The sequence below is a fragment of the Rhea pennata genome, chromosome 31 (assembly GCF_028389875.1).
Source record: "Rhea pennata isolate bPtePen1 chromosome 31, bPtePen1.pri, whole genome shotgun sequence".
Classification (NCBI taxonomy): domain Eukaryota; kingdom Metazoa; phylum Chordata; class Aves; order Rheiformes; family Rheidae; genus Rhea; species Rhea pennata.
This window is the reverse complement of record NC_084693.1, coordinates 1,257,603-1,518,969: the sequence shown is the minus strand read 5'-3', so window position 1 is coordinate 1,518,969 and position 261,367 is coordinate 1,257,603. Positions and strand designations below refer to the sequence as shown.

At 63.3% G+C, this 261,367-nt stretch overlaps 24 protein-coding genes and 1 long non-coding RNA gene across 44 annotated transcripts in view; 10 read left to right on the top strand and 15 right to left on the bottom strand.

Annotated features, from left to right (window-relative positions):
• Positions 1–23,578: 23,578 nt before the first annotated feature.
• RHBG (Rh family B glycoprotein) lies at positions 23,579–29,902 on the bottom strand. Of its 3 annotated transcripts, none has more exons than XM_062597810.1 (10): positions 29,455–29,902; positions 27,737–27,923; positions 27,396–27,546; positions 27,113–27,260; positions 26,758–26,924; positions 26,328–26,465; positions 25,935–26,068; positions 25,571–25,692; positions 24,892–24,965; positions 23,579–24,715 (listed from the first exon to the last, which is right to left on the bottom strand). In XM_062597810.1, exons 1-10 carry the CDS (start codon positions 29,642–29,644, stop codon positions 24,434–24,436), a joined length of 1,593 nt encoding a protein of 530 aa, XP_062453794.1. In that variant the 5' UTR covers positions 29,645–29,902; the 3' UTR covers positions 23,579–24,433. The 3 variants fall into 3 exon arrangements, with proteins under 3 accessions (XP_062453794.1, XP_062453795.1, XP_062453796.1); XM_062597811.1 differs by having other exon boundaries at positions 24,543–24,690; XM_062597812.1 differs by lacking the exons at positions 23,579–24,715; positions 24,892–24,965 and having other exon boundaries at positions 25,607–25,692; positions 25,935–26,165.
• Positions 29,903–31,949: 2,047 nt separating this feature from the next.
• HAPLN2 (hyaluronan and proteoglycan link protein 2) lies at positions 31,950–34,500 on the top strand. The gene is made up of 5 exons (XM_062597920.1): positions 31,950–32,472; positions 32,669–33,019; positions 33,253–33,369; positions 33,528–33,713; positions 33,839–34,500. Exons 1-5 carry the CDS (start codon positions 32,385–32,387, stop codon positions 34,120–34,122), a joined length of 1,026 nt encoding a protein of 341 aa, XP_062453904.1. The 5' UTR covers positions 31,950–32,384; the 3' UTR covers positions 34,123–34,500.
• A 448-nt stretch (positions 34,501–34,948) lies between these two features.
• On the bottom strand, positions 34,949–50,900 carry BCAN (brevican). Of its 2 annotated transcripts, XM_062598075.1 has the most exons (15): positions 50,645–50,900; positions 45,538–45,630; positions 45,041–45,433; positions 44,467–44,641; positions 44,226–44,353; positions 43,641–43,934; positions 41,561–41,995; positions 40,677–40,886; positions 40,131–40,577; positions 38,289–38,396; positions 37,934–38,092; positions 36,641–36,723; positions 36,043–36,187; positions 35,679–35,861; positions 34,949–35,403 (listed from the first exon to the last, which is right to left on the bottom strand). In XM_062598075.1, exons 2-15 carry the CDS (start codon positions 45,620–45,622, stop codon positions 35,378–35,380), a joined length of 2,871 nt encoding a protein of 956 aa, XP_062454059.1. In that variant the 5' UTR covers positions 45,623–45,630; positions 50,645–50,900; the 3' UTR covers positions 34,949–35,377. The 2 variants fall into 2 exon arrangements, with proteins under 2 accessions (XP_062454059.1, XP_062454060.1); XM_062598076.1 differs by lacking the exon at positions 41,561–41,995 and having other exon boundaries at positions 50,645–50,706.
• A 5,086-nt stretch (positions 50,901–55,986) lies between these two features.
• NES (nestin) lies at positions 55,987–64,677 on the top strand. Its single transcript, XM_062598106.1, has 4 exons — positions 55,987–56,878; positions 58,099–58,223; positions 58,706–58,779; positions 59,830–64,677. The coding sequence occupies exons 1-4, from the start codon at positions 56,066–56,068 to the stop codon at positions 63,924–63,926; spliced, it is 5,109 nt and encodes a 1,702-aa protein (XP_062454090.1). The 5' UTR covers positions 55,987–56,065; the 3' UTR covers positions 63,927–64,677.
• A 4,716-nt stretch (positions 64,678–69,393) lies between these two features.
• Positions 69,394–75,275, top strand: LOC134152590 (dnaJ homolog subfamily A member 1-like). Of its 4 annotated transcripts, XM_062598108.1 has the most exons (8): positions 69,819–70,201; positions 70,551–70,701; positions 70,774–70,972; positions 72,028–72,132; positions 72,275–72,502; positions 72,632–72,862; positions 73,299–73,399; positions 73,505–75,275. In XM_062598108.1, the coding sequence occupies exons 1-8, from the start codon at positions 70,032–70,034 to the stop codon at positions 73,730–73,732; spliced, it is 1,413 nt and encodes a 470-aa protein (XP_062454092.1). In that variant the 5' UTR covers positions 69,819–70,031; the 3' UTR covers positions 73,733–75,275. The 4 variants fall into 4 exon arrangements, with proteins under 4 accessions (XP_062454095.1, XP_062454091.1, XP_062454092.1 ...); XM_062598111.1 differs by lacking the exon at positions 69,819–70,201 and adding an exon at positions 69,394–69,439 and having other exon boundaries at positions 70,551–70,972; XM_062598107.1 differs by having other exon boundaries at positions 69,815–70,201; positions 70,551–70,972.
• A 3,720-nt stretch (positions 75,276–78,995) lies between these two features.
• On the bottom strand, positions 78,996–82,117 carry CRABP2 (cellular retinoic acid binding protein 2). Its single transcript, XM_062597981.1, has 4 exons — positions 81,989–82,117; positions 79,936–80,114; positions 79,543–79,659; positions 78,996–79,316 (listed from the first exon to the last, which is right to left on the bottom strand). The coding sequence occupies exons 1-4, from the start codon at positions 82,056–82,058 to the stop codon at positions 79,266–79,268; spliced, it is 417 nt and encodes a 138-aa protein (XP_062453965.1). The 5' UTR covers positions 82,059–82,117; the 3' UTR covers positions 78,996–79,265.
• A 5,951-nt stretch (positions 82,118–88,068) lies between these two features.
• Positions 88,069–92,268, bottom strand: ISG20L2 (interferon stimulated exonuclease gene 20 like 2). Of its 3 annotated transcripts, XM_062597887.1 has the most exons (4): positions 92,173–92,268; positions 90,626–91,368; positions 89,977–90,177; positions 88,069–89,409 (listed from the first exon to the last, which is right to left on the bottom strand). In XM_062597887.1, exons 2-4 carry the CDS (start codon positions 91,235–91,237, stop codon positions 89,296–89,298), a joined length of 927 nt encoding a protein of 308 aa, XP_062453871.1. In that variant the 5' UTR covers positions 91,238–91,368; positions 92,173–92,268; the 3' UTR covers positions 88,069–89,295. The 3 variants fall into 3 exon arrangements, with proteins under 3 accessions (XP_062453871.1, XP_062453869.1, XP_062453870.1); XM_062597885.1 differs by having other exon boundaries at positions 89,322–90,177; XM_062597886.1 differs by lacking the exon at positions 92,173–92,268 and adding an exon at positions 92,090–92,119 and having other exon boundaries at positions 89,322–90,177.
• Positions 92,269–92,445: 177 nt separating this feature from the next.
• Positions 92,446–95,364, top strand: METTL25B (methyltransferase like 25B). Its single transcript, XM_062598103.1, has 7 exons — positions 92,446–93,047; positions 93,128–93,472; positions 93,546–93,608; positions 93,707–93,850; positions 93,940–94,457; positions 94,537–94,724; positions 94,792–95,364. The coding sequence occupies exons 1-7, from the start codon at positions 92,883–92,885 to the stop codon at positions 95,025–95,027; spliced, it is 1,659 nt and encodes a 552-aa protein (XP_062454087.1). The 5' UTR covers positions 92,446–92,882; the 3' UTR covers positions 95,028–95,364.
• Positions 95,312–97,818, bottom strand: MRPL24 (mitochondrial ribosomal protein L24). The gene is made up of 6 exons (XM_062598104.1): positions 97,739–97,818; positions 96,565–96,762; positions 96,359–96,454; positions 96,097–96,200; positions 95,862–95,992; positions 95,312–95,743 (listed from the first exon to the last, which is right to left on the bottom strand). Exons 2-6 carry the CDS (start codon positions 96,745–96,747, stop codon positions 95,607–95,609), a joined length of 651 nt encoding a protein of 216 aa, XP_062454088.1. The 5' UTR covers positions 96,748–96,762; positions 97,739–97,818; the 3' UTR covers positions 95,312–95,606.
• Positions 97,819–98,249: 431 nt separating this feature from the next.
• Positions 98,250–105,849, bottom strand: HDGF (heparin binding growth factor). 2 transcript variants are annotated; one of them, XM_062597752.1, is made up of 6 exons: positions 105,567–105,849; positions 99,600–99,676; positions 99,373–99,511; positions 99,080–99,262; positions 98,789–98,980; positions 98,250–98,605 (listed from the first exon to the last, which is right to left on the bottom strand). In XM_062597752.1, the coding sequence occupies exons 1-6, from the start codon at positions 105,651–105,653 to the stop codon at positions 98,579–98,581; spliced, it is 705 nt and encodes a 234-aa protein (XP_062453736.1). In that variant the 5' UTR covers positions 105,654–105,849; the 3' UTR covers positions 98,250–98,578. The 2 variants fall into 2 exon arrangements, with proteins under 2 accessions (XP_062453736.1, XP_062453735.1); XM_062597751.1 differs by having other exon boundaries at positions 98,769–98,980; positions 105,567–105,845.
• On the bottom strand, positions 99,670–103,388 carry LOC134152413 (uncharacterized). The gene is made up of 2 exons (XM_062597750.1): positions 99,854–103,388; positions 99,670–99,749 (listed from the first exon to the last, which is right to left on the bottom strand). Exon 1 carries the CDS (start codon positions 102,390–102,392, stop codon positions 101,391–101,393), a length of 1,002 nt encoding a protein of 333 aa, XP_062453734.1. The 5' UTR covers positions 102,393–103,388; the 3' UTR covers positions 99,670–99,749; positions 99,854–101,390.
• A 4,538-nt stretch (positions 105,850–110,387) lies between the features above and the next one.
• On the top strand, positions 110,388–120,417 carry PRCC (proline rich mitotic checkpoint control factor). The gene is made up of 7 exons (XM_062597742.1): positions 110,388–111,220; positions 114,359–114,406; positions 114,854–115,438; positions 116,037–116,132; positions 117,037–117,180; positions 117,561–117,626; positions 118,318–120,417. Exons 1-7 carry the CDS (start codon positions 110,687–110,689, stop codon positions 118,402–118,404), a joined length of 1,560 nt encoding a protein of 519 aa, XP_062453726.1. The 5' UTR covers positions 110,388–110,686; the 3' UTR covers positions 118,405–120,417.
• On the bottom strand, positions 119,911–125,838 carry SH2D2A (SH2 domain containing 2A). The gene is made up of 8 exons (XM_062597608.1): positions 125,805–125,838; positions 124,591–124,724; positions 124,297–124,439; positions 124,121–124,210; positions 123,879–124,044; positions 122,952–123,470; positions 122,311–122,462; positions 119,911–120,572 (listed from the first exon to the last, which is right to left on the bottom strand). Exons 1-7 carry the CDS (start codon positions 125,836–125,838, stop codon positions 122,325–122,327), a joined length of 1,224 nt encoding a protein of 407 aa, XP_062453592.1. The 3' UTR covers positions 119,911–120,572; positions 122,311–122,324.
• Positions 125,839–126,841: 1,003 nt separating this feature from the next.
• On the top strand, positions 126,842–131,804 carry LOC134152412 (death-associated protein kinase 2-like). Of its 5 annotated transcripts, none has more exons than XM_062597747.1 (13): positions 126,842–127,252; positions 128,443–128,489; positions 129,153–129,244; positions 129,437–129,658; positions 129,751–129,889; positions 130,060–130,189; positions 130,267–130,315; positions 130,484–130,510; positions 130,612–130,764; positions 130,848–130,893; positions 130,978–131,067; positions 131,272–131,355; positions 131,474–131,804. In XM_062597747.1, exons 2-13 carry the CDS (start codon positions 128,445–128,447, stop codon positions 131,552–131,554), a joined length of 1,158 nt encoding a protein of 385 aa, XP_062453731.1. In that variant the 5' UTR covers positions 126,842–127,252; positions 128,443–128,444; the 3' UTR covers positions 131,555–131,804. The 5 variants fall into 5 exon arrangements, with proteins under 5 accessions (XP_062453731.1, XP_062453729.1, XP_062453730.1 ...); XM_062597745.1 differs by adding an exon at positions 128,251–128,312 and having other exon boundaries at positions 130,848–131,067; XM_062597746.1 differs by adding an exon at positions 128,116–128,312 and having other exon boundaries at positions 130,848–131,067.
• Positions 131,805–134,491: 2,687 nt separating this feature from the next.
• On the top strand, positions 134,492–142,770 carry INSRR (insulin receptor related receptor). Its single transcript, XM_062597741.1, has 21 exons — positions 134,492–135,032; positions 136,190–136,502; positions 136,585–136,727; positions 137,001–137,145; positions 137,234–137,448; positions 137,552–137,678; positions 137,888–138,126; positions 138,201–138,368; positions 138,550–138,745; positions 138,884–138,925; positions 139,066–139,355; positions 139,520–139,656; positions 139,819–139,981; positions 140,277–140,388; positions 140,564–140,613; positions 140,905–141,134; positions 141,215–141,325; positions 141,457–141,616; positions 141,691–141,820; positions 141,897–142,031; positions 142,172–142,770. The coding sequence occupies exons 1-21, from the start codon at positions 134,492–134,494 to the stop codon at positions 142,434–142,436; spliced, it is 3,912 nt and encodes a 1,303-aa protein (XP_062453725.1). The 3' UTR covers positions 142,437–142,770.
• Positions 142,771–145,913: 3,143 nt separating this feature from the next.
• NTRK1 (neurotrophic receptor tyrosine kinase 1) lies at positions 145,914–153,554 on the top strand. Its single transcript, XM_062597769.1, has 17 exons — positions 145,914–146,086; positions 147,844–147,918; positions 148,113–148,184; positions 148,770–148,838; positions 148,969–149,123; positions 149,223–149,371; positions 149,498–149,624; positions 149,717–150,046; positions 150,166–150,183; positions 150,288–150,352; positions 150,491–150,593; positions 150,856–151,002; positions 151,082–151,212; positions 151,295–151,467; positions 152,177–152,417; positions 152,761–152,919; positions 153,244–153,554. Exons 1-17 carry the CDS (start codon positions 145,914–145,916, stop codon positions 153,427–153,429), a joined length of 2,373 nt encoding a protein of 790 aa, XP_062453753.1. The 3' UTR covers positions 153,430–153,554.
• Positions 153,555–157,538: 3,984 nt separating this feature from the next.
• PEAR1 (platelet endothelial aggregation receptor 1) lies at positions 157,539–167,458 on the top strand. Its single transcript, XM_062597944.1, has 22 exons — positions 157,539–157,702; positions 159,094–159,186; positions 159,265–159,369; positions 159,482–159,582; positions 159,669–159,761; positions 159,891–160,137; positions 160,620–160,743; positions 160,821–160,957; positions 161,125–161,337; positions 161,468–161,642; positions 162,338–162,458; positions 162,572–162,735; positions 162,838–162,940; positions 163,024–163,170; positions 163,250–163,378; positions 163,893–164,021; positions 164,116–164,331; positions 164,409–164,506; positions 164,579–164,690; positions 164,917–164,985; positions 166,362–166,559; positions 167,123–167,458. The coding sequence occupies exons 2-22, from the start codon at positions 159,095–159,097 to the stop codon at positions 167,272–167,274; spliced, it is 2,925 nt and encodes a 974-aa protein (XP_062453928.1). The 5' UTR covers positions 157,539–157,702; position 159,094; the 3' UTR covers positions 167,275–167,458.
• A 54-nt stretch (positions 167,459–167,512) lies between these two features.
• On the top strand, positions 167,513–173,110 carry LRRC71 (leucine rich repeat containing 71). Its single transcript, XM_062597607.1, has 15 exons — positions 167,513–167,524; positions 168,602–168,782; positions 168,951–169,067; positions 169,320–169,454; positions 169,912–169,987; positions 170,204–170,278; positions 170,583–170,651; positions 170,832–170,991; positions 171,125–171,208; positions 171,295–171,381; positions 171,597–171,717; positions 172,184–172,258; positions 172,304–172,441; positions 172,651–172,769; positions 172,855–173,110. Exons 1-15 carry the CDS (start codon positions 167,513–167,515, stop codon positions 172,969–172,971), a joined length of 1,566 nt encoding a protein of 521 aa, XP_062453591.1. The 3' UTR covers positions 172,972–173,110.
• Positions 173,035–208,280, bottom strand: ARHGEF11 (Rho guanine nucleotide exchange factor 11). 3 transcript variants are annotated; one of them, XM_062597753.1, is made up of 41 exons: positions 208,156–208,280; positions 192,887–192,978; positions 191,375–191,473; positions 190,033–190,082; positions 189,862–189,919; positions 189,238–189,413; positions 189,014–189,085; positions 188,521–188,640; positions 188,016–188,070; positions 187,844–187,920; positions 187,145–187,282; positions 186,901–186,975; positions 186,477–186,578; positions 185,869–185,967; positions 185,141–185,183; positions 184,477–184,573; positions 184,211–184,333; positions 183,855–183,878; positions 183,232–183,376; positions 182,757–182,850; positions 182,172–182,201; positions 181,555–181,684; positions 181,205–181,384; positions 180,931–180,978; positions 180,157–180,344; positions 179,889–180,035; positions 179,290–179,369; positions 179,032–179,157; positions 178,805–178,922; positions 178,229–178,407; positions 178,063–178,138; positions 177,601–177,768; positions 177,228–177,315; positions 176,989–177,090; positions 176,813–176,898; positions 176,465–176,707; positions 176,049–176,366; positions 175,212–175,304; positions 174,500–174,759; positions 174,207–174,393; positions 173,035–174,094 (listed from the first exon to the last, which is right to left on the bottom strand). In XM_062597753.1, exons 1-41 carry the CDS (start codon positions 208,188–208,190, stop codon positions 174,045–174,047), a joined length of 4,671 nt encoding a protein of 1,556 aa, XP_062453737.1. In that variant the 5' UTR covers positions 208,191–208,280; the 3' UTR covers positions 173,035–174,044. The 3 variants fall into 3 exon arrangements, with proteins under 3 accessions (XP_062453737.1, XP_062453739.1, XP_062453738.1); XM_062597755.1 differs by having other exon boundaries at positions 176,813–176,895; XM_062597754.1 differs by having other exon boundaries at positions 181,555–181,681.
• A 13,284-nt stretch (positions 208,281–221,564) lies between these two features.
• Positions 221,565–231,388, bottom strand: ETV3 (ETS variant transcription factor 3). 2 transcript variants are annotated; one of them, XM_062597941.1, is made up of 5 exons: positions 231,334–231,388; positions 229,229–229,291; positions 227,984–228,221; positions 225,416–225,531; positions 221,565–222,828 (listed from the first exon to the last, which is right to left on the bottom strand). In XM_062597941.1, exons 2-5 carry the CDS (start codon positions 229,272–229,274, stop codon positions 221,633–221,635), a joined length of 1,596 nt encoding a protein of 531 aa, XP_062453925.1. In that variant the 5' UTR covers positions 229,275–229,291; positions 231,334–231,388; the 3' UTR covers positions 221,565–221,632. The 2 variants fall into 2 exon arrangements, with proteins under 2 accessions (XP_062453925.1, XP_062453924.1); XM_062597940.1 differs by lacking the exon at positions 231,334–231,388 and adding an exon at positions 230,632–230,759.
• A 3,416-nt stretch (positions 231,389–234,804) lies between these two features.
• LOC134152557 (SLAM family member 8-like) lies at positions 234,805–241,410 on the bottom strand. 2 transcript variants are annotated; one of them, XM_062598029.1, is made up of 7 exons: positions 240,895–241,410; positions 237,880–238,221; positions 237,270–237,563; positions 236,935–237,054; positions 236,730–236,824; positions 236,387–236,508; positions 234,805–235,883 (listed from the first exon to the last, which is right to left on the bottom strand). In XM_062598029.1, the coding sequence occupies exons 1-6, from the start codon at positions 240,965–240,967 to the stop codon at positions 236,395–236,397; spliced, it is 1,038 nt and encodes a 345-aa protein (XP_062454013.1). In that variant the 5' UTR covers positions 240,968–241,410; the 3' UTR covers positions 234,805–235,883; positions 236,387–236,394. The 2 variants fall into 2 exon arrangements, with proteins under 2 accessions (XP_062454013.1, XP_062454014.1); XM_062598030.1 differs by lacking the exon at positions 234,805–235,883 and having other exon boundaries at positions 236,393–236,508; positions 236,741–236,824.
• LOC134152558 (uncharacterized) lies at positions 238,419–240,963 on the bottom strand. Its single transcript, XM_062598031.1, has 2 exons — positions 239,531–240,963; positions 238,419–239,386 (listed from the first exon to the last, which is right to left on the bottom strand). Exons 1-2 carry the CDS (start codon positions 239,793–239,795, stop codon positions 238,638–238,640), a joined length of 1,014 nt encoding a protein of 337 aa, XP_062454015.1. The 5' UTR covers positions 239,796–240,963; the 3' UTR covers positions 238,419–238,637.
• Positions 241,411–242,726: 1,316 nt separating the features above from the next.
• LOC134152560 (SLAM family member 8-like) lies at positions 242,727–245,283 on the bottom strand. 3 transcript variants are annotated; one of them, XR_009961035.1, is made up of 5 exons: positions 245,201–245,283; positions 244,509–244,838; positions 243,275–243,559; positions 242,933–243,086; positions 242,727–242,783 (listed from the first exon to the last, which is right to left on the bottom strand). XR_009961035.1 is itself a non-coding variant. In XM_062598033.1 (5 exons), the coding sequence occupies exons 1-4, from the start codon at positions 245,262–245,264 to the stop codon at positions 243,004–243,006; spliced, it is 762 nt and encodes a 253-aa protein (XP_062454017.1). In that variant the 5' UTR covers positions 245,265–245,283; the 3' UTR covers positions 242,727–242,915; positions 242,995–243,003. The 3 variants fall into 3 exon arrangements, 2 of the variants coding, with proteins under 2 accessions (XP_062454017.1, XP_062454016.1); XM_062598033.1 differs by having other exon boundaries at positions 242,727–242,915; positions 242,995–243,086; XM_062598032.1 differs by having other exon boundaries at positions 242,727–243,086.
• A 1,775-nt stretch (positions 245,284–247,058) lies between these two features.
• Positions 247,059–248,913, bottom strand: LOC134152509 (uncharacterized). The gene is made up of 3 exons (XR_009961028.1): positions 248,617–248,913; positions 248,055–248,202; positions 247,059–247,520 (listed from the first exon to the last, which is right to left on the bottom strand). It is a non-coding gene; the product is annotated as an uncharacterized LOC134152509 (long non-coding RNA).
• A 4,544-nt stretch (positions 248,914–253,457) lies between these two features.
• The window catches only part of KIRREL1 (kirre like nephrin family adhesion molecule 1), a 19,351-nt gene continuing 11,441 nt past the window's right edge, over positions 253,458–261,367 (bottom strand). Inside the window, exons 3-15 of the mRNA XM_062597929.1 lie at positions 260,162–260,311; positions 259,280–259,437; positions 259,051–259,201; positions 258,680–258,785; positions 258,411–258,559; positions 258,194–258,321; positions 257,994–258,120; positions 257,780–257,880; positions 257,457–257,655; positions 257,251–257,358; positions 257,011–257,150; positions 256,806–256,883; positions 253,458–256,083 (exon numbers count right to left, since the gene is read on the bottom strand). Coding sequence (XP_062453913.1) covers positions 255,598–256,083; positions 256,806–256,883; positions 257,011–257,150; positions 257,251–257,358; positions 257,457–257,655; positions 257,780–257,880; positions 257,994–258,120; positions 258,194–258,321; positions 258,411–258,559; positions 258,680–258,785; positions 259,051–259,201; positions 259,280–259,437; positions 260,162–260,311 — 2,081 coding nt within the window. The 3' untranslated portion in view covers positions 253,458–255,597. The remainder of the gene's footprint in view (positions 256,084–256,805; positions 256,884–257,010; positions 257,151–257,250; positions 257,359–257,456; positions 257,656–257,779; positions 257,881–257,993; positions 258,121–258,193; positions 258,322–258,410; positions 258,560–258,679; positions 258,786–259,050; positions 259,202–259,279; positions 259,438–260,161; positions 260,312–261,367) is intronic.

The window sequence follows — 261,367 nt, the reverse complement described above, 5'->3', positions numbered from 1 at the left end:
GGCGAGCCCTGAAAAGCTGTTTGTGCAGCGCTTTGCCAATGGCATTTGCGGCGAGGGGCACCGGTGCCAGACGGGTAACGCCGCTGGCAGCGGCGGGCCCCCGCAGCCCCCCGGGTTTCAATGCCCGCGGACAAAGGCGGCAGCGGCGTCGGCCCGCGAAGCGGCTGGCATCGGCCGCGCCGGCGTCGCGGGAAGGGGGGAGAACCCCCTGGGAAAGGCGCCGTCTCCCGGGGTGCCAGCTTGCGCAGGATTAATCGCGTGAAGCACGGTCCGTCCCGAGGACCGGTGGATCCGGCTCAGCCTCCCTCTTTCCCGCTGCTTCCTCCAGGAAGGTGCCCTAGCACGGGATCGCACGGGTGGCCGCTGCTGGGGGCTCGCGGGAGCTGCGAGCCGGATGCCGGGCTGCTTTTGCAGCACTTTTCCATCATTTTGGGACACCCGTCTTCCCACTCTGCCGGTAACGCAGACTGGGAATGACCCGTGCTTGGACACCGCCTCTCCGCCAGCGACTGCATCTGTGGCCTCTCCTGCACAAGCCCTTCACCGTTGCATTTCCCCTAGGTGATTTTTTTTTTTTTAATATAAAGGCTTTGAACGTGTTTTCCCTGGAGCAGAGCTTGCTGTTGCAGCAGCGCCGGCAGCAGCTCGCTAGGTCTAAGGTCTGGAGGCACCGCGCTCCTGTGTAGCCGGAGCAGAAGCGCTGGGGTGAAGCCTGCTCTCGCTGCCACGGGGTAAATCGGGGCTTTTCCACCCAAACGGCCGCAGGGAGGCCGCTCAGCGCGACCGCGGCGAGCCGCATCTGGCGCTGCTCCGCGCGACGCTGCGTTGGCCCCAACAAGTAGTTCCAGATGGTCCCTTGCTCCATCCCATCCGGGATCGTCTCCCGCTGGCGCTTTCCGCAAGCGCCTTCTCTCCCACCAAAAGGGTCTTCTCCAAATTGCTCCTTTCCCATGGGCATTCCCATTCCTACTTTTTTTTTTTTTATTATTATTATTGCTGAGAAAACGTTTTGGGTGAGATTGTTCCTGAGCAGGGTTTCTATAGATCCAAGGCTGATCTCAAGACTGCCAGAAGGGGAACCGAATGTTTTAAATTCATTGGCAGTACTTGAGGTTTTTCTCCTGTTCTCTTTCCCTCTTTCTTGCACTTCTGAGAGAGAACAAGAGCAGAAACTTCAATGTTTTTCTTGGAGTGAAATTGCAAAATAAATAACTTTAGATGATATAATGCGAAATATTGAAATGAAAAGTGATTTCTTTTTTCAGAAGAGCTCCGTGCTCCTCTTCGAAAAGCCCAAAGCAAAATGTGTAGATTGTTTCAGCGCTTCTCCCCTGCTCCCAGCCTTTCCTTCCAAACACCCTCTTTTGTGGCGACGGGCGGTGTTTGCGTGACATCCTGCTTTTGATGAATTGTCATTTTTCCATCAGAAAAATGCGGAGCCAGCTCCACCCCCTGAGCCATGTGTTGGTGATATCCCCAACAGCTTTTTTTTGCCCGAATAGGGATGAGAAGAGCTCTTTAACCCTGGCAGTGAACTCTTGCTTCCCGAGTGCTCCCTCCCGGGGCTGATCCGGGAGTCAGATCCCCTTGGGCCAAACTCCAAAAATGCCGGGATAACCCCTCTAAATGCTGTCGAGGTTGCTCTCGGGTGGTTTTGGGGTGTTTCTGTGCAAACCTGGCTGTTCTTATAGCTCGTGCCTGGACTGTCTCTTGCAAGCCGGCTCGGATCTGTCGGGGCCGGGCCTGGTGTGTGCCAGGGAAATGGGGCAGGAGGTGGGAAAAGCTGTGAGGACATCGCAGCAGCACCGCAGGAAAGCAAGTACAGCCCTCAAAGGGAAAGCCCCCCCCTTTTTTTTTTAATAATTGTTTTCCTGGGAAAATCAGGTGGGGAGCAGATGGGGCTGTGTAAGAGCCTGTCCTCCACCACCCTGATATTTGAGCCCTTTGAGTTTAGCCACCTGGACACAAACTTCATCCCAGTTCAAGCAGTGCGGGGAGAAGAGCAGTGGTGGTGGCTTTGCCCTGCTGAGGAAGAGGATGGTGGGTGCCAGCGAATCCCCCTGCCCCCTGCTTCGGTATTTTGACCCATCTGTATTTACCAAATTGCCATTCCTTGTGCTCTAAAGGTCAGCTTGAGGAAAAAGCACTGTACTTTAGCTAACACGTGAGCTGAAATACTAATAAATTGTTGAGCTAAGCGTCGCAGCGTTCAGTCGGTCTTGAGGCTTAAAACTGGCGCAGAGCAGCGATGCCGCGTCGTGATAATCCTGATCCCTGTATCTGTATCGGGCTGTTCCTGCCTGCGCCACGGCTGTAACGGCAAACAACCCTTTACAAACATACCCTTGCAGTGCGAGTGAGGAAAACCATTTAGGAAGACAAAAAAATTATCCACTGCCACTAAATGAAAGCAAATCCCTTTCCAACTGCACTGGCTTTTTTTATTTTTTATTTTTTTAAGGGAATGTTTGTCAGAGCAGCCCAGCACGGTATTAACTGGGGAGGGGGAAAGGTGGTGGTTCAGCTGCGAGGAGCCTGTTTATTTTCCATTTGTTTTCTGGCTGTTAGTGGCGATAAAGCGAAGGGGCTGGCAGACGAAGCGCCCCTTGACGAGCCCCGTCTGGGGCAGATACCGGCGCTGGTGGCCCCGCCATGAGCTTAAGGCGTTTGCCTGGCGTCTCCCGGGGATTCGGGGTCGCGGCTGCTCCGAGTGTCCCCCTCTCCGCAGTCCTGGGCGGCCGGCGGCTCTTGCCCCACGCGTTAGCAGAAGTTTAATAGGATTAGTGATCTTGGACGCCCTTGTGTGCCAAATCCCGTAACTACCGCTGGAATCGGAGCGCTGGAGGGGCGGCGGGGGGAGCCCGGGTAGGGTCAGCTGAACCGATCCCAATTGCAATGAAATACCGGGCTAAACACCGCGCTGCTCTGAGCTGTTCGGTGTAAATTATTGAAGGTTTGGCTCTGGTCGGTGTTGTGCGGTGCTGACCCACACCAGGAGCTCCCGCAGGCTGCTGCCGACCAGAAAGTCACGGTCGCGTTCGCTGAGACCTCTTTGCGCTGCTGGAGAGGAGAGAAGGGGCCTGGTTTGCTGTTTTAGTGCATGTGCACCCAAAAAACCCCTACTTTTTGCTGGTGCTGCTTGCAGCAATTGAAAGGAGGAGGGACCAGGCCTGTTCCTGCGATGGAAGGTGATCCCTTAGATAAAGGTTGAATAAAAGTTATCAGGATTAGAAAGAAATGAGCAGCCCAGACAATGTTATCAGAAATTGTTTATATATAATTAAAGGATTTGTATGCATGACTTTATCATCTTCCCAAGGATGATGTTTTTATTTTTTTTTCTAACGGGGATTAGGAAGGAACGGTGTACGGCATACACAAAGTGAGCGATAGCCGGGAAATAGCCCTGTCTGCCGTAGAACAGAACAATACCGTGTTGTCGGGAGGCCGCTGTTATTGCGGTTTCAACGGCAATAAGAGACGTTGTCTTGAAATCCCCTGTGCTGAATGCAGCGGTCTCGAGCCGGGTCGGTGCGGAGCCCAGCGCCGGGTCCCGCTGCAGAAACAATCGAGGGAGCAGTTACCTGCCGCCGGGTCAGAAACGCATCCTTGCACTGCAGCTTTTCCCGTAGGAAAAAAAGCGGGTTTGAATTGGGCCAGTCAGTCTGCAAACTTGAATTTGATTTTGGTGAATATCTTTTTGGGGTAAAATGTGGAAATATCCCTATTTCATTCTCGTGCCTGCGTTGAAGGAGGAGAGAGGGGAAGAGGCGTGCAGCCCGCCTTCCCCCTCCCAGCCTGGCTGCTCTCGGCTCAGAGCAGCGCTTGCCTTCAAAAGCCGCTTGGGTTTTATTAGGTTAGGGAAGTGTTTCAAGCTTTTGGAAAAATATAAAAATACATATGTATTTTTCTATAAATTCTGAAGATATGTCCTTTCTGGGGCTCCCCTGAACGACACTTGCTTTTCAGCTGTAGTGCACCCTTTTATTGATCTACAAAGGCCTGAAGTATAATTTGTCTTGGCTTGAAAACTTTCCCATTTTACGACTAGCCTACTGGAAACCCGTTCTGGCAGGGAGGGTGGTCTCCCGATTCCAGTGCTGGGAAGCCTCTGGCATTGCAGGCACCTGGAAAAATTCAGTTTTTACCTGATTTCTCCTCCCTCCCCCCGGATTCTGTGCATTGGTGGCAATGGAGGCTGGTTTAAGGCTGCAGCGGGGAAAGAGCCTTTTGGGTGCATCGAGTGTTGCATTAAACACCAGTCTCACTTACACCAGTGCTCCTTTCTGAAGAGGTGGCTGTAAGAGGCAGCTGATTTGGGGGTGTTTCATGTTGCCGGTGGGAAGGAGAGGTCTTAATGGGAGTCAGAGCCAAGGTGACCTTCAGTTTTGCAGAGCTGGTGTGGGTGCAAGGGAGGAATCTTCCATTTTTCTCCCTCTTCTCCCTGCTGCTGTTACCCCAAGTCCTGGGCAAGGGATTTGCCATGCACATGGCATTAGTGGGGCTGCATCCGAACTGCAATCTGAGGCCTGGCTGCTCCCAGGGCCAGGATCCTTCCTGGGTGTTTTTCACCCCCAAGCTTAAATGCATCAGCTCTGAGCACTGAATTTGGGGTTGGAAGGAGTCAGGAAGGAGCAAAGGGCTCCAGCAAGGAATTGTGTTGGCAGCAATGGTGTTGGACACTGCATGTGTTTAAAAGCAGGTATTTTTGCAATATCTGAGAGATGCGCTGGCAGTTTTGCCCTTGCTGATCAGGTGAGAAGCAGCACATCTGTGTCCAAACCCCAAGCTGGGGTGGGCAGCTGCCTGCTGGTGTTGATAGGCTAGTGGAGCAGCCACTGTGGGCTGTGATGTACCTTTTGGTGCTCCAGAGCTGTGCAAAGAGCTGGGCTGGGGATGTGGGAAAGGGTGTGTTGTGATGAGTGGAGTGGCACTTCCACCCCAAACAGGCAAAGAAATGATGCGTCTGCCTTGGTCCAGCCCAGCATCTTTGCCCCAGCTCCTCTTCACTGGGGCTTTCTGCCCTGGCAATGGGCTTGGCACGGGGTCTATCTCCAACCTGGCTTCTCCAGAAGGGCTGGGGAAGAGCAGCAGGATGGAAATGTCTTGCAGGGCTTGCCAGGGCTCCCCAACTTGGTGGGCTGAAGCACAGTGTTACACCAGGTGGTGCATGGGGACTTTTACACGGGAGAAATGTCCAAGGAACAAGCCATGAATGAGGGTTACCAGGTTAGCTTCGCACTGGAGACACAGGTGGGCCAATCTCAACCATCAGGCCTTTGGGGACATTAATCTAGTGCCTGCTCAAACATTTGTGAGCTAGACCAGTGGCTGACACAAAGAAGCTCATCCCCATCCAGGTGACAAAGCTTCTTGGAGTGAAAAGACCTGCAAGGACAGGATGCTGCACTGACTTTTTCATTTATCTATTCAAGCAGCCTCCTGCACCTGCAGCACCTGCCTGTGCTGTAAATGTGCTCGCCTGGACGATTTGTGGCCATTCAGTCCACCTGCAGATGTAAAAATGACATCAATATTCCTGTGTTTTTCTGCACTTACAGGACACTGCTGGGAGGCTGAGGTGGGAACCACTGCCTGCAGCACGGTCCATCTCTGCACGGCCACCTCTTATCACCCGTCTTGGCCCCTAGGTTCCTCGGGACAAACCTCTTCATTTCACTCTGCACCAGAAAGTTGCAAAACAGAGGCTCATGCTTGTCAGTGGCTTCCTGGGAAAACAGTAGCAAAAATAATGATTAACCACGATTAATGTATTTCTGAAGATATTTTCCATACTGAAATGCTTTGATTTCTAAGGTTTTCATTAAAAATAGGTTCACGATGAGACTGTCCACTTTTGGTAAATAGCATGAATCTGAGACAGATACAAAATACTATAATACTTTTTTTGCTACATGCATATGAGTGTGCCTGCAATTGTATGTATGTATATGCAATTCCTTAGTTCCAATGATGTTTTTATATTGTGGAGGAGTAATTTTTCATTTCTTACATTGTCAAATGATATGAAATGTGCTAGTTTAAGCCCTGTCTGTAATAAACATGATTGCTGAATATGCCAGCAGGGGAAAAAAAATCTGGAAGAGGTTTCTTTTTCTTTTCTTTTTTTTTTTTTTTAAAAAAAATCCAGTTGCAGTACTTTCTAACTGCTGCAAATTTTTAAAATGCAGTGTTTAATCTCTATGTCTAGAAATATAGGAAGTGTGTTTAGGTATGCAAAACATCACTAAAAACAATTAAATTAATATTAAGAGATCAAGTGAAAAGCTTAAAACCATGTAAATCACTTATTATTTTTCGGGATTTACAGTACTTCTGTAAAAGTACAGACAAACTGCCTGTGCATTAAAAAGAAATATGTTTTTTCTTTCTTTTCTTTTCTTTTTCTTTTTTTTTTTCCCTTTTTCTTTTTCTTTTCTTTCTTTTTTTTTTTTTGAGGCTCTGTTTTTTTTTCTAAAGGTTGCTTTTGTCAAAATATCTCGGGGCTGCCGTTTGGGTGCAGCACCCGCGGGTGATGGATTGACGCGGTGCAAAAAGGGCTGAGGGCTGCGCTCGCTCCTTCAGGACTCCCCCGCGGCCGCGCTGGGTTTCCGCGCAGCGCGGAGCCGCCTCTGCGGGGCTCGCAGATTTGGGGACGTTTTCCCGAGCTGCTGTTGCTCCTACACTGCAGTGCCTTTTGCAGTTTCTTCTGCGGGGCCACGTAATTGGCTAAAATCAATGTTTTCATCTTTACCTTAAAATTGTTTGTCACCACCCAGCCTTCCAAATCTCTCTTTTGTTTTGATTTGCTTTTCCTGCCGTCCCCCCCCCCCCCCCCCCCCCCAGTTTTCTCTGCAGAGGTGATGTGGGAGCCGAGCTCTGGGTTTGGGAAGGGGAGTTGCGGGAAGGGTGAGCCCTGGCAGGGGATGCCCCGACGGCACCCGCCGCGCAGGGGTTGCTCCGCTCCCTGCAAGGAAATGCCCCAGACCAGCCCCCTCACTGGTAAAACACGATGCAATAGAAATCAAAATCCCACGCTTGTTTGGATATTTGCAATTTACTTACGATTAGCCCCAAATTTAGGAAAAAAAAAAAAAAAAAAAAAAAGACAGATGGGGGGGAAAGCAATTCAATTAATTTGTAATCTTATGTTTCATTAGAAAATGCAAGAATAATGATGGCATCCAGCAAACGGGGGCGGGAGGGAAATCATAAACGGCGATTTCCCCCTCCCAAATCAGATTATAAAATAAGCTTTTTTTTTAATTAAATTAGTTGATGCTCAGTTGATCGGACTAACCCTAGATTAGGAACGAGGTAGATAGGACTAACAAACAAATGGAAATAACAAAAGGCACGAAGTTAACTCCTTTCCCTTTTTTTCGGTGCAGCCTCCGGGGCTGCCAAGGGAGGTTCCCCGCGCCCGGCTCGCAACAGGCGAGCCCGGGGCAAGTATTCGTTTGCAAACAGGGCTCTGCCGGCAGCGACGAGGTCCGTGTTGAAGTTGCAGGCACGAAGGTGCTTTGACTCGAGTTAAAACCTGCAGAAAAGGGACATTTGAGGGGAGAGACTCCCCCCGAAATGGTCCCGTCTCCCCCATCGGAGCGGCTCGGGCGAAAATTGCGGAGCTCAGATCACACGGGCATGTCCCTGCGGTTGCTGCTTGCTCCGTCCTGATCTGGTATTTTCGCTGTTCCTCTTTTTTCTTCCCTCATATTTTTAAAATTTGAGATTCTCTCTCTCTCCTTTTCTCGGAGAAACTCTCCCCTTTTCCCTTTCTGACCGTTTTCCTTCCTCCCGCGACGGCTGAGCCGAAGCGAGCGATCCCGCCCGCGGGTGAAGGCGTGGGAAAAATCCCAAATACCCTCTAATTTCTCCCCTTTTCTTCCTTGCCAAACTTCGGCTTCGTTTTCTACCACTTCTTCCGTCATTTCTCCTGCCCAATAAATCGGCAAAAAGTCTTTAAATTAACTGAATTCATCTTTTTTCTTCTAAAAATCGTTGAAGTTAAATTACCTCATTAAAACCCACGGGGGAAAGTTTGGTGTAATATCGTGTATTTCTGGGTCTGGTATCAGCTCTGTGTGGAAGGAAGTGTGAAATCTCGGCTGCCACGCTTCCAGACAAAGCCTCCTTGTTACCCGGGATTTGTCGGGTCAAGCAGGATCCCGTTTAAGCCAGTTACTAAATGTAATTCTCCCACCTTGTCTCTCAATTTAGCAAACGAAAAAAAATACTTTTCTGCCTGGGGCGTATATCACAATGATCATTTGCCTCTAGAAGTTTTTAAAAGGGAGATTTTAGCTATATTCTTACTGCCACTAGAAGTAAAGTTCATTTATTCAATGAACAATGTTAGAGAAATGTCTGAAAACACAAAAATGTCAGCATTTTATTGGAAATTATTCTTACAAAATACTGTATTTTAAAATAAATTTTAAAATGTCCACATTAAAAAAAAAAAAGAAAATGTTAGGCTTTTGCAAGATTCTGGGCTGGTGGAAATCAATTTGTTCTCTTTGTGTTGCAATGTTCCAGCGTATCATCTACTATTCCTAGGAGTTTGAATTGATTCTTTATTGTAAGTTAAATATTTTCTTAGTGCTCCTATTATTCTTGTGCAAAATTTTTAAAAAATACATCAAAACAGGAGTTTTGATGCTGATACCTGTACAGGCATATACAAATATAAAATTTCAGGTGTGCTGCTGGTTGAGAGTTTCTAAACTTAGGTCCATCCTGTTCAAACTAGTTTTTGTTGAAAAACTATCCTTGAGCTGATCAGGTACGAGAGCTAATCAGTTATGGAAATTTGGGGAATATGATGAAAGTGAAATAATAAGCAACCATGGTCCGTTTTCACTCTTTTGAAGATGAGCAGTTTGTTTTCACCCTCCCTGATCAGAGGCATTCAAAACCAGCCCAGTCTGTGCACTAAAGCAATTGCTGCTCCGCGACTCCCCGTCATGGTGGAAATTGCAAACACTTTTGTTTCTAGTCAACGCCCGGAAAAACGGGGTTTGAACAAACTCCTTAGGAAAAATCCCTGCTTTCCTGGGGATTCAGCTGAGTCCTTATCTGTGGCTTCTGGATGCTTCGGGTGGAATTAGCTGCCTAGAACAAGAAAACGCTCGTTTATTTTGGGGTTTTTTGTTGTTGTTTTGTTTTTTCCCCCCTTTGTTGCCCACCCCCAGCATGGCGCAGAGCCTTTTGCACCCACCCGTGCTGCTGTTTCGCACTCTAGCAAGGGAAAAGGGGCTTCTTGCCGCGGGTGCGGGTGCTTTTTAACCCCCTCTGGCTTGGTGCGATGGTCCTGCAGGCATCCGTGCTCCGGGGCAGCTGCTGTTGCTTCGAGCTCCTTTTTCTTCTCCTTCCCACCCCTCTCCGCACGGCTCCAGCGTGGGTTGGGTGTTTTAACTGGTTCGGCTGCGACGTTTCTAGAAAATACCCGCTCTTCTGGGGTTGGGGAGGACGGGAGGCAGCTAATAATAATAATAATAATTTAGCTATTTGTTGGGGCAGTCGCAGAGGTTCATCCCCTGTCCCTTCCCGCCCAGACTCCTGGGTTCCTCCCCGGCTGCGCCGCAGCTCCCTGCTGGGTGCTCGCCCTGAGGGCGGTTTGGGGCAAAACCGGAGGATTCTGGGTGTGTGGGCGAGCGGCTCTCGGGATGCCGAGGTGAGGTGACGTCCCGGGCGGACGTGACCGAGGTAGGACGCGTCGCATCGCCATTGCCACAGCCCCTGGGGCCGCCATGGGCCCCGCCAGGCCCCGCCAGGCCCTGCCAGGCCCCGCCGTCTCCTAGCAACCGCCGCGGCCGGGCCTCCATGGCGCCCGCAGGCCTCTGTGGCACCCGCAGGCCTCGTGGGGCCCCCGCGGGCCGTGACGGTGCCCACGGGCCGTGATGGCGCCCGTGAGGTGCCAGGAGGAGGAGGAGGAGGATGGCGGCGGGGGCCTCAGGCTCTTGGGGGCGGAGTGGGAACCCGCTGGCAGCCTTGGCGGGCCGGGTGCCCCAGCGACAAAATGGCGGCGGGGGGCTCCCAAATGGCGGGGCAAGAAGGCGCCGGCGCGGCGCCAAGGGCAGCCACGGCTGTGCCACGGGCACGGTGATGGGCACATAACGGCTGCCTCTCCTCCTCCTCCTCCTCCCGGCGGCGGTGCCAGCTGCAGTGGCGGCCCCCCGCCTCCCTCCGCCTTGGCACGGAGAGGCAGCCCCGCCATGGCCGCTCCTCTAAGGCGGATTAAGGCCGCGGTTGTGTCTCCCTCTTTCTTTCCCCCTCAGTGGCTGAGAACAGGAAACGTGAACCTATCTGAGACTAATTGACTTGCAAATTAATCGTTTGTCCCTCTGCCTGATAATTAGTGCTAACGATTTTTACACCCCCCTCCTTTTCCTTTCTCCTCCTCCTCTTTATTTTAAAGGGGGCTGTTTTCTGTTTTCCCCCTCTTTTTGCTTTCCTCCCTCCCTTTCTTTTATTTTAATATTTTTTTCCATCGCTCCCTCCCCAGTTCTTCCCCGAAGCTGTGGGGAAGAAGGGGATGGCAGCGGGTTTGGGGATGGCCGGGGGCCATGGCGGCGGGTTTCCTTCCCACCCCTCGCTGCCAGCCTCCGCGTGCGTGCGGCGAGGGAAATAAACAGGGGTGGAAGCGGTAGGAGCTGGCTTCGTCCTCCTGCAGAGGCTCCCAGCCCATGGCAGGGGCCAGAGGTGCCGCCTGGAAGGAGACAGCTGCCAGCTGGACCCATGTTTCCTGATGAGAGTCACTTCTCTTCCCAAATATGTGGGAAAACGGCTTAAAAAACAGCAACAGCAACAACAAAAAAAACCAATCACATTGGTGCAAAACGATGCAGACTCCCTGCTCTGTTTTCCCGCAGCTTTCCCTCTTTCTCAGTCTTTACACTGTGGGGATGTCCACTTTTAAAAGTTGGAAGCGATGTCGGAGAGCAAGGATGCTTCTTGCGTTTTTCTCAGTGCTTTCGGGCTGGGGGGTAAAAATCTCAAGTGTTGGCTGTTGCGTGGTTTTACCCAAAACCCGACCGCAGTGCTGCAGGCACTGAGCAGTGGCAGTGGGACTCGTCCTTCCCCGGGGTGCTGGTGGTCCGGATAGTCGGGAGGTGGGAGGGAAAGCCGTTTGCTGGGTTTCTGTTTGAAAACGCAGTTTTGTTGGAACCAACATATTCTGTAGGAGTGTTTCCATGCTGAGGAAAAAGTAATGCATTATTCTAATACTTTTATTAAGTAGCAATGACGTCGAAATGCTTTATTCTGATACCATAAAACGCCTTTTCATTTCAGTTAGACTTTCGTGTTGTATGTGTGCAACTATTACATCAGTAAAATTCTTCACGTAATTGTGTCATTGTATTTTGACATAATTCCCACCAAAATGCTCCAGTGCTGGTACTCTGGAATTCTCAAGAAATTCTGAGGGGAAGGTTTGTTTGTTTGTTTTCCCCTCTTTATCATTTTGAAGGAAAACTTGTTGTCAAGGCTCCCTCTCCACCCTAGTGCATCCCACTTGAACGACATTTAGCTCTCTTGTTGCTTGGCTGGACGCGGCTTGTGTTTTTCCAGAGACGGGAGGCAAAACGGCCCCTGAGCAGGGCTCTCTGCCTGCTCAAGACCCTGACCAGCCCTCAGCTCCTGGTCTGGAGTAAAATGTGGGGCTCAGGCATACTGTTTTTTCCGTTTTCCCTGTTTTCAACCCCAAGGCAAGCTGCGGGTGGAAAGCCAACGTCCTGCCTTTCCACCACTCCTCTCTAGCCACTTTGACCTTCTTCTTCTGGAGTCCTGCTGTTGATAATTAAAAGGTTTCTTGTCACTACTGCTCTCCTCCCCAGATGCTCCTGGTGTCTGACACAATTTGTCAGCGTGTACCCCGGCTGTCATGCTACTTTTGCCCCCCTCTCCTCTTCCGTGATGTGTATCCCAGGCTCTCCTGTGCCTTCTTCCCCTCTTGTTTTGCAGCTCCCGCTGCTTGGGTGCTTTCTCTCCTGCTGAGTCTCCTTCCCTTGGAGCCAGGAGTCTCTAACCCCTGCGATGCTCTGAAACCCTGCACTCGCGAGCTCAGGCTGTTTGGTTTGCCCACAGTTAATTGCACACAAACTCCTGCCTGTCCCACCAGAGTCGCTTGCCCTTCAGGTTGCAGCGGCTGCGACCAGCCGTCCCCGAGGGCCGGGCAGCCGGCGTGCGCTGTCAGTTTAATCCGTGCACTGTAGCATGCATCACAGGTTGTTGCAGCAAGACAGCAGAAACGGCTGGGAGGAGGCACGGGAGCCTCATGGGTCAGACTCATTGAAGCAATGCAATGATTAGCAATGATCAGTGAGCTTTATAGCCAGGGAGAAGGAGTGAGGTTGAAAGATGTTAGGGGTGGATTAACCTCCATCAGGCCTGTACAAGAGGTTTTCCAGATTAAGCCCAGGTGCAGTGGACTGTGAATGCTCCCCTTTTGCTGGGCTGCTTGGCCAGAGCATCTCTGGAGCTGATGCTGGATCTGCAGCCTGTGCTGGGGAACCAGGCTGTCACGGCAGCTCAGTTCCCCGCTCATGCTCACTGGACCTGCATCCTCCCAAAGCAGAGTCAGACCTAACTCCCATGAATTGGCACCTGTAAAGCTTTAGAGATTTGAGCCCCCCACTGCCAGATTAAGCAGCGCACTTGGCTCCTGATGGCTTTCCAAGCCGGTCCTTAGAGTTCAGTGAACTTTTATAGGGCTTGCATGCTCCCTCCAACATATTTTGCTTGCTGGGACTGTACAGCACCGGCACAGCGGGTGCAGAGGTTGTGCTAGGGCTGCGAGGCATTGCTGCAATGTGCCCAGCAATGCATGGCAGCAAGTGCCCTGGGCTCCTGGGTGGAGTCTCGGTAAATCCCAGCTGGTGACTGAGGATGGGGAGCTCTGTAATGTTTGGAGGTTCAGGATGAACTTTTCATTTAGTGGGTGGTAAGTCACCTTGCTTTCTTGCCTTCCATTGGGCCTGCCAGTCCAGTTCAGCTTTGCAGAGAGGCAGGGGTCTCTCTGGCAGTGCAGATCGAAAGGTTCTGCTGGGAGGGACAGGATCCTCTGGGTTTGTATGGGGAAAGCACCAGGGAAGGAGCCAACCGGACTGTGAAATGCATTGGCATGGAAAAGCAAGGAGAGCTCAGTGAGTGGAAGTCCATGTGCTTTCAGCAGCGAGCTCCGGCTTTTCTATGGCCCTTCAAAGCCTTCCTGCCCTAAACCTCTCCAGGGTGGGAGAGGGTCCTGAGCGCTCAGCAGTGCTAGGAGGGGGATATTCCCATGGATGATATTGTCCGTGTGTCCGATCCATGATGTCCTGGAGGTGGCTGGCCCTGTGCGGACAAGCGGACCCCTCTCCGCGGCCGGGGCTGGCGAACGGCCGCGGAGAGGCGGTTGTACAATCCTGCACACCTGGTACTTTGTCAATGCAGCCACTTGGCTAAATGTGGGTCATTGTAGGAGGGTGCAGCCACTCGAGCAAACAAGCCTCAATTGCCCACTGATTGAGGTGGCTGAGAGCACCATCACTGAAATTTCTGAGGGGGGAGGCGTTAATAATCCCCATTCTGTCTCTGCAGCCCTTGCCCCCTTGTTATTTCCCTCTTTGTGTCTTAATTTGGCCCATTATTATTATTTTATAAAAGGGCCTTTCCTCCACCCCCTCCCTCTTGAAGACACTCCTTAGACCGATGGGAAAATGGCAAGGAATAATTATGAAAAACATCAGTGCAGAGAGGGCCATCTGAGAGGGATTAAAGGATTACAATTAAAACTCATTTTAGGGAGGTGATGTGACATTAGCGTTTTCATTCTCTCCCCTCTACCCCCCTTCCCCAAACACCCTCCAGGCTATCTGGGTCTAAGTTGATTAAATGACAAACTCCTGCTCAGAGGGAAACAACAACAAATTAAAAATAGAGTAAAATGAAAAACAACAACCCAAAAATGATTTGCAAAATTAAGTGAAAACGAGGTCATTGGGAATTACTGGAAGTCTAGCAGCAGCTGGAAACAGGGTGGACAAAGCTCGTAGCAGGTTTCTGACTGCGGGAACATCTCCCCTCTGCCTGGCCTGGCAGGCAGGTGAAGATGTTTGAGGTCTCTCCTCCAGGACCTGAGCTGTAGAAATTTCTGCTTTTGGCAGATTGCGTTGCAGCATTGGCATTTGTCCTCGCGTTTCCTAGCCCTCTGATCTGCAGAGCTGAGCTGCTCCGCGGTGTCTCATCCCCAGAGAGGTGGCTGGAGACCCTGCGTCTGATGGGACCTTGCTTTGAGAACAGTGCAGACCCAGCGCTCTTTCTAATCTGGGTGAAAGTAGCCACAAATTTGCAGCAGAAAAGCACAATTTGGGCAATCTGGGACATGCACAAGTGCAAAACAGTGCTGGAGCAGCAGAGCCCTTCCCTTTGTGGGCTCCTCGGGCAGAGGACATGGGTGCTGGGCGGTTGCGTTAGCCTTGGTTGCCGTCTCCGAGCATCCCTTCCCAGCAGGCTGGCTGCCTGGCCCGTTTCCTCCGCTCTCTTGTCGCCGCTCAGACTCGTGCTTTGCAGCTCCTGCTAGTGGCTGGAGCCTGCCAGGCCCGGCCTTGCGGCTTGGGCAGGTTTCCCTGGCGCGGTGGCACCATTCCTGTGGCTGGAGCTGTGCTTCGCCTCCCCTGGGATAAAGCAAAGCAGGGGTGATGCCTGCGGTGATGAGACCTTTCCTCTTTCTCCTCCTCATCCATCAAGGCACTCAAAGCGCAGGACAAAGGTCCCTTCCCCAACTCGGAGAAACCTGACGGTGCTCCGGGGATGAGATTTACTTACCGTGTCATTAAAACTCTGTGCTGTTGTAAATCATTGGCTGGGGGAAATGCAGCTCCCTTGGAGCTGGCACTTGCAAATGGAAATGAACACCTCAAACTTTATTTTGGTAAGGAAAACAAATTGTAGGATGATTGCTGGCCATTTCAGCTAAAGGTTATGAAGCTTGGGATGAGATTTTCCTTTATAAAACAAAAATGATCATACATCAAACGATCCTGATGATCCAGACACCTAAACCCATGCCAACCATGTAGGCTGCAGAGGAAAGGATGGAAAAATGTGGAGGTGGCAACGTGCAGGCTCAGACTGTGCAATTCACCATCCTTAGGAATTTCTGGCTGCCAGGATGTGGTCTGGAGAGGACCTGACAGCAACAGCAGGAGCCTGGTCCACAGCCTCCTGCACTGGAAGCACAGTTCTTGCTGCGCAAGCTAAAAACAGAGGCCCGTGAGCACACGGCCTGGGAATGCTTTCCCCAAACGCGTGCCTTTTGGGAATGCACGCTTTGGGAACGCTCCGGGGGTCCGGAGTGGAGAGCAGCTTCTCTCTTCTGCAACCCCAGATTCCTCCAGCTGAAGGAATCGGACCGAGAACCCAGTCCCAAATGCCTCTCCCGCTGCCTCTCCGTCCCGCAGCCTGGCATGGCTGGGCACACCGTCACGTGGCCGCACACGTGGGCGCCAGCTCTTGTCACGTGAGGTGCCACATCGAGCCTCGTATTGGGAGGCAGGGAGAGCTGCAAAAAGCTTAGCGGAAGGGAAACTCCCCCTCCACCCCCCCCAGATCCAGCCTATTTTCTTTCCTCTCCTTTTGTTTCTGATTTCCGGAACTATGCGGCAAAGCAAAGCGAGGGGAGAAGAAAGAGGCTGAAGAGAGCTGGCATCTGGCAGGGAAAAGCACAAAATAGCAGAGCAGGGGTTTGCGGGGAGGGGGCAGCGAAGGCGGCTCGTTCGCAGGGCCCCGTGGCTCGCCGAGCAGCCGTTGCCCACTCCTGGGCAAACCTCGGCGGGGGGGAAAGCAGGGTCTGAGCACGGTGCAGGCTCCTCGCCAGGTGTTAAGTGGCAGCACCCTCAAAACGAGCTTGTTGATAAACTGCAGTGGAGGAACCAGCCTGGGGGTTGAATTTTAGCCCTGCTACACAGACAGACATTATCATTTTGGATTGCTTCCTTCTCACAGCGTCCCTCCCTGAGCCTCCGTCCTGCTGCGTGCTTCATCCGCCCGTGCCGGCGGTGCGGAGACCCTTCTCCTGTGCAGCCCCCTCCTCGGCACCCCGCGGGGCGCAGGACCGCCCGGGCCCACCTCGCTCTGCCCGACGGCCCCGTCCTGCACCCCGCCGCGGAGCAGCAGCACGGGCCGGAGGCGACGGCCCCGCGGCCGCTGTCTCGGCAGCGGAAGCCGCCGGAGCCGGGTAGTTCTTTCTCCGATGTCCCTTTTACAGGCAGGGCTGAGATGCCTGAATATATTTTATTCTTGTTCTTTCTCCTCTGTCCCGGGCAGTACAGAAGAGGCTTTTGCATACAGACCGAATGAAGATAATGTTAATTAGGTAAATTAATTAGGACCAGGATGCAGTGTTTTCCCCCCTGAGGAGGAAATTCAGTAAACTCCATTTTTGTGAGCTGTTTATTCAGCCAGGGGGGTCGAAGGAGAATGGCGGTGTCAAAGAAGCTGCCACTTCTAAGGTCCTTGTGTCCCTTCTGCGTCGCGCTAGAAAGGGAACAAAACTCTGTTGACAGCAAAACCTCAGCAGGAGCCTCTGGGCGGAGGGGCACGGGGAGGCGAAGCGGAGAGGGTGCCAGCTCTCCGAGCGCCCGGAGGCAGCGGGCTTTGCTCTCCGGCGTCTCAATGGGAGAGGCACCCGGCGCTCGCTGCTTGCCTCCCGCTCCATCCCCTCCGCCCCAGGCGCTTCCGGAGGCTCCGGTGCCTCCCGAGGCCGGTGCCGATCGCCCTGGCTCCCTCGCGGCCTCTCCGAACCCGGCGCTCTGCTCTGCTCGCAGCACCAGCTCCCGGCCGCGCCGCTCCGACGCTGCATCCTGGGAATTTCTTTCCCGGGTGCCAGCATACCTTCACCCCCAGCCCCATCGCGCCGACAATCCTCCATCATCATAGCGAAACCCCCTCCCTGTCGCTGACCAAAGCCAGGATGAAAGCAGCTTTTTCCCCCCCTTTTTTCTTTCTTTCTTTCTTTCTTTCTTTTTTTTTTTTTTTTTTTAATGGCGTTTCATTAGCCTCCAAATCAGACAGGCTAAACAATGGCGTTCTGTCAGCGATGGGCTTTCGGGCTGATTTCATCTCCTCTCTCATCCGTATGCAAACCAGCCTCCAGCAGGCTTTGGGCATGCCATGGAAACCGAGGTGCAGGCCCGGAATGGGGGGTTCTCGGAGTGAGAAATCTCCTGTTCGCTTTTTCCCATTTGCATAATGCAACTTTTCTTCCTGCAGACACTGAGGCGCTTTGTTTATAGAGGGCGCGAAGAGAAAAGGGGGAATGCTGAGGACAGAGGCGGACGGCGAGGAGGGGGGAAGCGCCCGGTGGGAGCGTGGAAGAGGAGGGCAGCTCTCGCCAAAGGGGGACGCGCAGAGAAAAGGCGCCGGGCGACGGAAAGGGAATATATATGAGGACGGAGACTGGGAAACGGGGCTGGGCTGGTTCCCCGTGATCCTGGGACCCCGGCGCTCCGTTGGCCTCTCCGTGCCAGCCAAAGGGTGTCGGGGGGACTTGGCATGGCTGCAGATCCAGCTGGGAGCCTGGAGCTGCACTGAATTAAAACCAGTTATCATGATAATGCCCCCCAGAGGAAGCAGGAGCCTTTTCAAGCCTTGCATGGAATAACCTCAAAGGGTTTCATGTGCGAAACCTCTAAGAACCTCAACTGGTGGAAAGCGAAGGGGTTTGGGGGGAAACGGTGATGCCGGGGTAGCGGGAAGGGTGGCTGGGGAACGGCCAGCAGAGTGCGAGGACCTGATCATCCCGGGGGCAGCAAGAGGACCTGGGGGAGAAGGAAATAATCCCAGATTTATTCCCAAGGAGGCCTGGGACTGGGAGGGAAGGGGGCTAAGCAAAGCCATGTTCAGTCTCTTGCAGCCTGTTTGCAAACCCTTTGAAACCAAAGCTGCCCGGAGCAGCGGGAGGGCAAAAGCATCCCGCCTTGGATGAGGCGGTTCCCCCCGGTCTATCGGCATCGTTCGGGGCGGGCTGCATCCCGCCTTGTGCCGGGGTTTCTCCCTCTCCCAACCGACGATCCGATTCTCACTTGCGAATCCATGCGAGCCCTGCGAAGGCAGGGGACAAGGGGTTTCTCTTGCAAACCGCGTCCTCTCCGATGGCGGCGCTTCCGGAAAAATGAGCCCTGCTCTTACGTGCCCTGTCCTCCTCGTCAGGGTGTCTCGTTTAGGAATTGGATGGATGCATGTTTAATAGTAGTAATAATAATAATAATAGCAGCAAAATGTATTAATCGGTGACAGATGACAAACACGAAACCTGTAGTTAAGAGTATTTTAGGACATGCAAAGACCTCCATAAAGGATTTGGAAATGAAGCACAGCACATGAAGCAGGCACCAGTGGGGATGTTTTGGAATTAACCTCAAAGTGGAGCTGCTCTATTTTTGAGGTAATTTGCTGTGGGGTTGCTGTACATCCAACCTACCCCGGCTCTGCCTTTTGGCGTCGTGGTGGCGACGCGACTCAGGGCCAAACGTTGCTCCAGCCCCTTTAAAGAGCAGCTGGGATTTATCTTAAGTGATGTAGTCAATGTAAAATGTTAAATATCTACCTATGAGCAGGGAAACTCTGCAGTCTGATCTCGGTATCTGATGATTATAGCCTTCTGGGATGGCAGAAAAAGCTAAGACAGAATACTAAGGCTTTGGAGGATTACGGTGCGGCTCCACCGAGTCCCTTTAGCTGACAGTAATACCCGCCTCGACATCCGTCTCAGGTACAGTAGTGCCCTCGTGTCCTGCAACTCTGCACCGCTTATGCAGCACTTGGAGCGGCTGTGACGCTCGCAGTGCTCGGTGAAAGGGACGGGGATTCTTGAGGTGGCTGGTTCTGGGCTTTTTCTCTTTGTTTTCAGTCTGGTTCCTGTAGAAAATGAGGTTTCTATGATCACAAGAGGGCACATCTGTCTTTTCCCACTTCTTTCCCAGGAACTTTGGAAACAGGATGATTTCAGCCCTATCTGGCATGGTGTTGTGTTCCCGATCCGCCGTCTGCAGCTGTGGGAACTCCTTTGGGGCTTTAGCGCTATATTTTCCAGAAGCTCATTTCTAGCTTTGGCTCCAAAAGCAGCTTCTGCTTGAGCACAGAAGACCGGTGAAGGCCGTGGCCCTCTCCTTGCAGCACAGCGCAGTTCCCGTTTGCACCCGGGGGTGCAAATAGGAAATGTCTCTGCCTGGGGCTACCTGGCCCCAGGGCTGGGGACGCCTCAGAGCATCACGGTCGGGGGAAACCTCAGTGAGCTGAGCTTTTGGGAGACCCAGGAGGGCTGCGCAAGGCGGATGCATGGAGGGAGCTGGATGCAGATCCAGGTGTTGCGGTTCAGTCCATGTCCGGCCCCTGTTGCATCAAGGCTAGAAAAAATCATAGGCAAATCCCCGGCAGCTTTGCCACTGATTCAGGCTGCTGGGAACCAACCCTAAACTACCTTCATTTTTGGACCCCCCTCCCACACCCCAGTGCCTCTGGCCGCAGGTTTTTAACCCGCTGCTCCGTCTTTGCCACCCCATCCGCAGGCGGCTGGAGCAGGGAGTGGGCTTCCCGGCGCCCCGGCTCGGCGTCCGCCCTCTGGCCCGCTGGTCATGCCAATTTGTCACCAAGCCGGGATTTCAAAGGAAGCCCCAAAGGCAGGGTCAGGGGTTATGCAAACAGCGTGGGGAAGGCCGTGCGCCGGGCGGGCTTTGCCGGGCTCCGCGCGGCCCCGCTTGACCCGGCGCCGGCGCCGCATTGTTTCCCCCGCGCTCCCTTCGAGAGGCAGCGTGTCAATAAAATCGACCTCCGGGCTCCCGCGGGCGCTTCCTCCTCCTCTTCCTCCCGCTGCCGGCGAGGCCTCGGCGCCCCGGGGAGAGCGGCGAAGGGAGCCCGAAGGGGCAGACCTCACGGGGGCTATTTGGGGATGGAAAGAAAGGAGCGGGGTAATGGGACCGCGAGGCGGAGCGGCTCTGCCCGGGCTCGGGAGGGATGCTCGGAGCTGCAGGACCAGCCCTGCCTCCGATCGTGCCGGGCGCGTTGGGGATGCCCGCGGGGAAGGGCCACCGCGGCGCTGGGACGTGGCAGCAGGGACACCGCTCCGCTCGGGCCCCGCAGCCCCGCGCTGCCGCAGGCGTGGAGCAAAGCACAAGCTCACGGCAGAATTTATCCCCCCAGCCCCCCGTTTTTTTTTTTTTTGGTACTAGTCCCTGCTGTTCAATCTCTGGCATTAGACTGCGCTTCCATCCAGAGTACTTGCAAACGTCATTGCAAGCACCAAATTCACTCATCCCCTCCCGATCCCCTTCTCCTTTTACAGCCGTTAGCTGTCGTTCTTGCTGCTCAACCACCCTGTGATCACTAAGCGCCGGCGAGTGTGATTTATCCCAGCGCTCGGGGGCATTTTCCTCTTGCAGCAGATTTGCATCCGCTTTCCTGGGCCCTGTTTGCACCCGCAGCGCCGTTTTGGGGCGAGAACTGCCAGCGCGCGGAGCTCGCGGACCCGAGGACGAGCGACACGGCTGCTCCTGCCGCTCCGGCTCCCTCCCGCCTCGGGCTGTTCAGCGAAGGTGATGTGGGAGGCCCCGCTTTTGTCCGGGGTTTTGGGAAACCCAGACTCGCTTGTGCAGAGAGGGGGGCAAGGACTGGTGGTAAAAGGCCTGGAGCTAAAGGGCTCGTTAGCGCAGAAACGAGTCTTGATTTGTTGGAATTTAAAGCCAGCAGGTTTCCAAAGAGAAATAAAACAGGCTGCTGGGCTAAGGCGAGGGCAGTGCGGGACGAACCCCCAGCGCGTTCGCCAGCTTGTGGGGAGGTTCACACGGAGGCTGCGTATCCTGTTGTGTTCCCCGAGCTTTGCGCAGCTGTAACGCTGCCCCGCGCCGCGGCATTTTGACAGCAGAGGTATTTCCTCTCCTCCCTCCTGGTCTCCTATCTGCAAAACGCCTCTGCGAACGGCAGCATCTCCCCCGGAGGAGGAACGATCCCGGGTCCCGCGTGCCCGAGGCTCCGGCTGGCTTCCCGGGACCGCGGCGCCTGCTCCCGCCGTGCGCTGTCTGTGCCGAGCGGTGCTTGAACCCGCCGGCCGGCGGGGCTGGTTCAGCGGCAGGACAAACGGGTATCGAGGAGCAAGTGGCAATTAGTGTGGGTAAAGAGCCCCTTAGTGACTGTCCCTTACATAACACCTTTGTTCCCAGCCCTGCACTTCATATTCCGTTTGTAAATAAACTTGACTCTCCGTTTTACTGGGGCCTTTTTTCCCCTTTTTATTTTATTTTCTTCTGTTAATTGTGCGAAGAACGAGCCGATTGTTCGGTGTGAGGGAAACGCTTCCCTCTGACATGCTGCCCGGCCCCACGGCGCCCCTTCTCCCGCGAAACGGGTGCCGGCAGTAACAAAGCCACCCACCCGGCTGCAGTGCCAACAATTTTAATTACTAAAACGCTGCCCAGCGGCTCATTACGCCGCTTGCAATTACTTGGGGCGCTGAAAACAGCTTTGCAATTGCGGCAGGCCAAAGCCAATGGGTGGTTTGGCAAAAGCGCTGAGCTTTGCTCCCCGAAATTCGGGGTCAGGGAAGGAGACGGTCGTTCTCCGAGAGGCTATATGGGAGAAACGACGGGAAGGGCAGGGAGGCGTGCGGTGCGTGCCCTGTACCGCGGGCACCCCCGTGCAGCCTGGACGGCTCCCGCAAGCGGGGACGTACCTAAGGCTTGTCCTGCTGTAACCGTGCTGCTCACGGGCTCCAACCCGGCAGCGAGACACATCCAGCGCGGGCAGACCTTGGTGTGAGGGAGAATTAAGGTGTTTAACAGCAAGAGCAGCGGCTGCCCCCGGGCTCTTCGCTTTGCAGACGTCGGCGCGGGCACCTCTTTGTTCGGCGCGAGGCCGCCCGGTCCCGCGCTTCCCCTCGCCCATATGGCACCCATCGCTCGGAGCCTGCGCCCGCCTCGTCTGGCGAGGAGCTTTACAGGTGTCGCTGGGATAACGATTCGCACCCTAAGGAAAGTGGGAAAGATGATTAGCTGGCTTTCTATCGCGCGGCATCAGCTGCGCCGGGGGGCAGGGAGGCGGATGCCGCTGCGTCCTGCTCTAATTCCAGCGGACGTTTGAGCGCGTCTCGGTGTGCCTCGCTTTTCCCAGCTCTGAAAGACACGGGTTTGTATTGCTTTCCCTTGCAAAACCCTCTTTGAGCGGCTGCTTGTCCCGCTCCAGCAACAAGAGGGGGTTTAGGCAGGTCCCTCGGCGGCTGCCTGGGCTCTGGGGTTTTCCTGCTGCTGCGTTTCAGATAAACCCTCTCTCAGGAAGAGCAGGCCTCAGAGAGGATCATTTTTAGCACGTGGCATCGGCAAAATTGGGCATCCGGAAGCAGGCGGGTCCCGACGTCGCCCCCCGCCCCGAGCCGGCCGCGTGCGCGCGGTGCACCCGAAGCGCGCGGGCGGGCAGGGCGCGCGGGGGGCTCGTCCTGCGCCTCGGGACGGGAATGGGGAGAGGGCGGTAAAACGAACGTCAAGCGCCGTCCCGGGACCGGCCGCCGGAGCCTCTCCCGCGGCAGCGGGCCGGCGGGATTATCCGCTTAGCCGCGCCATCTGTTCGCCAAACTGCCGTCATTATGTTCAGCTCGGGAAGAAAACGGCCCCTACAGGGAAGCAATTTGTTCGCTGACTAAACCTTTCAGGCTCTCGCCTTCCCGACCTCCCCGCGCCGGTGCACGGGCAAGGGCCCCGCGAGCTCCCCGCCGCCGCCACCGCCGCCGCGCTTAAACAAGCTCCGGCGAGAGCGGCGGTGCGCGAGCTTGGTAAAGGAGCCGGGAGGGCGCCGGGCTCTCCGTAAGCCGATTACAAAACCTCGCGGCCTTTCAGAGGGGAGGAGGAGGAGGAGGAGGAGGGAAGGCCATTTTGCCCCGGACCTGCGTGTCCGGGATCTTGCAATGAGCTCACCGGAGCAGCTTTTCTTCCCGTTGCAGTAGGTCGCTTTTGAGATGTGCGGTGCAGAGATGGGGAAGAGCTGCCCGGGAAAGGGCTGGGAACTGAGTAGCAGGACGTGGGGCTGGAGGCCTTGCAGCATCCCCGAGCCGTGTGTGTGCAGCCCCCGGGTGCCGGTGGGACCAGCCTGGCGCTTGGCCCTGGTGCTCCCTGCTCCCGCTGCTCCCCGGTGCCCGAGAGCTGCAAACTCGCTCGCACGCTGGAGAGGGCCATGGCTCCCGGCGTCTCGCGAGGCAGGTGGGGAAACTGAGGCACAGAGCGGAGATGGGAGAAACCTGCCCCAGAGCTCAGGGCCAAGGCAGGAGCAGAGCCGCGTGTCCCCATTTCTGGCGCTTCTTGGAAACTCAGTGGCACCAAAGCGTTGAGCAAATGGCTTGGTTTCAGCGGGCTTTTCGTAATTGTTTTCGTGCAGCGAACACCTGGGAAAGCTGCAGTGGTGAGCCGGACGTAACCTGAAGTGCAAAGTCTGGAACTTCTGCTGCAAAGTGACACCTCAGGCTTAGAATTCTCTCTAATTTGATTTAAGAGCCCAATCTAAAAATGAAGAATTTTGGTCAACACAAAAGCAAATTTTTATTGCATCTTCAATGCAGTTATTAAAAAACCTTTACGTGCATTGACAACAACAAATATTGAAAGACAATCATGCTGAGTCTGGCCCCTGCGGATGGAAACGCAGCCCCTGCTCCTCTCCGGGTCTCATCCCCGGCTCCTTGTGCGCGACGCGGCGCGGCGGGATGCCAGGGGACCCCGTCTAGCGGTGCCGGGAAGGCAGGGGACACCCTGTCCGGGGGACACCCGTGTCACCCTGGCCGCTTCCCAGGCACAGGCTGCTCTGTGCTGTCGCACCCTCTGGTGGCCAAAGCGCGGGGAAAAATCCTCCCGGAGGCTTAAATCTGGGAGGGTTTAATAACGGTGACACCAAAACCCCAATAAATGGCCCAAATGGGGCCACGTGGGCTGCAGAGAGTTGTCGTTTAGGGAGGGGGGTTCCTGGGCCCTTTTCTTTCTTTTTTTCAAAAGAAATATGAAGGAAAATAAGCCAGCAAAGTCAGGGGCTTATGTATAAATTCACTGGCAAATCCTGAAATTACAAAAGAGTCCATTTCTTTATTTTTTTGCTCAAAAGCGTCCACAGAAAGTTCTCTGTTGCTTTTTTCTTTTCTTTTTCTTTTTTTTTTTTTTTTTGGAGCCTGAGATATCTCTTCCCCGATAGAGCAACCCTAAAGGAAAGAAGCCCCTTCCTAGCTCTCCTCTCGTCCGCAGGTCTTGGAGAGTGGCATTTGGGGAAACGGAGGTGTGGGGCGAGCACGGGAAGCGCCCCGGCCACCCCAAAGCTGAGCAAGGCTTGGATCCGCGTCCTGCTCCCGCAGCCCCGAGGTTCCTCTGGAGCGAGCCAGGTTGTCCCCTCTCCCCGCGGCGAGTGCCCACGTCGCTCTCGCACCTCTTCACCATGGACTGGTCCCAGAAAGGCCTGTGTGCACCCAACTTTCCCCAGATCTTCGGGACTGGATGCTGGATGCCACATGGGGACAAGCCTGGCTGTCTCCGGAGAGGGCAGCCGGGGAGTTCGGGGTGCCAAAAGCTCCCCGGCGCTGGCAGTGCTGGCGGGAAGGACGTCGCCGGAGGGTGAGAGCTGCTAGACTGAGGTGCTGGTGCCCAGCTCCTCCCTGCTCGCCCCTTGCTTGCGCTGCTCCGCAGACACCTGCACCAACGCGGAGGTGTGAACCCTGGAGCAGAGCGGCACCCCGGGGAGGGGTGCATAGGGGTCTGCCCTCGTGGGACCTGGGGGGCTTTCATGAAGCCGTTCCCCCCACTTTGGCCACCCTTGAGCCGAAATGCTGCCACGAGAGGAGGGAGGGTTGCAGCAGCATGTGGCATTTTAGGGCTAAAATCCCAGCTTTACCTCCCAGAAGGTCTTGTTTTCCAGGTGCTGCGTGTCTGGAGGAGATCCCAGCCTCTTTATTTTCAGGATGGCTCCTGGGAATGCCAAAAGCCAGGGAAGGGCATTTCACAGCCGAAACCGCGGTGCTCCCCCTGCCCCGGGACCCCCCCGGCTCAGCAGGGCCCCCGCACCCAGCCGTCGGGGCTGGGTGCCAGGTCGGGAAGGGATCCGCCAGCCCCGGGCTCCTCACGGCCGGGCTTTCCCTGACATCTAGCGGCCGCCCAGGCGCGGACGGCTCGCAGGGAGCCCAGGCCCCTTCCTGGGCTTTTCCCACGGGGATGAATCCGGGATGCGGCAGGCTCCACAGCCGTGCAGCCCCGTGCACCCCGGGGGTGCTCCCCGTGGCCGAGGCTGCCGGGCCGTACGGTACCGCGCCGGATCGCAACTCCAGGCTGTGATTGCGGAGAGGAAATCGCACTTTCGGTGTGTTCCTGGCTTTGTGTGCGAGCGTGGGAGCGTCCTAAACCCCCCCTCCCCGCCTGAGGAGCTGCTGCAACGCTCATCACTGCTGTTTGCTCACAGGTACGGCTGCGTTTGTGTTTCCCACTGCAAAGCGCGGCTGCCGTCTCCACCTTGGACCGTTTCTACTGCTCCACTCCTGCCACCACCCCGTCCCACGCCTGCTGGAGGTAAAACTCACCCACGATGCTCCCTCCGAGCAGCACGAGCAGCAGGGTGACGAACAGCGCACAAAGCTGCCAAACTGCCTGGTAGGTGGCTGTCCTGCTCCCATCAGCTACGTGGGGGAAAACCAGCTCCATCCTGCAAGCCACGGAGGGGATGTGTTTGTACAGTGCGCACGAAGGTCTCTGCTTATGTCTATGGGGTGATCTGCTATAGGTGGGGTCCCATTGCAGGAGTTGCATGGAACGTCCCCTGTTGCAGAGGTCCCCAGAGCGGGTCCTTGTGAAGCTGGTGGGGTACTGGTGGGTCCAGCTCGCACCAGGAATCCCCAGGCTGGGTGCATGGGGCCACTGGGCAACACCGACGCTGGCTCTTCTCACCTGTTTCCATAAGTATCAGCGGTTGCCAGTGCTGTGAGCAGCATCCCCAGCAAGGTGCCCAGGATCCCTGGCATGCCATGGACATTGTGAACTCCACACGTGTCCTGGATGTTCAGCTTGGAGGACAGGACAGGCTGGGGAGAGCGCAGAGAACAGCCAGGGCTCGGAGAGGCAGCTCGTGGTGCCCGGCGGCTTCGCGGGGAGGCCATGTTCTGGCCTGGGTTTGCAGGGCTGGGAGCAGAAATTGTGCTCTGGCTACGTCTGGTTGCAAGGCCCCAGTTCTCCTTGGCAGCAGAGTGAGTGGGGCAGAAACACAGCCTCTCCCCAGCTTGAAGGCTCAGAGGGTTCAACTGACCCAGGACTGGGGTCTTTGACTATCATGAGGCGACTCACCGTGAGGAATTTGAAGCCAAGTGGGGAGATCAGGCCGGCCAGAAACCCCGCGATGAGGGCCCCGAACGGAGTGAGCAGCATCTCCCCAGCCATGCCCATCACGGCCACGCCAGCCACAGCAGCATCCTGAACCTGGGTCTGAGGGAGACAGGTGGGGTCAGGGGAATTGCACCTGTGGAGAACATCAGCACGGGCTTTGAGGGGGGGGTGGGCTCATCAGGGACCAGACTGGGTCTCAAGAGACCTAAAAAACCCTATGGGCAGGATATTTCCTAATGTAATCCACCTACAAGCTGTGTCCTTCCCATCTCCTTGTCCTCCCTAATGTATATATGCTCACAGTTGCTGTAGGACAGACTTCGGGCACTGTGTAGGACTAGCGTGGTGTCCTGGGGTGGCTGTTGGCAGATCTGTGGAGGAGAGGACCTACCATCTGCAGCATGCCTTCCTCATGGAGAAGGGGGGAGATGACAAAGGTGGCCAGAGTGCTTGCTGCCAGCGCAAGATAGATGTTCAGCACTGCCCAGGGCTCAGCGTTGGTATGGACCATGGTGGCTGAGGCGAAACCAGGCCAGAAGATCCACAGGTAGACAGTTCCTGAGAGGAAGGGAACAGGCAGGTTTTGGTGCGGGGGTCATTCCCCTGAGGGAAAGAAACTCTTCCTGCTTGTGGCAGGTGATGGAGGAAGGGGCAGTGGCCATGGATTGCAAGGTGGGAGGTTCAGGTTTGGTATCTGAGAAAACTTTCTTCCACCACTGTTTCTATGATTCTGTTTTTGTCCATACCAACTGCAGCAAAGACATCCGGATAGTGCCCCATGTCCTGCTGCTGGTTCCTCTTGTCTAAATGGGGCTGGTGCAAGATCCGTGAAACCATCAAGCCAAAATAAGCACCGAAGGTGTGGATGGTCAAGGAGCCCCCACTGTCGCTTACCTGGTGAGTACAGAAAATACTGTACTGGAAAAGGGAAAGAACTGTCTCTACAGATGAGGCAGGTCTTGATATAAAAAGGCTAAATAGAGACTTGTGGTCACCTCCTTTTGAGTGGGCCAGAGATCAGTAACTTACCCCCATGAGGTTGAGTAGGATGTATTCGTTGATGGTAAAAAAGATGACTTCCAGAAGGGTCATCAGCAGCATCTGGAGGGGGTTTACCCTGCCCAGAACAGCTCCAGCTGAGATCAGGATGGCTCCCACACAGAAGTCAGCACTGACTATGCTAGGAAGGAGAGAGGCATGGGATGGGGCGCAGTGCTGCCAGAGGGCCAGCACAATAAGCCTCGTCATATTTGTCCTCAAAATCCACCTCCAAATCAGAGCTGTGAGCTTTTACAGAGAGGGAAACCAGTGTGCAAGGGCCAGACATTGGACTGGTGAGGCCAAGCAGCAATAGGTCTTCCCTCCCTTACCTCTGTGCTTCCATGTAAATCTTGCCATTTAGGAAGGAGTAGAAAAACCCCTGGATCAGTATGGCCCACTGGATGGCAAATGCCACCACGAGGAAGTTGATGGCCAGGCTCCCTGCTCCATAGCGGCTGAGGAAGGCCATCAGGAAGCCAAAGCCTATGAGAATTTGGAGGTGGACATCCCGGAAACCTGTTGGAAGAGAGACAGAAAGGTGAGGCTGGGGGTGCTGAGGGTAGGCATCCATTCCCATCCACCAGGCCTGCTCCGTGGATGGTGGCAAGCATCACCAGGCAGGAGGGCCTGCCTACCTGTTCCCCCGAACAGGCTCTGATACCTCATGCTCTAAGGGGTTCAAACTGGTTTTGAGGAGCTGGAGGCTTCAGCCAGCATGAAGCAGCCTTGCTCCACTGGCATTTTTCTACACTCATGGTGGATCTGGCTCTGCGTCATCTTCCTTGGTGATTTCCACAGGACACAAACAGTTGCAGTAGCCGCAGGTTCAGCCCATCCCCACCACCCTTGGCAATGGCTCCAGGCTACCCCACATGCATGCCTTGCCCTGGAAATATCTGTGTTGCGCAGTCTAAATGTGGAAGGATTCAGTTCCCTTTGCGGCCCCAAAACCTCTCTGATGCAGAGCGGTCTGTGTTGGTGACATCAGTGCAAAGGTGCATCTGAGATGTCAGCTGCCCCCATCCTGCTCACGCCCACGGACCTTTCTATTCCCCAGCAGGCCTGAAAACGTCAGGTCCTGTTTAGTGGGATGAAAGAGCCTGAAGTGTGAGTAACAACCTGGATCATCACTCCAGTCTGGTACTGTCTGGCAACAAATCGCGGAGGCAGGGACTCGGGTGCCGGCTGGTCTGCTGCCCCTGAGCACTGCTCCGTGCACCGGGGAAGTGCTCGGGCAGGGCAAGACCCTGGCCGGGAGGCCGGCCATCCTCCGCGATGAGCTGGTGTCCCCGTGAGTCACTGCCTGTCAGGGTGGGGTTACGTGGGCCAGTGAAACTGGGAGAACCTGCCTGCTCGCTGCCCGGAGCGACACGGCTCCCCTCCGCCGGGGACAGGCTCTCCGCAGTGGGGCAAACAGCAAATCTGGCTCATTTTGAACCACCCGCCTTGCATTGCCCTTGCTCCCTGGGCAGGGGTCTGGCTGGAGCGCGGCGTTAGGTCTCCCGGGGGGAGGAAGGGTCAGGGCCATCCCCCAGAACAGACCAGGGCATGTTCTGCAGCGATGCCCCTGTGAAAGAGGCTGGTCCCAGCAGCGTGGACCCCCAGCCCTGTGCTGGGTGCTGCCATCAGCGTGGAGCCCAGCACCTCCATGAAATGGGATCAGTGCAAACCTTTAACAGTGCAAAAACCCAGTGGGTGCACGGGAAGTTCTGCAGACTCTGAAGCACCAGGAGCAGCTGCCGGGCTTTCCAGCTGGGGGTGTGAGGAGTTCCTGGATTAATCACTGTGCTGGGTGACTCCAGCTGTTCCGAACCCTGGAGGTCCCTGCTTCAGGCATGGATTTGTCCAGGGGAACAGCCAAATTGTGTATGGCTGGCCCTGCCAGGCAACTCATGTGGCACCAGCTCCTTGGTGGGACGCCCAAGCACCGAACCCCACGGCTTCGATGAGCCCCCGGTTCCTCCTGCTTGTTATTGACCTGAAACCTGACTTGGAGCTAACAGGGATAGCGCCCGTCTCTGCGCCCGCCCGGGATGGGGGTACTCACGTGGGTGGTGAAACCTGGAGTCAGAGCTGGGGTTTCTCTCACTGCTGCAGTTGAGCTGTGGGGAGCAGAGACCAGGGCTGGTGTCTGGGCTGTACCGGACAAAGACGGCAAAGAGGATGATGGTGAGGATTTGGAGGAAGAAGCACGTCCCAGAGAGCTTGAGCCTTGCGGAGGCAGCGTGCGCCGACATGTCGCCGGACGGCCGAGAAGAGGCCGAGCCCCGCAGCGGTCCCGAAACGGCGGGGACACGGAGACGCGCCTTTCCCGGCGCCGAGAGGTGTGCCTGCGGCCAGCACAAACTCCGCCTGCCCGCAGCCCGCCCTCGCCCCGAACGCTTCCCGCACCGGCTGCTCGGACGCGTGGGCACTTCCGCATGCCGGCGCTGCCGGAAGAGCCTGCTCCGGGCCCGGCCGGCCGCTGGAGCTGGATGACGCTGCCGGGAGCCAGGCTTGGCCTCGGAAACCCGAGCCCCAGCTGCCTTGGGGAAGCATTTGCAGCTGGATTCCAGTTTTGCTAGATTCCCCGGGGCGCGGGGAAAGCAGTCTGGAGTAAATCAAAGGGCTGCTCGGCACCGTTGTGTTCGTGGCTAGTTTAGCCGGGTGCAGGAGGGAGCAGTCCCTTGGCTGGGGTGGGATTTGGGGGAGCACGGGGGGAACTGCAGCCTGGGGAGACCCCGTGATGTTTTCCATACGGCGGTAACTGCTTTCTGGAGGTTCAGCAAGGGAGAGACGCGGCGGATCGCGGTGGGTCAGCGGTTGGGCAGATGAGGCCATGGGCTGTGCTGCAAGGAAGTGTCGGACTCACTCATTACAGAGCTGCTGAGCTATCGCAGCACCGGGTTTTGTTCTGCCTTTTGAAAGCAGGGCTTAAATCCCCTGATCAGCCGGGGCGGGGGGGGGAAAGAGAGGATTCGCCTCAAACCTGTACCCTGAATCTGTCGCGTCGCGGTGGGGTTTCTCGTGCCTGTCGGCCTTGGTGCTGGGCTCTGCCCCCGAGCAGGAGCCCAGTTCCCGTGGTGCCATAGTGCAGCCCAGGGCAGGACGCGAGCCCGTCTGGGAGCTGCTGGCAGAGAGCGTACCCGGGGTCCGCAGGGGCAGGACGAAAAGCTTAGTCTTGCGAAACAAGGGCGAGGAGCGGAGCCAGAGCCTGGTTTCTGAAGCCAGGCTCTCCTCTCCACCATCCTTGCTGGAGTGCAATTATTTCTTCTGCTTTTCTTTTCTTTGGCAGCTTCTGCTTTTGCGGAGAGGTATTTGTTACGCACCAAGAGACGGTACAAAACCCAAAAGGGGAGAGGAAGAGAAACGAGCTGACGAGTAAAATAAAGCGTTTGTTTGGGCAGTGGTGGGGTAACTTCTTTCCAAAGAGCTGGGCCAAAGTATGATCTCAGATAACCAGAACTGAGCCGGGGTCATTCCACTGAGGCGAACAGGATGGGGAAGGGGGGGTCGGGCTCGCCGCGTGGGGAGTGAGTCACATTTGGACTAACCAGGGCCCTGCTTGGGGCTGTAATTTTGTGAAGACCAGTGGGGGTAGCAGCTGCCTCCATTTGGGAAAAAAATGCAAGGAACAATTCAGCTCGTTCATGGTACCAGAGCTGAAAAGTAGCATCCTCCACCCAAAATAGAGCTAAACCCCTCTAGCACGAGCGGCGCGCTGGGGCCGGCGGCGGTTCCCACCGGGGAGATTTGTTTTCTGCGCCGTGCGTGCCGCGGCGGAGCCGGGCTCGCCGTGTCCTTTGCCGCCGCGCACAGACCGCCGCTTGTGTTGGGTTTCAGCCGCGATGAGCCTTCCCCGTCCCCGGAGACGGCCCCGGGGGGAGGGAGCGGACGAGGGTGGCCCGAACACAGCCGCATTGTGTGGCCTCGGGCGGCCGGCAGCACCCGCGCCCGGAGCCCCCGCGAAGCGTTCGGCCTCGGAGGCTCGCAAGAGCGGAGGGAGCCCGTCCCCACCGCCGGGATAAGCCCAGCGGAGCCCCGAAGGGCTGGGGCAGCACCCGCCGCCGGGCAGCCTCCTCCGCGCTGCTGCAAAGGCGGCCCGGGGGGGGAATTAATTACTGCGCCGATGCTTTGATTGCAGAGGGCACCGTCGCCAGGGGTCTGGGGAGGAACCCGGAGGGCGTCTTTGCCCCGCGCCCGAGCGGCTGTGGGTCCCCGGCCCGAGGAGGTGCTGACATTTTCCCTGAATTCCCCGGCCCCGTTCCCGGCGAATAAAGGCGCGCTTGTTAGCGGGGCCCGCTGTGTTTTGCCGAGCAGAACAATACAGAGAAAGACGCTCACAAAGGGAAATTGTGCTTCCTCCTCTCCGCGCGTTCCTCGGGGACGCGCTCGGGGCGGGGGGAAAGAAAGCGGGAAGAGACGGCGACGGGGCAGGGAGCGAGCGCGCGGGGCACGGCTCGGTGCCGGCGAGGATGGGCAGAGGCGCGGAGCGGCCGCGGAGCCGGAGCGGGGCCGCGCGCCTGGCGTGACGCTGCCCGCCCCGGGAAGCGGTGACGTCCGCCGCCGGCGCCGGCCCGCGGGAAGGGCACCTCGTCCCGCTCCGCCGCGCGCCGCGGCTTTGCCCCGTCCGGAGCCCTGAGTCCCGCAATGCGGCGCCTGTGACGAGGGCTGCTCGGGCGTCGGGCGCCGGCGGCTTTGGATGGGATCGGCGGCTCGCCCGAGGACGCGGCTGGGGACGGCGAGCGGTGCAGGGGAGCGGGCGGGTGCAGCCGGGTTTGCAGCAAGGCCTGGTCCTGCTGTGCGCGTCCGCTGTCCGGATCCAGGACTGTTGCTCGCCCCGTTCCCTGCAGCGCTTTGCTCCGTCGGATGGGAGGCCGCGGTGGGATAAAGCCAAGCATCCTTCCGCCTGCTCCGAGGAGGCGTTTGCGTCCCCCTTCCCACACCAAGCTCCACTGACCCCTTCGCTCGCTCCCGGTCCTGCCTCCGGCTCTAAGGATGCACCAGCTTCTCCTGCTGGGCTCCCTCTGGCTCCTGGGGGCACCCTCAGCCTCGAGCATCTACCAGCGGCCGACGGGGAGCCCAGGTACGGTGGAAGGGGCCGGCTGCCCTGGGCGGGGGCCGGAGGAGGGAGGTGATGCCGGGGGGACCGGCCGGGGCTGCATCCCGGGGGCTGCGGGAGGAAGGGGTGCTGGAAACCACCCGGGATGCTGGGGCGGGAGCGAGGTGGGACGCGGAGCAGAGGCAGCGCCCGAGGTTGTCCCCCGCCGCGTGTCCCGCAGCCGCCCCGCGCCTGCAGTACCTGCTGGAGCCCCTGCACGCCGTGGTGCACACGCAGCGCGGCGCCACGGTCACCCTGCCCTGCGTCCTGCGCGCCCTGCCCCGCAACTACCGGGTGAAATGGAGCAAGGTGGAGCCGGCCAACTACCTGGAGAGCGTCATCATCATCACCAACGGGCTCTCGCACAAGAACTACGGGCCGCTGAGCCCCCGGGTGAGCCTGCGGCACAGCCACCGCTACGACGCCTCGCTCACCATCGCCAACGTGGCCTTGGAGGACGAGGGACGCTACCGCTGCCAGCTGGTCAACGGGCTGGAGGACGAGAGCGTCTCGCTCACTCTGCACCTCGAGGGTGAGCGTTGGCTCCCTCCCGCCGGCTCTGTGATCCCCCCCGGCAGCTGGGCCAGTGGGAGAGGCGCGATGGAGCTCAGCATGTCCCAAGGGGTCCCAGGTCCAAACAGGAGCCTGGAGCCACCTCGCCTGGACACCAACCTCCTCCTCTGCACCCCACTCCCAGGGGGTGACTAGCCAAAACCTCCTTGGGGAAGAGGGTCTCCATCACCCTCCATCCCTGTCCCCCCCCAGGTGTTGTCTTCCCCTACCAGACCAGCAACGGGCGCTACAAGTTCAACTACCACGAAGCCAAGCGAGCGTGTGAGCAGCAGGACTCGCGGCTGGCCACCTACCAGCAGCTCTACCAAGGTACGGGGCCGCTTCCTGCCGCAGCGCCTGCAAACCTCCTTCCAGCCCCAAACCTGACTCGCTGGGGACGGGGAGCAGCGGCTTGGGAGGATGCTGGAGCTCTGGCCCTGCTTCCCCGGCTGTGCTCTGAGCTGGACCCTGATGGTTTTGCCGCGCAGCCTGGACCGAGGGCCTGGACTGGTGCAACGCGGGCTGGGTCCTCGACGGCACCGTCCACTACCCCATCATCAACGCGCGCGAGCCCTGCGGCGGCCGCCTCCTGCTCCCGGGCGTCCGCACCTACAGCGCCAGGGACAAGCAGAGAGACCGATTCGACGCCTTCTGCTTCACCTCTGCTGTCAACGGTAGGGCCCGAGCGCCGCCGGCGCGGGGGTCCCCGTCCTCCGCGAGCCCCCGTGCGACCCCGGGGACGTCCCCAGGGGCCGGTCCGCGGCGGCTCCTCACCCGCGACGTCTCCGTCCGTCCCCAGGCCAGGTCTACTTCATCCGCGGCCACCTGAACTTCAAGGAAGCCGGCCAGGCGTGCCGCAACCACGGGGCCGCCCTGGCCAAAGTGGGGCAGCTCTACTCCGCCTGGAAGTTTTCCCGGCTGGACCGCTGCGACGGGGGCTGGCTGGCGGACGGCAGCGTGCGGTACCCCATCGCCACCCCCCGCGAGCGCTGCGGGGGGCTGCCGGACCCGGGTGTCCGCAGCTTCGGCTTCCCCAACAAGGAACTGAGGACGTACGGCACGTACTGCTTCGCGGGGCGATAGGAGCACCGGGCAGCGAGGTGGGCTGAGCCCGCGGCGGGAGGTGGGGGGGGGGGGCATTGTTTTGGGCCTGTTTCAGGTGGTTTGTGCATCCTCCCCCGGAGCGGCTCCCCGCGCCCCCCTGCCTGCTTCGGCCGCTCTCGGCGGGTGCTTGGGGCTCGCGGGAGAAGCGGGATGCTCTGCCGGGCCGGGAGGAGGGTCCGATGCAGCCCACCAGCGGGCAGCGCCGGGTCCCCGCTCCCTCCCAGCCCGGTGCATCCTTTGCCCCATCCTCGCTCCCCGTGGCCGCGAAGGCTCCGGCTGCCGCAAATACGCCGGAGAGCCGGGCATTAACGAGCGTGACTAATGGAGTTTCGCCTTCTCAATTAATAAAGCGATGGCAAAGCCGCCTTCTTGCCCGGCCTCTGCCCGCCGGGACCGGCTGGCCTCTCGCCGAGGGGCGTTTGCCAAGGACTTTCTGGCTCAGACAGGCAGGAGCTGGCACGGAGGTCCTGCCAGGGGTCCCGCTGCCCTCTCCAGCGGCTTATCAGCGTCCCTGGCACGGTGGCCCGGGGGTTTCTGAGCTTTGCCACTCAGCGTGGTGCCGCACGGCTATAAAAAGCACCGGAGATTGGCATGGAGGGGCATGAGCTCCCTCCGTGCCCCCAGATCCTTTGAACTCGCCGGGAGCCACGGCCCAGCCCCAGCCCTGACCGGTCCCCGAGTCCCCCTCCCCAAAAACGCTGCAATTTGGGGCTGCGGCTCCCCGTTACGTAGCTATTTCGCCCTGCCCGCTCGCCCCACTCCGTGCCGGGGCGGCCCCCAGTGACCACGCGACCGCTCCGCGCCGTCTGTTTATCTTTTTTAATACCAGCAGCAGCCTGGAGGGTGGGGTGGGGTGGGGAGAGGACAGACCCGCTCCGAGCAGCGCGGGCCGGCGGCTCTCCCCTCCTCGCCGGCCCCGCTCCGAGGGTCCCAAGGCGACGCCGGAGTCGTGCCCTGCCCCGCGGTCCCCGGCTCGGCTCTGACTCTGTTTCGCCTGCGGGAACCAAGCACCCTGCGTGCAGAGCGAGGCTTTCCAGCCCGGGTCGCTGCTGATTCTCTCGAAGGGAATCCTTAGTTATTAGAAATTCTTTATACAGGTATAAAACGGCCGAGGAGGTGGAAATGGAAAGGTGTGGGGGGTCTTTCCCCGCTGGCTTCGGCGCTGGCGCCCCGGTGCCGTCCCCCCGCCATGCCAGGGCCCGGGGACGTGGTGGCTCCTGCCTCGGGGACTTGCTCAGTCGTCGGGGGTTTGAGCCAGGCCTTGAAGGGGGGGGGGACACAAAAGAAGCAAAACACATGTCAAGGGAAACCCGTGCAGGCAGGCTGGAAAAGGGGGTCTGACCTCAGCCACCCCCCCGCTTTGCCCCACATGCTGCGTGTGCGGGCAGCTCTCCCTGGCACACCGAGGGAGGAGCTCAAAATTTGTCCCGGGCTAAGCAGGAGTTGTGGTCCCCTGGGATGCCCTGGCCCCGGGGCGGTGCAAAAGTGGGGAAAATGGTGCAAACGGGCACGAGGCCGGGCGTGCGGGTGCTCACCAGGGAGGCAGACCAGCCGGGGCTGCTCCCACGTCCCGTCCTCCTGGCAGCGGGCGACGGGCGAGCGGCGCTGGGCGAAGCCGTCGTGGCACTGGTACCGCACGATGGAGTTGATCTCGTAGCGCTGCTTTGGTTTGCCGAACATGCGGGCATTGCTCACGGCCGGCGGGGAGCCGCACAGCACTGCGGGAAGGTGGTGGGCGAGCGGGGAGGGTCACGGCACGCGGACCCCCCCCCCCCCCGGCTCGGCCATCCCCCTGCTTCTCCCTTCCCCAACCCGGCCACCGCCGAAACCCAACGCCTGGCCGCCCGCTTCCACCGCGATCCCGCAGCAAGCGGAGTCTCCCGGCTCGCCGGGGCTCACCCAGGCCCATTTTGCAGGTGTAGGAGAGGTGGTAGTTGCAGGGCACGTCGCTCCACTGGCCCCCGTCGTGCCACACGATCACCACGCAGTTCTCCCCAGAGAGGAAATAGCTGTCGGGCTGCCCGGGGTGCCAGTTCTCGTAGAGCTTTGGAAGGGGCCCAAGGGCGTTATCGCCGCGCCGGAAAGCCCCCCGGCGCAGGCAGAGCTGCAGCTTTTCGGCCCCGAAGTGCCCCGTGAGCGGGCGCCGGCGCCAGTCCTATCTCCGTGCCACCCCCCCCCCCCCGGCAGGGCCACTGCTGACTCGGAGGCACCAAATCCTCCGGGTCTGATGCACTAGAAAGCACCGCTGGGGTGCTCAGCCCCGGTCTCCCAGCCAAGAGCTGGCCCCGAAGCCCGGGCCGGCTCTGGCTGGCGCTCCAAAGCCTGGCCCCGGCGGCGCGGCGGCACCCTCTCCGCGCCGAGATAAGGGGCGCAGGGTGGGTGACTCATCCCGCGGGCGGCGAATATTTTCCAAGTGATGGAGAAGGATGAGTTGGCGGCTGGTTGCTTCTCCCGGGGGGGGCTGCCCGCAGTGGGCATCGTGGGGGTCCTGACTTACCAAGGGGCTCCCGTCGGACCACTGGAAATCCCCCTCGATCGTCCGGTCGTTGAGGCCGATCCACTGGTACTCTCGGTACTGGTCTGGGGGCCGGAGGGCTTTGGGGTTAGAGGGGGGCCGGCAGCCTGGCCGAGAGCGGGGGTCCCGGAGCGCCTGCCGGAGGCCGCCCCTCGGGAGCTGCCGGGGTCTTGGGCAAGGAGCGGAGCAGTTTGATTCTTTGCAAAGGAGGGAGCTCGGCGGGGAGCAGAAGGGGCAGCGGGGGGCTCGGCGGGGCCGGGCTCGCCAGGAGAGGGCAGCAGAGCCTGCCCGTCCCTGCTGTCCCTGCTGTCCCTGCAGGTCCCCGCATCTTCCTGGAGGTCCCTGCCCAGCCTTGCTGTCCCTGCAGGTCCCTGCAGGTCCCTGCTGTCCCTGCAGGTCCCTGCATCTTCCTGGAGGTCCCTGCCCACCCTTGCTGTCCCTGCAGGTCCCTGCATCTTCCTGGAGGTCCGTGCCCATCCCTGCTGTCCCTGCAGGTCCCTGCTGTCCCTGCAGGTCCCTGCATCTTCCTGGAGGTCCCAGCCCATCCCTGCAGGTTCTACCTCTCCTTGAAGATCTCTGCCTGTCCCCGCAACCGTCCTGTGCCTGCCTGGTTCTGCCTCTCCTTGGAGGTGCCTTCTTGTCCCTCCTATCCCTGCTTGTCCTTGGAAGTCCCTGCCTGGCCCTGCAGGTACCTCCTGGCCCTGCCTGGCCCTGTCTGTCCTTGCTCGTCCTCTCCCTGCAGGGCCGTGCCTGGTCTCTCCCTGGCTCTCCCTGCTTCTCACCGGTGTCCCTCAGGCCCCTTCACTGTCTGCCCTGTCACCACAGCTGTCTCCTCTGTCCTGCTCTTTCTCCTTTCCTCCCTGCTCTCTCCTTCCATGCATGCTTCCCCATGGTTTACTGCTTCGCCTTCAGTCTTAGCTGAACGTGTCTAACCTCCATCGGTCTGCCCACCCAGCCATGCAGCTGTCCTGCTCGTCCACCCGTCTCTGCAGTAACCTACCCATGCATCTCCCCATCCGCCCGCCCGGCTGTCCATCCAGCCCCCTGTCCGTCTAGCTCTCCCTCTGCCCCTCCTGCTTTCTGTGCCTCTAAATAGCCAAGCAGCCACCTATCAATCAGTCACATACCTATCAGCCAGCTCCTCATTTGGGGCAGTTCCTTTACTGTTGCTTTTCTCTGCCTTTCCCCAGCTTGCGTCTGCCTCCTTCCCACCCCGCGTGCGCGGGCGGAGAGGAGAAGGGCTGGAGCTCGGCGGGGCCGGGCTGCGGCACGTACCGTTAATGAAGTCCTGCTCCTCGGGGGTCAGGATGGTGGCCAGGTGGCCCCCGTAATGCCTGCACTGCGTCTCCGCGTCCTCCCAGCTCCTCCGGGTGGAGAAATGCTTGTAGCAGGCTCCCTGGAAGCTGTCCCAGCCAGGGCTGCACTTGCGCAGGGCTGAGCGGTGGCGGGGGAGAGGAAAGGGTCAGAATCAAGGAGCCCGGAAAGCAAAGCAACACCCGAATCCACCACATTTCTGTCTCACGAGTCCGTAGCGACTCGGAGTCCCGTCGCTCCCAAGGCTGCAGCGGGAGCTCAGCCCGGGGCTGCCGGCGCGGGCGAGGGACCGCGGGACGCAGCCGGGCGGACTCACGTCTTTCGCAGGTGCTCCCGCCGTAGCCGGGCAGGCACACGCAGCCGACGCGGTCGCCGTCCTCCGTGCAGGTCCCTCCGTTCAGGCAGGGGTTGGGGATGCAATCACCTGCAAGGCACACGCACCCTTCCTGAGCGCGGCCGCGGGAGCCCAGCGCCTTCCCGGCGCCGCGGCTCCTACGAGCCTGCTTTGGCCACTAGATGCTCAAAATCCCGACGCGGAGGGGGGAAAAGGCCTCGTGCACACGGCGACCTGCCCAGAGCGGCCCTCCCGGCCCTCCGTGCCCATGGTCCGTGAGAAGCGCCCGGCTCGGCTGGCTGGGCTTGGAGCTGGCCAGCTCGGAGGCTTTGGCCCCCGCAGGCCCCCGCTCCCGGCGGGGAGGGACGCGAGCCCGCTGCTTTTGCCCGCTGCATCAGCAGGCTCGTTGCCGTGCCAGGTCCTTGGCTTGGCGCAGGAACGGCACTTGCTTCCGCGCTGTCCCGGAGCACGCGGTGGAGGCTGCGTGTGCCCCGCCGGAGTGGGGGCTGCAGCGGGGCTGCCCCATGCAGGGCACAGCTGTCCCCCCCCCCCTTTGCACATCTGGAGCTTGGGTGCTGGCAAAGGATTAAAAAAAATAAATCCCTGCAGTGCGTCGTGGCCCCAAGTCTCGTGGCAAGAGGAGTCGTGAGCCCGGCCGCCAGCCCGCGCGGGGCTGCAGCCAGCGCCGCGCTCGGAGCCCGTCCGCAGCCGGGAGCAGCCCGTCCGGGTCCCGGCGGCGCCGTCCGGGCGCTGGCGCGATCGAGGGCCGCGTGGAGAGCAAAGTCCTCGACGCCGGCTCGTCTAACGGCCCCGTTCAACGGCCCTTGCGGCGCCGGCGGCTCGGCCAAGGACGCCGCTCCGCTTCGCCCGCGCGCGCTCACGCCCGTCCCCGCGGCGCGATTATCCGGCTGCAAGGAGCCGCGGCGGTGGCAGCCGAGCAGCGCGGCGGAGCAGGAGGACGAGCTATTTTTAGGGCACTCGCTGCTCGTCCCGGGCGCTCCGGGCTCTTTCGGAGGGTGCAAAGAGGAGCCTGGACGGGCTCCCTGCTCACGGTGGGGCAGCTGACGGACCCCCCCCCCTCCACCGGGCCCCGGCGGGTGCACGGGCCATGCCGTAAAGCCGCACCGGAGCAGGGACCGCCTCGGCCGGGATGGGGCAAACCGGCCGCTTCCCACCCCATCGTCCCCCCCCCCCCCAAAGCCCCCGCGCCCCTCCGCCGGGCCGCGCCACGGGTTAGTGCGTCAGTGGGAGCCGCGCGGACCGGCCGGCGCACGAGGCGGGCGCGACGGCGGAGGGAAGAGCAAGCCGAGGTGCTTCTTCTAGAAAGCTTTTAATTCCCTTTATTAGTATCACTGTTAGTCAGAGCAGGGTCTGGGGCCTTCTTTTGATATTTTTTTTCATTTTTCTTTTTTTTTTTTTCATGGAAACAGTCATTAAAACACTTCACAGAAGTAGAAGAGGTTTAAGTGCATGCATAGCTCAGACCAATTTGTTTGACAAATATGTGCTTCTCCGGACCTTTAACCTTCCCTTATCCAGCTGAAGAGAGGAGGAGAGACAGACGGACAGACCGGCGGAGGGAAGCCCGGCACGGCGGAGACCTGGGGGGCTTTCGCTAGGGCCAAATTGCCGCCAAGAGGGCCGTCCCCAGGGCCAAGGCGGCCCGGGCGCCGGGGTGGCCCGTCGGGCTGCCGCTGGCCCCGCGGCCGGGCCGCGGCGCCGCCGGGCTGGGGGCCGCCTCGGCGGGGGGGGTCCCCGGCGGCCCGGAGCCGTCTCCGGCGGCGCCGGCGCGTGGAGAGGTGAGGCCGTCCCTGCGGGTCCCACCTGGTTCTCCGGGAATGGCTGCGAGGAAACCCTCCACGGTAGCAACGGAGGGAGCGGGCTGCTCTTCCTCCTCCTCCTCCTCCTCTTCCTCCTCCGAAGATTCGCCCGTCGGGGGCCTCCTGCCGTCAGCTTTCCCGTCCTTCCCACGTACCGGTGCCTCGGTAGCCGCCGGCACCTCGGCCACGGCGAGGGTGCCGCCGTGGCCCGTGGCCGCGGGCAGCCACGGGGCCCCCGATTGCTCCTCGCCGTCCTCCGGCAGCGGTGCCGGCGCCGCGGCGGGCAGCGGCGAGGCCGCGGGGCTCTCGGCTCCTCCGGCGCCGGGGGCCACGTCTCCGGAGAGCTCGGCATCCTCCGGAGCGGGGCCGCGGGTGCTCGGCCTCCCGGGCACCCAGCCGCCCGCGGGGGTGACGGGCTCCCCCGGCGCCGGCTCGCGGGAATCCGTCGGGGCTGCAAAAGCGGCACCGGTCGGCGGCAGCGCCCGGGCGCCAGCGCAGGCCGCCGTGGCCGGCAGAGCCCGGAGCGGCCCGTCGAGCTGCGCGGCATCACCTGCGGCGGCTCGCTCGGGCGAAGGCGGTTCGGTGGGCGCCTCCGCCGCCGTTCCCGCCGGGAGGAGCACGGAGAGGGTCTGTCCGGGGCCGGTCGGCTCCGTGGGCTGGATGTCATCTCCGGCCCGGCGCGTCGTGCTCTCCTCCGCCGGCTCCCCGCGCTCGCCGCCCGGCGGGGAGCCCCCGGCTCGCTCCGGCTCCTGCTCGTCCTCTGCAACAGGCAAGTTGGAAAAGCCGTGAGACGTTCGCACGCGATGCCAGCGAGACCCCGCGCGGCGGACGGCACCAGCACCGGCAAAGCCTCGGAGCGGTTCAGGTGCTGCCCCGCCTGGAGCGGCCCCGCGCCAGGGCGGGCAGATCTGACCGGGAAATGCCCCCCCCTCCAAAAAACACCCCCCTGCCGGCATTTCGCAGCAAGGCAGACGCAGCGGCGAGCCCCGAGCCACGGCGAGCCGGCGCTCCCGGGGCACTGCTTGGCAGTGCCGTCCTGGTGCGGACCGGCGCCTCGCACCGCGCTCCCGCCTCCGGGCTCGGCCTCCTTCCTCTCCGGCTGCCGGCAGCCTCCTCCGGCTGTGCGTGCGTCCCGAGCGCCGGCCGGAGCCCCGTCCCCGTCCCCAAGCCGGCGCCTCGGGAGCTTGGGAAAGGGGCGTCGGGCAGGTCTGCGCCCAGGAGCTGGTGCCGAGGAGGGATCGAGCCCTCCCCAAAAGGCCCCGGCGCGCAGCTCCCTGCAAAACCAGCTCAGCTTTTCCCTGAAACGCCGGAGGCGCCTGGGGGGGGGGTGTTTCCTCGGACGCCTCCAAATGCTCCGTGCAAGCTCGGCGCCTCGATCCCCCCGCGGGCTTCCTCCGGTCCCCGGCCCCGCGCCGCGGCGGAGGCTCGACCTACCCGTGCGGGACGGCTCGGGACCGGCCTCCGGGCATTTTGCGCCCGTGCCCTCAGCCCCTTCCTCGTGCGCAGCGAGCGGGCTGCCTGCTCGGACGGCGCAGCTACGCGGGGTGCCCGTCCCGGGGGCGCCCGGGGCCGTGGGCGCCGGGGCGGCAGCCGCCGGCTGCAGCCCTCCGCCGGAGGCGGCTAGCGGGGGGCGCCGGGCCGCCGGCCCCGCCGCGTCTTCGGGGGCAAGGCTCGGCTTTTCCAGCTCGGCATCGGCCGCGGCCTTAAAGAAAGGGACGGCGTAAATGGCCCCGCGCGACTCAATCTCCACTTGCGCCTCGGGCAGCTGCAGCTCCTCCAGCTTTTCTGCCACTGTTACAATCCCGTGGAGGCCCTCGGGCTCACTGGCTCGGGTTTTTCCTGCAGCCTCAGGGAAAGAGTTTGTCCCTTCTGTGGGCAGAAAGAAAGTGGGATATTACTGCCTTGTCCTGGCCCCCGGCGAGAGGCGGGGGCCGCCGCGGAGCGGGATGCTCCGGCGCGGCGGGGCCGGAGCCCTGCAGCCTTCCCTAGGGACAGAGCCGGGCTCGCGCCGGGCTGGGGAGCCCGGCTGCCCTCGATCCCGTTTTCCCCCTCTGGAAAGGGTCTCCGTGGGGCAAGGTCCCTTTCCCGGGGGCAGCAGGAGGACAGCGTGGCGGCTCGGGGCCGTCGGCACCCGCGCTCCGGGCTGGATCCTCAGCTGGCATAAGGCAGCCCGGCTTCTCCGGAGCGATGCCGGCTGACACCGTCCGTGCACGCCGGCCCCGGAGCCGGTGCAGGCCAACAACGCTGCAGCCCGGCCCCCGCGCAGGAGCCCGGCCGAGGCCGTGGCCGAGGGCAGCCGGCCAGGCAGCATCGAGTTTTACGCTCGCAGAGGTTTTTCGCTCTTCCCTGCCCTCGCCGGGCGCAGCTTTCTCCTCCCGCTCCCACCACCGAGCCCTGCGCCTCGATGCACGCCGGCATCCCCCACCCCCACCCCGGGCTGCCGCTCCTGAGCCCCGTCCCAGCCCCCGGCTCTTTGCTTGCAGCACACAGGTTGGCCCTGCCTAGCTCCAGACAACGGGATGCACCGAGAGATGGGGAAACTGAGGCACGGAGCTGGGTGATCCCTCCCAGGACCCTGGGAACAGGGAGCTGCCAGCCCGAGGCAGCGAGCGGCGGTCTCGCCGCTGCCAGCCTCCTGGCCCCGTCTCCCGGCACGGCGAGCCCTCGGAGCCCCGGGACGGCACACGTCCACCGGGCGAAGGTGCCCTTGCCACCCCGGCAGCCCACTGCTGCTGCCCGCAGTGGCTTTGCCTTGTCTACTAGGAGCCCTCCTGCGCGGCGCAACGCGCCACTCGCTGCCACCTCGGTCCTTTCTGCTACTGATAGGTCTGTGCTGCTCAAAATAACTCTTGCAAGCCCTGCCTGGCAGCCAGCAGAGCCCACTGGAAATGCTCCCGGCTGGCAGCTGCGCGCTGGAGGAGAGCCGGGAGCGGCGCGGCACGGGGCCATGCCCGACCATGGCGGGGTTGAACAGAGACGAGCCCCGGCGGGTCCCACGGAGGCGAGGGGCCGGCTGCTCCCACGCCCGGGGTCTGCAGGGCACCCCGCAGGGAGCAGCAGCCCCCGGCATCGTCCGCCCCACGGGAGCGGAGCCGGCAGCCGGCACCGCACGGCACAGCCCTGCTCTGTCGCCGTGTGTTGGTGCGCGACATCGAGGCCAGGCGGGTTATCCCTCTTCCGTCGCGATATATCAGCGTGCAAGGTTGAAGTCATGCAAAGCATCCCTATCTTGACATGCAGCCTCGAGACCATGCAAAAGACCCCAGCCGTGCCACGAGAGGGTGGCATGCAGCGCTGGGCATCCCGGGGTGACCGCGGCGGGCTGGCGCGCGGGACCGAGACCGTGCAGGGCCTCGCTCCGCCACGACGCTTTGCACGCAGCGCAACAGCTCACAGGCAGCTCGCAGGCGGCTTGCAGGTGGCCCGGGCACCCCGGCGATTGCACCCTACCCCTCGTGCCAGCCCCTAGCCGGGGGCTCCGGGTGCCCCTTCCCGGCTGCGCGGGCTCCTTTACCTCGAAAGCAGTAGGCGTCGTATCTGCTGCGGGCGTCGGGGAATCCCGTCTGGTTGCGGAAGAGGAAGACGGTTTTGACTCCCGGCAGGCTGCCGCCGCAGCGCTCCCGCGGGGTGACGATGGGGTAGCGGACGCTGCCGTCGGCCAGCCAGCCGGGGTTGCAGGAGTCCAAGCCGCCGCTCCAGGCCGCGTAGAGCTGGCCCGTGCTCGCCAGCTCGGCTCCCAGCGCCTGGCAGCGCGCCTCGGCCTCCTCCAGGGTGAATTTGTCCGGCGCCGTCTCCAAAAAGATCTCCCCTGCGACGGGGCGAAGGAGCGAGGCGTCGGAGCCGGGGCGATGGGAGCGGCCGCGTCCCCCACGGGAGAAAGCCCGGAGCCCCGCCAAACTGGACCAGAAACACCCCAAAAGGGCCTGGGCAGTGGCCGATGCGTCAAGCCCCCGCGGGAAACGCGGGCTTTCCCGGAGCCGCCGTGCGTTTTGGCGCATCGGCTGAGCCACGGGTCAAAGCTGCCGCAGAAGCCCCCACCGTCCCCCCACCCCTGCCCCACGGGCTGGCACGGACCGGGGCTCTGCAGCGCTGCAGCTACCTGCGAGCTCCTGGGCGTAGCAGTACACGTCGTACATGTCCTGGGGGTCCACCACGCCGTAGTTCCTGACGCCGGGGAAGCCGTTCATGTCGCCGTAGCAAGCCTCGCGCGGCGTGTGGATGGGGTACCTGGGGCGCGAGAGCGCAGGGGCGGACTGGCGGCGCCCGCGGCGGACGAGCCGCCCCCCCCCCGCCCCCCCGAGCCCATCCCGTTGCGAGGGTCCCGCGCGGCTCCAGCCCACCTGACGGTCTGGTCGGCGATCCAGCCGGCGTCGCACTGCTCGTAGCCGCCGCGGTAGGCCGCGTAGAGCTGCTCGGGGGTGGCGATGCGGGCGCCGATCCTGGCGCAGGCCTCCTGGGCTTCGGCGAAGGTGTAGGCGTAGCGCGTGGAGCCCTCGCGGTAGTGAAACACCACCCCTGCGGGAGAGAGCCGCCAGCGCTGGGCCCGAGCTCGGCCGCATGCTCGGTGCCTGCAGCCCCTGGCGCCCGCCAAGGCTCCGGCCGCCCCTTTGCACTGACCGGGGTCCCGCCACCCCTTTGCAGCTGCCAAGGGTCCAGCCACCCTTTGCATCCACCAGCATCCAGCCCCTGTTTTGCACCTGCAAAGGGTCCGGCCACCCCTTTGCACCCACCAGCGTCCGGCCACCCCTTTGCACCCACCAGGGTCCGGCCACCCCTTTGCATCCACTGGGGTCCAGCCACCCCACCGCCCCCATGCAAGGTCCAGCCACCCCTTGGCACCCCATTGCAAGAGGGATTTGCTCCGCTCCACGCGCACCGGTGCGCTCGGCGCACCACATCCCGCAGCGCGGCTACCTTTGACTTTGAGCTCCAGCATGTCGTGGCCGTCCTCGATGCCGTGCTGCACGTCGCAGCGGTAGATGCCCGAGTCGTTGGGCCGCAGCTCGGTGAGCAGCAGGGAGGCGTTGGTGTACTGCCGGTGGAAGATGGGCAGCGAGGCGCGCCGGCGGTAGTCCTCGCTCACCTTCACCCGGTCCCCCCGGGCCACCAAGATCTCCAGCTCCCGGCCCTCGGCCAGGAAGGTCCACTTGACGCGGGGGGCCCCCAGGACGGCGCGGCGCCCGGCCGCGCCGGCGGTGGGCACTGGCCGGAGGTAGGTGATGAGGCAGGGGATGGTCACGTCGCCCGCCAGCACGGCGCTGAGGGCCGGGCGCCGCGGGATGGAGACCTGCAGGGCCTTGAGGTCGTCTGGGCAGGAGGGCGAAAGGGGCCGTGAGCGGCCGGAGCTGCCCCGCCGCCGCCGCCGTCCCCGAGCCCCGCGTGGCCGTCGGGCGGCTCGGCCGCGCCGTTACCTGTGCCGTCCTCGGGGCCGAAGGCGTCCGGCAGCGCCGCGGGGGCGAGCGCGCAGAGCAGCAGCAGCGGGAGGGCCGAGGCCATGCTGTGCCCTGCAAGGAGGGGAGAAACGCTGCGCTCGGAATCGAGAACCGCTTTAAAGATACCCGGCCCCTGCGTGCAGCCAAGGGGAAGGGCACGGGGCAAGGAGGGGCGCCGAGCAACGTGCGCGGGGACGGGCCGACGCCTGGGGCGCACGGCGAAGGACAGCTACCGGGCTGGAAGAGGCTAGTTTGGGTGCAGATTTAAGCAAAAAGGGGGCATCCGGCCAGGGCCAGAGCCACGGAGGTGCGCGTACCCCTCGAGGCGACTCGGGGGCCTGCGCTGCCGCGGGGGTCCGGCTCCCCGGGCGTGTTCCCAGCGGCTCGCGCTGCCCAGCCTGCCCGACCCGGGGGCTGCCCCACGGGGGGGGGGGGGGAAGGACTGATCCAGCTCCACAGCCTTCCCGGGAAGCCGGGTCCTCCGGCAGCAGCAGAGGCGAGCCCAGCCCCGACGGCACGGAAAGTCTGAGCGCGAGCCCTCGGCCCCGGGCGGGCGGCGAGACGCTGCCAGAGCCCGGCGGCGTTTTGGGAGGCGCCGCCGTTAAAAACCTCAGCAGGGTTTTCTTAATAGCCGGGGTTTTAGCCAGGCAGGACGCCGGCGGCACCGAGCCGGGCCGCGGCGGGGGGGAGAGCTGCGCGGGAGCAGGCGCTGGGGCGCGCTGATGCCTGTGCGTGCACGCGTGCACCGGGGCACGCGCGCGTGGGCACACGCGTGTGCACGGCCGGGAAAGGGGCAGGGGCAGGGCCCGGCGCGCCGCGGGGGCCCCGGGGCTGCGTGCCGCCGGCGCACAAAGCGCGGGGCGGAGCGGGCGGGAAGGAGCCGGACGGCTCCTCTTTGCCATTCCGCTCACGCCGGAGGCTCCCTGCTCGCGGGCTGGGAAAACCGGGGCCGAGCAAAGCAGCCATTATGTCCGGGGCCGCCTGGCACGACGCGCTCCGGGGGCCGAGGGAGCTCCCGGCGGCCCGCGCTGCCTCCGCAGGCCCTTCCCTGCCCGGCGAGCCGGGGGCACCGGGCTGGCGTGAGCGGGGCGCCAGAGACGGAGGCGGCTGCGGCCATGGATGCGGCGCGGTGCCGTCGCCTGGGGCTCGCCGCTGCTCACCCCTCCGGCGGCACTTCGCTAGCGCCTTCCTCTGCTCCCTGTACCGGGGAGGCGCTGGGTGCCGGGTGCGATCCTGAGCCTCGGGGCGGCTTTGCGAGTTACGAGCTCTGCGCGCTGCTCCGATCGCGGCAGCGCCGGGAGGGGATCCGGCATCGCCGCGGCCGCTCCAGCCTGGCTGCCTGGCGGCTGGGCCGCTCCTCGCCGTGTGCGTGTCCCCCCGCCGCGAGCGCTGCTCCCCGGGCCCGCGCTCCGGGGGGGTGGGCGTGTGGCCCCTGGGGCTCTGCACCATGCACGTGCAGCCCCGAGCACCAAGCACCGTGCACATACAGCCCCCAGCACCAAGCACCGTGCACATACAGCCCCCAGCACCAAGCACCATGCACGTGCAGCCCCCAGCACCATGCACCGTGCACGTGCAGCCCCCAGCACCATGCACCGTGCACATACAGCCCCCAGCACCAAGCACCGTGCACGTGCAGCCCCCAGCACCTAGCCGGGGCCGTTCTTGCTCTGCCCGGATCATTTGAATTCCGGCTCACGGCTCCGGAGAGAGACAAAGTGGTGCTGCGCGGCGCCGTGGCCGGGGGCCAGCGCGGGGGCTGGACGCTCGCCCCGGCCCGCTCGCCCCGCGCCCGGCCGAGCGAGGAAGGCTTTTGTCACCGGCGCCTTTTCTTCCCGTTCCCAAGGCGCCGCGGAGCCCCGGGGGGACCCGGGAGCGATGAAAGCGGGCAGGGACGGGGCGAGCCGGGCGCTGGGGCTCCCCCCGGGCCGGGGTCCTGCGATGGGGCAGGAGACTCGCAGACAGCAAGTTTCCAGTTTAAAAACTGGGGGGATTTGCCATAAATGGAGATTTTTCAGCCCTTACGCTGGCAGGCGAAAACGGGCGCTAAAAGCGGTGAACGAGCAGGGAAGGGGCCCGGGCTCCCGGAGCCCCCGCGCTCGGCACCGCTCCCCCCGTAGACTCGCCGGTGGCTCGTAGCAAGGCTGAGCCCCCGCCGTCCCCACCGAGGGCACCGATGTGGGTCCCCCCTCCGCAGCCGCCAAAATCTGGGGGCACTTTATCATCTCCGAGACCTCGTCTGGAGGCAGCCGGGGGGGGGGCGGGCGGCGCCGGGGCGCCGACCGAGACAGGCGCGCAGCGGGGCTGGCGAAACCTCATTTCCGTGGGAAACCAGGCGGAAAATGGAACGGAGCTGCTATTTTGGGGGGGACGGGGAGCGCCTTCCGCTTCACCTGGCTGCCGCACCGCGCCGCGAGGCCGGCGGCCCCCTCGGCCCCCTCGGCGGGCCGGCTGCTCAGCGCGGCCCCCAAGGTGCCCGGCCAGCCCGCAGCGAGCGGGGGGGAGGCCGGGGGGGCGGGCGAGCGGCTTTCCAGGGGCGCCGAGCTGCAGAGTGAGTCAGCAGCCGCGCCGGCAGCGCCTGGCCCCGCTCCAGGCGGGAGCCGAGCCGGCTTCCCGGGAAAACGTGTGTGTGTGTGTGTGTCCCGGCCGCCCTCCGTCCCCAGCGTCGCCCCCAACGCCGCCCCCTCCCCGTGCACACGCGTGCCTCCCCGCGTGCGGGTTCGCACCGAGCCGCGCGGTGCCGGTGCCGGTGCCGGCACCCACGGGCTCCGAGCGGGCATCTCCCGCCAGGGCTCCCGGGAAGGTCACTGCTCCCTTCCGGAGGCGTTCCCCCCGCCAGCGCCCCTGCGATGTTCCCCCCCCCCCCCCCCGGCCCGCTGCCACCCCCTCCTTGGCCCGTGCGAAATGCGCCGCGTTTCAGGGAAAATGCTATTAGCTGCCGGGTTGGAAAACTGGCCGCGGGGGTCCGGGGGGCTGGGCCGGGGGAGGGGGCTGCACGCGGGGGGCTGCGGCGGGGAAGCGGCGCTGCAGCCCCTGGAAGCCTCTTGGCACGGAGAGCTGGCACGGCTTAAAAGCCCGGAAGCAGGTGGGGAGAAGGGGGGGGTCCCTCCAGCTGCCGGGGCTTCCCGGGGCCCCGCTGCTCACGGCACGGAGAAAGGGGGTCCTTGTTGCAGCCCCTGGGTGGGGGGGGATGCTCCCCCCTTCCCCCCCCCCGGCACCCATGGAGATGAGCCGCTGGCCCGCGGCCATGGACGGGCGGCCGACAGCGCCGGCACGGGCCTGGGGCCGGCCCGTGGGGATGTGGTCCCCCCCCCCAGCATCTTCCCGGGTCGAGGGGGCTGGGAGGGCCCAGGCGTCCCGGCCCCCGCATCCTTGAGCCCGCGGCTGGGACACGGCACGCAGCGCATCCTTGCGGAGCGAAGCACTGCGCCGGCATGCCAGGGCTGCCGGCACGCAAGGAAAACCAAGGTGAAACGGTCCCAGCGGAGCAGCAGGCCCCGCTGCCGGCCGGGAATGCCGGCTCGTGTCCCCCAGCGCCAGCCCTTGGTGGGGGGCGGTGGGGTTACTGATGGGGAAACCGAGGCACGAGTCGGGCAGGAGACGGGGTGTCCAAGCTCGCAGTGACACCCTCAGCGCCGGACTCCCCGTCCCCTTGGTGCATGAGCCCCGGGCGACACTTTCCTCCCGGCACGGGAAGCCTCCAGACTGGCACCAGTACTAAATCACGATGGCCCCCCAAGAAGAACCCAGTCCCACTCCCAGTTTCCCCAGTCTAAACCCATTTCCCCAGGCCAAACTCATTCCCTGCAAAGCATCCCCAGGGAGTGTCCTTAAATCACGGAGCCAAGGCCCGGAGGAAGGACCCAGGCGTCCGGCTCCCCCCAGGCTGGGACAAGCAGCCCCCTCGACCCCGACCCCCCCCCCCCACCGCCGTAGGGAGGCACCACGCAGCCACGCTGGAAACCTGCCGGAGCAGCTGGGAAAAGGCCGGCTGCAAATATCCTGGGAGCAGAGCGGGTCTTTCCCGCCCCTCCGGCAGCCGTAAGGAAAAGCAACAGGTCCCGGGTTTTGCCCGGGCTTTCCGGCGCCGGGGAGGACGGAGACGTCCGTGGGACGGGAGCGGAGGCAGCTCCCCGGCAGCACCTTCGTCCCCGGGGCGAAACGCTCCGGTGGGCGGGGGGGGGGTCGCAGCGAGCCCTGCGGGGGGCCGGGGCTCGGGGTGGCTCTGCTCGGCAGCAAAAAGCCACAACCCCCCCCCCCCAAAAAAAAAAACGCACGTTTCTATTCCCCCTCCCCAGGATGCTGGCAGGGCTGGGGTGGGATGGAGCCAAAAGACCCGGTGGAGGACGAGGAGCCCCCGTGATGCCGAACGGCCGGCCCGGCCACTGCGCAAGCCCCTGCCCGCTCCGTGCCTCAGTTTCCCTTTCTGGTGCCACCGCCACGCAGACTGCAAGCTCTGTAGGACCAGGGGCTCCGCAGGACCCGGGGCTCCGCAGGACCGGGACAGGCACACGGGATGCCCGGGGCCCGCGAGCCCCGTGCCGACCCCAGCCCTCCGTTATCCTAATATTTGCTGCATTTCCTACATTCCCTGGCAGCCGGGCAGGGCTAAATTCTCTTTTCCATCTAACTTAGGAAGAAACACCCCCCCCCCCCCCGGCGAAACCATCCCTGCGCCGCCGGCGCTGCAGAGCCGAGCTCGCAGGAGCTGAGTCGTTAAAAAAAAAAAAAAAAAAAAAAAAAAAAAAAAACTTGCAGCGCTGCGAGGGCCTGGGCTGCCGGAGCGGGGGGGCCGCGCGCCCCGGAGCCAAGGACAAACCTCGCGGCGCCGGGGCCCGCATCCCCCGCCGCGGGGGAAAGGGCACGTCCTTGCCCCTCTCCCGGCCCCGGCTTCCCACCCTCCGGCAGCACGGGAGAAAGAGGTTAAAGGAGACATGGAGATTAACAGCACCGACCCAGCGTCCCCCCCCCGCCCCCGCCGCGCCCGGCCGCGTCCCTTCCTCGGACACCCCGGGAGCGCCGAGCCGCCGCGGGGGGTGGAAAAACCCGGGAGCCGGGGGCCGCCCCGCTCCCGCTCGCATCCCACCTTGCTCCGTGCGCGGCGGCGTTCCCGGGGCGGCGGCGGGAGCCGAGCCGAGCGGCGCGGCCGCGAGCGGCAACTTTGGTCGGCCGGGAGCCGGGGGGGCTGCGGCCGAGCGGCGCCGCAGAGCCGAGCCGCAGCTTCGCCGGGAGAGCGCAGGCACGGGATGCGCTCGGCAGCAGGTTGGCAGGACGGCTGGAAACGAGCTCCGCCAGGCATAAGTGCAGGCACCGAGAAAAGAGGAGATCGCTGTGTGTGTCCGTGTCCTCGCCTCTTTTTTTTTTTTTTTCTTCTCCTCCTTTTATATTTTCTTCCTTCCCCTAATTAAAAAAAAAAAAATTACTACCGTGCTGGCAAGCGCTTCGTCCCTCCCCTTCCCTCCCTCCTGGCAGCTGGCAAAACCCAGCACAGTATCCCGAGTGGGGAGAGGTGGATGCTCCAGCCGGGCACGTTATTTATTCCGATGCACTGGCGCTTGCAGCGTGGGAAAGCGAACGCTCCGGGGCCGGAGCATCCCTGCAGCCGGCGGAGTCCCCTGGCAAGGGGGGGCTACGGGCAGCAGCTACCGGTAGCCAGCAGCATGTTGTCAAGCACCGTGCGTGGGGCTGGAGGGTCCCGGGGGGCTTCGTGGCAGCCGAAGGGGATGCGGGAGCAGCGGGGCGAGATGTGTCCTCCCCGAGGCGCCGGCTTCACCGGTGCAGCCCGCGGAGAGCACCGCGCCGTGCCTCAGTTTCCCCCTCTGCAGACGGCCACCTCGGGGGAGAAGAGCGGCAAATATGTCCAGCCAGAATAATTAATGCATTTTTAAATCCTAACAATTAATTTGTCTTTAAATCCCTCCTCTTGGAGACAGGGTGTGCCGGAGCCGGGGCGCCGTGGCCGCACTCCCTTGGCCGGAGCGGGCGCCTGCCCACAGACCCCTCGCCGTGCCAGCTGGCGCCCGCTCCCCACCCCGGAGCTGGCTGCATTTCGGGCTGGTTAAGCCAAATTCCAGCACTGGTTAGGTTATAGGGAGGCAATGCAGCCCCGCGGCACTGGACGAGCACAGCCGGACGCCCGCAAGGAGCAGAGATGGGAAACGCTCGCCGTCCGCCGGACCCCGGCGTCCTGGGCGCGCGCCGGCCCAGCCGGGTTTCCCCGGCGTCGCCTCGGGGAGGGGGTTTAAAACCAGATCTGGCTCGAACTCCCCCTCGCGCGCGGTGTCCTTCCCCCCGCGGAGGCCGGCGCGGAGCCTGTCGGATAATTGCTCGGGTGAGTTTGCAGAAAGCCGTCGCTCCTGAGCAGAATTAATCGCTCGTCGCCCCGGGAAATAATTACGGGCAGCGGAGAAGGGCTTGTTAGCTGCCGCCGCGCTCCGGCCCGGAGGCTGCTGCGGCTCGGGCTGGAAATCTCCGCTGGGCCGGGCCGGGCCGTCGTGAGCCGGTAGCTGCAGCCCCCAAACCCGGCGGGAGTGGCCCCACGGGGCGCCCTGGGGACCCCGCGGCCGGTCCCGAGCCCCACGCGCTGCTCTGCCGCCGGCCTCTCCTGCAGAGCTCCGCTCGCCGCCCGGCCCGGGAATCGCATCCTGCGCCGCGCACGCTTGCGGCGAAGCGCTCGGGGCCGGGGGAAATCCGAGCTGCGTGCTCAGCGAGGAGAGCCACCAGCCCTAATTGGGAACAAATGTTCGCTGCCCGGCGGCGCGGCGCTGGCCGGGGCTCCCCAGCCCGCTTCCCAGAGGCGAACGCTCCGTCCCACTCCCTAGGGCTATCTCTCCGCCTGTCCCTTCCCATAATAAGCGTTGGATTTACTGGCACCTTTGCACCGTGACCGGCGGTGGGCGAGAGCTCTGGGGGGACCCACAGCCTCCCGGAGGAGGGAGAAAGGCGGCAGCGGGCGCACAACCCGTATCAGACACCAGCCAAGCTCGCTGGTACCCAGCCTGGCCCCAGTCCCCAGCCATTCCCTGTCTCCCTGTATCCCACCGGGAGCTGGGAAAAGTTAGGCCCGGGTGGCTGCACGGACATCCCCATCTCGGGGAGTTCCCGATCCTCAGCGTCCTGCAGGGACACACGGACATCCCCAGGGCCTCCTGACCCCAGCATCCCAGACATCCCCATCTCAGGAGGCTCCTGCCCCCCCGTATCCCAGACTTCTCATCCCGGTGGACTCCTGACCCCTAGTATCCCACAGGGACACACAGACATCCCCATTGCCAAGGACTCCCAACCCCCAGCATGCTGGACATCTCCATGCAGGGGGGGCTCCCAACTCCCAGCATCCCAGACATCCTATCCTGGGGGACTCCTGCCCCCCAGAATCATGGACATCCCCATCTCAGGGGACTACCACCCCTTCGCATCCCGCTGGGACAGACAGACATTCCTGGCCCCAGGGACTCTCAGTCCCCAGCATCCTGGGGCATCCCATCCCAGGAAGGGCTCTTGCCCCCGCCCCCCTGCATCCCACCAGGACACATGGACATCCCATCCCAGGGGCTCCCACCCCCCTGCATCCCACCAGAACACATGGACATCCCCATCCCAGGGGCTCCCACCCCCCCCATCCCACCAGGACACATGGACATCCCATCCCAAGGGCTCCCACACCCCCACATCCCACTGGGACACATGAACATCCCCATCCTGGGGGCTTCCACTCCCCTGCATCCCACCAGGACACATGGACATCCCTATCCCAGGGGCTGCTGCCTCCCTGCATCCCACCAGGACACACGGACATCCCCATCCCAGGGGCTCCCATCCTCTGCATCCCACCAGGACACATGAACATCCCCATCCTGGGGGCTCCCACTCCCCTGCATCCCACCAGGACACATGAACATCCCTATCCCAGGGGCTGCTGCCTCCCCACATCCCACCAGGACACACAGACATCCCCATCCCAGGGGCTCCCACTTTCCTGCATCCCACCAGGACACACAGACATCCCTACCCCAGGGGCTCCTGCCTCCCCACATCCCACTGGGACACACGGACATACCCATCCTGGGGGCTCCCACCCCCCCGCATCCCGCCCGGACACACGGACATCCCCGTCCCTGAGGACTGCCCAGATACTAGCTCTGCCCCGAGCCCATCTCGCAGCCAGACCCCCCCCCCCCGCCCAGGGTCAGCCGGCGAGGGGAGACTGGGCGCAATGGGGCAAAACCCCGGAAAAGGTGCGCGGAAGAGGCTGAGGAGGAAGGAGAGGGGGGCGAGGAGAGGGAGGAGAGCGGAGCGCGGAGGCTCCCTCCCGGCGCAGCCGCGAGCCCCGGGGGCCTCCTTGCGGCAGACGCCGACACTCGGGCTCCGGCTCCCTTCGGCCGCTCCTGGGAAGCCGGCTGCTCACGCTGCGGGATGAAGGCAGAAAACTGAGCTGTGAAAAAAAAAAAAAAAGCAGGGCAGCGGGGACAGGCAGCCTGCCCCAATTAGCATCCCTTAATTAGCAGCCACTGGTCCCGGCGCAGCCTTAGCTCTCCCTGCCAGCGGACGGTGCAGAGCGCCGGAGGAGAACACCCAGCCGGGCTTTCTGCGGGGAGGGACGGACGGGGAAAGGCAGGATGGATGCGGAAAGGCGGCCCGGGGCTCCGGACCTGACGCGCTCAGCAGCTCCCCGACCCCGTCCCCGGGGCGGAGGGACGACGCGCCGGGATCAGGCGCAGCAGAGGTGCCCCCCGCCCTGGCTCGCTGCTTTGCTGGGACCTCCGCAACGCCGACGGCGTTGCCCGGCCTGCCCTCTGCGTGGGAGCACGAGGAGGAGGAGGAGGAGGAAGGAGCGTGGCCCAGATCCACCTCCGCGCTGCCTGCAGCGCCGGAGACCTGCAGAGCACGGGGGCTGCGCGCCGGCCCTGTCGCTTAACGGCATTTCCATACCGAGCTGCGGGAACCAGACAGGATGTCTGGGCGCAGATTAGCTGGAAAGCCGATCCCTTCGGATCCGGAGCGCCGGAGCCGAGCCGGGGCGCCAGCCGCCCTGAAGGGCTGGGGATGGGCGCGCGTGGCCCCCGGAGCCTCCGGTGGCCTTTGCCAGCAGAGGGGACTGTTGCTCGGCTCTCGGGAGCCAGCGCCGGGCCCTCGCCAGGGCTCCAGGGGGGCCGTCGGCTCTTTTCCCCGTTGCACGGGACGAGGACAGAGCAGGGACCCTCCCCGGAGGGGAAGACCACCGTCGCACCGGGAGAGGAAGAGCTGGTGAAAAGTCTCAATCCAAATGCTTTTTTTCCTGGCTCTTTTGTTCGCAGAAATCCCCAAGGTTTGATTTTTACATGCCAACCCTCTCCCCTCCCCCTGCAAAGAAATCAGCTGGAAGAAAATACCCCCCTCCCAAACGTGTCCCCCCCCCGAGGCGGTTCGTGACCCCTCCATGAGAGACCTGCCCAGGGCGGGCGAAGGCTCTGAGCAAAACCGAGCGTTCGGCCGGCGGCTGCCAAGTTTCCCGGGCCGTCGGCGAGACCCGGGGCGACGTGCGGCCGTGCCGCGAGATCCCAGCGGGCTCCCGGCTCCGCTCGCGCAACATCTGGAAGGAGAGAAATTTGCAGCTGGAGGCAGCTGGCAGGAGCGCCGCGGGGAGAGGAAGGGGCTCAGCCGGGAACGCCGACCTCCGCGGCCCCCCGTCCCCTGCCCCAGGCAAGGCAGCTCTGCCACCACCACCCCCTCCCACCGGGAATGGGACTTCTGCCCTCGGAAATGTCCCGAAAGGGTCGCGCCGAGCGCCGGCGCGATTCCCACGGCCGTCCCCAGAGCGGCCTTGGGCTGCTGAGCGCGCTCCGTCTCTTTGGGGGGCTTCTCCCGTCGGGATTTGAGCCGTCGAGGGGACCCGAGCAAGGCAGCAGCGGCATTGAGCAGCTCGCCCTCCCCCAGCGCTCGCAAACCATGGCAGCTTCGCTGGGGAAACTGAGGCACAGCGAGGTGCCCCCCCCGGCCTCCCCCGGGCTCATCCCATCTCCCCCGTGCGTCCTTCCTCCTCCGTCCTGCCCCGCGCAGCCTGTTGCCGGGGAAATCTGGCACGTCCACAGCCCATCCCCGCCTGAAAATTGCCAGACCTTTCCCAGCGATTTCCCCCTCTCCCGGGCGGGGGGGGGGGGGGGGGACCCGGCGGAGGCTCGGGGGCGCCGGAGGGCTCGCGCGAGTCAGCAGTCGCTCCCGGTGCTTAAAGAGCTCAAGTGCACAGAGTAGTCGAGATGGTGCAAAACAGACCCTAGGGAGGGGGGCTGGGGGGTGTGAAGCCAGGATGCAGGGCAGGATGCGTGCGGGCTGCGAGCATCCTGGCCACGGAAGAGTTAACCCCCACTTCTCCGCCTGGGTCTCGGGGCCTCCCCCTCGCCCGGCGTGGAGTATGAATAGCTCCGCGCTGCTCCTCTCCCAGCCACTCGCTCCCGCGCCTGCCTTTCCTCTCCCTCCCCTTCCCGCGCCGGCGGCCAGCGCATTTCGGGCAGCGCTCCGGGCAGCGCCGATGCTGAGCATGGAGGGCTTCCTGGGCACCAGAGCCCTGGGCGAGGAGTCCCTCCAGATGTGGGACCTCAACAAGCGCCTCGAGGCTTACCTGGCCCGCGTGAAGTTCCTGGAAGAGGAGAACGAGGTGCTGAGAGCCGAGATCCAGAGCGCCAAGGGCAGCCCAGGCGAGGACTCGTGGAGGACCAAGTACGAGGAGGAGCTACGAGCCCTGCGGGCCACGCTGGATGATGCCTTCAGGGAGAAGTGCTCAGTGGAGATGGCCCGGGACAACCTCTACGAGGAGATCCAGTACGTGAAAAGCAGGTGCCAGAAGGAGCAAGCAGCTCGGGAGGAAGCCAAGAAGCAGCTGTCCATGAGCAAGAAGGAGCTGGAAGAGGAGAGGAGAGCTCAAATCTGGCTGAAGGAGAGAGCCCTGCAGCTGGAGAAGGAGGTGGAAGCCTTGCTGGAGGTGCACGAGGAGGAGAAAGCAGGCCTGGACCATGAGATCGCCAGCTTCTCACAGAGCTTGGAGAGCTTCCGCTGCGTGCCAGTGGCTTTCCAGCCTGTGGAGGTAGAGGACTACTCCAAGAGACTCTCAGAGATCTGGAAGGGAGCTGTGGAGACCTACAAGACGGAGGTGTCCCAGCTGGAGAGCTCCCTCTGCCAAGCCAAGGAGAACCTCTGGAAAGCGGTGGAAGACAACCAGCAGAGCCAGCTGCAGCTGCAGCACCTGGAGAAGGACCTGGCGGGGCTCAAAGCGCGGAAGGACATGCTGGAGGAAAGCCTGTCGCGGCAGTGGCAGGAGCAGCGAGGGGAGGCCGAGAAGTTCCAGGTGGGTGAGGGCAGGACGGGAGAGCCACCAGAGCAGGGTGGGCGCCCCGTCTCGGGGAAGGCTGGGTGGCAGCCGGGGGCGGGGGGAGGACGCCTGGGAGCCCAGGAGGGTGCTCAGGGCGCCCACGTCCCGGGTAGGTAGCGGCAAAGCCAACGGGAAATCAAATCCCTGGAGGAAGAGCCCCGGGGCGGCTGAGCAGCCGCTCGGGACGAGCTGCAGCTGGAGACGAGGCGGGGGCGGGAGGAAGAGCAGCTTGGCGACATCCTTGGCCCCCGTACAAGAGGGACCCGAGGGGGCACCGCCGCAGGGGATCCCCTCCGTGCCAGCACGTCCTCCCCTGCGCTCCAAACTGGGTTTTCAGCCAGCCGGGAGGCTTTTCCCCCCGGCATCGGCGGGTTTTCCCGGGGGAAACGGCAGCTCCTTGCAGCTGCTGGGAGCCGGGACCGGGGTCAAGCCAGCGGGGAAGCTTAAAGGAAGGGCGAACTCCGGCCGGCTTCGCTGCAGCTGCGGCCGGACAGCTGCAAAAATAATTCAGCGGAGGAGGCCGCGGGGGGGGGGGAGGGCGGCGAAGGGGCTGGAAATGCCGGGACCGGCCGGGCCGCTCCGCCGGGGGCAGCCGGGACCGCAAGCGGCGCGGGGAAGGGGTCCCTCTTTGTTCCAGGTCCCGGAGCCAGGCGCGGGCGACGCGGGGCCCGAAACACGCCCCTTTCCCACGCCGGCGGGGCGCTTGGGCTCCCGCAGCCCAGCCGGCCTCTCTGTTCCTCCTCTGGCTCGCGTGCTCTCTCCGCCCTCTCCCCGCGCGGTCCCCCTGCCCAGCCCACGCGCCCCCCAGCACCCTTCTCCCTGCAGCATCCCACGGGACGCTCGGGGACCCGGGGAAGCGAGATGCTCCCGGGCAAGCGCGTCCTTCCCCCGGCGCCACCGATTCGGAAGGAGGCGCGTGTGGGAGCCGAGCCACGGCCAGCTCGCCCGCACCCTCCGGCTCCCGCGGCAGGAAGGGGGACCGAGCCATCACTTCCCATGCAACCGGAGGGCGAGGACGGGGAGGAAGAGCGCCCGCGGGGAGGGAGGAATATGCCACCAGCGAGAGTGTTTCGTGCCGCCCGACCCGCCCGCCCTGCCGGGGCGGCGGGATGGGCCGTGTGCCAGCTCCGGCGAGGACGCGGGCGGGCGGCCGAGCAGCCCTGACCTCGCCGCCCCGCCGTGCTCGCTGCCCGCAGCTGGCGCTCGAGGCCCTGGAGCAGGAGAAGCAGGCCCTGCGGGTGCAGATCGCCCAGGTGCTGGAGGACCGGCAGCAGCTCATGCACCTGAAGATGTCCCTGAGCCTGGAAGTGGCGACCTACAGGTGAGGTCCCCGGACCAGACGGGGGGGCCACCGCGGGCCCCTCTCCCAGCCCGGCCCTTCCAGATGGCCCCGGACAAAGGCAGCCTGGGAGAGGACAGGGGGGACAATTAGCATGAGAATAGGGGCTGTCCCCGGCAAAGGGGCCTCCCCGGCAGAGCATGATGTCACCCGGCGCGGGCGCTAATCCCGGGGCTGGGGGGGGGATGGGATGAGAGCCCCGGCGAGGGGGAAGCTCCTTTGCAAAGGGCTGCAATTCCCTGGGGAAAGGGCTCTCCCGGCCCCGCAGCCCGTTGGGTGCCCCGCGCCGAGGCTGGGCTGCACGCGAGGCTGCCGCAGCAATGCGGAGCGAAACCGCCCGCCGCCCCCCTGTGCCTCAGTTTACCTGCAAAGCAAGGGAGATCTAGCCCGGGGGCGGCTCTTGCACGAGCGCTCACGCCACCACCATGCAACCCCTGGGCAACCCCGTGCGCCTCTCCTTCCAGGACGCTGCTGGAGGCAGAAAGCACCCGGCTGCAGATGCCCGCCGGGGAGTACAAGCTGGCCAACGGCTTGCGAGGTAAGAGAGCGGCGGCCAGCGCGGGTCGCGGCCCGGCGTACGCGGGGTTCGGGCTTCCCGGCGCGGCCGGCACCGACGCTGCAAGGGTTAAGGGGATGAGGCTGAATATAGACACGAGTGTTTTCCCGGGAGCGGTGGCTCTGCCGCGATAGGAAGGTGCTAACAGCGGCCGCGGGGCTCCCGGGTCCGCCTGGAGCTGGCCCTCCAGACACCTCCGCAGCAGAGCAGATAAGGCCGGGCAGGAGGAGGGGTGGCCCGGGCTTTATCTGCTTCTCCACCTCTTTTTTCCTTTCTTTCTTTTTTTTTTTTTAATCCCCCCATGCACAGGGAGGCCAAGAAGGGCTGGAGCAACCCCGCACACCCCGCAGGGACCTCAGGCTGCCCTAAAAATCCTCTGCGCATTTCTTCGTGCCTTCTGCTTTTCTCCCCTTGACCTTGCTCGGACGCTGGTGCTTCCCCAGGCTCGTGCCCGGCTCCCCCGTCCTGTCGGGCTCCCGGCACCATCCTCGGCGTTGTCTGGCCCGGGGAAGCCGGCTCCGCGGGCAGAGCACCATTGCTGCACGGTGCAGATCCTCCCCGAGCTTGCCAGGGGATGCTGTGGCTCAGCAGCGCTCCGGGGAGGAATTTCCCGGTTTCCATGAAAGAGCTGTTTAAAAACAGGAACAGGGGACATGGGTCAGCAGGCAGCAGAAGGCACAGAGGTGTCGCAGGGAGCCGGCAGCCCCCAACCCGAGCAACCCAGGGCCTCTCCAGCCTCCCCAGAAGTACCATGAGGTTCAGCAGCATCAGGCCCATTTGCTGAGCACCAAGTTGGCTCCTCCAAGGAGCCCCATTTCTTGGGACCTCATCCCTCACATGAGCATGCCCCAAAATACCCCCGGGTTCATGCAGTGCTCCCAGGGGTACCTTCCCCGGTGCACAGTTGTCCCAGCTGCGCCTCGTTTCTGCTTGGAGTTTGGCTGGCACGAACCTGCGGTGCTGGGCTCTTTCCCTCTGTGCCCTCGAGGGCAGAGGACAACCTAACCCCGGCTCTTCCCATTGCCGTTGCAGACGTCAAGCTGGAAATGAGCAGCAGCAAGCTCCAGCCTTCGACGCCCGAGAGCAGGCGCCTGCTCTCCTGGGACCACCGGATGAGCCCCTCCATCTTCCCCAAGGCTGAGGCGAAGATGCAGCTAGCGAAAACCCAAAGCGACTCCCTCAAGGCCCTGACCCCCAAAAGCAAGAGCCCAGTCACCAGGGAATTCCAGAAAATCAACTCAGTTCTCCAGTCCCCAGTGCTGAAGGCTGCTGGCGCCGCCAGGGACCATGGCGCTGCCGGTCGCTCCGTGCCGAGCCCGGTGCCGCCCAACACAGAGCTCCCAGCTGCCAGCATGGAGGCAGCAGCTGGTCCCAGCTCCCAGGAGCAACCCAAGTCCCTGAGCCCTACAGTCCCACTGGGGCCAGAGCCAAGCAAGGAGAACAAACAACCTCACGAAGAAACCACAGATGAGACCCAAGACCTCAGTGAGGAGCCACCTGGGAAGTCACCCACCCCACAGTTGCTGTACCCTGACCAGCTGGTCACTGAAGCATTGCAAGATGCTCTCAAGGAAGTGAGAGATGATACTCAGCCCAAAGAGGAGCCCATTCTCAGGGCTGAAAGAGCTACAGAGGGATACAGTGTAGGGAATGTGCCTGAGCTCCCCGGCTGGACAGCAGCTGATCATCCCACGGAGGAGGTTAACACTGCTGAGGCTGCCAGTTTTGAAACCCTCTTGGAAGAGAGGGCTGGAGAAGACATGCACGAGCAACCAGACATGGAGAGCACTGCTCAGTGGGATGGAGCAACGTCCCATCAGGAGCTAGGACCATCCAGCAAGCAGGAGGAAGAAAGCACACCTGATTTTCTTGTTGCTGCACAGAGTGAAATAGAAACTCAAGAGGAAATGAGATCTTTGGAGGAGGAAGGAAGCAAAGAAGAAGAGATGCCAACATTGCTGAGCCCAGGGGAAAGCAGGGAACCAGAATTTGTGCACAACACTGCAGAGAGCCTGCTGGGAAAAGACACACTTGCTTCATCCCAGACTGATGATGAGCACTGGGAAGGCAGCTCAGGTCATCCCAGCCAGGCGGCTGCCATGGGGGGAGGCCTGGAGGAGCCAGAGCAAGGAGAAGATGACGTGGAGGCTGTGAGCACAGAGGCGTTGCACCTCTCGGAGGATGAGGAGAGACGGGAACCCTGGAGCCCTTCTAGGGAAGAAGAAGGGTGCGATTTCCCGGGAGAAATGAAGGAAGTGCAAGAAGAGGAGTCCCTACAGAGGGAAATCCAAGCCACTTATGCTTGCTCCATGGAAAGTCACCCAGTTTTGCCTGGGGAAAGCCACCTAGAAGAGGATCTTGTTGAGAGAAAGCAGGAAAGTTTGGGGCAGCAGGAAATGCCTCTGTGTGAGACAGATCCTGCTACAGATGAAGAAAGGAGGGAAGAGATATGCCCAGAACATGAGCCCTCAAACATCGAAGAGAGCATCTCAGCAGAAGAAGCTTCATCAAAGGATGAAGACGACACAATGGGAGAGGAGATTGCAGATAGAGCAAGAGATAGCAAGGGAGAAATGGGAGAGCCAAGAGAGGAGGCTTTAGAAGGAGAGGACCTCAGGACTGAAGGGAAGCCACTGGGACATGATGACCTGAGGCAGGAGGAAGTTATCTTGGATGCGCCAGGGGATCTGCAGGAAAATGGCTTTGAAGATGACATTCTGGAGGAGGAGGACCTGGAGACTCTGCCAAGGGAGGAAGTCCTGGGCAGTGGAGACGATGACAACTACCAAAAGCACTGTCCAGAGGACTGGGAAATGAAGGGGGAAGAGGACATAGAAGAGTCTCCAGGGACAGAAGATGCCAACATCACATCCCAAGAGCCAGCCTGGGCAGGTGACATCCTCACAAGCACAGCGGTACCAGAAACTGAGGAAATAGAGGGCATTTCACCTGCAGAAATAGAAGAAATGGGAAAAGATGATGAAGACACCGCTGGAAGCAACTTGATGAGCCATCAGGAGCAAATGCTACATGAAATGGAGCAGGAGGCTGAGCCTGCCCTGGGGCTGGTGAGAGAAGTGCAGGAGGGCCACGAGGACCAGTCCGCCCAGGTGCCCAGGGACGAGGAGCTGGTCACGGCTCCAGAGGCATCATGGGAGGTAGAGACGAGGGCTGAAGATGAGCTCGCTTCAGAGCCCGATGAGTTGGAGAAGGCCAGCACAATCTCAGCGGCATTTCAGCAGGCTCCAGGCGACTATGCAGAAAGCGATGAGTCCCAGGAGGAGGTTGCTCAGAGAGCGGAAGAGCTGGGGCAGGAGCCGGGCACAGCCAAGACCATTCAGCTGGAGGACACCCTGCCGGACAGCACGCCTCTGCACCTCTACGAAGGGGAGATGCTGGCTGCGATGGCAGCCAGCCCAAACCCTCTGGCTACTGAAGATGCTACAGAGCCAGCTTTGGGATCTGAAATTGCTCTGGAGGAAGAAGGAGAGCTGGAGGGGAGCCACACGCCAACAACTCCCTTAGAAGAGAGCCACGAAGAGGAGGAGGCAGGGATGGAGCCAGCCCCTGCAGCAGAGCATGCTGAGGAAGAGGAAGGTTATTTCATGGTTTCTGCTCCCAACCAAGAGGCACCCAGCTCAGAGGAAGCCGAGATTTCAGAGGACTTCGAAGAAATTAAAGTCGAAGCAGCTGATGCCAGCAAAGATGATCTAAAAGCTCCCAGAGAAACATCTCCAGCACCAGGAGATGAAGAGCACTTTGAAGCATTTGTTGGTGAAGCAGATGAAGGCATACAAATGCCGACAGAAGAATGTGAGATGCCAAAAGCTGAGGATTTTACTGCCGAGGAAGATGAAGCCGTGCCCACGGCAGAGCCGAGCTCGCCCCCGGGCGAGGGGCGCTTTGCAGGAATCGCCGACGAGCCAGAGCGGGGCACAGAAAGCCCTGACACAGACTCCAGAGCAAGTGAGGGACAAGGGCCATCGGAGGGATTCGCTGCCGAGCCGGACGAGGAGGTCGGCAGCGCGATCGAACCGGAGCACGACAAGAGCGGAGGTGCAGAGTTTCCAAGCCACGATTGCCCCGGGCAGCTGGGGGAGGAGGAGACTCTCCCGGGGCAGGAGGACGAGTCCGGTGCAGCTGAGCTCACCCCTCCTGGAGGGCTCCAAGTGCAGATGGATCCAGTTTCTCCACCACCTGGGGAGGCCACCCCAGAGGAGAGCGCATTGGTCATGCAGCCATCTCTGGCTCCAGAAGATGAAACACTGGACGGCGACAGCCTTTCCCTGCCCGAGGCGGTGCAGACCTCAGATGATGACCCACCTCCTCCAGGCTCCTTGCAGGAGGCTAGTGACCAAGGGGGCAGCGACCCTGGACATGATGGTTTTGCAGGGACAACTCAAGACAACACGGATGGGCTTGATCTCCCTGCGAAAATGCCAGTGGACGTCATGAAAGACTCGGATATTTTGGAAATAGTAGAGCAAGCCCTGGAGTTCAACCAGGAGCTGATGCTGGGAGCAAGGCTGGCTGAGGCTGAGCAGCAGGCTCCTGGTGCAACTGAGCCGACACGTCCACCACATGAGCTGGGGGAAGACGATGGAGACTCCTCACCTGTGTCCTCCAGCGAGGAGGAGCCCACGGTCCATGAGACAACGGCAGCCACCGCATCGAGCACCAAGGAGCCGGCAACATCTGGGGTCATCCGGGCTGAGCACCAGGAGCTGAACGGGCTGCACAGCGAGGCCAGCCTGGAGGACCTGGTCGAATTCCCCGAGGAGCTGCCGAACGGCATCGCCGGGGCGCAGCCGGCCACGCGCCAGGACGGGCGCGTGGAGCAGGAGCAATTCGGAAAGGTGCCAATCGCGCAGGAGCTCCCGGGTGAGGAAGCGGAGCCAGCAGCCACCTCTGCAGTGGTACCACCACCTGCGGAAGAGCTGGGATACGGAGAAGCCCCCGCCGGCATAAATCCCACGCAAGGCGTGCCGCTGCTCGGGAAGCACGTCGGGGCCGAGAGCGCGTCCGCGGCGTCCGCCCTGGGGGACGAGCTGCTCCGCCTCGCTCCCAGCCAGCCGCCGCGGTGCCAGCTCAAGGACGAGCAGGAATCGTGGTCCTCGGAGGACGAGTGACGGCGCTGGGGGGACCCGAGCCCGGAGCGACGGAGGGGCGTTTCAGCGCCCTGCACGCTCGCCCGTAGCCTGTCCCCTCTCGACAGTCGGACGCCTCACCTCGCCTATTCGCCCACGTAATGCTTCTCCGTTTCTTAATGATTTCTTAACACGTTTGTGTGGATTTGTCTTTTTAAACACAGGCGGGTGGAAGCCCGGTAGAAGGTAGCGAAGCGGAGCAAGGAGCCGGATGCAGCCAAGGAGGGATGCGCCAGCCCGGCCCTGCTTCGGCGAGGCGTCCGAGCTGATCCTCGCCCCTGGGCAAGAGGGTTTCACACCGGTTTTAAGAGGAAACACGAATCAGGCTGTTTTTCCCCTACACCGCATGGTTGTTCTGGCCTCTCGACCCCACTGCTCGTTGCAATATTTAATTTAAGCCCTCTGTCTCCACTTTCCCTGCATTTTCCCCTTTTTCATTCACCCTAAAGCACTTGACGAGCACCCAGCAGTTTGCGCAAATCTGCCGCCCGGGGAGGCCCGCGACGTCCCCGAGCCCCTCGCCGACGGCACGGCCGTGCCACGTCCCCCGGCAGCGAGGACGTCCGCGGCCGCCGGTGCCCCGCTCCCGGCTCCGGGGACGCTGGCGGCCACGTCGGAGCCCGGCCCCGACCCGCCGCTTCCACCGCCGCCCCCGGCGCGCAGCCGCTCAGCCGCGCGGGATGCGTTCGCTACCTTGCCACTAATTTAATAAAGCATCGTCCTCCCACTCGAAGCCCGCTGCAGCCCAGGCTTCCTCCTTTCCCGGGACGGGGTTGGGGGGGGGGACGCGGCCAGGCCCTGCGCTTTCCCCCCCGGGGAACGCCGAGGGTTGCGTTGCAACGGGAACGGCTTTGCTATCGCCCCTGCCGACGCCGGCAGCGGGGCCGGCGGAGCGGGGGGGGGGGTCCCGGGGGCAGGGAGGGACGGACGCCAGCCCGCGCGCTGCCAGCGCCTCTCGGCAATGAGACAGCAGAAATCGGCCGCTATTTCCGCCCGGGCTGGGCAGGCTGCCCGAGGGGCAGCGCGCGGCCGCCGAGCCCCGGCGCTGCCGGCTGCCGGCTGCGGCACGGCTGGGGATCCCCGCGAAGCCGCTCGCTCCGGCTTCGCCCCCGTGCCCCTTCGCGCAGCAGGGCGGAGGGCAGCGCCCAGCCCCGCTTTATTTAACCCAGCCCCGAAATAACGTGCGCGAGCGGCACGCCGGCCGCACGCCGCCGCGCAAACGGGGCGCCGGCCGCCCCCGCGCCCGCCGGCGCCGCGGCCCGACTCAATCGCCGCTTTGTGCCGATCTGCTGAGCCGCGGCGCGGCGGCCGAGCCGCGAGAAAGGGCTCCTTCATGCCAGGCGGGGGGACGGGCTGAGTCACCGGTGGCCTCGGCCGGGGAGACGAGGGGACCCGAGTGGCCGGAGCATCCCTCCTGGCGCCGAGCATCCCCTCCGGGCGCCGGAGCATCCCTCCCGGCCGCGCGCCCGCGGGTGCCGACGGCGACGAGCCCCGGGGCGACCGCGGCACCTCTCCGGGCGCTCGGGACGGGCCGCGGCGCCCAGCCAGCGCCGGCTCCCGGGCCGCCTGCCCGGCTGGGCCCGCCGCTTGCCCACGCGCCGAATTTAGCCCGGCCGGCAGCACTCAGAGCAGGGGAGCGATAAGGCCCCGACGGTTATCTGGCCTCTCCAAGGCAAAGCCCCCGGCCCCCTCCTCTCCCCGGAGGGGATGGCTTCCTTTTAAGGGCAAACTAGAACAGATCCGAAAGCTGCGATAAAATTAAAAAAAAAAAAAGAAAACAGCCTCGCGATTAGTTTAATCGTGCAGAAAGCCGGCGCTCACCCAGCCCGCGGCCCGAAGGCGCCCGCGCGGCCGGGCACCGCGGGCAGCAGCCGCCCCGGACGCCGGGGCCCCGCGGGCTCGCCCCGCGGTGGGGGGGGAGGTTTGGCCATCCCGGGGGCGAGGACGGGGCAGAGGCACGGGGCGGGTGCGAGCGGAGGAGCCGGCGGAGCCGCCGCGGAGCCTGGCATCGCGGGAGGCGACATTCCTCCCGAAATTAATACGCATTCCAGCCTGCCCCGGCGCTGACGGAGAGGGGACAGATGGCGGCAGCCCCCTCCTCGCCGCCGAGGAGGAGGGGGGGAGGAGGAGGAGGAGGAAGGGACGAGGGTCACCGGGGGCTGGGGCACTTTGCAAAGCCCAGGGGTTTCCAGCCCGGAGGGGGGCTAAGGCGATGCCCTGCCATGCCCCGACGGCACCGACCCTGCTCCGCGAGCACCGCCGCACGCTGCTGAAACTGCCCGGAGAGCCCCAGGGCCTCCATCGCCGGGCGCCAGCGGTGCCCTCCACGCCGGGCACATCCCTCCCCGGCACATCCCTGCGCCGGCGCCTCCGGCACGCGGTGCCGGAGCCGACCCCAGCTCGGGGACGCAGCCCGGAAACCCAGCGCACACGCACAAACCGCCCGTTTCTCGCGGGCCAAGAGCGCCGGAGCCGAAGCGCAGCCCCGCGCGGGGGCCTGGCCTCGCTCCCCGCGGCCAGCCGAGCGCACCTCATCCAATTTGGGGGGCAAACGCGCTGGGGCCGGAGGGGGAAAGCGCAGCGCCCGGGACCCGCGGGGGCACCGGAGGCGCCGGCGGCCGCGCGGGCCCCCGCGTGCGCCCATGCACGCGCGTGTGCGAGGGCCGGCGGGCGCTGCCACGGCCCCGCTGGCTCTTTAAGAGCGGGCGAAGCCCCCCGCGCCGCCTGGCCCCCCGCCAGACAATTACGGGTTTTGTTTCCTTTAAGGCCAGCCGAGAGGGAGATTTCAATGGAGCCCACACAAAACCTCCCTGTGGGGCGAGCCCAGCGCCGGGATGACCTCAGCGATGACTTCACTCCGCTCACAGCTCCCAAAAAAATCACAGGGACCTTATAAGGAAAGGACTAAAAATACCCCCCCCTCCCCCGAGGGGCACAGGCAGCCCTGGCTCCCCCTCCCCAAAACGAGCCCCGCGGGATGCTAAATATACCCGTGGGCGGGAGCGACGCCGCGGCTGCCGCGGGACCCCAAACCCCCGGACGAGCCCAGGGAGCATCCCGGCCGGGCGGGCAGCGCCGGTGCCGCCAAGCCCGCCCCCAGCCGCCGCCAGGAATAGCTCCGGCCAGCTATAATAAGCTCCGGCCCAGTTTTTCGGGGCTCTCCCAGCTGCCGGGCCACGACCGCCCGGCCGCGCCGTGCCCCCGGGGCCGCGACAGCTGCTGCCGAACCGGGGCGGCGCGGATGCCGGCGGTCGAGTCCCGCCGGGAATGCGCGCCTGGAGCCGTCCGTCAGCGCGGGGCGAAGGACGGGGCGACCGGCGGCAACCCACCCCCTCGCCTCCGCCGGCCGGCTGCACCCCAAAAGGCTGCTTTGCACCAGAATGGGTTGGGGGAGGAGGAAATCCCCCCCTCCTCTGCTAATAAGTACCCAAAAAGCTGTTTCCTCCTCCCTAGGAAGCAGCCCCGGGACCCACGTGTAGCCTCAGAAACAGTAAATCCTGGTAAGCTGGGTGCAGGATTGCAGCCGGCAACCAGCAGAGCGGGATCGGCACGCGGAGGCGCGCGGTGGGAAGGGCTGGCAGGCGCAGGTGGGAGGAAGGCTGGGCCAGCGCGGGACGCGGGCGTCCCCGCTCCGTGCCTCGGTTTCCCCTCCCAGAGCCTGGTCCCGTTTGGGCCGAGGAGTCCAGGCAAACACGAGACCTCGGGCAGCTCCAGCTGTTCCCGCGGGCAAGGCGCGACCCTGGTGCAAAGACCTGCCGTGCTCCATCCCAGTGACGGGCACATCCCACGGCCCCGGGCCAGCATCCCACCCCAAAGCAGCACCCAACGGGGGGGTGGGGGGGTGCACCTTGCCGCAATCCATCTCCCAGGCAGGATTCAAGGGGGCTTGGGAGCGTCGGGAAGGGATGCGGCGGGCCGGGAGCCAGCCCACGTGCCACACGCGGAGCTGACTCACCCGCCGGCGGAAGAAATGCCGACAAAGCGGCTCCTTCCGCACCGCGCAGCCAGCACGGGACGAGCCCGGCTCGCCCCATTCCCGAGTGCTGCCTTCCGGACCCGAGCCCGGGGCCAAGCCTGCTGTAACGCCGTGATTCGGGTCCGGCGCTCGGGCCGCGGGGCGAACGCCACGTTTTTTGGGACAGGGAGCAGCACTGGGACGGGCTGTGGGGCACCCGGCCCCTCGCCCGCTATCAGCCGACGGTGGCAGCATCTCGCAGGAATTTGGTGCAAACCTCCCCCCAGCCCGAGCCCCTCGGCAGGTGGAAAGGGGGTCGCTGAAACCCCAGTTGGGTGACAACTGTGCAGCAGGGTCGGGTTTCACGGCAGAGGGGCGAGGGGAGATTTATCGCCTCTGGGGAGAGCCGAAGGCGGCGGCAGCACGTTTGACCCTCCTCGAGTTGCCCCCCGGGGCCAGGGCGTGGGGAGCTCGGGGGGGGGGGGGGGCACAGTGCTGAACCGGGGAGCATCCAGCTCCGGACCCGGCGGCTTTTCCAAACATGGCCAGTGATTTTGGAGGCCGACACCCGAGACGGCTCTCGCGGGACAGCCGGCTGCCTCACGGGTGCTGCGACGGGGTCACCGGCAGCAAGATAGGAGCACTTCCACTGCCCCCCCCCCCGCCGCCCCCAGCCTGCTGCAACCCGGGAGCGCGCCGGCAGCGCAACCCACGCCTGCCACCTTGCTGCCGGCCCTCCTTTCCGATGCTCTCCTCTTCCTCGCAAGCCCTGGGGATTTATTGTTTCCCGGCCACTGTCCGTAGCAAGGAGCAGCCCCTGCTCCCATCTTAGGGGCAGCCCCACTCCCTCAGGAGCCCCAGCAGGACGCAGAGTCCCACAGAGCAGAACGCACCAGCCGCCAGCGAGGCTGACCGTGCGCCAGCTCCGGGAGGGATCTGCTCTTCCCGAGACTCGGCTTCCCCCTACCGCCATCGCCTACTCTCCTCGCTGTCCCCTTCCCTGGCTTTCCCCCACAGCAGGGCAGAGGAAGCCCAAGGCAGCATCAACAGGACCCAGCTGCCCCTCACGGGGTCGCTTTACCCCTGCCCAGGGAGCCGCCGGGGCTCAGCGCCGCTCCCCGCGCTCTCAGCTGAGGCCGGACAACTCAGCGCATGTGCCGCGGCTCGGCGCCGCCGCCCGCGCCACGGCGCCCCCTGCAGGCAAGCCACAGCGCTGCGGATTCCCACCTTTCCACGCGATTGGCCGCCGAGCCTGGCCAATGGGAGGGGAGGCGTCGGCTGCGAGGCGGGGGAGGGGGAGGGCCTTCCCTCCGCGACCAATCGGAAGGCCGCCAGCTCCCCCGCCTCCCGGAAAGGCCGGGAGCCAATGGGAAGCGGGGAGAGGGGGCGTGGCTGGGGGGGGGGGCGTGGCGAGAACCAATGGGCGTGGCGCTGGCCGCCGAGGGGGCGGGCCCCGCGGAGTGGGCTGTAGCCAATGGGGTCGGCGGGGGGCGTGTCCCGGCTTCCAGAGAGTTCGGAGACGGGAGGCAGAGCGGCGGCGGTGAGTTCCGGGGGTCTCGGACGCCTGGGCCCCTCTGGTGCGGGGGGAGGGGGGGGCAGACTGTGCCCTCTCCTCCTCCCCCTCCCCCCGGACGCCTGGGCCCCCGGAGCCCCAAGGGGTTGCTGGGCCCTTGCTCGGACACCTGAGTCCATCGCCCCCCCCCCCCAGCTCAGCCTTGGGGGGGGGGGGGCAGGAGGCTCCTCCCGCACGGGGCTCCCCCAGGCTCCCTCCCCCCCCCCTTCGGGGTCCCCCCAAGCTCTCTCCCTCCTCCCAGGGGTCCCTGAGGCCCACGGGGGGGCGGCTCTTGGGGGCGCCCGGGGCTTTGGGGTGCCCTCTCGGCGCCCACGGGGGACAGTGACGGGCAGGTGGACACCCCTCAGGGCCTGCCCGGACGGGGCGCAGCGGGGACGTGAGCCCCAGGCCTTGGAGGCGGCACGGCCTGGGGAGCCGGGGTGGATCCGGACCCTTGGCTGGAGCGACCAGGGTTCCCTCGGCTCCTGTTATTCAATCCTGCTCAGTACCTTGGCTGTGGCCATCAGCTGGCAGTTGTCAGGCCCGAGCTGCTTATTTACTGCCTGCCAGGAGAGCCCCAATGCCGGCAGGACGCGAGCAAGGGGCAGGGCTGCGAGGGCGGAGGCGGCGGAGCGCTTCCCTGTGTCCCCTCCTGGTGCCCGCGGCACCCGCAGCCCCTAAGTCGCAAGATAAACACGTCCACACCCTGAGCAGGGCTTATCTGCTCCCAGCACGTTGCCTCCCGCAATGGTAGGGGGAGAAAGCGGCGTCGCAACAGCAGCAAGGAGCTGCAGGCAGCAGCCCCAAGTCAGGCCCAGGCCCTCTCTTGGAGCCCTTTGCCCCAGAGAATGCAGTTGCTTTATGAAATGGGGAAACAGGCAGAATTGGGCAAGCAGGGTGCAAGGTAACTCGGCAGGGTGGCTACAGATCCAGCAATGAGAGCAGAGATAAAAGCCCTTCCGCTTTGATCAGGTTTCTGATGTAGAGGCAGCTGAAGAAGGGGCAGCGGTGGGAACTGGCGTCCTGAGGCTGGTGCGGGCCGTGAGGGAGGGACTGGCAGGGTGACGGGCCGGGGACTCACGGCTTTCTCCTCTCCCAGCTCATCAACAGCGAGGAAGATGGTGAAGGAAACCGGGTACTACGACCTGCTGGGTGTCAGGCCAGGGGCCACCTTGGATGAGATCAAGCGGGCGTATCGGCGCCTGGCGCTCCGATACCACCCCGACAAGAACCCCAGCGAGGGCGAGCGGGTAGGTACCACGGCACCGGCACCGCCCCAGGTCACCTGGCCCCGCTCACCCTCCTCTTCCTCTCCTCCCCAGTTCAAGCAGATCTCCCAAGCCTACGAAGTGCTGTCAGACTCCCACAAACGGGCGCTGTATGACCGCGGAGGGGAGCGGGCCATGAAGGAAGGCGGCCTGGGCAGCCGAGGAGGGGGCGGCGGATTCGGCTCGCCCATGGACATCTTTGACCTCTTCTTTGGCGGCGGAGTGCGGATGCGCGGCCGAGGCGACAGACGAGGTACTTGCCCGGCATTGGGGCAGAGGACCCTGGGTGCTGCCTGCTGGTGCTGGGGTGACAGGGAGAGCAGAAAAGGGGTGGGATCAGCTCGCCTTGCACAGCGGTGTCAACCGCTCCTGACTCTGAGGGCAGCAGGATCCAGTTGGTGGCCCGTGGGCCACCTCCATCCCGCCGTGCACAGCCTGGTGTGGTTCTTCGTCATCCTCTTTATTACTCTATCTGCCTGCCCCTCTTCAAAGAGCCTGTCCTTGTCCCAGCCTTCCCCCTGCCATCGCCAGGGCCAGCAGTGACTCAGTGCTGCGTTGCCCTCGGCTCCCCGCGAGCCCCGGGGGAGGCTGGGGCAAGACGCAGGGTGTACAGGGCTGCACCCCTGACTGTACAGATGCTTTTGGCCTGGGTCATGGGAGAGGTTGGCCTGGTGACTCTGCCGCGGCTGTTGTTGCTGAAGTGGTTTGATTTAATAGCAGGGTAATTAGGGAGCAAACGAGAGCGTCCCAGCAACTCCAGATAAAGTCTCTTGAGCTGGGCTGAGGTGATAAGCCGCCCCAGCCCTGCTGAAACCTGGGAAGGGCTTGCGGCCCTCACAGAGGGCTGAGTGGATGGGCCCCAGGGAAAGGAGCCGTTCCCAACCCACGCTGGGCACCTGGGGCTGTCCTGAGCTCTGGGGAAGCTGGCAGGATCCAGCCTGCTGGAGGGCTCTTCCAAGCTCAGCTTAAAATCATTTCTGTTCCTCCTGTTGTCCCCGTCCCTAGGATTAAGCAGTGCTGGCTCCAGAGGGAAGCTGTCCAGTCAGCGTTCTCAAAGGAGAACTGTGGATGCAGAGCCCGGCTGAGCTGTGCTTGGAGGCCCACTGTAGCCCAGGGGCCTTCACTGGGAGGGAAGAGCGGAAGCCAAAGCTGCAGCCTTGTAATCAGGCAAATCCACTGTGCGACGGCCAAAGAGCCATCGCGTTCTTCTCGGGAGCCGGTTGCAGCCGAGGCAGCAGTGGTGCAGGGTCCTCGTGGGGGTCGCGTGCAGCAGGGTGCTGAGCTGGGCTCTCCCCTCTGTCCGATCAGGGAAGACCGTGGTGCATCAGCTCTCCGTGTCACTGGAAGACCTCTACAACGGCACCACCCGGAAGCTGTCCTTGCAGAAGAACATCATCTGCAGGAAGTGTGGAGGTGAGGCGCAGCCTCGCGCCGGAGGGACTGGACAGCAGGACGCTTGGGATCCTTTCCCAGCGCAGGGAGGGAGCTGGGATCAAAGCCTTGTTCCCCTTCTGCTGCATCTCGGGCACTCACCTCTGCCACTCTTCGCCTGCAGGCTCTGGGGTCCGGGAAGGTGCCCAGAGGAGATGTCCCAAGTGCCATGGCTCAGGCATGGAAGTCCGCATCCACCAGCTGGGGCCCAGCATGATCCAGCAGATCCAGACGGTGTGCTCCCAGTGCCAGGGCCAGGGCGAGTGGATCCGGCCCCGGGACTGCTGCCTCACCTGCAACGGCCGCAAGGTCGTCCGAGAGAAGAAGATCCTCAGCGTACACCTGGACAAAGGTGAGATGGGGCTGCCTCAGCGGGCTGGCAGCTTGTGAGGCTGCACAGGCCAGTGTTTGTCAGCCCCCACATGCTGCCCCAGAGCCAGAAGCAACCCCAGGCCCTAAGCTCTCCCTGGGCATCCTGCAGGCATGAAGGACGGGCAGAAGATCACGTTCCACGAGGAAGGGGACCAAGTACCTGGCTTGGAGCCAGGGGATATCATCATCGTCTTGGACCAGAAGGAGCACCCAATTTTCCGGCGCAGCGGTGATGACCTCATCGTCAAGAGGGAGATCAGCCTGGCAGATGCCCTGTGCGGCTGCCGACAGGTCATCCGCACCCTGGACAACAGGACTCTGCTCATCACCTCGCAGCCAGGTGGGACGGCTGTTGGGGGCCACCAGAATGGCTGGGTCCCTCATGCTGGGCAGAGAGGTCTGGGGAACTGGGTTCTGACACCGAACCTAGGAAGGAAGCAGGAGCATGGTTAGAGTTGAGGAGGTTGGGCTGAGAAATTGCAAAGCTCCTGATGCCAGGAGCGATGGAGGCGTAGTGCTTAGAGCTGTGGTGTGCAGAACTTCTGAGTCCTGCTCCCAGCTGCCTCCTTGCTCTGTGGGTGTGTGACTCTTCCTCCCTTTTTGATCCAGATCTCCACAAGTTGGGGTGGGTTATGGGAAACGTCCCAGTTCACGCTTGGATGCTTCTGGGCTTGCTGCTTTGGAGGCAGTGCCAGGAAGAAGCCAGGGTGATGCCGAGAGGTCTTGGGCCAGGGCAAAGTCCTGCAGAGTGAGATCATGCTATCCTCCCGTCTCAGGTGACGTCATCCGACCTGGGGACCTGAAGTGTGTCCCCAACGAGGGCATGCCCGTCTACAGGAGCCCCTTCCAAAAGGGCAAACTCATCCTGCAGTTCCAGGTAAGGAGTCTCTGGCTCTGGTGTCTGACCACTGGCTGATCCTTGTCCCAGCCGTGGCCCTCTGTGCCCCATCTCACATCTCTGTATCTTCTCTGTGGTTCCCAGGTGAAGTTCCCTGAGCCTGGCTGGCTCCCCACTGAGCGGCTGCGCCAGCTCCAGGCCTTCTTCCCACCCCAGGAGGAGGTGATGGCCACGGAGGACACAGAGGAGGTAGAGCTCAGTGACTACACATCCCACAGCGGGTCAGGCCAGCGACCCTACACTGGTGAAGCCTACCACGAAGACGACTTTGAGGATGGCACGCGCCAACACGTCCAGTGCCAGACCTCGTAGCCGGGGGCCTGCAGCCCCCACGAGTGGCAGCTGAGCTTCTCCCCTGGAGGGGCAAAGGAGCGGGGCAGCTCAGCAGGGAAGGGGGCTTGGAGAGCTGTGAAGTTCAGGGATGTACATAGGTCACCTTTCTGACAGCACTTAGCCTCCCTCATGCTCCCAAGGAGCCGGCGGTGGTGCTGCCTCTGGGTTTGGGGTGTCCCCTCCCCATGGAGGGGTCGCGCTCGAGGGCAAGGGGAGCACAGGCAGGGCTTGGTGGGGTCAGGATGCAGCTTGCGTAGATGGGTCCGGTCGCAGTTAGGCAAAGCGGCAGCTAATGCCAGCCCACCCGTGCTGGAAGAGGGGCTCAGCACCGTTCATCACCGGCCCCTGGGGATGTCCGCGCCTTTCCCACCTGCTCCAGCCTCCACCTTTTCCTGGGAAAGGTGCTGCGGTGCTCCCCGCAAGACTTCACTGTCCACTCCCATGAAGATGGGTGCTGTTTGCCTCAGCAGTGGGGAGGGGGCCAGGGCCAGGGCCCTTTTCACCTGCTCTTGAATGGGGGAAATCGCCACGTGGGCTCTGGTTGGTGACACGAGGCTCCGGTTGTGCATGCTGGCAGGAGGGAGCTGAACTCCAACAAGGCTCTGCCACCCTTGGCCTCTCTGGACACAGCCATCTTTCCCTGTCTGCGGCACTTACGGGAACTCTGCCGGGCGCGCGCTCCCCGAAGGGGACGCGGCATCTGCCGTGGGCGCCCCAGACGCCAGCCCTCCCCGCAGGCTGCGAGCCGCGTGAGGTGGGGGGCTAGCAGCTGGGTCCAGGTGGCGTTGGCAGCCCAAGCTGGGCGCGTGTCGTGCACCGCAACGGGCTGTCGGGCAGCTCTGCGCCGGGACTGATGACCAAGCCAAGCGCCTCGGTTTCCCCATCGGCGAGGGCCGGGCCCAGGGGAGCGAAACCCCCTCGCGCCTCTGCGAAAGCAGCTGCCTCACCGAGCAGCAGCGTCGCAAAGCGTTTCGCCACGCTGCCGCCTCCGGCGCGGGGAAGGGAGAGCCCGTGCGGCTGCTACGGCGCGGGCAGCCCTTGCGCGGCTGCAGCCGCCCCTGCCCGCCGACGGCGCTGCCCTGGTCGCAGCTTCCCACGTCTTCCTGCGAGAGCCGCTGGCAGAGCTGGCCGCTCCGGACGGCGCCCGGGAGCGGGGAGGATGGGGCTGGCGCGAAGTGGGCGTTCGCAGCGGCCGTGCCGTGGCCTCCTGCGGGCATCGCTGGCTGGAGGACGTAGCCGGTTTGGGGACAGCAGGGACTAGCCGTGCTCCTCTGCCCTGCCCTCCCCTTCGGCACCGGGGAAGGGCCCGTGCTGTGCAGTCGGCATCCCTGGGTCCGCCTGGCGCTCCTCCGTCTGCGGATACGGGGTACGGACACCTCAAGGGCCTGAGTCCTGCCGCGGGGCTTGGCATGGCCAGCACCGGGCCTGTCTGTCTAACTTGCTTTGTCCGTTTTCTTTCTTTGCTGAAGCCTAGGTTAGGTCCTGGGGAGCGGAGGGGAATTTTCTCTTTGCACAGAACAGAAGGGGGTGGGGGGGAAGACCCGTCCCTATAATTTATTTTTGGAAGAATTTTAAATCTCTTTTTTTTTTGGGGGGGGGGGGGGGGAACACTTTTTATGCGGCATTAAAAGCAGTCCCAAGTCCCGGTCGCCTCATCTGCTTTATTCCTGCTCTATCCGATTCAGGCCTCCCGGATGCCAAGCGCCGGTGCCCGTGCCCCCACCCCGCACCGGTGGCTCAGCCCTGGAGAAGAGATGCTTGACCCTGGCTCCAGGCCCTGCTCCTCCCCGGAGCCGGGCTCCCTCCCTGCCCCGTCAGCACCTTCCCGCGTCCCCTGGGCTCCCTTTGAAGTCGCCCAGCCCTTTGCCAGCAAGTTCGCGCACCCCGGCAGCCCGGATCCTTCCCACAGCCGCGGCGGCAGCGCCCTCGATTTCCCCCCTGCCGCTCTGTAATTACCGCGGCCGCCTGCCCGGCCGCTCGCTCCGGTCCCGGCGCCCCGGGGAGCGAGCGTGGAGGGGTGCCGCGGACCAGGACGCCGAGGCGCGGGGAGCCGGCGCGGCCCAGCGGTGACGGCGAGGTGGCAGCGGGGCGGGAGGCGCCTGCCCCTCCGGAGAGCTGGCGCGAGGGGCAAGCGGCCCCTCGAGGTCGCTGGCCCCCCCGGCGGCGCGGCCGGGACGGCGCTGTGCCCCCCACCCCGCCCCCGGCGCAGCCCGCCCGGACCCCGCAGCCGGCAGATGTCAGCAGCCGCCCGGGCAGGCGCGCGCGGTGCCGCGCCGTCTGGCCACCCTAACCCCGTCCGGTGCAGCCGGGTGCCGCAGCCCTGGTTTTGGGGTGGGGGGCAGAGGAGGGGGGCAGCTGCTTTGCCCCCGGAGCTCGCCCGCCCGCAGCACTCTGGGGTGCATCTGCCCCTCTGCCCCGTCTCGCTGACACCGCTCCGAGCCCCCAGACCCCTTTGCCCCATCGCGGCCTCTCCAGCCCCTGTGCAAACTGCGACCCCCTCTCCCAGGGGGATGAAAACATCCAGGCTCCAGCCTCGTTCCTCCCCCTTCGCCCCCCGCCAGCTGCATCCCCTAAAACGCGCCATCACCACCCTGTTCGTGCACGGGGGACCCGTCGCCCCGGTGCCTGCCGCCCCCCCCCCCCCAGCCTGCAGCCCGCGCCAGATGCAGCTGGAAGAGGAGAGAGAAAGGAGGAGGAGGAGGAGGAGGCGGCGGGGGGGGGGGGCGCCTCCGGGTCTCTCCGGGCAGGAGAACAAAGCTGGCCCGCTGCCAGGGCCGCCGAGGCGGAGGGTCGGCTTCCCCGGCCCACCGCCGCTCCGGCCCCCGCGCCGGCAGCCCCGGCGCACGCGCGGGGACGTCCCGCTCCGCTCCCCTCCCGGCCCGGAGGGGCCCAGGCGTCCGGGGCAGCTGGGCTCGGGTCACCCAGGGGCCCCCGCTGCGGAGAGCAGCAGCTCAGCAGGGCTGTAGCATCCCCGGGGCCGCGCGGCGGCCTGGACCGCGGGGCAGGGCCGTGCCGCAGCCGTTGCGCAGCCGGGCGCTGGAGCCCGGCCAGGGCGCTGACTCAGCCCGACGCCGCCCGCCTTGAGCAACGCCCCGGCTCCCGGGCGTCCTCGGAGCGCGGAAGGAAAGTGCCCGGAAAGCCCTTTCCATGGCCGAACGCTGCAACGGGCCGGGGAAGGGGGATGCGGTGCGGAGCCTTCGCCTCCGCCCGGCGATGCTTGCGCTGGAGCCGCTGCCGCACAAACAGCCCCAGCGCATCCCGGCCCGGCTTTTCCCGGGGCAGGGAGCGCACCACGCTCGGCAGCTTCGCATCCCGGGGCCGTTTCATCCCTCCCCTGCGAGCGCCCATGGGGGCTGAGGGCCCCCCCCCCCCCAGGCTGGCTCAGCCCCGTCTGCCCTCCCCGAGCTGGCAGCCCCCTCCTCGCCCAAGCATCCCGGGGACCGGCCCGGAGGAGGGAGGGGACGTTGAGGCTGGCCGTGTCCCCCCAAATCCTCCAGCCCCCGGGGATTTGCTGTCCCTGGGAGCAGAGCAAGTGCATCCCGTGTGTCGGGGACCTCTCTGTGCACCGGGGTTTACAGGCACTTGGGGAAAAGCTGTCTGGAGAGATGTACCCCGGGGGACCCCGATGGGGTGCAGGCGCCTCTCACCGCGATTTGAGGATGGGTGAAGCCCAGCCCCATCCCCACCGGTGTCCCCAAGGCTCCCGGGGCCATGCTGGGAGCGAGCGGCCACATCCCTATCCCGCCTCACTCCCGCCCCCCCCCAGCCTTCACTCCCAGAAAATTAATGGAAACCGCATGGAGAGGGGGGGCGAACCCGCCGAGGGGGTCGTGCATCCGTCGGCGGCGGCCCCTGCACCCGGCAGCCCCCAGCGCCGTTCCCAGCCGGCCGCGCCGAGCGGGGCTTTGTCCCCGGCACATGAAAGGCGCCGGGCCAGCGGGGCCGGCCGAGGGCCGTGGAGGTCACCGGGGAGGATTAGTGCCGGATTAGAGGCGCCTGGGGCACCCGGGGGCACCCGGAGCCACCCACGCAGCACGGCGCGTCCCCCCCCACCTCCCCGGGCTGCCCCGCCGGGACGCCACGGGCTGCCATGCAAACCCTGCACGGGGTCCCGGCCCCGAAACGGCGAGGGGGCCCCGAGGGTCCCCGGCACGTCCGCACGCGCCCAGCCCTGCTCCGCAGGTGCCCCCCACCCCCAGGCCCAGATGTGCCCCTGTGCCGGCTCCGCTTTCGCCCCCTCTCCGGCGCGGAAGAGAGACAAATTGGAGCCGTCCCCAGGGCAGCCGGGAGAAAGAGGATATTTCTCCGAATGGGAAAACCAGGAGAGGTGAAGGTTAGCGGCGAGCGCCTGCTTTTCATTAGGAGCTGCTGGAAGCGCCTCGCTGCTTTTGCAAGGTCTCGCGGGGAAGAGGCAGGCGGTTCGGCGAAAAGCGGAGGGGCCGGATCCGCCGCGGCCGCCCCGGGCGCGCCGGCCCCGCAGAGGGGCGGGAAAGGGCCCCCGGCGGCGGGCAGGGCTGGCGCGGGCGTCCGCGGAGCCTCCAGCTGCAGAGCCCAGGGCTCTCCCAGCTCGCTGCCTCCCCCAGCCCTCCGCTTTCTCCCCCCTGAAAGGAGCTGGAATTGCACCCTTCCCGGCATTTTCCGGGATGGGAAACGCCATTGACCCTGGAGCATCCCTGAGTCATGTCCCCGCACTCACCCAGCCAGCGGCGCTGGGCAGGCTGAGCCCCCCCCAGGAGCCGGAGCAAAGCTCCCCCCCCCCGGGGCAATTAATACCAGCTGCATGATTAAGTGCAATTAGCAGCTCCTGCAGTGCGGAGGGATGGATCCGCGCGCATCGCCCGGAGCGCTGCCTGCACCAGCTGCAAAGCCATTTGATCCCCCCGCTTGGAGCAGCCCGACCAGAGCCCCCGGCACCCGCCAGGGAGCCGCAGCAATGGGGCAGCTCCCGGCACGATCCCCGAACCCCCCCGGGCCTCGGCCCTCCCTGCCCCGCGGCTGGAGCCGGCGCTTCCCGCACCGGAGCCGGGCTGCGGAGCCCGGCTCGCCGCCACCGCCGCAGCGCGGGGGCTCCAGCCCCACGGAGAGGGGGGCTCCGGCCCCAGCAGCCCTGCCGCGGGGGGGTCCCGCGGTGCTGCTGAGCCCCGTGAAATGCAGCCCTTTTCCAGGCGCCGGCTTTCCCAGAGCTCTCAGGTTTCTCCTCGGTGGCGGCTCTGGGGCGCTCCCAGGGACCACGGCTCGCGGCGGGGGCTCCGGAGAATTTTATTAAAAAGGGGGCGAGAGGGGGGAGGCGGAGGAGACATTCCCAGAAGTGGGTCGGGGCTGCCGAGCCCCGGCGCTGCCATGCTGCCGCCGGGCTGGAGCTGTTTGGTGTTGCAATAAAATATTAACAAATAAATACCGGGCAGGGGGGGGAGCGAGGGGGAACTACGGACCGGGGGCGGAGGGGGGGGTGGGACGCTCCTTCCGTGGGGCTGAAAACGCAGTGGGGGGCCCTCGCCGGGGCTCGGCGCCGTCACTCCCGCACGTACACCCTCGTGCAGACGACGTCGTCGGCGGTCATGGTCTGCGAGGAGGAACGGAGCGGGGGGGTCAGGGCGCTGCGCAGCCCCGCGCGACGCCGGCCGGGAGCTTCCCGCGACGCGCCGGGCTGGGATGCTCCAGCCCCTCCGCACGCATGCAACCCTGCGGCGTCCCCGCAGCGGGGTTGGGGGGGGGGGAGAGGAAGGCGCTCCAAACTTCGCCACGCTCGCCCCGAGCCGAGCAGCGCCGCGGGGCCGCGCGCGCCTCACCAGGATGAGCTCCCCGTCGTTGGTCATCTCCCGGGACCAGCCCGTCTTGGGCCCTTCGCCCTTCAGCAGCCGCTGCTCGCAGACCATCTTGTTCTCGCTCTCCCACTTGGCCAGGCTCTGCGGCGGGGCAGAGGGGCGGCGCTGGGGCAGGGGGCCGCCGGCCACCCCCCCCCCCCGGGGCCAGCCACTGCCGCCGCACGGAGGGGGCCGTTCGTCGGCCGCTCCGGCGCGGCCCCGACGCCTGCCCGGGCTCATCTCTCGCCTGGGGACGCGGTGGTGGTGGGGCGGGAAGGCGCCCGGGGTGGGGGGTGCGGGGTGAAAGGGGCCACCCGTCTCCTTGCAGAGGAGGGCGCGGGGGTAGCGCTCGCCTCCCCCCCCCCCCCGGCCCCTCACCTTGCAGGGCCTCCCGTCCACCGTCTGCTCCTCAAACTCCTCCCCGATCTTGAAGCTGATCTCGGTGGTGCGCACGGTGGTCGAGGTCTTGATGTAGAAGGTCTCCCCGTCCTGCTTGATCTCCACGGCCGGCTTGGAGGCCGCCGCCACCGCGATCTTCCGCAGCATCATGTTGACGCCTGCGGAGGAGACGCCGGTGTGACGGCCCCGGCCTGCCCTCGCCGGACGGGGGGGGGGGGTGGGGGGCGACCCCCGGCGCGAGGCCCCGCGCCGCCCCACGCGCTCGGTCACCCCGCCGGCGCAGCCGGACCTGCCCCGGTGCCGCCGCGTGACCCGCAGCCGCGGAGGTTAAGTGACTCTCCGGGCCGCGGGGGGGGGGGGGAGCGGCCCCCTCTCCCCCGGCACCGCCGGAGCGGTTCTGCAGAGCGCTTCAAAGCCCGCGGCTGCTCCGGGCCCCGGATGCTGCCGCGGTTCTGGCTGAACCTGTTGCCGCGAGGCGCCGGCGAGGGGAATCGCTGCCCCTCGCGACAAATAAAAACCATCGATGCTCAAGGCCTGACGCTCGGGCAGAAAAGCCCCAGGGGAGCGGGGGCCCGGCGGCGTGGCAGGACGCGGCCACATCTGGGCCACATCTGGCTCTCGCTGCGTTGCAGTAGGGGCGCGTGGTGGCCGGCCGCGGAGGCGTCCGGGGGAGGGGGCGAGGGTGCAAGGCAGGGCGGCCCCGCTGCCCCCCCCGCACCGCTCCCCCCCCCCCCAGCCTCCCGGGGCCGCAGGGGGCGGCCGGCGGCTTTGTCCCTGGGGCAGCCCATCCATCACGGCCCCCAGCCCCCGGAGAGCTGCTCTTTGGGAACATTGTTCCCGCGGCCCCGGAGCTGCGTGACCCCCTCTTCCCCCCTGCCCCGGGTCAGCTCCCGGCCGGGACCCCGCTGCCCCCCCAGCCCCGTGCACCCTCCTCCCCCCCGGCATGGGGAGGGGGCGGATGCTGCAGCCCAGCGCCCTCCGTGCTTCGCGCCCCTGCCAACCCCCCTCTGCTGGTATTTTCCCCCCACTCGTCATCAAAGGATCATCCAAGGGCGTTTGCTTTCTTTGGAAAATCCCCTGCACCCGCCCTAACCCTCGGAGACGGGGCAGAAAGACGGGGCGGGCACGGCTCCGGGGCGGCCGAGGCCTGACCCGCGCCGGGCCCGCGCCCCTCCTGCGCCGCTCGGCTTCGCGCCCGCCGGCGGCCGAGCCCGGGCCGTTCGCACCTTCCTTGAGGGGGGGGGCACGAAGAGAAACTGTCCCCAAAACGCAGCAGCGGCGAGCGGCCCGGGGGGGAGGGGGGTTGCTCCGCCCTTGGGTGCCCCGAGGCAGCACCTTCCTCGAAAGCTGCTAAAACGCTCCCAAAGTGGGGGCAGATACGGGGCGGGAGCCCCCCTTTTGCTCCGTGGGAAAGGAAGAGATTTACGCTGTGGGTTGGCAGATTTATTTTCCTGCTGAGGTTTCTCCAAGCCGGTTTCGCTGTCGGTGATGTGAGGTGGGGGGAGAGAGGGAGGGGAGAGGGGGCTCAGGGAGGGCGGTGAAACCCAAGTAAGTGATAATTACACCAAAGTATTCGTTAGGGATCCCCTAACCTGGAAAATATTCTGCTCCACCGGCTCCTCGGCTCGCGAGGAGGCTCGGGCGGAGGGGAGCGGCGGGGGGAGGCGAGCGCGGCCCCCGCCGAGGCGCCAGGTCAGAGTGGGGGGGCCCCGGGCACCCCCGGGTGACGCTCCGGGCCCCCGCTGCGGGCTCGGGGTCCGCGCAGCATCCCGCCGCCGCGCTTTGGGGGCCCAGGGGTCCCCCGCGGCAGGCATTTGGGGTGCGTTTGGGGGGGGGGGGGGGGGGGGACGTGTCCCGGAAACAGCCCACGCCGCCGTGCCTCAGTTTCCCCAGCGGGGAGGCGACACCCCCTGGCTTGGTGCGAGGGGGAGCGCACACGCGTGGGTGCTCCCCGCACCCCCGGGGGCTGCAAGAGCGGCAGTGGCGCAAGGGCCGGGGGGGCGGGGGTCTCGGGGGGGGGGGTCCCACTCACCCAGGGCTTTCAGCAGCTCCTCGAAGTTTTCCGAGCTCCGCATTTTCCAGTTGCCGGAGAAGTTGGGCATCGCGGCGGCGGCGCGGGCAGCGGCCGCGCTCGGGGCCCCCGACGGCGCCGGGGGGCCGCGCTCTCGCCCGGTGCCGCTGCCGGTGCCGGTCGCCTCCGCCGCGCCGGGATCGCGCCCTGCTCGCTCGCAGCCTCGCTGCTCCGCCGGGCTCCGTGCCCTGGATGTGGCATTTTATTGCCGGGCTGGTCCCACCCCCTCCGGCCCCCCGGCCGCGGCGAGGCTCGCAGCGGGAGCCGAGGGGTGTTGCTCGCTCACCTGCGGGATTTTGCAAGAGAAAAAGAGCTGGCGGCGGCCCCGGCTGGCTGCATTCCTGCAAAACCGCCCCAGCCCCGCAGCGCCGAGCACCCAGCCGGGCCCCCGCCGCCGGGCCCCTCTCCCGGCGCCCCGGGAGCTCCGAGGCGGGTGCGGGGCTTGCGCGGGGGCTGCCCCGGGGGTCCCCGGGGGTGCCGCAGGGCAGAGACCCCCCCCCCCCCGCAGCGTCCCTGTGCCCACACGTAGTACGTGCATATTTATGCAGGAGTCGCCACATGTATGTGCGTGCACATGTGTGTGCGGACAGGCATTAACATGCACACACGCGGTTTTTGTGCATGTGCGTGCACACGTGTGCGCTCCAGGGAGCCAAGCGCCCTGCCGTGTGTCCCATGCGAGCCAAGACGGGGCCTGGGGGGCTGCAGCTGCGGCCACGGTCCAGCCGAAGCAGCAAAACTCCAGAGACCTGGAAATTGGGGCCGGGCTGCACAGGCGAGCGGGTGTCCCAGCGCCTGCGGCAGCCCGTGAGAAGAGGCAGATAAACCTCGGCGTGGGCTCCCCGCAGCCCGTTATCCCCAGCATCGTCCCTTTAAAATAGCCCCAACCCTTCGCAGCGCCGCATGGAGTTTGCTTTGGCTCCGGGCCTGGGGGAAAGCAAGATTAACCACTAATGCTAGATTAAACCCCCGATAAATTGGGCCTGGTTAAAAAGTGTGATGAATTATTTTCTGGGGTTTTTCTCTCTTTAGCAAAACGCCGCGTGCGGGGCGGGCTGTGCCGGGGCGCAGCACCGTCCCGCGGGGCAGGAAGCGCGCCGGAGATGTGCGAAGGGCTCGTGCAGGACCGGCCGGGAGGGCGACGCGGCGTCGGCCTCCGGAAAGAGCTGCGCTTTGCTCCCTTCGTGCTGCCGAAAGGAGAAGCAGAGGCACGGGGCACTGCCGCGGGTCCTGCCTGGGTGCACTGGGGGGGGGGGAGCCCCCAAACCTCCCGTGAGGCCGTCCGGATCCGGGTCCTCCCTGCCCTCCTCGAGCCCACGCAGCTCCGGGCTGCCTCGCGCCCCGCAAGCGGGAATAGGGCCTTTCCCATTGCAAAAAGTAACGGGAGTAAACCATGCAGTTCCTGAGTGCTGGAGACCTCCCGTCTGCAAAACTCATGTCTTAAAAATAACAATAATAATGAGGAGCTTGTTGTTTGCAGCTTGAAAAGCATTTTTGAAAAGCCCAGGGACGCTGCCCTCCCGCCCCTTCCCCGCACTGGCTCGTGGAAATCCCCCTTCCCGGGGGAAGTGCGGCTGCAGCGAGCTCCCTTCGCCTCCCCTCCTCCCAGCCATGTCCCCCTCGCCCCCAAATTTCTGCGCTGCAATTTTCGTGCGCCAAGTTCTGGCTTGCAATGAGTTTCTAATCCCCTGACGAACAGGATTTATTAGAAAGAGGGCGGACGCGGCCTTACCTCCAGCGATGCAGATGTGCAACGCGCTGCTGGAGAGAAGGCGCGTCAGGGCCGGGCGGCAGGGCAGGGGCCGCTTCCCGGCTCCGCGCGGCGGGGGAAACGCGCACGGGAAAACGGGAGCGTGGCCCCCCCAGGGCCCTGGGGCTCCCGCGGCTGCCCCGGGTTTGGGAGCGGGGCAGAGCAGCGCCCCGGCCCTCCCCGTCTCCCCAGCTGGAACTGTGTCCCCTGGGCGCGAGGAGGTGATAAAAAGCCACGGAAAGGGGCGAACTGGCGGCTCGTCCCAGCTGTGCCGCGGCGTCGGGGCCGGCTGTAGGTGGCAGCCCCCAGCCAGGCGCTGTTTGCCCCCGTGTTTTGGGGGAAATGGGGAAAACGCCACATTTCCCGTGGGTTACGTCCAAAGCGGGCAGCCAGGGCCAGCTGGAGTGGACCCGGAGAGCTGCCCGTGCCGAAGCCGCGGCCCGAACCCGGGAGTCCTGCGCCGCAGACGTGCCACAGCAGCTCGGCCACTTGGCCCCACGGCCACCGAGCCCGGACCCTGCGGCCACCGAGCCCAGACCCCATGGCCCGGCCAGGTCAGGACAGAGCCACCCGGCGCTGGGTGGAAATCCAGCGGGGTTATTAATAACGGCTTTCGAGGGGGAGAGAAAGAGCCCCCAGCATCCCCACATCTGGAAGGAATTCTGCTGGAAGGGCGGATAAATCCTTTTTCATTCTTCTCAGCCCTCCCCTCCTCTTCCCTGCTTCCCGTCCCTGGAAAGCCCTGGGGCAGGCGGCCCTTTTCGGAGACAAACATTCCAGCTCCCAGCTTCAAATAAACCCAAACAGCTCCGCCGATAGCCGGCAAGGCCACGGCGCTTAGGCACGGATTAATCTGGAGACGCGGAGGCAATCGGCAAGGAGCGGTGGCGTCTCCCAGCCGCGGCTCCGCGCGGAACAGCTGGATCGGCCTCCGGGAGCAGCCGGCTCACGGGGTCGCTCCGCCGGCAGCAGCCCCGCTGCCCTCCTTCCCCGGCCCGACCAGCCCCTAAAATCCTTGCAAGCCGCAGGAGCGAGGAGCAGGCAGAGGGCAGCGCCGAAGCCCCGGGGCCTGGAGCCGAGCACCCGGCTCCTTCTGGGGCTCTGTGTCCCACTGAGCCCCGGCTCCCTGGAGCCTCTTCCCTGCATCCCCGGCAAATCCATCCCAGCTGGCCCGGCGCAGCTGCCCGCCAGCTCCTCCCGGCCCCTGCTCCCTCCCCGCGGCGCCACGCGGGCTCCCCGTGCCCGGCAGCCCCCGGGGGGGGATTTTCTCTGGCTCCGAGCCCGGCGGGGGGCCGGCTGGGAAATGAAGCGCAGCTGGACGGCTTTGCCATGACCTGCGCCATCCCGGTGCAGGAGGGAGCCCGGCCCGGGGGACGCTGCCCCGGCAAAGGGCTCCCGGCTCCGGCTGCCCAGGCTTTGCTGGGAATCGGAGCAGCCCGCGGGCGGGCGGGATCGGGGGGCCGGAGCCGCCGCTGGGACAGCGCACGGTCCCGCGTGGACATCCCGGCCCTCGGCTGGGAGCGGGGACAGGAGCAAACGGCCACGGGGCCTCGTTAGAGGGGGTTTGTCCAGCATCTGCCGACAAGATGGGGCCGGGACGCATGGTTCTCATTTCCATAGACGTAAAAATTTTAACGACTGGCCGTTTATAACCCCGACTGTAAACTCCCTGCTTTAATTGCTTCCAAACCCGGCGCAGACACAAAGGCTCCCAGCTTCTCCTCTTTGCATTCCCACCTTCCTTTGTACTTTGGGCTGCGACCGCGCTCCGATCCCCGGGACATAAATAACCTCCGCGCGGGGCAGGCGCGGGCACGCACGCACGCGTGCGCACGCGGGCGTGCAGAAACGCACACGCAGCCTCGTGAACGAGCCCGCCGGCGGGCCAGCGCGCACGCCTTCCGCTGCCTGCCGGGATGCTCGGCCCCCTGCGCCGGCAGGTCCGGGCAGTGCCCGGAGCCCCGGACTCGGCCGGGCGCCCCGGTGCCGCGGGGACACCGAACCTGGAGCAGGTTTGCAGCCCGGCGCGAGCGGAGGCCGGTGCCGGAGGCCGGTGCCGGAGGCCGGATCGTTCCTGCACCGGTCGCCTTCCTGCCGCTGCGCGCCGGTCCATCGCCTCGGTGCCCCGGAGCGCCCCGGCCTTCCTATGATTTCCTGCTGCGCTAACGAGGGAGGAAGTTGTTGCCCCCAGACTACAGAAAGTTCATTGGAAAGTGGCCCGGGAGCTGGCAGCCTCGGGGCTCCCTGGGACGAGCAGCTGGAGCGTTTGGAGGGCGCAGGCAGCCCTGGAGGGGCACGGAGACCTGCGAAACTGCCCCACGAGTCCCCCCCTCCTGCAAAACTGCCCTGCAACACTGCCCCACGAGTCCCCCCCCCCGCAAATCCGCCCCACACCACCTCCCCACAAGAGACTTGGGGATGGAGGGGGCCGAGGCCCCCCCGAGGGGAGACCCCAAGCCCAGGGCAGGAGCTGGCAGCAGCTCGTCTCTCTCCACTCCCCTCTTCCCCTGCCCCGAACGGGAGGGGAGAGGCCCTGAAACGTCGGCCACGGCTGCGCCCAGCATTTGGGGTGACGTTGGGGGGTGTTTGTGCCCCCTGGAGCTCTCCCCTCAGTCTCTGCTTGCCCCGGCCCTTCCTCCCCCCCCAGCCCCCCCAGACCCTCGTGCTGAGCTATTCCAGCTATGCCGCGGCCGCCGGCTCCTTCCGACGCCTGGGATATTCCCCAGCATCGACCACGTTTTTAATGAGCGTTTCTCTGCTCCATCGCTCTCGCAATAAGGCCGAACATCTGGCGGCTTGGCCGCCCCGCGGGGCAACAGCCGCGGCGCGGCGACGGCGGCCAGCCTGCAAAATCGCCCGCCGGCAGCCGGCCTGCGCGGCACGAGGGGCTTCGCGTCGGAAAGGGGAAGGCAAAAAAAAAAAAAAAACACCCGAAGTTAGGCTGGCTGGGGTGCGCCGGGGGGGTCCCCGAAAGGCCCCCGCGCCGAGGCCGGCTGCGGCTCCACGGCTGCTCGCGGCACAGCTGGAAGGAGCGGCGCGGCGAAGCCGCCACCGCGGGCCGGGACGCCGGAGCCGGCCAGCAGCCTGGGCAGGGCTTGTTGGTTTTGGCCGCGCCGCCCCGGCTCGGGGAGGAAAGCGCCCGCCGGCGGCTCCCTCCCGCGCTCGCTCCGGCGGGAGACGGGGCCGAGGTGGGAGCCGCCCGGCAAGGGCACGGGGGAGGATGCCGGATGCCGGCGCGCGGGAGCCCGAGGATCCTCCCACCGAGCGGGGAGCGACGCCAGGGCGGCAGAGCTCGGTCCAGCCCAAAACTGCCTTTCCAGAAGCCCCTTTTTCTCCCCCAGTCTCCCATCGGGGCCGGGCGCGAGGGAAGGGGGAGGACCCGCAGCGGGCTCCCCGCACCGGGGCGGGGGGGCGGAGGGAAGGGGCTGGCTCGTACCTGGCGTGAACGGGAGGCAGAGGAAGGGGTCACCGGGAAGCAGATGTTGGCAGGCGATGGGTGACGGCTGACAACATCCCTCGGAGGCGCGAGAGGCCTGGGGCTCGGCCAGGCTGCGCCGGACGCGGGGCCTCTCCGCGCTCGCCCGGCCCCGGGAAGGGGCCACCCCAGCGGGGCAGCGCTCCCGCCACCCCACCCCACCCCAGCCCCTCCCAGGGGGCAAGGGACGGCGGGGACGGACCCCTCGCCTGGCTGTTTCGCCGCTGCATCCGAGGCACGCGGGGCCGCGAGGCTGAAGCAGATCCGGCGCCTGGAATTGCGATCAGCCGCAGCCGAGGCCGTGCAGCCTCGGGGTCAGGGGCTGCTCATCCGCGGTGAGGGGCTCTGCTCCCCCCACCCAGGGCCAGGAAAACGGGGAGACAGCTCCTGCCCGCTGCCCCCCTGCTCCTCATCCCCCACCCGGCCTGTTTTGGACACGGATGTCGCAGAGGTCTAATGCCAGGACGCGGCTTGGTGCCTGCCCTGCCGCAACCCCTTCGCCGGGCCCCCCTCCCAAACAGCTTTGATTTCAAACAACAGCAGCAAGAGCTCTCGCGCGGAGCCCGAAACGCGGAGGAGACGTGGGAATGGCCAGCGCCCAGCCAGCGAGCGAAGGGGCAGCTCGCCCCGCGCAGACCCCCGGCTCACGCAGCGGCGCTCCGAGGGGCCGGCGCCACCCCGCTCTCCAGGCAGGGAGGGAGGGAGGGAGGGGACGGGCGCCGTCGCGCTGCTCCCCGCAGACGGCCGGCTCCTGAGCCGAACACCGCCCCCAGGCCCTCCTGCCCCTGCGTCATCGCCACCACAGAAAGGAAGGGCTCATTAATCATTGTTTTTAATGGGGGTTTTGAACATAAACATTTTACTTCAAAGTAGCTCCACCACGGGCCGAGACGGACGGTTCAAGAGGAACGTTCGAGAGTTGAAAAAGCAAATTGCACGTCGGTGTTCGGAGGCATCTGTGAAGGATTCCACGTCCCTGGAGCACGCTGGGCACCTCGGCACAGGCTGCCGGGAGAAAGCACCCCTCGGCGCCACGCCTGAGCTGATCCCCCACGCCCAGGCTCGTCCCAGGGCTCCGAGGTTGCAGCGGCACTTGCGCAAAGCGGAAAGCAGAATCCAAATCCCGACAGGCAGCAGCCACCCTGCTCTGCAACCAGAGCGGGGACTTTCCAATGCCACGGCAGGATCTGCTTTGTGCTCTCTGGGCACTGCCCACTCCCACGCCAGCTTCCGTGTCCCTGCCACAGCCGCAGCTCAGAGCTGTTTGGCAGTTATTGTCCTTGACCGAGGTAGTTTTGCAACATCCCCACTCAGCACCGGCGGAGAAATGAGATTTGCCCCGGGCCACACGCTGGCACTAAATGCCCCGGTAACTGCACTGCAGTCAACAGAATCCGTGCCCAGAGCAAGTCCAGCTGGCACAGCCCCAACGTCACACCCTGGCCAACGGCCCCTCTCTGCTGCTCGTGGCAGGGGCAGAGCTCCCCATCCGGCGAGGAACCCCCCTGCGGGGAGAGGGTAGGGGGCTGCTTCCCTGCGGGGATCCACGCCGTGCCCCCGGCCCCTCTCCTGCCTGCGCCGCACTTCCCCGCTGCCACCCACGGCACTGGCAACGAGGTGGCACCGCTCAGGAAAGGCCCTTCCCAGCAGCAGCCACGGCGCTGGGTTTGGGAACCCCAACGCTATCAGGGCCCCTCGATGGCACCAAGCTGTTCTGTGGGTGCAAGAGGCCCTAGACACCCCCCATGGGGGCACAGAATGGCCCCAGTCTAGAGGTAGCAGCTCTCCCCACGTCTTGGGTGGGAATAGAGAGCAAGCAGCACAGCGTAGCTGGGGGCATGGGGCACTGGCAGGGACAAGGGACAGTCCTGCTGCCTCCCAGCTATGATCCGGCCCCCATCCTACCATCTTTCCAGCTGCGCCACCTTGCCTAGACACCGCCCCCTCCACGCTGCTTTGCTCCATTGCTATTTCGCTCCATCCAGCGAGCTCTGGGCTCTGAGAGCCCAGAGCTTTGGGGCTCCGGCACCAGGCTGCGGCTGGTCACTCCTGCTCCGGGTTCAGCATCAGGTGTTGCTCCCACTCCGCTTCCACCACCTTGTACAGCTCCATGGTGGCCCTGGCATCCTCCACCGAGGAGTGGCCGCTCTTGCCAACCTGTCGGGGACAGAGATGACGGATTGGCACAGTCCAAGGATCCGCTGGGACACAGGCTGAGCAGGGCAAAGCCCCACCAACACTCAACCTGCTTGATAAGGGGTCAGGCTGAGGGACTCAGGGTCATTGCACCTGCTCCTGCAGCTGGTTTTCAGGGAAGGGGAAACTAACACACAAGGCGGGGGCCTGTGTTGCTCCAGGACCATCAGGAGTGACTGAACATTAATCCCTGAACCTTCCCCAGGAGGCAAAGCACCTCCAAGCACAGCCCAGCCAATGCAAACAAAGAGGGCTGGACCTCTCCCTGCTCCTGTCATGCCCCTGCCTGCTGTGACACCCCCAGGCCTTGCTGTTCCCCATGGCACAGGCTCGATCTTGTCCTCCCAGGACGGCAAGGCTCCCCAGCTTTCCTGGGAGTTTCTTGCTACGGCAGATGCTTCGCAGCGGCCCCCTGTGGCGGCTACCAAAATTGGAGAGGAGCCATCCCAGCACGGGATGAGCAGGGAGCTGGTTGGCGCAGGGTGAGCGGGGACACCCCGGCGTCAGACCGGGAGCTGCTGCCAATACCTGGATGTCTTTGTTCAGCAGCTGCTTGGCGAGGCGCTTCAGGGAGATCGACACATTCTCAGGAAAGCCGCCCTTTCGGTTCAGCAAGGGGATTTTGGACGTATCCCGGGTGAGCGATCGAGGGTGGAAGTACTTGAGCGCCTTGAAGTCGTTGCAGATGGCGTGGCCAACCACAATCTTCCCTGAGAGGATTTTCAGGATCTGAGAAGGAAGGAGAACAGGGGTTTACAGCAGGCTCAGGCCACCCTATCTCAGAACTGTCAGAGCCCAAATCACACAGGCATTAGAGGGATCCGCCGGGCGCTAACACACCACGCTGTGGTCACCCAAAACATCCGTATCGCCAGATGCCTACTCCACGCTCCATGAGGAGTCAGCGCCTCAAAGCAGAGCACGACACCGGCCCAGGCAGCGGGCCCCAGTGCTTAGTTTAAGCCACAGAGAAAAGCAGGTCGGTGCTAAAATGTAGGACTGAGCAGGAGCACTGAGGCATGAGGAGACGGGCACACAGGCAGCCCTCGCCCGAAGAGCCAAGTCCCCCACAGCCCATCAAACCTCCAAACGGTCCTAAGAGCCCATGGGACGGAAAGGATCCCCGCCCCGCGCCCCCCACCCCACGCCACGCAGCTCAGCGCCGCTGCGAGCGCACCTCTCGCTGGGCTTTGCCGAACGGGACGGCATTCGCCATGTGATGCCGCCGGATGCCGCTCCAGCGGGTGCGGTAGTCCACGATGGGGTTGGCCGGGCGGATGTACTGGTCGTACATGACGTCACCGTCGTAGCCGACGATGCTGCATCGGGCCAGGTCGCTGATGCGCCCGCCGGGCCCTGTGCCCACCATCTCACAGTCAATGGCCACCAGTTTGCTAGGCACGGCAGGGAGGAGAGGGGCACTTTTCTTTCCTTTAACTGAGGCACACGTTCCTTTGGGAAAACATGTCCTTTTGGAGCTCATGGAATTGTTCTGTGTAGCTGGGCTGGGCTGGGGATTATTTCCCTTGAGGCACGTTTTGGTCTGGTCCCTCCTGGCCACATCTGCAGCCTGCTGCTTCTTGGCATTCCTGCCCCAGGAGCCCGACTTCTTCTGAGAGCCTTTTCCTGCCTGCTGCTGGGCCGGCGGCAGCTGCTTTTGCTTCAGCACACCCTTCCTCTCCAGTAATCGGCGACGTTTCAGAAAGTTCTTGTGCTTTCGGTTGCCAGCCGTCCCCTTCTTGGAGGGCTCTGAGAGGCCAAAGTGCACATTAAGGATCAGATCTGACATGGTGGGCTCCAGCAAGATGGCTTACACATGGGGAACATGGGACGCAGCAGAGAGGGGATCCCCGTGGTGGAAGGGGGATTCCTGTGGCGGCTCCGGCCTCGCGGCAGTTCCAGCCTCACAGCCAGTTCTGTCTGCAGCACAGAGAGAGAGATCTCAGCACCCCTGTCCCCAGGCTGCCTCCAAGCTCGCTGCAGGCGCCTGGGGAAACCTCCCCTGTGCCAGGGCTGGGGCCACCTTGCTGCCAGCCCTCCCCGAGGTGGGAAACGTGTGTTTCTTACTAAGCTCCACTGCAAATCTCTTCAGCAGGTCAAAAGCCCTCCTCTCCTCCCTCAGCATGGCCCCTCACCCCAACATGGGCTCCCACTCCACTTCTTCCTCCCCAAAATGGGCCCTTCTTCCAAAGGGACTCACCCCAGATATGACCCCCAAAGAGTCCCCTTCCCCCACAGCCCCCACCCCACCTTCTCCACCCCAAAATGGCCCCACTCCCGAAAAGGATTCACCCCCAGATCGACCCCACAATGGGTTCTCACCTCCCCAGAGCCCATTCTGCCCTCCTCACCCCCAAACGGCCCCACTCCAGCAAAGGATTCACCCCAAAGCCGACCCCACAATGGGTTCTCACCTCCCCAGAGCCCATTCTGCCCTCCTCACCCCTAAATGGCCCCACTCCCGCAAAGAATTCACCCCAAAGCCGACCCCAAAATGGGTTCTCACCTCCCTAGAGACCATTCTGCCCTCCTCACCCCCAAATGGCCCCATTCCCCCACAGGATTCACCCCCAAACCGCCCCCAAAGTGCCCCCCCAGCGCCCACTCTGCCTCCCCACCCCAGGACAGGCCCTCGCCCTACCTTTTCACCCCAGAACGGGCTCCCCGCCCCACAGCGGCCACCCCAGATGGACCCCCCAAGGGCCCCGACCCCCCAGCGCCCACCTCGGCGCCCGCCGGCCCACCCGGAAGCGGAAGCCCCGTGCGGCCGCTCCGGGCACAGAGGAACACGCGCGAGCCGGCGCGGAGCCGGGCATGCGTCGCCCCCGCGCATGCGCACGAGCGCGGCACCAGGCGGAAGTGACGCCCTCCGTATGCGCCCGCGGCGGGCCCCGGCTGGGCGCATGCTCGGCGCGCAGCGCCGCTCCCGCATTTGGGAGCGGGTCTGCGCAGGCGCAGCGCCGAGGCGGGAACCATAGAGGGGCCAGGTGGTGAGCGGGCGCGGCGCGTGGCGGGCCGCTCTAGCCCTCCGGCGGAGGCGTGGAACGGGGGGCGGGGGGAGGCCTAGGTGGCGAAGAGGGTTCGACACGCGGTGCTGACATCACAGATGATGTCATGGCGGTGGCAGACCCTGGGGTGGCATCACAGCTTATTGCTGAGCCAGGGTGGGGGGAGAGGTGGCTTGAGCTACGGTGTGATGTCATGGTGCTTGTGATGGCACGGCCCCTGTGATGTCACAGCCCTTGTGATGTCATGGGCCCTGTTATGTCATAGTTGCTGTGATGCCATGGTGCCTGTGATGTCACAGGCCCTGTGATACCACGGCCTTTGTGATGTCACAGCCCTTGTGATATCGCAGCCCCTGTTTTGTCACAGTTGCTGGGAAGCCATGGTGCCTGTGATGTCACAGGGCCTGTGATGTCACAGCCGCCGTGATGTCACCCCCTTGCCGGGCTGCACGCCCCTCCCCGTCCCCTCCCTTCGCAGGTGCCGCCATGGCGGCCGCCCCCGCGGGGCCCCTGCGGCGGGAGCAGCAGCGGGCGGCGAGCATCGTCCGCGTCCTGGCGCTGTACCGGCCCCTGCTCGACGCCTACGTCATCGTGAGTGTCCCCGCGCCGCCGCCGCCGCCGCCGCCGCGGCTGCCCCCGCCGCTGCCTCACCCGCCCCGTGCCGCCCGCAGGAGTTTTTCGCCGAGGACCTGTGGGCCCGGCTGCCGCCGTCCTGGCAGGCGGCGCTGGCCGCCGTGCCGCCGCCGCGCCTGGCCGCCGCGCTGCTGGAGCCGCCCGGCCCCGCCGCCGCCGCCGCCGCCGCCGTGTGGCCGCTCTCCCTGCTGGCCTTCAAGGCGACGGCCCAGGCGCTGGCCTTCCCCCGCGCCCCGCCGCCCCACCGGCACCGGTACCGGCACCGGCACGGCGGCCGCCCGCCCGAGTTTCGGCGCAACCCCTGCCAGAGCGCCAGGCTGCACCCGCTGCTCCGCAAGCACGTCAAGCCCAAAAAGCAGCACGAGATCCGCCGCCTGGGCAAGGTGGGCGGGCGGCGGTGCCCCTCGGCCGGCCCCCCGGCGGGTCCCCCGGCCCCAGCCCTCCTCTCCCCCGCAGGTGGTGAAGCGGCTCAGCGAGGCGGCGGGCTGTGACCACGTGGTGGACGTGGGCTCGGGGCAGGTAGGACGGGGCGGCAGCGTGTGGTGGCGGTGGGGAACACACACACACACGCGCGCGGCTGCCCCCAGCCCCTCGCCGGCCGGCCCGTCCCCTCGCAGGGCCACCTCTCGCGCTTCCTGGCCTTCGGCCTCGGCTTGCCGGTCACCGCCGTGGAGGGCGACAGCCGCCTGGTCGAGGCGGCGAAGCGCTTTGATCAGGAGCTGCTGCAGGCGCTGGAGAAAGCGCAGGCGCGAGGCGCCGAGGTGAGGGGCTGGGGGCAGCGGGGAGGGGGCTGCCCCATGCCGCCCGAACACCCCCAGCGTAACCCGTCCTCTCCCTCCCTGCCACGCAGGTGCCGCTCTCCCCGCGGGGGCCACGCCACGTGGCTGGTCGCCTGGACCCCGGGGCTCCGTGGAGCCAGGAGCTGCTGCCCCCGGAGCCAGGACCCCCCGGCGGCGCCGGGAACCCGCTGGGGCCGCGGGGCCGGGAGCGGGTGCTGCTCACGGGGCTGCACGCCTGCGGGGACCTCAGCGTGGCCCTGCTCCGCCACTTCGTCCGCAGCCCCCACGTGGCCGCCGTGACCTCGGTGGCTTGCTGCTACATGAAGCTCTCCGCCGAGCCCCCGGCTTGCAGCTACCCGCTGAGCGCCTGGGTGGCGGGGCTGCCGGGCCACGCGCTCTCCTACAAGGCGCGCGAGGCGGCCTGCCACGCGCTGGAGGAGTACGCGGGGCGGCTGCGGGCCGACAGCGGTGCCCTGCGGACGCACTGCTACCGGGCGGTGCTGGAGACCCTCATCCGGGCGGCCGACCCCAGCAAGAAGTGCCTCGGGGTGCAGACGGTGAACAAGGCGCACGCGCTGAGCTTCCCCGAGTGAGTGCGGGCGAGGGGACACCCCCCACCCCCAAAAACGGCCCGCTCCACCCCGGCCTGACCCGCTTTGTCCCCGCAGGTACGCGCGGCTCGGGCTGCCCCGCGTGGGGCTGGACCCGGCCGCGCTGCCGCTGGACTCGGAGGCTGTGCAGACCATGCTGCGGCAGCAGCAGAAGGTGGTGGCCTTCTTCAGCCTGGCGCTGCTGCTGGCACCGCTGGTGGAGACCCTCATCCTCCTCGACCGCCTGCTCTACTTGCGGGAGCAAGGTGGGTGCCGGGGCCACGGCACACGAGCCCAGGGCGCTGCCGGCACTGACTCTGCCTCTCCCCACAGGTTTCCAGTGCGCCCTGATCCCCCTCTTCGACCCCCAGTTCTCCCCACGCAACCTTGTGCTGGTGGCCACCCGATGCCCCTTGGGCCCAGTGCTCTCAGCCCTGGACGAGGACAGTGGTGAGGACGAGGACAGCGGCGAGGACGAGGACAGCGGCGAGGACGTGGCCCTGCCGGGGGGATCGCCACCAGGCCGTCCCCAGGCACAGCCATCCACGGAGGGGCAAAGTCGGGGCTGAACTGCATCGCAGCAGCCAGGAAAGGCCGAACATCTTGGTTTTGGGCCTGGACCCGCTCCCTAGAGCGAGGCAGGCAGGACGCTGGCACGTTCCCCCTCAGCGCACCACCGTTGCTGCCGTTGCAGGAGTGCTCGGTCCCTGCGCTGGCTCCCTCAGAGCCTCGTGAGGTTATTTTGCCATGCTGCAACACCCTGTTGTACTGAAGCAGAGCGCCGTGCCCCCAAACCCATCACTCCTCCTGCGTGTCCAGGGACAGGAGGCAAAGGCTCGTGGAGGACAAGGGCTGCGAGATGCTGCTCAGGCCTCATCTTTATTACAATAAAGCTGATTTTCTACAGCACAGAGCTCAGACTGAGTGACCAGGGAGGGAATATGGGCTGGGTGCTGCAGGCAGGAGAACCAAGCCTGGGATACCCAGGAGTCCTGCCCTCTCCTAGCTTGTCTGGAAGTTGTCTCAAAAGCACTGCACGCCGTGGATGTGTAAAAGAAAGGGATGTCTTTACTGCAGGCTGCTGCCCAGGGGCACAGACCGCAACCCAGAGCAGGTTTCAGTTTTCCTTCTGTTCTCAACCAGGGCTGTTAATACCAGTAGGATTTCTTGGCCCTGCGTGTCTCCACAATGCCCATTGCATCCATGATCTCCTCTTCGAAGGTCTTTAGGGATGGCACGTACGTCTTGTCCAGTGCATCTTCCACTGACGTGTCCTTTGGGCCGTCTACTCAGAGTGAAGGGGATGGTACTGAGTGCCCGAGTGTTTTGGAGGGGCCAAACGACACCCTCAGCGAGGGCGAGCTGGCATCACCTCGAGCCGCAAGCCCCCTCTCGCCCCTCACCTATCCACTGCTCAGGGATGATGCCATCCCGGCGGCGGCGCTCGGGCGTGGGGATGATCCGGCCGCTACGCAGGGAGACGCGGACCCGCTCGCCCTCCTCCGTGTACCGCCACTCCACCTCCGTCGGCTTCCTGGTGCGAGGGAGCACAGGGGTTGGTGCCGGGATGCAGCCACGGCTCCCTTGCCCACCCGGCCCACAGTGCAGAGGGCGACCCGGCTCTGCCGCGGCAGTTACCTGTCCTCAGGGTCCACCAGGGAGATCTGGCTGAGCAGCAGTGGTGCTTCGCTGGCAATGTATGTCCCAGGGTACTTGGCTGCTCTGTTGATGTAGCGGTAATGCTGGGGGACAGCAAGCTGGTTACGGACACCCTGCGCAGGCCTGCGCCCCTCTGGGCACCTCAAACATGCACACGACGCATTGGGGCCGCTCACGACCCCTGTCGAGACGAAGGCCTGGCCAGAGCCCCGTCATCACAGCGGGGGTGTTCAAACCTCACCGTGTTCAAGCCTTCCACAACAACCCAGTTGCGAGCTCGCACCACCTGGGTCACCTTCGCTTGCTTCCCTGCATCCTTCCCGGTCAGGACTTGGACCTGGTACCAAGACAGGCAAGTCAGAGGTGGCAGGGAGGGCTCCAGGCCAAGCGACCCGGCTCAGGCCACCTCCTCAAGGAGCCTCGGGCAGACACTGTGGGGCAACTCACCGTGTCGCCCTGAAACACCTTCCAGTCATCCTCGCTGATGGGCTCCACGAAGATCTTCTTGCGCCGACGCCCCGGAGGGTTTCTCTGCTGGGCTGCGGCCGACTCGGGGGGCCAGGTGCCGTGGCGGTAGTCGTGCGGTAGCTTCAGCCGGGCCGCCATGGGCAGCAGGGCCGAGAGGCGCATGGCGGCGGGTGCAGGCTGGGCCGGGGGTGCCCAGGCATCAGGGCGGGGACCCAGGAGTCCTGCAGAGCCCCCTGCCCCCATCCCTTGCAGTGCTCCCCCCTAAAAGGGGGCCCAGGAGTCCTGCAGAACCCCCTGCCCCCATCCCTTGCAGTGCCCCCCCTAAAAAGGGGCCCAGGCGTCCTGCAGAGCCCCCTGCCCCCATCCCTTGCAGTGCTCCCCCCTAAAAGGGGGCCCAGGAGTCCTGCAGAGCCCCCTGCCCCCATCCCTTGCAGTGCTCCCCCCTAAAAAGGGGCCCAGGCGTCCTGCAGAGCCCCCTGCCCCCATCCCTTGCAGTGCTCCCCCCTAAAAAGGGGCCCAGGCGTCCTGCAGAGCCCCCTGCCCCCATCCCTTGCAGTGCCCCCCCTAAAAAGGGGCCCAGGCGTCCTGCAGAGCCCCCTGCCCCCATCCCTTGCAGTGCTCCCCCCTAAAAAGGGGCCCAGGCGTCCTGCAGAGCCCCCTGCCCCCATCCCTTGCAGTGCCCCCCCTAAAAGGGGGCCCAGGCGTCCTGCAGAGCCCCCTGCCCCCATCCCTTGCAGTGCTCCCCCCTAAAAGGGGGCCCAGGAGTCCTGCAGAGCCCCCTGCCCCCATCCCTTGCAGTGCTCCCTCCTAAAAGGGGGCCCAGGAGTCCTGCAGAGCCCCCTGCCCCCATCCCTTGCAGTGCTCCCTCCTAAAAGGGGGCCCAGGAGTCCTGCAGAGCCCCCTGCCCCCATCCCTTGCAGTGCTCCCCCCTAAAAAGGGGCCCAGGCGTCCTGCAGAGCCCCCTGCCCCCATCCCTTGCAGTGTCCCCCCCCCCAAAGGGGCCCAGGCGTCCTGCAGAGCCCCCTGCCCCCATCCCTTGCAGTGTCCCCCCCCCCAAAGGGACCCAGGCGTCCTGCAGAGCCCCTCTCCCTCCCCAGGAAGGGGGCCCAGGCGCCCTGTCGCGCTCCCCGACCACCCCCCGGGCCCCTCTCACCTCGCCGTCCCCCGGCCTCCGCCGCGCCTCGCACGCCGCGGAGGGAGGGGGAAGCGCTGCATGCCGGGACGTGTAGTCCCGCGGTGGAGCTGCCGCAAAGCACCCTGGGAGTTGTAGTCCCTCCCCCACGAACTCGCGCCCTAACGCAATGCACCCTGGGAGCGGCCACCAGTGGGTCAACCCTCCCCGCCATAGGAACGTGCCGGGCGCGGCGGGGCTGCCGCGGGGCACGCCGGGAGTTGTAGTCCGGCGGCGGGGCTGGCGCCAGGCCCGGGCTCCATTTTCTGCTCAGTTACCCCCTGGGGAAGGGCCCGGCCGCGCGCTCTCCCTTGCCCACAAAAACATCGTTTTTCACAGCAGCTTTCCCTCTAAAAAAACGTGCCCCCCCCCATCTCCCTCCCCTCCTCGGGCTCCCCCGGGAAGGGCCCACCCGCCGAGCCCCCCCCTTGGGAAGGGCCGGAGCCCCCGGGGGGGAGGGGGGCCCGGGACCGACACGCCAGGGCGGAAGCGCTTTAAAAAGGCATGAATCGCTTTTTTTATTTCAAATCAACTGATCAGCCCCCTAGAAATCACTAATACAAAGCATGCGCCCTGCGACAGCGGGGCCGGGAGATGCGGGTCGGTTCAGGGGTTCGTGTTTTACCGGGTTTCTCTTCATTTCTCTTTTTTATTTCCTTTTTTGGTTTGTTTTGTTTTTCTTCTTTTTTTTTTCTTTTTTTTTTCTTTTTTTCCTCTCCTCGGTTTGTTTCTCGTTTGCCGGAGTCGCGGACGTCACGAGCTGACGAGGGCGAGACGGTTCAGCACCCGGGGAGCCCAGCGGGGAAGGAGCAGGCCGGGAGATCAGCTCGCCGGGGAGGCCGCTACGGGCTGCAAGAGCCGAGAAGAGACGCGGACGCTGGGTTACGGCCGTGCTGCGCGGAGGCACGGCCCCCCCGGACCCCGTTTGGTAGAGGAAGGGGGGCAGGAAGCAGCCCGGCTCTCCAGGGCTGGGGGCTGAGGCGCCCCACGCCAGCCCCGCCACCGCCCTCACCTCTCCTTGTGGTCTCTGACCTCCTCCGCGCCCGCCTTGTCTTTGCCCTCTTGCTTGGTTTCGTTGGCGTCCGGCGCGCCGGCGGCGTCGCTGTTCTTCTCCTTCTCCCCTTCGGTCGGGTTGGGCTTCTGCTCCTCCTTGGGGGCTTCTTCGTTGTCTACTTTCTTCTCGCCTTCCTGTCCCTCCGCCTCCTTGGTGCGTTTGGGGGAGTCCTAAAGGGAAAAATCTCGGCTCAGCCCATCCCTGTCCCTCCCCCCCAGCGCTCCCCGGGGTACCCTCACAGCCCCCAGCCCTGCTGCCGCCCCCTGTACCTCCAAGGCATCTTCCGCTTTCCTCTTGATCCCGGCTTTCTCGTTCTTCTCCTTGGACTGCTCGTCAATCACCAGTTTGCCCTCCTCGTCACTGCTGCCCTCTGCGTTGCCCTTCTTCTCCCCATCGCCCTCGGGCTCCCGCTCCGGCTCAGTGTCCTCCACACAGGTCTTCTTCTGGGTGGGCTGTGGAGGGGGCACAGGGACTTACGGGGCGAACGGCTGGCCCGGCAGAGGAGGACAGCGGGAAGGAGCTGGCCAGGGAGGTGCATGGCGCTGCCGAGATGGTGACCCACCTGGTAGCCGGAGGCTTTGACGGTTGGGTTGTTCTCGATCTCCCACAAACCTTCACTGAACCCTTTCCTTTTGTTGGGTTTCCCAAACTTCTCCTTGCATTCTTCGTATGGGAAGAGGTCCTTGGGGCCCAGGAATGCCCTACTCAGGGAAGGGGGAAAGCAATGAGGTTCACCCACGGGCCCAGCAGACCCCATCTCCCGCACACACGCGCTGGCGCCCAACTCACGTTTCATGGGTCCCGAAGAAGAAGACTTGGTATTTATTGGAGGAGGATTTTACTGCAGCTTCTGGCATCTCGTCAATCTGGTGGACACAGACCCGTGTCAGAGCCGGGCAGGGGGGAGCCCCAGCTCCCATCCCGCTCCAAGCTGTGACCCTGAGCCAGGAAGGAACGGATTTAGTCCTCAGGAATTTACCCACCAGCCAGCAACGTCACGGGCAAAACTAACAGCTAAGAAAATAAGAACTATTGCTACTAACCCAGCATTAGGATGAGGCCAGTGGAGGAATTCCCTTTCTCCAGTCCGGCCCCAGTCCCCCAAAGCAAAGTCACATCCCCGTTTCCAAGCCGGTGACAGCATCCCGGGCACCACGAGAGGACGGGCGAGGACTGGCGCTGCCCTCTCCACCCCTAAGCTCTTGTCTAGACTGGCTCAGACATATTTAGCTCAGCAAATTTGTGGCCTGGGCCGCGTGCTAGAGGAATGCCGGCTGCAGAGGAACGACTGCAGCCGGAGATGCTCACGGGAGCCTCGGGCACTCACTCGGTTTGCCCGGATGGGAAGGGAAACATCAGCAAAGACGGACAACGCCGTGGGGCAACGCCAGCTGGCCCCACGCACCCCGTTTTCGCGCAAATTGGGAGGGGAATTCTCACGGCACCGCCAGGCCGGAGCGCACGGGGCTGGGACCACATGCGCCTGCAGCGGCGAGCCAGCACCCATCCTCGCCCCCGGCCCAGCCGGCAGGTGCCGTTTCGCTGAGCTCGAAGTGCGGATATTCCCTCCGCCCCACGCGGGAATAGAGCAAAAGCGGCTCCGGCTGCTCTTTATAGTTTCTAAAAATAACCCCCCATTTCAGCCAGCGCTAACGCAGCCATAAATTCCCCGAGAAAGCCTCAAAGGAAGGTAGAAGGAGCCTAGAGAGAAAGCAGGCGGGGGTCTCGGCGCGCGCGCAGCTTGTTGCTGGGTAGGAAGGTGAGAGAATAAACCCGCCAGCGCCGGGAGCTCGGCGCCCGGGTCCTGTTCCCAGCCTGCTGCTGACTCACGGCACGACCTTTGCTAAGTCACCGGCTTGCGAAGCCTCAGTTTCTCCACCAGGAAGAGCCGTGCTGGGCGGAAGAACCATGGGAGCATCGTGCCAGCAGCCAGGCTCACACAGGGCCACAAAGATTTTAATTTTTACTTTTTTCCCCCTTCCTCCAGGCAAAGGGTCGACTCGGCAGAAACGCAGCCCCAGCCAGCCGGGAACAATCTGCAAAGTCAACGTCAAATCTGGCAAAGGGCTGCTGCCAAATTAATTCCCGTAGCTGGAAAAAATATAAAGCTTTTGTCCTGAGATATCCAAAAACAAGTCGGCGCTGCTGTGCTGGGTCAGGGTGGCCGCAGGGCTCCCGTGCCCGGTGGTCATGGCCCTCTGGGCAGCCAGGGAGGCCACGATGCCTGGCTGAGGGGCTCCAGGCAGGGGCTCCACGGTGGACATGGTGGCCCAGCTATGGCCACCAGCTTGGAGACACGCAGGCGAGAGCCACCTCTGCGCCAGCCCCGCGTTAACGATTAGCTCTGTGCTGCTGCAGCCTTTGCAGCCTGCTGGGGCAACGCTGCCAGGCTGGACCCTGGTCTGGCTCTGTTTTGCAAGGGGAGCAGGAGTCGGGGCAGGGACGAGGCCAGAGGGGCCGGGGGACAGTTCCTGCCGATGCAAAGGCTGGTGCCCGGCGGGGCTGGCGCCTCGCCTTGTCGGAGCCGGCAGCAGGAGCTCCTTCCCCGGACAGCCAGGCCTGAACGGAGGAGAAAATGAGTCAGAGCGGTGGCCAGCCAGCTCTGGCTCCCGGCGAGCCCGCGGGAAAGGCGGCTCTCCGGGTGGCGATTTCCTGAGCTCGCTCCCAGCAGGCGCAGCCGGATGATGCGCCCAAAACGCCGGCAGCCCGCGCAGGGCCCCGCGGTCTGCACCGCTGGGATGGCGGCAGGCGTCCAGCGCCCCGCGGACAGCCTCTTATCTGGCTGCTCTTCACCCAAACCTCCGTCTTCCTAGGAGAAGATGGATGCAGCATCTCTATCGGCCCGGGCAGACGGGGAAACAGGGGCAGGGCGAGATAATGGGACGGGACCGAGACACCCTGCGACAGGGCGCCAATAGGCACAGCAGCACGGGCAGGCGCTGTTAGGGGCTGGAAAAGCCGTCGGGGGGAAAAAAATGAAGCCCTCAGGGTTATGCCATAGCAGGGCCTGCCAGCAAGGCTGCGCTCGAGGCACAAGCCGAAAGCTGGGGTTTGTCCGTCCCTGCCATGGGCTGAAGAGGTGGCAAGGGCATGTGTGCACGTCGCCGTTCGGTGGCCACCTCCTGCGAGCGGCTCTCGGCCCGGAAAAGGGGGTGCTGCGGCTGCCAGCTGGGAAGCTGCGGGCTGAAACGGGGGTCTGGGAACAAGAGCGAGGCCGGGACAGGCTCCCTGGGAGGGCCAGCGTGGGCGCCCAGTGGGGACGCGGACTCTGCACCCAGCCTCCGCGCTTGAACTTTGCAACGGGTGCCTGGAGCAACGCGGGGCTGGGAGCAGGGCCGGGAGCGAGGCGCTGCTGGCCCCCCGGCTCGGCGGATTAATCCCCGTGGGCCGGACGCAGTGGCCACGATTACAGGGCAGAGCCCAGCGGCACCTCGCCCCGCACCGGGCAGCCCTGGCCCGCCGTGCCGTAGCCAGTAGTTGTTTTAGACGATGGCAAAGGCGGCATGCAGGATCCAGCACAGCAGCGAGGAGCCCTCCAAAGCTCATCCCATCCCTGCCAAAGCACCCCAAAGCGCCCGGCATTGGGAGCACGAGACCCCCAGGGACCAGGATCCCAATACCGGGATCCCAATACCGGGATCCCCCTGGCACTCCCGGCCCTGCAGCCGTGCAACACCCTTCCCTCCCGGCTGCAATTAAGACGGGCTGCGGATCCGGCAGCAGCGGGCAGGCGATGGCTCTCGGACCAGACCGCACTGGCGAGCCCGCAGGGCCGGAGCGGCACGGACGCCAGCCCGGGCTCTACGCTCACGTCCCCAGTAGCTCAGAAAGACAGAAAAAGAGACCAAGGGAGAGGAGGCTTCGCATGCGAGGCGCCCGGCCGAGCCTCGGGGAAGCCCAGTTCCAATTCCAGCCTCCTTTCCCCGCTTTGTGCCTCAGTTTCCCCTCCAGGTTCAGCCTCTTGGCAGAGCGGGAGCCGTTGGGGGCTGCCCTCAGCATGCTCAGTGCAACGGGCTCAGGCAACAGGTAAAATAACCCAGGGGGGTGAGCAGGAGAGCTCGCAGGCGTCCCCGGAGGCACTCACCAGGTAAATAACCCCAGTCTCCCAGCGCTCTCACCGCTCTTTCCCCTCCCTTTATCCACTTGGCTTGTCATTGCTTTCCATGGCGGCCACACCTGGTTCATATTCCGGGAGTCGGAAACAAAATCTCTCGGCAAACGCCAAGCATGGCCGGGGATAAGGTTTCATCAGAGCACCTGGTTAGTCATGGGCGAACCCAGCCCGGCTCGCGCAAGCACAGGATGGGATTAGTCACCGGAGGACGGGCAGGGGGATTCGGTCCCCGTGGATGCCCCGGATGCCAGGGTGCCCAGCCGGGCTCGGCGTTTGCCCTGCACCTTGCCCCCTCCCCCCCCCGCTTGGCTCTCTGTCCTGCCACGATACGAGGGGTTTTGGGGGGAAAGCGGGGCTCCAACAGGGCTGGGGTGGAAATGCGCCGGCCACGCTCCCAGGGATCCCTCCGGCTCCTCCACGCCAGGGGAGGGGGGGCGGGGGGGGAGGCCGCTTTCAAGCGGGAGACCAGAGCCAAATCCCGCCGCCTCCCCACCCCCTCTGCGGCCTCGCCGCCAAAAAACCTTATAAACCAAACAAAAGTCCGTGCAGCCCAGCACAGGGCAGGCGGGGGGGCAGGGGGCTGCAGGAGAGGGGGTCTCGGCCCCTGCTGCCCGCCACAACCCCCTCCCGGCCCCGTTTCGGAGGGATTTGCGGCCGGGCCGGTCTCCCGCCGCTGCAGCCGGGAGGGAGGGCGAAGGTGGGGGCAGCGGGAGGCCCGTGGGAGGGGAGGGGAGGGGGAAACACTCCAAGGAAATTTTAAACTGCATCATCAACCGCTTAAAAATAACCGGCGACGGCTGCCGGAGCGCCAGCTTCCCCACGCCCCTCCGCCGCGGCCACCACGTCTTAAAGAGGCCGCCGGGAAGCAGCTCCGCACCTCCGCTCCGGGCGGGATGAGGCCCAAAAGGGCCTCGGCGAGCCCGGGGTGGGGGGGGGAAGGGGGTCGCGGCAGCAGCGGGTGCTGGAGGGCAGCTGGGAAACGTCCCCCCCGCTCCGATGCCGCGATGCCCCCTCCGGGACCCGGCGGCGTTCCCGGCCTCGGCGGCGTTCCCGGCCTCGGCGCCAGCACCCGGATGTCGGTTGCACACCTGCTCCCGGCAGCACCCGGCGCACAGGCGCGCCGGTGCCCGCCGCCTCCCTGCAGGCCTCCGGACCTGCCCCGTCTCTCCAAAGAGCTAAACAAACTGCATCGGTTTAATAAAAATAATAATAAATAGGAAAAAAGAAAAGAGGCTCCCGGCAAGTGCCGGCTCGTCGCGCAGCTCCCTCCGAAGCACCCTTTTGGCAGCCGGTCCCAAGCGAGACGCAAGGCCGCGGGGACCCGGCCGCAGCGCGGAGGGACCCGCTTATAAACCCAGCCGTCTGGAAAGGCGCGGGATGCTCCAAGGGGGATTTTGGGCGAGTCTCCCCGAAGAAGCTGGGGGATATTTCACAGCTCCGGCAAGGGGCGAAAAGCCAGGCACCGGCGCCCCCCCCTGCACCGCACGGCTTCACAGCCCCCCCGGGGATTTCCGCTCCCCCAAAAGTGGCACGGGGGCTGCGGGTGCCCCGAAACCTGGGAGCTGAGCGGAGCATCGTGCTGGGGGTCTGGGCGAGCAAGGGCAGCGTCCCCAGGCCAGCCGGACCCTGGGGGGACGCACGGGCCAGACCCTCGTGGGGGGCACCCGCCGGAGGCATCGATGTCGGGGCGCACGGTGGGTCCGGCAGAGCCACGCGGGCTCGGCTCGCCCTCCCGCCGGAGCCCGTTTCGGCGGTGCGCAGAAATACCCAGGAGCAAAAAAATCCGCAGGGACGGGCGGCAGGACTTGCGCTTGCACTCACGTATGAAATAAATAAATAGGAATACCGCTCGGAGGTCGCCGAGCTGTGGGCACAGGCCTGGCCAACTTGCGGCCCCACAAGGGACGAGCCCACGTGCTTGCAGAACTGCATCCCTATTTCCCGGGCTGAGCCCAGCGACCTCCCCGGGAAACTTTGCATTAACCGCACGCTTATTTAGCGAGGTGCAAAAAAAATAAAAAAAAAATAATAATTAAAAAAACCGCGATAAATGGGGGGAGAAAGAAGAAAGGAGGCAGCCGGGGGTGCAGCGCACACGTGTGCCCGGGCCCGCGGTGCCTCCGGCCGGGCCGTGCGTGATAAAGCTGCGACCGGCTGCGCGCACTGACTGCTAAAGCCGGCGTCGGCGAGCGAGCCCCGAGCGCAGCCCGCGGGGGTCTGCGCGCCCCCCGCCGCAGCGGCCGTGCCCCCGGCGCCCCCCCCCCCCGCCCCCCACTGCACCACCTGCCTCCTTGCTCCGCCTCAAACAGGAGGAAGAAAAAAAAATAATAATAATAATAAATAAACCGAGGGGAAGTCCAGCGCATTGTTTCCAAGCTCTCTCTCTGTGTGTGTATATACTAAAATAATAATAATAATAAAGTGCTGCCCGCCCCCCCCCGCCGTCTTTCCCCTGCACCCACCCCCCCTCCCCGGTGCATAATCCCCCCCGAAACTTTTCCACGCGCTCTCGGAGCCGCCGCGGCGCCGATTCCCTGGCGTTATATAAGGGGCGCCCAGAAAGTTGGATGCGGCGGAGAGGGGAGCGCGGGGCCCGGCCGCCCCCGGGGCCGCCCCCCCCCCCCGCCCCCGCGGCGCCTTACCCGGGCAGGCCAGTGCGGGTAGCCCTTCATCTTGGCAAACACCAGGTCCCCGCATTTGTATTCCTTCTGCCGGTTGGACCGGGACATCTTGGCTGGCGGCTCCTCCCGGCTGCCGGGCGCGGGGGGCGGGCAGGGGAGGAGGAGGAGGGAGGGAAAAGGGGGGGGGGAGGTGGAGGATGAAGTTTGGGAGCCAAAGCCCGGCGAGGATTAGCAAAAAAAAAAAAAAAAAAAAAAAAAGCAAAGAGGAGGAGGAGGAGGGGGAGGGAGCGGCGTGCGCGGCGCGGCGCGGCGAGCCCGGCGGGGCGGCGCGGAGCGGGGCGCGGGGCGGCGCGGAGCGGCGCGGCGCGGCCGAGGCGGGCCCCTGCCCCGTGCGGTTGTTTGTGTTTGAAAAATTCAGCCGCTGCCTCCCTCGCTCCCTCCCTCCTTCCCTCCCTCCCTCCCCGGCGCGGTGGATGCGCTCTGCGCCTCGGCAGCGATGCCTTGCGCGCACACGCGCAACCCCGCGGCCGCGCAGCGCTGCGCTGCGCCCCGCTGCGCGCCGCCGTCCCCGCGCGGGGCCGGTGGGGACGCGGGCGGCTGCTCCGCCGAGGGGCCGGGGAATGTTTTACACGGAGGATGCGGGATCCTGATCGTTGCCGGGGCACGGCGGGGGAGGGGAATTACCCAGCCGGGCTTGTCTGGTTGCAAAATAATATCTGTTTTTCGCCCCTTCCTTGTTACAACCGCATTTCCCTTGGTGCAAAACCCTCTAAACGTAAAAAAAAAAAAAAAAAAAAAAAAAAAAAAAAAAAAAAAAAAAAGTGTAAAAGTGTAACAGTTACAAGTGACTTCGGGGGACTGGCAGAGGACCTGGGAAACATAATCCCACCACCCTTGTTGCATAATCCCACCACCGTGGCTATACTAACAAGAACAGCCCTAGCCACGGCAATTTTTACCAGGGGGGAGGGAAAGGGGACACGGAGAAAGGAGGGGAAACCAGCTCCGTTTCCCTGTTGCAAAACGAGGTGTGGAAGTGGAAAGGGAGCTGGTACCAAAACAGTGCAATAATGTCCCAGCTGGGCGGCGGGGCGCACTGGAAAAGAGGGAGGCCAACTGGAATTTACCAACACTGAGCCCATCAGGGAGACGCGATAAACTCCGGGGACGAGAAGAAGATAAACAGCCAGGTAAATTTCAGTGAAAACCCTCCAAAGGGTAAAATTTCTCAAATACACACATATATGTGTATATATATGTGTATATATACACATATATATATATACTTAACAGTGCAACTGCCATTTCTGATAATATAGTCTGATTCCCCTATGCTGTAAATGGGTTAAAATTCAGGCCCTAATTTTGTGACGTTTTGCATGCATGCATCATTTTGTCACGGGCCGAACGCCACCGGGCCGGCGGCGCTCGTGCTGGTGGGCATCTCCAAGCGCGGGCTTTCTGCCCGTCTGCTGCTCCGTACAAAGCTCGCGTGCAGCTCTGCAGATCACGTCTCTTTTACTATTACGAGGCTTAGGGCCTGGAAACCTCTGGATGGGGGAACCAGCTCATCCACAGTGGGAACTGCTTTGACTTGCCTGTCCCCTTCCATAACGCTCCCCCCTCCCCCAAAATACTGGGGAATATGTCTGTCATCGCAAAGTGCACTCAACAACACATGCCCATCGATGAGCTCCAATACCAGAGGGCAAAGAGAAAGAACCAAAGATGTTTTCTTCAGAAATACCACGATCTGTAGAGCAGAAACCAGGCTGCAGAACGAGGGCCTGAAATACCAGGATTACTCACGGCGTGTGAAATTAAGCATGTAGGAAAATCTTTGCATGCCTGGGGAGGAGGCTCTGAGCAGCCCGAGCAGCCTTTGGAGCCTGCTGGGGGTTATGAGGTGACTAAGTTGACAGATGAGTAAACTGTCACCTTCGTCCGCTGTCCACCCCCAACACTGCTACTAAATGCATCCAACTTAAGACCAAAACTGGTGAAGTGTTGAACATTGGGGATTTCCACGTTTGTATTCAAGTCAGTCAGAAGCAAAGGGCTCAAGCGCAGTGGGACCTTGCATCAGGCAAGGTTCAGTCCTTCCAGAAGTGCCTGCTGGGCTGCAGGCCTGCTCCACTGAAAGGCTGAAGTATCTGTGGTTAGATTAAGCGCAGGTACTGCTGTTTGCGAGGCTGGAACCTCTCGCATGATCGTTTAAAGCTGGTCTCTCCTGTGTCAGTGATGTTTATTTGCCTCCACCATGCAGACTCCCGTGGGAAGGTGCACAGGTGCTGTAGGTCTGCCTTGGATCAAGGCTTTGAAGAGTTTGATCTGCTCTCTTGGTACCTCCCAGAGGCTCACAGATTTTACCTTCTGACAGATCTGGACATTTTTGAAAAAGCAGACTTCCAGCTAATGCTGGGATGCCAAAAATCTGCTGGGGAGACCCCAACACGTCCCAAGGAATTGGCTTTGTGCTTGTACTCACATTTCCAAGGCTGCAAACAGGTTGTGGCCCTCAACAGCCCCTAGTGCAACCACCCGTACTGAGGACCATTCCCACCTTCCACGCTGCTGAAAGTTAACCTGGCTTTGAGCAACCTGAGCAGCCAGAAAAGCCCTCGGTTTCCCGCGGCCATGCTTCCACGGGAGCCGAGGCCCTTCCGGCACCGCCTGCCGCCGTGGAGCTCCGCGCATTCCAGCCACGTTTCCATGGTGGCTCCCGGACGGCCGCTTTCATCTTTTGTTCCCCCTGCCTCGCAGGGGGGTTTATGGCCGCTGGCATTCAGACAGCCCTTGCTGGGAAATAGTTGCATTTGGAGCTTTTAATGACAGTGCTGGGCTGGAAAAAATCTCCTTTTTTTTTTTTTTTTTTTTTTTTTTTTCACGAGGAGGTGTGATTCAGGAGCTGCTACGGACAAAGATACCATGGAAGAGATGGAAATGTGCAGAACCTGAAACGAGTGCGGACATGAATGGAGCTCAGGGGACATTTCTGGCCCAGCCAGTTGTTAGTCATTTGAGCCTCGCGACACATCTTGCAGTGTGGCGGGTGAAAAAAGGTGGGAAGGAAGTACTTGATTTCATCATCAACCAGACCAGCTTCCACCAACTTCAACGGGTGTTTTGCTGGGGAAGTGACGGCACCGATGGGCCTGATCCCAAAACCTCATTCTGCGTGATTCTGTGGCTTTTGTGAGGTTTGGTGGAATGTCTTCCCATTAGATTTGAAGAGCAGGCGGGAGGAGTTGCAAAGGAAGAAGATTTAAACATTTCTCGGCAAGGATGGAAATAGTTGCTTTACCACAGGCACTGCTGTGGGTTCGGGTCTCGCTGATCAGGGGTTCACTGTGCGTATGCAAACAGGGAAAATGACAGACACAGTTACCATTTCTGTTTTACAAACAGGGAACTCAGAATCAGGGGGATTTTTGTTTTCCTGCACTATTACAAAGAGAGTCTAATGCAGACAAAGTGTTTAGCTCAGATCTTCTCCATCCCAAGCCAGGACCATCCCCACGACAGCATCTTTCCCCTCAGCACCTGTGCACTGAAACCTATCATGTGGTTTCACCCTTAGAAATCTCAGCTGTGTAAAGAACAAAAAAAAAAAAAAAAAAAAAAAAAAAAATCCTGACTTTGAGTATGTGCTCATCTTTTGACTTTGCTACCTGAGGTCTTAGTGCAGTGAAAAACACCCATTTTTAATAAAACCAATTCTCCAGAACAGTAAGGGGGAAGGTATGAGGGGGTAGCACAGGCAGAAGGGATGATGGCACGTTAGCCACATTTCAAGCATTCGGACCAAGTGTTAAAGAACTTGCCTCACAAGATATACTTCCCATTTATCTTATTTTGCTTTAATTACTCACGTTAGTACTGTGCAGCAACTCAGCAAATTACTTCCCTGGGCTTTGAAACAGGGACCCAAATTCAGAGCCCGACTCTGCTCTTATTAAGGCCAGAACAAATTACAGAGAGGTCATTGGAGTCAAACTGAAAGTCAGGGGAGTAGTAAAAGAACGAATAAAATTACTGCCAGGGACACAGACCCTGCTGTGCTGCATGCTGTAAAACCTACAACAAAAGGCAATTCCTGCCTCCACCCCACTCCAGAAAAGCAAGATTGGGACTCTTTTTTTTTTTTTTACATTGCTGTACAGTGGGTAATGCTTCCTGCCTTCATAAATTAAGCCGTCAGCATGGGGATAAGCATGGAGGGGGTTAAGGGGTGAAGGAGGAGATAAAACCCAGGGGCAAAGCGGGGAGAGGGCCTGGGGAGGGGGCGGTGGGAGCCCACAGCCGGCCGTACACCATGTCTTGGGGGGCTCCGGGCACGCCGCGAGCTGTAGTCCTGCTGGAGGTCCAAGGAATAGCGAGGACGGAGCGTTTTGGGGCTTTCTGAGCCCCCTGTTTCGGCCCATTTCCCCCTTTTCTGTGACCTTCCTTGGGTGTGGGGACACGGCAGAGCAGCACCAGGCCGCACTGCGCTGCGGAAGCTGGAAGTCGCACCAAAACGTTTCCCCTTGTTTATTTTTTTTATTTATCCCCATCTCATTTTTTTCCTTTTTTTGCCTAACCGCGTTGTTGTTGTTGTTTAAGAGCCTCCGACACCAAAACCCCCCCCACACCGCCATGACGCGCCCCGTCCCCCTCTGCCCCACACGCTTGGCCCCGCCCCCCCTCCGCGGGGCACGCCGGGAGCGGTGGTCCTCCCCCGGAGCGGGCGGAGACTACGTTTCCCGTGGTGCCGCGCGGCGGGGCCCACTGGGATAGCGGCGGCGGGCGGGGCGCGGGGCCTGCTGGGAGCTGTAGTTCTGCCGCGGCCAGGCGCAAGGGAAGCGGGGAAGGCGGCGGCGCGGACCCTCTCGGCGGCCATTATCCGTGAGCGCGGCGCGGCGCGGAGCCGGGCGCTGCCCTTCGCCGCTGCCGAGCCCGCGTCCCCGCGGCGGGGCGGGGGCGGGCCCGGGCCCGCCATGGCGCCTTAGCCTCGCCCCCTTCCCTCCCCTTCTTTCCCCCGCCACGGGCGCTGAAGGCGCGGCGGAGGCGGCGGCGCGGCCTAGCCGGGAGGGCGGATCCTCGGCCTCGCGTAGCGGCTGCTGCCCGCGGAGGGCTGCCCTCCCCGGCGGGAGGGGGGGGCCATGTCCCTGGTGGCCTATGCCAGCAGTGAGGAGGACAGCGATGCCGAGGAGGCCGCGGGCGAGGAGGAGGAGGAGGAGGCCGCCGCCGTCGCCGCTCCGCCTCCCGCCGCAGCCCAGCAGCCCGCGGCGCGGGGGCTCTTCGCTGCCTTGCCCCCTCCCAAAGCCCCCATGCTGCCGCCGCCTCACCAGCCCCTGGGCGGTGGTGGCGGCGGCGGCTTCTCCCTGCCGCCTCCGCCCTTCCTCATGGGCCCCCCGCCGGGCCTGCGGGGCTTCGGCACCCCTCCGCCGGGCATGAGCCCGGCCGCGACCGGCAGCTTGCCCGAGGCGGCGGCCGACGGCAGCGCCGAGCAGCCCCGGCCGGGGGGGCTGCTGCTGCCTCCGCCGAGGAACGCGGCCACCTCCGGCCTCAGCCTGCCCCCTCCTGCCTCGGCTGCTGCCGCTCCGCCCGGCGCTGGGGCGGATTTGAGCCTCCCCAAGCCAAAGAAGAGGACGGAGCCGGTGAGGATCACGGTACCCGAGCTGCACGAGGGAGATGTGAGTATGGACCAGCACCGCCCGCTGCTCACGCCCTCCTCCCGAGCAGCAGCACTTTGCTGCCTGAAATCCCCCCTCCCTGCCTTAGCCCCTGGAAAGGATCCCTGGATTGCACGCTTCTTGTTGGAGCAATCCTCCCGTGGATTGGTTGCCTGTGAAGCACGGTTCCCCTCTCCTCCTCTCCCATCAGCGAGGAGACCCAAACCCGGCCTGATGCTATTGTTGTGGCATCCGCAGAGAGATTTGTCTTGGCTGCCAGCCCTAATCCTAAAGCGCTTTTCAGAATTAAACTGATGCAGAAACCTTATTTATAACCATAATACAGCAAAACCCAGATTATCTGCACCTTTATTTATTACTGAAGTTAATGAGTTGACGATTTGGGACTGTGTGGCCTGGTTTGGGGATATCCCAAATCGGTCTGTTTTTCTTTCCGACCTCTTTGGTTTGCTTTAAAATTGATTGTTTTTTTTCCTATCAGTTTATTGCTTATTTATCTAGAAACGTCAAGCATTTTCCAGACTTTTAGGTAACTGTTTGCCTTTTAACTTGTGTGTGGGGGGGATCTTTTAATTTATTTTTGCACTGCCTCATGCCTTATAGGGTTCCAAAGCACTATGTCTAGACAGCCTCATAGATAGTAAGGCGAGTATCTTGGCTATCAGCTGGTGATAAGAGCAAGGAAACGCAGGTTCTATCCTCCCCCCCCCTTTTTTTTCCTGGGTATCCCTACTGACAGCAGCAGGAGTGGTGAAATAGGTGGGTATTGTCAGTGACCCTCAGATCTTTCTTTCAGAGGGCTTGTATGGACTCTTTTCCCTTGTCTTGGAAGGATTATGGCTGTAGCCATCAAAGATTTAATGGGGAGACAAGGGAGATGTAAGCTCTCCCGGGGTGGTGTTGTGCTAGCCTGGAGGAAGAGTGGTCCTATGGCTACAGCTCTGTTTTGGCTTGGCTACTTGACTGTCATTATCCTAGGATATGCATAAAAGCTAAATTGCACGGGTTAGGGCCATTTCCATGGGGACAGGCAGTTTGAGGAACAGGGTTTACAGTATGAATTTATAAATACTCTCAATTAATATTGGTCTGGCAGCATCCTAGGCTTGGGAGAGCTGAAATTAAGTCAGCATATGTTGTTTTGCTAGACCAGCAGTCTGCAGGGATATTGGAAGAAAGAGTGTGAAAGGTGCACGCTTTCCGGTCCTCCGTGTAACTGTGCTCTGTTGCTTGTCAGTAACTTAGCCTGGTTTAGCAAATTCCAGAGGCGAAGTGCCATTTGCCAGGGCTCCCGAAACATGAAAGAGGTGTAGCTAAATATATCTGGCTATTAAACAGCAGAATGTGCTTATTGCTGGCTTTGTTGACAGACAACAGAACAATTTAGTCCTCATTGCAAAGTGCAGATCCCATCCATTAGGGTGAAGCCTTCCAGCAAAGCTGTTTAGTTTTTAGCAGGCTGAGGGACAAGAGGAAGTGCACAGAATGACTTCATGTTAAGGAGGCCCTAGGGCCCTCTCAACTGCCCATCTCCAATTTCCTGTGTCATTTCAAGCCTTTCTGCTGATTCTGGTGATGATCCAAATACACCAGGCAATGGGACACTGTTCTTTTTTTTTTTTTTTTTTTTTTTTTTTTTTTTTTTTTTTTTTTTTTTTTTTTTTTTTTTTTAAGGCAAACTGTTTAGGTTTATCCCATTCTCTCATACCTACATTTTGCTTATTCACTTTCTCACAGTGCTTCTAGGACAGACACTTCCTAATAAAACGAATGTCAAGGCTCTTAGCTTCCTTGTGAGTCTTAATGAAATTTATCATGGGATAAAGTCAAATGAAAGAAGATTTGTTTCTCTTTCTTTGCCCCTCGTCCTTTACGCTCTGGTGTTAGATTTGAACAGAAATGTTGCAGGTCATCAGTGTCAAGCTAGTGAATAAAGGTTAGTAAGAGAAATACCTTAAAATAGAACTAGTCCTAGTGGTTCACTGCTTAGGATTCTTGGAATTCCCTGTGCCTCTGTGACTGACATCCCTGCTTCCATCCCTCTTTCTTCTTAAAATACCTTCCTGACTACTGTCTGCTTTTAGCTCCTATCTACAAAATGTAAAATACTGGTTTTATTGCAACTATTGCTTGTCTGTATTTTTGTGTGTTGTTTTTCTTTACCATGTTTTATAAGTTAGATAGTAAACTAGCAGAAGACCTTGTTTCCTGTAAGCTCTTTAAACTGCTCTGTAAAGCTCTAAAATGATATTGAGGGCCTTCTGAGATGCCAGAGATGATCAGACTTTATAATCAAGATTTTAATGGACGTTTAACAACTCCAAAGTTATTGTGAGCAATTCCTCGTTAATCCTCGCAGTGAATTTTTACACCCTTATGCTGTATAGTTTTGTTCTTCCCCTTTATTAATGTAGTGCTGTCTATTACTTTAAGAGTGCTGACCCTATAAAGTACAACTTATGTTCTTTGCTTTATGTTTATTTTCCTGTAATTTTAAAAAATAGCCGAGCTGTTGGCACTCTAAACGCTAGTTTCTGGCAGGAGCCAGATATGCGCAAGTTGTATTTCTTTACCCACTAACTCTGCATTAGAGCAGCATTAAAATGCCAAATTTAAAATTTGGAATTCTGCATTAACTGATCCTCTCTCATTCCATAAGTTGCATAAATGAGCTCAAGTTGGAGATTATTTTTTTGGTTGTAGATGGATTTCTCTTAAGAGATCTAATAAGTTGCTAATGCTGATTGTTTGCCAAGCTTTTTTTTTTTTTTTTTTTTTTTTTAAGAAGAGATCACAGTTCTTCCGACTCTGTCCAAGCCACAGTAGACAGAGCTATCTCTAAACACAGTGGCAGATACTGTAGTCCTGCTTTCTCTATGGACAGTTTATTTCTCTTTCATACTAGTAACCAGAGTGGGGTTTTATCACTTTTTGCCCTGATACAGATGTACTGGTGAGGCTGTGAGAGAGAACTTGATCACATCCTGTTGTCATTTTGTGGCTTGGGTCTTTGCAGATTGTAAAACCAGACTTGTGTTATTGTGATTCTTTGACTGTTTCAGATTGAAAATCACTAAGTTGTTCTGTAGGTTTTTCTTGACTGTCTCAAGTTGTGCTAAGCTCTGTTTTCTTTCTCAGTCAGATTCAGAGGAAGATGAACCATCAAAGAAGAAAAGTACTCTTCAGGTAAATCCTTAGGATATTTAATTAAACAGATTTCACAGGAAGTAAGCGTTTGACTGTGATAGATACTGGTCTTCCGTTAGTATCAAGTCAGACACTCTGATTACTGTGTAGGTTTTGGGGAATAATACCCTGGAAATCCTTTGGGGCAGCAAATCCTTCTCTTGGAAAATTTCTTAAACTTGAATCTCAAAAATATGCATTAATTTGGAAAGTGTAGACAGACATTTGTAAGTGCAGTATTTCCCTTAAAAGTCCCACTGGCCTTTTTGTCAAGAAAGCCCTGCTGCATGTTCAAAACAGTAAGCACTTGTGCTGTGCGGTGGGAGCCCATCAACACTGTGAGAAGAAAAGTTGGAGCAGTTAATTGGCAGGGAGTCAGGAAAACTAAATAGTCTCACTGGTTTCTCCTATTTCTATGAACCATCCACCCTGCGTGGAACTCACCAGGGACGCGGCGAGGGCTCTGGCTTGTCTGCTTTGCTTCCTGAACCCAAAAACTTGACAGTGAAAGAGACCAATCGGTTACTTTTGCCCTACGCTTTCTCGAGGAAAGCAGCAGAAAATGCCTCTGAGTCAAAGCCAGCTAAGGCCCCAACCTCTTCCTCAAAGACAAAACCTCTGTCCAAGCCGGCAGTGGCCACAACTCCCTCTCCGTCTGCTATCAAAGCTGCTGCGAAGAGCGCTGCCCTCCAGGTCACCAAGCAGATCACGCAGGAAGAGGATGACAGCGATGAAGAGGTAGAGCCAGAGAACTACTTCTCCTTGTCTGACAAGAGTGAGCCCAGCATTGTCAGTGCTGAGACATATATGTATTCTGGCACAGTGGTGTCAGAGGACCCGCCGCCTGGGACCGAGCCTGAGCCTCAATTCCAGGATGCTGCTGCTAATGCCCCTCTGGAGTTCAAGACGGGTGCGGGTTCCAGTGGTGCTCAGCACAGCTGGGCACCCAAGTCTGGAGAAGACTATGGCAGTCAGCCCTATAACCAGTTCCCTGCTTACAGCGATGCCAACGTGACTGGTGCATATTATCAGGTGGGTGTGAGGTTAATTTACTAGGAGTTAAAGCTTTATGGGGTTATTCTGAAAAGTGGTCTTGGACCAGTCTCTTTGATTTAGTTATTGGAGCAGGCTTCAGCTTGAGGATATCTAACCAGAGCTAGCTGGGACGAGAAATATAGAGATGCAGCACTTAGTACAGCATGACTCCTCTGGGATGAGAGCCATAGATGCTTTTTGCTGAATAAATGTTTAATAGCTGCTCTCATTTTAAAATGCCCCTGCAGAACTGCCCCTGCTGTTGTCAAGGTGCAGAATCAGGGCTTGCCAGAATTGATCTCCAGGTTGTTTCTAGTAATCCGGTAAAGTATCTGTTGTTGAGTGCCTCTGAAAAAATGCACTGTACTGTTCAGTCAGTGCCAAAGTGATGAGAATTCTCTTAGCCTTGGAAGGAGGCACGTGTGTAACTCACTGCGGTCTCCAGAGGCTGAGTGAAAGCCTTCTGGGTGAAAAACCAGAAGCTCACATGTGAGGTATGAGATTCGGTGATGCATCTTAAGGTCTGTGTTCATAGCTGTTCCAGGATCAATCTCACTTTGCTGCGGTGATGAACTGTTTTTTCTTTTGCTGACAGGATTACTACAGTGGTGGATACTACCAGGAGATGGAACCAGCACAGGGACCACCACAGGACATGGGCACTGACTCTTCCTTCATAGACGATGAAGCGGTTGGCACTTTACTATCTGTTCCACTAAGGAGTTTGCATTTAAGCGTTGCTAGAACATAGGATCTGCTTGGCAGCTGCAGGTCTGACCCCCCAGCACGACCTGTGCTTCATGCCGAGTTCGACCAGATTGTTGTTCCATTGGGTCTAGCGCTGTGTTGTGGACATGTGCAGTGTCCTTCCAGCAATCTGTTGGGCTACTGCTCCAGATGGATTTACTTGTTCTTTTAAGTAGGTGATGTTTGTTATTTCCACCTACTCCAGTCTTATTCTCGTTGGGGAGATTTAGGGCGGTTAAGGTGTATGGAGTGATAAGGTCTGTGCAGTTGCTTGTTTACTGAGACTCAGGTGAGCTGCTGTTCAGGTATCTTGTGGCACAATGGTGAGCTCCCCACTTATTTGAAATGTGCAGGAGCTGTACCTCAGACCTGTTTAAAACCCTCTCCCATTGTTGATGTAGTCTAGAAACTGCCAGCTACAGCAGCAATAGCCCATCCAGTGCTCACTTTCTCTGGGTGGCCTCTGTACTTTTGAGGTGGGTTTGAGTTACGAGGTGGATATCCTTAGCAGCTAAACTTCAGATGCTTTCATGGCACTTAAAATGAAAGAATCCAAACTCTTTGAATCTTTTTCTAGAGGCAAGAGACAGTGCCAGAGTAAATGATGTTTTCCCTTTTGCACTGGAAGATGAGATTATAAGCCTAATATTAAGTATTTTGAGACACTCTGATCTATAGAAAATCAGAACTCTCCTAAAGAAAGATTTGCTGGTTGGAAGATGTATGGTGGTGTGCCCTGTCACATGTTTGGGGAACTTATGCATCAGAACCCCTTCTACCTCTACTTATTTCGGGTTAGAAGTGCTGTGATGTGTGTGTAACTCCTGTTGTTTCTGTTCTGCTTTTAGTTTAAGCGTCTGCAAGGCAAGAGAAATCGAGGGAGAGAAGAGATCAACTTTGTGGATATCAAAGGTGATGATCAACTGAGTGGAGCCCAGCAGTGGTTGACAAAATCCTTAACAGAGGAGAAAACCATGAAATCGTTCAGCAAGGTATGGGCAGGAAGGGAGAAATGCTGGCTGGAATTTAGGAGAGCCGCGTTCAGTTTCCAGTTCAACAGCAGCTGAAGCTGTGTTAGATGCTGTGCAGTCATGGGGTTAGGAGGACAATCCTTCCCATCCTACTCTGCTCATGTTGTGTATTGTATAAATAACTACACACAAACTAATAGGGATTCTGAAAAGAAAGTCCCCGTTTGCAGGTAATAAGGACTGACTAGGAACTGCTTTAGTCTAAGGAATCTGCCCAAAACTATTGATGTGAAACAAATGTATTGGGCTTCTTCACTGGCTTTGTGCAGGCTCTTGTCCTGCTTCACTGCCTGGGATAATATCTTTCCAGGATTAATGTTTACTCTGGCTTTGGTTTTTAGAGAAAAGGAGATCAACCCACAGGACAGCAAAGAAGAAAACACCAGATCACATATCTGATTCATCAGGTTAGTGGACAACAGTTCCAGACAGTTACAAGGGCTGATGCTTAACAACATGAAGCAGAGTTGGTGGAGCTGCTTTTTCTGCCGATGGGAAGCAGAGGCTCTGCGTGTCCAGCAGTAATTAGTCCTTGATTAAGAGCTCTGGAAGAGACCTGCAGCAGGTCTGATGGGAGCTGGGGGGCAGTGGCGCCTGCAGGAGCGAAGCTCTTGTTCCAGCAGATGGAGCCCTTCCTTGGGCCAGTGCTGCATCAGGGCTGCGCAGGATGGAGGGTCCTGGGCCCCGCTGACCCAGACGGCGTCGGGGCCTTGGCTCTAGGGTTTTATGGCACTGCCATAAATGGATAGAGCCCCTTGCTGTGCTTTGCTTTTTTTGCTTTTCTCGGCCTTCCCCTTCCACTCTGCTCCATTGCGTGCATAGTTTTGTTTGGTGACAAGACTCTGCTTCCTGTCTGTGCCATTGCTTTGTGGTTGGTAAGCAGCTGCTGAGACTGTCCCACAAAAGAAGCTGCATTTCAGTGTGAAAGAAATGCCTGTGCATTAATTCAGACCTCTGTCAAGATAACTGTAACTAACTCCTATAACAAGGTCCCTTGCTGAAGTGCTCTGTAATTCTTGTCAGCAGGGGTGAAGGAGGGTAAAATACTGCTGAATCAGAGAGCAGCATTTCTGATTTTAATCATCTCAATTTCTGCAGGCAAAAGAAAGAGAACTGGAACTGAAAAACACATGGTCCGAAAACAAGCTCAGCCGACGTCAGACTCAAGCCAAATATGGATTTTAACACCTCTTCTCCACATTTTGGCTGTTGTCCCAGGTGACCTTGTGTGTCAGACTTCTCCTGGCCTTCTGGAGATCAACCAGGCCCCTGCGTCGAAGGCTGTCTGCTCTGTGGGTGGGAGGATACTGCACTTCCTGGTCTATCGGGGGAAGAGTTTAACGCAAGCAAGTTTCTGAAACTCCACCTGTAATCTCCCCCCTCCCCGCCCCTCAAACAATAATGTAGATGGTTCAAATCAAGTTTGGTTTGTACAGCTGGGGACTGTCCCAAAACACAAGGCAAGGTTGGAGCTTTTTGTCCCATGGCCTGGTGCAAGATTTGGAGCTTCTGTCCTGTAGATATCCAGGCTACTAATTCTTGAAAGTAGCCATAGCTGCCAGAATCTTAGGCAGAGTCAGAATAAACTTCCAGTTCCCAGTTTGCTCCTTTCTTGGACTCACTGTGCATTGAGAGTGTAATTCTTCTTTCTAGAAGACAGTGAGTTTCAAGAGCAAGCCTGTTTTTTTGTCCTTTTTGTTGAGACATCCTAATGGCTGTTTAATTTTGTCTGAGTAAATACACTGCTCCTCTCATGCTAATTATTTTTTGCAGGGGGAAGGGAGGGGAGGGGAGGGGAGGGGGAAGGGTGGCTAATATGGTGTTTTTGTTCTCAGCTGCATCAGCCTCTGTTTCAAATCACGTTGAGGGGAAACTACTTTTTTCTTTTGAAGGGGACATAGACTAACAGGTCAGAGCTTGGGATACAAATAAAAATACCCCAGTCTGTGGACTGCAGAGAAAACAATGAGGTTCTCTCTGCCAGCACAAGAAGCTGCTGAGAGCTTTTGGATATATATGAACATTCTGTGTATGTGTGTTTTTCTTGCCCTTTTTTTTTTTTTTTTTTTTCTCCTGACCCAAGGCCTACAGTGCTGTAACAATCTGGTCTCCATACTAGTTGAACCAAGTATTTCCAGTGTCACATGGTGCATTGCAGCTGGCAGCGAGTTTAGTCAGTGAAACAGCAGTATTTCCTGTAATCAGACACAGATGAAAGCTGCCTACTGTATGTTTTTCCAGCTCTTTAGCTTGTTTGTATCAATTCTGTTTCCTATAAAAGCATCACATCTGATTAAGTGTTAACTTTGTCCGCCTGGCTGGGAAGAGAAGACCACATCTGGCCTTAACTTTTTAAAACAAAATCTTTCTTTTATTTAAGGTATTAGGCCTAGGTGGTATGACTGCAAATCATGTGCAAGCTTGCTAGTCAGATCCATGTATCTTTAGCCAAATCTCTGTGGTCTCACTTAGTTCATTGTTCACCAAAGTGTGTGATGCTGAAAGGAACAGAGCTGGTCTGGTTATTTAACTTACATTCCCAACACTAAGGGTTATATTTGTTGTAACCACAGCTAAAACTGCTAATATATTTGTTATTCTATTTAGAAGAAGAAGAAAAAAAAAAACACTGAAAAGATTGTTTTTCTCCCATGTTACCTGTTTTAAAAAACAAAACAAAACCCTGATGAATGGAGTCTTTTCTTAGGATATTTTAAAATAATCTGATTTCTAGTTTAGCTCCCTGAATGTTTTAGTACTTTGCAGAGCCCATTTTGAGTATTTGAATGACCAGAATAAAGTTACTGTTGAGTAATTTATTCATATCTTATATGTACAGTGAAATCCTCTGAAAAGAGATTTGATAAAGGAATAAACTTTTAAATGAACCAAACATCACCTGTTTTCAACAGAGGTGCTTATCTTTACTCTTGGAGGCATTGATTTTCCTTCTCCTTCGTTCTCCTTTCCAGGAGCACTGAGGCACCTTAAAGGCCGCCTGTGTTTCAAAGCTGGCTGTCTCGGTTTGTGCGTAGAACGGACAGCGTTGCACAGGTGGTGACAAACGCTTCTCCAAGGGAGTTTGCAAAGTATGATCGATCTGTGGTGTGAACCTGAGCAGCAGAAGGTTGTAGGGCTGTGGGCTGTCGTGTTCACCGCTGTGTATTTGTCCATTTTAAAAGCCAGTTCTTGCCTGTATTGTCCTGCTCCGATCTGTTCGTTGGCCTTGGTAACTCGCCGTGTTCAGCGTCAGCATTACCCGAATGGGCAGTGGCACAGCAGCTTCTGTGGCCGATTGCTGTGAGGACAACGCCAGCCAGGGTTGACCCCATTGAGTAGGTGATATCGTGGACCTGCAAAGGAAACGGATCTTAGCAACAGTAGTTGCTTAGCATCTGAAGGTCTGGATCATATGAGTGGAGATGAATGAGGGGAAAAACCATCACTGACAATGTTGATGCTATAGTGGCCATTGGGGGAGAGATGTGGCAAACTAGGCTCAACTGTGTTCTTTAAATAACTGTTGGATTTGTTGTCCTCTTGCCAGAAGGCTCTGCCTCATCTGGAACGGGGGAGAAGGGTGAACCTGGAACAGCCACTTTCAGCAGAGGTGAGAGGATGTAGCTCCCTGGAACAGCAGCATGGTGAGGGCTTTTGTCTACTGTAGCTTTCAATGTGGATCTGTTGACTTAGGAAAAGAGGTTCTACTCTCTCTGGTAGATCAGAAGCTGCAAAACTCTTGTTCAGCAAAAAACTCTTGTTTCTTAACATTGGTTTGGTTATGTGAATCCTGGAAAGGGTTGAGAGACTGATCAGAGGTTTCAAAAAAGCTCATGCACTCATGTTGTTCCCCCCCCCCCATCTTCAGTGTGTTATTGCTCATTTTTAACGCTAGAGGGGAGTTGAAAGGATGGGAACAGAGAACAATGCAGCTCTCACTCTGCTTTTAGCCATTTAAGAACAACAAAATGTGGGCCTGTGTAAAATGAAAGTGGTTTGTTCATCTGTAAAAGAACAACTAGAAACCCCAGTCCTCCTCCTTTTCTTTTCTCTTGAAGTTCTAGCACATCTGAGTTTTGGGAAATTTGCTGTTCTTGTGCTCTTTGCATTCTGTCTAAAGCTGGATGCGCTAAATCTTTCGTGAGAACTACATTAATTTAGTGTCATTGCCCAAATTGGAGAAAACAAACAGCCAGTGAGCTTGGGTATATTGTGTCCGTAAGACACGGATATAAAGTTCCCCAAACTTAATTAGTCATCACAGAAAAAAGCATGCTGTGATGCCAGCGGTCGCCTGTGGCTCTGCTGGGCTGCCGGTGACTGCAGGAGATAGCAGAGAAGGGGCAGGTTGAGTTTTTCACACACCACTTGGCCATAGCTGCTGTGTCCTGGTGCGTAGGCACCACCATGGGGCAGCTCTTAATTAGTTTAACCATAAAAATCCTTGCTTCAGCCCAACAAATTTGATTCCTAGGCTTGGTGTTTTCACGTGCTTCGTGGATGCGGAAACAGGCATGGCCTGAAGTCATCTGTCAGTGGAAACCAGGCTTGTAGTGTTTTATGCAGCCCTCCGTGGCCTTGCCTGTCAGACTGCATGCAGTCTTGCTCCAAGGCCTGCGATCAATTTAACATTCAAATCTGGGTGTACCAGCTGTGCCTGAACCTATTCTGTTTTTACCGTAAGAGCATTTTCTTCCACCTAGGTTCTATTCATAGAAATCTATTTCTGAACCTTCATAAAGATAAGTTAAATCCATTCCTCCCTTCCCCGTCTTCTAACTGTCTCACAGGGCTTGGGAACAGACCACCACATCAGGAAGGGTGTGAGAATCCAAATACAAAGCTGGCTAGTGTCACTGGTACGGTGAGGGCTGTGCGGTGTCCGTTTTCTATGGAAGGGTGAATTACAGCTGTAAAAGGCCACCATCTCTCTGAGATCTGAAGAACCTTCTTTGGCTGTAAGGGAACCTGAGCCTGGGTGGTTCCTTCTGCTGCAGGCAAAAGGACTTGCTGCTTTGCAGAGCAGATGGACCTGGCAAGCATGGGCTTGCCCTAGTGTGAGCCTGGAGCTGGGTCTTTCCTTGAACTTACCTGAGCCTAGTGGCTTAGAGCCAGTCTCCGGAAACCTGCTCATAAATGTTCTCCAGACCCTCCTGTCCTGCAGCAGCTGCTGCTCTCTTTGGAGTGATCGTCCTTCTGCCATAAACTGGATCGTCGAACTTCGGTGTAGGGTCTGTGGTGGCCTGGAATAAGCCATGGAGAAAGATGAAGGGAAACAGCTGTGAATTTGTCTCCTGTGTTTCCAAAGGCCTATGCAGGGACACGCTGTCCTAATGCCAGAGGTGGAGGTTTGGCTTGAGAACGGGGGCAAGGTTGCAGCCAGTCATTTACCCTCCCAACCCCTAACTTCCCTCCCATCAACATCTTGTTTCAGCTGTGCCTTGCAGACTGTCGTTCCCGCTCCGGAGTGGAGGGAGGCAGGGGCTGCCCCCATCCCCACGCACCCCTGGCATGCGTCGAGTCCCAGCCCGGCGCGGGGCTGGGCGAGACCTGCAGGAGCCCTGCCCACGCTGTGGTTTGGGCTCCCGCGTGCGTGCACCACGCAGAGCCGAGCTCAGGGGACGTGGCTTGTCGAGGCTCTGTGGAAGATCTTGCTGAGACCGTGTGTTGTGGATTGAGACCTAGATGGGATGGGGTGGCTCTACAAAAGGGCCCGGCAGGGGCTGACCCACCTCTGTGGCGGGGCCGGGGGGGCCTCTCTCCCTGCTCTCTGCCGTGGGAGCTGCTGGGGGCTGCCGCCTCTTGGAGGCCTGGCTGGACTTGCTGCGGAAGAGCCTGCGGTGGGCTGGCTCTGCGGGGGGACGCGCTTTGGGGGGCAGCGTAGAGACGGCACCTCGAGGCAGCGGCGGGGACGGGTCCTGCTGGGCCAGCGCCACCTCGGAGTAGACGTTCTCCTCGGGGCTGGCGCTGGGGACCGAGCCCCGTCCCATGGCGTAGAAGGGGATGCGCTCGTCCGGCTCGCAGTAGATGCGGGGCCGGGGCGGCGCGGTGCTCTCGTGGAGCTCCGTGTAGGTGTGGAAGCGCATGAGCTGCTGGTACTTGGCATCGGCTGGCCGGGGCGGCGCGGCGGGGACGGTCCCTCTGTGCACCTGAGCGTAGGCTTGCTCGGGGGCAGCAGCTCCGTTCTCCGTGGGGCTGCCCGGCCCCTGGACGGCTGCCGAGGAGCTGACCTTAGCTGGGATGCCGGGAGCCTGTGGAAGAAACAGGCCGGATCAGAGGGGAGGGCTGGAAGCAGAGCCAGTGCGGAAACTTGCTAGTGCCTTGCCGGAGAGGGAATGTGCGGGTCTGCTGCCGGCTGGGATCTGCATCCTCCTTGGTTCCTGTCCCTCTGCAGCAAAGGGAGAAAGGGGAGAGCGTGTGCTCCGGAGCGAATCCAGCTGGGAGCGGTGTGAGCTTTGATTTAGTGCCTGGGACAGGACTGCTGCGGTTGAGTCCTCGGCCCCAGCTATGGCGCAGGGAGGAGGAGGAGGTGGTCAGGAATCCCGGCTTTGACTTTGGCCAAGCTGTGATGCTTTGATTTCCCCCCAGGCAGCAGCGCGTGAGCCCTGCGGACAAGGACCCCGCAGAGAGCATCCCGGCATGCCGTCGCGTGCCCTTACCCGGCCCTGCGGCACCGTCAGGACCTCGCGGTAGGGCGCCAGGGGTGCCGCCGTGTAGTGCCGCAGCAGGTCCGCCAGCTCGGCGTGGGCGCTCGGCTCGCCCAGGATGGCGTAGCGCCCGTCCGCCAGCTGCTCCAGCACGAAGTGCCGGCAGCGGTCCCTGCCCCTGCGGGGAGAGGCGGCGCGGGGTCAGCCCCGGCCGGCGCGGCGTCGGGAAGGGGCCGCGCCGGGGCTGCCGTCACCTGTACGACAGGACGAAGGCCACGGTGCTCTCGCTGAAGCGGACGAGGAAGCAGCCCGGCGGCTGGTCCTGCAGCAGCTGCTCCGTCTCCCTGCGGGAAAAGCACCCAAAGCCTCCGTCGGGCAAGCGCCGTCCTGCCCACGGGTGCGGGCGCCCCACACCCGCCCCGGCGCTCACCTACGACTGATGAAGCCGTGGAACCAGGCCGGGAGCTCGCCCCGCTCCCGGAGCCTGCTGACCTGCGTCTGCTCGAACCAGAGCCTCGTGCGAGCCCGCAGGGCCGCCAGCTCCTGCGGCGCCGGGCGGGAGCCTGGGGACACCTGCGAGGAAGAGGAGAGTGGCTGGGGCGAGGGCACCCCGAGGATGCTGCGCTCCCGGCACTGGCCCCCCGGGGTGGCTCTTTCTCCCCCCATAATCACGGTGGGGGGGGATGGAGCGGGGGGCCGGACCCTTCCCTCGCCAGCGTCCTACCCTGCCGCAGCTGTCTTGGCATCGTGGCGGCGGCTCTGCTCCCCGGGGCTGGTCCGGGGCCCCGCGGGAAGCCTCGTCCTCGCCGACGGGTTTGAAGGTGTTGAAGAGGGGGCGGTTGCTGCCCGTGGGGTCGCCTGTCCCGGGGAGCAGAGAGACACGGGGCTCAGTGCTCCGGGCAGCCCCGGCCTCTGTGGCCCTGTTTCTCCTCAAGGGTCAGCGCAAAGGGATGCAACCCTGGGAACCACCGTGGGAGAAAAGCCCTCGGACACCGGGATGGAGCCAGTGAGCGTGGCCAGTGCCCCGGAGCGCCGGGGTCCCGTGGGGTGGGGGCGAGTCGGGGAGGAGAGGGCGAAGCGCTCCCGAATACGGTGCGGAGAAGCCCTGCCGCAGAGCGAGTGATGTGCACGGCCCTGGACCGTGCGCGCCGCCGCCGCAGGGCTCCGAAAAACAAACTTAATCGCGAGCAGATGCTCGAGGGGGAGTGGAAGCCGCCAGGCAGGGCGGAGGCCGTTGCGATCCGGGAGGTGCATCTGAGTCAGCGGAGCTGGCCGAGGCTTGCCGGAGAGCGGAGGAGCCGGCTGGAGCGGGGCTGAGCCGCTGGCGGGCATCTCCCAGAGCCTGGGGGCAGCGGGGAAAGCCCGAGGGGCAGGCGGCGCCCGGCCTCCTCTGCCTCCTCGCCGCCGTTAAAGGGCGGCAGCAGGAACGCGCGGCGAAGCTGCTCGCAGCCGGCGCGAGCCCTCGCTCGCTTGGCTCTCCGTGCGGCGCTGAGAGCGGCTCAGCAGCCTGCTTCCCAGAGCCGACCGTGCTGGTCGTGCCACATTTCTGCGCTCGAAAAGGGCTGAAACCTGGCTCTGCTCCGAGATGCCACTGCCTCTTTCCCCGGTCGGTGCTCCGGCCCTGGGCTTCGTGCCACAGCAGCCCCGCGGGTCTGGGGCTGGGCTGGGGAGGCCAAATTTTCCCCATCGAAACGGGGCGAGAGCTGGCTGGAAGGGCCAGGAGGGGCTGGGGCCGACGTCCCCCTTCCCGTGCCCGCTCATCCTGTGCCCCTCTGCCGCCCGCTCCCATCGAGAGCGCGGCTGTCTCCTCCCGGCGCTTGCCCCCTCCAGCTCCCCACGCTCAGGGCTCGATCTTCGCCCCTTCTTTGCTCCCTTCCCAGCAGAGCACATGCGCAACCCCACGAAGCCCCCAGCCCCCAGCCCTTCCCCTGCACCTACCTCTCCCCAGCTCTGCGGGGACCCTGAAGTCCATGGTGGGAGCTGCGCAGGGAGGCGGCGGGCACGCTGGCGGGCGGGCAGCGCCGCAGGCACCCTGTGCTCTCGCCTCCGCTGCTTGCAAAAGGGCAGGAAGCAGCTACCGAAGCCACAAGAGCCTCTTTGCGCAATGGGGTAAGCGAGGCGAGCGGTGCCGGGCTGTGTGCCGACGTCACGGAAAAGCCGTGCGCGGCGGCTCCGGGCTCGCCGGGTGGCAAGGCCCAGGCAGGGCAGGACCCTGCGGGCGGAGACGGCGCCTGGGAATCATCCCTCGCCCCCTCCCCTTTGCTCTCTGAGCTCTCAGGCTGCAACGATGCCCTTGTGCTCTGCAAAACCCCTGGGGATGGGCGTCAAAGGGCTTGGGGACCACATCTGTGCGGGATGCATCCGTGCAGAGCTGCTTGCCCCGTTGGTTTTGGCTGGGCGAACCTCAGCCCTTCCTTCGCTCGGCTCCCCAGAGCCAGATCGGGCAGGACGGGTGCTGCTGCGCCCGGCAGAGGGGCTCCCAGCTGCGCATCGCCCCGTGGGGCTGGGGACGGCGGGGACAGGCTCCGGCTGCTCCCTCCTCCCCGGCTGCCTCCCAGCACGTCAGCGCCTGCCAAGGGCTCTTTGTTCCTCGGATCCGAGTCTCCCACGGCGGCGGCACCCGGCTCCGGCCATCCTCTGGCCCGGAGTGTGAGAGCCGTCCCAGCCCAGCGCGGCCGCGAGGGCTCGGGCTTTGCTCCGCTGGGAGCGTTGTGCGGGCGCGGAGGTTGCACGGGTGCGAAGCCACGGTCGCGGGGCCGGCGCGGGGCGCGGGGCGTCGCGGCTCCGACGCAGGCGCCGGGTCCCCGACGCGGCCGCCCCCGCGTCTCATTCCACCTTAAGAAAGCTGCCCCTCCTCTGTACCTTCGCACCCTCCCGCTCCGCCGTTTCCCCTCTGGGCAGCTCGGTTACGGTATTTTTATCCGCCAGACAGGTTTCCTGTTTGCAATCCCCCGGCTTTCGGGCGCAGCGCGGCCGCGGAGGCGGCGGGGCAGCGCGGCCGGGTGCCCCCCGGCCGTGCCGGGGAGCGCGCCCGGGTTTTCTGCTCCTCGAGGGGCCGAGGCGCAGGAAACGCTCTTGGAAGTGACCCTAAAAGGCCTTTTCCAGCCTCTCTCGGCAGCCGGACGAGGCTCTTCCAGGCGGGGACAGCGCGGGGGGCGGGGGGAGGCGTTTCCCCAGAGACCTTGGAAGCGGCTTTTTTTTTTTCCCCCTTTTGTTTTTTCCGGAGCCCCTGCCCAGCCCGGGCTCCGACAGCCGCCGGCGCCCCCGAATCCCGGGAAGCGCGGGGATTTCTAGGAGAGCTCGCGCCCGGCGCTGCTCCGCGGCGGCTGGAGCCGGAGGCGCCGTGCCCGAAGCCTGGCTCCGTCCCGCGGGCCCCGGGGGCCGAGGTAAGGGGGGGCGCGGGGCGGGGGGCGGCCGCCGTTTCGCCCCCTCCGGGGGTGGTTTATCCCGGGAGGCAGCGCCGGGGGCTGCGGGCGCGGCGCTGCTCCGCGCCGTGCCCCGGTTCCCCTCCGCGGGGGCGCGGGGGGCCCCTGCGGCTCTGCCCCCGGGGGAGGGAGCCGTGCGGACCCGCTCGCCGCTGCGGAAGGCTCCGGCCGGGAATCGCCGGCCCGGGGGTGCGAGGCTGAGCCGTGCCGTGCCGTGCCGAGCCGGACGGGGGCTCGGGGCCGGCTCGCCACCCCTCGCGGCCGCTTCCCGGGGGGCAGACGGGCCCGGCTCCCCGCGGGACGCCGGAGCGTCCTGCGTCGCTCCGAGGTCGGGGCGTTTGGTTGCCCCGGGACGCGGAGCCTCTGGGGCGTTTTCCGTCCCAGCTCGGACCAGCTCCCTCATCGAGCTGCTTTTTCCTGCTGGGGAGAGACCTCACCTCTGGCAGATCCCATCAGCTTTTCCCTTTCCTGGTGTTCGCGAGCAGCGTCTCTTCCCGGCGCTTGGCTGGGTCCCTCAGTTCGGGGCTCCCTGCCTCAGTTTCCCCACCTGCAGCAGGCAATCGGAGCGGACCCCGTGGCCTGGGGCACCGTGCCGTGCCGCGGTGTGGGCAGTGGGGCAGGGGCGATCTGTGCTGTGCCGGGCAGGGTTTTGGACCCCCGTTTGCAGTCGGGATGCTCCAGCGGGTGCAGGGGCTCCCACCTCTCCAGTGCCACAGGTGGCAGCGTCCGCAGGAGCTGCAGGTCCGGGCAGCATCCAGCCCCGGCAGCCTGGCTCCGGTGGCCCCTTCCCTGGCTGCCAGGGGGTCATTAGCTCCATTTTACAGCTGGGGAAACTGAGGCACAGGATGACAGGGCCAGGCTCAGCCTCCCGCAATCGCCTGCTGCCTGCGTGAGCGGGAAACTCTTTGGAAGAGGCTTGTTTATTGCTTCAAGCTGCCGGGATTAAACCTCTCTTTAAGGACCCGTTCCCGAGCTCCGGGCTCATCCCAGCTTCGGGCCGTAGATCCTGCTGCTCCCTGAGGTCAGGGTGCAATGCTCGTGGGTGCAATGAGCTGGGGGGGGCTCTGCCGGGAGCAAGGCGTGGGCTGGGCTCCCTGCGGGGCCCCACTTGCCCCCAGCCCGCTGAGCTGCTGCCGTTTCTGTCTTTGCAGGGATGGCCGAGGATGGCGGTGCGGGCGGCACCCCTGACGCTGCCCAGGTGGGTTTCTCGCCCTCGCTGCGAGCTTGTGCGTGAGCTTCGTGCATGGGGCTGTTACACTCGATTACTGCCTCCTTTTAAATAGCACGAGCTTTGCTCTGCCTTTGGCACCTCCTGTTTGCCCCCTGCACACCAGGGGAAACTGAGGCACGGGCATGCGGCCTGGAGAGCTTCGCCACAGCAGCAGGGGCTTGGTGGGATGCGGTGGGGCAGGCGATCCCACGGGGCGCTCTGCAGCTGCTTCGTGCATCATTGGGAGCCTCCCACCCAGAGCCTCCGTCTGCACAACCGGGAAGAAACATATGGACATATATGGCCCCTGGGCGGGCTGGCGGCCAGCCCTCCTGGCCGGACTTGCTTCCTTCCGGGAACGCAGCTCCTGCTGTCCAGCTCCCTGCCCCCTGCTGCTTCCCAGCCCCTTGGGCAGGGGTGTGAAAGTCTGCACTATCTGGAGAGCTTAGCGGAAATCAGGTGGAGGAGAGAGGGGCCAGGATTAATCCTGAAGAGCTTGAGCACAACCATGTTACAAGACACCAGAGAATCCCCACGCCAGGCGTGCCACAGGGTGCGGGAGGCAGCACTGCTGGTGGGGATGAGGGACCCAGTGAGGGCTGGGGAACGTCCCGTGGCGGCTGAGCGGGGTGTCCTGGTGCGGCCCTGCAGGACGCGGCGAGGGAGGAGGCACCAGCTCCTGTGGCTGCCTTCAAACCAGGCAACGTGGAGGACCTCTATGAGCTGCTGGAGAAGCTGGGCAGGTGAGCGGGGTCCCCGGCCAGGGGTCCCCAAACCTTGGCGTGAGCGTGGGAAAGCAGCGGGGTCCCCGGCAGGTCCTGCAGCTGGGAGCGGGCACCCGGACGCCTGGGTCCCCCCGTGGGTGCTGCAGGGCAGGTGGGCGCCCATGGCCACGTGTCCTCCCCGGCGAACCCAGCCTGGCCATCTCACCACAGCGGGCACTTCGGCGTGGTAAAGCGGTGCCAGGAGCGGAGCACGGGCACCTTCTACGCCGCCAAGTTCTTGAAGACGCGCAAGTGCCGGGGCAGCCGGCTGGGCTTGGACCGGGCGCAGGTGGAGCGGGAGGTCTCCATCCTCCGGCAGCTCGACCACCCCAACATCATGCAGCTCCACGACCTCTTCGCCAGCAAGGCCGAGGTGGTGCTCATCCTGGAGCTGTGAGTGGGGGGGCCGGGGGATGACTCTCCCTTTGCACGCTGGTGGTGGTGGGGGGATGCTCATGGCGCCGCGTGCCCCCCACACCGTGCAGCATCCGCGGCGGGGAGCTCTTCGACTTCATCGCCGAGAAGGAGGTGCTGTCGGAGGAGGCGGCCGTCGAGTTCCTGGTGCAGATCCTGCGCGGCGTGGAGTACATGCACGCCCGCCGCATCGCCCACTTCGACCTCAAGGTGCCCGCGGTGGGGGGGAGGGGGACGCAGCCTCTCGCTGGAGCCCCCCGTGCCGGAGCCCCCGGCCACATCCTGCCCCAGTTCCTGGAGGTTTTGGGGTGCTTTTGGGGGGCTGCCGTGGCTCGGGGACCCCAGCGTCCCCCCGTCACACCCCGCCGGCCCTCGCGCAGCCCGAGAACATCATGCTGCGGGAGAAGGACGTGCCCAAGCCCCAGATCAAGATCATCGACTTTGGGCTGGCCCGGAAGCTGGAGGATGGCGCGACCTTCAAAAGCCTCTGCGGGACCCCGCAGTACATCGGTGCGGCGGCCGGGGGCCGGGGGGCCGGGGACGCCCCCGGGGGCACCCGGCTCTCACGCGGCCCCGTGTGTCCCCAGCTCCTGAAGTGATCAACTACGAGCCGCTGAGCTCCGCTGCTGACATGTGGTGAGAGGCGACGGGGAGCCGGCGCGGAGACCCCGCGGGCCGAGCCGCTGGGCACGGGCACGGGCACGTCCCGGGCAGGCGGAGCGCCGCGAGCCGGTGGCGTCCGCGCGGCTGCTCCCGGCCGCGGGGTGCAGCGCCTGATGCCCCCCATCCGTGTCCGCCTTGCAGGAGCATCGGCGTCATCACCTACGTCCTGTGAGTGCGGGCAGGACGCGGAGAGGTGGCCCGGGGCCGGCGGTGGCGGCCCCCGCGCTCGGCGGCTCCCGCGCTCAGCACCCCTGTCGTCTCGCCCGCAGGCTCAGCGGCCTCTCCCCCTTCCAGGGCGAGACGGACGCCGAGACCCTCGCCAACGTCGTCGCCGGCGCCTACGACTTCGAGGAGCGCTACTTCGGCGACGCATCCGACATGGCCAAGGATTTCATCCGGCAGCTCCTGCGGAAGGAGCCGGGGTGAGTGCCGGCGCCGCCGGGGGTGGGGGCCGGGCCGGGCAGCCCCCCACCGCCCTGATGCAACCGGCCGGGCGCTCTTGCAGGGAGCGCATGACGGCGGCCGAGTGCCTCGTCCACCCCTGGATCAAGGTGAGGGGCTGCGGCGGGGCCGGAGCGGGGCCGGCGGCGCCGGGGCGGCGGGTGACGGTGCCGGGCTCTCCGCTCCCCCGGCAGCCGCTGAGCCGGAAGCAGGCGGCGAACCGGAGCCGCTCCTCCATCAACATGAAAAACTTCCGCAAGTTCAACGCGCGGCGGAAATGGAAGGTGAAGGGCGGCCCGGGCCCGCGGGGGGGGGGGGGGGCCGGGGGCTCCCGCCGCCCCCCCCGTCTGCCTGGGAGCCGCCCTGTGGGGGGGGGTCCGTGGTGCCCCGGGGGGTCTGTGCCCAGGGCGGCGCTGCGCTCAGGGGGGTGGGGGAGGAAGGGATGCCCCCCCCCATTGCATCCTGCCTTTCCGTGCCCCCCACCCCAGCTCTCCTATAACATGGTGTCGGCGTGCAACCGGCTCTGCCGCATGCGGCTCCTGTGCCGCCGGAGGAAGGAGGACGAGGACTTGGTGAGCGGCCGGGAGCCTCGTGTTACACCCCCCCCCCCCCAAGGCCAGGGGCAGAGGGCTCGGGCGGGGGGGGGGCAAGGTCCTGGCGCTGCCCTCCAACCCCCCTGTGCCCCCCCAGCGCTGCTGCGAGAGCGACCAGGAGGCCGACGGCAGCCACCCCGCGACGCTGCTGCGCCGCCGGAGGAGCAGCTGCTCGTGAGCGGGGGGAGGCGAGTGGGGCCCCGCCGCGGGGGGAGATCCGGCCCCTGCCCCTCCTGCACGCGGGCGGCCCCAGGCTGGAGACGCTCTGCGGCCCCCTCGCTCCCAGCCCTGCAGTGCTGGGGTGGGGGGCAGGGCTGCTGGGGGGCCCCAGGGCTGCTGGGGCAGTGAGACCCCCCTTTCTGCCCCCCCCAGCCCTGCTGGCTCCCTGTTTTGGTTGCATTTGGAGAAATAAAGGTGCCCCCCCACCATCGGGTCTTGCGTCTGCACAGGGGACGGGCCAGCACTGTGCACCCTCGGCTTCCTCCTGTTCCTCTTCCTCAGACCCCCCCGGGGGACTGGGGGGACATGCTGGCACCTGGCTTCGCGCAGGGACCTGGCCCAGCCAGCGGTGACCCCGCTGCATCCCGGGTTTGGCCCGTGTGGAGGGTCCCAGCTCGCCCCCTCCCTGGGGCTGCTGCTCCTCCAGGCTCTGCAGCACCTGAGGGGTCCCGGGGGGTCTCTTCCCCTCGCTGGCTCAGGAGTGGGGGGCACGGGAGGCTGCAAGAGGTCCCAGGAGCATGCCCTTGCCCTGGCCAGGGAAACTGAGGCACGCGGCGACGGAGGCGGCGGGGGACCCAGGCGTCCTGGCTGCCGCCCGCGGGGCCGGAGGCCAGACCCCCCCCTTCCCTGCCGGGGCGCGCTCTGGGCCGCCCCGTTCGCCTCCTCTCCCTTCTCCCCTCTCTATTTCCCAAACAAGAAATAGGCGGCCCTGGCCCGGCCCCGCTCAGTTGTCAGGCTAAATATTTTGTGTGCGGCAGCCGAAAACAAAAGTGAAGGGGGCCGCGCGGGCCCGGCGAGGGCCGGGCAGGGAGCGCCGCGGGCCGGGCCCAGGCGTCCGGGGCTGCACCGGTGCCTCCGTGCGGGACCCGCCGCCCCCGCGGAGCCGCCGTCCTCGGGGCTGTGGGCCATGGGGGCGAAGGCGGCAGCGGCGGTGCTGCGGCTCGGGGTGGCCCTGCTGCTCCTCGGCCCCGTCCCGCCGCCCCTGGCACGGGCCACGTCCGAAAGTAAGTGCCCGGAGAGGGCGAGGGGGGATCCGGGATGGGACAGCCCTGGGTTGGGGGAGCGGGAGGCTCCGTGCCCGGGGGCTTCGGGGCTGGCTCGGATGCTCCCTGCATCTCTTCAGCTCCTCTTTTGCTCCCTGCCTCAGTTTCCCTTTTCCCCATCTCCGCTGCAGCCCCACACTGTATCCAGGGCCGCTCTGGGGCTGGGACCTGGCCTCCTGCCCACGCAGCCCCCGCGGGAGTGGGACCCCCCCGCCAAGCCCTGGTGCTGCGGGAAGTGACTCCTTCGCTCGGGTTTCTTGGAAAAGCTGCGTCCCGGGAGGCGCCGGGCTCGGCCACGCGGGCTGTGATGGGAAGTGGCGAGCGTGGAGCAGGGGGGATCGCGCCAGAGTCGGGGGCATCGATCGCTCGTGTTTGCAGGGGGCTGGGGACGTGCGGGTGGAAAATTGGAGCTCAACGATGGAAAGCAGCTGGGAAAGGGGGAAAATCCCTGGGGAGGACCAGGGCGGGGAGCAGGGGGCCGCGGCTGGGTGGAAAAGCCCCAGCGGGATCTCACGGCTAAGGTCAGCGCGTCTCTGCTCCCGCTCGGCTCTGCCAGAGGATGGGGGTGCCGGGACGCCTGGGTTTGCTGCCAGCTTTGGGGGTGCCCTCTCCCCTCCCGCTCCCCCGTGCCTCAGTTTCCCCATCGGTACCATCGGTTGACGGAGGAGCAGATGGTGCCACGGGAGGATGAAGTGTCTGAGCAAAGGGGCTGTGCCAAGAGCTGCTTTGGGCACCCTCCTCGCCCTCTCTGCCCCCCAGTGAGGAGCCAGAACACCCCAGGTCCCTCTCTGCCCCCCACAAGGGTCCGGAGCACCCCCACCCCCCCACGAGGGGCCGGGGCCGGTCCCATCTCTCCTGCACGGCGGAGGGCGGCAGCGGCTTTGCCAAGGTCGCGGGGGGGACGCACCGGCTCGAGCCCGGGGCCGCCCGCGGCCCGGCGGGACCAGACCCATAGCTGACCCCGTCCCTCGGGCGGCCGGAGACGGTCCCCGTGTCCCGGCCGAGCATCCCGGGGACGTGGCGAGGGGGGTCCGGGCCGGGCAGGGCCCTCCGCCGGTCCCCTGGGAGCGGGGGCGGCGGGCGGCAGCCGGCGCGTTTGCCGACGTCCCCGCCGCGCCGGGCTCGCAGCACGCGCCGGCGTGGGAATCCGGAGCGCGCGGAGCCGGGAAGAGCCCCGCGCGGCTGCCGGTGCTCAGGGTAGGGGCTGAGCTGGCCGGGTTTGTCCTCGGTGTTTACAGTAAATCCCTCTCGGGTATCGGCGCGCTTCTCCCGGCGATAACTCGGCGTCAGGTTGCAGGTGCTGGGCGCGCGGGGGCTGCGGGGAAGCCGCCGGCTCGCCAGGCTCTTCGCGTCCCCGTCGGGAGCGGGAAGCGGGAGGCTCCCGGCTCTGTGTCCCCTCCGCCGCGCCAGCTCTCTGCAACAGCCCCGGGGGGAAATCCGGGTGGAAACCCCCCCCCCAGGGTGGGAAATGGTGCCATTCCCGCATGGCAACGGGAAGGGCAAAGGCCACACGCTGGGGAGGGGGGTGAGCGTTGCCCCCCCGGCTCCCGGCAACCAGGGCTCATTAGCGTCACGGCTCGCGCCGGGCTCCCATCGCTCCCGGACAACTCCTGCCCCGGAGCGCCGAGGCACGTGTCGGCTCGCTGTCAGAGCCGCTCGCGTCTCCCCTGAACGTTCAAAGCAATTCTGGCCAAATTTGACAGCCGGGATGAAGATATTAAATCCTCCCCCCCGCCACGCTGCTGCCGCCCCGGGCTGCGCTGCAGCCGTGGTGCGGGGGTCTCTGGAGGGGGGGGCGGCTCTTCTCGCTGCCCACACCGGCCCTCTCCCCCCACCCCGCAGTCTGCGGCAGCATGGACATCCGCAACGACGTCTCCCAGCTCCAGAAGCTGGAAAACTGCTCCATCATCGAGGGCAACCTGCAGATCCTGCTCATGTTCACCACGGGCGCCGAGGACTTCCGGGGGCTCAGCTTCCCGCGCCTCCTCATGATCACCGAGTACCTGCTGCTCTTCCGCGTCTACGGGCTGGAGAGCCTCCGCGACCTCTTCCCCAACCTCTCCGTCATCCGCGGCACCAGCCTCTTCTTCAACTACGCCCTGGTCATCTTCGAGATGCCCCACCTGCGGGACATCGGGCTGCACAGCCTGACCCACGTGCTGCGCGGCTCGGTGCGCATCGAGCGCAACCAGGAGCTCTGCCACATCTCCACCATCGACTGGGGGCTGCTGCTGCCCGACGCCGTGGACAACAACTACATCGTGGGCAACAAGCTGGTGGAGGAGTGCGCCGACGTCTGCCCGGGCATCCTGGACGTGGAGAAGCCCTGCGTGCAGACCAGCGTCAACGGGCAGCTCGATTATCGCTGCTGGACCTCCAGCTACTGCCAGAAAGGTGGGTACCGGTGGTCACCCAGCGCCATTGCGTTACTGGGAACGTCAAAACAAGCCTCGAGCTTTGCAGCCCCCCGGGCTGAAGGGGCCGGGCAGTGGGATGCAGGTACCCACAGCCAGGGGGTAACTGGGAGGGTGGCTGGGCCTGGGGTGCCCCGGCGGGCGGGCGGCCCGCCGACCCTGCCCTGCCGCCGGGAGGGTGCTGCGGCAGGAGTAATCGGATCCGCGCTGTATCATCGGCCGGGGGAGAGGCCAGCTCCCAGCTGCGGTGTTTTCCCAGCGGGGAGGTAAATACAGGCCCCTCCCGGGCTCGTTTGCTGTAAACAGGAGGCCTGGTAATGAAATATATACTATAAACACAGATCCTTATCAGGGATGTAACCTCGGCCACTGCCCCAGCACCAGCTGCACGGAGCAGCTCCCGCTGCTCCTCCGGGGAGCTGGGGCACAGCAGGGGATGGGCCTCGACAGCCCTCACCCACCCATCTATCTGGCTGGCTTTCCATCCACCCATTTGTCCGCCCAGCTGATCACCTATCTAGCCCTCCACACTGCTATGCATCTACTCATCCATCCTGCCATCCAACCTGCTGTCCATCCATCCTGGTCTCCATCCATCCATCCACCTATCTGTCCTGCTATCTCTCCATCCACCCATTCATCCACCTGTTCATCCACCCATCTACCTGGCCATCTACCCACTCACCCATCTGTCCTGCTACTCATCCACCCACCCATCCATCCTGCTCTTCATCCATCATACCATCCATCCTTCCTGCTCTCCATCCACCCGTCCATCCTGCTCTTCATCCCTCTACCCCCCGCCCATCCATTCTGCTCTCTGTCCATCCACCTGTTCATCCATCCATCCATCCATCCTTCTTTCCTTGCCCCCTGCAGCAGGAGGGTGCCAGAAACTCCCCTCCTGCCCCCACTCTTCCCACCTCTTGCTTCTTGCCCTGGGCAAAGCCCAGACCCTTTGCTCCCACCCCCCTGCTGATGGGCAGCCCCTTGCCAGCTCCGGGCTGGCAGCAGCATGAGTCCCCCCGCAAACCAGGGCCAGGCGGTCACTCAAACTCCTTTTCTCCGGGAAAAGCCCCTTTTTGGCCAGCCCCCGGGCACGCAGGGCCCCACGGCGCGCCGCGTGTCTCCCCGCAGTGTGCCCCTGCGGCGCGGGCTCGGCGTGCACGGCGGCGGGCGAGTGCTGCCACGCGGAGTGCCTGGGGGGCTGCGGGCGGCCCCGCGACAGCCGGGCCTGCGTCGCCTGCCGCCACTTCCACTTCAACGGGCACTGCCTGCCCTCCTGCCCGGCCCGCACCTACGAGTACGAGGGCTGGCGCTGCGTCACGGCCGAGTACTGCGCCAGCCTCCGCAAGGTCTCCGAGAACCCCCGCGACGCCTCCAAGTTCGTCATCCACCGGCGGCAGTGCCTCTCCGAGTGCCCCTCGGGATACACCAGGAACGAGAGCAGGTGGGAGCACGGGGTGCTGCAAAACGGTGGCGGTGGGGTGCTCGGGACGCCCGCACGCCGCTCACATCCCGCCCGCCTGCAGCATCTTCTGCCACAAGTGCGAGGGGCTGTGCCCCAAGGAGTGCAAGGTGGGCACCAAGACCATTGACTCGACCCGGGCGGCGCAGGAGCTGGCGGGCTGCACCCTCGTCGAAGGCAGCCTCATCATTAACATCCGCCGGGGCTGTGAGTGCCGGTGCCGGTCACCTCCCTGCCCGCGGGTCCGTCCTCGTGCAAATCCCTCTGTGCAAGCCCCGCATGCCCCGGTGCTCCAGGGACCAGAGATGGGGCAAGAGGGGAGTGTCTTTCACTGCAGGCAGTGCTGGTGGCACTGGTGGGTGGGTTAATGGGTGGGTACTGCTGGGTGCTGGGCTCTCCACGTGCTGCCGTGTGAGTTGGGGGTGATGCAAAGGCCAGCACCACTCCCCACCCCGCACTCAACACCTTGGGTATCTCCAGATAACCTGGCCTCAGAGCTGCAGAGCAGTCTGGGCCTCATTGAGACCATCACGGGCTTCCTGAAGATCAAGCACTCTTTTGCCCTCGTCTCCTTGTCCTTCTTCAAGAACCTCAAGCTGATCCGCGGTGACTCTATGGTGGATGGGTAAGGACAGGTGGACAAGGGGGCTAGGGTGGGACATGGCTTTGGAGGCATCTCTGCCCACTGTCTCTGCGCACATCTCTTCCTCCAGGAATTACACCCTGTATGTCCTGGACAACCAGAACCTGCAGCAGCTCTGGGACTGGAGCCACCATGTTCTCTCCATCCCTGTGGGCAAGATGTATTTTGCCTTCAACCCCAAGCTGTGCCTGGCCGAGATCTACCGCATGGAGGAGGTCACGGGCACCAAGGGGCGGCAGAACAAGGCCGAGATCAACCCCCGCACCAATGGGGACCGGGCGTCCTGTGAGTGCAGAGCTGCGGACGGTGGGAGCTGTGGTGGGCACCCGGCCCTGGGGCTGCAGGGAGGCACCACGACCGCTGGCTTGAGCCTTGCACCCCTCCACAGGCAAGACCCAGACCCTCCGCTTCATCTCCAACGTCACTGAGTCCGACCGCATCTTCCTCAAGTGGGAGCGCTACCGGCCCCCCGAGTACCGGGACCTCCTCAGCTTCATCGTCTACTACAAGGAGTCGTAAGTGGTCTCCCGTCCCCTGCTTGATTGTCCCCCTTGTCGAGAGCATGGGATGGTGGGTGCAACCCCTTCCTGGCAGCCCCCAGCATCCCCACAGAGCTGACTGCAACTCTCCTGGGGCTGGTGGACCCCGGTGGCATCCCCGGGGCCGGGTTCCCACAGAGCGGGAGGGCTGGGGCCACCACACGGTCCTTGACACCCGGGGCCAGGCCCTTCCAGAATGTGTCGGAGTACGTGGGGCAGGACGCCTGCGGGGCCCACAGCTGGAACGTGGTGGACGTGGAGCTGCCCCTCAGCACCGAGCAGGAGCCCGGCGTGGCCTTGCTCAACCTCCGGCCCTGGACCCAATACGCCATCTTCGTCCGCGCCATCACCCTCACCACGGCCGAGGAGGGGCGCAACTACGGGGCAGAGAGCGAGGTGGTCTACATCCGCACCATGCCAGCCGGTAAGGGCTGTACCGGGAAGGGGGGGCTCATAGGAGGGACGGGGGTCCAGGCTAATGTCCTCACGTCTGCCCAGCCCCAACGGTGCCCCGAGATGTCATCTCCATGTCCAACTCCTCCTCGCACATTGTGGTGCGCTGGAAGCCGCCCACACAGCGCAACGGCAACATCACCTACTACCTGGTGCTGTGGCAGCAGCTGGCCGAGGACATGGAGCTCTACGTCAACGACTACTGCCACAAAGGTGATGGCTGGGGTGGGGATGGGGCAGGGACAGGGACAGAGCCGGGGGCAGGCAGGATGGGCAGGTCCCCCCGAGCCCGGGGACGAGGACACCAGGGTGCATCCCACTCTCCCGGGTCCCTCCTGCTGGGATGGGGACGCTGGGGACGGCGTTGCCAGCCCTGCCCGGCTGCGCCCTGCAGGCCTGAAGCTGCCGACGAGCAGCGCGGACACGCGCTTCAGCGCCGAGGACGGGGCCGGCCCCGAGGTGGAGCAGGACGCCGAGGAGGGCTGCTGCCCCTGCCGCCCCGCCGACGGGCGGCTCCGCATGGAGGGCGAAGCCGAGTCCTTCCAGAAGAAGTTCGAGAACTTCCTCCACAACTCCATCATCATCCCCAGGTGCTCTCCCCGGGATGCCCCCCAGGCTGGGGCCAGGGGAAGGAGCCTGGTGCTTGGCTGTGGCACGAGTCTGCCCCAGGGAAGGGGATACCCTGGCTGCTCCTGGCAGATCCTTTAACCGATTTCTCGCTGTCTCAGGCCACCGTGGAAGGTGACATCGGTGAACAAGAACCCGCAGAGGTGAGCAAGGGCCAGGCTGCAGGCTGAGCACCACAAACCACCTGCAGAAGCAATGAGGGGTCTCTCTCCCTTGCTCCATTTGGGGAGGAGCCCAGGCGTCCTGCTTCCCCATGTCCCATCCCCGTCTGCCTGCCCTGCAGGACCCCGAAGCGGCGCCGCGACGTCCCGGCAGTGACCAGCACCGGCCAGGCCCCAGCGAACGCCTCGTCCGCGGAGCCACCGGGCAACGCGCCGGCCCCGAGCCGCCCCGGCGGCGAGCCCAAGCCCGACTTCCAGATCTTCGAGGACAAGGTGGTGCGCGACCGGACGGTGCTGTCCCAGCTGCGGCACTTCACCGAGTACCGCATCGACATCCACGCCTGCAACCACGCCGCCCACACCGTGGGCTGCAGCGCCGCCACCTTCGTCTTCGCCAGGACCATGCCCGAACGTAGGTGCCCGTCGTGCGGGGGGCAAAGCCAGCCTCGCCTTTGCCCTGAGATGAGACCAGGGCCTGGCCCGTCTCTGATGCCCGGGATGCTCTTGGGTCCTGGCTCCTTTGGTAAAGGGTTTGGCATTAGATCTCGATGCTCATCCTGCTGTGCCCCTCTCTAGTGCAAGCCGATAACATTCCCGGCAATGTCACATGGGAGCCAGCCAGCAAGAACAGTGTCCTGCTGCGCTGGGAAGAGCCCAGGAACCCCAACGGGCTCATCCTCAAGTACGAGATCAAGTACAGCCGTGAGAGCGAGGTGAGGACCCCACCAACATCCCCAGGTCTGTCCATGCGACCGGCCGCCTGCGCACCCCGGTCCTGGTCCCCAGGTTTTGAGGGCAGGGACCAGAGGTTTCTACAACGGAGCCCTGGCTTGTGGGGGCAGAAGTGCCACTGCCCCTTCACCCCCCCCCAGGAGGTCACCACCGTCGTCTGCGTCTCCCGCCACCGCTACTCCAAGTACGGCGGCGTCCACCTGGCTCTGCTCCAGCCGGGCAACTACTCCGCCAAGGTCCGGGCCACCTCGCTGGCCGGCAACGGCTCATGGACGGGGCTCATCAAGTTTTACATCCTGGGACCAGGTATGGGGCAGGCGGCAGGGGAACACAGCACCAGCGGGTTCCCCAGGCTGAGGGGCAAGGAATCAGGGGTGCTGCTTGGCCAGGGAGCTGGGGGGTCAGGAGATGCTGCTGGTCGGGGCAGCAGGGGAATTGGGGGTGCTGCTGGACTGGGGCTCTGGAGGATCAGGAGATGCTCCTGCATTAGGGAACTGCAGGGGGATAGGGTGTCCGGCCATGCCGGGGTGCAGAGTCTGGCACGGCAGGGTCTGATGGGCACTAGACCCAATCCTCGCCCACGGGCACATGTCCTTGGCAGCCGAGGAGGAGTCCAGTAGCCTCTACGTCCTGCTCACCGTCACACCTGTGGTCCTCATGGTGCTCATCTCGTGCCTTGCTGTCTTCGTCTTCTTCTACAACAAGAAGAGGTAGCACCCCCCATCCGCAACCCCTGGGCTTGGTCACAGCCCCGGCTGGAGCCGAGGCTGGGGAAGGACCATGGGAGGTGGCATCGTGCCCTCGTCCCTCTCTCCCCCTTCCGGGCCAAGGCAAGAGCGGCCCCTGAGCGATGCCCACCCCTTGCAGGAGCAACGACGGTTACCCCAGTGGGACCCTCTACGCCTCCGTCAACCCCGAATACTTCAGTGCCTCGGACAGTACGTAGAGACGGGCAGGCATGCCTCCTCAGAGGGGATCCTTGTGGGGCCCTTGCAGGGGGGAAACTGAGGCACGAGACACGAAGGGTCCCCGAGGTGCCCAGTGGGAGCTGGTCCCTGAGCTGGTCCTTGCTGCATGATCTGGATCTCCTTATGTTTTTCCCTCAAAGCTCTGCACCCCTCTGCGGGCAGCATGAGGGGTTCATGCAGCTGGGACCCCAAGCCCCTGGGGTGGCCCTGTCCGCAGTGACAGGGACAGTGATTGGGTGGTCCCCCACCTTAACCCCACAGTGTACATCCCCGATGAGTGGGAAGTGTCGCGGGAGAAGATCACAGTGATCCGGGAGCTGGGGCAGGGCTCCTTCGGGATGGTGTACGAGGGGCTGGCGCAGGACATCGAGGCCGAGGGCCAGGAGACCAAGGTGGCCCTGAAGACAGTCAACGAGCTGGCCACCATGCGGGAGCGCATCGAGTTCCTCAACGAGGCCTCCGTCATGAAAGCCTTCAAGTGCCACCATGTGGTAGGTGGGCGGTCGGGATGCGTGGAGGGAGGGAGGACGGCGCAGGGTGGGTCTGCTCACCTGCCCCCATCCCTGCCCAGGTCCGGCTCCTCGGCGTTGTGTCCCAGGGCCAGCCAGCCTTGGTCATCATGGAGCTGATGACACGTGGGGACTTGAAAAGCTACCTGCGCTCACTCAGGCCTGATGCTGAGGTGAGGGGCTGACACGGGAACGGATCCCTGGGGGGCTGTGGATCGTCTGTTGCCCACCCTCAAGCCCTGCTTTTTGGGGGTCCAGGCACTGTGTGCGCCCATCCCCATCTCTCCCTCTGCGCTTGGTGCAGAACAACCCCGGGCTGCCCCCGCCCGCGCTCGGGGACATGATCCAGATGGCGGGCGAGATCGCCGACGGCATGGCCTACCTCCACGCCAACAAGTTCGTGCACCGGGACCTTGCCGCCCGCAACTGCATGGTCTCCGAGGACTTCACCGTCAAGATTGGAGGTGGGCGCCCAGCAGTGGGTGGGCATGGCCCCAGCACGGCCTGGGGCTCATGTCTCCTCCTCATCCTCCTCCAGATTTTGGTATGACCCGGGACATCTACGAGACAGATTATTACCGCAAAGGTGGCAAGGGGCTGCTCCCCGTGCGCTGGATGTCCCCCGAGGCCCTGAAAGATGGGATCTTCAACACGCACTCGGACGTCTGGTGGGTGCTGGGCGAGTGGGGGGTGCGCCGTGGGGCCGGGGATGTCCCCGTGCTGACCGGTGGCACCTGCCAGCAGGTCCTTCGGGGTGGTGCTGTGGGAGATCGCCACGCTGGCCGAGCAGCCCTACCAGGGCATGTCCAACGAGCAGGTCCTGCACTTCGTCATGGACAACGGGGTCCTGGAGAGGCCCGAGAACTGCCCTGACCAACTGTGAGTGGGGAGAGCCGCGCTGGCCGCGGTGCCCATCACCCTGGCTTCTGGTCAACAGAGTGATGCCGTGGGGAGGGAAACGGGGTGGCCTGGGGGTGCCGGGCCCCCCCAGACCCAAGCGGGCACCCTCTCTCCCGCAGCCACGAGCTGATGTGCCTGTGCTGGCAGCAGAACCCGCGCCAGCGCCCCTCCTTCGTCCAGCTGCTGGAGCGCATCAAGGACCACATGGCGCCCGCTTTCCGCACCCTCTCCTTCTTCTACAGCCCCCAGAACCGGCGGCGCGGCTCGGGCGAGCCCTCCGACGCCGAGACGGACCCGCTCCCCGAGGAGCACGAGCCGCCCGCCTCCCCGCCGCCCGCCCGCGAGGACCGCGGCCGGCTCCCGAACGGGGCGCCCGGCCTCTGACCCCCCCTCCCCGGCCCCGGCGCTCGGGGGATTTCCTCGAAGAAACGGGGAGGGATTTCCTCGAAGCTCGCTCCGGACTTCTCCTCCCATCCCACACGTGCCCCGGGGAAGGACCTGTGGGGGCCGTTCGTGTTATTTATTGTGGGGAAGGGAAGGGGGGTCGTGGCCGGCGAGCGGGGCCGTGCGCTAGGAGCTGCACGTGCTGCAGCACCCCGGGCGCAGGCAAACCCCGGCGTGGGAAAATGGGGGGGGGAGATGCCCCACGCGGCGCCGCGGGCGGTCGCGTGTGCCGTGCCCGGCCGGGCTCCCACAGGCGCCGACCTTCCCTTAGAAATAAAACCGGGTGCCCTGAGCTGGGGGAGAGACCGGGGTGCCGTCCTCCACGCGGCCGGCGGGAGGGTGCGTGGGCACCGGCTGCTTCCCGGCCGCGGTTTCTTTCCTTTTTTTTTTTTTTTTTTCGATTTGAAGGCTGGGGGCGGCTGGGGAAATGGGGGTCAGTGGAGTGGGGAGCAGGACTTGGGGGGTCAGGGTTGTCCCCTCATGCCACCCGGTGCTGTCGGCATTGCCGCCTCTGCCGCAGCACCCCCAGCCCGTCTGCGAAGCAGGTCAGTAGCGTTACCCCCGTTTTACAGATGGGGAAACTGAGGCGCGGGGGCCCCAGCAGGCAGAGCTGCCCGGGGCCACCCTGCCACCTCCCCAAGCCACCGCCGGGTCCCTGGGGCTGGGACCGGCGCCCAGGTCCGCGAACGGGGCTTCGCTGGCTTCCCCGCGGCCGTGGGACGAGCGCGAATAAAGCGGGACGAAGCTCGGCGGAGGCGGTGCTCTGGTTTCTGGGGGGCACCGTGGGGCCAGGGTGCCCAGCGGGGAGCCAGGCACAGGCCTCCCCCCACCGCTGCTGCCACTGGCCCCGGTGACTTCCTCGGGGCGTTTCTGGGGGAAAAATATCTGGGCGGCAGAAGCCGGGAAGATGAGGCGTGCGGGAGCCGCTTGGATCTCCGGCTTGGAGGGGGGGGGGGGGTCCCGGGTGCTCAGCCGAGGCCACTGCCCCTGGGTGCTGGAGACCGGCCGTGGTGGGGCAGGTGGAGGTTTCCCACGCCGTGGGGCTGGAGCCAGCACTCAGCACCCTCGTGGGAACCTGCCTCTCCGGGCGTTTTCCAGCTCTGGCCTGTCCCAGCCAGACCCAGGATGGCTTCACCCTTCCTCACCTGGCACTCTCCGATGGCTGGGGAAACTGAGGCATGGCATCGTCTGAGCACCACCTCTGCCACCCATGAGGATGGTCCAGCTCGTGGTGGCAAGAGCGAGGCTCCGTCCTGGAGCAGCAAGGTCCCATCCTGCCCTCTGGAGCCCAGGCTGAGAACGTGCCAAGCTCAGTGCCTGCATGAGCCACCCCCGAGGGCGCGGGGGCCGCATCCGGCCCTGCAGCGCCCTGAGCCCTGCGTCCTCGTCGCCCGCAGGCTCGGGGACAGGCAGCGGCGTCAGGGCTGGCCCTGGCCTGAGCGCGGTGCGTCAACCCCCCGCCTGACGCTGCAAATTCCTCGGAGGCTCAGGGGCACCTTCCCACGCTCCCCGCGGCCCCGGCCGGCTCCCTCGCTGCTCCGAGGCAGCAGGGTAGGCTTGGACGGGCAGGGGACGGCGACGGCACGTGTCCTCCCGCTCCCCATGGACCCCACAGTTGGAGGGGGGGGATTTGGCTGCGAGGGGCTGGGGCTGGCGGGGTGCAGGGCTCAGCGCCGGCGGATGCAATGCTGTCACGGTGCCGTCCATGCCCTTCCTCCCCTGGGGGAGAGGAAGAGGAGGAGGAGGGTCCCTGCCAGGGCTGCTCCGAGGGGTGAGGGCTGGGGATGTGGGGATGGGCACACCCCGATGCTACGGAGGGGCTTCAAGCTGCCTGGTCGTGCTTTGAGATTTTGGGAGATGGCCACGGGGTGGGGGTGAGACCTGCTGGGGCTGGGGGTTCCTCGTGGCCTTCGCTCGAGGGTCCCGGCGGGGCTGAGCTCCCTCACCCCCGGCACGGGGCAGGTGGTGCTGGCGGTGCGTCCCCCCCCCCACCCCGTCCCTTAAGTGCAGCCAGCTCTGGGCTGGAGCCAGGCGGGGGGGGGGGCGCGTGTCCGTGCGCTCCACGCCGAGCCCCGCGGCTGTGCGCGGCGCGGGAGACGCGTGCGGGATGCCTGGGCGCCGGGTGCGTGGGGCGCGGGGCAGGGCAGCAGCGGGGCGGGACGGGGGCCGCCTTGTGCCCCCGCGTGGCTGCAGGGCGCTGGGCTGTGGGTGCGGTGGGGCGGGGTGCGCAAGCACTGGGTGCTAAGCTGTGGTGCACACCCCGGGGGCACCAGTTGGCAGTGGGGTGGAGGTCGCAGGCTGGGGGGGGGGGCAGGTTTGCAAGGGTGGGGCAGCGGCTTTGCAGCCACGGGGTGCAGATTTGCGGCTGCGGGGTGCAAATTTGCAGGTGTGAGCTGCTGGTTTGCCGCCGTGGGTGCCCGTTTGCCGCCGTGGGTGCCGGTTTGCAGCCGCGGGCTGCCGGTCTGCCGCCGTGGGTGCCGGTTTGCAACCGCGGGGTGCCCGTTTGCCGCCGTGGGTGCCGGTTTGCCGCCATGGGTGCCGGTTTGCAGCCGCGGGGTGCCGGTTTGCCGCCGCGGGGTGCCCGTTTGCAGTTGCGGGCTGCCCATTTGCCGCCGTGGGTGCCGGTTTGCAGCCGCGGGTGCCGGTTTGCCGCCGTGGGTGCCCGTTTGCAGTTGCGGGGTGCCCGTTTGCAGCCGCGGGGTGCCGGTCTGCCGCCGTGGGTGCCGGTTTGCAGCCGTGGGTGCCCGTTTGTCGCCGCGGGGTGCCGGTCTGCCGCCGTGGGTGCCGGTCTGCCGCCGTGGGCGCCCGTTTGCAGTTGCGGGGCGCCCGTTTGCAGCCGCGGGGTGCCGGTTTGCAGCCGCGGGGTGCCGGTCTGCCGCCGTGGGTGCCGGTTTGCAGCCGTGGGTGCCGGTTTGCAGTTGCGGGGTGCCCGTTTGTCGCCGCGGGGTGCCGGCTTGCGGAGGGCCGTGCCGGCGGCGCGCTGCCCTGCGAGGGGCTGGGAGCGCTGCCCCGGACCCGAGCGGGTTAAGGGCCGGGCCAGGCCGGGCCAGGGGCTTCCCGGGAACCGAGTCACGGTGACTCACGGACTTCCAGGGAAGCGGCTGCCCGCGGCCGCACCGGACCCCAGCAGCGCCCCGCCCGCTCCCACCTGTAACTGGGGAGGGGTCCGGCTATTTCCCCCCTTCCGCATCGTTCCCGCTCGCCGCCCCCGGCAGGGCTCGGACCCGCCGCCGCCGCTGCCCCTCGCCGCGGCGGGGTGCCGGGGCCGCGGCTGGGGGCGGCGGGGTCGGAGGAGGGGAGACGCCGGCTCCTCCCCGGGAGGCTGGTCCTGCGCTGGCTTTAAGCCGCCCAGATGCCTGCACACACACATGTTCGCGGGCGGCAAGTGCGAGGGAGGCCGGTGCCCCCGGCCCCGCGATGCTCCCGCCGCCCGCCTGGCTCTGCCTGGCCGGGCTGCTGCTGGCCCCGGGCGCCGCGGAGCCCTGCCCCGGGCCCTGCCGCTGCCCCGCTGCCGGCACCCTGCTCTGCCGGGAGCCCGACACCCTGCACAGCCTGGCCGGGCTCCTCGGCGCCCGCACCTTCACCGACGTGTGAGTGGGGCGATGCTGCGGGGCTGGCGACGGGCGGGGGGACACGGTGATGGGGGCTCCCCGCTGCACCCCGCACCGTGCAGCTCTTCGCAGCCCTGCAGTGGCTGTGCCAGCGGGAGCGAAGGGCTTGGAGGGTGCAGTGGGGTGCTGTTGCCTTGGCCTGAGGCCTGTGGGGTGGGATGCCATGGGAGAGGTAGAGCGCTGGGACCCCCAGACCTGAAGGGGCATTTGCTGCAGTAACACCCGGTGTGGGGAGAGCAGGGCGGTGGCGGTACCCAGCCTGGGTGCAGGATGGATTTTGGGGTGTTCTCCAAACCAGCTAGGTTGGGGGATTCCCTCTGCCTTTGTTCATCCCCTTGCACTGGGACATGCACTGGGGAGAGGAGGGTTTGTGCAAGCAGAGGAGAGGAGGATGCTGAGTGCAATGGGCGGTTTGGGTGCTAACAGGGTGCCTGGATGCCTGGGTCCTCCCCCTGCCGCAGCCCCGGCCTTGCCGCATTGCCACGCGGTGTGCCTCCGTGCCTCAGTTTCCCCATGGGCCAGGGCGCTGCCAGCTCTTTGTTTGCTGCTCGCAGGGTGGGGCGGTTGGTCGCGGGGACGCAGCGCTCCCCGGGAGACCCCCCCATCTGCCCCAGCATCCGTCATCCCCGCAGCCTCGTGCCGAGGCACCAGCTCTGCATTGCTGGGGGCATCCCACCACGGTCAGGGGTCAGCGGGACCAGAACCCCTTGGTCACAGGTTCAAATCCCCAATTGGCCCCTTGACACTGTGGGGGTCCCCAGAGCAGCCCCTGGGGTGTGGCAAGGTGGTAAAACCCCACACTCATTCCCAAAGGGGGTTTCCATCACCACACAGCCTGGGAAAAATGGGGGAGACCGTGCCCTTGTGTCCCCCCCCATCCCACCACAGGGACGCAGGCAGCTGTGAGGCGAGGTGGGGACCCGTGGAGGGTTTGCAGGCAGGGGGCTAAGGGGGCTGAGACCTGGCAAACTTGCTCACCAGGTGAGAGCGCAGGCTGCCGGGCTGCGGACCGGCAGCGAGATCAGCGATGCCCGAGCCCCATCCCGGCACTGGTGGGGATGCGAAGTGCCGTGCTGGTGCTCGGCAGGGAGGGCTCAGCGCCGATGGGATTGGGTACCGCAGCCAGGGACAGAGCGCTACTGCCCTGCTGCCGTCCTGGCCCCCTTTCCCAGCTCCTCCCTACGTACCGAAGGGGAAACTGAGGTGCAGCGGGGCAGCCTGGGGTGTGTCCCCTGTGCCCCCGCCGGGATGGGGAGCTGGGGGCTGGCAGGGAGCTGGCGTGGCCGTGGCACAGCTGGGACGCAGGCGCTAACGGGGAGGAAAGCCGCTTTATGGCCAGGGGAAGCCATGGCCATAAATCACTGTCTGGTGCCTCTCAGCTCCTTTTCCCTGGCACAGGGGCAGCTGGCTGGGGAGCCCCCAGGGGTGTGCAGAGCACACGGGGGCTGCTGTCAGTGGGGGGGGGGGGGGAGGGGGAGACACACACATGGCGTGGGGTAGGCACCCTGGCCCCTCCGTAGTGCGTTTTGCAGGGTGGGGACGGCGGTGCGATGGCGCGGGTGCAAAGCAGGGCACGGCCGGGGCTGGCAGGGTGCTGCCCACCCTCCCCAGGGTGCATTCCCAGGTGGCCTGGCTTGACACTCCGGCTGCTGGCCCCCGTGCCCCACGGAGCGGGGCCAGACCCCAGCGTGGTGGCCGGGGTCCTGACCCCTGCGCTGGGCTCCTTGGCCGACCAGGGTCATCGAGAACCAGAGGACGCTGACGACCTTGACCCAGGCTGACACCAGGATGCTCCGGGACCTCAGGAACCTGTGAGCATCCCTGAGCCGGGATGGGGTTGGGGATGGGCATGGGGATGGGAAGCTCGTTGGTGCTTGATCCCACTGCAGGGAGGCAGAGGGTGGCTCTAGGGGGGTGGTTGAGCCCCCAGGGTGGGGGGCAGCCGACAGTGGGACAGCAGGGTTTGGGGTCTGGATGTGGATGCTCAGCGCTTCCCTGTCCCCAGCACCATCGCCAATTCAGGGCTGCAGCACATCTCCGTGGATGCTTTCCAGGACACCCCCAGGCTGAGCTACGTGTGAGTAGCCCCCCCATGCAGCCCCTTATGCCCCCCCAAGCTCCCGGGCCCCAACCCCACCCCCGTGCTGTCCCCGTGCACGCTCGCCCCAGGCGCGAGGTGGCTCGTCCCCACACCGAGGGGACAATCGATGCTGTCCAGCTGCCCCAGCGCCTGCCATCGGCACGGCAGCAAAACTCGATCCGTGGCAGCGGGGCCGGAGGGGGCTGCGGGGGGCGGGGGGGGGGGATTTGCCACTGCTGAGTGGGAAACCATCGATCGGAGCAGGAGCGTGGCAGCTCCCGGCCCCCCGGCAGCTTCGTGCTGCACCGGCCCCGATGCAGGAGGAGACCCCGGCAAGCGGGGGGACCCGGTACCGGAGCATGGCTGGCTTGTAAAGAGGTGTTAGACAGGCGACGTGAGTCGCACCCGTGTGTGTACGCTCCTCCGGGGCACAGCATGACGGGGGCAGCCCCGGTGCTGCCCCGTGCCCCGGTGCACACCACAAGGGAGGGTGACACGGGCCCAGGGCCAGCCCAGAGCGGGGCGAGCTGGGGACGGCGGCTCTCGCCAGGGAAGGGGCCGCCGACGGGGTCTGTCCTGCAGGAACCTCTCCTCCAACGCGCTGCAGAGCCTGTCCTGGAAGACCTTCCAGCATCTGCCACTGCAGGAGCTGTGAGTCACCGGGGAGGGCAGCTGGGGTGGTCCCAGCCGGGGACACAGCCATGGGGCTGGGGACGCGCTGGCACGGTGAGACGGCGGCTCCGGCGGCCCGTTCCGAGCCCTCGTCCTCTCCCCTCCGCAGCGTCCTCGTGGGAAACCCCTTCAACTGCTCCTGCGGCATCCGCTGGCTGCAGCTCTGGCAGAACGGGAGCCGTGCCGAGCTGGGCAACCAGTCGCTGGGCTGCTGGGAGGGCAGCGTCTTCGTGCCGCTGGGCAGCCGGCCCCTCCGCGGCTGCGGTACGTGCCGGGGCCGCGGCGGCGGGGTGCGGGGCACCGCCGGGGAACGGCGTGTCCCGGGGACGCCGCCGCTCACCGCCGCCGCCGCCCGCTCGGCAGAGCCGCCGTCCGTCCGCGTCGAGCCCGCCGACGTGGTGCTGCGGCAGGGGGACGGCGTCAACCTCACCTGCCACGTCTCCGCGGAGCCGCCGGCCGCGGCGCGCTGGGTGGTGCCCGACGGGGTACCGCAGCCGCCTGTCGTCACCGAGGCAAGCTCGGGCCACCACCGGTCGGGGGCTGTTTGCTCACCTTGACCTAACGCTGCCAGCCCCGTGCCCATCCCCGTGGCGTCAGGGCCGTGCCAGCCACGCGCCCTCTGCTCTGGCTCCCCGCAGCTCTCCGACCAGGAGATCGTCCTGGAGATCAGCAACGTCTCCTCCAGCCTCAACCGCAAGGAGGTCGGCTGCCGGGCGGAGAACGCAGCCGGGCGGGTGGAGGACAGCGTGGTCCTGAACGTCACCTGTGAGCCGCCTGCACGGGGCCGGCGCGGCGTGGGCGGCCGGGGCGTCCCGCCGGCCCGGCGCCGGGCACCCAGGCGGCTCCGTCTCCCGCAGTCCCGGCGGTGATCCTGCTGCTGCAGGAGGCCATCCCGCAGCACTTCTGGTGCATCCCCTTCTCGGTGGACGGCAACCCGGCGCCCAGCGTGCGGTGGCTCTTCAACGGCACGGCGCTGGCCGAGGGGCCCTACATCCACACGCGCATCGTCGAGTACGAGCACAACTCCACCGTGCTGCACGGCTGCCTGCAGCTCAACCGGCCCACGCACGTCAACAACGGCAACTACACCCTCATCGCCCGCAACGCCCTCGGCTCCGCCGCCCGCACCGTCCAGGGCCGCTTCATGGAAAACCCCTTCAGCTTCAACCCCGAGGAGCCCATTCCCGGTGCGTGCCTGCCGGTGCGCCGCGTGAGCCGCCGCGTGCCTCGGTTTCCCCGGGGCTGCGGGGGGACGGGGCTCTCCGGCCGGGCAGTAACGAGCGCTTTTCCCCTCTCTCTGCTCCAGTGTCTCTGTCCCCTCTGGGTGAGTGACCCGCGATGCCGCTCCCCATCCCCGTCCCCACGGGTGCCAGCCCCACCACCGTGGCACGGGGCCCCCCTGGCGCTCACCCTGCACCCTTCCCACAGCCCCCGGCACCAGGAACGGCTCGCTGGAGGCGCCCGTGGAGACCCCGGAGGAGCGCGCCTTCGGGGTGAGCGGGGCCGCTGCGCGTGGGCTCCTTGCCCCCCGCCTCGGTTTCCCCCCGTGGCGGCTCCCGGGCTTCGCGGGACCCGCAGCGGGGCTCCGCGGAGGCTCCCGGGCTGAGCCCCGCGCTCCCCGCCGCCGCCAGGTCTCCGTGGCCGTGGCGCTGGCCGTGTGCGCCTGCCTCTTCCTCTCCGTCACGCTCGTCGTGCTCAACAAGTGCGGCCGCCGCTCCAAGTTCGGCATCAACCGTAAGCTCCCGCCGTGGGGCTGGGGGTCCCCTTGGGCGGGGGTGCACCCTGGGGCGCTGGGCTCCCCATTGCTCCCCGGCGGTGCTGGGCAGCTGGGGTGGCAGCTGCTAATTTGCTCCTGGAACGGATTCAGCCGCTAAGTGGGTTGGACGGGGCCACGCGGCCCCCGGGGCCGGGGGAAGGGGGATGCTCGGCAGCGCCCGGCGCTGCGTGGCACAGCACCCCCCTCCCCGCACGTCCCCATCCCCGCGTGTCCCCGCAGGCTCGGCCGTGCTGGCGCAGGAGGACGACCTGGCCATGTCCCTGCACTTCATGAACCTGGGCGGCAGCCCGCCCTCCTCGGCCGAGAGCAAGCTGGAGGCGCTGAAAAGCAACTTCATCGAGAACCCGCAGTACTTCTGCGACGCCTGTAAGGGCCGGGGGGGCGGCGGGGGGCGGCGGCGCCGGGGGGCACCGCGCTCACGGGCCCCCGCGCCCCCCGGCCGCAGGCGTGCACCACGTGCAGCGCCGCGACATCGTGCTCAAGTGGGAGCTGGGCGAAGGCGCCTTCGGCAAGGTCTTCCTGGCCGAGTGCTACAACCTGCTGCCCCAGCAGCAGAAGATGCTGGTGGCCGTGAAGGTGAGCGCGGGGGGGCCGGGAGCGCGCGGGCAGCCTCGCCGGCGGCCTGACCGCCCCCGCGCCGTGCTCCCCGTGCCGGCAGGCGCTCAAGGAGGCGACGGAAAGCGCCCGCCTGGACTTCCAGCGGGAAGCCGAGCTGCTGACGGTGCTGCAGCACGAGCACATCGTCAAGTTCTACGGCGTCTGCACCGACGGCGAGCCCCTCATCATGGTCTTCGAGTACATGAAGCACGGCGACCTCAACCGCTTCCTCCGGTGGGTCCGGCCGGCGCGCCGTGCCCGCGCCGTGCCCGCGCCGTGCCCGCGCCGCGCGGCCCCGCGCCCGCCGCCCCCTCCCTGCCGCTCCATCAGTGCCGCGGCTCAGACAGCCTGCTCCGCGCTCGCTGCTAATGCAGCCCTCCTTGCAATATTGATTAGATTAGCTGTCTGAGAGGCTTAAATAGAGAGAGATTGGCCATCAGCTGGAATAAGCAGAGACTTTTCGATTGGCCCCCCAGGTATTGCTGATAGACGGGGGGGCTGCCAGAGGCATCGCTTTAGTGGCCACGCGATGAGCTCTGAGACGTGGCTTTTATGATTATTGTTATGGGACTTGGCATTAATGGTTCTGCCGAGCAGAGCCCCCCGCTCCCGGCCGCGGCCGCCTCGGCCCGGCTGTCAGCAGCGCTCGGCATCAAAGGCAGCGGCGGCTCGAGGTGCCCCGAGCCCCGCTGGCCCCGGCCGCCGTTCACACCCGGCCCGGCCCAGCCCGGCCCGGCCCTCGCGCAGCGTGCGTGCGCGTGCCCGTGCAGGCGTGTGCCCGGCCTGCCTGTGCATGGGCACACGCGTGCGTGCATGCCTTTCCCGTGCACGCGTGTGTGCACACCCTCCTCTGGCCTTCCCCCCACCCCGGAGCCCCCCCCCAGCCCCGGAGCAGGCGCCCCTGCCCCCTCCTCGGCTCCGAGCAGCCTCTCTGCCCCGGCAGGTCGCACGGTCCCGACGCCAAGATCCTGGACAACGGCAGCGGGCAGCCCTGCGGGCAGCTCACCCTGAGCCACATGCTGCAGATCGCCACGCAGATCGCCTCGGGCATGGTGTACCTGGCCTCCCTGCACTTCGTGCACCGCGACCTGGCCACCCGCAACTGCCTCGTGGGCCACAACCTGGTGGTGAAGATCGGGGACTTCGGCATGTCCCGCGACATCTACAGCACCGACTACTACCGGGTGGGTGAGCGGGCTCCCCGCGGCCGCCCGGCCGCTCTCTGCGCCCCGCAGAGCTGCTCGCGGGGCTCCCCTGCTCTCCCCCCTGCCCAGTTCTCCCAGTGCCAGAGGCTGGGCCGGACTGGTGCCAAGCACCCGGAGGCTCGGGGCCACGGGGAGCATCTCCACCCCCAGCTCCTGGGGGGAAGCGCGCTCAGTTTTTCCCTCTTAGCTGCTGCCCCCTACCCCAGCCCCATGCACTCTTGGTGGGGGGGCGGAGGGAGGCACAGAGCACCTAGCGGCAGGGGAGCCGGGGGGTGAGGCCGTGCCGGCACCCCCCTCCCGCTGACAGCCCCCCGCCGGGCAGGTGGGCGGCCGGACCATGCTGCCCATCCGCTGGATGCCCCCCGAGAGCATCCTCTACCGCAAGTTCACCACCGAGAGCGATATCTGGAGCTTCGGCGTGGTGCTCTGGGAGATCTTCACCTACGGCAAGCAGCCCTGGTACCAGCTCTCCAACACCGAGGTGACGGGGCTGGGGGCCGCCGCGGCGCGGGGGGAGGACGGGGTCACCGCCACCCTACGCGGGCAGCAGCCTGCTCCGGCGCGGGAAGCAGCATGGAGCAGAGAGCTGGACTCCTGCGTCCTCTTCCTCCCTTGGGAGAGGAGGACGAGGGACGTGTGGGGACGCCCCCGGCTCCTTGCAAGCCCTGGGAAGGGTCCTGCTACAGGAGGTGGGAGCGAAGGTGGGGGAGCAGCACGCCGGGGTCCCGTCGCCCTCCCCGGCTCCCCGATGGGCTGAGGGCCCCCCCCGGCCCGCGGCTCCACCTCCGGCGCCCTGCTCCCGCAGGCCATCGAGTGCATCACGCAGGGCCGGGAGCTGGAGCGCCCGCGGACCTGCCCCTCCGAGGTCTACGACATCATGCAGAGCTGCTGGCAGCGGGAGCCCCAGCAGCGCCGGAGCATCAAGGAGCTCCACAGCCGCCTCCAGGCGCTGGTCAAGGCCCCCCCCGTCTACCTGGACATCCTGGGCTGAGCGGGGACCCCCGCGCCGCCCCCGGCTCCCCGCTGGCCCCGCAGCCCCGAGGAGCCCCCCGCACGGACGCCGCGGCCCCCCCAGGACGGGGTGGAGGGGTTAGCCCCCGGCCCGGGGGGCCCCCGCACCGGACGGTTGCTGCAGCCGAGCTTGCCGTGCCCCCGGGGCTGAGGCCGTGCCGGGGGCTCCTGGCTCCGCAGGGTTTCTGCTGCCGGGGTGCGGAGCGGAGAGGCCCCCGGCACGAGGCCGAGGGGCGGCGCGGGGGCTCGGCCGGGGGGCCCAGGGCTTGGGCGCCCCGTGGCTTTGCTGCTCCCCGCTCCGGCACCCCGGTCCCTGGCCGGCGGGGGCACCCCGCGCGCTCTGCAGCGAAACCGGTCGCTAATAAACCACTGCCCGCCTCGCTCCGCGCTGGCTGCCTGGGCTGCGGCGGGGGACGGAGGGGCTTTTGAGGAGAAAGAGGGCGTTTTTGGAGTGGGGATGCTCCAGCCGGGGCGGCTGCAGGCGAGGCGTCTGCCGGGCTCCCGGCGGCGAGGGCCGGCCCCGTCCCGCCCCGGAGAGGGATCGGGGCCGGTCGGCGCTGCCGGGACGGCGCTGCGGCGGGGCAGGCAGCCCGGGCGTCCCGGCGACGCTCTCGCTCTTCCCCGCAGAAGCAGCAAACGGGGAAAATGGCCCCAAGCAAAGGGAGAAGCCGCCCCCTCCCCGGGCACCATCAGCGGATCCGAGGGGTTATCGGATGCCCTGTAGCAGCCACTTAATCATCCTTCCCAGGGCTCCCCGGCCGCCTTGGTAATGTTTGAGACCTGGATCTGACTGTAATGGAGCTGAACTGATTTCATCTGGCTAATTAGGCAGCGCAGGCCGGGCCCTGGCAGGTCCTCCGCTGCCCACCGCGTCCCGCATGTGGGGAGCAAAGCGGGCGCCGGGCCGCGGGGGAAACTGAGGCACGCTGCCGGCAGGGAGCCGCGGCCGGGGCAGGGTGCCGGGGGGCTGCCGGCCAGAGCGGCAGGAAACCGGAGCCGTCCCCGGCGTCCCAGCTTGCAATCCATCCCCGGGCCATTACCAGCCCTGCAGCAGGGACGGCTCTGGGTCCCCAGGCCGGGGAGGGGGGCACCGGGCGGCCCCCCAGGGAAACGGGGGGCTCCTTGCAGCCCTGCCCATCTCCAGGCTTTGCAGCACGGGGGGCTCGTCCCCGCCGCGTCCCCAGGCTCCGCCGTGGCGCCGGGGAGGGCTGGGGCTCCCCGGCCGCGGTGGCGCTCGGCACGGCCCGCGAGTGCCCTGCTTCCTTGGGCTTTCTCTAATCGCTGCCCGCGCTGATTTATGGGCTTTTCCCTCTTATCTAATTTGAGGAAGGAACAAGATTACAACTTTGAGCTTTTCCAGCGCCGCGCTGCAAATTGCCTCCTCGGTCAATACCGCTCCCTCCGGATGGGAAGCCGCGGCCGCTCGCCGGCTCCCGTGGCTCGGCCGGGGAGCCAGGTGGCCCGCGGGCCCCGGGGACCTGGACCGCGTGGCCGGGAGCTGCCGAGGGGGCCGCGAGTGGCCCCCAAGGCCCTGGTGCTGCAGGGAGCGGGTGGGTTTCGGCGTGGTGGGGCGGCTCCGTGGGGCACCGGAGCCGTCCGTGCCTCGGTTTCCCCCGCGGGGAGGCCGCGGTGAGCTCGCCGCGGGGGCGGCAGGGTTAAGCGAGCCGGCTCCCTTCCAGCCCCGCTCCCCGGAGGGTTCAGCCCTGATCGATTTTATCCCCACCCTGCAGTTTCTCCATTTCACCGGCTCCGGGGGGAGCTGTAATGGACTCTGGCAGGGAGGTAATTAACGGCTCCGCTCCCTGGAAATGCTGCCGGTGGCCTCAGCGGCACCGGGGGGCCGGGCTGGGGAGAGGCCCCGTTAATGAGGGTTAACGAGGGCTCGGGCCAGGCGATTTCCCCCGGCCTCCCTGGGGCTCGTTCCAGGCCACTTCTCTCCCACTGCTTGGAGCATCCCTGGGGCCGGAGGGATCCCCGGGATGCCCATCCCGGCTCCCCCCAGCAGCGCTGCGGGGGGGGGGGGCTGAGCCACTCTCCGTGCCGCAGGTTCGGGTCCTGCCAGGGCCAGCTCTGCTCCCGGGGGGCTGTCAGCGACCCCCTGCCACCCCCGGCAGAGATTTCGTGCTGTTTTGGGGGTTTGTTCCCCATCTCGAACAGAGCCAGGAGATGGAGAGGTGCAGGGGAGACCCAGCGCGGAGAGGGGCTGAGGCGCGTGGAGACCTCGGGGGCATCCTACAAGCCAAGTGCACGGCCGTGCTGTGGGGCGGCTGGCGAAGCCGGGAGTCTGCCACGCTGGCTGGCCGTGGCGGCTTGATTTCTCCCTTTTTTTGCTGCAAACCCCAACTCTTCTGCAGGGCAGAGCAGCACATGCCCAGCACTGGGGGCTCAGCGCTGCCCAGACCCCACACACCCCCTAATGCGGCCCTGTGGGGCTCAGTGGGGCTGCAAAGGCATCTCCGCTGAAGCATCCCTGAGCAATATTTCCCAGCGGCTCTGACGGATGCCTTAGTGGTGGGGGAGGTCTGCTGGGTGCCTGGCCCCATCTCGTCCCCCCCCCCCGGGCCGGGGAGGCCTCGGGGCCCAGCGCCGTGCCACGGGGCTCCGGGAAAAGCCGTTTTGAGGCACTCGGGGCAGCCGCAGCAGATCCCGGGCTGCAAGCGGGCTCACTCCTAATGGAGCATGGGGCGGGGGGGGGGGGTGCTGCACAGCCACCCTGGGACGTGAAAATCGTTATGAGTGATTAGAGCTATTAGTGTAACGAGGAGAGGCAATTAACGGCGCCTTGACATCACTTGAGGCCGGCTAATGTACGTGCTCGCTGGGAACGTGGGGCAGCTGGGTACAACCGGGGGGGAGGGTGGTGGAGGGACACGATGCAGCGGTGCTGAGCTGCTTGGCCCGGGATCCCGGGAGGGGGCTGGTACCTGCCTGGGGATCCCGGGATGGAGGGGTGATACATGACCGTGGGTTCAGTGTTAGAGGGGAGATCTATGGCCAGGGATCCTGGGATGCAGGGGTGATATGTGCCCAGGATTTTGGGATGGAGGGGTGAGGATCCTGGGATGGTGCACAGTCAGGGATCCTGGGGTGTAGGGGACCTCCATGGCCAGGAGTTCTGTGTAGGGGGCTGTGAGCATCCTGGGATGCAGGGGTGATGTGTGCCAAGAGATCCCAGGGTGGAGGCGAACATGTGCCAAGAGATCCTGGGATGGAGGAGAACATGTGCCCCGGGATTCTAGGATGGAGGGTGACGTGTGCAAAGGGATCCCGGGATGGAAGGGAACATGTGCCCGGGGATCCCAGGATGGGGGGCGATGTGTGCCAAGGGATCCCAGGTGGAAAGCAATATGTGCCCAGTGATCCCAGGATGGAGGGCAAAGTGTGCCTGGTGATCCCAGGATAGGGGGCAATGTGTGCCAAGGGATCCCGGGAGGGAGGGCAAGGTGCCAGGGGATCCTGGGATGGAGGGATGTGTGCCCGGGGATCCCGGGATGGAGGGATGTGTGCCAAGGGATCCCGGGAGGGAGGGCGAGGTGCCGGGGATCCCAGGATGGAGGGATGTGTGCCCGGGGATCCCGGGAGGGAGGGAGATGTGCTCGGGGATCCCGGGAGGGAGGGCGGGGTGCCGGGGATCCCCGGCGCAGGGGCAGTCCCGAGGCCCCGGGCTCTGCTCCGCGCTGCCGGCAGATGTTGCTGTGAAGCCGGAGGAAGCTTCGGCCGCGCTTCTTCCCTCGACGGCGGCGGCGGGAGGGAGCCGGGGCCGGGCGGCAGCCGGGCTGCGCCCCGGGGCCCAGCGCCGGCTCCGCTCCGCGGGCGGCTCCTCGCCGGCAGCGGCGCGGGGGTCCCTCGACGGGGCGGGCGGGCGGCCGCGGGGCGCCGGCCCCGCTGCGGAGCAGCGCGCTCGCCCGCGGGGCGCCGTCGGGGGGCCGGGCCGGGCAGCGCCGCGCCGCGCCGCGCCGCGGGGCCCCTTCCCAGCCCGGAGCCGCCTGCCAGCAGGCCCCGGCGATGTTGTTCCAAACCTGCTGGTTCCTCGCCAGAAAAGAGAGAAAGGAGGGGGAAAAAAAGAAAAAAAAAAAAAAAAAAAAAAAAAAGGAAAAAAAAAAAGAGAGAGAGCTTTTTTTTTTAAATCGCTTTTCCGCAGTCATCTCCTCGTCCAAACTTCCTGACATCGGCTCCGGCCCTCCCTCCCCTTCCGACGGCCGCGCTGCGCCTCCTCGGAGCCCGGGCCGGGCGGCGGGGCGCCCCGCGGCGAGGTGAGTGGCGGCGGCGGCGGTGCCGGCGGGCGCGGGGCGGGCGCGGGGCCGCTCCGCTGCGGCGGCCGGGCCGGGCCGGGCCGGGCAGAGCCGGGCCGGGCCGGGCCGGGGGGGCGGGCTGCGCTGCGCGGGTTTCCGCCGCTCCTGGCTTTTCCTGCCGGCAGTGCAGCTCCTGCTGCTGGGGCAGGGGACGGGGACCCTGCTGTTCCCCCCCCCCAAAACCCCCCACACACACTGCCGGCGTCGGGGGTTCACGGGGCTCCCGGGGGGTCCTGGACCCCCGCGCGCGGCCCGTGCCCTTGCCTCTGAGCAAGCCTTTTCCGCAGCGAATGGAGGTTCCGGGAGCTGCCGGGAAATTTTGTGCCTCAACAGTTTTTCCATTAGGAAAAAAAACTGTTTGCAGTTGCGGGTGCAGGAGGGGTCACTCGGGGCGAGCGCCGGGAAGGGGGGTCCGGCCTGGCCGGGAGGAAGCAGCGGTAAATCCAGCTGCGGGAATCAGGAAGCCTCTGTTTCCTCCTCCTTCACACGTGTATTTACTGGAGAGCCGTAAACATGGTCCCGGCAGGACCTCACGCCTCTTGCTGGGTATTGCAAAAGCCCCCGTGCTGGGGCCCAGGAGTCCGGGCTCCTGGGCTGACCCCCTCCCCCCCGCCCGCCTGGTGCTGCTGGCAGCCCCGGCGAGGAGCATCCATCACGCCGTTGAGCAAGAGCACGGCGGATCCAGGAGCTGTGACTGCAAATAAATAACATTTTGAGGCGCCGGGGCATCCGTCCAAGGCATATTCCTGCACGTTGGAGCAGCTGGGAAGGGAGCAGCCGGAGCGAGCAGCCGGGGCCGGGCCGAGCCGAGGGGGCGGCCGGGGGAGAGGAGGGCAGCGCTTTCCCACATTCCCGCATTTCCCCGGGATGCTCCGGGGCCGTTTCCTGCTCGCAGCAGCCCCTGTGTCCCGCGGCACCCTGGGGCAGGGGATGATTCCCAGGGTCTCCTCTCCCGGCTCGCGAGGAGCCGAGCCGCGGTGTCCCACCCCGGGAGCAGCCGCGTTTTGGGGCTGAGCCGTGCCGGGGCAGAGGGGCAGGGACCGTCGCTGCCCCGGGGCTGCCTGCTCGCCCCAGCTGGATGCAATTAGGGGACTGCGATCTGGCCCGGAGCATTTATCCGATGCCGTGCGAAGGAGCCGGCTGCGGAGGCGGCTTGGCCCGGCCCCTGCCCCGCGGGGGAGCAGCCGGCCCCGACGACCTGCAGACCGGGCCGTGCCTCGGTTTCCCTTTGGCACGCGTCGGTGCAGGGGGAGCGGCCGTGGCTTGGCCAGGCCGGGCTGGGGGCTGCTCCGCGGTGAAGCCGGGCCCCGCACCGGGGGCGGCGGGTGCTGACGGCAGCTCTCCCCGCGCAGGATGGTGCTGCGGGCCGCGGCGCTGGCGCTGCACGCCTGCCTGCTGGCCGCTCTGCACCCCAGCGACCCCAACGTCTGCAGCTACTGGGAGAGGTAGGGCTGGGGACAGGGCTGGGGGGGCCCAGGCGTCCTGCGGGACCTGCCCCCCACGCTGCCTCCCCCCCCCGGCAGCTTCACGGTGGCGGTGAAGGAGTCCTACGCCAAGCCCCACGTCGTGCTCTCTGCGGAGCCCTGCACCGGGGCGCTGGGGCTCCCCCAGTCCTGCCCACAGCAAAAGTGAGACCCCCCCCCAGACCCCCAGCTGCAGCGGCCTCCTGCGGCCCCACGGATACGGCGGGGCTGGAGCGGGGTGCTCAGGCTGCTCGTGTCCCCCCCCAACCCCCGGCAGGATCGCCTACCGGACAGCGTACCGGCAGGCGGTGCGGACCGACTACCGGCGGCGGTACCAGTGCTGCCTCGGCTACTACGAGAGCCAGGATGCCTGCGTCCGTGAGTGGGGGCGCAGGGGGTGGGCTGGGGGGTGCGGACCCCCCCGCCGCCCGGCCTCAGCGCCCTCCCCGGCCGTGTGCCCGCAGCCCGCTGCACCCACGAGTGCGTCCACGGCCGCTGCGTGGCTCCCGACCGCTGCCAGTGCGAGCCGGGCTGGCGAGGCGCCGACTGCTCCAGCCGTGAGTGGGGCTTCTGCAAGGTGGGGGGGGAGGCTGGGGCAGCCCGGACGCCTGGGCCCCCCTGGCCGTGGCAGGTCCCCGCTGTCGATGACGGCGGGGGGATGCGAAGGCGGCTCTGTCCCCGCACAGAGTGCGAGGAGCAGCGGTGGGGCCGTGGCTGCGAGCACCGCTGCGCCTGCCACCACGGGGCCCCCTGCGACCCGCTGAGCGGGGCCTGCGCCTGCCCGCCGGGCTACGCCGACCCGCTGTGCCGCCAGCCCTGCCCGCCGGGCGCCTACGGCCCCGGCTGCCGCCTGCCCTGCGCCTGCCACGCCGGCGCCGCCTGCAACGCCTCCACCGGCGCCTGCCTCTGCCCGCCGGAGCTCGCCGGCCCCGCGTGAGTACCGGCCCCACGGGGATCCCTCCGGCCGCTGGCATGCACCGGGGTCCGGCACCCCCGGAGCGGGGATGCCGGTGCTCCGGCTGCCAGCGTGCACCGGGGTCCAGCACCCCCGGAGTGGGGATGCCGGTGCTCCGGCTGCCGGTGTGCACCGGGGTCCAGCACTCCTGGAGCGGGGATGCCGGTGCTCCGGCTGCCGGCGTGCACCGGGGTCCAGCACTCCTGGAGTGGGGATGCCGGTGCTCCGGCTGCCGGTGTGCACCGGGGTCCGGCACCCCCAGAGCAGGGATGCCGGTGCTCCGGCTGCCAGCGTGCACCGGGGTCCGGCACTCCTGGAGTGGGGATGCCGGTGCTCCGGCTGCCGGCATGCACCGGGGTCCAGCATTCCTGGAGCGGGGATGCCGGTGCTCCGGCCGCCGACATGCACCGGGGTCCGGCACCCCGGGCGTCCTGGCCACCCGCTCACCCTCCTGCCCCAGCTGTGACGTGCCCTGCCCCAACGGCACCCACGGGATGTCCTGCGCCAGCGCCTGCCCCTGCCAGCATGGGGGCATCTGCCATCCGCAGGGCTCCAGCACCTGCCTCTGCCCCCCCGGGTGGATGGTAGGTGCCACCCGCAGCCCCCCGGCCTCGGCTTCTCCCCCCCCCCCGGCGCCGCTGACCCTGCCGCCCCTTCTCAGGGGGAGATCTGCTCCACGCCGTGCCCCCCCGGGCGCTTCGGGCCCGGCTGCCGGGGCGAATGCCGCTGCCACAACGGCGGGAGCTGCGACCCCCTCGACGGGCAGTGCCAGTGCGCGCCGGGCTTCACCGGGGAGCAGTGAGTGGGCCAGGACTGGGGGCAACGGGGACCCCCGGCCCCAGTGCTGCTGGACCGTAGCCTGCGCCGGCCTGACATGCACCGAGCCGCGCGGTCTCAGCCCGGAGCAGGGGGCTGAGGCTCCCCCGGCCGTGGCTCCGTGGGGACGTGCCCCCCGGCCCGTGCAGGTGCCGGGAGCGGTGCCCCGTGGGGAAGTACGGGCAGGACTGCCGGGAGAGCTGCGACTGCGCCAACGGGGGCCAGTGCTTCCACGTCGACGGCGCCTGCCTGTGCGAGGCCGGCTTCCAGGGGGGCCGCTGCGAGGAGCGCCGGTGCCTGGACGGGCTCTACGGCCTCCGCTGCGAGAACCGCTGCCTCTGCCACCCCCAGCACAGCCAGAGGTAGGGCAGCCCCCCTTCCCCCCCGGACGCCTGGGTCCCCTCTCCTGGGGCAGGGCGCGGGGTCGCGGAGCCGCAGCCTGGGAGCACGGGGGCCCTGACTGGTCTTGGGGTCCCCCCCCCCACCCCGCAGCTGCCACCCGCTGCTCGGCGAGTGCCTGTGCCGCCCGGGCTGGGCCGGGCTCTTCTGCAACGAGAGCTGCCCGCCGGGCTCCTTCGGCGCCGGCTGCCTGCAGCCCTGCCTCTGCCTCAACGGGGGCACCTGCGACGGGGCCACGGGGCGCTGCCACTGCCCCCCCGGCTACACGGTGCGTCCCGGCCCCGCCGCCTCGCCCCGGCATGGGCCACGGCTGCCCTGGGGATTGCATGGGGGTCCGGGCATCCCTGGGGGTTCCTTGGGGGTCTGAGCATCCCTGGGGGTTGCATAGGGGTCTGGGTGTCTCTGGGGGTTGCATTCGGGTCTGGGCATTGCTGTGGGGTCTGGGAATCCCTGGGGGTTGCATGGGGGTCTGGGCATCCCTGGGGGTTGCTTGGGGGTCCGGGCATCCCCAGGGGATGGCTGAGGAGTCAGGGCATCCCTGGAGGTCTGAGCATCTCTGGGGGGAGCACAGGGGGCCTGGATATCCACAGGAAGAGAATAGGGGTCTGGGCACCCATGGGGGTTGTTGGGGGTCTGGGTACCCACGGGAGGAGCAGGGAGCTCTGGGCATCCCTTGGGAGTCTGAGAGTTGCTTGGGGGTCTGGGCACCCATGGGAGGAACACATGGGTCCAGGCATTCCTGGGGAATAGCTGGGGGGGGGGGGTCTGGGCATCCAAGAGGTTATGTGGGGGTCTGGTAACCCCAGGGATTTCTTGGGGGTCGGGGTATCCATGGGAAGACCAAGGGGGTCTGGGCATCCCCGGGGCAGGGGAACACGGGGGTCCCTGGGCGGCCAGGGGTTTGGGAGTCCCCCAGCCTGTCTCCAGCACCAGGAGCCCCGTGCCCCCCTCCTCCCCCCCCAGGACGAGCACTGCTCCTCGCCGTGCCCCGCCGACACGTTCGGGCCGAGCTGCTCGGGGCGCTGCTCCTGCCGCAACGCCGTGGCCTGCTCCCCGCTCGACGGCGCCTGCTTCTGCAAGGAAGGTGGGTGGGCGCCGGGCCGGCAGCGGGGTGGGGGGCACAGCGGCGGGGTGGGGTGGGGGGGCCGCGTGCCACCCGCGCCACCCCCACCGCGCCGCCGTGCCCTCGCTCCGCAGGCTGGCGCGGCCCCGACTGCTCCGAGCCCTGCGCCGCCGGCACCTGGGGTCCCGGCTGCAACCGGAGCTGCGAGTGCGCCCACGGGGCCGCCTGCAGCCCCCGCAGCGGCACGTGCAGCTGCGCCGCGGGCTGGCGCGGCCCCCGCTGCCGGCAGCCCTGCCCGGTGAGTGCGGTGCTGGGCCGGGCCCGGGGGGGGGAGGGGGGACGCATGCCCCGGGGCAGGGGGGCTGCCCCAGAGCTGACCCCCCCCCCCCCGGCCGCCCAGGACGGCACCTTCGGCCCCGGCTGCAGCCGGCGATGCTCCTGCGCCCACGCGGCCGGCTGCGACCCCGTCTCCGGCGCCTGCCGCTGCCTGCCGGGATGGACAGGTAAAAGCGGGGACGGGACGGGGGCGACGGGCACCGTCCCGCTCCGGGCCGCCTTTGGCCTTCGTCGCTCTTCCTCCTCGCAGGGCCGCAGTGCGAGCGGAGCTGCGAGCCGGGCTTCTGGGGCCAGAACTGCAGCCAGCCCTGCGCCTGCCGCAACGGAGCCGCCTGCTCGCCCCAGGACGGCTCCTGCACCTGCGCCCCGGGCTACCGCGGCCCCGCGTGCCAGCGCCGTGAGTGCCGCCGCCGCCGCCGCGGGTCTCTGCCGGCGGCTGAGCCCGGGCAAACTCATTTCACCCTTCCCCGCCACAGCCTGCCAGCCGGGACGCTACGGGAAGAAGTGCGCGCTGGCGTGCTCCTGCGCCAACCACTCCTCCTGCCACCCCGCCGACGGCTCCTGCCGCTGCGCCCCGGGCTGGACCGGCGGCGACTGCTCCCGGCGTGAGTGCGGGCGCCGGGGCTGCCCCCGGCGAGCCCGGCCCCTACGCGGGGGTGGGAACGGCCCATACGGCTATGGGGGGCCGTACGGACCCGGGTCTGCCCTGGGCAGCGTGGAGCCGTACGGTCCTGGATCAGCCCCAGATGCTGTGGGGCCGTATGGATGTGGGTCTGCCCTGGGCACCGTGGAGCCATATGGTCCTGGATCAGCCCCAGATGCTGTGGGGCTGTATAGATGTGGGTCTGCCCTGGACAGTATGGAGCCATACGGTCCTGGATCAGCCCCAGATGCTGTGGGGCCGTATGGATGTGGGTCTGCCCTGGGCAGTATGGAGCCATACGGTCCTGGATCAGCCCCAGATGCTGTGGGGCCGTATGGATGTGGGTCTGCCCCGGGCAGTATGGAGTCATACGGTCCCAGGTCTGCGGGGCCGCGTGGATCGGGGTCTGCCCCGGGCCCTATGGAGCTATAGGGCCCCGGGCCTGCCCCCGCCCCACGCCCCGCTGTGCCCGGCAGCGTGCCCCCCCGGCACCTTCGGGCTCCAGTGCGGCCAGCTCTGCGAGTGTCCCCCCAACGCCACGTGCCACCCGGCCAGCGGGACGTGCCAGTGCGCCCCGGGCAGGATCGGGCCCCGCTGCGAGCCTGGTGAGCGGGGCTGGGTGGGGAGGGGGCAGCAGCAGGCGCCGGACGCCTGGGCCCCTTCCCCAGCTGATGGCCCCTTTCCCCCTCCGGCACGCAGCGAGCCCGGAGCAGCCCTACACCATGGTGCCGGCGCCGCCGGCAGCCTCCAGCTCCCTGGGGCTGGTGCTCGGCATGGTGGCCCTGGTCGCCTCGCTGGTGGCCGCGGTGGCCGCGGCCACCTGCTACCGCCTCCAGCAGAAGGGCAAGGAGAGCCAGCAGCTGGCGGTGGCCTACGCGGCGGGGCGGCCCGACGCCTCCGCGTACGCGGTGCCAGGTGAGCGGCGGCGGCGGCGGCGGCGGCGGGGACACGGGCCGGCACCGCCCGGGCTCACGGGCCGGCTTCTCCCGCAGACGTGCCGCCGGCCCCCGCGCACTATTACTCCAACCCCAGCTACCACACGCTGTCCCAGTGCACCCTGCCCGCTCCGGACGGAGCCGAGTCCCGCCAGGTACGGCACGGCGCGGCGCGGCACGGCGCGGCGCGGCGCCCCGGGGCTCACCCGGCCCCGCTCCGGCCGCAGGTGCCCGGCGGGCAGCTCTTTGCCGCGGCGGAGAGGCCCCACGGCGCCGAAGGCAACGCCACGCTGCCCCCGGACTGGAAGCACCACGGAGCAGCGGCGCGGGGACGGAGGGGTAAGGGGGAGCTGGGGGGCAGAGCGGGGCAGAGGCGCCCCGGTGCCTCCCTGCCTTTCCCGGGGATTTGCTGGAGCTGGGAAGGAGCTGGGCATCCCCGTGCCGGGGCTCGGGCGCCGGGGCTCAGCCGACTCGGGCTCCCGGCCCGAGCGTTGCGCGGCGGCTGGAGGTTGGGAGAGGGAGCCCAAATCCGGCCCCTTGGCTCCTACGGCTCCTTGGCTCCCAGGGGCAGGACACCTGGACCGGAGCTACAGCTACAGCTACTCCTGCAGCCTGGGGAAGTACTACGGCAAAGGCAGGCGGCCGGGGGACGCGGCTGGGACGCGGCTCGGCTCCGCGGGGGCCTGGCTGGGACAGGGTGGGGTGGGCCTGGGACAGGGCTGGACCGTGGCTGGGACACAGCCGGTACCGGGCTGGGAGGAGGCTGGGATATGACCAAGATGGGGCTGGGACATGGTTGGGACAAGGCTTGGATGAGGTTGGGACAAGACTGGGACGGGGCTGGGATACAGCTGGGACAGGGCTGGGATACAGCTGGGACAGGGCTGGGCTGGGGCTGGGATGAGATTGGGACAAGACTGGGATGGGGCTGGGATACAGCTGGGACAGGGCTGGGCTGGGGCTGGGATGAGATTGGGACAAGACTGGGATGAGTCTGGGATACAGCTGGGACAGGGCTGGGCTGAGGCTAGGATGAGATTGGAGCAAGACTGGGATGGGGCTGGGATACAGCTGGGACAGGGCTGAGCTGGGGCTGGGATGAGATTGGAACAAGACTGGGATGGGGCTGGGATACAGCTGGGACAGGGCTGGGCTGGGGCTGGGATGAGATTGGGACAAGACTGGGATGGGGCTGGGATACAGCTGGGATGGGGCTGGGATACAGCTGGGACAGGGCTGGGCTGAGGCTGGGATGAGATTGGAACAAGACTGGGATGGGGCTGGGATACAGCTGGGACAGAGCTGGGCTGAGGCTGGGATGAGATTGGGACAAGACTGGGATGGGGCTGGGATACAGCTGGGACAGGGCTGGGCTGAGGCTGGGATGAGATTGGGACAAGACTGGGATGGGGCTGGGATACAGCTGGGACAGGGCTGGGCTGAGGCTAGGATGAGATTGGAGCAAGACTGGGATGGGGCTGGGATACAGCTGGGACAGGGCTGGGCTGGGGCTGGGATGAGATTGGGACAAGACTGGGATGGGGCTGGGATACAGCTGGGATGGGGCTGGGATACAGCTGGGACAGGGCTGGGCTGAGGCTGGGATGAGATTGGAACAAGACTGGGATGGGGCTGGGATACAGCTGGGACAGGGCTGAGCTGGGGCTGGGATGAGATTGGAACAAGACTGGGATGGGGCTGGGATACAGCTGGGACAGGGCTGGGCTGAGGCTGGGATGAGATTGGAACAAGACTGGGATGGGGCTGGGATACAGCTGGGACAGGGCTGAGCTGGGGCTGGGATGAGATTGGAACAAGACTGGGATGGGGCTGGGATACAGCTGGGACAGGGCTGAGCTGGGGCTGGGATGAGGTTGGGGCACAGCTGTGCTGGGACCAGGACACTGCTGGGACAGGGCTGGGACGCAGCTGGGACGCGGCTGCTGGCTCTGGCCCGCGCCCCCGGCGAGGGCAGCCCCTAACCCGCGCCCGGCGCCGGCTCGCCCGCAGACTGCGCGGCCGAGGGCCTGGGCGCCAGCGCCAGCTCCCTGGCCAGCGAGAACCCTTACGCCACCATCAAGGACCTGCCCACGCTCACGGCCAAGTCCCCCGAGGGCAGCTACATGGAGATGAAATCCCCGGTCCGGCGGGAGATGTCCTACGCCGAGATCGGGCTCCTCGAGCAGGCGCCCGGCAGCACCGAGGAAGGTAGGGCTGGGAGGGACGCGCTGCGCGGCCGCGGTGCGAGGCGCTGCCCGTCCCTGGGGCACCTTGGCCACGGTGCAAGGTGCTGCACGTCCCCGGGGGAGCCTGGCCGTGGTGCAAGGCGCTGCCCGTCCCTCGGGCACCTTGGCCACGGTGCAAGGTGCTGCACGTCCCCGGGGGAGCCTGGCCGTGGTGCAAGGCGCTGCCCGTCCCTGGGGCACCTTGGCCATGGTGCAAGGTGCTGCACGTCCCCGGGGAGCCTGGCCATGGTGCGAGGTGCTGCATATCCCTGAGGGACCTTGGCCGTGGTGCAAGGTGCTGCACGTCCCCGAGGAAGCCCGGCCACGGTGCAAGGCGCTGCCCGTCCCTGGGGCACCTTGGCCATGGTGCAAGGCGCTGCACGTCCCCAGCAGAGCCTGGCCATGGTGCAAGGTGCTGCATATCCCTGAGGGACCTTGGCCACGGTGCAATGTGCTGCACGTCCCCGAGGAAGCCCGGCCACGGTGCAAGGCGCTGCACGTCCCCCGGGGGGATCCATCCCTTATAGCCTGCTCTTCTCCCCACAGAGATTTGCCCCGCGGGGGCAGAAGGAACCTCCACCGAGGCCACCCCGAACCACTATGACTCCCCCAAGAACAGCCACATCCCCAGCCACTACGACGTGCCGCCCGTCCGCCACTACCCGCCGTCCCCGCCGCTGCGGAGGAAGGACCGCTGAGGGGCCCCGGCGTCCGGGTGCCGGGCCGTGGGGACGAGGAAGCTGGGCCCGGCACGGGCCCCCCCATGTTGGACCTCGGGCCACGGGGGGTGCGGGGCGCCGTGGCGGGGCTCGGCCCCCCGGGACTGGCCCCAAATTGCGGGGCGCTGGCTGTAAATAAAGGTGGTTGGTGGTGTTGTGTGAACCGGGGTCACGCTGGGACCAGTAAGAGCCCAGAGATGGGACCAGTAAAGGCCCCATGACGGGGCCAGTAAGAACCCAGTGATGGGACCAGTAAATGCCAAGACATGAGGCTTGTAAAGGCCCAGTTATAGGACCCATTAAACCCCAGCAACGAGACCAGTAAAGGCCTGGTAATGAGGCCAATAATAGCCCAGCATGGGACCAGTAAGCCCAGTAATGATGCAGGGATGGGACCAGTAAGGGCAAATGAACGGCGCCAGTTACGGCCCAGGACTGAGACCAGTCCAGGCCCAGTTCTGGGCTCAGTAACGGCCCGGCGATGGAGCCAGTAAAGGCCCAGTAAAGACCTAGTAAACGCCCAGTTCGCTGCGGGGCGCTCTGCGGGGCCCCGCCCCGCCCCTCCAGGCCCCGCCCCCTGCGCTGGCCCCGCCCCGCCCCGTGTCGTCACCGCGGAGCCCCGCCCCTCCCCGCGCAGTGGCGCGTTGCCATGGGGACGCGCGCGGCCGCGCAGGCGCCGCGGAGCCAGGTGCGAACCGCCCCCCCCCCACCCCGGTCTTGTTTTAGGACCCCCCGTTTTGGGGATTCCCCCCCCCCCCGTTTTGGGACCCCTTGTTTGGGGGATTCTCCTCGTTTGGATTCCCCCCCCCCCAATTTTTGCCTCTCCCCATTTTGCCCCCCCCCCCCCCCGTTTTGGAGATTCCTCTATTTTGGGGATTTTCTCCCCACTTTGGGACCCCCCCTGTTTTGGGGACCCCCCGTCCGTTTTGAGACCCCCTCAGCCCCCCCCCCCCCCAGGGACCCCAGCCTGAGCCCCTTTCCTGAGGCCCCGCAGCTTGCTGGGACCCCTCCACCACCAGCACCCCTGGTCCAGGCCTCTCACGTTGTGGGAGACCCCCGCCACCCCCCAGCCCAGGGACCCTTGGCCTGAGACCCCTCTAATGGCGCTCCTGCCCCCCCCAGGCCCAGGCAGTCCCGCTTAACCCCCTCCAGGGTCCCTCTCACAGCCCCCCCCAGCCCAGAGACCCCCCCCGTCACCTCCATCGATGCCACACCCCCCCATAGCCCCCCCCCAACCCCTGCAGGGACCCCTTCATAGGGATCCTCCCGTCCCAGAGCCCAGGGATCCCCCCGTTACCTCCCACAGGCTCCCCCCTACTCTGCTGTGCCCCCCCGCGCCAGCCTTCGGAGCCGCCAGGCCATGAGGAAGAAGGCGGAGCGCGCGGCCAAGGAGAAGGCGGCCGCCGCGGCCCTCGAGGAGGAGGCGAGGAGCGCGGCGAGGAAGGCCGAGCAGGGCGAAGGTGATGCCCCCTTGGCCCTGGCAAGGGGTAGGGGGTCTGCAGGGGGCCGGGTTGGGGAAGGGGAGGCTGCCGAGGGGGGTCTCAGGGCTGACCCCCCCTTTGCGTCCCGACCCCCCGCCTGCGCCGGGGGCCGAAGCCCTGAGCCCGCGGCGGGCGCTGCTCTCGCGGCCCTGCCCCGTCCTGGCCTGCCCGCAGAGGAGTACCAGTGCACAGGCCTCCTGGAGCAGGACTTCCACGAGCTCTGCGCCCGCGCCGGCTTCTCCCGCATCCCCAAAGTCACCCTCCGGCCGTCCCCGAGCATCCCCAGCGGCGGTGAGTGCGACCCAGGGGAAATGGGGGTGCTGTGGGGCAGCCAAGAGCTGTGTGCCTGGAGGATGCCTGGAGGATGCCTGGAGGATGGTGGCTCCCCAGCCACCAAGACGTTGCTCCTTTGCACTGGCCTCCCTTGGCTCCGTGTGTGACGGCGTGGAAGGACCAGCTGGGGGTTTGCCTGGGCTTGGTGCTCGCAGTGCTCTTCTCTGCTCCGAGTGACCGTTTCCCTCTGATCGGCAGAGGATATCAAAGTGCTGGCCAAAAAGGAGAAGGACATCGAAGCCCGCCTCACCCGCATCCAGAACAAGTACAGCTACTTCCAGCCCTGCATCCAGGTGGAGATTGAGCACGATGACCCCAAGAATGTCCGTGAGATCTTCCTGCGAGGTGAATCTGCAGCTGGGTGCCCCAATCCGCCCCTGTGCTGCCCAGGAAGCCCTAACTCACTAGGCAGGGGGATTCGGGCAGCCGAATCGGTTTCAAATTGAAAAGCGTGTTGGGCTTGCTAGCTGCAGCAAGTGTTCTTGCACCCCTGCCTCTGTCCTCTGGCTATGTAGCAGGCCCCAACAAGCCACGTTAACTGATTATGAGGCAGCCCAGGTTGCAGCAGGGGCAGCAAGAGCTATTTAAGCAGCAGGTTCCTGGAAGATGATTCATGTTCCAACACATGAGCAATCAAGAGCTGCCACCGGCTTCAAGGGATGAGGCGCCTCTGAGCGTTAGAGCTTGCAAGACCCCGCAGAGCTGTGCCGGTGCCTTCTGCGCCTCCTGGGAGGGCAGAGACCACACTAGGGCGCTCTTCCCTGTTCCTGTACCGTGTCTTTGATCCTCCTGTCTCTGGCAGGTTGGAAAATCGAAGAGAAAATGCTGGGCATCTTGAGCAAGTGCCTGCCCACCCTCGCCAACCTGCAGGCCGTGCAGTGAGTGCGGGCTCCCCTCCGGCTCTGTTGTCCAACTCAAGTGCGGGAGCCCCCAGGCAGGGCTGGAGGGCAGAGCAGGGCATGAAGTGTATATTCCCAGCCCTGTTGCTCCCACGTTGTGCCCCCTCCGTGCCTCAGTTTCCCCCTCTGGAGAGGGCTGAGAGCCCTCCCTGCCAGTGGGTTCAGACCGTGGCTGATACTGCTCGTCTCTGGCAGCCTCTGGAAAGTCGGCCTGACGGACCTGCTGCTCCCCTCGCTGATTGCTCTCCTGACGAGCTGCACCAGCCTTCGGTAAGGGGGAGCTGCTCTGCAGGGGCTGAGGCCGGATCCGACCACTGGGTTCCTTTTTGGGCTTCGGGAAGGAGTTCTGAATATTATCCAACTATAGCTAATTAAGTATTTTGACAGTTGTGGAAGCGGATGAAAGAATGGGGGTGCTAAGGCCTGGATCATTAATCATGGGACGTGTTACCAGCCCGAGCCCCTGCGGTGCCCCGTCCCACAGCACCGATGCGGCTGTTCACAGCCGTTTCAGCCTGAGGTGCTGCGTGCTGGTGTGGGGCTGTTAGCAACCTGGAGGGTTTTGCTTCCTCAGGACGCTCAGCCTGGAGGGGAACCCCTTGCCTGAGCACTCCTTCTACAAGCTGATGGGGAATGAGAGCACGTGAGTGCCCCGTCTGAGCAGGGTCGTGGCACCTGGCGGGTCAGATGTGGCCTGGACGGGTTGAACTGGTGTCCCCAGCCCCAGCTGGAGGCAGCGGGGTGCAAGGCTCCCTTCGGAGCAGGAGAGCAAAACTGTGTGTGGGGGGGGGGGGATTGAAGCCTGTCACCGTCCGACCCGCAGGCTGGCCCACCTCTCGCTGCGCAACAACGACATCGGCGATGCGGCTGCCAAGCTCATCGGACAGAGCCTTTCCACGCTCAGGTCCTCCAACCGGAGCCTGGTCTCCCTCGTCCTCAGCTTCAACCACATCTCGGACGTGGGAGCAGGCTACATTGCGGAGGTGAGGAGCCCAGAGGGCTGGGCGTTGCACACGAGGGAGGGTTTGGGAGGATCAAGAGGGTCTCTGCACCCGCTGTGTCTCAGCAACAGCCCGGCCGAGCTGGGCTTCCCTTGCCGCTGTCTTGGCTCTCCAGGGCTTGCGCTTGAACCGCTCCCTGCTCTCCCTGTCCCTGGCGCACAACGACATCGGAGACGCCGGGGCCCTCAGACTCGCGGAGGTGAGTTCCCCCGCTCCCAGCCTCGCCGCCCCCGTCCACGCACGAGCCCGGAGCGCACAGCTGGCCCTGCTGCCGCGCCGCGCCAGGTCCTGGCTCCCTTCGCGCTGACGCACACCGAAGTGGTGGAGAGGAGGTGGCTGCTCCTGAAGGAGTCCCTGGGACAGCCCCGCAAGGTGAGCGCCAGGGCAGACCTGCCCCCTCCTCGTTTCAGGTGGACGGGGTGGGGGGTTTGTGGCTGCCTTCCCTCTCCCAGCCCTGGGCAAACTGTAGCAGTAACCAGGAACTATCCAGGAAACGGGCCACTTTATCCCGCCTGGGCCCTGGGATCTCTCTCGTGGCACTGCCAGTGCTGTTTGCTGCTCTGAGCCCCCTCCTCTTTCAAACCCAGAAGCACAGCGAGATCAAGATCGACCATCCCTCGAGCCTGTCCAGCAACATGGCTGTGGACCGGCTGCCACTAGCCAAGCAGAACAAAACTGTGGCCAAGAAGAAGGTGAGGAGGGTGGGTGGTTAAGGCAGGGCTCCTGGATTAGAGGGAGCCGTAAAGGGGGACTCGGGGCTGGCAGGTGGCAGAGCACAGCGGCACAGAGAAAGGGAGCACACCCGCTGGTTTCGCCGGGGGTGGGCAGGGGCTACACGTGCCTTGGTCCCCCCCTTTCCAATGAGTTGACCGCTGAGGTGCTGGGTGTCTACATACCCCTCGCTGTGGGGTGCGAGGGGCAGCGGGGGTTGAGGCAGCGCCTGGTGCTCCGTCGGCACCTTCGGCTCTTGCAGGAGCTGCTGCGCAAGGAGGAGAAGGGGCCAGGCAGCAGCAGCGGGGCCAACAGCCTGGCCGCCCCGTCCGGGCGGAAGGAGGACATCAAACAAACCAAGAAGTGTGAGTGAGGATGCCTCTGGGGCATCACGGAGTGGTGGGGCTGGGCCCGGGCTCAGCGCCCTCCCCGCTCTGCCCTCCCCGCAGCCGCTGCCCTGCAGGACCCGAAAGCCGCGCGCGCCAAGGGCGTGAAACCGAGCAGCAAGGAGAAGCGGAGCCCGACGACCGACATGGAGGTGAGGGACCCTGGGGGCGGCAGGGGCCACCTTACCCTAGCCCAGTGCTCCCTCAGGGGCCCGTGTATGTCCAGGTGCCAGCGCCGGCCGAGACGCTGAACCCGCTGCTGGAGCAGGCCGAGCACCGTGACGGGAAGGTCTTCCTGCCCGGCAACCAGGAGCTCATCAACCTCAACCTTGCCCGTGAGTGAGGGACGGCGGGGGGAGCCCCTGCGGCCCGGGGCAGGTCCCGGCTCGCGGAGCAGTGCTGCTCTCAGCCCCACACATGCGGGACTCGACTCAGCTGCCCTGTTCGCCTGCTGCGGGCACCCGGGCGGCGATGCCCGACGCATCGTGGTGGGGTGCGGCAGAGCAAGAACTGCCCAGTTCCGACTGGCCCCTTCCCTCCCCAGACAACCACATCACAGAGCAAGGCCTCCAGGCCTTCCTGGCCGTCGTGCAGGGGCAGCAGAAGAGAAAGGGGTCGGCAGGGGCCAAGGGGAAGCCAGGGCTGCTGCGCCTGTCGCTGCAGGTGAGTGAGGGGCGTGTAGCCGGCCCCGGCGGCACTGCCGGGCAGAGCCAGCCTCTCCCCACCTCGTGCCTCCCTTTCCTTGCAGAAGAACTGCTTCCCTCCTGCCTGCAAGGCCTTTGTGCAGCTCCAGGAGCTGATGCAGCTGCGGGACCCTGTCTCCAAACGCAAGGACAAGGAGGAGGAGCAGGGCGTGGGTGTTTAGCGCAGGGCTGTGCCAGGCCTGGCCCACGGCTGGCCCTCGAGGAACCACACACACACCTACAGGTGAAGAATAGCTCACTTCTTGCATTTTTCTTTAAAAAAAAAATCTTTACCATCGAAAGGAAGAAAATAAAACAGATTATACAGCATTGAACAGCAACCAGTCAGTCTTGGCTCTATTATATATAATATATATATCAGGCACCCCAGCGCTGGCCTTGCCTTTAGACACTGAAGGAAAGGTTGGAGGGGGCAGAGGCGAAAGGCACCCCAGCCGTCTCGCTCTTCCCTGGCTCCGTGGGGAGAGGAGAGGGCGCAGCCGTGCCAGCAGCGCCGCCAGCTCTCCCCGGGGCTGCCTGTCCCCGCCGCGCCGTACGCCGCGTGCTGTCCCCGTGCAGCCGGAGCGCGGAGCCCGGGGCAGGCGGCAGGCTCCAGCAGGAAGGAGACTCCAAGGGGCTGCTCCCCGCCGCCCCCTTCCCCTCGCCCGGCTGGGGACAGCGGCACGGGGCACGGCCGGGGGCGCTGCGTAGGGCCAGCGCTGGGGAGCTGGCTGCCCTCCGGCACGCAGGGCAGGCTAGTGGTAACAGCCTTTTTCTTACAACAGCGGGACAGAGATGCGGTGGTTATTTACAAGACGGATGCACATACATACATATTTATAGTCAGCGGGGGGGGGGGGGGGGGGGGGGCGAGGGCGGGTGGGCCGCAGCACGGAGAGGAACAAAACAAAGTGCATTTATACAGACTAGAACCAGCTCTCGCGGCCGGGGGCGGAGGGGGCCGAGGCGGGGCTGCCATGCGAGGGGTTGGGGGGGGCGCCTGCTCTGCGGGGCGCGAGGTTGGGGTGTTGGGGGGCGAGGGCTGAACACCGCCCCTGCGCGCTCCGGGCCTGCTCCCGCCTTCCAGTTTAAGCCCGCGGCGGTCTGGTTCGAGGCTCCCGCTGCCCTGCCCGGGCCAGCCCCGGCCCAGGGCGGCGGTGCAGGGGGCCGGAGAGGCCGTCAGGCAGTTCCGGCTTCGAGCGATTCTTGGGGAAGACGCCCCCCCCCTGCCACACACACACCCCCTCCAGTGCCGCTAAAGGGTGGCGTCGCGAGCGGGGTCCTCCGCGAGGGGGGCCCTGCAGCCTGGAAGAGACGGGGAGAAACGGGTTGGGGGGGGGGGGGGCCGGCGAGCCCGGCGCCGCGCGGGGCAGCAGCCCGCGAGCGGGACGCGGGGGCTGGCGGTGCCGCCGCTTACCTGGCACGCTGGTCCGAGAGCACTGCAGGCTCCGCAGGGAGCGGGACAGCGGGCTGTCGCCGTCGGGGCTGGGCGGCTGCTGGGACCACTCGTCCGCCTCCGCGCCGGAGCCCCCGACGGGGGTGGCCTCCGCCGACGAGCTCTGCCCCAGCGACCGCAGCAGCTCGCGATGGGCCGTTTCCACAGCCTGGACGGCGCGGGGAAGCGCGAGCATAAAGTCAGAGCGGGTGGACGCCGGGCCGGGGTCCGGCCCAGCGCCGCCTTGCCGGGCTCCCTCCCTGCTCCCAGCTCACCTTCAGCCTGTTGAGCTTCAGCGTCAGCTGCTCGATGGTGCGGAAGATGAGGTCGACGTCGCGGACGGTGCTGGAGGGGGTGGGGGGCTCCGGGGGCCCCTCGGCAGCGCTGCGACACGCTGGCTCCTCGCACTCGTGCTGCTGGGAGCCCCGCGGGGCGCCCGGAGAGGCCGCGCCGGCGCTGGGGGGCTGCGAGGGGGCCTCGGGCTCGGTGCAGGACTCGGGCGGCCCGGCGGGCATGCTGACGTAGAAGTAATTGCCTGGAGCAGGGAGCAGAGGCGGCGTCAGCGCGGCGCAGGCCGGGAGCAGGGACCGCGCCGGCGTGCGCCCTGCTCCAGCGGGCGCCTGGTGCCCTCGCGGGGTGGCTTTGGCTGCCCAATCCCGGTGGCCTGGCAGGCTGGGAGCATCCGGCCACAGACCTGTTTTGCAGGTTGCGCTGGGCCGTGGCTTCCTCCCAAAGCTCGGATCAGCCCTGGGGACCAGGCTCTCGCTGTCCTTGGCCACGGGGTCACGTCCTGCTCAGGGACGTGGCCACCCCAGGGACACGTTCTCCCGAGGGACACGGACCCCCCCCCAAGGGACAGGGGACATGAGGGCACCCCCTGCCTGGTGGGAAATGGGGACACGGCCCTCCTGGGGACATGGGGACCCGGGGACACAGCTCCCTGCAAGGCTCATGGAAATGGGGGGGACGCACAGACGGACTCATTACCATCTATATTAGCTCCGCCTCCTTCCTGCAGCTCAGTTTCTGATTGGCTGCTGCTTGGTGAGGGCGTGGCCTCCTTAGCACCCTCTTCCGGGGCTATGCACCCCCAAAAGAGGAGGGGGTGGAAGGAGAGGGAAAGGGTGAGCCAGCCCCACCACCAGCAGCACCCCACCACCGGCATGCACCAGCACCACACCATCAGGACCCCACCACCAGCATGCACCACCGGGACCCCAACACCAGCACCTATCAGCACCCCAAAATCAGCATGCACCAGCATGCACCACCGGGACCCCAACACCAGCACCTATCAGCATGCCACCACCGAGACCTCGTCACCAGCATGGATTAACACCCAGCACCCCAACACCGGCAGCCATCAGCGCTGGTCAAGGCCCCGCTACCAGCACCCGTGGCAGCCCCCCGCCATGCACCCGGTGTGCCAAAGGGAGAAGGGGGGTGATCTGCACCCCTTAGCCCCTGCACAAGCCCCCAGCACCAGCAAAGCTCATGCAGGCAGAGACCCACCAAATCGCTGTAAGGGGCAGGTTAGGGTCAGGAGAGGGGTCCCGTGGCACCTGCACCCACAGCTGGCCTGTGGGATCCCCCCACCGTGGCACCCAGAGATGGCAGCCCGGGGGTGTGTAGCTAGATCTGAGTGCGTGGGAGCTGCAGGGCAGCAGGGACGTTGCATCCAGCCTGGGAACCAGGCCCCGATCCGGGCTCTCCCCACCGCACCCCGCGAGCCTGCCCCACACGCGAGGGCAGAGGCGCTGGCCGGAGCTGGCCCGGGCGCTCCCCGCCCCTGCCCGGCCAAGCCAGGCTCTGAGCAGCCCCTACCTTTCCGGACAACTTTGTAGCTGCTCTGTTCCTCCATGGCTGCCGCCAGACCCGTCTCCTCCCCGCTCGCTCCCGGCATCGGCTCCGTCCTGCCACCCACTGCGTGGCTTAGGCCGGGCACCGCGTCCTCGGCAGGGCCAGCCTGGCCCAGGGGCTCCGTCAGCAGCTCTTGGGAGGCCGAATCCTGGCTGGAGAGCACTGAGTCCCAGGCCTGGCCGGCACCCCCGATGACGGACGGCGTGGGCGTCAGGTCATCCTCAGGCTCCGCGTCCCGGCAGGGAAGGAGCCTCCGCAGGATCAGGAGCCGCAGATTCTCCACTAGGACCGGGGTGGGGACAGAGGCAGTTTGGGCTTCAACCCTGGCGCCTGCTCCCTGCCAACGCACCGGAGCCGGGCGCCAGCCCGGAGGCACTCACCATCCTCCAAGGCCGCCTCGGCCAGCCCCTCCGCAAAGACGGGCCCTGGGAGCGCCAGGCGCATGGCAAGCCCTGGGCGCTCGGCCGGGGGAGCGTCAGCCAGCTCCGCGCTGGGCTCGGCAGCCACGGGAGCTGCCAGCAGCTCTTCCTCCCCCTCCTCCACCTCGCTGCTCTCAGCCTCCGGCTCCTCCAGCAGCGCCGGCTGTTTCTCCTTGCCCAGGAGCTCGGCAGGATTGTCGTCCGCTGCAGGGAGAAAGGGAGCGCTCAGATCTGCACCCAGGCCCGTTCCCAGGAAGGGGACACGGTGCAGGTGGCCCAGCTGCAAGGAGGGCCGGGAGGGGAGCCCACCTGAAGAGCTCTCTTCTGCCTCTGCTCTGGAGCTGTTGCGTTGTGACAGGATCGGGGAGACGTTGGGGTCTTGTAACACCAGGCTACTGAGACCAGAGATGTGTTAGGCTGGAGCCAGGGGCATAGAGGCAACTGGGATGCCCAGGGCTAAGGTCCAGCAGGGCCAGGCTGCTCACCTGGAGGGTGCCGTTTGGGTGGGCTCCGGCGTCCTGCGCTTGGGGGGGAAAGTGGCATTCCTCATGGCGCTCTGCACCGCCTCCTCCAGCAGCTCCATCCACCTGCACGGCCGAGGGAGCGCCGTCAGCTCCCCGGGGGGCCAGTACCCCGGCCACGGCCCCTTCCCCAGGCACACGCTGCCGCTGCCCCTCGACGTCGGCCCCATCCCTGCCGATCTGCCATCCCTGCTAAACCTTACGTGTTTTTCTCGGAGGATGTCAACGCCACCAGCTCGTAGATTTGGGGTCCCAGCTCCGACGTGCAGATAATGAAGAGGGCTCGTTTATCTGCGTGGGGGACACAGAGGGACGAAGATGGGAAAGGTCAGGGCACAGCTAGTGCTTTACCTCAATCCCCCAGCGTGGCTGGACCAGCTTGGCTGTGATCAGCCATGGCTGGAGGACAGGCTGAAGTGACAGAGGACATTTCCCAGCTCTTGCCTCCCTGCAAATTACGTGGTGGGCCTGTCCAGCCCAGCCCAGCGCTCTCAGGCAGCTGGGGACGCTGAGGGAGGCCAGATCCCCTCCCCACTGGCTCCAGCCCTGTTGGCCCTGTCTGGTTTCCCCCACTACCTGTTGCCACAGAGCGGATGAGCACTGAGTTGAGCTTGAGGACAGGGCTGAAGGTCTGCTTGTTGTCTGAGGAGCCCAGCGCTGTCTTGCTGTGGCATTTCAGCACCAGCTTCTCATCTTGCTTCTGCAACAGCACCAAGAGGTCTTCGAGGAGCAGCACGTGCAGATCTGGGGTGGGAGAGGAGACAGAGAGGGGAGGCTCAGTCCCAGGAAGCATTCTCAGGATTTAGGGACATGGTCACAACCTCAGGGCAAGCAGGCAGAAGCTCACTTCTGGCAGCAAGGAGGCCCCACCAGCATGCTGCCCCAGCCCTGGTTGGCAAAGAAGGGCACAGGATGTCCCCATAATGCCATGCCCTCAGTTCAGCTGCTGGGGCTGGGGTCAAAGACCCAGATCCCAGTGGATGCTGAGGCTGCAGAAGGAGGTCTCCTTGGCTCTCTCACTTGAAGGAAGGTTCATACCCACAGTCTTGTCCTTGCTGATGCGCCAGGTGAGTGGCCCTTCGTGGATCATGCGTCGGGAGGTGAGGTCAAGGCTCTGCAGGAGTTGGGAGGGCAACAGTGAGCACACGCCAGGGCAGGGCAGGCCCTTGCTGGCCCCCAACCACTGCCTGGGAGTTGGTGCTACCTTGAATTCAGCAGCCAAGGGGTTGTTGGTCCTCTCCAGTGAGGTGGCATCCAGGCGCTTCTGATAGCCCTCCAGCCGGTGCCGATTCTCTGCTCGCTTCACCGCCTCATTAACGTATTTGAGGATGTCCCGACACTGGTCCCGGGCTCGGCACAGCTTGTCGTGCTCCGAGGTGCCCGCTGGGATAGGAGAGAGCAGAGCGTGGGTCAGGAGGCAGCAGGACCTGAAGGAGGTGGGTCCCTCTCCAGCTGCAACAGGTTCCCATCCTCACAGCTGCATCCCAGGCACAAAAAGCCTCCATCCCAGAGCTCTCTGCAGACAAGAAGGAGATTTCCCCCTCCAGCACCCACCCAGCATGGCTCTTTCTGCTGGAAACACAACATAACCTCTCCATAGCCCTGAGATTTTACCCTAGAGGAAGAGGGAGGAGGCATGAGTCCTGTATTAGAAAGCAATTGCTTTCTGCTATTCAGAGGATGCACTTGAGACGGGAGCACATTGCTAAGCAGGATAAGCGTGACTGGGGACTCCTGGGAGCAGGCCAAGGTGACCTCCTGAGCACCTCCTGGCTCCTACCCTCGGTATGCTTGAGGATATTCTCCAGCAGCAGTGGGTACTTGGTCAGGCGCTGCATTTCTGAGATGATCAGGTCCTTGAGCTGCAGGCGCCTGCACTGCGGGTTGCTTTCTGCTTCCTAGAGAGGAAGGAAGAGAGGGCAAAGGCCCTGAGGTGAGATCAGGGGAAGCCAGGAGAGCTCTGGTGTGAGGAACAGCTCAGAAGTGCTGCCTAAGAGAGGGACAAACCTGCATGAAGATCTGGAAACGGCTCTCCTTGCGCTGCTTGGTTTTGATCAGCTCCAGGGCAATGGATTGGTAAGAACAGAAGTCAGCAGCGACTTGCTGGATTTCCTCTTTGGCCAGGCCATCAAACTAGGAGGAGCAGGGGAGGACCAGGCTCAAGCAGTCACCCCGAACGCTTGGCTCATCTCCTCCCAGAGGCACGAGAAGATGCCTCTGGGAGTTCTTTCACTTTCTTCCCTCTGGGCAGCTGTCCCGCCTTACCCGAGACAGCATGAGATCCCCAATTTCTTTGATGATTGGTCCTTCTTCCCGGAGCTTCTTCATGGATTCAGAGAGAGAATCTGAACAAGAGTATTTGAGAGAGACAAAAAGGACACGTTTAATGGGGTATGAGGGCCACCCAGCTTTCACCTACACACTGGATGTGCAAACAGCCACATCCTGAGTTGCCTGCCTAAAGGGTAAGGTCTTTCTCGGCTCTCCAACATGGATCCATGGAAAAGGGGCTGTGAGTCAGGCTAGGCTTCAATTATGGCTGTCACAGAAGCAATGTGTCAAAGAACATGACACCAATGCCTGTCCTAGAAGTGTACCATGCAAAGGTCTCCTACAGACTGGTCATCACAGACACAGGCATTGGCAGATCCTAGAAAAGCCAGACTCTGGAGAGCTCCCAGGAGAGGAAAACAGGAAGCCAGAGCAACAAGACAGTATGAAGCTGTTGGCAGGGATGATTCAAATGGCTGGTCACTGTGTAGGAACCCAGGGGCAGCCACGGACTGCATGGACTACCCTGTAGCCCTGCTGCAGAGGGAGGATTTCCAGGGAAGGAAGCCCAAGGAGGGAAGGAAGAGGCTTACTGTGGATTTCTATCACATCAGGAAGGTTGGGGAAGAGGAGTGCCAGCTCTTCCCGGGATAGTAAGCTCTCCTTCTTCATTCGTTGGTAGAAGAGGAAGTCCAGGACTCTGAGGATCCGGAGATGAGACCCTTCCGTGGCAAAAAGCTCTGTGCAAAAGGCAGGCAGGGGTAGACAAGTCTCCAAGGGAGTTCCGTTGTTCCGCTGTGCATCCTGCCAGGATGCCTGCTATCTCCGCTGGAGGCAGGAGACACTGTCCGTGCCCCTTACCATTTATCACCTCCTGGCGGTCGATCTCCTTCTGCGGCAGGTTGGCCACCACCTCCCGGCTGACCATGTGCTGCCAGTTCTGAGAGTCCAGCTCTGGTTCGAGGTCTGAGAGCTGGCCTTGGTCATCCTCCAAGAGATGCGGAAGGAAGGGGTCGACGCCGAAACCCAGGTTGGGTGACTCGATGCTCCTGGGAGGATAAAAGGTGGAGGTGGGAGTACTCTGCAGTCACATGGATCCAGTGAGCCCACCCCACAGTGCTCCCAATACAGCCAATATCTACCTGGGCCCTACTTGGGCTTGAACCCGGGACCTTCAGCACAAGAAGTACAAGCCTCTGACTCTTGAGCTAAAAGACTAGGTCCCCCAGCAGACATCTATATAGGTCCATTAAGCTCCTGTGTGAGACACAAGGGAACAGAGATGCCCCCTAGCCCTAGGAGGATGGAGAGCTACTATTAAACAGCAGAACTGCTTCAAGCCAGAGGGACTCCCTCCCGGAGACAGCTCCGGCAGCCCTGGCAATCACCTCCCCTTGTGTTACGTCAAAGCCCAGTTATGGGAAGGGAAAAGCTAGGAAGATATAAATGGAAGGAGCCCCCATGACCCCCACAGCAAGAGCACAGCCATGGGCCGTGCCATGGGCAGGCTGCATGCCCCACTCCAGTGGCCCTTCTCCTCTGTAGCAAAGCAGCAAGCCCCAAAGATCCCAGCCAGCCCAGGGCTTGGCTGCGTGGTGGTGTACGGATGGGAGAGGCAGAGGCTGGGCCACTCACCTGCGTCCCATCTTCGGCGTGTACGGGGGAGTAGGATTTTCCAGCGACCTGGGGAGGGAACTGAGAGTCACCCTTGTGCCCAGAGGAGAGACTGCCCGCTCCTCCCTCCACTGCTCCTGTGGACTAACAGGCTTATCAACAGCCTTCCTGAGAAGCAGCAATTCAGCCCAAGGGGTTCAGCTTTTGGACCCCAGGTAAGGCAGACACCAAAGGAGCCAAGCTCCCTTTTGAAGGTCCTTTATACCCAGCTTGGGGCTTGGTCAGCAGCTCTCACCTTGTGGACAGGCTGGAAGCGGAAGACGACGCTGACTGATGAAGCCTCGTGGCCTCAGCTGCGGCATCCATGTCCACGTCGCTGCGGGACCGAGGCACGTTTTCTGCTTTCCGAGATTTCTTCATCTCCTCCCGGCCTTTCAAGCTCTCTGAGCGGCCCAGCTTGACTTCCGACCGGGAACTGCAGCAGGCAAGGCAGGGAGACAAAGCCAAGAACCGTCAGGCTTAGCCCAGAGAGACGAGCAACGATGTGCATGTGCCTGCAGACCTAGGACCTCAGCCAGAAGCTGCTGCAAGTCCATCGAGAGCACAGGCTGCACGCCTCCTCCAGGCCTGCCCCCTCCTGCCTACCTGTCTGACTCCAGCAAGTCCTCAGGGAAGCTGCCGGTGGAGAGACGCTGCGTGCCAGGCTCCTGAGTCTCGTAATGCTGGTTGTTCTCAAAGTGCTGGATAATGTTTCTCACATTGCCAGGTTTGACTGCTGGGACGAAGGCAACAAAGCAACCCTGGTGAGATCCAGGCTCTGCTGGCCGGTGCTGTGCTAAGCCGGAGCAGGAGCCGGAGGAGGAGGACACACTTGCATTGCCTCCCACCCCACAGCGCTGCAACCTCGGCCATCTCCCCCTCGAAGCACCATCCAGCTGGAGCTGCAGGAAGCGAAGGCGCTAGCAGCGTTACTATCAGTTATGAAGTGGGGTTTCCTCAAGGCTGTCTGCCACCTTTCTTGGAAGGATATGCCAAGCAGGTGCTTGTGCCTGGACACCCAAGCATGGGACTGAAACAACCTGCCGTCGAGAGGAGCCCTTTGCCCAGACACCGCAGCACACGCACTGGCTGCAGCTGGCCCAGCTGTGTCCTTCCAAGCCCACCCCAACACGCGATGCAACAACACAGAGTACCTCGGGGTGGAGGATAAAACAAAACTAAGCACATGAGGTGAATGGCAAATAAAAGAAGAGGCCTTTTACCTTCAACAGGGGACAAAGGGACATGAAATGCTGAAAGGAAAAACAAAAATGAGATGTCAAATCAATCCTGCATTTCAACAACAAAGGAGCCAAAGAGGGAACATGTAAGCTAATGCCATGAGAACTCAAAGCGGAAGGGGAGCGAAAGGAATGTGCACACCCACGTGTACACGCACACACACGTGTACGCACTCTCCACCACCTCAGTCCACCCCAGGAGCTCCTGGGTTGCGATACTTTTAAAATATAGAAAGCAGCATGTAAGCCCGCAGGAGGGTTATGTAGGAGGAGTTTTTGGGGAGAGCTAAGCTCAGCTCCCCCCGACTCCCCTCAGAGTCGTTTGGGAGCATGAACAGTTGGGAGGCAACAGGTTTCCAGTGAACACTGGAGAACGAGTACAGGTGGCCGATGAGAAGCGTGGGGGAAGTGGCATTTCTCAGCCAGCTGAGCCTGCCCGCAGATAAGGGGAGTCCGAGAGGTGCTAAAGGCTGCTCGACTGCCCTGTGCATGCACTAGGCTGCAGATCTCCTCCAAGTAGCGTGGGAGGCTGGAGGATGCACCATCACAGCAGGTCCCAATACTCACTGCTCTGGGAGATTTTGGGCTTCCCAATGTACTTGAGGATGGGGTTGCGCTTCTTGTCTTCCATGGCATCCTTGTCCTTCTTTGTGCTACTGCTCTGTTGGGACACATGCGGAGCACTGATAAAACCATGTGTTACAACGTGGACACCACAGGGGCTCTGAGGGTAACCCCAACCCTCAGGGCACTGGCTTAACACTGCAGGAACAGTGGCACTGATCGCACGGGGAAGGGATGGAGCTCACCAGCTCTCCCTCCATCCTGCCCGACTCCTCTGATGTCCCCTCCCCTGCGCTACTGTGGATTATTACCAGGTGGGAGCAGGCACCACAGTTTCACCCTAGTGCTAAGAGACTGTTCAAGGCGCAATGGAGCAGGGAATCTCTGCAAACCCCTAGGCTGTCTCAGAGGAGCTAGGGCAGAGAATGGCAACACCCTGGTCCCAGGGCAGAGGAACACCTGCCAGCAACCCACCCACCTTCTTGGTCTTTGGGAAGAAGGGAAGCCACTTGTCCTTGTCCGGGAGGGATTGGGCCTTCTCGCTGGTGCTGGCCAAGCGGGGCTCCCGGCTGCGGATGCCTGTGTGGTTCATATACGTGCTGAGGGCAAAGGCCATGGGGGAGCTGGAAGAGAGGAGAGTGTGAGGCAGGAGATCAAACACCAGGACAGGACACCATAGGGCGGAGGCAGCAAAGAAAGCAGCCAGGACATCCCATGGGGCTGCAGAGTGACAGAAGGTCCATGTGATCCCAGGAACGAGAAGATGCCTGGGTAGGGACACATGGCAAGTGAGAGGAAGGAGGGAGAAAGAAAGAAAGAAAGGCAAGAAAGCTTGAGAAGGCAAGCTGGAGCAGCAGGGGGACAGGAGGGGGCTATACCCAGGGCACCAAGACCCTGAGATAAGTGGTCACCCTGCTCTTTCCCCAAGGCCACCCTGACAGTTGACGAGGATACGTCTGGCACTGAGCGGGGATGCTGCGCTCCAGCATGGGAAGGGGATGCTCCTGCAACTCCTCCTGGGCCCCCTGGTGTCTCCCCAGCTAACATCTGTATTGCAGTTACATCTGGACACACAACTGCGGTGCCCCAGGAGCTACTCACCTCCTGTCCTCTTCATATTTTGACCTAGACAGAAACAGATGGGGAATAAAAGAAGAGCTTGTTTGCAACGGGCTCCTGTGCTCAGTCCCCAGGAGAAGCTATCCCAGGCAGGGTGCAGCCTGCCCTCCCTCCCTCCAAGCCCCCTGCAAACGCCCTCTCCTCTGCCCCAAATGCCATCACCCCGAATGCTGGCACCAAGCTCTCCCTCCAGACTTTAAAGGTAAATCTGTGGAGCCAGGGAGGCAGTAGGATCAACAAGCTGAGCTGATCCCGTGCCTCCCCCCCACCCGCCCCCGATGTCCCAGCCCCGAAATCCAGGGAGAGAGGAGCTCCCTATGCCACAGCCTGGCACTCACAGAATGTCGCCCAGCTGGGCCAGCTGCTTCTCGGCCACTTGGCGCTCCTTCTGAGGGTCCCCGTCCAGGTCCAAGAGGTCGTTCTCCCCATACAGGCTCCCCAGGCCCATGGTGCGCTTTGTCCTGCAGAGAAGCGGACATGGGTCAGGGCCATGAGCCATGGCCACTCGGGCACCGGTTCCTCGGAGGTGAGAGGAACCCCATGTGGTCAGCAGTGCAAAGAGGAGCAGGTCAAGCTCTATGGGGTGCCTCAGCCGCTCTGTTACCTGTAGTCCTGGATCTGCTCCTGTATCTCAGGCATCACCATCTCCTGAGCTTCAAGGAGAGCAACTCGGACATCATCCCCGTACCGCAGGCGAGTCTCTAGGGACACGAGAAGAGAGCCAGTGTCACCAACTAGGCTCGGCTTGTGAGGAAGGGAGCAGAAGATCTTCTGGCAGCCCCAGGTCCTCAGGCAGAGTAGGGCAGGCGGGGAGATCTCAGTAGCCTCTGTTAGCCTTCCCTCCCCCAGGGCTCGGCTCCTCACTGTTTGCTAGCTGGAGTTTTAGCTGCCCGAGGCAGCAACTATCTCTGTCTCCCATTCTGCATATGAAGACTTAAGACATCTTCTCCTAGTAAAGGAGAGACCTCCCAGAAAGAGACTTCTGCAGGACGACAGGGACAGAGCTGGGAAAGGACCAAGGAGTCCCGATTCTAAACACATTCCCTCTCTATCAGGGTAATATGCTGAAGAGCAGAGAGGGGTGGGCTGCCTGACCTCTCTTAGATGTTAGACCACTTTCAGGAAAGCCCTGAAGAAGTCCTTTGGCATCCTAATAAACAGTTCTTATTCAAGGTGAAGATGTCAGCAGTGCTGGCACGCAGACAGAGTCTTGTGGCAGACTCTGTTACATACTGCCTGGGCTCTGACAGAGTCACATCCTCACTCACCGATTTCAGTCAGAAGCTGTTCAGACACTTTCACTCTGAGAGGCTGGAGAGGGAAGACAGAACAAAAGCACAATTCAGCATCAGTTCGTTTTCACTGCAGAACAACATGATGAATGTGGCTGGAAGGAGCTGTGGATACGGTGCACGTGCTGGAGCCACACTCAAACCAGCGCAGAGGAGAGCTGCTTAGAGAGGGTGCCCCACGCTCCTGCACCATCGCTACTTGGCAACTTTTGCAGCCAGCGGCGAGAAAACAGGAACCTCACACACTGATCAAAACACCCCACTAACTCAGCCCCCAATACACAAACCCTTGCTGAGCAGTATAATTGAAACCTGCTCCCTCCAAGGAAGCACTGGCCAAGAGGCCGTAGGAGTGCTATGGAAGAGCCTGAAGCCATCACCCCCACATCCAGGAGCCTCCTCTCCTGCCTGCAGTGAGCTGCCAGGCACGGAGACAGCCGCAGTTGTGCAACGCTTGGGTACACTCATTATGCAAGTGCAGTTACTTGCATCAGTGAAGTACTAACACATCTTAGTGCAACCAGCGGCATCACAGCAACGGTCAATGGCAAAAATACGCTATTAAAAAGGAATCCTCATGCAGAGAAGCTACATGGAAATGCAACAGCGGTTGGCCTTCCAGCTGATTCACCTCCCGTCTCCCACAGGAGCAAGGACTCCTATGCAGGTTCACAACCAAGATGCAGGTGAGCTCCTGCCCTTACCGCGTTCCTGTCCAAGAAGATGTTCCAGATTTCCTTCCCCAAGATGCGGGAATCCTTTGTGGTCGTCTGCTGGCAAACGTCCGTGCATAAGTAGAACAGCTGCAAGGAGGGGGGAACAGAGAAGATGGGCAGGGGATAAAAAGGGGGAAGATTAAGAAGCAGGAAGGAGAAATACTTAATAGAGCAGTGGCCGTAGCAACATGAAACAGGAAATGATCACAGGGACCTCGGCAAGGGCAGTACCCTCACCCATGCCATGTCTAGGAGAGGAAGGGGAGGAAGTGAAATCCTACACTGTATTTCCCTCTCATGTGCACACACAGCTGTGGAAACCACTGGTAGGCAACCTGCGTACAGCAGGCCAACACACAGATCAGGCCGCACACGGGCAGCTACTTCAGCCTCACGCAGCATCTCGAGAGCGCTGCACAGGGGCTGTAGAGCACGGCAGAGCCCAGGATGGAGCCTGCGCTTTGTGAAGGCACCCAATAAACACACACCACCCTAGAGCCCCCAGGGAAAAGGAGAAGGTATCAAATATGCCAGCCCATCTGGATTTCCCCTGTCCTTGGTGCCTTGGTGCCATCAGTGCCAGGCACTTTGCTTACCAAGGGACTGGGATCTGCCTGGGAGAAGATGTAGCGTAAGAAGACGCCTAGATGCGCCGGCCGGGATTTCAGCTTCCCTAGGTCTTGGAAGAGGGAGTCACACTAGGCAGAGAAGAGACACAAAGGAGGACAAGCTAGTTAGGAAGGAAAGGAATTAACCCCTCAGGAGCAGGTCCACCCCACAGCTCATCACTAGGGTAAATCTCCAGCTCCTTTATCCCTTTCCTCATTGCAGCAGAGCACGCTTGGTGGCCACCTCCCTCAAACCAGCACAACCAGCCCGACCTTGGACATCCCCTATACAGCTGGGTCAGCAGCCAGGCTGGCTGCAGCACTGGCTGTTATCAGGAAAAACCCTTCGCATATGCAGGAACTGCCCCTACAGATACGGGACAAAAGCCAAGAATATCTTGGAAGCCGTTACCTCGTTATTGAAATATCCCGGGTCGTAATCCTCCTCTGGCCCAATGATGAGGGGCCGAGCTGTGCGGTCTAGTCCCTGCAGGAGACAGGAGAGACAGCTAGGATCCCAGCAATGGCTTTGAGCAACTCTGGGTCACTGCTGGGGGTCGAGCACTGTCAGACTTCCCCTCCCAGCAGTGAGACCCCAGCCCGTGGCCCCTCCGATGGCACGGCCTGGGCGCTCTGCTGTCCCATCCCCAGCCCACCTGCTCGGCAGAGGGGGCGAAAGCGGTGTCGGAGCCCTGCCGGCGATGGTGCTGGCACATTCGGGAGGTGATGACGGGGGAGGTACGCGGGCTGTCCAGACCGTGGTCGGAGAGAACGGAGTTGCGGTTCAAAGAGATCTGCTCAGGACAACGACAGGCATCAGGGGAGGCAGCATGGGGCCGGCCAGCCTCCACGCTAGCACCTGGGTCAGGAACACCTCTCATCCACCAGTGAGAGACGCCCAGGGCTGTCTCTAGAGCCTTTTCCAGGTCAGAGACCATAAAAGGAAAGACTCTGAAAGAGTCCAAAGAACTTGGAAACCACACAAACCCTTAAGGTCTATTGGAAATGCTGCTCTTTGCTAAGATGAGCTTTAGCATTAGGAACACAAACGAGGAACTTAAGGCTTCAGGACTGATGCAACCATGTCAGACTAAGGAAATTCAGAGCCATGACTATATTATGAGAAATTCAGCTTCTTAAGAAGGTAAATAAACAATTAGAATCGCAAATTTATGTCCTCAACTCCTAACGGGGCTATGAGGCCAGGATGCACAGATCCCTACATCTGCCCTTGCTGCAGTTTCCATCCACCTCAGACTAGATCTGGACAGTTTTAAATTACACTTTTCTTCTCTCTCCCAGGGCCTGCAGAAGTAGAGTTGGGCTGCCCTCTGCAGCAATTACCCTGCTCTTACCTCGCTCACGGAGGGGAACCGCTCTGTGCCGGACTCCAAGCCACTGTCACCATCCTGGGAGTCCAGAGAGAGGCGTCCTGCCACAGAGAACAAACTGAACCATGTGGAAACAGGCAGGAGAGCCCGTATGTATTGGAGAGTGGGAAAGGTGCAAAACACCACCAAAACTCACCTTCTGTTGCCCTGGAATTGGCCAGGCCAGCGTCACCACTCAGCCGCCCCAAATCCTGGAACACAAGGACATGCGTTGGAGCAGTGGGATGTTACCCAACAGGTGGGGACACCCAGGCACAGAGCAAGGGACAGGCCAGCCCACAGCTGCTTCCACGAATTGCAGTGGGTTCTGGAGACCAGGAGCAGCTCCTTCTGCTGACTGGACCCCACTGAGAGATGGTTCACCCAAGCCAAGCGCAGGCAACTCAGGCAGCCACACTGCCTTGCTGAGCTTGCTGCATCCCACCTGTGCTCGCAGCACCCACACTCAAGGCTAGATGGGCCCCACAGCATGCAGCTCCCACTGCATTCAGAGGGTTTTCTTGGCCAGGTGACAAGAGTCACCTCAGGATCACCTCACTGTGGCTAGATCCAGTCCAAGCTCCAACCCAGAGGGTGGCAGGACAACTGAACCAGCAGTAACTCTGGTAATTCCCTGTGCAACTCCAAGGCATTTCACATACCACAGAGCCACCGGTCTCCTGTCGGATTTTGAGCTGCAGCTGGCTGACCCGCCGGCGTGCGCCTTCGATCTGCTCCTCCACTACGGTGGCAGGATTTCGGCTGTATACCTCGTAGAAGCGCTGAGCGGAGAGATGAGAAACGACCCTTATGGCAGCTCCATCCCAGTAAGTCTGCCTGCCATCTCCCAGGAAAGGGGCAGCAACACCCAGCACAGCTCGTGAGCGCTTGGCTGCAGAACTGCTGATGTGTGTGCATGAACGGGCCATCCATGTGCCCCAAGGGCTCCACAAGGGTCAGCGAGCAATGACAACATCTGCCCCCCCCAAATATTATACATCTCAGGCACCAGTCAGGTCTCTAGCACTAGCAGGAGGGTGTCAGTCCCGCCTGGCAGGAAGGTGGGATGAGCTGCTCTCAGTGCTAAGAGCTCAGAGAAGGGAATAACCAGCCCAAGGGCTGCCCCAAGCAGAAGGGCTGGCAACTCCATCATACCTGTAACTCTGCCTCCTCCTGCCGCAGCATGTTCCGGAGAATCTGTGTTGCGTGTTTTTGAACTTCAGGGTCCTGGAAATTAGGATGGACATGAAGAGACAGACTGAGTTTCATCCTCCTCTTCCCTCCCATGTAGGGCGGCGCGGAGGGTCACAGCAGGGCAGCAGCTCAGGCAGGACAAGCCACACGTGCCTGTCACATGGGAGCACCACACAGTTTGTTACCTGCAAGGGTTTGGGGCCGGTGATGCGCTGCGGAGGTAGCGGCGGTGGGGGAGGCGGCGGGGGACATGTCGGGGTGATGTGGGGAGCCCCTGCCATGCTCACATCTTGCTGAGAATTAGAGAGCCCCACCGAGGGCGGGGGAGAACCCAGGAGGGTCAGAGCGACGTAGGCACCAGCTGGAGAAAAATTCAAGGAGTAGGAAAGGGAGGGAGAGAAAGATTTCCATTATTCACTGTCTAGTGGGTGCAGGAGGTGCAGGCAGGCTGCTGAGCAATGCAGCGAGGGCTGAGTTTTCTCCACGACAACGTCTGCTGAGCAGGCTGGGCGCGTGCTGCTCAGCCTGGCCCCAGCCTCCCCGGCGCTTTGCCCTCCAGTGGCTCCCACTAATCTCCCTAATCATCTAATGGAAACGTGCTCCTATACGCCTGCACTACCTCCTCCCCGCCTCACAGTGAGGGATAAAGAGCCCGTGCAGCAGCTCAGGCATGCTGCCCTGAGAAGGAGAGCCACTGGGATGGCTGGGCAGAGCAGCCGGGCAGGGAAAGACCGGGACTGCCAGTCATCTAAGATCATGAGGCGTCAGGCTGGCCTCGGAGCAGTGACAGCTCCCCCAGCCATACTCACATTTGATTAACTTCACCACTTCGAGATGAGAACTGTTTGTCACCATCGTGCCGTTCACCTGGGAGAAGAGAAAGAGAGCATCAGACAGGCATGTGCAGCAGAGTACGCTGTCCTGAGCAGAGACCCGAGACGCGCTGGGAAAGCCTGAAGGCGATGGCTCTGGGTGCCCACCTTGACGATCCGGTCCCCCTCTTGCACCCCTGCTCTCATGGCTGCTCCTCCTGCAACGTAAGAGGCAGACCATTTTTTAGCCCACAGTGAATATGGATAAGCCCTCTTCTGCCCACAGAATAAGACCCAGCACTTCCTTAACAGCATTTTCCAAATCATGGAGGATGAAGGGCCCCAACCCATTATCCCACCATCCCCGATGACTCCTGCACATCTACAAGCAGTAAGAGGCTACCATGTGCCTGCATCCAAATGCAAAAGCAGGGCCCCGGAAGAGCAGTGTTATTCTGCCTTTTCTCCCCCTGCCTACTCTTTAACAAAACCGATGAGGTTGAAATCCATGAAAAATTCTCTTTTCCTAAAGCCAAACCCAAGAGGAAATGTTTCCATTAGGTTCAATTCCAAGCCGAGGGCCTAAGACATGGCAGAGAGCTCTGAGAGTGGAAAGTACACTGGATTGTTCAGATTCCTTCAGCTTTAATAGTCTCATTATTGGCAGCTGAAGGGAGAAGGGGGGGCAGGACTCCCTGCTGTCCGGCACCCAGGGTGGTCATTCGCACTGGGGCGAGGTGGGTGTGAACACGTGCCACTGACCACACAGACAGCAGCACCGCAGGGAATGGGACCCAGGGGGCCTCAGCCCCCAGCTCTGTGCCCCCAGCCAGACCCGCACGCCCAGGGGTCCCCCGGGGCGACAGGGGCCGACGCAGGGGTCTCTCCCAGCAGCTCCTGCTGCAGGAGAGAGGAATTCCAGCGTTAACCTGCCCTTGAAACTTGCAGCATTTTCCCTTTCCTATATTCTCATTTTTCCTGGCTTTTGGGCTAGAGGGGGGGGAAGGGGAGGAGGCTGGAACATCCGCTGTAAAATAAGCAGTTCATTGTCTATTTTAATTGCTGCTCCAAGCTCTGCCACCCCGCAAAGTCATTATACAGCAAAACCGGCAGCGTCTCCCGCAGCACCGCGCCAAGAGCAGAGCGCTGCTGAATCTGTGTTTACTGAGGGCTACAAAAGGGAATTCCCCACCCACCCACAGTCAGCAGCTCCCTGGATTATATAACCACACCGGGAGCACGCAGCGGTTAACCTGTCGCTGCCTGGAGAGCTTCCCCACAGTGTGGGGAGCAACGCCACCCCACACGGGCAATCTGAACAAGCTCACCCCATCGCCTCCTTCCTCCCCCCACCAACCGCGTGCTCCGCTGTCCTCTTCTGAAGAAAGACGTCAAGCCAGCAGCTGGAAGAAAATCCCCTTTCTCCCACATTTCCACAGCCCCTGAGGGACGTGGCCCTAAGCAGACGAGGAGAGGCCGCAGAGGCCGTGAGGGTCCAGTTCCTGCTCACCTGGCCGCACAGACTGCACGAGGACGATGCGGTCCCCGCTGACTGTGAAGCCAAAGCCATGCTGGTCCTTCTGAATGATGACACAGCGCTGGACCAGACCTGAGGAAGCAGAGGAAGGAAAGCAAGTGAGGCTCTGAGCAAGCGCCAGCTTGGCCTGGACCAATTTGTCCTGGCTTCTGGTTCCTGGGGCTGCCGCTCCTGCCCGTTCTCCACAGCCAGAGAAGGGGTGCACAGCCCTTGAGAAGTCAACTATGCTTTGGCAGGAAAGCTGGCTCTCCATCCCCGAATCACATGGAGCGTGAGACGGTGTGCAGAGAACACCCACATGATTTTCGGCATTCTGCTCCATAGCCTCCCCCAAAATCACACTCAGAGCCACAGGTTTGCACTGGGCACTGCTCTCAGAGTGGCTCGGGAGGGGACACGTGCTTGGGATGCCGGCTGAGGCTCTGCAAGCAGCTGGGTCACTCACTTGCTAACCTCTGCGGCAAGACTTGCCAGAGCTCTTGGGCTGCTTCCACGCTGCTCTGGCAAAACGAGGGGCATGGTTAATTCATCCTCACACTAAGGGCTCTTTATGCTGCCCAAATGATGTAAAGGGAACATGGCAAGAAGCAGAGTCAGACCCCAAATCTCCCAAGAACAGAATGGTCATCACTTCTGGCTACACTGTATTAGTAACTACTGAACTCTGGCCGAGTTGTTTTTCTCTGAGCAACCCAACCTCCTGCAGCCTCCCTTGTCTCAGGGCTGCAGCGAGGGAGCTCCTTCCTGCCTCCCAGGCTTTTAGCCTCCAAACACACCTGTTGTAAAGAAAGCTTCAACCTTCTACTTGTGGAAACCGAGGGCCTACCAAGAAAGCAACCTTGCATTAAGCACACGACCCATGGCCCCCCGCGGTGATCTAGTTCCTTCATCCATGCAGCCGTTTGGGCCATCACAACTGCTGGTCTTCCCCCAGCCCAGCGGGGACGTTTCTGCACGCTGCAGTGCTCAGGGGCTGTTGGCAAGCTCTGGGTGTTGTCCTAAGTGTCCCCCCTCTCTATCTGGGCCCTGGGGGCTGACAAGAGCCCACAGCGAGCAATGCTGAATACCTGCCAAATGCCTCCTGTAGGCTCAGCACCTTTGCTACATCCCCTCTGAGCACCTTGGCTACATCCCCTCTGAAAACAGGGCTTCAGCCTAAGCACAGACATCTGCCCTGAGAAGAGCCTCTGGCCACAGGCACCTTTGCAGCCCCGCTCCCTTGCTGCTAGGCCACTCACGGGCCAGCCCAGAAAGGGTCCTGTGCTCCCCACACACCGCTGGCCTTGGCCAGCTCACATCGCCGCTCTGCTCCTTGGCTTCCCTGCAGTAAATGGGACAGAAGAGCTCTGTCCCACCCCAGGAGGACACTGCAAGGACGACGCTGTACAGCCATTAACGCCCCTGCGCATACAGACAGCTACTCGCCTGGCACCGGCCACATCCTCTAGCACAGCAGAAGTGGAGGAGGGGGAAGGAAAAATCTACCTGTGGTTTCGGTGGAGTCAGAGGGTTGGCGGTGGTGCCCAGGAGACCTCCGTTCTGAAGACGAATCGCCCAGGGAAGACAGGCTGCTTAACCTGCGGGGGGTGAAGCGAAGAAATGTCAGGCAGGAGAACAAGTGAGGGAGTCATCCTCCATCCCCCGCCGGGGACTCGGCTCTCGCTCTTGCTCAGGAAGGACAAACACGCAGAGCTGCTCGGCAGCGGCTGGAAAGCCACGGCAGCCTGCACTGGCTACTGCTGCCTGGCCCCCGGCTGCCCGGGGAAAACGCTTCTCCCTTCATCCCCCTGCCAGCCTTGATCCAGAGCTCCAAGGAGAGCCTGGAAGACCCCAGGCTCGGGGCCAGGGCCTGAGGTCTCACGCACGTCTGGGAGGACGCTCGAAGGGAGGAGCCGGTTGGGGCTGCACAGAATGAGCAGGGTTTGGACAGAACAGCGAACGTGACAGGCAGGAGAGAAATGCGTCATGCAACGCGCACACACAGCATGGGCGTTCGGCGCCGGGGCTTACCAGGCTGCAATGGGGCTGATGGAAGAACAGAACACGAAGCAGCGAAGGATGGATGAGAGAAAGACAGACAGACAAAGGACAGTTATTTTATATTCCTCCCCTCTCCCCTATCCTCGCCAGTCCTGCAGCGAGGCTCTGGACGCTGGGCTGACAAGCTGGCTGCGGCTTTTTGTGCATGGGAAGCACGCAGCACATCCCCTAGCTGCTGTGCTGGACGGACTGCTTCTCCCTGGGGTAGGAAAGGAGGGGGCTCATCTCAATAGCTGTTTTTAGCCCCAGCGTTTCTTCTCCAGCTAATGGAGCCTGGAGAAGTCAAAGCAAACCCCAGCCGTCGGGCAGCCATCACTGCAAACACCACTTAAAGGAGACAGCGCCTGCGCTGCGGCGTTCGTCGATCCTTGCCTGTGGCTGCTCTGCCAAGTCACAGTACCCACGTAAGCTCGGTGTGCTGGCAGGAGATGACATGTGCTAACTCGAGTTATGGCCTGAGGAAACCACACTCGAGCTGGATTTCGAGTCACCTGCACCAAAGACAAGCCTCATACTTGTTCTTTGCCACCTAGCCAGGGCTACACTGAAAACAGCACCCCAGAGCTAAGCGGCCCTGCTCCCTTACCCCTCCTCAGACGATCTGACTCTGCTGGTCCTCCAATCTGGCACTATCCCAGAAAAGAGGACCCCGGAGCAGGGCCTCCCACCTGCATCCTTTACCCAAGCCACTCGGGCTCCCTGCTCTGACGCCGTCCTGGAAGCAGGACCCCAGCGGCGAGATGTCCTCCTTGGCCACTGTCCTAGCCCTCCTCCTCCCATCCAGACCAGCCAGACCCTTGCTGCTCCAGGGCAGGAGCTGAGCGGGAGGATCACAAAAGCAACAAAAGAGAGAAAAAGTAAGGTTTTCCCAGCATATCTGATAAAAATACCAGCTGGCCTTTGCCTTAAAGCGCCCAAGACTGTGATGAAGCGAGGGTGCAGCATGAGAGCACGAGCGCCAGCCCCTTCCCCAAGCCCTCTTACCTGGGCAGGTGAGGCTGCCTTTTACTGCCTGGTCTGCTGCCAAGGAGGGAGGACACAAAACCGACACCAAAGACAGGTGAGAGATGGCGCAAGGCCCCGAGGACAGCGTTGCAGGGGAGGGGAGAGCAGAAGAGGAGACAAACAGATCAAGAGACAGACGCGGAGCACACGACCCGGCGACAGCGATGGTGCGCCCGCACCCCGCGGGGAAGGGGCCAGGCAGCGCGTCGGGGCCCGCCACCACCTCCCTGCGCCCTCGCTGGCTTCCCCCTCGCTGCGCAACCTCGTGGCGTTTGCAGGACTCGGGGCAGGACTTCCAGCAAGGCCGAGGCCAAGCCCCACCGCGCAGGCAGGAGGGATTTGTAGCAAGGCCCGGTCAGGGCGGGCTGGACCCATGGTATATGCACTTCTTTAACGCGTGCGTGCATGTGTGTGTGTGTGTGCACGCAAGCCTGCGTGTGCATCAGATGAACTTCACAGCGAAGCCAAACCAGGCTTATTTCAGGACAACGGGGGAAGCCACAGAAGTGGTTAAAGCAGTCCCAGGCTAAACACAAGCAGTAAAGAAGCAACAGCCTCCCACCTCGTCACACCGTGCTCCGGCACACGCTGAAACGCCGCGTTCGCCGCGAGCTCCCCTGCGCTGGCACCGCGGACTGCGCTACGGAGCCGACACCACGCAGCAGGGCTGAGCAGCAGGATCTCCCAGGGCCGCTCCACCGCCCCGCGGGGCGGAAACTCGGAGGCTGCAACAGCACAAACCCCAGCGCTCTGCTGCCGTAGCCCATTTCCAAGACGCAACGGCTCCCGAAACCACAATTACAGGCGATCCAGAGGCACGGAGGGTAATTAGAGCCGGTTCCATCGGATCAGCATTCTCCTCCCTGCCTACACACCCCCCCTCCGGCCGCGTCGGAGGGCCCTGGGTACCCACGACTGCAGTTTCTATCCACTTTCTAGCACACGAGGCTGGTTAAGCCTCCTCCCGGCTTCAAATCTTTCCCCTTTCTCTTATGTTGACAACTATAACAGTCAAAAACTTCATCCAAAAGCAGAATTACATCATCGCGTTGCTGGCTGCAGTGCTGGACAGGCGAGGAGGAAGGGCAGCACCCACAGAGAAGTGCCGACAGCAGAGCATGCTTCCCAGGAGGGCTGCTTCAGCACCAAGAACACGGACGTAAAACGGCAGCAGGCTCAACCGCACCAAGGAGCCCAGCAGGTTAAAAGCAGATTTAATTCTGAGCCGCGCGTGGGAATAAGTCAGTGCCACGCGGCGATCTCTGCTGGAGAAGACCAGCAGGAAGCCTTGCGTCTCAGGGCCACGACACAAAACCCGCAGAGAGGAGACGGGCAAAAATGCTCCTGTTGTGTAGCCGCAGCGCGTGCAGCTCCTAGCACCACGTTAGCAAGTCCACCTTTGAGGAACGTTAATACCAGAGCTGAACCCCTCGGTACTAGGAAAAACCTCATTTAGGGTTGCCTGGATAACCTTAATTCAGACCCTAAGTGCATCATCGTTATGCCACAGCCTCTGATTTACTCAGCTGCACTTTTCACAGGACCTCCTGCCTTGTCCACTGAGAAGGAATTAAATCAGGGCCTTCTCAGGGAAGAGCCCGGGCACATTTGCTACACAAGTGGGAATGAGCAAGGACGGGGTCTGCAGAAGAGAGGCCAAGGTGTCCCCAACCCACCTCTCCAGGTGCTGGTGGGCAGCAACGGGCAAGAAAAGCAGGAACGACAGAAGTGAGGAAGAGGCACAGCCTGGGCTGAAGTCAAGTGAAATCATGCTTCTGTGGAGTTGGTTTTAAAAAGCAAAGTCTGACATGGACTTTTCCACTCGTTTCTTCACCCCCAGCTTCGAGCCCAGGTCTCCGCAGCCAGGAGGCCTCGTGGTGATTCAAGGCCAGCTTTTTGCAGCACCTCACCTCCATCACACGCCAGCACGCGGACGGGAGCAGAGCCACAAAGCCTCTCCCGCGGCCCTTTCCTGGAGCAAGCCACGTGCCGGGAGCAGAGCTCCCACTTTCCCTAGGGGAAACGGAGGTTTCCCCTGGGGGCTGCACTATAGGTCAGAAGTAGAAACTGATGCATTGAGGTGCGATTTTCAGATGGCTCTGGGGATGCGCCTTCAAATCCCACAGCAAGTCCAGAGAGGCGGCTTGGGATGCGTTTCCTGGGCTAACGCAGATGTGTGCGGGATTTTCTGAAAGACATCGCATGGGCTTCTGCCAAATAAATGCCTCTCCCTAAAGCCTCGAGCTTAACTCGCACCTCTCCTTATCGAAGGGGGAAGAGGAACAGAACTCCTCTCGGAGACGCGCACGAGCTCCTGTGTCGTTACCTTTCCACCCGAAGACGACCCCATCCACTGCCTCCTCCAGACACGCGCTCCAGCGAGAGCATTGCTCATCTTGCTGGGCGCCCCACTCCCAGCTATGAACGTCTCAGCAACGAGCATCTCGTGTGGTCCCGTTCCTGCGTGCCCTCAACGGGCGCTTTCTGGCCACAGAGTCCCCAGCTGGGAGGACCTGTGAGCGTGGACGAGCTGCTGCTATAGTCAGAGGCACGACGCAGTCGCAAAGCCGCTGCCGCACGAACTCTAAGCACAGCCAGATTATTCAACGGCCCGGCTCAGGATACTCCAAGCAGGTCAGATGCTACTTTATCCAGGCCATGGAAGGATTGGTTCCTCTTTTGACATCACCCCGGATGCAAGGTCTTAAGATGAGACACGCTGATGAACAAGGTGAGAGATAAAACAGCTTTTAAGCCTCATCATTAGTGCAAGTTACCTGGTGCAAAAAGGTGCCAGCGCTACGCAGAGCTGAGCCCGGAGCCCAGCCAAGAACAGCCAGTCCAACACCGGGATAACTCAGGGCCATGCCAGTGTCACCTTTACAGCACGAATCCCTTTCTATCTAACATGAAGAAGATTGACCAGCATTAGCTCATTTCAGTCTAAAAGAGTACTTTAATTCGGCTTTGCATAAGCTTCTTCCTAATTGACTTACAGAGAACCAAAACATGCCATTTTAAACCAAATGCTTCGCTGCCATTTGTGCCAGCTCGACAGAGACCCGATTCAAACGTGTGTTTCCTGCCAGAGAAGCTACGTCAGCAACAGCCACGATTCTTTTTCTGCTAACGATTCACGTTTCTGTAATGATTTTGGCCCAAGCAGATGTACTTGCAGGGCAATGCCCTTCCAGCAGTTCTTTCTCCTGCACGAGGCACGTTCACGAACCCCGGCTCTGTGGATGCGGGCACGGGCAAGGCCTTCGCTCGGGGGAAGAGAGGCCCTCGGAAAGGGAGGACACGGCCTCCCCGCGCAGCGCCTGCAGTCGTGTCCGCAGCCCAGGCCTGAAGGACCAACCCCCGGGTTTTCCTAAAAAGTAACTCTGGAGTCCTTCAGGCTCCGGGGCTTGAAATTCCTTGGAAATTGAAGGCTGAATCATGCAAATGCCCTTGACTCATCAGGTCCCAGTGCAACAGGATCAGTGCCAATTTCCAGCAGGGGAACCATTTTCCTACCCTGAACTGGCATCTGTAAAAATGACTTGAAGGCATCCACATCATCATTTGGTTACTCATCCAAACGGGTGTCCTGTGCTCTGCTGTATTCATGGTAATTAAGGTTTCTGGTTTGAGGTTATTTTCCCTGATCTGAGTTATTTTTAGTTAAATCATGGCTATTACTTTCTCAGAAATATTTTGGAAAAAAAAAAAAATCCCTGTCCTTTAAAACAGAAAGAGATACACTGAGAGTGCTGAGAGCACTCAGCTCCCGTGAACTGCACACACGTATTCCTCCTGGGAACACCGCAGACCACCGCGAACGCGGTGCCCCCGCACCCGCGCGCTCAGCACACCGTGCTGCGCTCGCTAACTGCTCGTGTCGGGAGACCGTCTCAGCACCAGCTCGCCCAGGCCAAGACCTCCCCGGCCCGGCACAGCAGGTGACGGTGACGGGAGAGGGACGGAGCCCAGCCTGAGCCCGCTCCAGCCTCTGCACCGAATCGAGCCCCGCGCGCTTCAGCGCCGGCTGCGCCGTCCTCCCACGTCGCGCCCGGCCGCCCGCCGGCGAGCCTCCCCTCCGGATTAACCCCGGCTTCCAGGTGGCTTTTGCAGACCGCCCTAGCCGGAGCACCGGGGCAAACAATCTCAAGAGTCCTCCAGCCCTCCCCAGCAGCCTGTACTCTATTAAATTCGTCAAGCAACAACTCGTGCCAAGCACCTACTCACACAGAGCTTGCAGGCAATGTGAGCAAAATAAAACGAGGTGGAGAGCAGCACTGGCACTGGCAGCACTGGCACGCTGCTTGCTGGCCCTAGAGACACCGGCCACCCCAGCACGCAGCCAGGCCAAGGTGAGCGTATCCGGCACCGCCTCGCTGGGCTCCTTTTCAGAGCGCAAGTTTCGTTTTCTGTGGGGTTCAGGACTGGGCATTCCCTCTACCACCTAGACAGCTCAGCTTTAGAGGAGGAAAAAGAAAAATACAGGAAAAAGCACACAGACACTAAGCAGCAAGCACCTATGGCAAAGAAACCGCTGCAACCTCGGGAGACTAAGCAGAACAAAAGCCACAATTAAAAGATTAAGAGAGAAACAGGATCAAATCCTCAAAGTGGGTCAGTCTTCAGCCAGAGCTTTGCAAATGCTCAGTGCAAGACATTGGGATTTTCTTTTCCCCTTCCAAGTCTCCGAATGGTGGCTCCCTACAATCCTATCTCCTGGGAAGACAAAATGTTTTACAAACAGCCCAAGCCTGGCCTGTAGGCACAAATGGGCAGCCTGCAAACGTGCTCCTTTTTAAGATGAGTGGGAAGGCAAGTCGAGCCAGCACGGGCTTGTCTGCAGGAAGTTACCAAAAAAAACATACACATATATATACGCACACACACACACACACACGGAAAAAAAAAGACTTGAAAAGGGAAATCAGTGCCTTGGTGGGATGCCTCTTGCAACTGAGTCACTGCTTCCACGGGAGCCCGCTGCTCACACCCCATCCACAGCCCAAAGCACAGTCTGCCGTGGGACATTAACATCTGCAGGAGGGCGGCACATTAACGTCTGCCGCGGGACGCTATGGTCCGCACTACTGCAGCACCCGTCTATGAGGATGCTTCTTATTTGATGCTTCCCATTATAAAACCCTGCTTGCAGCTGCCTGTACCTCTCCCAAACTGCAGCCCTTCAGAAAGGGCTTCACACACCGGCTGTCTCCTGATATTCTGGGGACAGGAAGGAAGGAAGGAATTTCAGCTAAAAATGATTCAACTTCCTTCCCTTCCCCCTCCCCGGTACAAGGCAGAGGGAAAAATGTGTTTGCCTGGCTGCATCCAGCGCTGACTCGCTTCTCTCTGGAATAGCTCCACGGCTCCCAACCTTTGGAGCGGAAAGCCGGGGAGGGCTGCAACGCATGTGCTAAAGATGTGCATCTCCCCATTCCAGCCAAAATACGCCAGCTTCAGGCAGGCGGGAAGCCACGGTCTCAGGGACAGCGGGGCTGGACACGCTCAGAGCAGACTGCTTGCATGGATGCAGCAGGCTGCACCCTCACCGTTCTAGACCAAAATATCATTTTTAGTGTCACCCCAGGGAATTAGTCCTATCCCAGCACCCATCAGTCCTGGGATAACGTCCCACTATCATGTCCATCCCTTCCAGCCTGCTGCTGAGATCTCGGCACAGAGTCCCGCGCGGCGGACCCCTGTCCTTCAACGCTGACAGCCCGTGGACTTGCCACAGGTTGAGCTCCTCGCGAAACCAACCCCGCCTCCGCCTGGGTGCCAGTCCCGGACCGGCACGGGGGACGCGGCGGCTCTGGGAACGCTCGCCTGCCTCGCTGCTTGGGATGCCGCGGAGAGCTACGCGGAAATGACAGGTTCGGTACAAAACTATCAGCTGCTCCTGTTTCTGCAGCCGACCTATTCAATTGCAAAATGATGATGCATCGGGGAAGCTTGTAATTATGTGTCTGATTCTACGTTTGTATGTACAGGCAGTTTTAAACCATGTTAGGGTTTTGCTAGCAAATTAAAGAAAGGAAAAAAACAAGTCATTTCTCACCATTTTTGGCCTACTACGGATAAAACTTGCAAGTAAAAACCCCTACTACAGAGGGGAAGTATTTTTCTTCTCATCTTTTCCCTTCCTAGAACACACAACAATTTTTTTGACTTCCAACCAGGAACATATTTAAGTGCATGCTTAAAGTTAAGGATGAAAGTAGCCTTAGAACAACTTTTGGCTACTATTAGACCAAGATCCCAATCCCTGCCTTGGATCGGCCTAAACCTGGAGCACAGCTCAGTCGGCAACACACCACTAAACCCTCACCTGCGCCAAGGCAAACCGCGCGAGTCCCGCCGGACTAACTCACACATCGCGCTGCACAGGGCCTCGGTGCCTCCACGCCGCCGCAACGACCCCGGCCGGCGTCTGGCCGGAGAGGAGACGCGGGACCCCGGCACCGTCCGCAGCCGCCGAGCGACGCTGCCGTCGCAGAGCCGGGAACGGGGCTGGAGGAATCGCGGGCGCAGAGCTCTAACGCGGCAGCGTAGTCAAGCTGCCTGCTAACACCAGGCGGGTTCAGCTAGGCCGGCACGGCTGCGGCTGCATGTAGGCAAAACAGGGCTCACACGGCCCGCGAGGATCCGAAGTGTCCTTGCGGCACGTAGACTATGTTCAACTGCCAAGCCGCCCTGCAGCTGCTGCCCATCAGCCCACAAATCCAGGAGCTGGAGTCATCCCGAATTCATGTTGGGTTTCTGCAGCAATCTTGTTCTTCTCTTTCTTTTCCAAGGGAGAAAAGCAAAGCCTCAGCCCTCGGGAGGCGGCCAGTAACAGATTTCATCTTGCAGATCAGATGCAAAGTCCTATGCATAACTCCCCAGCAAACTGAATTTAAACCCCTGGGTTCCTAAAGCAACTTTGTCGCAGCAGACTGGGGATTCTAGTAGAGCTTTGTTTAAATTAAGATTTTTAATTAAATGGAAAAAAATTAACGCAATGAACACAGCAGCCCTGGTTATTTAATGGCATAACAGACTCCATTCCCCACATTTCTAATTGTCTGTGTGCTGCAAATTTTTGTAATGCCAATTCCCTACGGGGAGGAACACAGGCTGAACTCCAGGGACAGCTGTGCTTTCGGTAGCCAGGCGGTTACACAAAATTTGAGAAATAGTCCTTTAACTGGACGCTTCCCTGCAATGACTTGACAGAGAGGCTTAGGCAGGGCCCCGTAAGAGCAGCGTTCACATCTTTCGGGAGGCAGCGTTCTGCCAGCGGGGCAGCCGGGGCAGGGACACCCTAAGCAACCCCAGCGCTGCTCCTGGCAGCGGGGCCAAGCGGGAAGCGCGAGGCAGGGCCGGGAAGCCGCTCTGGGAGCTATCGAGTCGGCGGCAGAAAGCGCCTGTTGCTCAAGAGCCACGCTCTGCAGCGCCCGACGGCCGCGCGCCGAGAGCGCGGAGCGCGTGAGGGGCTGCCAGAGCCAAGCCAGGAGGCAATGAAGGCATAAACAAGTATTTATGTCTTAATTAGATAATGCTTGCGGAGCACTCTGCACATGAACTGTGCTGTATAAACGTTAAGTATCATTATGGCTACCAGTGAAGTTAAGCAAGATCAGCAGCAATCCTGCACGCTGGAAGCCCTTTCCTCCAACAAAATTTTGTTTTAGAAAGTGTGTCATCTTTCCCCTCCCTGCCTGCAAGAAAACCATGGCATGGGAATGTGCAGGGAGTCGGAGAGGAAAATCAGAGCCAGGATCCGAATTCCCCACTAAAGAAGATCCAGTTTACATACCATGCATGGCCCAGCTTTTCCAGGAACACTGCTGGAGCATGCAGGGTTACCCAGAAGAGGACTATAAGCAACTACAAAAGCACCATGAGCTGCAAATCATTTTCAAGCTCTCTTTTCCACACAGGGCAGTGTAATTATTAATAGTCCCACTCTCTCCTGGAAAACACATGCTAGCTCAGACTAGCAGATCTGGTTTGTCCAGCCTTCGATGACAGACACTGACAGCACTTTTGGGGTGTGAGGTCTGAAGTAGTAAGATACGGAATAACGTACCCTGAAGGGACGTTTTCTTCCTGACCTTCCTTCTAAATAAAAGCCGCACACCCTGAAGCATGAAAGATCACGTCTCCTTCTGTCAATGCAGCTCATGAACAAGTGTGAACAACTGCTCTCAAAATGCTTTGCTCCAGTCTCCCTGTGGGGTCTTTATGCGACTGAAAACTGTGGCAATGCAAGAGGTCAGAGTGATGCCTGAACTGATATAAGAGTTTGCTGGGCTCCGCATGCCCCGAAGCACGGCTGGACGCTGCGCTCACAACGGACGGGCGAGAAAACCGCGGCCTGGGGAACCGAACCACACGGCAACGTGGACGGAGGCACCGCAGCAGCAAGTGGCCCCAGGGAGCAAACGGATGGGCAGGGGCTGCCCGGGGAGAAAGTCCTCAAATTATCCCATTTGCAAGCCCCTCTTGCTGCAGAAGCGCCACTCTTGTTGCCGAAGAGCCGTGCTGCTCGGCTGGACGAGACAAGGGCACGTCAGGTTTCTGACCTTGAAAAGCAGAGCAGATTCTGGCTATTTAAAGAGCAGCAAGGAGTTGTAAGCCCCCATAATGATGCCACACACTTGGAGGTGCTGGGGAGCTGCTCCTCCACGAAGGGAGAGGCAGTCTCACCCTCGCATGCAGTGCGCCGAGCAAGGCTTCCCTGGACTGGAGCTGCTCCTGTCGGTCCTCTGCTCCATTCAGGACCTCTCTGCGTTACAGAGCTGCCCAGTCCTCAACCTGGCACCCAATAAAAAGCAGGCAACAGGCACGGCGCACCAGCAGTGCTTAACTGCTCAAGCAGTCCTGCATTTCCAAGGCATTTATTTTTGGCCTTGTGGTCGGATTCTCCACTTAATTAGAAGTTGCAAAGAGGAAAAGCATGGCGGGTTGTTTTTCTAGTCCGTGCTCCATCCCAGCCCTTGCCTTGCACATGCTCATCACAGTCAAGCGAGAGCCCTGGACCAGGAGGACACCAACAGCTTATTTGTTAAGAGGGATTTTAGGGCTGGCACAAGCGGCCACTGGTCTTCAGCATGGAAATGCTCTGTTTTTCCACCCGGAGATGGGAACGCCCTGTTTATCCTGCAGATGGGGAGGGCGCTTGGCAAGCTGAGCTACTGGCCAAAGAGTAGGGCATGAGCTGGCCATCATCTTTTGCTGACATAGGCTACCATCACCTCCAGTTACCAGCCATCACCATGTGGGAACACCTATTTGCTTCCCAAAGCCCCCAGACTTGCCCCGTACTTATGGCCACCGCGCAAATACACAGAAATACCTTCTGCCAGCATCAGTGCACGTGTTGGCACGACCAGAGCCCACGATAACAAGTTCATAAAATGTCAAGGTCAGTCCCCAGCAAAAGTTGCCTGTTAAGGGACTCTCCAGCACATTCAAGATCACAGAGCCCAGCCACTTCAGCATGGAGCCGAGGAGCTGCCAGAGGGCGCGTCAACCTTTCCTGAACTGTATCTGCAGTGCTGGGAACCAGCTTCTTCTCCAGCGAGGACGGGAAAAAAAAAGAAAACCTTGTTCTCTGCAGAAAGCCACTCCAGAGGGGAGCGGTTCCCCGCCGCGCGCTCGGCGGCATGAATGGGAGAGACTCATGCGTAGGAGACAAAGTCACATCCCCACGGCCGCGGCCCAGCAGCGACGGGCCGGCCACGCAGACGACACAGAGCCGCCGGATGAGGGATTCCAGCAAGCGAGGCCAAGCCGATGCCAGGAAAACAGGGAAGCTACTCACTGCAACCCGATCTGCCCGAGCCTCTTTCCCTGGCACAGCAGTAACAATCTGCCTCTGTCCCTCAATTAGCCACACAAGTGACTGGATCTTTTCGGGCACAATGTGCCCAGACAGAAGGCTTATTCTACTGGCGCGCATCCCTCTGCCATGCAAGGGGTGCTCCAGTTGGCCGCAGCAAGGAACAGACTGGTCTGTTTGGACCACTGGCACAGAAACCACCAGGGTCAAAACAGACGGCTGGCCTTTGGCCCATGGTTATATCCAAAGAACAAGTACGTCCACGCAACGCGCATCGTCTACCGGGAAGGCATGGAATAGGCTTCCCAGTCCCTCCTGCATCCACAAAAGGCAAGGAAACTCCAGGAGGCAGAAGAAATGTGGTTAAGGGAGGCTCTTTTCTTCACCCTTCCAGCCAAGGACCGTAATACTTCTTTCCAACTTCCACATTCCCAGGTGGAAAGGGCAGACGTCCATATTGTCACCCCTAAAGTGCAGAAAGCAAGACAAAAGCACCACTGCTCACCTTAGGCCAGGCTGCCCAAACCGGATTAGAGAGAAACGGTGCTCAGGTCGTCACACTCAGCCCGGAGAGGCCACTCACTGGTGTCTGAACACAAAGTCAGGGGACACGGCAGCTGGCTGGGACTCAGGAAACCTGGCTCTCGTGCTGGGGACAAATGAGCCTCCCCCCCGCATCCCACCAAGCTGTATTTCACCAGCCACTTGCCCTGCCTGGGCAGCTAACCCCGCTCGCTATCCTAGAATGGAAGAAGGCAACTTCCCACTGAGATTTAACAGATTGCTTCACCACTGCCGCCTGCGATCTGACTTCTATTAGTCTATGAGGAACTGAGACACACAGAGGAGGGCAGAAATATTCTCCTTGCCCTCCCTGCCACCCCGGCCATTCGGAGACAGTCTAGTTGCCATCATTCCCAGGAATTTCAGTGCTTCACCCCTTTCCTCTCTCACACCAAAAGCTCATCCCAAGAAATACAGGTCAAAACAGAGGCTACCCTGGGTAAAATGCTCCCAACTGGCTCCTGTTATGTGACAGGGCAAAGTTATTTAACAGCAGAGGAATATTCTTCCTGATTTTTGTGACATTTCCCCACCACCGAATACAGGATCCATTGCTGCCTAAGGCTGTACGGCTTGGTTTAGTTAAGCTGCTCTGGTTTTTTTTCTCCCTCCTATAAAACATAAAGTCCAGTCTCAAGGCAGTGTCACCTTGTAGCTTAAACAAGGGTACGACACGTGGCTTCTCTGCGAAGCAGCAAGGCCTGCGATTCAGGATCTCCTTTCTGACGGTCACAGCACTACTGTCCACGCCACACACTTCCTTGGCCAAGGTTGTCAATACCAACCTGCCTCTGGGAAGCTCTGAGAAATCCCAGGGGAATGACTAGTGTGCTTACGGTTAACGCAAGGTACCCAGGTTTGAGCCTAGGTGAGCTACTGCACAAGCAAGCACTCCTTTTCGAGGTTCAAGCTACCAGGAGATTCAGATATGCAGGGAGAGCTGTCCACAACCGCAGGCAGTTTGCATTTATCCTGTCAGAAGGAATTAACAAGCAAACACCTTTCCACGGGCTAGTTCCAACATCAGCCGCACCTGACAGTGAAATACCCAAATCAGGCAGCCCTCGTTCTTACCCTTGAACAGTACAGACTGCCAGCTGGGAGAAGACAGGGCAGACACCCCGCTGGATGTGGAAGCAAGGCCTACGGCTTCCCAGGAGAGGCACCGGCGAGCAGCAAATGACACCCCCCAAAACCCAGCAGGGACTCGCCAGCCGCATCCCACCCCAGCTCTTTGCATCGAGAGGGTTCCTGCGAGGGGATCGTCTCTGGCTCTCCCTAGAAACATCCCAGTGCTTTATGCCACTGCTCAGGTTTCCCGACACGCGAGCCAACACACTGCTGTTTGGCATCACGAGGAGATCGGCACGGTGCTGGTTCCCGGATACCCTCAGCTTGTCCTGCACTGCTCAGACAACCGTTTTGGAGGAATAGCTCTGGCTCTGGAGCAATTTGCTTAGGGATAACTCTGCAGAAGGGCTGCACACAGGACACAACCTTTGCGACAGCAAGGACTCAAGGCTTGAAATCTGCAAAATTTCACAGGCAATGGCCCTGCTAGTGAAGACATCGTTCTCCAAGATGTGTGGTGGAGCCATACGATCCCAGATCCTCCTGTCTGCAGGACGGCTGCAGCCATCGCTACACTACGCACGCCTGGTTTGCAGGTTTACCTCAGTGCCTGCTCCTGGCCTGGCTGCTAGTTAGAACAATTGCTATTTTAACAATAAAATTAGTGTTTTTTAAAAGAAATTTTTGTCTACTTGAATGTTAATTTTACATACTGCCTCCCTCTCTTCCCGCAACCATGCAAGTGCACAGATTGTTTCTTCAAACATGTCAGACAATCCTTCAATTAAAAATGGTTGACAGTCCAGGCTGATTATGCTGGGATTTTAACCTGTAAATGCAGGTAGTGTTGCTCACCTGCAACACCGTGGCATCCGCTGCAGTGTATCCACACTATCGCTCGCCCAAGGGGACCAACACCCAGCAGAGATATCCAATTACCTGGAGAACCTACATACCACACTAACGAGGAGTGCCAAATACAATTTGCACCCTCCGGCTGATCAGGGTTTTCAGACGTCTAACCGAGATCCATATTTGCCTTAAAAGGGAGTGGCTCAGCCCTGCATTGCTGGAGCCGGCAGCGAAAGATCGTGACGGTTTTAACAGCCCCAGCCTCGTCCATGGATTGCAGCTCGGTCCGGAGGGCGCTGCTGCAAGCGGCAGCCTTTGCAGGCAGCAGCGCTGCAGCGTGCCGAGCGCCCGGCGCCTTGCGCTAGGCTTCATAAATAACCCAGAAGGCACAGGCTCCGCTGCCGGTTTGGAGAGGACCCAGATCCTCGCCAAAATAAATAAATAAATAAATAAATAAATCACAGCCGCTGACTGAAGCGGGGACGGCTGATGCCTTATCTGCGCCGCAGGAGCACCGGGGACCTTACCGGCTCCTTCCCATGGGGGTTTATTTCTCACCTCCCGCTTCCCGCGGGCAAACACCGGTCTGCCGGAGAGACCCTCCGCGCCCGAGGGCGGCCGCCAGCCCCGCAAAGCCACCGGGGGACGGGGACGGGGGGGTGGGGGGGGACGCCGAGCACCTGCCGGCGAGGTGCCGGCGCACCGGGGCTGAGCCCCCGGGGCCCGGCGAGAGGAGAAAGGGCCGGGGAGAAGGGGCGACGTTACGCAGCCCGTCTCGCCAGCTTGTTAAAAATAAAATAACACCCCCCTGCAGTCGGGCAGCGACCCGACAGCGCAGGAACGATAACACCCGCCTCAACGCCGACGGGGCAAAGGGGAGCGAGGCCAAGGTCGTGCCAAGACCCTGCTTTGGGTCTGCAGGATAATAAAAAGCGGGCGATTCCTCCGAGGAAAAGCTCCTTCTTCCGTCCGTCCGTCCGTCCGCCCGCCCGGCCCCAGAGCCGCCGGGGCGACTAGGCCCCGCTGCGGTTGGCGGCGGTGGAAACACAGGAAGTTGGACGGGCTGGGAAGGGGGGGAGAAGAAAAAAAAAAAAAGGAAAAAAAAAAAAAAAAGGCAACCCAAGGCAGGGAGCGGACTCGCCAGGGCAGCCAATTCCCCCCCAAAAAGAAAAAAAAAAAAAAAGGGAAAAAAATAAAATGTACATAACCCCCCACCCTCCGCTCCCAGCCGGGGGTGAACACAGGGTGCCCCCCCCCCCCGCCCACACCCACACCCCGGGGTGGGATTTTGGGGGGTGAGTCGGGGCGCCCCCAGCCCCACACGTCGAGGGGGGCGCAGTGTGGGGAGGGGGGGGGGAGGGAAGAGGGCGGCTGGGGGGCGGCCGGCGGCACCTACCTGTCGAGGGCCGTTTGGGGAGGCCTCACGCTCATGGTTCCTGCGCCGCCCCCCGGCGCGGCCCCGAGGCGGGGGGGCGCCCCCCCCTCTTCGGAGCACGGCGCCCTCCCCCCCCTCCCCCAAATAAAATAAAATTAAATAAAATAATTAAAAGCTTCCTGCCCTCCCCCCCCCCCACCCGCCCCCGCTGCTCCGCGGCCCTCAGGCGCCGGGCGGCCGCGAGTCCATCTTGAGAGCCCGCCGCCGCCGCCGCCCCGCTCAGCGCGGCCGCGCCGCCGGCCACATCCTCCCGGCGGCGGCGCCGCGGCGGCCGGAGCTGCTGCGCGGCGGGCGGAGGCGGAGGAAGGGGGGGGGGGGGAGGCGGGAGGCGGCGCGGAGCCCCCGCCCCGCTCCGCTCCGCTCCCGCCCCGCCGCCGCCGCCGCCGCCGCCGCGGGGCCGCCCTCAGCTCACCCCGGCCCCGGCCCCGGCCCCGGCCCCGGCGTCCGCAGAGGCCTAGCGGCCGCTCCCGATCCTCGGCCTCGCCCGGCGCCGCCGGCCGTGGGGGGCAGCGCCGGCGGCGGCCTGCGGGCGCGGCCTGCCCTGGGGGGAGCTGCAGACCCGGCACGGCTGTGGGGGGGCTATAGACACGGCCTGGGTATGGGGGGACCTATGGACACGGCCTGGGTAGGGGGGGACCCATAGACACGGCCTGGGTATGGGGGGACCTATGGACACGGCCTGGGTATGGGGGGACCCATAGACACGGCCTGGGAAAGGGGGGACCCATAGACACGGCCTGGGTATGGGGGGACCTATGGACACGGCCTGGGTATGGGGGGGACCCATAGACACGGCCTGGGTATGGGGGGACCTATGGACACGGCCTGGGTATGGGGGGACCCATAGACACGGCCTGGGTATGGGGGGACCTATGGACACGGCCTGGGTATGGGGGGACCCATAGACACGGCCTGGGTATGGGGGGACCTATGGACACGGCCTGGGTATGGGGGGACCCATAGACACGGCCTGGGAAAGGGGGGACCCATAGACACGGCCTGGGTATGGGGGGACCTATGGACACAGCCTGGGTGTGGGGGACCTGCATACAGTCCGGGTATGGGGGGACCCATAGACACGGCCTGGGTATGGGGGGACCTATGGACACGGCCTGGGTAGGGGGGACCTATGGACACGGCCTGGGTATGGGGGGACCTATGGACACAGCCTGGGTAGGGGGGACCTGCATACAGTCCGGGTATGGGGGGGACCCATAGGCACGGCCTGGGTATGGGGGCACCCGCATACAGCCCGGGTATGGGGGGGACCGATAGACACAGCCTGGGTATGGGGGGACTCATAGACACGGCCTGGGTGTGGGGGGACCTATAGACACAGCCCGGGTAGGGGGGGGCCTATGACATGGCCTGGGTATGGGGGACCTGCATACAGTCTGGGTATGGGGGGACCCATAGACACGGCCTGGGTGTGGGGGGACCTATAGACACAGCCCGGGTAGGGGGGGGCCTATGACACGGCCTGGGTATGGGGGACCTGCATACAGTCTGGGTATGGGGGGACCCATAGACACGGCCTGGGTGTGGGGGGACCTATAGACACAGCCCGGGTAGGGGGGGGCCTATGACACGGCCTGGGTATGAGGGACCTGCATACAGTCTGGGTATGGGGGGACCCATAGACACAGCCTGGGTGTGGGGGAACCTACAGACTTGGCCTGGGTATGGGGGGACCCATAGACACAGCCTGGGTGTGGGGGAACCTATAGACTTGGCCTGGGTAAGGGAGGACCTGCATGCAGCCTGGGTATGGGGGGACCCATAGGCACAGCCTGGGTATGGGGGGACCCATAGACACAGCCTGGGTGTGAGGGAACCTACAGACTTGGCCTGGGTAAGGGAGGACCTGCATGCAGCCTGGGTATGGGGGGACCCATAGGCACAGCCTGGGTATGGGGGGACCTATACACTTGGCCTGGGTAAGGGGTGACCCATAGACACGGCCTGGGTAAGGGCAGACCCACGTATGGCCCAAGTATGGGGGGACCTGCATATGGCCCAGGTATGGGGCAACCTATAGACACAGCCTGGCTGTCGGGGGATCCACACGCAGCCCGGGTATGGGGGGGACATAAGGACACGGCCTGGCTAGGGGGGACCCGCATATGGCCCAGGTGTGGGGAGACCTATAGACACAGACTGTGTTGGGGGGGGGGGAACCTATAGGCGCAGCCTGAGTAAGGGGGTGCCCACACCCCGCCCGGGTATGGGGGGGACCTACAAACGCAGCCTGGCTGTGGGGCACCCACGCCGCCCGGCCATAGGGCAGCGGCATGTGGGGCCCGGGCGGGAGGGCCCCTCCTCGGACGCCCTCCTCCCCACGGAGGGACGTGGGGCTTCGCGCTGCGCTGCTCCCGGGCCCTGACCCTGCGGATTTCCCAACAGGCACACGGAAAAGCGAAAATGAAGATGAGCTCGGGGCCCTTTTCCGGGAATCTGGACGAGCCGGCTGCAGCCGGGCCCGGCTCTTCCCTCCCATCGGGGCCCCGCTCCCGCCCGCTCTTCCCGGGCCGCCCCAGCTCTTCCCGGGGGCGCGAATCCCCCTTCCCCGGGCGCCGGCAGCGCCCCAAGCCCCTTGCACGCCGCTGCATACGCGTTTCTGCTCGGGGGCTCCTTGGTTTTATTCCTGGTCCCGGCAGCAGCTGGGAAAGGGGCTGGGGCGGGGGGTGCTGGGCGGGGGGGGAGAAGGCAGCAGCGATGCAGGGGGGGTCCCGGCGTGGGGAAGCCGGCCCGGGCGGGCGCCGCGGGGCCGAGGGCCGGCGGCTCCGCGGGGAAGGCGGCCGGGCGGCGGCAGGAGCCCGCCAGGCAGCGGGAGGCCGCAGAGCCGAGTCCTGGGAGCGGGGGCGAGACGGGAGCGCCGTGAGCCGGGGCGGGGGGCGGCGGTGGGGGGACGGTGGGGGGGGGTCCGGGACCCCTCTGCAGCCAGCTCCCCTCCGCCTTGCTTTGGCTCCCGCATCCGGGCGCTCCGGCCTCTCTGCCGGCTGCAGCCGCTGGGTGCTGCTGTGGGACCGGGAACGGCGCAGCCCCGGCCGCCGGAGCCCACCCCCCGCCCCCAGCCCCCCCGTGCCTCTCCCCGCGGCCTCCGGCCCCCTCCGAGCAGCCCGGCTCGCTTGCAGCGGTGGCGGCAAGCGCTGCCGCTGCGGGAGACGCCGGCGGGCACGGCGCCCGTTGCCAGCTCGCCCGCGGTGCCCGTGCACACGAGCGGCAGGGCCGTGCGTGCAAAGCCTGGTGCACGCCTGCAGCCCCCCCCTGCGCCGCTGCCTGCGGTTTGGGGGGGTCCCCCCCCCCAAAAAAAAAAAAAAAAAAGCAGTGAGCCCCCCCCATGGGCTGGAAACCGTGGGACGAAGGGGCTCGGAGCTGCCCCCCACGGAGGGGCCCCGCGGCATCCCGAGGCTGCTCCGGCCGCCGCGGCCCCCCCGGGCGCCCGCAGCCGCCCCCGGGCGCCGGCCGGCACCCGAGAGCGCGGCTCAGCTTGTCGCAGTTCATCTGGGGTTTGCGTTTGCGCCCGCCCCACAGCCGCGCCGCCCCCTCGGGGTCCTTGGTGCCGAACCCGCCGCGGCCGCAACTGCTCCTTCTGCAGCAGCTCCGGGAGGAGACGCCAGAGCCGGGGCTGCCGCGAGCCGGGGCTGCGCTCGGCGCTGCGCGCCCCGTCGGGGAGGCCCAGCCCTGCAGGGCCGGCGGCGCACGCTGGGCCTGCGGGCGCTCAGCCCCGCGGGGCGCCGGGCCGGCCCCTGCTCCCGCCGAGGCGGCCGCCGTTCCCCGATCCCCGCCGGGCGCGGCGGGCATCCCCTCGGGCACCCAGGCACGCTGCATCCCGCGGCCCTGCGGGGCGGAAAGCACGGGAGCCGCGCGGGGAGCGCCCGGGGCTGTTCACCCAGGGCCCAGGGGGATGCACCCAGCACCTAAAGGGATGCACCCAGTGCCCAGGAGGATGCACCCAGTGCCCAGGAGGATGCACCCAGCACCTAAAGGGATGCACCCAGTGCCCAGGAGGATGCACCCAATGCCAGAAGGGTGCACCCAGTGCCCAGGAGGATGCACCCAGCACCTAAAGGGATGCACCCAATGCCAGAAGGGTGCACCCAGTGCCCGGGAGTATGCACCCAGCACCTAAAGGGATGCACCCAGTGCCCAGAAGGATGCACCCAGTGCCCAGGAGGATGCACCCAGCACCTAAAGGGATGCACCCAGTGCCCAGAAGGATGCACCCAGTGCCCAGAAGGATGCACCCAATACCTAGGACGATGCACCCAGTGCCAGGAGGGATGCACCCAGTGCCCAGGAGGGGTGCACCCAGTGCCCAGGAGGGGTGCACCCGGTGCACGGGAGGAGGCACCCAATGCCTGGGGCGACGCAGAGCCGCTGCGGGGCCTCCCCGACCCAGCTGCAGCAGACCGGGTCGCTGTCGCTCTCGAGGACGGTCAGTGTGTGCCCCGCTCCCGGCGCGCTCGGGGGGTCCCCGCATCCCCGGCGGGCAGAGGCGCGGAGGAAGGGCCGGCCGCGGCGCGGAGGAGCCCCGGGCGGCCCGGCCCGGCCCGGCCGCGCTCACCTGCGGGAATCGCGGCGCGCCGAGGAACGCCGGCACGTGCACCGGGCTGGGCGAGAGCGACCGCCTGAGGGGCGCCGGGAGAATCACCTTCGTGTATAACGGAAGGGGGAGGGCTAAGCGCAAATCTTCTTCCCCCCCTTCCCCCCCTCCAGCAGGGAATAGAGGGAGAGCGAAAGCGCTGGAAAGGGGAAGCGGGAGAGGAGGACCCGGAGGTTTGGGGTTTTCCCGCGGCAGGTCCCCGGCGCGCTGGCGGGGACGGCGGCGGTGCCGAGGCCGCGCCGCGGCCGAAACCACGCCGAGGGCGAGCTAGAAGAGCCGCTTCCAAAGAACGGGTTATCCGACGAGCCGGATGCGTCGGGTGCGGGACCCCGCGCCGGCCCGCGGGAACGTCCCCCTTTCCCGCGCCTCGTCCCCGCGCCTCCCGCAAACGGAGGGGGCAGCCGCGGAGGGGGGAGGCTGGCGGCCACCGGGCTGGCCCCGAGGCAGCCCCGGGCAGCGCCGCAAAGCGGCTTTCCAGGAAAAAAAACCATCGTGAGAATTGCCTCTGAGAGGGGGGAAAAACAAAAAAACCCCCGACAACCGGCGCGCCCGGCGGCTCGGGGAGAGGCCGGTCCGGGCCGCGCGAGGGGAAGCGCCGGCGGCGAGCGGGGGCAAAGCCGGCACCGGGCGGGCAATTCGGGCTCCTCGCGCCCGAGCAGAGGCGCAGAGAGGCCTCCGGGGCCGGCGGGCGCCGGGGGCAGGGGGCTAAACTCCGCCGGCGCCGCGCTCGCCTCGCGTTTTCCTCCCGCCCGGTTTGCTCTCCTAATTTGCTTTTCCCTCCTCGCCGCCTCTTCGTGCCCCTCGTCGGCCTCGGGTCGCTCCGCGGGCCGAGGTTTCGCCGGATTGCTGCCCCTTCGTCCCTCCCAAATCCCGCTCCGATCGCCTTAGCCGGCCCTCCCGGGGCGGCGCCGGCGGAGGTGAAGGGCCTGTTTGTTTGAAAGCGTTTAATGCTATTAAAACAAGCGGATTAGGGGCCATGGGAACAGCGAGGAGCCGAGCGGGAGCGCGGGCTTCGCCCCGGCCCCGCCGCCGGCCCCGTCCGCGGCCAGCCCCTCCCGGCGCAGGGACCGGGACGGCCTGGACGGGCCGGGCAGCCGAGCGCGGTGGCTCGGCCACGGCCGGGAAGGCGCCAGGATTGGGATTCGCTGGAGCCTCGAGGCCCCTGGAAGCCGCCCGGAGCCAAGCGGAGCTTCCCGCTCGCTCCCGCCGGGATGCGCCCGCTTCTCCCGCTGCAGCCGCGGCGCGGGGGCGGCGAGCGCTTCTGGCCCCACCAACGCGCCGCCCGGGCTCCCGCGCCTTGCACGGGGGGGTATTTTCTTTCCTTTTATTTTTTTCCCCCTCCCTTTAGCGGGGAAGAGCAGCCCGGCCGAGGCGCTGCGTGTCCTGGCTCGAAGGGCTCCGGGGAGAAGCTGAGCAGGGCGCGGGGACCGTCGCCCTTTCCCAACACGTCGCTTCCGCCCCGGCCCGCAGCGCTCACGCGTTAAAATAACGCTAAGATAAAGTCGGGCAGGGAGAGCAGGGGCCGGGGGCCGCAGCTGTCCCGCAGGCTGGCGGAAAAGCGCCCGCGGAGCCGGCGAGCCGCGGGGCCGGGCGGCGGGCGGCATCCCCGGGGCCGCGGCCGGAGGAGGGAGAAGCGGGACGGAAGCCCTTGGCCGCCTCCAGCCGCCTTCGAGGGAAGGGAAAACGCCTGCAGGGTGGTGTTTTTTTTTTTTTTTTTTTTTTTTGGTAAAATCTGCTTTGCTTTCCCAGCTGCGGCTGCCTCTGAGGGCGCCGAGAAAAAAAGAGACGAAAATCCCCATTTTTCTTCTCCCTGCTCCCCTGGGCTTCGCTCCTGGCGGTGGGATGAGAACGGGGAGCCTCAGTTCACGGGTTCTCCCCCCAAAAAACCACCCTCCGTCCCAAGGGGCCACACGAGCACATGTTTTGCACCGCCAAACCCTGCTTTTAGCCGACCTGGCTCTGCTTAAGGGGGTGAAAAAGAAGAGGAGGAGGAGGGAGAGGTGCGGAGGGGCTTTCCCAGCGCCCGAGGCTTGGAGGCGGCGTCGGGGCAGGAGGGGGAGCAGCCGGCCGGGAGAGCTGCTGGGCGAGGAGCCTCCTAAGCAGCTTTGCCATCAGCTCCCGGCTCCCAGAAAGAGCTGCTGGAGCCACTTTGGAAAATTGCCGCTTGGATTTTACTGGAAATTTCAGAGGATTAAGCTTTGGGTTTCCCGTTTGGGCCCAAAGCTGCCTTTATTTTCCCTGGAAAGCAGACAGCATTCTGTTACAGCATTGTCGGTTAAACTGAAAAAGGGCTTCTTTGCAATCAAAAAAAAAAAAAAAAATTTTGGAAAAGCATCTGCAAAACTGCGTATTTTTTTCCATCGTTTTCATAGCTGTTTTCTTTTAAGGGAAGCGTTTTACCCTGCAGCTCCCTGCACCGGGTGGGAGGACTCGCTGTCTCGCCCGTGCGGCACTGAGCTCCGCGGGAGCCGCCACCGTTCGCAGCCCCCGTGCGAGAGCTCGAAACCTCTTCGTGCCGCACGATCTCGAGCTTAAGTTCCCGCGTGCTCGGAGAGGTGCCGCGGAGCCGCGTCTCCCACGTCCCCGAAAGCTCAGACGAGCTGGGAGACCAAACGCGGCTCCGGCGGCGCTCCAGCTTTGCCTGTGTTTGGACGGGAAAACCCCATTTCTTCTCCCTTCCCTTGGCCTGCCAGCTGGGTATCGGTGCGTGGAAATATTTTCCGTCTCGGACTTTGTGAAACAAACGTGTAAATAAAAACGTTTGGCCGAGGGAGACTCAAAATACACAAGCAAGCGTTTTGCAAACTTCCAAACCGGACCAAGTGCTGGGGGAAAAGTTATTAAACACCAAGGCCAAGGCAAGCTGCTTGCACAGAAAGCCCTAAACAGCTCCCAGACCCCCCCGAAAGCAACGTGCCCGCCCGGCCCGGCCCGCGCAGCCCTGCAACAGCGCAAACGCAGCCTGAGCGGCCGCTGCCCCGGGCAGCAGCTTTTCTTTAAGCAAGGAGCAGGCTGCTGCCCACCGCAGCACGAGGCGCCCGCGGGTGCCGATCTGGGTGGAAAACAGGCAGCTGCACCGCTGCGGAGCTGCGAGAGCTGACAGGGCTGCTAGTGTCGATAGGGCTGAAGGTATTAATTAATAAGTAAAAAGGAGAAAAAAAAAAAAAACTCGAGGATTAGCTATCAGAACCTTAGCACACGTGTCCTTGGAATTAACGTGTGTTTAATTAAATATATAGTTCTCATTAGATTAATTGTGCATTTAAGGCACTGGATGGAAAGCCCTTGCTAGCCAGCTCTGACCCCTTCTTGCACACATCAGCAGGCCAAAAACACGAGCCGAGCGCCGCTCGGGAGAGCGCCGGGGCTGCAGCGGCCTCGGCGCCAGCAGCTCTGCAGCCCTTCCCAGGCGGCGGGAAGGGCTGGCGAGGCACGGCGCGGCGGTGCAGGCGCGGGGCCCGGGGCCAGGAGCTCGTCCGCTAACCCCCTCCCGACGCACATCCCTCCTGCTCCTCGGGGAAGGAGCCCCGAGCTCGCAGCTCGAGCAGACCCGGCTCCTCCGCGTGCGTCCCCCTCCCGGCGAGCCCCTTTCCGCTGCGGACAGACTGAAAACTAAAAGAGAAAAAAAATCCTAAAAAAAAAAAAAAATCCTTGAAAAAGCCCTAAAAAAATTAAAAAATAAATAAAGACACCTTTGGCAAAAGGCCTGGCGAACAGGCGAGGGAGCCGCACTGATTTCAGAGCGTGGATTTAAGCCAGTTTCAGCTGAATTTGGTTCGAAACCAATTTGGCAGCGGTGCAGCTCGCGAGCCGCGGCGCTGCCGCCCGCCGGGGCTCAGCTCGCCGTGCCGGCGCGGTGCCGCTCCGGGACGGCCCCAGCGCCCAGGCGCTGCCGCGGCTCGGACTCGGTGCGCTTGCGCCGACGGGTTTACAGCTAGGTTAATCCCCCGTTAACGGGGCTCTCGAGAGCTCCCTCCTTTAGAAAGGCCCCCACGGCGGGATCAGGGAATGCGGTACCGTCGGCTCCAAGATGCCGAAACGCTCGCAGCTGACCGTGCCGGCTCTAAGCCGCCAGCACCGGGGAAAGGTTATAGCGCAGCTGCTAAGACGAGTCTCAACAGTTGCTGCAGGACCCTAGAGCTGGGGGGGGGGGGTAAAAAACCAACAGAGCAAGAAGCCCCGGAGCCCCAGAGGAGCGCGTCTGCTGAAAGACGTGCGACCGCTGGGACCAGGCGCGAGACGAGGTCTCTGGGCAGGGGAGCCCCAGGAGAAGGGGCGCCGCGCTCAGAGTGCCGCCCGGTGAAAGGCACGCGCGTCGGGACAGTGCGGAGGCTTTTAAAGCCACTTCAAGTGCTGCATTTCCATGGATTTAAGAAATGGCAGCGCTAATTACCTTGAAAAAAACCCGCACGCACCAGTATGACGCAAGGCAAACAGGAGGAACCGCAGTCCCAGGGATGGAAGGAGCTGGTTTATACGGATGGGTATGTGGTTACAAGAAAGAACAAGTAGTCTGTCGCTGGCAGCCAGCTGCGAAGGAGGAAATACTCATCTCCAAACACAAGAAAAGGGGCCTGAAAACCCACACGCGTAGCATGATTTGAAAGTTCAGTGCTCCAGCAGCAGCCTCGGAAGCAGTCTTCGGGTAAGGCGCAAGCCTAGGAGTTAAAACACCTGGGCGCTACTTCGGGCTTTGTGAGCGGCTTTCCGTGCAAGTAACTTCCCCCTTTGCATCTCAATTCCGCTACCCCTAAGGACGGGAAAGACACTCACCTCCTCGGGCACGGCCCGTTTCCTCCGAGCGCGACCGCTGCGACACGCCAAGGACAGCGCGTGAACCTCCCAAAGAAACAGGTACTAGAGAAGAGCGAAGGGTATTCTGATTTTGTGGTCAAGACACTAATCTCAGCAGATCTGGATTCAGTTCTCAATTCTAGGAAAGGCCTTAAGAGATTCTGGTCAAGGAACTTAATCTGCGTCTCGGTTCCCCAGCTGGGAAGGAGGGTAATTCCCCCCTTCCCAACACCCTGCGACTGCGCCCATCTGCACGGGCGACGCAGGGCAACTTCACAGCAACAAGAGCCACGAAGGTAAAACGACCAGGAACTAAGCTAAAAGCATATATGCTTATTTAAAAGGTTTATTTAACTTTTTAATTTGAGGTAAAATACTTTTTTTCTTTCAACTTCCATAACAAAATACAGAGCTATCAGATACCCCTGGAAAAAATATGTATATTATACATATATTTCTATAACATTACATCATATATATATAATATATATATGCAAACTTTTTTTGAAGACTTTATAGAAAGTGGAACGTCTAAAGGCACTGCACAATGGAGTATTTAAAGACTACTTTACATTTTTATGTACATATACACACACACTTTTAATCCTGCTTTCAATGGACAGACAGCTCAAGCTAACAAATTCATTGCTCATGTGTATGCATCCATACTAATCCCTGCTGAATTAATTCTAATAAAGTCAAAGAACATGCCTCATGAAAAGTGATTCTTTTTTTTTTTTAAAAAAAATCTATTGGTAAATACTTTCTCCTTAAAAACACTCTAAAAATCGAACTTTTTTTAAACAATCTGATTACAAGTATCTCAAACCAAAAGAAGAAATTTTTAAAACCCACCAGGATCCATAAGAAAAAAAGAGAAAAAAGGTTATTTTAAAAACAAAAACATAATTATGGAATAAATAAAAACAAAGGACAACCAAGCAATGGGTTTAACCTCCTGTAGGTGAAGACAGTGACATGATCTGCCACCGCGGTTAATGCTTCTGGAGAGGGGCTTTTCCTTCTCTTCACCCACGGCACCGGGAAGATGAAATCCCCATGTGGAGCGGGACACGAGCAGCCGCACAAGTCTCCCAGTCGCGACAGTCTTGCAGAATCCTTGTCCACGGGACGGGCCCAGCTTTGAAGGGAGAGGGAGAAATCGGATCGTTTTTTAACTCCGGAGCGTATCAAGCCTCAGGGCCCGGCAATTTTGCAAGACCTGGTTGCCATTACGGGTAGATGCGTGGCTAATCTTCCCTGCCCTGTGTTGATCTTTTTTTCCCCCCCAAGAAATCTTGGGATTGCAGCTGGTTGTCCGATTAAAGTCTCTTTCCTACAGATTCTCTATGACTAAACAAAGCAAAAAAGGTTTAAACATTAACATGCTCTTGATTAATTAATACAGGTGGACGTTGAGATTTCAACCATTTAAACTTTACAAGTTTAAATATTTTGGCACATTGGAATATATATATTTTATTTAAAATGTATTTATAAGCTTCCTCCTCTGAAGCTGCTGCTAGGCAATGTGAAGTCTGGTCAGGAGGAGCCCCTGCCTTTGCACAAAGGTGACCCCCTGAGCCCGCGGGGAAGGGGGTACCGCCGCCGAAGGGAGCCTTGCTGCCCCCTCCTCCGAAGCAGAGGGCATCACCTGGAGTCAGACGTACCCAGCGGTCACTGGTCCGTTGTCCTGAGAACCTGAGTCCTTTATCCCTGAACTTGCAGCTCCCAGTTTGCAGTGCAATGGCTATGAAGAAACCCCCGGCCCCAAAACCGATCATGAACTTTTAAAGCCAAACGACAGTTCCACGTAGTCAACTTTTTTCCTTAAAGAAGTGCGAAAAGGGCGACCTGTACTCCCCCCTCCCCTAAACGGAAGCAGCATCCACGGACTCCGGCACTTGGGTACGATGGGGGTGACGATATGCATTACTGATCTGAAAGGCCTCATGTTTCTAATTCCTGAGTTCACACTGACATCTGCTGGCCCTCTCTCTGGGGAAGGGTGGTCCAGAACGAGGGGCTCCTTCCCCCGCTTTTCCTCTGTGCTTGGCTCCAAATTTGGAGGTAAATCCAGGTGCGAGAAAAGGCAGCCCCACGGACTAGCGGTCACAGCCACGAACCGGGAGCTCGGAGGTCCGCGGGTTTTCAGCCCCGCCGAGCGGCGGCTCGGCTCGCGGCTTTGGACAGATTGCTCAACAGGGCACGAAGCGGGAATTGCACCAAGGCGCGGGCGCTGCAGCTACGGTGGACTAGCCCGAGCAAGTAGATTGCAACCCCTTTCCCACCCTCCCCGTTCAGAATATAGCTCTCGCACCGCCTCTCGGGCTGTCGTCTCCGAGTAGACCGTTTCCCCTACGAACCCTCCTCGTACTACGGACAGTATTTTATTTCAGTGGGGCCTTATCGGCGTCTCAACGTGCTAGCCCTGATCTGAACGGGCAAGCTGCCATCTCAGTTGCACAGACAAAAGTTTACATGCCTAATAGCGCATGCAAATAATATTGTGCTCACACACTCCCTGCCCTCTTACAACAGTAACTAAGTCCTTGATTAAAGAAATCTGCCTGCACAAGCTATTCGCCTAAAATTGCATGAACAATCAACAACACTGTAGATACAACTCTATCCCTGTGGAGATCAATTGTTTTTAAGTTCCTTTCAAGGATTTTTTTTTAGAAATTCATCCCTCTATAGAGAACCACATTCCTTGGTGTAATCTGGAACCTAATTACTCTAACGAGAAATGCAGCTATGTAGGGAAATAGCAGATTTATAGCAAACACAGCAAGATTTACACAGCAAACTCAAGAGCAGCTACCAGCACACAAACTGCTCCCCTTCCCTCCAGTATCAACCCATCTTCTAGAAAACGTACTTCTGAATCCCTCCTGCATGTGCTCTGTGCCAGCCGACAGAGGCGTCGCTTTGAACGCCTGACCTACTCCGCAGCTTCCACGCGACTCGGTCCTTCTGCAGCCACCACACTCGGTTTCTCGCAGCACTCTGTCACACAACAAAACCTAATACCGTCTAGAAACCCAACCTTGGCCAAATGCATCTGGCTCTTATACAAGCCTCTTCTGTCAATAGACCCTGATCACATAAAGTGTACACGTAGTTAAGGCATGAGTCAAAGTGATAGGGGCACCAAACAAAGGAAATAAGATTTAACAAAGCTCCTGTCATTCCTTCTCTATGAACTCACCACAATCATTTCAGTGTTAATCTTCCAATCACTCCCAACTCCACCCATACAATTAGGAAAAAAACTAGGGTACATTTTAATGCGTATATTAAAGGCATTAGGTTTTTTTTTTTTTTTTTTTTTTCCCACCCCACTCCCTTCCCTGAAAGATTCTATAATTTGCTCATGGCTTCTGCAGTATTTCAAAAAGGCTAAAAGAACTACCACCACATCTTGAAGCACTACCAAGATCTGCTAGTCAGGAACATAGCTCGTGCCACTACTGCTGCCTTTTCAGCAGCATCCCACCTTACTGATGCCAAGGTGACCTTCTGATTTATGCCTTTCTGCAATCTATTCCGTTTTAAAGACAGTGCAATGTTCCCTCTCCCCCTGCCCCCCACCCCTCCCAAAATACAGACAGCTTCCGACACCGACAAATGTCGTATCTCAAATTGTCAGGAAATCCTCTCCCACCATCACACCAGACTCCATAAAAAAGGAAGATGAATTCAGAGATTCCTGCTTCTATAAATACTAGAGCATATATAAAATATGTCTGGAGTTCCTCAGGCACGGTGGAGGCCTCAACCCCATCTGGAGTTCATGCAAGGTCTGAAGCTCGCGCACAAAACGTCAGCTTCCCTCGCCTCTCCTGATCAGAACAAGACAATCGCGTCTCACCTGCAATTCAACAATGAAAACAAAGAACACAAAACCCTAGTCTCTAGAATTATCAAACCATTCTAGCCCCAGCCCCCCACCCTCCCGCCCCCCACGCTCTGCATCCTTGCTACATAAATACACAGATGCTTTCAGTACAAACGGACTGCGAGGCTCTCCCACGCCTAGGTGTTGGACGCAGCCGTGGCTGTCATGGCCTTGGGCCCTGCCACGAGGTGTGGGCTGCCCAGCACGCCATTCCAGTGGACTTTGCCGTTCTGGCGCTCCTCGGGGGCATCTGCCTGCCGGTCACCATTCCAGCGGCGTTTGAGACGCAGTTTAGGAGGCATCAGGGCATCCTCTCTCTTCTCCTGAGCCCCTAATTCTCCTGCAGAATCTCGGGATGACTTCTCTGCACTGCCTTCTCCTTGCTCTTGGGATTCTTCAACGGAGAAGTTGACTTGCGTGGATGCTGATGGTGCTGGGTGCCACGATGGGGCAGCTGGTCTGGCAAATATAGGCCCTTTCTCCTCTTCCAGGCTGGCGTTGGGCACTGCCATGCTAGAGCCTTCCTCTTTCTCGCTTTTTTCTTTTCCTTTCACTGATGGCTCTTCACATTCTGCTTCCTTGTCCATCGAGGGCTCAACCTTGACCCTGGGAGAAGGGGTAGCTAGCTGCGGGGTAGTTGACTCCTCAGCACTTTCCAGTCTCTCTCTGTTTTTGCGTCCAACAGGTGGAGGCTGTAGCTTAATCGGGAACTGGGGTTGCTCCTCATGGGGCATTTGGCACTGTAGTGGTGGAACCATGAGTCCCGGATAGCGGGGGAAAGTCCGCGGACTCAGATGGTAGTTGAAGACAGAGCAAGCTTGTGAATGCAGGTAGTGTTTCATTTCCTCAGGGTTAAAAGAGAAGCAGCTGCTACCTGTGAAGGGGCTGAGACCCGGAGAGGGGCTGTAGGAGAAAAGGGTGGGAGTCAGGGACAATGCAGGAGAGATTGGGACGTTTAAGACCCCGCCGCGCCCTGGCAGAGGAGACACAGCAAAGGGGCTGTGAGGATCTGGGTAGATTCCAGGCCTGGTGAACAGAGGAAGCATAATATCTGGCTTGCGCTTCTGGTGATTGACGCCACCAGCGCCCACTGCATTGCGCGACGTCATGAGATCCACGCCACGGCGCCAATCTGAGGAGCCATCCTCCAGCTCCGGCATGTCAGGCTTCCTCTCGCCACTGTCGTTCAAAGCTTCTGGGTTGGATGGAATCAGGGACCCACCAGAGAAACGACTGGGCTGGGCATCTTCGGTGGGAGAGTGGCTGTCCAGAGGTGGGAAATGGAAGCGAGACGAAGCTGTGGGGACAGGAGGGGCACTCTGTGGCACGACACCTGAGGCGGGGGTGGGTGGGGAGAGAGAGAGAGAGAGAGAGAGTTAAGAGCCCAGTTGCTTAGGAAGGTTAAATCACAAGTAGAGCTTCTTTTTGGGATGCACCTGGAGGCATTTGGAAGCACAACACAAAAATACCATACGCTATCAACAACACAGCAGACGATTAGATGGGAGGTGCCTTTCCCATCTGCTCCTTTCCCCTGCATAGTTCCAGTCTCCTCTACCACCTCAAAACCTTGCCTCTGCTGGAGATCAATCCTCTTTCAGCTCCAGCAGAGCTTTCTCAAACCTCTAGCCACCACCAGAGCTAACTTCCACTTTTGGATGCCCTCCCCTGAACTCTCTGCTCTGGTTAAACCAGATGTTCCCAAGGACGGTGTGCTATAAGCACAATTAAGCAATCGAGCTCTAGCACCACAAGTAGAAGAGTTGTTGGTAAACCTCAAATTCTCAGGACGGAATACTGAAAGTCACTGATTTGTACTCTTCTGAGAAGACATTTTCTCTCCAGCATTTCTGCCAGTCATACTGCTAAATCTTGCTGGCTCCTTTTCCCCAGCCTTTCAAATCAAACTTCCTCTGCCGTGCCTACAGAGCAGCTTGTCTAAAACTTGCTCTTGCTGTCATTAGCCATATTGAGGCAAATTCTCCCACCTGCTTTCTCACCTCAACAGCACGTCAATTGATGCAGGTTCTTTTCGCTTCAAAACTACAGGAGTGAGAGTCAAAAGAAGAAACCTGATTCCAGTGCCCCAAACAGGTTTGATATCCCAACCCCCATCCCAGCCAGAAGGAAAGAAAACAGGTTGTAATTAGACAAGTGCATTCCAGTTCTCCAAACTACTTTTTTTAAATGCATGCCCCAGAGATAGAAGGGAGTGGCTGCAAACAGGGAAAAGGAACAGCAGTGAGCAATATTGAGCAGGAACTGCCCAGACTTGTTGCTGCAAGTAATTATAGATTTTCAGTGCAGCTTCGTACTACATCTTACACCCCCATGCTTTGGCGAAGGACTCCTGGAGAATATGTTTCCTTCTTCCCATTGCCATAAAGGCAACATGTCCCGCACAAGTGAAGCGGAACCCTTTATGAATATTTCAATTCTTCCACCCCATTTTTTAGGTTGTTGCTTACTTAGAAGACAATGGCTTTAAAACATGTTTGTGCTCTTTCCTGGCTGGAACTCCCCAGGGGTGGAGATAGATGCATGATGGTTCAACTGCCAAGATCTATGAGCAGTCGCTGCTGTATGTAGGCACAGAATACATCAGCACTGATGAGAAATACTGTTTTCTACATGTAACCTGCTATGCTCAGCTGCTGGGATTTCAGAGACATCGTTCAATCTCCACTTCTCCTATTCTCTCCTTTCTCGACAAATCTTCAATGCTTCCCCTAAGGCTTTCTTCAAGAGGTAAGACTAAGCACACAGCGCTGTGAGAACTGTGGTTCAGGCCTCTCTCCAGCCACAATTTCTTTGCTGCAGAGAGCTTGCAGTCCAGATCCTTACTGTAATGCCTTCCAGAATTATTTTTGATGGACTTGATTGCTGTTAATTTTCCTCATTGTGTGGCAGCTGTTCAGTTATGCAGACAACCACCACAGTGGCAAAAATCTTGCTATGGATCAGGGGTGAATATTTCCCTCCTGCCGCTAAAATAGATCTTGCTAACAAGGGATCCTCTTCCAGAGAAACTACAGCATTAATGCTGACTCCAGGACAAATCCAGCATGAACTTCTGCTATTACACCTGGCAAGATTCAGAGGCCTCTTAGAACAAGCAGAGAACACTTACGTTCCATTCCCAAACTCTTTTTGTTTTCCTGAATGTCAGCATGCAGTTCTGCCGCAGGGAGAATCTAGACATACCTGTGATTTTACTCAAACTCATAAACTAGTTACCACTCTTCTCTGGAAAGCGCTCTGTACTCACCATTAAGTTTCTCTGAACTCCAGGTATAATTTAGTTAAAAAATTCTTTTTGATATAGAAGGAGCAGAATTGCAGCAAACACGGGGCTTTTACAAAACAAGAGAGGAGAGCCATCTGCTATTAGGCTGCAGACTTTCTGATAGGGCTCACATGTACGCCTTGCCATACACTTCTAAGCTCTTTGTCAAGAAGAGTCACATTTATATGGCATCATAAACTTATGTAGTGCTTTACAAACATGTGAGGCAAGGTTCCTGCAAGAGAACTAAAACCTTCTTATCACAAGGACACCTTCCACCCCCAACAGCAAAGCAAAGCAAACCCACAACACCAATAAAGACAGTCCAACAAGCAAGCTCAAATAGGAAACCAGAATGCCTTGAGTCTCCCCTGAAGACAACCTCAGATGCATCTGTGACAAACTGAGGGAAAGAGCATTCCAGATAAAGCTTTATCACAGCCCACACATTCCCACCACATTAGCACCGATTGCCCCAGCAGTCTTTCAAGTGTAAGAGATGACCGATAGTGGAATCTGCAGAGACTGCTCAGCCTGTTCTAGCTCCAGTGCTGCGCAGAAGCTCAGTGTTGTGTTCACCGACACTCCACACACACTGAAGAAAACTCGAAAGAAGCCCCAACTCCAGACTTACCATTAGGACGAATGTTAATGAATGGATAGTTGGGCATCACCAGTTTGTTGAAGTTGAACTTGTAGGTAAACCTTTTGCCTTTTGTCTTGTGAAGAATCCTCTTGTTGTAGTAATATCTATTAAAAAAAACAAGTTTAAAAGACCTGTCAAAGCACTTGGCGATCTGTTTAAAAGTCTCATTTCTTTTAACGCTATCAACACTCAGTGTCTATCAAACGCACCTTTGCCTCATCTACGAACATCACATTACTCAGAACTTCGTTATGAATAAGAAAATACTAGTTGATCTGAAAGTTTTCAAGTGATAGCCGTTCCTTCTATAAGGCATTCTTTGTCAGTAGATTTCAAACTATTTTGCAGGTCACTACTGTTTCTTAGAACATAAGGAAAAAGGTGAGAACCTAACGGGAAGTGAAAGCTGAAGAAATGCCCAGATCTGCCTACACAGGTTTTCATCCCTGTCCAAACTGGGACTGGTCACATGGGCTGGGGGTCCTGTAGAAGTGTCCCATACTTAACTGGCACTAGCTCACTATTTCTGTCCCTGCAAGCACACTATAGTCAGCCAAACAGGGACTGCTCCTTAAACACTATTACTTCCTGCTAGCAGTAGCTGTAGTTGTCAGGTCAATGTTACAGGACCAAGAACAAGATGGGAAAATTTCATACGACAACCTCTATTAAGACACAGAACAACCTGAAAAAAGAGAATGTGTAACCTGAAGCTTTCGCAGAACAAAACCCAGTGCAACTACAGAGCTGGGAAAAGGATATGAGAGGACAGAATTACCTGAATACCCTCACACTGTTTGTTTTTTTCCCCTCAATCTTCAAGGCCCAGGGTATCTTGACAGTCATGCAGTGTACAGGGCATCAGACTGCAGCTCAAGAGAGCTGGTTTCTGCTGCAGCCTGTCACAGCCCTGAGCAAGTCACTTCAGTTTACCCATTAGCACCTTAGGATTCAAAACAGTCACTTGCCTTCACAGACAGCTTTGATTAGGGCTACAGAGAGGAGGCACTCAATAGCCAGCACTGACGCCTAGCCAGCCTCCTTCCTTCACTCTCAGGCCCTTTGCGGAGCAAAACAAAAGCTGAGTGCTGAACAACTCTGCCTTAGAAAAAGTAAGTATAGTCTCCACCACAGCCTCCTCCCCACTTACACCACCACTACCGTTTGTCCTTAGCCTCTAGTAAGGATGTACTAACAAAGTTGATACACACTGATCATCACCACAATTTTCTATACTTAGGAGGTGGGTTAACACATGCTTTCCACTGCCACAGAACGCAACAAGCAAAGCAGCACTGGCTATTAGCAGAAGAGGGTAAAGACCAGAGACTGAAGGAGCTGCTAACGTCTGCAGTGGTCTTGCCCTGCTACTGTCATACTTAGCCTCAAGACGCCAAGGTATGATCAGTGTTGGCAGGTGGAGAGTATTTTCCACTCCCATACATCAATTACAGTGTTGGTGCTATTCAATTTATTGTTTCCTTCCTGTTCCATTATGAGACTGTTGTGTTTGCTACCCTGTTTGTCTTTGGCAGCTCCACCCAGGAGGTATCAGAGGGCGTAAAGCAGCGAAGTCCATTTTATCGACAGCATTAAAAATGCCAGAACCCATCAAGAACCTAGTTGTTTTTGCAGGTGATAGGCCTGGTCCACGCTGAAATTCTTCACAGGACTGTTAGTTTTTCACTGACCCACTTCAAAATACATAACAACTGTAGAAACTCACCAACTGTGAAAGGGGTGAAATAAAACAGTGCTAAGTTTTATTGAAAGATTTAGAATTATGAAGTGCAAAGTGAGGAATATTGAGCCCATATCTAAAACAAAGGGATACTGATGGCCAGAGGGTATCCTTAACCCACAGGCAAATTGAAGTCATCGGAGCTCAGAAAAACAAACCCAGGTCCCTGGAAAACAAGGCAGCAGTTTAGAGTAATAAGGTAATCACAGTGCACTCATTCTCCAGAATTCCCCACCACACAAGGCAAAGAAATCTGAAGGGGCCGGTGAAAAGTGACCGACACTAAACTCAGTTACCCACTAGGAACCGGCACTGAACCTGTGTCTTACATGGATTTAACAGTAAAGAGGCAAGTGCAAATTATGTTAGAAAGGGGAGTTGCTTTCTCTTAAACTGTATCATTGATGGTGTGATAATAGAGTAACACCTCTGGTTTCCTCCCACGCCTTCATTGCTCAAGCCAGCATCAGCAATGGAAGCCGAGAAAAGAGTCAGAAAAGCTCCCCGGAAGGAAGCCATCCTGATAATAACAACCTGAACTGTAAGTGCAAATTTATGTTATGATGCTTCACCACAGGACATAGAACACCTCACTGTGACCTGGGAATTCCCTCTTGAACCTCTCTAATCATGTCCAAGTGCAATCAGACCTAATTAACAACAAAAAGTTGGAGACAAGACTCTCAGAGATACAGGTGCAATCAAACAGGAGGTAGAACATCTCAAATCAACTACACAGATGCACCAGGGAAGAACAGGTGGAGCACTCATCATCAGCCTGACAGACAATCAGTTCCACAGACACTTCTGCTCACCTGAGAGCTCGGCTCAGCTTGTCATAGTTCATTTGTGGTTTGCATTTTCTCCTGCCCCACAGTCGCGCTACCTCATCGGGGTCCTTGATCACAAACTCCCCGTATTCGCCCTGCTGCCAAGCAATGACATGGCGAAACTCCTCCTTCTGCAGGAGCTCCAAGATGAAATGCCATAACTGGATCTGACGGGAGCCAGGGCTGGACTCGGTCTTGTATGCCCACTCCGGAAAATGATAGCCTTGAAAAGTGCCCCAATAAAATAAAAATAAAAATATATCATTCAGACAGCAAGTTGGAACTACAGAGCTCACAACTGCCAAATTTTAACGCCGGGAACAAGCACCTTCAATATATATTTATAACATTCTTTACAGAGTGGGACCACAGAGCACCTATGGTAGCTATGAATCCAACAAGGGTTAGAAGCAGAAGCAAAGAAACCCAGCTTTCTTACTCTAGCTTTTTATCGTCTTCCTCATTTTACCCCACTCTCCTGGGAGAATCCCAAAACAAAAAAGGTAAAATTGAAAGGAATGTCAAAAAAATAGAGGAGTAAAAAATATTAGAAAAGAGCCCTAAAGCTTTATCTATTGCTCCAGTTTGAACTCTAAGTGTCCCACAGTAGGCAAACCATCCATATTTCAGCACCTGGCACCCTGATTTTGAGAGGTGTGCATGGATACCTCTCAGTGACTCCCGCTACCCAGCGTTTCAGAGAGTGCAAACACCCTGCTCCAGATCCAACCACACTGACAGATGTTTCTGAATGAGTGCCAAGTTCAGCTTTGTCAGAAGAGTTTCTCAGCACAACTGTTAACATGAGGTTTTCCGAATCATCATGGGCCCAATTTTAGGTTCAAGAAGTGTGCAAGGCCAAGTCACGCCATGCTCAAATGGTACCCGCACCACTGCTGTAGGCTACGACTGAAACAAAAGCAGTTACGAGCCATACTACTGTGAGGGGAAATGTAACTTACAGATCAAAAGATTTAAAAATAAAACATTTCCAGGAATATTTATTCGTACTCTGCTTAAAACCAGAAGTCTCAAAACAGTAAAAAATCGCTGATAATCCATCAGCGTTTGTTTGATCAATTCTCATTTACATACAGCTTTTGCCAGTGCAAAAGAGCTTTTAAAAGAGGTGGAATTAATCCTGCCTGTGCTCCTTTATTCTATGAAGAGGAATTTGTAATAGCTGAAAGCCCCAGACTTTAGACTTCTACACTGTATGCGCTTCCTTACCTCCTCCTCCTTCTGGTTTATCCACAATGCTGCAGCCTGCTTTCATTTTCTCCCTCCTGCTGACTGCGAAACAGAAGGAAACAAGCAACAACTGTATCAATATGCCATTATCGCAGGCGGCACTTTGAATTTCATTCCTTCCTGTAGAAGGCTCCTTTATCCGAAGAGGCCACCTCTAACTGTAATCCTGCCAACTCCAAGGGATGGCACCCACGGTTTTGCTGTTACTGGTGGCCATAATCATCCGTGTCTGCCTTTTAACCGCACCATGAAAATATAGCATTTAATATTTGCTTCCCTTCTGCCCTGCTATTAAAGCGTGCAAATGAAACACCGCAGCAAGACGGGACCGTGAGACAGACAAAACAAGCCAAACACAGTTTGTCTTCTGTTACTAGACAGGCTCCAGTGCCAAAATACACAAGCGGCTGAGCTCACCCAGATGTACCAGCAAGAGAGGAAAAAAAATTCCCAGCTTCTGATTTCCATTCCAGAACGCACATCTGATTTTAATTTCTTTAGGTGGACGAGGTCTGCTTTAAGAGCTACCTGCGCGCGCTCTGCTTGATGGAACAGAACAAAGCGGAGCCTCGGAAGCCTTCTCGCTCCCGAGAATATTCGGCTAACAGGAAATAAACACACAAAAAAGCGTCGTCCCCGGCAGCGCTCACGGGACAAAAGGCGCTTCGGAAAGCGCTGGGGCCCTGCCGCGGCACCGGTAACTTATAGCACGCTCCAAAACCTCCCGGGAAGGCTGCTGGGGGAATCCCTGCACCCTGCCCGCCCTGGGAACCGGCCCCGGCGCCCGCCTGGCCCCGGGAGGGGCCCGGTACCGTTTTGTCCCCGCCGGGGCTTCCTGCTCGGCGCCGCCGCCGCTTTGAAGTGCTAAAACTATGTAAATGGTGGCGAGGAGGAGACGAGGCGCCGCGGCGTTCGCCGGCTCCTGGCTGGCCGCGGCTCCCGTTACAGCCTGGCGGCCGCCCCGCGCCCTGCCCTGCCCTCCCCGAGCCGCGGCCTGCCCGAGCCTGCCCGCCGCCGCGGCACCGGCGCGCCGCTCCCGCCCTCCCTCCCTCCGTGCCCTGCCGCGGGCGGGGCAACAGCGGCGGCAGCCGCGGCCAGGAGCCCCGGGGGGAGGTGAGGGGCGGCGGAGCCTCCCCCGCCGCCTCCGTTAACCACCCCCGGGGCGGGGGCACGGGATGAGCCTTAGCGCCCCCGCCCCGCGATAACGGGGACGCGGCTACCGGCAACGATCCGCCCCGGGTAACCGGGGACACCCGCCTCCGCCGCCCCCCGGGCAGCCATCGCCCACAGCCGCCCCCTCCCCCGGCAACCGGCCTCGCGCGCGGGGCCGCGGCGGCGGCGGCTCGGCCGCGCCCGGGGACGGGAGCGGGACCCGGACCCACCTGCGGGGGCGGCGGGTGGGGGCGGTGCGGAGCGGAGCGGAGCGGAGCGGAGCGGAGCGGAGCGGAGCGGCGGAGCGCGCGCCCAGGCCGCGGTGCCGAGTGCGGGGATGCGCGCGCCGCTGCCTCGCTCGCTGCCGCCGCCGCCGCCTGCCTCCCCCTCACCAGCCACCGGAACCGGAACCGCCGCCACCGCCCACACACTTCCGGGCACGCTCCCACGCGCTTCCGCTTCCGCCTCGCGAGCCTGGGCGGTGACGCAAGCGCGCGGCGACACCTCCCCTCCCGCCCCGCCCCGCCCACCCCCCGCGACGACGGCAGCCGCAGAGGGACAAGCGGGCGCGGAAGGCGAAGGGCGCCCCCCCGCGGGGAAGGCGCCGTGCACGGCGCTGCACAGGCCCGGCCGCCTGGTCCGGCCGCGCCGGGAGGAGCCTGCGGAGGGATGGGGGCCAGCACCCCGCCCCCCTCCCCGGCCCCGGCCGCCTTCCCAGCGGGACGGGGCGCGGAGCCCCGCCGGGAGCCCCGTGCGCTGCCCCCGCGTCCCGCCCGGGAGCCCTGCTGGGGCCGGAGCCGCGGCCCGGCGGTCGCGTCCCTCCGCCGCGGGCGAGGCAGGTGAAAAACAAGAAAACACCCAAACAAACGCATTCGAGGTCTTCATTCCGGTTCCTCCTTCCACAGCGGGATTCGGCGCCGGCGGATACTCACGGCGGGAGCGCCGCGGGCTCGGCCGGGCGCCGGGTCCGGGCGTACAGCGGCTCCAGCGCGGCCCCCTCCTCGGAGCCGGCGGCGGCGAGGGCGCCTGCGGGGAGAAGGGCGGCGGCGGGAGACGAGGCGGAGGCAGGCCGGGCCGCCGCCGCCGCCGCGCTGCCTTCCCTCCTTCCTGGCTTTGTGCGATGCCCCGTCCCTGCTCCGGGGCGGCGGGAAACGGCCTTGATCCGGGGCCGGCGCTGCGCGGCGCTGCCTACCTCCCGCCGGTGCCTTTTTCCGCCTTTTTTTCCAAGGCCAGATAGCGGCGAGCGCGGCGGCGGCGAGCAGGAGCGCCGGGCAGACGAGCCATCTCCTCCAGGCGCGACCCCCGCCTCCCCCTCCCCAAACCCTCGCCCTGCAAGGAAACGGTGGCCCGGGGCCGTGCCGGAGCCGGCACCGCAGCCTGACGTTGCACTCGCGTGGCGGCGGCGCCAGCAGCTCCCCCTCGGTCTCCGGGGCACCCACCGGCTCTGTTGCAAGGGCAAATAAAACCGGGGCCGAGCGGCATGCCGCGGCGTTCCCGGACAGCTGCCGAAGGGGGTTTCGGGGGGGACACCGGGACCGTCCGCTTGGGAGGGGACGGGACAACGATGGCGCGGGCGAGCGGGGATGGGCGCGGCCGCCAAAAAGGGCGGCTAGGCAGGAACGCAGGAAAAACCCCCTTGGCAGCTGCTCGGCAGCGAGTGCGATCGCTCTTCCCCTTTCCTGGGCACTGCTAACGCTCCGCTTTATTGCCCGGGACCAGGCAGCGAGTTACACCGGGGTTATAAACCGGGCGGCGGGGCCGGGCCCCGCGTAGGCCCCTCACCGAAGACGGAGAGGTTGAAGGACTGATCGTGCACCGCGGCCGGGAGCAGCTTCACCCGGGCCCCGTAGAGCCCGCCGTCGCCCGGCTCCAGGGCGCTGATCCGCAGCGACGTCGCGTTGAACATCTCCAGCCGCTGCCGGAAGCGGTCGCCGGGGTCGGGGCGCTCGAAGCGGCCCCGGCTCAGCTCCGCTGTCCGGATGGTCGCGCCGGCGCCGGCCGAGAAGCTCCACTCGATTTCCCTTACGGTGGCGTTGGGGGGCAGCGCCGCGGAGAGCACGACCGACCCCCCCAGGACGCCGTTCACCCGGAGGGGCGCGGGCTGGGCCGACATCAGCGCGGGAAAGACCCCGCGCGGGTCCCCTCCGCCCGGCGAGCGGGTTCGGTCGCCGCCGGGGGCCGGGGACGCTCGCCCCCATCGCCCTCGGAAAGCTGCGGGCGGGCAGGGGCATCCTTGGTGCGGGAGGGTTTTGGGGGCAGACAGCCCGTTTCTGGAGCTGCAGCCAGACCGGCGGGAGCAGCTCCGGCGCAGCCTGCAGGGACGTGACTTTAAAAAGCTAATTTTAGGTGCGAAAAAGGCTCGGCGGCCACGTGCCTGCATCGGGGGGGCCGGGCTCGCCGGCTGCAAGCGCGGCGCCCGGAGCTGCTGCGGTTTGCGAAGGGGAAGGCGACGTCGCGGCAAACCGCACGCAGCAGCAGCCGCCGCCAGCGCCGCGACCCCCCCTCCGCTGCCCCCCTCCCCGCTCCGCGTTGGGGCCGCCGGGTTGGGCTAGAAAAAGGGCCTTTTGGGTAAGACCGCCCCGGCGTGGCTGATGCTGGCGTGGGGCTCGCCAGCTGGGGAGGGGAGGCGAAGCGAGGCGGCGGCAGCGGCGGCGGCGCTTCCCCCTGACTCATCGGCGCCAGCGCCGGCCCTGCCGCCCCCAGCCCCACGTGTCACCCTCGGCCCCACTTCCCCAATGGTTTTGAGGTTGAACGCCGGGGAAACGGGTGCAGCGAGAGCCGGCCGGGCCCTTCCCTCCCGCGGTCCCGGTTTGGTTGCCGGCGATGGCCAAGCGTTTTGCCCCAAACGTTTTTTACCGCGAACGCGGGCTGCGCTTCGCCGGCTCCGTCCCGCGCAGGGGCTCGCCGGGGCCGCGGGAAAGTCCCGCGCGTTTTCCTGCCAGAGCCGCCGGTCTCGTCCCCGTCCCCGTCCCCGTCCCCGGTGAGAGCCAGGCACCCGGGGAAGGTTTGCAAGCGCGGCCGTGCCGAAAGCGCCGCGGCCCCGGGGAGCTGCCGTGGGTGGGGGAAGGCAAAAGCGAGCTGCAAATTTGCCTTCCCAAGAAAAGGGCGCGGGGAGGAAAGCCCAGGGCTGCGCTGCCCCGCTTCGGGGCGGGAGCGGGCGCAAGAGCTCCGGGCGCCCGGCACGGGGTGGGGGGGGGGGACCGACAGCCGACCCGGGCCTGGAAACTTCGCCAAGGCTCCTGTTTCCACCAGCTCAGATTTGCCGGGTCGGTCCTGGCTTAAAATCACCTGGGGGAAACCCCAAGCAGGAGCGATTTCGGAGGCGAGGAAGAGGAGGGCGGCGCGGCCGCCTCTCTCCCACGGTTCGCGCCCGCAACCTGCCGTTCTCTATCGCGGCTTTTCGGACCGAGCGCCCTTCTCGGCCGCGACGGAGCGGGGAAGGAGCGAGCAGCGAGCGGCCCCGCTCCTGGGGTCCCGCAAGGGCTCGGGTGCCCGCGGCTCCCCCGGGCGCAGCAGAGCCCTGCCCTCCCGCCCGCTGTCTCGCTGGATTTCTGCTCGGGGCTCCGCGCCTCCCCGGGGCAGCGGCGAGCGCGGGGACGTCTCCGGCCCCGAGCCCCGGCGCGCGCGGCCGCCCCGGCAGCGGCCCGGAGCCGGCGGGACCCTCCGCGGCGGCGGGCGAGGGGCTCCGAGCCGCTCCCGGCGCCGGCCCCTGCCTTCGAGCCCTCGCTTCCCGCTCCGCGCCGGGTGCTTGACAATAAATAAATGAAAGAGGCCGGATGCCCGCCGGCGCTCGGCAAACAGCACCAGCTGCGCCGCAGCCGCGGGGGCGAGCGCTCGCTCGCGGCCCCGCGCAGGGGCTGCCGCGGCCCCCGGGGCGGCTCGGCGGCCGCCGGGGAGGCTGCTCGGCCGCGCGTGGGCGACGGTTATTTCCAGCGTAGCTAGCCAGGGAGAAGGGGTTCGGCCGGCTGCAGAGCGAGGGGAGAAGGAAGCTCCGGGCGGGAAAAGGCTGCCGGCGCGCCGCGGGTGCCCGGGGCAGCCCGCTCGCGCCCGCGGCCCCGGCGGCTTTCCGCCGCGGGAGGCAAGCCCTTTTCTCGAAAAACTTTCACCGAAGCGAAATCCCCGCTGCAAACAGAGCGGAGCGTGAAAGGCAAAACACACCCCGGTCTCCCGGGACGGCTCTGCCGCGTCCTGGAGCTGCTGTCACCCCCCCCCCCTCCCGGCCCGCCGCGTCCCGGGCGCAGACGGAGGGCAAAGGGGGCTCGGGGAGCGGGGTGGGTCTGCGTGGGGCGCCGGGAGCCGCCGGGAGCCCGGAGCCGCCGCTCGCTACCGCCCACTTCTGCTTTCCCGAAGCGGGAAGTGAGCGGAGGCTCCGGCCGGGCTGCGGCAGGGCTCGGCCAGCCGGGATTTCTCGGGGCGCGGTGCCGGGGGGAGGGGGGCAGCCCCCTTCGCGCCCCTCTTTTCGCTGCCAGCGGTTTCCCCGCGCCGGGTCCGGAGGCACGCGCCCGCGCCGCCGGCACCTCTGCGCCGTCATCTCACCAACATTTATTTGCTGCGTTACAGGGTCGGGAGGTGCGGCGGCGATCCCCCGCGCCGGGCGCCACGCTCCTTCCGCGGCGGCGGCGCGCGAGCGGCGCGGGCGAGACGGCCGCGGGGAGGGGAGAAGGGGCGCGCGCTTCTCCCGCGGGCGGCGGACCCTCTCCGAGCCGCCCCGCGGCCCCGGAGCCGCCGGGAGCTCCGGAGGCGCCGGATCCCGCGGGGGAAACGCGTGCCGCGAGCGGCCCGGCTCCTCGCCTTGCGTTTCCGTGCTGTCTTGCCGCAGCGGCGGTGACGAAGGGGGTCGGGGGCCGAAACGCCCGTTTGCCCCACGCGGGCTCGCCCCAGCTCTGCATCGCCGGCACCGGGATGGAGCCTCCGCTCCGGGCGGCCGAGACCTTCCCGGCTGATCCAGCTCGACCAACGCCTGGCGGCGGCGGCAGCGGCATTACGGGGCGTCTAAAGCCGGAGCCGCTTTTCTGGCGGCTACGTCCCTCCTCGCCGCGGCGCTTTGCGAAGTGCAGCCCGCGGGCACGCGCCCGCCGCCCGCCGCCGCCCTTCCCTGCTCGCCCTTCCCGCGGCTTGGCGTCCGCCCCGCTTTTCCTTTAGGGAAGCCCGCGGCTTTTCCGCGGCCGCCCCGGCCCCCTGCCCGCCCGGGAGCCGCCCCGCTGCAGCGCCGGGCGCGGACGGCCCGGGGCCGGAGCGGCTCCGCGGGGCCGGAGCGCCGCTCTGCCTCCGGCCGGGCTCCGTCTCCCAAAACGCCCTCCGAGGGCTTCGGACAGAAGGTTCGAGAGACCGGAGGTGGGCGGGAAAGCATCAGCCTGGCAAAAACTCGGAGACGGCGGCTCCCCTCCCGGGAGCCAAATCGGGGGCTGGAGGGTTGGGATTTGGCACACAACACGCTTCAGAGCCCTTCTGTCAAGTCCCGATGCTCCAGCTCTGCTGGCGCCTGCGGGGAGAGAGAAATCGTGAGGGCCGGCGCGCGCCCGGCGCCGCGCAGCTGCAAGGCGGCATCCTCGGCCCGCCGGCGGGCACCTCCGCGCGGCGAGACCCGCGCCGGCCGGCGCTGCGGCCGCGGCCGCCCTCCCGCCTGCCCGCCTCGCCTCCCCTCCCGCCGGGCGGCTCTGCCCGCGCCGCAAGCCATCCCCGCTCCGCGCCGCGCAAACCGCTGGCGCTTTGCACCGCGGCGCTTTGCACCGCTGGCGCTTTGCACCGCTGGCGCTTTGCACTGCGGCGCTTTGCGCCGCTGGCGCTTTGCACCGCTGGCGCTTTGCACCGCGGCGCTTTGCACCGTGTCGCTTTGCACCGCTGGCGCTTTGCACCATGGCGCTTTGCACCGTGGCGCTTTGCACCGCGGCGCTTTGCACCGTGGCGCTTTGCACCGCGGCGCCGGCGCCGGCGCGCGGTGCCGGGGGCGCCCGCCTCGCTCCGGGGAAAGGCGCCGTCCCGCACCTGAGGGCCTATGTCACCTCCTCGGCCGCGTTCTCCGGCGTCCGGCGGACCTGGTCGTAGATGGTGGTGACCGGTGCCTTGTGCGGGCTCTGCTCCGGGTTGTTTTCAGGGTGACCGAGGCCCTGCACGCCGGAGCGGGCGCCGGTTAGCGGCGGGGCCCGGCCGCCCCGCGGTTTCCCGTCCCGCTCCGCTTCCGCGCTCGGTCGCGGCGGATCCCGGCACGCGGGAAGGGCGCGCGCTCGCCGGCGCCGGCCGTGCCGCCTTCCGAGGACGCCCGGCGCGGGGCCGAGCGAGCCCGAGGGCTGCCCCCGCCGCCGCGGCCCCCCGCCGCCGCGGGCCTCACCTGGTCATTACCTTCCGGGGGGCTGCGCCGCACGATCTCGGCGTACTGCGGGTCGGAGGGGCTCTCCTCCGCCGGCGCGGCGGCGGCGGCGGCGGCTGCGGGAGGAGCGGGGCGTGAGAGCGGGGCAGGCGCCGCGAGCGAGCGCTGCCGGCCGGAGCCGGGGCCGGAGCCGGGGCCGGAGCCGGGCGCGGAGGGGTCGGCTTGCCTGGCTCTGCCGCTTTCTCGCTGTTCAGGCGCCAGCACCAGAAGGCTCCCCCCAGGCTCACGGCCAGCAGGATGAGGGTCAGGACGACGTACCCCGACGTCGAGAAGGACGCCGGTGCCCCTGGAGCAGCGGGGAGCGGCGCTGAGCGGGGCGCGGGACGGCGCCGGGCCAACCTTGCACGGAGCCGGCTGCAAACCGCCGGCTGCAACTCGCAGCTCGCGCTGCAGCGGCGAGGAGGGCTCGGACCGGGGCCGGCGCCGCTCCGGGAGCGCCGCTCCGCCCGGCGCCGGCTTTCGGGGCGGCCGCGGGAGGGACGGAGCCGCCGGGGGTCTCACCTCCGCCTCGGCAGATGGTTTGCAGGTCGAAGACGACGACCTTCTGGTCGGCCGGGTTGCTGACGGTGCAGGCGTAGCTGGCGTTGGCGGCGCCGGGCTGCAGCGCCAGGCGCAGCGTGGTGCCGTCGGCCGAGAGCTGCTGGTGGTCGGAGCGCGGCCGGCGGCCGGCGTCGCCCTTCCTCCAGGTGACGTTCACGGCGCCCTTGCCCGAGCCCTGGCACTGCAGCGTGAGGTTGCACCACTCCGCCGTGCTGGCCAGGAGCTGGCTGCGCGTCCGGGGGCTCGGCACCGCCTCTGCGCGCGGCGGAGGGACGGGTGAGCCCGGGGAGCCCGCGCGCAGTGCCGTGCCGCGCCGTGCCGCGCCGCCTCCCCGACCGCCCCCATGGGGGCTGAGCCGGTCCGACCCTCCGCGGGGGCTGAGGCGGTGCAGAGACCCGGCCGAGCCCTGCCGGGCTGCAGCCCGGGGCCAGCTGGGCTCCGCCGCCGCCGGGGCGCTGCTGGATCCCATCGTTGCTCCGCGCCTCGGTTTCCCCCCTCGGTGTTTTCGCCCCCCTTCCAGATTTCCGCTCTGTCCCCGCGCTCCGCCAAACCCCGGCGCGCGGCCGCTCACCGAAGACGGAGAGGTTGAAGGACTGATCGTGCACCACGGCCGGGAGCAGCTTCACCCGGGCCCCGTAGAGCCCGCCGTCGCCCGGCTCCAGGGCGCTGATCCGCAGCGACGTCGCGTTGAACATCTCCAGCCGCTGCCGGAAGCGGTCGCCGGGGTCGGGGCGCTCGAAGCGGCCCCGGCTCAGCTCCGCTATCTGGATGGTCGCGCCGGCGCCGGCCGAGAAGCTCCACTCGATTTCCCTTACGGTGGCGTTGGGGGGCAGCGCCGCGGAGAGCACGACCGACCCCCCCAGGACGCCGTTCACCTGGCGGGGCTGCGCCCGGGCTCGGCCGAACAGCAGCTCTGCGGACAAGGCAGAGGATGGCCGGGGGCCGCGGCGGGCGCTCGGCCTCCCCCGCGCCGGGAGCGGCCCCCCCCGAGCGCGCCGCCGCCGCCGAACGCGCCCCCTCGGCCCCCGGCGCCGGGGGCTCGGCCGGCGGCGCGTTTTCCCGAGGGTCCCGACCTCCCCTGCCCGGCTGCGGCTGCGCTAGCGGCGGGGCGGGAGGGACGGCGGGGGCGGGCGGGCGGGCAGCTGGCGTCCAAGCGGCATCTACGAGTTCAGATGTCTCCTCCTCATCTGAACGGGCCGAACCTGCGGCGTCTCACCAGCGCAACGCTCCAGCAGGCTCTGGGACGAGTTCCCTGCCAACATCTGCAAAACCTCACCGTCCTCCTTAAACCGCGCCTTTGCCCCGATGCCTACGGAAGACCAAGAGCAGTTAGGGCGGGCGCAGCGGCGCGGGCGCCGCGCTGCACCGGCGCCGCGCGCCGAGCCGGTGGGTTTCGGCCCCGGCACGCCTCCCCCTCGCCCCGGCCTCCCTGCCCCGCTGCAAACGGGGGCAGAGCCGGCCGAGGTGCCCGTCGCCAGCCCGGCCGCGGCGGGAGGAACCGGGGCGTCTCCGGAGCCACCTCTCCGCCCGGCCCGGGCTCGCTGCACCCGGCGCCGGGGAGGGACGTTGCAGCCGGCCGCCAAGCCCGCACATTGCACTGACTTTTTCCTTTTTTTTTTGGCAGCAGCGACAGCTCTCAGCAAAATCAGGACGGGAGCAGCTCGGCACAAACCTCCCTCGCTCCCGCCTACCTGCAAGCTGTCTCCTCTCCCGCTGCCCACGCAGCGCTCCCAACCTGCCGCCGGTGCCGGACGATGCTCCCGGGCATCGTCCCGGAGACGCCGGCTCTGCTCTGGCCCTGGCACATGCGGCAAGGAAAAGTGGGAGCCGAGGAGGAGCCCGGGAGCGCCCGGGTTGGGGCCCCCGCCCTGCCACGGGCTCTCCGCCAGCCTCGGAAAGTCCCTCGGCCCCTCCGAGCCTCTCTCCTATCCGGGTAAAAGCGCCACGTGCCGGGACGGGGACGCTCCAGGAGGAGCAGCGAGGTCCGGCAGCCGGCGCCTCGTCCCCGCATCGCCTTCCCCCTCCTGGGCTCCAACCCAGGCGAAAAATCCACAGACGTGGAAAAGAAGCAGATGTGCCTGTATATTAGAGCAGATTAAACACAGACTTCGGAGCGTTTATTCGTCTAAAACCCTGCAGCAGCCCGAATTACAAGCTGCCTCTTTGCTGTGCTTGGCCAGAGCGCCGCGTCCCCGAGCTCTCGCGGCTCCGATCCCGCTCACCTGCGGCTCGCTCTCGCCCCCGAGCCCTCGCCCCCACCGCGTTTCGCCCTCGCCGGAGCTGCCCGGGCGTTTGCAAAGCTCGGAGGGAGCGCAGGGGCCGCCCGTCCCGGCGGCGAGCAGCCCGGCCGCGGCCCCTCGCTCGGCTCCGGCCTCGGCGGCGCGGGATCCTGCCCGCCGTCCCCGCGCTATTGTTGGAGGCGCCCGGGGGGAAGTGACGGGTCGGAAAAGCAGCCCGGTGGCAGGTCTCCAGCGAGCACAATCGCATCGCTTCCTGAGCTCCTCGGCTCGCTTCATCCTGTTTACCCGGGATTTTCGGGAACGCGCGCCGGGCAAGTCTCCGCTCCCGGCTTGGCGGCCCTGACCTTGGAGGCAGGAGCGGTGAAGAGCTTCTGCCTGGGATTGCTCGTGCTGGAGAGAACCAGAGCTAGGCAGGGATAAGGACTGCGAGCTTGGCAGGGAGGGAGGCACGAGCGCGTAGATGCTTGGGACGGGTCATCGCGATGCCTTTGGTATCGGGATTCATCCAATTCGGGTCTCACCGAGACCCTGGAAGACGCAGGGCCGCGAAGCTGCTTTTAACCTGGGGTTTACGTGACGTTAATCCACGTTTGGCTCTGGCTCATCACCACCCCACAGTCCTTTACCAACCGATTTTGATCAAAGGAAGCAGCTGGAAAACTTGAAACCATCACAACAACCTATTTTCCATCGAGCTGGGGCTGGTATTTGTCATCAGCGTGGCAGAGGCACGCAGCCTTCCTGCCTGACGGCAGGCGACTTGTCGCACGTCGCCCAGGATGCTCATGAAGCCAATTACATTTCAGGAGGATAAAACCCCCCCGCTAATCCGCCCGTGCTGCTAAACGCGTTCTGTAAGAACGGGAGGTTTTGTGGGAATTATTAAATGTATGGATTAGCACGCGGGGAATTAAGGGGATTCCTCTCTGCAGGTTTACGTAAGGAGCCAGCCTCCCCGCGGCGTAATCCGGCGCGGCTCCGGCTCCCCCGGGCAGCCCCGAGGCGCTGGCAAAAGCCGGAAAATAAAACCAGCGGCGAGCGGCTCCTCTCCCGCGGACGGAGCCGGGGGTCCGGCAGCCCCTCCGCGTCGCCCTCGTTACGAAACCTCGTCTTAGCAGCCCACGCGTGCACGCGCCCGGCCGGCCCCGTGAGCCAGCGCGCCGGAAAACGCCGTCGGCACCGGGCGAAGGGGAGCCCGGCCGGCGCGCGGCGCCCGCTCAGCCCGGTGTCGGGGCAGAGCGCCGGCGCGGGGTTAAAGCCCGCAGCCGCTTCCCGGAGCCGGCTGGGAAGGAGGCAGGGATGGGGCTGGCATCGCCCCCGCGGCGCCCGCGGCCCCGCTCGCTCACCTGGCCAGAGGCTGAGCAGCGCGGCGAGCAGCAGCCGCAGCCGCCGCTTGCTCCCGGACGATCCCCCCTCCATTCCTGCTCGGCTCTGCGCGGCGGCTCGGTGGGCAGAGTCAGCGGCGGGAGAGGCGGGGAGGAGCAAAGCCGCCGCGCCGCGCCGCAAGCCGGAGGGAGCCGAGCGTCGCGGGCATCATCGCCGACGGGCTCCCCAGCCGCCTCTCTGCCGGCACGTACCGACGCGCCTGGGGAAGAGCTCGGCGGCGCCCGGCGCGGGTGCAAAAGCAGCTGCAGGTCCGGAGCAGCCAGAAGCAAAGCGGCCCCACGGACGGGACCGAGAGGCAGGAGCCGGGCTGGTCCCGGATGGGCTCAGCCCTAGGACGCGCCGCGCCGCGCCGTGCCGTGCCGTGCCGTGCCAGCGATCTCCCCCTTCCCTGCGGGGGCGGAAGCAGGGGGACAGCACGGAAACCGCGGCAGGTCCCCGGAGAGCGCGGAGAGGCTCACGTCGGGCCTCCCCAAGCCCGCTCAGACACGTGTTTTGCGCCCTGCGTGGGCAGTGGCTGGAAGGAAGTGATTTCCATTAACACCACAGAAAGCTCATTTTTTATTCAAAACCTGCAGCAGCTCGGGGCGAGAAGAGCAAGGCGCTCCGGCGTCGCTTCACGCTTTTTTTCCAGCAGGCAGAGCCTCGGGGAAGGCGTTAGCTGCTCTGCACGCTGAGATAAAATAACTATTCTGCACCAGAAGGACTAATGAACGCAGCCTCTCTCCCATGGCACTTCCCCACGAGGAACCCCAAACTGCCGGGGAAACCGAGGCAGCGTAGGGAGGGGCGAGGGCGTTCACGGCCCCAAAACGCCTGCTGGGATCCCCCCGCGCAGGGGCTCCCTTTGGCAGCTGGACAACATTGTCCGGGTTCGTGGTTCCTCCTGCGCCTCTTGAAGAGAGGCGGGAAACGAAAGTTGCTGAGATTTATTTTTCCAACTAATGGGGAAAACCAGCTTGCTCTGAAAGAGCTGAGGAAGCAGAGAACAAGGCGACCCGCTGCACGCCCCGGGGGCCTGCGGAGCCGGCCCTCGCCCCCCCCCCCCGCCCCGCCGCGGCCGGGCGCGGGCTTCGGGCCCCGGGGCGCGCGTCGCGGGCGGGACGGGGCGGACGCGGCTCCGCGGAGGGCAGCGCAAAGCCGCCGCGTCCCGCGGCGCCCGGCCACGCTGGGGACGGCACCAGCTCTCATGCAAGGCCCGTGGTCTCTTGTGCAAAAAAATCCTGCTGCCTTTGGGAAGGGGCCACGGGCTCATGCGCTGGAAAAGTCCCAGAAATCCAAAATAAGGCTTTGCTGGAGCATCCTCCTGCGCAGACCCCTCGTTTCTGGATAACCCCCAAATGTGCCGTTTCTCACTGGAGCTGCTCTGCTGCGGCTCCTCATGGATCTCGTTCCTTTTTCCAGCCAGGGAGTCTCTTCGGGCAGGCTGAGGGCACTGGAGACCTCTGGAAGCCTGGGCTGTGGCCACCGGGTTTCTTCAGACTGGGTCTGTGGCATGCTGGAGCTAGCCAGCTGGGCTCTCCCAGAGCCATCGGTGCTGGGAAGTGCCGGGAGCTCTGTCCTCTGCAGGAATTGCAGCCACGGAGGGGTGTCCAGGTGGCCGTGTCCAGGCTGGTCCCGGCCTCTGGAGAAGGACAGGCCTTGGGAACGCTCCTCTTTGCTCACAAGAACAAAGCGACGGCAACCAGCTCTGCCCCTTATGGTCCCCTGGCCCCAAATTGACACGGGGCAAGTCAGAGGATCACAGTTTGCACTGGTGCAAACGACTCCCACAAACCACCTCCTAAGGCTGGGATGGGGCCAGCCACGAGAACGGGCCGTATTTATTGTCAAATGACAGAAAGGAAAGTCCCTGTGCCACGAAGAACCACATGAAAGATGACCAGACAGTGCCAACGCAAACCAGAAAACGCCAGCTAACGTGCGCAGAGAGCTGAGCCGTCACCATGCCCAGGTCCGACGGGCAGGGCACCAGCACCACGGTCTGTTAAGACCACGCACCATGGTCTATTAAGTTGCTCCAGAAAACTCCAGCCCTGCTCTTGCCTCTCGGAGAAGACTACCTGTCTCCGTCACGGCGAGAGCCGCCAGGCGGAAGGTCCTAGGAGGATCGCTGCAGCCACCGTGGTCCAGCAGCCGAGCCTGATAGCTTCACCTGTGATGGGGAAGCACCAAGGTCATGGGTGCAGAAAGGGCCCTGTGCATGTACCCACAGAGTCTCCACCACGTCGCACCGCCAGCCAGGAGCAAGGCCGCAGCTGTCTGCGGAGTCTCCAGCGGTGGAATCGGGAGGGAGCCCAGCCCCCCAGCCCTCCTCTGCCGGCCCCTCCGTGCTGCCCTCACCTCTGCTCCAACACACGTGCAGCAGGTCTATGGATCTCCTCCGCTCCTCCACGGCACTACGGACCCTGCAGGTCAGCGTGGCGTTCGCGTAGCTGCGCTGCACCTCTACCTTGAGCACCCCGCCACTGATGGGACGCACCCAGAGGCCCCGTTGGTCCCGGCGGGGGTTCATCCAGGCGACGGTGCCTCTGGTCCCGCTGGGCACCCGACACTGCAGCGAGACGTTGCACCGCGCAGGGGTTTCGGAAAGCAGCCAGCTCTGGATCTCAGGGTCTGGCAGTGGCTCTGCAGTCAGAGGGGATTGCACGGAGTTGTGAAAGACGATGCACAAGCGACGATCCTCCCTGCTGCCTCTGCAGCTGCTGGCAGCCTCGAGGCCCCGTGCATTGGGCCGCTCATTCCTACAACCCCCCTTAGCATTGCCCCGGAGTCCGGCGACGCTAAGCAGGAGGACGGTGGGTGCTGGGGCCACCTGAAGCTCTGAAAGGTGGGGCAGAGGCTGGGAACAGCAGCGCTAGCAGGGCAAGGAGCCAGAACCGCCCGCAGCTTTGGCTCCAGCCTTGCACACACCGGACAGCCGAGTCGTGCAGCGCAGCGAGGATGTGGCCCCGCGAGCGCAAAGGCTGCAAGAAGAGGAAGAGCCCTGCAGTCAGCGCCGCGCTGCAGCCAGCTGTCAGAGCTGATTAACTCAACCCCAGCGCTGCGCCGAGGCGGCTGCACCGCTCCGGAGCGGCGCGCACGGTGCTGGGAGGACGGGAGGTGCGCGGGAGACGGCCCGGGGAGCTCCGAGCTGGAGCTGCGTACGTGCTCGCCGGCATCAGCTCAGGCAAACGAGGACGAGCCGCGCGCCGAGCGCCGCGTCTGCGCGGGGGGAGCCGGGCCCCGCGCTGCCGGCCGGGCCGACGCAGCGCAGACCGGTCGGCCGCAGATGCCTCCTGCAGCATCCTGACGTGCGGCCAAGAAAGAGCCGTGCTGAGCCCCGGGGTGCTGTGACGGTGGCGGGGCTTGGGGGGGAGGGAGCGTGTTTGTTAGCAGCTGCAAAAATGATGCAATTTGCTGAAGACTCAGCTCAACATGACCGTAAATAGTCACTTTGCAAACAGGGAGTAAAGAGGGTAAATCTCTCCCCAGGGCTGGAAGCATCCTAAATGCAAAGGGATCCATGCGAGCAGGTATTTAGTGTTAGAATAGGGAATTTCTGCAGTCTGATAGCTATCTATTTGCAGTGACGCACCGAAGACGGAGAGGTTGAAGGACTGATCGTGCACCACGGCCGGGAGCAGCTTCACCCGGGCCCCGTAGAGCCCGCCGTCGCCCGGCTCCAGGGCGCTGATCCGCAGCGACGTCGCGTTGAACATCTCCAGCCGCTGCCGGAAGCGGTCGCCGGGGTCGGGGCGCTCGAAGCGGCCCCGGCTCAGCTCCGCTGTCCGGATGGTCGCGCCGGCGCCGGCCGAGAAGCTCCACTCGATTTCCCTTACGGTGGCGTTGGGGGGCAGCGCCGCGGAGAGCACGACCGACCCCCCCAGGACGCCGTTCACCTGGCGGGGCTGCGCCCGGGCTTGGACTAGTCGAAAATCAGAAGAACAAGGTCCCCAAAAGAGGTTAAGAGGGGCCCCAGCAGCCTCTTGCCCACTCCCTCATCGCAGCACCATCCCGAAGAAGCCCCAGGACCTGCAGGCACCGGAGTCGGGTGGCTCATCTTCCACTGCCTCCACACCTCCGCCCCATAACGGAGCCGGCGTGGGGCAGCATTCCCCCTGCACAGGCCAAGCCATAGGGCAAGGAGGGAACCGGAGAGGGTCCCTGAATCCCGGAACGGTCCTTGCTGGGGGAATCCAGCGGCTGGTGTAGGAAGGGGGCCGGCGCACCCCAAGGCCACCCTGCTCCCCTTCCCCTGCCGTTCGTGGGTTCTCCTCCTCCCCGTACCTGCGAGCCGGACGGCGGCAGCCAGGAAGGCTGCCCCGAGGAGCCGGACGGGCTGCGCGTCCATCCTCGCTGCCTCCCGGCGCCGCGGCAAACGGCGACGGCCAAATGCGGGGGGGGCTCCCGCGTTCGCACCCAGGCACGTGCGAACAGCAAACCTCAGCGATGACTTCGTGGGATCTTCTCCGCGAGCCCCGGAGCTCGGCAGCTCTTCCTTCTCCCCGCCGCCCTGCAGCCTCGCGCCCGTGTCACCGCCGCGCGCTCCCGGCCAGCACGTCTCCGGCGGGAAGGGGAAGGAGGGACTGGTGACTCAGGCCACCGGAGAGGTGACGTCAGCCCCTCCGCGTCGGGGCCGGGGGGCCAGCCAGCATCACCCCCCCCCCCGCTAGCCAGGCTGGATTTACGGGGATGGGCTCGTTGGCACGCGGCGGGGCAAGCGAGGGGCGCCCCGGGAGTCGAAGCGCTTCGGTTCGCAGAAGGGGCAACGTCCCCGCTCGACGCTCGGAGGAAGCGCGCGGCCGAGCCCGGGGGAAAACCCGCTTCCCTCCCGCCCCGTCCCGTGCCCCCGCGGCCGCGGGGACGGCGGCCCCCTCCGACGGCGCACAGTCCGCTCGGAGCACGAGCTCGGCCCTGCGTGCGTGCCGGCATCCCCGCCAGGCCGTCCCGCTGCCGGGCTGCCCCACGCCGTCGGCGGTCCCGCGCTCCCCCCACGCAGGGGGAAGCGGCAGCGGTGCCCGAATCAGCCAGGGAAGGTCGCGCCACCTCCTCGGGGCCCCGAAGGGAGGGTGTCAAGGGGATGGGACCAGACTCTCTCCAGCCGTCCCACGAGAGAAGAGGCAACAGGCACAAACTGAACCACGGGAAGTTCCACCTGAACACGACGGGAGTTTCTTCCCTGTGAGAGTGACGGAGCACGGGAACAGGTTGCCCAGAGAGGTTGTGGAGTCTCCTTCTCTGGAGATCTTCAAGGCCCGCCTGGATGTAACCCTGGCTACCATGCTCTAGGTGACCCTGCTGAGCGGGGAGGTTGGACCAGATGATCTCCAGAGGTCCCTGCCAACCTTGCCCACTCTGTGGCCGTGTGAATTCAAGCTGGACACAGCAGCCTTGCAGCAGGGATGCAAAACCTGCTGCGGCTTCGCTCAAAGAAGCGGGAAGCAGCCGCACGGCAGCCGCTGTCAGCCCGATGCCTGCAAGCAGCAACCAGGAGAGGGCCCAGCACGTGCCGAGGGGACCCCAGAGCCCAAGGAGCTCGAGCTGCAGCACGCACGCGCAGCGGCTGCAGGAGCAATGTCACCGCTGGCCGGTGGCTGTCCCCGCGTCCCCCGCCGTCGCAGGGCCAGCCCTGCCATCTGGCGGCAAGAGGGACCGGTTCGGAGGGGAGCACGCAGGATGGGATGCGGTGAGTCGCTCCGTGCACCCCTGCCCGGGCGCGACCGAGCCCGGCTCCCGCTGCGCCGCTGCCTCTCGCGGGGACGGGGCTCGAGGCGGACGGGGCTGCGGCCCCGCGCGCCCGCTCCGGGCCGCGCTGCACCAGAGCGACGGCTGCGGGGATAAACGGGGTATTTCAGCCCGATTTTGAGCAGCACTGACCTCGCTTGCCCCACGCACAGCATGTTCCCTCCGCTTTGATCAGCGCCTGCGGGTAACACCGAGCTTGAAGGCGCCGGGCGGCGAGGACGAAGGGCTCCGCGCCGCTGATGGCTCATCTTCCCCGCTGCATTTCTCATTCGAACAGACATAGTATCTCGTCTGAACGTGGCCGGCCTCAGCTCCCCGTCACCGGCTCTTGTTCTGCCTTTCCCCAGGGGCAGAGCAGTCTCTAGCGCCTCACAAGGGTACTAAAGCACCGCAGCCGAGATGCCACTTCACATTTTTATTGCCTGACGCTTGGCCGTTTCTTTTCCTGTATGTGAAAACTCAAGGACTGATGGACCCGCTCTGGGCTTGGGGGTTGTTTCGCTATTCCCATTAAATTAAATCTCTTCGTGGAAGGCACCAGCCAGGAAGGGGCTGCTTCTTTACGGCCTTCCACCAGAGGGAAGTGCGGCCCAAGAAAAGGGCTGCCTCTCTGCAAAGATCCCGGCACAGAAATCCAGGCAGGCAATGGTCCCAGCTATTCACCCATCGCCTGCTACCATCAGAAAATGAGTCATTTCGGATGGATTCAGCACGTCACAGCAGGCTGCTGCTGCCTCAGCTGAGGCCGTGCCCTAAGCCAGCACCTCGCGCCCAGCTCCGAACGATGTGCGAGGGCAGGGAACCCCCGCCGCACTGGGGAGCATCGAATCCAGCCCATTTCTCACTGGGTCAGTGCCTCTGACTGGAAAAAAAGTAAAAAAAATAATTAAAAAAACATTTGAACAAGGCCAGCAGCCAGCCCATGGGGGCAGGTAACAGAAGAGGAATGCCTGCGCCGCTCGCAGACCCAACAACCAGCACAAGGTGATGATCTGAATGCAATTGCTTTGGGACTAGCTCCTAATTTTGGTCCTCTACCATCACCAGAGCTCCCTCAGCAGAGTGCCAGACCCTGTCTGGGCAGCAGATGCCTCTTGCCCTCATCTCTCCTCTTACACGGCTCTACAAGAGGCAGCAGCTCTGCCTCCGCCGCGTGACCCAGCACCTCTGGGCTTCCGGCCCCTCCGTCCATCTGGGAAGAACAGTCGATGTGGAAATGGTGTCAGGATCACACAAAACTCAAGTTATTTCTCAGGAGAAGCCGGGTAAAGAGGCCCCTAGGAAATCCCATGCAACGAGCACTAAAGGGTTTCTTTTTAATTATTATCATTAGCTCTGTTGACTAGAGCTTGCAAAACCGATTTCCACATGAAACTGCAAGTGACGACTCCGTTACCGTTTGCCAGCCGCTCAAACGCTGCGCCACTGGGGACCAGAGGCAACCGCTGGCCCTGATGCGCTGCCGCTGTCTTGTGCAATCACTCAGAGCGGCGGAGAGTGGGTGAAATGTCCTCTGGGAGCTGGTAGGGCTTCAACCTCACGCTCTGCAGTTGCAAACAATGAAACAAAAGGGCAGGGCAGAACCCATCCCTGCAATCCCATCGTCTAATTAGAAGACAATTCAAATTACACTTCCAGGTAATGATACAATCACCTATCTCCCAGGGGACGAAACACTCGAGAAGGGACTCAGAAGCTGAATTCATTATGGTTTATAAGATGTATTTTATAAATATCCTCAGACAAAAAAAACTTGTTAGAGCACACAGGGCTGCCGTGGCGGCTCCTGCACGCAGTCCCCGTTCCCCTCACCCCAGGGAAGCACACACCGTGAAACAGGCCATTACTCCTAACGCGGAACAGAAGCGGCTGCCGGAGGGGGCCGAGAAGGCGCGGAGGAGAGAAATCCCTGCTTCATTATTTATCACTAACGGTTAGTGATAGAGAGTCACTCTTACGGACTGCTCCCGCCCGGGGCCAGGCCAACAGGAACATCGCTCAGCACTCCGCAGGCAGCATCTTCCCGGGAAGAGCCCCACAGCACCCGGCAAAGCCCGATTAAACCTCTCCCCTCTCCCCACCGCGGCTCCCACCGCGCTCGGGCACGAGCGGCACCGTCGCGGGAGGCGCCTCGCGGTGCAGGGGCCGGCATGGGGGGGGGGGTGTCTGCCCCCCGGCGCATGGGGCAGAGCCCCGTGACGGAGCAGGCGAGCCAGGTGGCAGCACTGCTGGGCTCTAGCCCCAGAGTGGAGGAACGCGCCCCCCATGCCCCACAGTGCCCCCAGCTCTGCCCAGGCCCCCCCAGCACCTCCCAGCCCCACAGAACCCCCGGCTCTGCCCAGGGCCCCCCAGCCCCACAGAGCCCCCAGCTCTGCCCAGGGCCCCCCAGCACCTCCCAGCCCCACAGAGCCCCCGGCTCATCCCAGCCCCACAGAGCCCCTGGCTCTGCCCTGGGCCCCCCAGCACCTCCCAGCCCCACAGAGCCCCCGGCTCTGCCCAGGGCCCCCCAGCACCTCCCAGCCCCACAGAGCCCCTGGCTCTGCCCAGGGCCCCCCAGCGCCTCCCAGCCCCACAGAGCCCCCAGCTCTGCCCAGGGCCCCCCAGCGCCTCCCAGCCCCACAGAGCCCCCAGCTCTGCCCAGGGCCCCCCAGCGCCTCCCAGCCCCACAGAGCCCCCAGCTCTGCCCAGGGCCCCCCAGGGCCCCCCAGCACCTCCCAGCCCCACAGAGCCCCCGGCTCATCCCAGCCCCACAGAGCCCCTGGCTCTGCCCTGGGCCCCCCAGCACCTCCCAGCCCCACAGAGCCCCCGGCTCTGCCCAGGGCCCCCCAGCACCTCCCAGCCCCACATAGCCCCCGGCTCTGCCCAGGGCCCCCCAGCCCCACAGAGCCCCCAGCTCTGCCCAGGCCCCCCCAGCACCTCCCAGCCCCACAGAGCCCCCAGCTCTGCCCAGGGCCCCCCAGCACCTCCCAGCCCCACAGAGCCCCCGGCTCTGCCCAGAGCCCCCCCTCCAAGCTCATCCCAGCCCCACAGAGCCCCTGGCTCTGCCCTGGGCCCCCCAGCACCTCCCAGCCCCACAGAGCCCCCAGCTCTGCCCAGGGCCCCCCAGCGCCTCCCAGCCCCACAGAGCCCCCGGCTCTGCCCAGGGCCCCCCAGCACCTCCCAGCCCCACAGAGCCCCTGGCTCTGCCCAGGGCCCCCCAGCGCCTCCCAGCCCCACAGAGCCCCCAGCTCTGCCCAGGGCCCCGCAGGACCCCTCATCCTCTACAGCCTCAGGGTCTGCAGCGTCTCCCAGTCCTTCACCCTGATCCTCCCGGCCCTGATCTCCCCCATCCCTGCCCAGAGCTCCAGGCCCTGCAGCCTCTTGCGCCCCACGGCCCTGGGACCCCCAGTACCCCCACCCCGACCCTCTCCAAGCCCTCAGGCACCGCCGCGGCCACCCAAGCCCGCAGCCACGAAGGCCCCCGCGGGGCCTCGCTACCCTCGGGCGCCGCGCAGTGACGCAGCGGCGGGGGGCGGGGCGCTCACCTCGAGAGGGGCGTGGCCATCGGCAGACCCCGCCCAGCGGCCCGTTCGCGCGAGACTCAGAGGCGGAAACAGCACCCCCCCCCCACACACGGAAAATCTCGCGGGACTTCGGGGCTATAAATAGGGCGGCGGCGGGGGGCGGGGCTCATTGCCCGGGCGGGCCGGGCCGGGGCGGGGCGGGGGCCGGGCCGGGCCGGGAGCGCTGTGGGCGGGCGGAGGGTTGGGCCGGGCCGGGCCGCGGCGTGGCGTGGGCCGGCTGGAGGCTGCCCCGAGGGCCTGGCGGCGGCGGCTGGGGCCGGGCCCTGAGGGCGGGCCGGCTGCCCCGCGCCGTCGTGTGGGCCGCTGTGGGCCCGGGGCGGCCCCCGCCGCGGCCCGGCCGGCTGCGGCTACCGAGCGGCGTCAGTGAGGCTCGGACGAGGCCTTGACGCGCAGCGAGGAGCGCGAGGCGGGTCCCCGAGGCCCCGTTTTGCACCTTCCGAAGGAGAGTTGAGCTTCCCCGAGCGGTGTGGAGACCGGGGCAAAGCAGCGGGTCGATGAGCGCCAGGGCCGCAGCTCTCCCGTGTGCTTTTCCCCTTTTATCCCAGAATCCAGACGCTTCCCTTCGCCTATTCCTAACTCTTCCCGTTCCTTGAAGCGGCCTGTGGGCCTCCCGTCTTGGAGGACCCTGGCAGCAGGAGCCCGGGAGGCGCCTCGGCTGATTGCCTCGCAGGCTCAGAGCCTGGAAACGTTTCAAGGCAATTAGACGGATCCTTGTCTTCCCTGTAAAAAAATAGTTCACAGGTGCATTGAGGTTTCTTCCCCCGGAGTTGGTAAAATGCTTTGAGATCGCGCAGGCGAAAGATGCCTTGCGCAAGTGCAGCGCGCCGGTGTGCTTCTTCCCTGTAAATAATAATAAAAAGTACGTGTACCCCCCGAGTCGTCCATAATTTATCAGCAGGGTTTTAGTGATGGATGCGGCTCTGCGGAGGCCTCTCTTCGCAGGCAGGGAGGAGAGCGGCGCTACTTAGCGCTTGACAAATCGCGGCGCGGGGCAGAGGCTCCCGGAGCTCCGGTTCGGCCCTTTCGCCCCGCGGAGAGCGGTGCTTTAGCCCCGTTTTCCAGGTGGGGAAACTGAGGCCCCAGGCGAGCCGTGATCACGCGCGGACCCAGGCGGCAGCTGCGGGGAGGAGGGTTTCTGCCCGTTCCTTCCATCTAGATCTTCTTGCTACCCACGCGTGGGGCATGATCCCAGGCAAAGCCCCCCGGGCTGCTCCCGTTTGCTTCGGGGGTGGTTAATGAAGCCGCTCGGCACCGAATACCTTGAGGATGTAGCTGTGGTGCTGGAGAGAGCATTTTACCTTAGCTTAATGCTGACTTCTTCCACGCTTCTGTCGCATGGATAAACTTGGGAAATTGTGTCCTCAGCCCTCCTCATTCTGTCTTTTTCTCTCCAAGAGTTCCTGATTTATTAGGAATGAAATCAAATTATATTTTATCACCAGCCTGGGTAACAGAGGGCTGAAAGATTAAATTCCAGCATGACAGCCAGCGGTGAGGGAAGAAACAGGAATCATATCTCTGTTTGGTTACAGCATGTTATTATCGGGCACTGGTCTCTGAGAGACAAATTATGGTTTTCTTGAAGGATCTTTATTTAATTTTTTTTTTTTTTATCTTGCTGTAGCTGTCAGGGTGGTGGCTTGGAGTTAAATTGCAGCTGTCCCTGCCCCCCCCCCCGCCCCGGTGAACAAGCTCCTGGAAAGACCGAGGGCTGCGGAGTCGCCGTGCTCTGCCAGCCCGGGGCTCTCTGCTGGCGAAGGGTGGATTTGGGGGAATGGAAAGGTGTAACGCGGAGCTCGGATCCCGGCGGGAGGTTTCCCGGGGGGTGCACGTGGGGCAAAGGCGGCGGGGAGCCGCGGCGGAGCCGGCTCGAGCTCCCCAGCTCGCTGCCTTGCCTGCGGCCGCGGCGAAGCACGGGGCTGTGCCCCCGCGTCGCGCGCGCCCAGGGTTTTCTCTGCACCCCCCTCCCGCCCCAAACTTTGGAGGAGATGTTCCCCTTCTGTGTGCGGCGCTCGTCTCCGGCGTGTCGCGTCAAGGGGAGAGCCAGCACGCACGAACGAGAGCAGAAGAAAATAACGACCCACCCCAAATAACCGCCCATCTCTCCCCGCTCCGCAGCCTTGTCGTGTCTGCGGGAGGCAGGGGGGGAACGAAAGCGGGAGGAGGAACGAGGCAAGAGATTTCTGTGCTGCTGGGAGGAGGCTGTGAGCGTGCCTCATCCTGGGGAATAAATTAGAATACATCTTGGGCTCCTGGAATAAATTAGCTGCATGGCAAGGAGGGGAGATTTGTTTCCTGGGGAAACGAGGCTGCCTCTTTAGCGAGGTAGAAACACCTCCAGGGCTTGAATTTCGGAGCTGATCTAATCTTCGGGCAGGTGCGACTTTAAAGCTGACTTGCTCGTCTCCTGGCGCCGTTAAAAAGCAGAGCGGGGTTATGGCCCGGGGAGAGACGGGCTGCGGTGTCGCTTGAGTCTCCCAACAGCGTTCGAGTTAAAGGGGTTATGGACAGAGGAGAAACTGAGTGTCTCTGCCTCCCTCCGTAGCCATCCGTCCCTCCCTCCATCGCCGCATCCACCCCACACCGCTGTCTCCCCACCAACCGCACATTCCGCGCTCGGCAGAAGCCATTAGGAATGACAAAGCACCTTTTTGTTTTAAAGATGGGTCCCGGGAGCAGCAGGCAAATTGCCTGGTTCATGCATAATAAACCAGGCGTGGAAACACACAAAGTAATAGGCTACATTTGTAGAGAAACAAAATCATTAAGCGAGCCTGTTTGCAGGGTTGCCTGGAAAAAAAAAAGGAAAAAATAAAGCGAGGCTGGGTGCAGAGGAACTTGCAAAACCTCTCTAGTGCCCCTCTTGGCATCAGCTCCCGCTAAAAGCTTCCGTGAAATGGGTCAGTGGAGCCCTGCGTGCTTCCCGGGAGCAAACGGGCTGCGCCGGGCTCCCGCTGCTGCCGGCCCGGGGCTGCGAGCCGGGAACGGCAGCGGCATCTCGAATCCCGGATAGGGCTGGTTGGGAATGCTCCGGGAGAAACGCTTTCCCTGGGGGGTGCGGTGGAGGGTAGGAGCAGGACGATGCATGCAAAACGGGGACGGCACCGGGCCGGGACCAGGTCCTGCTCCGGGCACCGGCGGCGTCGGCATCCCCAGGACCCCAGAGGGGCCCTGTCCCTCCTCGCCTGCCCGGGGGGGCCGCTCGTGCCCTCCCCGCCGCGATGCTTTCTGCAGAACAAACGCAATAGGCAGCCCCTTTTTTAACATTTATATTTATATATATATATAAAAAAATTAAATATATATAATATATCGTGTTTAAGACTAAAAATATAGTACATAATATTTAAAAAAAAGGAAAATGAAAAATAAAAAAATGGAAGGTTTTGGGCAGGGCAGGGGTGAGGATCACAGATAACGTCTCTCTGGGGGTCTAAAACAGCCTGTGCTAAGAAAAGGGACCCGCTTCCTTCTCCGCCGCTAACCCCGGGCTCCCTTTCAGGCTGCCCGACGGTGCCGGGGGAGCAGGAGGTGGCCTCGGGGCCCATCCCGACTCCCCCCCCCCCCCGGGGGTTAATTTAAAGCTTCAGCTTCGATGCACAGCACCTCCTGAGCGGGGCCGGCTGTGCCGGGACGCCCGTCGTGCCGGGCCGGCGGCTGCGGAGGAGGCGGCTATTGCTACGGACGGCGGGATGCAGCACGCGGGGCGAGACGCGGCTGTCCCGGGTGGGCACGGGGTGGGGGGGTGGGGGAGCAGGAAGGTGTTAAAGGGCAGGAGGGGTTAAATCAGGCACCGTTGCAAGAAATGGCACGCATCCGGCCCGGGGCCAGGCGGGGACGAGCGCTGCAGCCGGCAGCACGCGCCGGCGCCGAGCCCGGCGCCCTGCGGGGTCCGGGCAGTACCTTGGGGGTCGGGTTGTAACGCTGAAGGCGAGGCGGCGGGGGGGCCGGAGAGGGGCTGGCCCCCGCAGCTCGGCTCCGCCAGCCCCTTTCCCGCGCGCTCGCCCCCGGCGTCGTACCTGCTTGCTACGGGGCCGGCCCCGAGCCGCCGGCCGCGGAGGAGCGGGACCGGGCGGCGCGGGGCGAGCCGTCTCGTACCTCACCCCAGCCGGCCGCGGAGGCGCCCGGGCCTGGCTGGGTTTTGGGCTTGTAGGGATCGCCCCCCCCTGCCCCGGGGCGGCCGCGTACCGTCGTCGATGTGCCGGCCCAAACGCTCGCCCGAGCGCTGGGGGCCCACGCCGGGAGCCTGCTCCGGGGGCTTCGCGGGAAGCAGGGGGGCTCGCTGCTGGTCGGGAGGGCGGTCCCCGCGGGGGGCTACTTCTCTACATACAGCTTTATATACATTCATGAACGGACCCCCCCCCCCCCACCCCGGCTCCCCAGGACAGCGCGTGCCCTCGGCTGCGCCGGCGCGGACCCGTCCGCAGCACCGTCACCGTCACCCTCCCAGCCGGCCCCGGCACGTCGGCGGCGCCTCCACCTCAACCGCCTTGTTGGAAAAAAAGATTAAAAAAAAAAGGGGCTCGAGGGCAGCCGGCCGTGGGGGGCCGGCGAGCCGCGGCCGCACCGGTGCCCGCAAACGCGTGCCGGAGTGCCCAGCTGTGCCGCGCCGGGTCCCGGCGCCCGCAGGCTCCCGGGTGCTCCGCGCGTCCCGACGCCGGCAGCACCCATCAAAATCAAGGCACCGGGAATGGGAATGGGCTGGGCTGGGGCCTTTCGGGGAGCAAACTGAAACCAGACCTTATATATATATATATATATATATATGCATGTATATACATACATATATACATATATATAGACACACGTCGTGTCTCCAGCGGCCCCCGTGCACGGGGGTTGCTTGGGGACAGGGCCCTGGACGGAGCGGGTCTCCGGGTGCAGCATGGCTCGTGGGCTGCCCCTTTTCGGGAGGAGGGAGAGGCGGGTGCTGGCTCGGCGCCGGGCGGACCCGGACCCCCGGTTTCCGGGGAGGATCCAGCCCCGGGGAGCCCTCGCAGCCGCGCGATGCAGCCGAGGCGGCGGCTCCCGCGTTCCCCGGCCGGTGCGGGGCACGGAGGGCGGGCGCGGGGCAGAGCGGGCGGCGGCGCTGCCCCGGCAGTGCCCGGCCCCGCCGTCCCTCTTCCCAGAAGGTACCGAAACGAAAGGATGGGAAGCCCAGCGGGCGGATGAGTGGAAGCTCGAGGAGAAGGGAGCCGGGGCAGGTCCCCGCGGCCGGCAGAGCCCCGGGCAGCCGGCTCCAGGAGCCCGGCCGCGGGCCGAGGAGCGGGACCAGAGGGTCGGGACGAGCCCCTGAATATCAGGGGACAGCGGCGAGGTTCCTGCGACCCTCCCTGCCGCTCGCCCGCGGGGCCGGCTCCCCCCGGCCGCCCGCCCTCAGACGTGCGTCTGCATCCGCTGCTGGAAGCGCTGCCCGTAGTCCGAGTGCTGGGAGGTGTAGGAGAAGCGCGTGGCGCTGGCGTACTTGCCCATGGCGTCGTAAGCCTCGTAGGGCGCCCGCTCCAGGCCCGGCGCCGGCGGCTGCCCGTAGCCCAGGCGGTAGGCGGTGTAGCCGGCGCCGGCCGGGAAAGCGCCGTGCCCCCCGTAGTTCTCGTAGGAGAGCTGGCTGGCCGTCTCGGCGGCCGCCGTGCCCGGCGGCGGCCCGGCGCCCGGCGCCGTCTCGGCGCCGTAGTCGGCGGCGGGGCCGCGGCTGTAGGTGTTGAGCTGGGCGTAGCCGCTGGAGTGGGAGAGGCGGGAGGGCGGGCGGGTATCGTAGCGCGCCGCCGCCGCCGCGCCGGGGTTGCGGTAGTCGGCGTAGAGCACGGAGCGGGACGACGGGCGGTCCTCGTGCGCGCGGACGTTGTAGTACCCGTTGGTGGGGTCCTGCGAAGGGAGCGGGCGGCGGTGAGGGGAGGCCGCATCGCCCCCAGCGGAGACCGAGCTCCCTCGGGAGGGGGCCCAGGAGTCCTGGGGCGTCCTTGTCCCCACCTCGGAGCATCCCCGGGACCTGGGGAGCCTCCCCCCGCCCCTCGCCGGGGTCCTGCTTCGGCATGCACCGGTGCCGTGCAGGGCTGATGCACACGTGTGCAGGGCTGATGCACCAGTGCAGGGCTGATGCACGTGTGTGCAGGGCTGATGCATGCGTGTGCAGGGCTGATGCACACGTGCACAGGGCTGATGCACCGACACAGGGCTGATGCACGTGTGTGCAGGGCTGATGCACACGTGCCCAGGGCTGATGCATGCGTGCCCAGGGCTGATGCACCGGCACAGGGCTGATGCACGTGTGTGCAGGGCTGATGCACACGTGCACAGGGCTGATGCACCGACACAGGGCTGATGCACGTGTGTGCAGGGCTGATGCACACGTGCCCAGGGCTGATGCATGCGTGCCCAGGGCTGATGCACCGGCACAGGGCTGATGCACGTGTGTGCAGGGCTGATGCACACGTGCACAGGGTTGATGCACATGTGTGCAGGGTTGATGCACCAGCTCAGGGCTGATGCACGCGTGCGCAGGACCTGCACCTCCGCTGCCCCCACCAACGCGCGCTCCCCATGCCCCGGCGCGGTCGGCAGCCCTTGCTCGCGCGGCTGTGCCGCACCTTGAGCTCGTACTCCTCGCGGGTGTCGATGGTGTCGCAGCGAAGGTCCTGCTTCAGGTCCACGTCATCCTTGAAGGACTGCGGGACAACGGGGAAGAGCAACGGCGAGTTCCTCCCTGCTCCCGTGGTCCCGGAGCAGGGCAGGGGACCCCGGAGTCCGGGCTCCGGCGTGACCCCGCCAGGAGAGGGGGGGAGGACCCCCTACCGAGTAGATGGCCTTCATGACGCGGGTGGCCGTGGAGACGCTGGCCGTGTCCTCCTCGCGGTCCGCGTGCAGCGTCAGCGGCTCCCTGTTCACCGTCTCCACCTTGATGTCCAGCTTGCGCAGGGTGACGTCCTTGCGGCCTGGGGGGCGGCGGGCGGCGGCTCAGCCTCCACGCGCCCGGCGCGTCCCCCCCGCCCCGCGGCCCCTTCCCCGTGTCCCCGTCCTGCCGCGGCTACTCACTTCCTTTGCGGCGCCGGTAGAGGAAGCAGGCGAGGGCGACGAGGAAGGCGATAACGAGGATGCTGGCGCCGATGGTGCCCCCCGCGATGATGCCCACGGGCAGCACCTCTGCAGGGGACGGGGTGGACGGGCACGTTAGCCGGGCACAGGCGACCGCCCCGCCGGGGGCTGGCCCCGGCCCCGGTGCCGCGCCGGCGCCGCGGTACCTTTCTCATCCAGCTGGATGATGGCGGTGCCCGGCCCGAAGCTGTTCCAGGCCGTGCAGTTGTAGCGGGTCTGGAAATCGGCGTCCATGACGTTGTTGATGGTGAGGGTGGAGAGGACGCCGCTGCCCGTGTTGGTCCGCTCCACCGTGTAGCGCTCCAGCGTCCCGGCCTCCAAGATGTTCTCCTTCCAGGCCCACGCCTGGCCCGGCGGCGGCGGCGCCGGAGCGAGGAGGAGGAGGCCGGGTGAGTGCCTTCCTCCACCCGCCCGCCCGCCCCGGCCCCCCGCCCGCCGGCTTCGGCCCCGCGCCGCGCGCGGCACTCACGATGCGGTCCGGCGGCGGCGTGCTGCCGATGAAACACTCCACCTTGCCGCGGTCGCCGCGCGCCGCGTACTGCACGGCCTCGCTCGAGATGATGGGGGGCCCTGGGGGTGCGGGCGCCGCGTCAGCGAGCCGCCGCCGGGGCGCCCGTCCCCGGCGGCAGAGCCGAGCGCCGGGGAGGCCGCCGCGGCGGAGCTCGGGGCCGCGGGGCGCTCACCGTTGACGAAGAGGGTGACCTCGCGCTCGCCCACGCCGATGCGCGGCACGATGGCTTTGCAGACGTACTGCCCCGCGTCCGCCTGCGTGACGGACTTCAGGTAGAGCTGGTTGCTGTTGCTGAGGACCTGGGGGCGAGCGCGGGGTCAGGGCGTGCGAGCGGGGGCCGGCGCCCGCCCCGGCCGCCCCGCGGCTCCCTACCATGTTGGACTCCTTCTTGGTCCAGGTGAGCGTGAGCGGAGGGTTGCCGGACCAGACGCACGTCAGCGTCACGTCGGAGCCGATGTCCGTGGTGGTGGGCTTGGGGTCCACCACGATTCGAGGGGCAACTGGGCGGGGGGGAGGAGGGGGGCAGCGGGTGAGGGGCAGCGCCGGGGAGGCGGGTGGCCGCCCCGCGCCCGGCGCCGGCCCCACTCACAGTGCACGTCCACCAGCGTGCTGACGTTGGTGCTGCCGACGTCGTTGTGCACCTCGCAGGAGACGGGCTCCGTGAAGAAGGAGTAATCCACCTGCGTCTCGTACTTGTTCTCCTTGGCGTCCTCGATGACCACGCCGCCCTTGGCCCACCTTTTTTGGGGGGGGGGGAGCCGGGGCCGGGGGGTGGAGGCGGCGCCGCGAGGCCCCGGGGGAGACCCCGGCTCCGGCGGCGCCGCCGGGTCCCGCGCGGTTCCCGCCGCCCCCCCTCACCTGTAGCCTTTGATTTCGGGGTTGGCGGTGGCCATGCAGGTGAACACGACCCTCTCGCCCTCCTGCACCGTCTGCGGCTGGATGGAGAGCGTGACCGCGGGCGGATCTGCGGGGAAGCGGGCAGCGCTGCGCGGGCGCCGGGACGGGTCGGGGAGACGGGGCGCCGGGCAAAAAGCCGCCCTGCCCGCCCGGCGAGCCCCTTCCCCGCGGGGCAGAGCCTTCCCGCGGCAGCCACTGGAGGTCGGTGTTCGCCGCCGAGTCCCGGCACGGGCACGGGCACGGCTGAGCCCCCCGCGCCGGGCACGCACCGCCGCCGCTGCGCTCCCGCCCCCGTCCCCTGCCCGGCGCGCCCCGGCGCCCGCGGGACTCACGGTGCACGTTGAGCTTGACGAAGGTCTCCTTGCCGGCCGGGACGGCGTCGTTCACGCTGCGGCAGGAGAAGACGCGCCCGATGTCGAGGTCGGTGGGGTTGATGCCCAGCTGGCTGGTCGTCGTCTCCCGCTTGCCGTCGGCCAGCAGCTCCTGCCGGGGAGAGGGGAGCTGCGGCAGCGGCGGGGAAGCGGCGGGGCCGAGCGGCGCCGGGCGCCCGCGCCTCCCTACCGTGCTGGTGATGGCTCCGTCCTGCTGCAGCCCGTCCCGGTACCAGACGATGGTGGCGGCGGGCTTGGCGCTGCGCGCCCGGCACGTCAGGTTGTAGGGCGTCCCCGCTCGGAGCAGGATCTCGGGGGCCCCGTCGATCGTAGGGTCTTCGGGGGGGACTGCGAGAAGGGGCACGGGCGGGCGCGGGTCAGCGGGCGCCGGCACGCGCCGGCATCGCGCCACGGCGGCCCCGGGGATCCGGGCCGCCTAATATCGACAAATCGATGCTCTTCCGATGAAGGGAAGCGATGAAGGCAGCGAGAGCCGGGCGCAGGGGGGGGACCTCGCGCCGCGGCCGCCCGGGGACCCCCCCGCCCCCAGGAGCCCCCCGGGCCCGGGGACGCTCCTGCCGGCCCGGCGCGGGGAGAGCCCCAGCCACGTCTCCCGCTCGCTCGCCTTTTATCTCCCGTCTCTACCGGGAATTTCAATGCCAGGGGAAGAAGGAGAAAGAGGAGGGGGAGGAAATTAAGAAAAGCAAGAAATCCACCCCAAAACCCCATTCATGTAACATTTCCGCTGCGGCTCTGGCATCTTCTTCTTTTTTTTTTTTACAAGACACAAAAGTCAGGGAAATCAAAGTTACTGCACTCGTAGGTCCCGTAACTCAGCCGCGGCGTGAATATAGATTAAGGCATTAAAGATAATGGCACATCCAGGCGGCCGTGGGGATGGGGGAGGGCTGGAGCGCAGGCGGCGACGGCGCGCCGGGCTCCTGCCGGATGAACGCGGCCGGCAGCGGGGCGGGCACGTCCCCCCGGGGCCGGGGAGAGGGGGGGACGCGGTGCCGGGGCGCGGGGTGGCCCCGGGGGTGCACGGCGCAGCGCGCGGCCGCCCGCTCCTTACTGAGCACGGTGAGCTTGGCGCGGCGGGAGCGCAGCGCCGCCTCCGTGGCCTGGCACTCGTAGACGGCGTCATCGGAGAGCTCGGCGTCGGTGATCTCCAGGTTGTACTGGCCCGAGTCGGCCGTGCCCACGATGCGGTAGCGCGGCCAGGCTGCGGGGCCGGGGCAGGGTCAGGCGGCGCGGCGGCGGCTCCGTCCCCGCGCCCGGCTGCGCCCCGTTTCGGCCCCCATCTGCCAGGGCCGGGGCATTTCTTGGAGCAGCCAGTGCTGCCAGGCGCAGGCGGAGCCGGCCGGCCCGGCGTGCCCACCCGTGCACACGCTTGCCCGGGGATGCGCGTGCGCTGGCGTGCGTGCATGCGGCGGCAGGCAGCAACGGCACGGCCGGGCTTGGCTGGGAGCACCGTGAGGAAGGGAGGCGGGAAGGGGAAGCGGTAGCCAGGCCCGGGGCCGGCCCTGGCCCTGCGGGACACGGGAGCAGCCAGCGGGGATCCCCGGGGCACACAGGATCCCTGGGCACACAGGATCCCCGGGGCACACAGGATCCCTGGGCACACAGGATCCCTGGGGCACGCAGGATCCCCGGGGCACGCAGGATCCCCGGGGCACGCAGGATCCCTGGGCACACAGGATCCCTGGGCATGCAGGATACCCGGTGCATGCAGGATCCCTGGGCACACAGGATCCCTGGGGCACGCAGGATCCCCAGGCACACAGGATCCCTGGGCACACAGGATCCCTGGGGCACGCAGGATCCCCGGGGCACGCAGGATCCCTGGGCACGCAGGATCCCCAGGGCACGCAGGATCCCCGGTGCACGCAGGATCCCCGGGGCACGCAGGATCCCCGGGCACACAGGATCCCTGGGCACACAGGATCCCCAGTGCACGCAGGATCCCTGGGCACGCAGGATCCCCGGGCACGCAGGATCCCTGGGCACACAGGATCCCTGGGCACGCAGGATCCCCGGTGCATGCAGGATCCCCGGGCACACAGGATCCCTGGGGCACGCAGGATCCCCGGGGCACGCAGGATCCCTGGGCACGCAGGATCCCTGGGCACGCAGGATCCCTGGGCACGCAGGATCCCCGGTGCATGCAGGATCCCCGGGCACACAGGATCCCTGGGCACACAGGATCCCTGGGCATGCAGGATCCCTGGGCACGCAGGATACCTAGCGCCCGGGGGCTGCGCGGTGCTGGCGGAGCCCC

Coding starts and splice junctions, on each gene's coding strand:
- LOC134152412 (XM_062597743.1), top strand. CDS start 128,445: ATGGCCGAGGATGGCGGTGCGGGCGGCACCCCTGACGCTGCCCAG. Junction 130,190..130,266: donor CGGGACCCCGCAGTACATCG/GTGCGGCGGCCG, acceptor GTGTGTCCCCAG/CTCCTGAAGTGATCAACTAC. Junction 130,316..130,483: donor AGCTCCGCTGCTGACATGTG/GTGAGAGGCGAC, acceptor TCCGCCTTGCAG/GAGCATCGGCGTCATCACCT.
- LOC134152557 (XM_062598029.1), bottom strand. CDS start 240,967: ATGGAGGGGGGATCGTCCGGGAGCAAGCGGCGGCTGCGGCTGCTGCTC. Junction 236,825..236,934: donor CGAGAAAGCGGCAGAGCCAG/GCAAGCCGACCC, acceptor CTCCTCCCGCAG/CCGCCGCCGCCGCCGCCGCG. Junction 236,509..236,729: donor CCCCGGAAGGTAATGACCAG/GTGAGGCCCGCG, acceptor TCCGGCGTGCAG/GGCCTCGGTCACCCTGAAAA.
- ARHGEF11 (XM_062597753.1), bottom strand. CDS start 208,190: ATGAGCGTGAGGCCTCCCCAAACGGCCCTCGACAG. Junction 189,920..190,032: donor AGGGGGACCGGATCGTCAAG/GTGGGCACCCAG, acceptor CTCTTCTCCCAG/GTGAACGGCACGATGGTGAC. Junction 185,968..186,476: donor AGGCAGATCCCAGTCCCTTG/GTAAGCAAAGTG, acceptor CCCTCCTTGCAG/CTGTTCTACTTATGCACGGA.
- CRABP2 (XM_062597981.1), bottom strand. CDS start 82,058: ATGCCCAACTTCTCCGGCAACTGGAAAATGCGGAGCTCGGAAAACTTC. Junction 80,115..81,988: donor GGAGCTGCTGAAAGCCCTGG/GTGAGTGGGACC, acceptor TCTCCTCCGCAG/GCGTCAACATGATGCTGCGG. Junction 79,660..79,935: donor TGGACGGGAGGCCCTGCAAG/GTGAGGGGCCGG, acceptor GCCCCGCCGCAG/AGCCTGGCCAAGTGGGAGAG.
- ISG20L2 (XM_062597885.1), bottom strand. CDS start 91,237: ATGTCAGATCTGATCCTTAATGTGCACTTTGGCCTCTCAGAGCCCTCC. Junction 90,178..90,625: donor TCGGCAAAGCCCAGCGAGAG/GTGCGCTCGCAG, acceptor CTTCCTTCTCAG/ATCCTGAAAATCCTCTCAGG.
- PEAR1 (XM_062597944.1), top strand. CDS start 159,095: ATGGTGCTGCGGGCCGCGGCGCTGGCGCTGCACGCCTGCCTGCTGGCC. Junction 159,187..159,264: donor GTCTGCAGCTACTGGGAGAG/GTAGGGCTGGGG, acceptor CCCCCCCGGCAG/CTTCACGGTGGCGGTGAAGG. Junction 160,138..160,619: donor CCGGAGCTCGCCGGCCCCGC/GTGAGTACCGGC, acceptor CTCCTGCCCCAG/CTGTGACGTGCCCTGCCCCA.
- INSRR (XM_062597741.1), top strand. CDS start 134,492: ATGGACATCCGCAACGACGTCTCCCAGCTCCAGAAGCTGGAAAACTGC. Junction 138,127..138,200: donor CATCCGCACCATGCCAGCCG/GTAAGGGCTGTA, acceptor ACGTCTGCCCAG/CCCCAACGGTGCCCCGAGAT. Junction 141,821..141,896: donor AACACGCACTCGGACGTCTG/GTGGGTGCTGGG, acceptor ACCTGCCAGCAG/GTCCTTCGGGGTGGTGCTGT.
- LOC134152413 (XM_062597750.1), bottom strand. CDS start 102,392: ATGCCGGGCGCTTTGGGGTGCTTTGGCAGGGATGGGATGAGCTTTGGA.
- RHBG (XM_062597810.1), bottom strand. CDS start 29,644: ATGTCGGCGCACGCTGCCTCCGCAAGGCTCAAGCTCTCTGGGACGTGC. Junction 26,069..26,327: donor TTGGCTTCAAATTCCTCACG/GTGAGTCGCCTC, acceptor CGCTCTCCCCAG/CCTGTCCTGTCCTCCAAGCT. Junction 25,693..25,934: donor GCTGATACTTATGGAAACAG/GTGAGAAGAGCC, acceptor CGTGGCTTGCAG/GATGGAGCTGGTTTTCCCCC.
- BCAN (XM_062598075.1), bottom strand. CDS start 45,622: ATGGCCTCGGCCCTCCCGCTGCTGCTGCTCTGCGCGCTCGCCCCCGCG. Junction 45,434..45,537: donor CGGCCCCGAGGACGGCACAG/GTAACGGCGCGG, acceptor CCTCCTGCCCAG/ACGACCTCAAGGCCCTGCAG. Junction 40,578..40,676: donor GCCCGAGCGAGCCGCCGCAG/GTGATGCCGCGC, acceptor CCGCTTTTGCAG/CCCCGACGGATTCCCGCGAG.
- NES (XM_062598106.1), top strand. CDS start 56,066: ATGCTGAGCATGGAGGGCTTCCTGGGCACCAGAGCCCTGGGCGAGGAG. Junction 56,879..58,098: donor GGGAGGCCGAGAAGTTCCAG/GTGGGTGAGGGC, acceptor CGCTGCCCGCAG/CTGGCGCTCGAGGCCCTGGA. Junction 58,224..58,705: donor CTGGAAGTGGCGACCTACAG/GTGAGGTCCCCG, acceptor CTCTCCTTCCAG/GACGCTGCTGGAGGCAGAAA.
- MRPL24 (XM_062598104.1), bottom strand. CDS start 96,747: ATGCGCCTCTCGGCCCTGCTGCCCATGGCGGCCCGGCTGAAGCTACCG. Junction 95,993..96,096: donor CTGGTGGACCCTGAGGACAG/GTAACTGCCGCG, acceptor CCCTCGCACCAG/GAAGCCGACGGAGGTGGAGT. Junction 95,744..95,861: donor CATCCCTGAGCAGTGGATAG/GTGAGGGGCGAG, acceptor CACTCTGAGTAG/ACGGCCCAAAGGACACGTCA.
- HAPLN2 (XM_062597920.1), top strand. CDS start 32,385: ATGCACCAGCTTCTCCTGCTGGGCTCCCTCTGGCTCCTGGGGGCACCC. Junction 33,020..33,252: donor GCTCACTCTGCACCTCGAGG/GTGAGCGTTGGC, acceptor GTCCCCCCCCAG/GTGTTGTCTTCCCCTACCAG. Junction 33,370..33,527: donor CTACCAGCAGCTCTACCAAG/GTACGGGGCCGC, acceptor TTTGCCGCGCAG/CCTGGACCGAGGGCCTGGAC.
- LOC134152558 (XM_062598031.1), bottom strand. CDS start 239,795: ATGCGATTGTGCTCGCTGGAGACCTGCCACCGGGCTGCTTTTCCGACC. Junction 239,387..239,530: donor GGGGCGAGAGCGAGCCGCAG/GTGAGCGGGATC, acceptor TCTAATATACAG/GCACATCTGCTTCTTTTCCA.
- ETV3 (XM_062597941.1), bottom strand. CDS start 229,274: ATGAAAGCAGGCTGCAGCATTGTGGATAAACCAGAAGGAGGAGGAG. Junction 225,532..227,983: donor AAGCTGAGCCGAGCTCTCAG/GTGAGCAGAAGT, acceptor TTTTTTTAATAG/ATATTACTACAACAAGAGGA. Junction 222,829..225,415: donor CATTAACATTCGTCCTAATG/GTAAGTCTGGAG, acceptor CCCCCGCCTCAG/GTGTCGTGCCACAGAGTGCC.
- METTL25B (XM_062598103.1), top strand. CDS start 92,883: ATGTCACCCCCTTGCCGGGCTGCACGCCCCTCCCCGTCCCCTCCCTTC. Junction 93,609..93,706: donor TGGACGTGGGCTCGGGGCAG/GTAGGACGGGGC, acceptor GTCCCCTCGCAG/GGCCACCTCTCGCGCTTCCT. Junction 93,851..93,939: donor CGCAGGCGCGAGGCGCCGAG/GTGAGGGGCTGG, acceptor CCTGCCACGCAG/GTGCCGCTCTCCCCGCGGGG.
- NTRK1 (XM_062597769.1), top strand. CDS start 145,914: ATGCTCCCGCCGCCCGCCTGGCTCTGCCTGGCCGGGCTGCTGCTGGCC. Junction 151,468..152,176: donor GACCTCAACCGCTTCCTCCG/GTGGGTCCGGCC, acceptor CTGCCCCGGCAG/GTCGCACGGTCCCGACGCCA. Junction 152,418..152,760: donor ACAGCACCGACTACTACCGG/GTGGGTGAGCGG, acceptor CCCGCCGGGCAG/GTGGGCGGCCGGACCATGCT.
- SH2D2A (XM_062597608.1), bottom strand. CDS start 125,838: ATGGACTTCAGGGTCCCCGCAGAGCTGGGGAGAG. Junction 124,725..125,804: donor CCCCGCAGAGCTGGGGAGAG/GTAGGTGCAGGG, acceptor TCCCCGGGACAG/GCGACCCCACGGGCAGCAAC. Junction 122,463..122,951: donor CCCCCGGCCCCGCCACAGAG/GTGGGTCAGCCC, acceptor GGCTTATTCCAG/GCCACCACAGACCCTACACC.
- LRRC71 (XM_062597607.1), top strand. Junction 169,988..170,203: donor GCCAACCTGCAGGCCGTGCA/GTGAGTGCGGGC, acceptor CGTCTCTGGCAG/CCTCTGGAAAGTCGGCCTGA. Junction 172,259..172,303: donor GCCCGACGACCGACATGGAG/GTGAGGGACCCT, acceptor ACCCTAGCCCAG/TGCTCCCTCAGGGGCCCGTG.
- HDGF (XM_062597752.1), bottom strand. CDS start 105,653: ATGTCCCGGTCCAACCGGCAGAAGGAATACAAATGCGGGGACCTGGTG. Junction 99,263..99,372: donor TCAAAGCCTCCGGCTACCAG/GTGGGTCACCAT, acceptor CCCCCTCCACAG/CCCACCCAGAAGAAGACCTG. Junction 98,606..98,788: donor ACAAGGCGGGCGCGGAGGAG/GTCAGAGACCAC, acceptor CGGCTCTTGCAG/CCCGTAGCGGCCTCCCCGGC.
- PRCC (XM_062597742.1), top strand. CDS start 110,687: ATGTCCCTGGTGGCCTATGCCAGCAGTGAGGAGGACAGCGATGCCGAG. Junction 111,221..114,358: donor CCGAGCTGCACGAGGGAGAT/GTGAGTATGGAC, acceptor TTTCTTTCTCAG/TCAGATTCAGAGGAAGATGA. Junction 117,627..118,317: donor TCACATATCTGATTCATCAG/GTTAGTGGACAA, acceptor CAATTTCTGCAG/GCAAAAGAAAGAGAACTGGA.
- LOC134152560 (XM_062598032.1), bottom strand. CDS start 245,264: ATGGACGCGCAGCCCGTCCGGCTCCTCGGGGCAGCCTTCCTGGCTGCC. Junction 244,839..245,200: donor TGCCGCCGTCCGGCTCGCAG/GTACGGGGAGGA, acceptor ATTTTCGACTAG/TCCAAGCCCGGGCGCAGCCC. Junction 243,087..243,274: donor GCACGTGTGTTGGAGCAGAG/GTGAGGGCAGCA, acceptor TCCCCATCACAG/GTGAAGCTATCAGGCTCGGC.
- LOC134152590 (XM_062598107.1), top strand. CDS start 70,032: ATGCCGGCAGGACGCGAGCAAGGGGCAGGGCTGCGAGGGCGGAGGCGG. Junction 72,133..72,274: donor CATCTGCAGGAAGTGTGGAG/GTGAGGCGCAGC, acceptor CTTCGCCTGCAG/GCTCTGGGGTCCGGGAAGGT. Junction 73,400..73,504: donor AACTCATCCTGCAGTTCCAG/GTAAGGAGTCTC, acceptor TGTGGTTCCCAG/GTGAAGTTCCCTGAGCCTGG.